General features: G+C 47.6%; 5 protein-coding genes and 1 pseudogene across 22 annotated transcripts; 4 read left to right on the top strand and 2 right to left on the bottom strand.

The window, feature by feature from the left end:
* The first annotated feature begins 13927 nt into the window (after nt 1-13927).
* Nucleotides 13928-112711, top strand: CUNH11orf80 (chromosome unknown C11orf80 homolog). Of its 8 annotated transcripts, none has more exons than XM_045065521.1 (16): nt 13928-14065; nt 16134-16275; nt 22359-22412; nt 61366-61475; nt 69622-69705; nt 71099-71154; nt 71811-71882; nt 73252-73447; nt 83518-83668; nt 85548-85694; nt 89906-90027; nt 91752-91862; nt 93662-93760; nt 107992-108064; nt 112252-112424; nt 112520-112711. In XM_045065521.1, exons 1-16 carry the CDS (start codon nt 14036-14038, stop codon nt 112583-112585), a joined length of 1686 nt encoding a protein of 561 aa, XP_044921456.1. In that variant the 5' UTR covers nt 13928-14035; the 3' UTR covers nt 112586-112711. The 8 variants fall into 8 exon arrangements, with proteins under 8 accessions (XP_044921456.1, XP_044921458.1, XP_044921481.1 ...); XM_045065523.1 differs by having other exon boundaries at nt 107995-108064; XM_045065546.1 differs by lacking the exon at nt 91752-91862.
* Nucleotides 112712-112829: 118 nt separating this feature from the next.
* Nucleotides 112830-115946, top strand: RCE1 (Ras converting CAAX endopeptidase 1). 6 transcript variants are annotated; one of them, XM_004759466.3, is made up of 8 exons: nt 112830-113014; nt 113152-113254; nt 113351-113434; nt 113691-113769; nt 114278-114445; nt 114574-114645; nt 114873-114978; nt 115276-115946. In XM_004759466.3, the coding sequence occupies exons 1-8, from the start codon at nt 112830-112832 to the stop codon at nt 115823-115825; spliced, it is 1347 nt and encodes a 448-aa protein (XP_004759523.1). In that variant the 3' UTR covers nt 115826-115946. The 6 variants fall into 6 exon arrangements, with proteins under 6 accessions (XP_004759523.1, XP_004759524.1, XP_004759526.1 ...); XM_004759467.3 differs by having other exon boundaries at nt 114862-114978; nt 115276-115652; XM_004759469.3 differs by having other exon boundaries at nt 114916-114978; nt 115276-115652.
* A 1559-nt stretch (nt 115947-117505) lies between these two features.
* PC (pyruvate carboxylase) lies at nt 117506-211196 on the bottom strand. Of its 5 annotated transcripts, none has more exons than XM_004759461.3 (22): nt 211071-211196; nt 206324-206361; nt 140422-140557; nt 140081-140265; nt 139703-139868; nt 139433-139578; nt 139205-139322; nt 138802-138953; nt 137217-137335; nt 134527-134689; nt 132071-132253; nt 122151-122295; nt 121729-121818; nt 121424-121645; nt 120792-120948; nt 120058-120298; nt 119695-119944; nt 119237-119481; nt 118973-119152; nt 118647-118895; nt 118218-118358; nt 117506-118134 (listed from the first exon to the last, which is right to left on the bottom strand). In XM_004759461.3, exons 3-22 carry the CDS (start codon nt 140555-140557, stop codon nt 117886-117888), a joined length of 3537 nt encoding a protein of 1178 aa, XP_004759518.1. In that variant the 5' UTR covers nt 206324-206361; nt 211071-211196; the 3' UTR covers nt 117506-117885. The 5 variants fall into 5 exon arrangements, with proteins under 5 accessions (XP_004759518.1, XP_012915371.1, XP_004759519.1 ...); XM_013059917.2 differs by having other exon boundaries at nt 206309-206361; XM_004759462.3 differs by lacking the exon at nt 211071-211196 and adding an exon at nt 210399-210535.
* On the top strand, nt 125781-129312 carry LRFN4 (leucine rich repeat and fibronectin type III domain containing 4). Its single transcript, XM_045065517.1, has 3 exons — nt 125781-126092; nt 126561-127919; nt 128476-129312. The coding sequence occupies exons 2-3, from the start codon at nt 126571-126573 to the stop codon at nt 129035-129037; spliced, it is 1911 nt and encodes a 636-aa protein (XP_044921452.1). The 5' UTR covers nt 125781-126092; nt 126561-126570; the 3' UTR covers nt 129038-129312.
* A 10853-nt stretch (nt 211197-222049) lies between the features above and the next one.
* On the bottom strand, nt 222050-225429 carry LOC123388303 (annotated as a pseudogene).
* On the top strand, nt 222521-224303 carry CUNH11orf86 (chromosome unknown C11orf86 homolog). 2 transcript variants are annotated; one of them, XM_004759486.2, is made up of 2 exons: nt 222521-222859; nt 223441-224303. In XM_004759486.2, exons 1-2 carry the CDS (start codon nt 222590-222592, stop codon nt 223537-223539), a joined length of 369 nt encoding a protein of 122 aa, XP_004759543.1. In that variant the 5' UTR covers nt 222521-222589; the 3' UTR covers nt 223540-224303. The 2 variants fall into 2 exon arrangements, with proteins under 2 accessions (XP_004759543.1, XP_004759544.1); XM_004759487.2 differs by having other exon boundaries at nt 223444-224303.
* Nucleotides 225430-245289: the final 19860 nt, after the last annotated feature.

Consider the following 245289-nt stretch of genomic DNA (forward strand, 5'->3'; position numbering starts at 1 on the left):
ACCATCTGGAGCCGGCGGCCCCGCGGGGCTCGGGGCGGGGCCCGAATCACCCCCTCCCCGCCCGGCGCCATGGTAACCGCGGCCCCTCTCGGTTCTCGGCACAGCTCCCCGGCCCCGGGGTCGCTGACCTTCCCCGGGGCGACCACGGCGGCCGCTCTGCGGCCGGCTCCCGACCGCGGGCACCTTCCGTGTGGGTGCTCCCCATAATGCCGCCTTCCGGTCAACCCTGGGCCATCTGGGTACCCCCCACAGCTGGCGGGGCTCGGGCTCCGCAGTTTGAGGACCCCCACCTTTGTCCCTACTCCTTCTTTCCTCCAAAACCTGTATCCCCGAGACACGCAATCCTTTCACGGCACTCACCGCCCGGAAGGTTTCCCCAAATTCAGCCTCCGTTTTCCTTTTCAAATTCTCTCTGGGCACCTCCAGTTCATCTCCCTTTAAGCAAGCCTCTCCTCCATCCCCTCTCCCGAGCATCCTCCTTCAGGCAGGTAGGGCGGCTCTCCTTCCCAAAGCGTCTCCATGGTCTCCGTGGTGGAGATTTCGCCTGCTTGCAGATCAGATTCTCGGAACAGTCATCCCCGCAGCTTCTCTCCGCTCCTTCTCAGCTCTTCTCATTTATCAACCGGGAGAATTCCGGCCTACTCACTGTCTTAAAAGGGAGTGGGGGTGGGGATGGACATTTCTAGGCCTGGCACAGCTGGGTTTCTCCTTGATTTAGTAGCATCTGAGTGGTCGAAGGTCTTAGGTCGTTAAGCAATGTAAACTGCTATCTATCTGCTTGAGAGAGAAAAGAATTATGCCCAAGTAATAATAAAGTTATAAAGTGCCAGTTGGGTATTAAAAGTGCATTATCCCATGTGACCCCCACCCCCACCCCCCACCAACTCCACACTCCAGCTCTAAGAGGTAGGTACTGTTCTCCCAGACTAGGAGACTAAACTTGGAGATGAACTAGTAATAATAGATAGGGTTTTGTACAGAGCAATCAGAATTTAACCATTAGATTATTCTGTCCCTGAGGATGTGGGCCTGTTTCCACAGGGGAAATGTCTGAAATGGCCAAGTAAGGGCAACGTGAAGAATGGGCTTGGCATGAATTATTGGGTTTAAGGATTTATTTATTTACGGGTAACAGAGTTGTAGGATTTTGCTCCTTTCTGAAAAGGTACACTTAGTGAAACAGACCTGTAAGTGACTGAAGTAGTTTACAGTTATGATTTTGGCAAGGTGAAATTATTTGTTTTAAACTTATTTGAAAACATTTTCAAGGAAAAAAAAAAAAGCCCTGCTACCAATCCTCTCTGGTTGTATCATCTCTCACCTACCTGGCCTTGGTTTTCCTAGACTATAAAATGGGTCAGGAGGCATATCAGGGAGTTTGTACTAAAAGATGACCCTGATAGTCTCGCTCTGATAGTCTGATTCCACCACTCAACTGGAACAGTGATTCCACCACCGAACTGAAACTGGGATGTTCCTCACCAGTAGCCACAACTGCTATTTATTACTTTTTTTATTTAAAGATTTCTATTTATTTATTTGACAGAGATTGCAAGTAGGCAGAGAGGCAGGCAGATGGGGGGGGCAAGATCCCCGCTGAGCAGAGAGCCTGACACGGGGGTTCGGGGTTTGATCCCAGGACTCTGAGATCATGACCTGAGCCAAAAGCAGAGGCTCAACCCACTGAGCTACCCAGACGCTCCTATTACTTGTTTTTTAACAGTCACGGAAATCAAAGAAGTGAGGGCATAAGCTGCAACCGTTCCCAAGGATACATGAGAGTTCAGGGGGCAAGGGGCCAATAAGGTGTTTTTGGTCATCAAGGAGACTTGGTCAGGGATATTAAAGCTGTTGGGATGAGAATCAGCTAATCTGCCAACGGAGCCAGGACACCTGCTATGCTGGTATGGGAACCAAGGGTCTGAAAAAAGCTATTGGATTGTGACCCAGTTAGAAGACAAGGATATTAGATCTTATGGGCAACATACTAATAAGATCTTTTCTATAGTATTTCCCATTTTTAGCATTTCATAGTCCTTTGAAAAGCCTTGTAGGGTAAACGTTATCATTCAGCAAACTGATGTTCAGATGCCTAAGTGAATGCCCAAGTTCAGAGTTAGTTCATGGTGGAGACGTCAGGTCTTCTGATCCCTAATACGTTCTTTCCCTTCTGCTAGAGAGAGTATAACAGAGTGGTTAAAGGCATCAATTTTGGAGTCAGACTCTTTGGGTTTAAAAGTGGTTTTGCCACCTACTTGCTATTGACCTCAAGCAAATTACTTAAACTCTCTGGGATTCAGTCTCCTTACCTGCAAAATGGTATCAAAAGGTGGGGATCAGATGAGTTATTGCAGATAAACAAGAACAGCTCCTGGCACACAGTAAGCCCTCAACCAGCGTCAGCCGTTACTATTTTACCATGTTATTCTTTTACCATACTATTTCCCAGTTTGGGGAGGAAGCAGGCTCAAAAAAAGGAACACTGAGATCGCTAGTTTCAGTTGCTTTGGAAACTTGTTATTTTGCTCTGTAGTGCATCAGCATAGTCAATGATGAAGGAAAAAAAGTCAGCTTCCTTTTTAGGTGAGTTGCAAAAGTGAATGGAATGAAATCAACCAACTGTGCTGAGCTTCTCTGAGAATCCAGATTTGCTACTTAAGTTACCAAGATTCATGGAAAGGTCTGGTAACACTTCCTGCCACCAGACAGACCTAGCCGAATGTTCATCTCTCATTCCTGTATCATGGAAAAGGTGTCTCTTCTGTCTGAGACTGATTCTTCTGGCTTCTGCACGAAGTGCCATTCCCTCCTGCAGTCTCATGGCATCTAGTCATTCTGGTGAGTTCCCTCTCTTTGGGCTTCATCCCATCAGCATGTGAACACGCTCAAGTTTTAACAAGTGAGAGATCCTGAGCCTCCTCCAAGTCTTTCCCTTACTCTTTATGACCACGATCTTCTTGGGTGATTTGAATGCATTGGCTCCACTACCTTGCCTCCCCTTTAACCGAACATTCATTTAAAAACAATTTGGCTTGGAGCACCTGGGTGTCTCAGTGGGTTAAAGCCTCTGCCTTCAGCTCAGGTCATGATCCTGGGATCCCGGAGCCTGTTTCCCCCTCCTCCCCTGCCTGCCTCTCTGCCTACTTGTGATCTCTGTCTGTCAAATAAATAAATAAAATTAAAAAAAAAAATTTGGCTTAGGGGCGCTTGGGTGGCATAGTCGGTTGAGGGTCCAACTCTTGGTTTCCACTCAGGTCATGATCTCCAGGTCCTGGGATCGAGCCCCGTTTCAGGCTCCACACTCCACAGAGTCTGCTTGAGATTTTCTCTCTCCCTCTGCCCTTCCCTCTCATGTGCTCTGTCTCAAATAAAGAAATAGATCTTAAACAGACAAACAAACAAAAAAACTGCCTAGCTTATGTGTCAGGCACTGAGCTGGGTTCTGGGGGATCTAATGATGAGTAACATGGACAGTCTCTATCTTCTTGGAGCTTATATTCTGGGAGGGTTGACAGACATTAATAAAATAACCCCTGAGATATATAATCACAAAGTATAATGAATGAAAGTTTCAGGATGCTAGGTGAGAGTCTAACAAAGAGTCATAATCTGGTTGGGGGTAGTGTGAAGGGAGACCTCCCCCAGATCATTTGAGCTGAGATTTGAAATAAGAGAAGTGTTAACTAGGCTGAGAATGGGGAAAATTGTAATGGTAACTAACTCTAATTGGGGACTGCATTTTTAACGCTTCACGCACGTAATTTCATTTCACTCTTATAAAAACCCTGACAGGTAAGTATTAACCTCATTTCACAGAAGAAAAAACAGAAGCATAGAGAGATGAAGTGTCTTGCCCAGGGTCAGTTAGCCAGGCTGGGGTAAAGCTAGGATTTTTAACCCAGACGTCTGACACCTGAACCATGTTCTTAGCTACAGAGACACAGAGCATGTGAATGCCAAACCCGAAGCAGCAAGATGCATGGTACGTGTAGTAAATGGAGAGAAGGACAGTGGAGGAAAAACAAGGGCAAGAGGAATGTGTTGTAAATCCGGGCTGGGAAAATCTGCAAGGACTACAACATGCAGGACTTTCCAGGTCATTTAAAGAATTTCGGTTTTCACCTTTGGAGCCTGCGGGAACTATTGGAGGATTTGAAGCAAAGAAGTGATCAACTATGTATTTTAAAAAGATGACTCCAGCTGCTGGGTGGGGAATGGAGGGGTGCGCCCGTTGACGTGAAAAACCAGTGAGGAGGCTACCACTGGGATTTAGATGGGAGAGAAGATGGTAGCTTGAATATGAATGCTGGCAGTGGAGATAGAGGAACACATAGGTAGGAAGAACTGACAAGAGGTGATGATGGCTTAGACACAGGGTCGGGAGAGAGTTGTCGTGGATAGATTGTGCAGCTGGAAGACTGGAGGTACCATTGACTGAGATGAAGCACACTGGGAGACGACCAGGTTTGGGTGGGGGGAGTGTCTTGGAACTTGCTGGGTTTGAGATATCTTTGAACTAATCAAGTGGACATTCTAAGTAGTCAGTGGTATCTGGGTGTGCAGCTCAAAGGGGGCCCTGGACTTATGATAAACATCTGGAAGACACCAGTGCAGGGCCAGATGGTGAGTGAAGGAGATGGATGGACACTGATGCAATTGGTTTAGTCCAACGCAGTATAACTTCTATTCCTCCGCAGCTGCTTTCAACAAAGTCATCATTAGTCCTCTTGCTAAATCCAGTGTTAATTTCCAGTTACTGTTCCTCTTGGCAGTGGTTGACTTCAATTATGTCTGCTTCTTGAAATTTTCTTCCTTTGGTTTACGGTTGCCACACTCCTGAATTTCCTTCAATTCCTGTGGTCCCTCCTTTGTTCCTTTTGTGAGTTCCTTTCCGCTTGTCACTTAATTGTGTTGTTGCCATTGGTGGTTGTGGTTCACTCTAGGCCCTTTCTTCATTCTGTGCATTCTTAGTGGGCCCCCCTATCTACCACTCTGCAGCCAGAGCATCTTTTTAATACAAAATTCTGACAGATTACTCCTCTGCTGAAACTCCTTCGGTGGCTTCGCAGTGCTTTGGGATAAAGTCCAGAGTTCTTTTTTTTTTTTTTTTGAGATTTTATTTATTTATTTGACAGACAGAGATCACAAGTAGGCAGAGAGACACGCAGAGAGAGAGGAGGAAGCAGACTCCCTGCTGATCAGAGAGCCCGATGTGGCTTGATCCCAGGACCCTGGGATCACGACCTGAGCCAAAGGCAGAGCCCTTAATCCACTGAGCCACCCAGGAGCCCCAAAGTCCAGAGCTCTTAACAGAGTTGACACACACTGCTTACTTCTCTAGCCTCATTGCTCACCACTCCTCACTTGATATCCTATGTCCTCTAGACATAAAGAATCTGTTTGGGTTTTTCCATTGTTTGTGGGATTTTGAACACAATATTCCCTTTGGAAACTCTTCCTTTTCGATTCACCTAGATTTTACTCATCTGTTACATCTAAATTTAGGTGTCACTTCTGGACTCTAAGTCTGGGACAGGGGCCTTCTGACAGCACTCCCTGTGATTGGCACATCCACTGTGCTCCCTCTTAGATGGTGAACTCTGGGAGAGAAGGGAGCACATCCATGTCTTGGTTGTGTCCCCAGTAGAGCAGACATGTAAATATCTGTGCAATATATTGACGAATGACATAAAAGACTTCGGGAGAGAAGGGGATTCCTTGTTGTAAAATGATAAAACTAGATGTTTTCATATCAAACAATGCATTTTCTGTTTCCTGTTTCTTTAACCTTGACTCTATCTCCATCATTAAGCTGGAGCAAGTGCTTTTTAGAAGCAGTATCTTCTACATAGGGATGATATAGAAAGATCAGGGTCAAAGGCTTGGGCTTTTGAATCCTTAACTAGACCTTTTAAAATTGATCATAGAGGGGATGTCCCTCAAGGGGGAGGGATAGAGAGAGAGGGTGAAGCAGGCCTCCCACCGAGCAGGAAGTCTGATGTGGGCCTCAGTCCCAGGACCCTGGGATCATGACCTGAGCCTAAAGCAGATGCTTAATTGAGTAAGCCACCTAGGTGCCCCTAGAGGGATTTTTTTTTTCCCTTCAGAAGTTTCTCTTTAAATATCAAGAGACAGAATGTGACAACCCTAAAGCTTAGAATTTATACCATTATCTGGTGAAATGAGAAGGACATGTGGGTTTCCCCTCTACACAGAAATACAATCCTTTTTAAGTCTAGAGCAGAATTGGAAAAGATTAGAAAAAGAGGGAAAGAGTTTAGATGCACCTTTGGGCTCTGTTTTCTGTGCTCATCACAAATAATAGTAGACAGAAGAGGCTTATGCTCCATTCCATTCCTAGAACTCTGAGAAGACAAAGCATTTCAAAGTACCCTGTGCTAACAAGGGACAGCTGCCACAGAGTAGAAGTGGCATTGTCACCTGCGTAGGTAAAGCAGGTCTCAGATAAACTGCATTTCCTTACTACTTACAGCCTAAACCTGAGTCTCCTTGGCTCCTCGACAGTTGGGGGAAATTTGAAAAGTTCCTTGGTGTCCAGCCCCTGAGAGGGGTGTGAGGGTGAGCTGAGAGCCAGATGTCCATTGAGGATTGCTTTGGAGTTGGGGCTGAGCTGAGGGCTGCAAAACTCAAGCCAGGGGCCAGATGGAGACTCAGTAGTACCAGGAAGGGCTGAGATGGGAGCCACTGAGCTCCTCAGGAAGCAGTCACTGTACCTTTCTAATCCACCCACCAGGGAACGCCGTAGTAGGTGCAGTGGCCATAGAGTCCAATGGCCAAGATCAAGTGAGGCAAGAGAAACAGAAGATGGCCCTTGACCTTGATGCCCCTCCCTGATGTCAGCATGATATGTGAACCACCAACTAGAACACTGTGGGGAGAAGGAAAGAGAATCCTAAGAGACGGAGTTTAAAACGGAAAGATGGAGTTGGCTGGAATTGGCAAAGTTCATTATTTTTCTGCCATTAGTAGAAATAGGGGGTTGAAGGGGTAGGTTAAGAAATACAGAGAATTGGGTGCCTGGGTGGTTTAGTCAGTTAAGTGTCTGCATTCAGCTGAGGTCAGGATCCCAGAGTCCCGGGTTCGAGTCCCGCATTGGGCTCTCCGCTCAGAGAGGAGTCCGCTTCCCCTCTACCCTTCCTCCTTGCTGTGATCTCTCCTTCTCTCACTCCTTCTTTCTCTCAAATAAACAAAATCTTAAAAAAAGAAAAAGAAATACGGAAAATTGCGTACGTCCTCACCTCCGTGGATGACTTGAGGTTATAAACAAGCCTGGGGTAGAAAGTAAAGGTCAGAAAGGCGGACTTGTAAAGGAGAGTTCTGGTGCCTTACAAGGACTGACCTGATTTCCTGCCGGGGACCAGGAAGCTTGTGTAACACAAGCTGGGGGCAAGATTTGCAAAGAACGATCATGTATTTGAAAGCAAAAGTCTGCGGATGAGTCAAGATAAAGTGTCAAGTCAAACCGGGTGTTCTGATGCTGGGGTGGGTGGAGGATGGGCACAGCAGACAGACTACTACCTGGAGCTCCCTTATATAGCGGAGAAAAGTCTGAGGTTCTAGGAGCCTTGAGGGGCACGTTCTGAGCTGCGCAACGTTGTGTGTGCCTGCTGTTGGGGACTAAACTGGAGACACCGGGACAGATTTGAGGACATGGAAGTATTACATCCATTTGTCTTCGTCCAGTTTGGATTCAAACCAGCATTTTATTTATGGATCTTCCCTCCCCAACTATTTTTAACTTGCAACCCTAAATACAATTAAAAACTGGACCAAAACCATGTTTGAATGATTTCAGCCCGTCTAGGAGCAGACTGGGATCAACCACGATGCCAGTATCTTTGACTTTACCTGTCAATAACGAACCACTTCTTTCTCCTAAGAAGCTTCTGCCACAAAGCCTTGAGAATACACAAATCCTTTGAAAAAGTGTCTGATCACACCCATCTGCCTGAAATAAATTTTGGCAGCATCTGCTTCATACTAACAGCTGAAGGGAAGTCTTTGGAGTTCTTTGATCAAATTGCACTGAGAAATGTGAGTTGTGTGGGAAACCTACAAAGAGTACATTTTTGGGTGCCAGAACCCAAAATGAGTAGACTTAGTGTACATCTTTGAAGCTGGAAACGTCTTAGGTCAGTTTTCCGTATTGTAGCCTAATTGTGCGGTAAACAGCTAGGTAGGTACACAGCTATGTAGCCAGTCATTTCGATTATTATTGGCATCTGAAACTTCCCGATGGTTAAGACTCTGGAGTTTTATGGCCTTGTTGGAACCTGGGTCCATCATTTTCTAATTCTATGATCTTGCATAAGTTATGTAACTTCGCTAAGCCTTGGTTTCCTCATCTGTAAATAGGGGATAAGTTTAAAGGAATTGTGGTGAGAAATTAGTGTATTTCAGGTGCAGATTAGGGCTCAATAAATGTTAGCTATTGTTATTATCATCATTATTTTACTTGTTTTGTATGCAGGCAAATCTTGCCTTAAGTAAAATGTCATGTATGGAAATCTAGATTTGCATAAACGTTTAATGGGAAAGAACTTTGCATTACAACAAAATTCTTCAGTCTATGAAAGAAGCAATAACAGGGTTTCTTTGAGATAGTCAACTTCTCAGTGTGTCTAAAACAATTTGATTCACACACAACTAGATTTACATAATGCATTAGGAACATAGCTAGTGTACAAAGCACAGGACATCTGTAATACAATCATTCAGGCCAGGTCTGAACCACTGTGACAAGTTAACAATAACAATCCTGGGTATTCCCCTCTGTCCTTTATTAAAAGGATTAGGTGACTGCTCTGTGATTTCAAAGAGCAGAGCTGGGACCAACGGGTGGAAAATAGAGTAGGGGAGTTTCAGTTCAATATAATGGAAAACTCCCTACCAAATCACTGCTGCCCAAAACTGGAATGGGTTGCTTCTGAGGTGGCAAATTTCCCAACATAAGGTATTCAAGTAAAAGCAAGATATCAACTTGTCAGGACTGTTGGAATGACTATTACATAAAACAGGGAGGTGAATTAGGGCAGTGTTTCACAACCCTAAGCACACAAAATATATTGTGCAAACTAGATCAGTTCTCTACCTTGGATACCGAGGAGGAAGGAGGCAGAGGGAGGCTATTCAGAGGAGGGTTGGGGATAAAGGAAATGAACTGGAAAAAAAAATATTGCTCCTCTGGTTGGGAAATACCAGATTAAATGACTACTAAGATTTTCTCTAATTTAAAGAGTATGGGGACTCCTGGCTGGCTCAGTTGGCAGAATGTTCAACTCTTTTGATTTTGGGTTATAAAAATCAGAGCCCCATGTTGGGTGGAGAGATTACTTCAGGATTAAAAAAAGAGTATCTTAAGGTGAGCCTGGGTGGCTCAGTGGGTTAAGTGTCTGCCTTCGGCTCAGGTCATGATCCCAGGGTTGAGTCCACATTGGGCTCCCCACTCAGTGGGAAGCCTGCTTCTCCCTCTCCTACTCCCCGTTTGTGTCCCCTCTTTCACTGTGTGTGTGTGTCTCTCTCAAATAAATGGAGAAAATCTTTTTAAAAACTCTTAAAAAAGTAAAGATTCCAAGACTCTCAAATTGTTTCACAGATGTTATTTTAACTATATTCCTGGGATAATTTTCCTATTTTAGTTGAGGAAAACTAGAACATAACACTGAAAATGAGTGGTAAAATAGGAAAAGAATTCAGACATCCTCGCCCTTTTAGTCTTTTGATCCCACAGCCTCTTTTCAGCTAGTGAGAAGGGAAGTTGAAGAAACAGAAGATGATAGTGGCCTTAAAGCTAGAACGGAGGAGATCAAGTCAGCTTCGGAGATGAAGGGAAAATCAGCTTCACCAAGGCTCTGTATTACTAGCTTTAAAGACTCCATATACTGGTATGCCTGGTAAAGTCCTTAGAGTACTGGAACCAGACAAAGATGGAACCAAGACTAAACTTGTGGAGCCAGTTCCTCTTGAATGTGGCTTCTAGAAGAAGAATCTTTTTTCCAGTTACCCCACTTGTCTTTTGAATAAACAGGATCATCTGGCCTTTGGACCAACAGACTTACTCAGCCATATGTGACCAGATCCCACTGCTGTTTCCATTCCTAAGGTTTCTATGCCACAAAGAATATCTGTCATCCAGTGGACATCAGCTAGTGGGACAAACCCAACCCTGCCTAGAGAGAAACTTAAAAGCCAATTAGAGAGCAGAATGAGCTGTGTGATATAGATTTTATTGGTTCTCTAGGAAGAGTAGAAATTAGACATTAACAGGGAAGGAATGAAATCTCCCGGGCTGGCCTGGGAGCCTATTACTGATGGGTGAGGGATCAGACTCTGTGTACACAGGGGGACTGTCACCAGGAAAACCAGGAAGCTATCTGGTATCACAGTCATTCTAAAAGTAGAGGAAGGAAACATCAGGAAAAGAGGTGAGGAAAATAACACTCTAGCTATACAAACTCTAGTACTGTCTTGGGACAGAGTCGTTCCTTTCCCCTTAAGTTTCAGAATAAGGAAGGACAAACGGTGTAGGAAAGAATTGGCACAAAAGTCAGCACCACTATGGCTACCAGTGCCCCCACAACCCAACATACCTCTGCGAGAACATCCCTGTCTGACCCCGGATAGCAGAGGGAGGTGAGTAGAGAAGCTGCCCCAGATTCTGTGCTCCAGGTGGAGAAGGCCTCAAGAAGGTGAAGGGATGAGCTAATCTGAGCTTCCTGGCCCCATTTCCAAGGATGTGATTAGTGGAGAGGCACCTGGGACCTGCTCCATTTCAGGAAACCCGGTTATGGGAACTGGTGGGGGACAGACTTGGCTCAGGACCCGAGAGAAGCAGTTAACCCTTTCCTATTGCATGTATGGGAAACAGCCTCTTTTAATAGTTTCCCAGGGGGAAATAAACTTCTCAAATGGATTTACTTTTGCATCCGACTCATAAGGGAGACCACGGGGATATTTTCCACTTAAGTTTCTATAGTCAATCTCTTCAGGGCCTCCTTAGAATGCTCTCAGGGAGCCTAAGCACAAGGTAGACCTAAGAGGTGTCTAGGAAAGATATCCACAAAGAGGGCACATTCGAAAGGGAAAGACAGCTTGGCAGTTCCTAAAATGTCACTGTTCATGGCAGCATTTCTTAGGATGTTCTTGGTTCCACTTAAATCCTTGGGCTTGGGTCAGAATCTTCAGATGGGGTCTCTTGTATCCAGACAGGGGATTTTTTCTCAGAATAAACAAGATGTTCAAAGCAGACATGCAACACTATTTCAAATACTGAGATGGGCAGAGGAATACAAGCAGAATTAATATGGCACTAAGTGTAAGGACTGGGGATAACTGGCCCCCTGAAGACACTGATAATAAGACCCTGAACACCAGGGCTGAAAATATCCAGAGTAGCTTCCAAAAGCCCTTGGCTGACCTGGTTGACTAAGGTGACCTTAACCTTGGGCAGGTCACTTAACGTCTTTGGACCTCAAATTTCTTTATCTATTTAAGATAATTGATAACCTCTACAGCCCCTTCTGACTCTGACATTCTATTGCTCTGAGGATAGGGTCTGAGTAAAAACAATTTTAACAATGTGGAGCGCAATAGTGTGTTAGTTACTAGACCCCAAGCAGGATGGAGGCACCCACTGATGGCTTAGGGAAGGTTTGGGAGCTGTGGCTCATTCAAACCTTAGTTTGTGGTAGAGGAGGGCATCTGAGTTCATTGGCTCCTTAGATTTTGAATGGAGGGGCTGGATTTTCTCAGTAATGTTAATGTTCTCATACTATAGAACTCTGAGACAAGCAATCATATTCAAGTGGAGATGTACTGGGTAGCTGTAGGAGAGTGGAAAGAGGTGTTAAGAGATCTTGTTTGTTTCAGATTCTGGCCCTGTCATTTACAACTCACTGTCATACAAGCTTTTCTTGGAACCTCATCTTCATGTTTTATAAAACAAGGACAACACCTTCCATACAATGTTGGGAGGATTACTTAAGAAAAAGTGAAGATCACGTAACACAGAGTAAATGCCCACCAAATGTTAAGACTGCATCAGATCTTGCCTAAAGGGGGCACCTGACTAGCCCCATCTGTTGAGTGTGGGGCTCTTGATCTCACGACATGAGTTCAAGCATGGAGACTATGTTTAAAAAAAAAAAAAAGGCTTGTCTAACTGCAAGAGTTTATACTATGGAAGTCCTGATGGCAGCCCTCATATCAAAGCTTCCCTTCCTCACTTCTGTCTACATCCTGTATGGAAGGTGACTGTGTGCTTGGTCTCTGTCAGGCCTCTTCTGATTCTAGGATAGTGCTGGGTGTTCCACTGCAGGTTCATCCCTGAGGCTCACTCCAAGGCCAACGGCTGGAAGCCAGGAAAACCAACTCATCTGAAGTACTTCTACATTGGAAACTGTTCTCCACCCTTCATTCCCAATGCCACTCTCAAGGTGGGGCAATTCCTGCTGAGCCAGACTCTTTATGGGAGATGCTTTGAAAAGTCATCCTCAGAGACTTGGTTCCTCACTGATCGATAGCGAATATAGTGAAGATAGTTAAGTATCTCACAAGCTACTTGTGAGAATGAAAAAACCGTGTGTAATGAGCCAGTGGTGTCAGACAACACGCAGTCATTCAGCAAACGTGAGCTCCCTTCTCCCTGGCAACTCCTTTGCCTAAAGGAACACTGGAGAGAGAAGAGAGTGAAAGGGAGAGGCAGGTTCCAACTCTCTTATCAAGTCTGAGATGGTTTTGTGATGAATTTTCCAGACATAAAAGCCACCTTTCTCCAGTAGGTCTACTGTGAGCCACTGAGATGGAGAGGGTGGTCAGTGGTGCTGAGCATGGACTGGCCAAGATTCAGGTCTCAGCAGACATGTTCTTTGGAGTGGAAGGAAGGCCCTATACTGGACGTGCATTCTGATAGCTTCCCCCATCTGTTCTGCCCAATCCTGGCTTCTTGGAGCTGGGGTGGAAGAATTTCCCCTGAAGGACAGCAGCCAACACCCTGTACCACCCTTCTTGGGCCACTCTTTGCCACACAGGAATCTCTCTCGCCTGTTTCTTTCAGCTGCCTGGGAACCAGCTGCCAGATTTTCAGTTTGGGCTCAAGCCCCGCTCACCTCGTCCCTCCCTGAACCTGCCCAGAGTCCAGCAGCTGGTCTGGAGTAATACCATCCTTCCAGCTGGGAACACTCTGAAAACCCCAGAGCTTGTCGTGTCAGCCGGAGCCCGAGAAAGCCAGCTCCTGCGGTTGGCATAGTTAGTGCAGAGCCAAACGTGGGGCAGGACCTATTCCCCCGCGGGGGCCCTTCCAGGTCCTGCCTGGGGCCAGCCAGGAAGCTCGGGATTAGGCTGGGGACATGCGTGGGGCAGGTTGCCAGATAAAATACAGGACGCCCAGTTTTGAATTTCAGATGAGCGAAATATTTATTAGCATACGTATGTCCCATATATTTCATGGGACAGACGTATACTTAAATTAAAAAAAAAATCTTAAATTCAATTTTAATTAGCCGTCCTGTATTTTTATTTGCTAAATCTGGGAACCAGAGGTTGGCCTAGGGCACTTGGGACAGCCCCCGCAGGAGGAGAGGCTGCTCAGGAGCCAAGAACCGGCTTGGGGATCCCGCACCGGGCCCCAGCAGCTTCTCCCGGCTGAGGGCTGCTGCTCCGCGGGACCGTGGGAAAGTCTCTTTCCGGAGGAAGGAGAGCCTTGGCCTGGCCCTATTCCCGCTCGCCTCGAGCTTCAGTCGGCGCCCGCGGGTTCTCCCCAGCTCGGCGGCCGACCCTCCCGCCCGCCCACGGGCCCTCGCGGCTCCCGGCACCTCCTCACCGCTCCTGGCAAGCCCCGGCGGTTCGCGGCCTGGGGGCGGCGCGGCGCGAAGTGCGCAAGCGCGGCGGGCCGGTGGGCGGGGCGCGCGCGCGCGGGCGGGAAGAACGCCGAGCGGCCGGGCGTGGGCGCCCGCGGAGGTCGACGTCCCGGCGGGCAGCCGGCGGTGGGCGTTGCTGCTGCTGCTGCCCCCGCGCCATGGAGGGCTCGGCCGTGGCAGTCTGCGAGGTGATGCCGGGGAGGGAGAGAAAACAGAAGACACTCTGGGAAGGGTTTTGTGAGGGGTCCGCGAAGTCTGGGCAGAGGGGTCTGGGAGTGCCTGAGGTGGGAATGAGGTGCTTCAGTGACAGCCCGCCGGCCCCACACGGGGCTGTGAGGAGCTAATGAGGGGGCCCCGGCGTAGAGAGGAACAGCCCCTCAGCTGGGGGGACGCCCCACCTGACAGCCCAGAAAACCGGGGCCCCGGAGGCTGAAGTGCTGGCCAGGCATTAGCGGACCGGGGGAGGGCGTGGAGAGCACCCGGGGAGCCCCCCCCCCCAACCCCGGGCCGAGGGGGCGCGCACGAAGGTCGCCTGGGCAGCCGCGGGCAGAAGGCGGGAGCAGTGCGGGCGCAGTGGCAGTGAGCGAGAGTCGCGTGCAGCCGGCCGGTGGGCCACGGCGTGGGGCGCCTTCCTGGGTGGGGCCCCGAGCCGTCGGAGGATGGATGGCCCCGGGCCAGAGGCCTCCCGGAGCTCCGACCACCCCGCGGGCCCGAGAACCTTCCCGCCCTGGGGGGTGGGGCGGAAGGCCCGGCGCCGCCACGCCACGTGGGCTCTCCCGGGGCGGCACCTTGCAGCCGCCGCCTGATGCGATTCTCAGGCACTGGTCTCGAAAGGGGAACGAGGCAGAACAGAACCACAGGCCAGACGGGGCTGACCTGAAGGCACGCGAGAGTTCGCCGGGTGCTCTTGCCTCCTCCGCTGTGCTCGAAGGAATTGGAGGATTCGATTTTACAGACGCTAGGCTAGAACCGAGGGCTTCTGACTCCCCGGCCGGTGTTCTTTTCCCAACCGCGCTCTCGCGGGTGAAGACCGTGCGGGAAAATCTTAACAGAGGGGAGCACGCTGCGTCCGACGGTGTGTGAAGGAAGGGGTTAGATTGCAGGAACGCCTGGAAACCATTTTTATAAACTCTGGTACACATTAGGATCTTCATTCCCAAGGTCTCTTACTGAGATCTGTTTGCCTTTAAGAAAAGGGGTACTTGGGGCGCCTAGAGGCTCAGTCGTTGAGCTTCCTTTGGCTCAGGTCTTGATCCCAGGGTCTTGGGATCAGCCCCGCCTCGGGCTCCCTGCTGGGCAGAGTGGGGTGGGGTGGGGGGGGGAGCTGGTTCTCCCTCTCCCACTTCTGCTTGTGTTCCCTCTCTTGCTGGGTCTCTCTGTCAAATAAATAAAATCTTTAAGAAAGAAAGAAAGAAAAGGGGTAATAATCTTCCCTATGGTACCTGAGTGTGGAAGTGAGAGTGTACTTTCATAAGTGATGGAGTTAAATACAGTATATTTTAAATTTGTCTCATCAAGATTGAATGTTTTGTCTAGACATCTTGGAAACCTTAAAACTTACATTGTGTGTAGTCTTCACTGCAGATGAACTTATTCGAAATAAAAGCTAATGGCTATTAACCACTTACTATTATATACGCAGAGCACCGCGTTAAGCACTTTGCTCTTATTTTGTTTACATTTCACAGAAGCCATACCTGGTAGTTTTGTCTTCATTTTGGTAAATGAGGAAGCTGAGGTAGAGAGGAGTTAAATAACTTGCCCAAGGTCACATGGCACATCAGGGATTTGGACCCAGGCATCTGCCTCCAAAGCCAGTGCTCTTAACTTGTATTCTGATCTTCAGAAATGATGATTTAATGAAAGGTAAAGATGATTCATAGCTGGATGCTAGTCTTATTCATAATCTTCATATTGGTTTTTACTTGGGGAGAAAAAAAAGAAACAGGAAAAACAAACTCCTACACAATTTTTCCAAATTATTATTTCCAGATGAACTTACCCTTTGAATAAAGCAATTTATTGTCTCCATTTCCTGTCTTGTTGGGCATTTTGTTAATTTCCTTTGTCTCCTTTCTTATGTCACTTTTCTAGTTGTTTCTTCTGTAGACACAATGCTTTGTTCTGAACAAAATCTAAATCTGACATTTTGCAAGCAAGAATATTTTTTGGAAATTAAGATTGTTAACTGTGTCATAAATTTGATATTACCTTGATTTCTAAAGATTTGTTTACTTTGAATTGTGCCCTTTTCAGATTTTGAAATATTTAATAATTCACTGGAAGTGTGAAACAGCAGGAACATCAAAGGGAGCATTGCTAGAAGGACAGCTAGTGATTTCCATGGAAGCATTAAATTCTAAGCACCAAGAAAATACTCTTCATTGTGTAACAACTAGTAAGTAGATGAAGAAATACTGATTTTTCTCTCTTTGTTTTGTTATGATTTGTTATATTTAACTTAAAATTTTAAGTTAGTCAAAATCTTTTATCAAGTTATCACTTCAGGGTTATTCCATAGTTAAAATAAATAATTATGTAACAAGTATCTGGTGATAGATTTACAAGTGTGTTATACAGGAAAGGTGAGTACAATGACTCAGAAGACCATTAATTTTACTGGCTTAAGAATTCTTAGAAACTTAAAAAAAAATTCTTAGAAACTGTCTCCTTGCTCTTGGTTTTAACCTCCTCTTTCATAGCAAAATTATATTACATTGAATTTTATCCTCTTTTACATGTCCAGCCTTTGGTAGTTGGAAGAGAGACTTCCAAAATAAAAAGGAGAAGAAATAATGATGAACAGTGCATACCTTAAAAATCCCAACTTGCAGTTAGTTTGAAAATAAACCTTTTCTATTTGGCTCTTTTTAAAAAAAATATTTTATTTATTTATTTGACAGACAGAGATCACAAGTAGGCAGAGAGGCAGGCAGAGAGAGATAGGGAAGCAGGCTCCCTGCTGAGCATAGAGCCTAATGTGGGGCTCAATGACAGGACCCTGAGAACATGACTGGAGCCGAAGGCAGAGGCTTAACCCACTGAGCCACCCTTCCATTTGGCTTTTATCCCCTCATTATTTCTGCATATACTCTTGAGGGAAGGGTGATGCATGCATTAATTGTCTCTGGAACAACTAATTTTCTTCAGCTTTTGAAGCAATAACTTGTTTGGGTGTGTGTGTGTGTGTGTGTTTTGAAGCAATAACTTGTTTGGGTGTGTGTGTGTGTGTGTATATCTAGGTTTACTGTAACTTGTTTGGGTGTGTGTGTGTGTGTGTGTGTGTGTGTGTGTTTTGAAGCAATAACTTGTTTGGGTGTGTGTGTGTGTGTGTGTGTGTATATATCTAGGTTTACTGTAACTTGTTTGGGGTGTGTGTGTGTGTGTGTATCTAGGTTTACTGAAGGATACTTGGGGATGAAATTATCCCATCAGCCTTAGGGGAGTCATCCTGAGTACCATCTAGGTTTACTGAAGGATACTTGGGGATGAAATTATCCCATCAGCCTTAGGGGAGTCATCCTGAGTACCAGCTGAGGCTGAATAGTGCTTTAGACTCTACAAGACATTGTGTCACTGAACTGGAATGCCCTGTCTTCTCTTTGGGTACTAGTAGTACACATCCTTGAGAGAAGTATGATAGGTTGGTTTGCTCTTACTGTGCATGAACTCCATTCTGACTGGACAGAGTTCCCACCATGCATAAGAGAGTTTTGGTTAGCTACATAGCTATGGTGATGCTGGTCTGTATATGGTTGTGTTAGTTTATGAATTGATTCTAATCCAATAAACTGGCCAAGGTAGCAGGGTTGAGGACTTGAGCCATAGTAGTAGCTTTTGGCAAAAAAACCAATTCCATAGGCATTTTGAGCTTAATGGACTTGTTCAGACCATGTGAAATATAGGGACCTTTTTATTGTCTTCATTGTCTCTCATCTTTATGTAATAATTTTCATAATTTTTTGGTAGAAGGAAGGGTGATACATGTTTATAAAGCATTCCAACATTACAGACACATATATTATGGAAAGGGAGACTTTCTAGTCTTTTCATCCCTTGAGATAATTACTAATTAACATTCAATATGCATTCTGCTAGATTTTTCTATGTGTAAATTCATAGCCTCTCACTATGAGAGAGAAAAGGCCAGATTGTGAATCTTCTGGGATGGAGGGGTAAGAGAGGTATCTCAGCATTTAGTCTTTATGTTCATTCAGGCCAGTTATTTTTAATACAACTTTGGTCCTCAACTCAAAAACCCATGCTTTGTCTTTATCAAAGGATAACCCTTTCTCCACTGCCTGCCAAGGTTAGGAAGGGTCAGTCCCTAGAATGCTAGTGGAGCAAAGCATCTAAAGACCTGACTACTTCTTAAATTCATTTTTTCAACCAACTCTCCTTATTTTAGCTCCCATGCCACCTCTAATTCTGAAGGTTCCCAATTCTACCATTCCTGAATCTTTGGGGGATTTTGTAGCGTCATTTGGGTTGTTTCTTGGCCGTTCTCTTTTTTGGATTATAATTCAATTTCTAAGGTCCCCTGAATCCTATCCCACTTGTCCTTCTGCTTTTCAGTTTCTAGAATTTAAATATCATCATCTTTGTTTCTTCTCTGTCCTAGTCGGTTTATTCCTCTTAAAAAATACCCCTTCTGTTGTTTTATTGCAGTTTCAGGAGGTGGTAGAAATAATGGGTATGTTCAATCTGTCATCTTTTAAAAGATTTATTTATTTATTTTAGAGACAGGAGTTAGAGAACTAGCTGGGGAAGGGCAGAGAGAGAGACTCGGAAGCAGGCTCCATTCCATGCCCAGCATGGAGCCCCAAAGAGGGCTCTATCTTGTGATCCTGATCAGAATCATGACCTGAGCTGAAACCAAGAGTCTGATGCCTGACCAACTGTGCTACTCAGGCGCCCCTTAGTCTGTCATCTTTGCTTGAAAGTATGAAGTGGTGTATTTGGTCTGAAATCTCTGATGATGAAAAACCATGTATTAGTTTTCTAGGGCTGCTATTAAAAAGTACCACAAACATAAAATAAGTTTATTCCCTCACAGGTATGGAGGCCAAAAGTCCAAAATCAAGGTCTAAGTAGGGTTGGTTCCTTCTGGACACTCTGAGCAAGGAATCTATTCCATGCCTCTCTCTTTTCCTTTGATGATTGCCAGCAAGATCTTGGTGTTGGCTTTTAGGCGTATCACTTCAGTCTCTGCCTCTGCCTTCATGGGATAGTCTCCGTCTGTGTCTCCATGTAGTCTTAAAAGGACACCAATTGGATTTAGGTCCACCATAACCAGTATGACCTCATCTTAATTTGATTACATTTGTGAAGACCCTGTTTCAAAGACATATTCACAAGTACTGGGGCTTAGTTCTTCAAAATCTCTTTCAGAAGCACAAAATTCAACTCACAACATGAGCAAATTTTATTGCTAGAATGACCCATCTATGAGAAACTGAAGAGATCACTACAGAGTTTTTCCATCAGTAATTGATGAAGTCTTTAACACATTATTTATTGCAGTGTTTTTCATAGTGTGCTACAGAATGTTTATATGAGTTATGAGGAAGGAGTTTGTATTCATATAAATTTGGGGAATGCTGATGAAAACCAAATGAGGGGTGCTGGGGTGTCTCAGTTGGTTGAGCAACCAACTCTTGATTTTGGCTCTGGTTGTGATCTCAGGGTTGTGAGAGTGAGCCCTACATTGGTCTCTGCACTGGGTGTGGAACCTGCTTAAGATTCTCTCTCTCCCTCTACTCCCCACCCTCCCCACCCTCCCCATTTGGTCTTGAAAAAAAAAAAAAAACCATTAAATGAGTTTCATTATATCTTCTCAAAACCTTTGATATGCTACTGTAGACCATGAATCTTCAAAAATGGGCAATAGTATACAATATTTCCCAAACATATTTGACCTCATAGCTCTTTTTTAAAAATAAAATCATTTGCTTTTCTTTAGAGGGAATTTTGGGGAATGCTGTTGTTTTATTTTATTTTATTATTTTTTATTTTTTAAAGATTTTATTTATTTGACAGAGAGAGAGATCACAAGCAGGCAGAGAGGCAGGCAGAGAGAGGAGGCAGCAGGCTCCCTGTTGAGCAGGAGCCCAATGTGGGGCTCGATCCCAGGACCCTGAGATCATGACCTGAGCTGAAGGCAGAGGATTAACCCACTGAACCACCCAAGTGCTCCATTGCTGTTGCTTTAAAAATGATGTTTTACATATAAGTCTGTGTTGTTATCTTTGCATTTGAAGGATATCTCTTCATTACTTTATTACAGAGACATTAGAAGGATAGCTGAAAATTGGGGGCTGGAAAGGGTGTGGAGCAGGCAGGATAATTGCTCTCTGAGTACATTCACTGAAAATGACCCATTTTCTTTTCTTTTCTTTCTTTCTTCTTCTTCTTCTTCTTCTTTTTTTTTTTAAAGATTTTTGTTTATTTATTTGACGGAAAAAGCACACACACAAGTAGGGGAGCAGCAGGGAGAGGGAGAAACAGGCCTCCCGCTGAGCAGGGAGCCCAATGCGGGACTCGATCCCAGGATCCTGGAATCGTGACCTGAACTGAAGGCAGCCGCTTAACTGACTGAGCCACCCAGGTGCCCTGAAAGTGACCTATTTCCAACAATAGTTGATATGGTACTTGTTAAAATTAAAAAGAATGTTTGAGGAGACAGTGTGACATATGCAATTGAGAATTATCATGGATGCACTGTGAGGTATATTGGTTCTATTTTTTTTCTTATTAATGTTCAGTTCCTCAGTAATCACTAGTGTAGGCCTGCCACCACCTGCCATCCCTGTCCCAGTGATCTGCTCTCAAGTTAGAACCAGTGTGTGCCTGTGAAGAATGTTAAGAAGAAAGATAATATTTTTTTTAAAAGATTTTACTTTTTTATTTGACAGAGAGAGCACAAACCGGGGGAGTGGCAGATGGAGAGGGAGAGGCAGGAAGCCTGATGTGGAGCTCCATCCCAGGACCTCACGATCATGACCTGAATTGAAGGCAGATGCTTAACTGATTGAGCCACCCAGGCACCCTGAGATGATTTTTTTTAAAGATTTTATTCATTTATTTGACAGAGAGAGAAATCACAAGTAGGCAGAGAGGCAGGCGAGAGAGGAGGGGGAAGCAGGCTCCCTCCTGAGCAGAGAGCCCGATGTGGGGCTTAAATCATTCAAAATCTGGAAATGTAAAGCCCTGTTCTTTTTTTTTTTTATTTTAAAGATTTTATTTATTTATTTATTTGACAGAGAGAGAGAGATCAGAAGTAGAGAGAGAGGAGGAAGCAGGCTCCCCACCAAGCAGAGTGCCTGACGCCGGACTCAATCAATCCCAGGACCCTGAGATCATGACCTGAGCTGAAGACAGAGGCTTAATGCACTGAGCCACCCCTGCACCCTAAATCCCCGTTCTAATAGAATTTCAGTAGAACTTATTGTGATGACAGAAATGTTCTCTATCTGTGCTGTTTAGCACAGTAGCCATTAGCCACCCTTGGCTAATGACCACTTGAAATATGGCTAGTGTGACAGAGGAATCTTACTTTATATTTGTTTTAATTTAGCTAAATTTAAATTTAAATAGCTACATGTATCTAGTGGCTACTGTATTTTGACTGCACACATTTAGAGAACGATTGCCTCTCACTGTTTAGTTCTACTCAGCCTCTTTCCCCTGCCTGAGGAATATACATTTCTAGAGAGAGAGACACACATTTTCATTGGTTCCTATAGCAGCGATTCTTAGATTCTTAACTGTGGGTTAACCCTCTGGGGGAGAGATGTTCAATTTAGAAAAAGTCTCTAGATGGTTCTGAGGGCTTAGATACCTGCTTCATTTTTCATCCTCTTCCCCTGAGGTATCATTGCTCTAGGGGCACCTGGCTGGATCAGGCAGTTGAGCATGTGACTCTTGATCTCAGGGCTGTGAGTTTGAGCCCCACATTGAGGGGTAAGAGTTTACTTAAAAATTTTTTTTTAAAAAGATTGTTGGTGTAAATGTTTTGATATTCAGAGTTAGAACTCTAGATATGAAGAATTCTTACCTGATAGTCTAATATTTTCTACTAGGGAATAAATTATTTAAAAGAAGGGCCAAATTTTTAAATTGAATCTTACACTGGAAGGTGGGTTATTGGCATGATATATTCTGATTACTAGCTATAGTTTGCACTCTTCCTATAATCATTTTCTCTCAGGAATAGTAATACCTAAAGAAGCGGTCTTGGTATTGGGAATAGGTGAAAAAGACTTGCCATTTAGTTCTCATCTCCAAAAAGTTATTCTGCTGCCGGAGAGTTGTTAAAGCCTCATAATGCTTCTTTGGTGTCTCCATTTTTAATAAACCCATTACAAAGTGGTCACCTTTTTTATGTTCTGTATCTATAAACTGTTTTTAGGCTCCCATTAGATTCTTTAGATAAATCTGTTTAATTGTTTGTGATATTTCTTTGTATTCTGTTTCTTACAGTTGCTTCTGCAGGAAGCATTTACGGTGGTTTGGTTCTCAAGAAGTTCCTAAAAGGTAAAGAAAGAATTACTCTACTTTTGTGAGATTAAGTCTCTTCCTGGCAGTGAATTTGGTATTTTCTAAAACAGACAAACTGAATGATAGTGTTGCCAGATTTAGCAAATAAAAATACAGGATTCCCACTTAAATTTTAATTTCAGAAAAACAATGAGTAATTTTGTAGTGTAAGTGTGTTCCATGCAATATTTTGTCCTGTATTTTATCTGGCAATCCTACAGAAAGATGATGTATAAAATTGTATAGATACAGGAATGAACAAGATAACTAGGTCTCTAGCTTCTCTGAATACTATCTATACAACTTCAGGCAAAATTATCACAGATACAAAATAAAATTTTGGGTAAAGTATTTGTTTCCATCTACCTCAAAGAAATAATGCGTGGAGAAGGCATTATAAATTGTTTTGGCCAGTTTTAATACTGTACTCCACATGCCAAAGTTGGTATGGTTTAGGAAGTTTTGGTGACCCTGGTTTTAGCTCTTCTTTCCTTTGACTTGAGAATAATCTAAACCAAAAGGATATACATTTATTTTAAGGAGATCAAAATGATCTGAGAATTGTTGTGCTTTCATGTTTATCTTCTATAGTTGTGTGGTTTGTAAATTATTTAATGGGCCTTTTCCTAATGTGTGGTTAATTTACAAATTTTACAAAAAATTTTTTTGCAAGCTTATACCTTTTATTTAAAAAAGAATTTTTTAAAAAATTAACATGTAATATAGGGGTGCCTGGGTGGCTCAGTCATTGGGCATCTGCCTTCGGCTTGGGTCATGGTCCCAGGGTCTTGGGATTGGGCCCCACATCGGGCTCCCTGCTCAGTAGGAAGCCTGCTTCTTCCTCTGTCTTCCTCTGCCTGCTTCTTCCCCTGCTTGTGTTCCCTCTCTCTGCCAAATAAATAAAATCTTAAAAACGTATATAATGTATTATTTGTTTCAGGATACAGGTCTGTGATTCATCAGTCTTACACAATTCACAGCACTCACCGTGGCACATACCCTCTGCTGTGTCCATCACCCAGCCGTCCCATCCCTCCAGCAACCCTTGGTTTGTTTTCTGAGATTAAGAGTCTCTTTTGGTTGTCTCCTTCTCTGGTTTTGTATTGTTTCATTTTCCCCTCCCTTCCCCTATGATCCTCTGTCTTGTTTGTCAAATTCCTCATATCAGTGAGATCATATGATACTTGTTTTTCTCTGTGAGGTGAGTTTTTCCACCTTGTCATTTTGTCCAGAGAAGAACAGATGAATGAGAGAACAAAATGCTAAAAGGGTAACAATGACCCCAGAAGAATATACACAAAACAAATCAGAAGAGACCTTCTAGAAGGTGGTCACTTTTCTGTTCATAGGATTGCTGCTCTTTTCTTTGATCTCCTGTTGAGTTTGTAGGCTGTTCAGAATGATTGGATAACTATCTAGCTATATTCCTGGGACCAGAAAAATTTAGGTCCCCTGCTCCTCCACCATCTTGCTCCTCCTTACAAAATAATTTTTTTAAAAATTATTTATTTTTTTATTTGACAGAGATCACAAGAGTCAGACACTTTTTACCAACTGAGCCACCTAGGTGCCTCTGTATCCTAGATTCTTAATGGACCTCAGCTTTTTGCTCTGTGAATCTTATTTCTTTCTTTTAAAAATTTTTTATTATTTATTTTTAAAAAAGATTTTATTTGAGAGAGAGAGCTTGTGTGTGAGTGAGGGAGCATGAGCTGCGGTTAGAGGAGGGCCAGAGGGAAAGGGCCAAGCAGACTCCATCAAGAAGGGAGCCTGATGCGGGGCTCAATCCCAGGACCTTGGACCACGACCTGAGCCAAAGGCAGACACTTAACTGACTGAGCCACCCAGGTGCTCCCCCATCTTAGGTTCTTCTTGGTGTGCACACATTTGAAGGCAGTAATTGTGGTGGACAATAGCTCCATAACAAAAATTCTGTGAAACCTTGAGTAGAATGTTGTCCTGTGGTAATCATCATAACAACGATTCATTGAGCATTAACTATACACTTAGCTTTGTGCTTGACATGGAGGGGTTATAGAGATGATCAAGACAGATTTGGTGTCTTCCTTATGCATATACCTAAGATCTTTTAATCAATTAATTCTACTGCCTCCCAAAGCCTATGTCTGGAAGAAAAGGAGAATCAGCTTATTATCCTGGAGAGATTGCTCTGATTCTCAGACTTTGAGAAGCCCAAGTCCAGCTTTAAGAATTATGAGTTAACTACCTCAAAACCATCTAGCCTATTTACCAATCTTTAGTCCTCTTCTTTTTTGAATTCTGCCATTTGGGTGATCAAGGAATGGAAAGATCATTCTTAAGGCAACTGCTTTAGTTAATATGTGTGAAAATGCTTTGAAAGAAGTGCAAATCCATGTAAATAACAGGGAATATGTTGTTATTAGCACTAAGGAAGTAATAGGAATATTTCCTGAAACATAAGCCTATACTTAACACACCTGTACAGTCAGCAATCAGATTGTATCTAATATAATTTCTTCAATTAATATTTGTGAAAGTGCTTTGAGAAAAGTGAAAAACCTATGTAGGTACAAGGGAATGGATTTATTATCACTGTTAATACCTGGAGAGAAGATTTTGAGTTGAATTAGGGTATGGAATAACCACCTGTTATTATGTTAACACAAAATTTAAACAGTTTGTGTCATAGTAACTTAGTTTTAATTCTTTTAAAAGCTCACAGCAATTTTATGCATATTTATTTATTTTAAAGATTTTATTTATTTATTTGACAGTAGATGGAGAGGCAGGCAGAGAGAGAGAGAGAGAGAAGCAGGCTCCCTGCTAAGCAGAGAGCCCGATGCGGGACTCGATCCCAAGACCCTGAGATCATGACCTGAGCTGAAGGCAGCGGCTTAACCCACTGAGCCACCCAGCCCCTATTTATTTATTTTTATATCCTTGGTGATAAGGTATAGGTGGCTAACTTTTTGTATTACATATCAATTAGACAATAAAAATTGAGTCATTTAATCATAGTTAATCACATTTAATAGCCAACTTCAGCCAATTTTCCAGGCTCATAATACTAACCTCCAGTCAATAATGCTATTTATTTTACTAATTAGTAATAAAAATGACTCAGTGAAACTCACAAAGGAAATTGTCCAAGTTTAAGATTTAAATCCCTTAGCTCCTTGGTTTATGCACCATGAACTATGGCTTTATTACTATGGTTATTTATTTAGGATTCCTATAACATTATTAATGAATTGCTTTATTTTTTTAAAAGATTTTATTTATTTATTTGACAGAGGGAGATCACAAGTAGGCAGACGGAGAGGGTGGCGGAGTTGGGAGGGGGGAAACAGGCTCCCTGCAGAGCAGAGAGCCCGATGTGGGGCTTGATCCCAGGATCCTGAGATCATGACCTGAGCCCAGGGCCCTGAGATCATTTCCTGAGCTAAAGGCAGAGGCTTAACCCACTGAGCCACCCAGGTGCCTCATAATGAACTGTTTTAAATTGGTCCATTCACAAGTCTTTACACTGTTTAATTAGCTTCATTAGAAAGTTTCTGATGGCTGATTCATTAACCATCAGATTTCCAGATGTTAAAAAAAAATTAATTATCTATATAAAATTAACAGTATGCCTCTGAATTCACCTTAACTGTTTTGTTCTCTTCATTGCTTGGTTGTTTCTCATTGCCTAAAATAAGGTCTGATCTCTCTTTGGGGAACTGTTGGCTGTTGTAGAGCCATCCACCTTTAATTTTCTTTCCTTCAGTCTGTTCTATCAGGATTGTATAGGTATTTTTCACTGGCTCTGGAATACCTCTATTTGTATACAAACAGGCTCTTATTTTGGGGTGTTTTATTTATGTTGGAATAAGAAGTAATCAAGATAATCTCTCCTTTTTACTTCCTCTGTATGGTTTATGTTCTCTTTCTTGCTCACTTTATTCTCTGCTTCCTAACTGTTCTTACTTTTATCCTGAAAACATTTAATTGAACATCCACCTTGCCACAGGAAGTCATAGGGAGAGGTAGATCTGAAAATAAAATGTAATGTGATTATCACATACTATACCAGAGTATAGTACTGTAATGGAGGTACGTAAATTCAAGGTGCTTCTTTGGTAACCTAGAGGATAATCCTTAAAGTTCAGTCACCCATATACCTTTCTTCCATTCATTATTCTGTATTATTATTCTGTATTTACTTCAGATAGCTTTTCTACTTTTAAAGTTTTAATATCAATTCTATGCTGATGAGATTTATTTTTTTTCTATCACTAATATGTTTTCAGCTTTGATTGTCAATTAAACTATTCCATTTGAAGGTTCCTTTGAAATATATGTGCAACATATCTGAAATGGGTTTCATTTTCTTGCTACTAACTTGCTCTGTAATGTCTCCATTTCTTTCAGTGATACTAACATTCATAATTTTCCAAGCTTATAAATTTTGAGGGTTTTTTGGCATCTTCTTTTTTCTTTTCTCCATTATCTAATCTTACTGAACTTTGGTTAGTTTTCCTTTTATTGTATAGGATTATTATTTATTCATTTATATATGAATTTAAATATTTCTTTAAGTTCCTACCTTGATGACTCCCAGTTGCTTATTAGGATAACACCTCAGACCAGATGCTAGGTCTCTGTCAATTAGAATAACTTTTGTACTTTGAAGGATGGTGTCCATTAGTATAGACAAATTCTTAAGTGTTTAAAAGCTCTCATTACTTCATATTGATATATGCACTATTATTTTGTGTGATATGCTTATCCATTTATATATAGAAATCCATTTTATATCCATTATATATCTGCTTACCCATTTATGTAGAATTACTTCTATCATAAAAATCTATTTAGCAAAATATAATGATTTTAGTTTATCCTTCTTGTCCAGATCTACTTCCTATCATGTCCTATGCAGGTACAATGTAAATCATGTCCTATGCAGGTACAAAGTAAAAAAAAGAAAGGGTAGAAGAGAGTGATAAGATGAAGGAATATGAAAAATCTTGTGTTTATAGGTCCCTGTTTTGCTGTTTTTTTATTCATATTATTTTGATTTATTTTTTATTTTTTAATTAGCTCCTCCTCATTCCCATGTTTATTGACATAATTTAACTCTTGTAAAATACAGCTTAACCAGTCGTGTTCAATTGTTTTTCCCAAGTCAGAAAATTTACGGCCTTTTTTTTTTCCTTCAGAAAGAAAACTAGATAAGAATACTAATCCTTGAAAGTAGGGAAGACAGCTGTGCTATTGATGTATAGTTATATGATTATGATAGTCTAGTTTTTACCTCTTTGTTGTGTTCCCTTTTGCTGTCAGGGAGATTTTATAAAAAAGTTTAGTTTAATTTTGTCCTCTTTGTTAATATGTTGTGAAAGGAAGTGGAAAGTCATCCTTTTTGTACATTAGAGAGATTGATGGGTCCAGGCTTGCTGATCACTGAGTGAGAAATTCATGATGGTGAACTCTTGGATGTCTGACCTAATACATATTTTTAAACCTGAAATTCTCATATTCAAAGATTGAATTCTATTTTAATTTTATGTCTTACAAGATCAGCAAGTCTAAGACTCAGTACTCATCTAACACTTTTTCCCCAGGAGCTCATTTTGTAGACATGATCTCATTCATTCTCCAGAGGTAGGTCAGACTTACGTGTTATCATTTCTTTTTCTGAGATGAGGAGACTGAGTTTTACCTCAGCCTCATATATTAAATTTAGAAGCAAGAGAAGAATTTGTGGGGTCATAGGACATTGGTTACCCTATGAGTCCACATTTAATCCTAAAACTTTTGGTACATCCAAAACAGTCTCTTGCTGCTAAATTTGCATAACATGTAGCAAGATTTTGTAAAGAGAAGATTGATTGGAGATCAAGAGAATTATTAAATTCTCTTTTATAAAATTATATAAATTCTCATATATTAAAATAAATGAATTTGTTAGGATGCCTGACTAACTCAGTCTGTGGAACATGCAACTCTTGATTTCAGGGTTGTGAGTTTGAGCCCCACGGTGGGTATAGAGATTACTTAAAAAATAAAATCTTTAAAAAAATGAATTTGTCGTCTTTTGCTTCCTTAATATTTCTTTTCTCTTTTCCCTGTTAAACGTATATAATCATACTTCACTATTGAGAATATATTCAAGATTTGATATGAAGGGAAAGGAGATGGAAAAAACATGAACATTGACATGTTTCTTTTCCTTTTGAGGTAGGGTAGGTAGAGGAAGAAGAAAAGGAGAGCTCTTAACATCAGAGATCCTGGGAGTTGGCTCATCCTGTAGGCAAGTGGCTTTTATTCAGTAGTTAGTGGGAGCTAGCCTACATTGTACCTGCTTTGGCTTAAAATCCTTGGACTGTTGTTACCCCTCATTGTGCAATCAAGTGGGCACTTATTGCTCCAACTCTGGCCTCTTGGGTTATCATATCGCTTTCATCTCCATAGCAGACCATGTTAGCAGCCTATGGCAGTGAATTTGGCTGGTATGGGAAGAAGGGACATTTTGAGTATTATTTCCGGAGTAGACTTTATGGTTACCCACTTAGCACATTTAAAAAAGTCATATGACACTATATATAACAGTTAACTCAAAATGGATCAAAGACCTAGATATAAGAGCTAAAACTATAAAACTCTTAAACAAGAAAATATAGGTGTAAATCTTCATAGGACATTTAAAGCACAAGCAACCAAAGAAAAAATAGATAAATAAATCAACAATATTAAAAACTTTTGTATTTCAAAGAGCACTATCAGGGGGCCTGGGTGACTCATCCATTGAGGGGCTGCCTTCAGCTCAGGTCATGATCCCAGGGTCCTGGGATTGAGCCCCACATCGGTCTCCCTGCTCTGTGGGAAGCCTTATTCTCTCTCTCCCACGCCCCCTGCTGTGTTCATTCTCTCCCTGTGTCTCTGTCAAATAAATAAAATCTTAAAAAAAAAAAAAAAAGAAAAAGCACCATCAGGAAAGTGAAGAGATAATAATCACATGATGTGATGGAAGTATTAGCTTAGGCTAGGGCAGTAATCATTTTGGAACATGTAAGTATCAGATTTACAGGTTGTACACCTTAACTTTACACACTGTTATATAGCAATTGTACCTCAATAAAACTGAGAAAAAAAATTTTTAAAAAGAGAGAAAAGACAACCTACAGAATGGGAGAAAATATTTTCAAGTCAAGTATCTGATAGGAGTCTAATATCCAGAGTGCAAAAACAACTTTTACAACTCAACAATAAAAAGACAACTAATTTTAAAATAGGGAAAAGATATGAATAGATGTTTGTTATGAATTGAATGTTTGTGTCCTCCCAAAATTCATATGTTGAAGCCCTAATCCCCAATGCAAGGGTATTTGGAGATGAGGCCTTTGGGAGGTAATTAGGGTTAGATTAGGTCATGAGGATGGGACCTTTATGATGGGATTAGTGCTTTTTTTTTTTTTTTAAATTTTCTTTATTTGGGAGAGAGAGAGAGCATGAGAGGGGAGAAGATCAGAGGGAGAAGCAGACTCCCCATGGAGCTGGGAGGCCAGCGTGGGACTCCATCCCAGGACTCCGGGATCATGACCTGAGCTGAAGGCAGTTGCCCAACCAACTGATCCACCCAGGTGCCCCTGGGATTAGTGCTTTTATAAGAAGAGGAAGAAAGAGTAATATCTCTCCCAAGTGCACCTACCCAGGAAAAGCTATGTGAGGACACAATGAGAAGGCAACTGTCTGCAAGTGCTCTCACTGGGAACTGAATTGTTGGCACCCTGACACTGGACTTCTCAGCCTTCAAATCCGTGTGAAGTAAATTTCCACTGGTTAAGCCTCCTAGTCTGTGATATTTTGTTATGGCAGCCTGAGCAGGTGAAGACAACATTTATCTATATAAATGGCCAATAAACCCATGAGAAAATGTTCAACATCTTTTTAGGGAAATGAAAACCAAAACCATAATGAGGGGTGCCGGAGTGGTTCAGTCAGTTGAGCATCTGCCTTTGGCTTGGGTCATCATCTAGGGATCCTGGGATTGAGCCCCGCATCGGGTTCCCTGCTCAAGCGCGGAGCCTGCTTCTCCCTCTCTCTCTGCCCTTCCTCCCCACTCGTGTGTCTCTCTCTCAAATAAATAAAATCTTAAAAAAAAACCATAATGAGATACTACTTAATACCCTACTAATATGACTAATTTAAAAAGTAACAGGTATTGATAAGCATATTAATAACAGGGACCCTCGTACTTTGTTGGTAGGAATGTAAAATGGTGCAGCCACTTTGATTTACCTGATTTTTTTTTTTTGAAGATTTTATTTTATTTTTTTGTCAGAGAGCGAGCACAGGCAGACAGAGTGGAAGGCAGAGTCAGAGGGAGAAGCAGGCTCCCTGCGGAGCAAGGAACCTGATGTGGGACTCGATCCCAGGACGCTGGGATCATGACCTGAGCCAAAGGCAGCTGCTTAACCAACTGAGCCACCCAGGCGTCCCGGTGCAGCCACTTTGAAAAAACAGTTTGGAGGTTCCTCGAAAAGAGTTAAACATAGAGTTATCTTTACTCAGCAGTGTCCACACAAAATCTCATGCACTAATATTTATGGCAGCATTATACATAATAGCCCAAAACTGAAAACAACACAAATGTCCGTTAATTAATGAGCGAGATGTGCTCTATTCACACAATGGAGTAGTATTCAGCCATTAAAAATAATGAAGTCTTGGTATATGTTACAACATGGATGAAAATTGGAAATACGCTAAGTGAAAGAAGCTGGATACAGAACGCCACACATTGTATGATTCTATTTATATGAAATGTACAAAGGAGAGTAGAGGGAGAAGGGAGGAATGGGGGGTTAGTATTAATGGGTATGAGTTTTTCTTCTTGGTGTAGTGAAAATGTTCTGGAGTTAGTGGTGATTGTTGTATAACCTTGTGAGTGTCCTAAAAGGCACTTAGAATAGTGAAATATATGGTGTGGATTATATACCAGGTTTAAAATAAATCCCCCCCCCAGTGTTTATAGCAGTACTATCCATGGTATCCAAAATATGGAAAGAGCTCAAATGTCCATTGGCTGATGGGTGGTTAAAGATATGATGTACACACACACACATGCACACGCAAGCACACAGGCTGGAATATTCCTGAGCCATCAGAAAGAATGTTGCTATTTGCAACATCATGGATGGAAATAGATTGTATTATGCCAAGTGAAATAAGTTCGAGGAAAACAAATACCATATGATTTCACTTGTGGAATTTAAGAAACAAAACAGGTGAACATAGGGGAAGGGAAGGAAAAATAAGATAAAAACAGAAATGGAGGCAAACCATAAACTTTTTTTTAATTTTTAATTTTTTATAACATTTAATGTATTATTTGCCCCAAGGGTACAGGTCTGTGAATCACCAGGTTTACACACTTCACAGCACTCACCATAGCACATACCCTCCCTAATGTCCATAACCCAACCACCCTCTCCCTGTCCTCCTTCCCCCAGCAACCCTCGGTTTGTTTTGTGAGATTAAGAGTCTCATGTTGTGTCTCCCTCCTGATCCCATCTTACTTCATTTTTTCCTTCCCTACCCCCTAAGCCCCCCCACGTTGCCTCTCAAATTCTTCATATCTGGGAGATCATATGATAATCGTCTTTCTCTGATTGATTTATTTCGCTCAGCATAATACCCTCTGGTTCCATCCACATCATTGCAAATGGCAAGATTTCGTTTCTTTCTTTTTTTTTTTTTAAGATTTTATTTATTTATTTGACAGAGAGAGTTCACAGTAGACAGATAGGCAGGCAGAGAGAGAGAGAAGGAAGCAGGCTCCCTGCTGAGCAGGGATCCCGATGCGGGACTCGATCCCAGGATCCTGAGATCATGACCTGAGCTGAAGGCAGTGGCTTAACCCACTGAGCCACCCAGGCGCCCAGATTTTGTTTCTTTTGATGGCTGCGTAGTATTCCATTGTGTGTATATATCACATCTTCATCCATTCATCTGTTGATGGACATCTAGGTTCTTTCCATAGTTTAGCTATTGTGGACATTGCAGCTATAAACATTCGGGTGCATGTGCCCCTTTGGATCACTACATTTGTATCTTTAGGGTAAATACCCAGTAGTGCAATTGCTGGATCATAGGGTAGCTCTATTTTCAACTTTTTGAGAAACCCCATGCTGTTTACCAGAGTGGTTGCACCAGCTTGCATTCCCACCAACAGTGTAGGAGGGTTCCCCTTTCTCTGCATTCTCGCCAGCATCTGTCATTTCCTGACTTGTTACTTTTAGCCATTCTGAATGGTGTGAGGTGGTATCTCATTGAACCATAAGAAACTCTTAACTATAGGGAACAAAGGGTTGCTGGAGGGGAGGTGGGTATGTGGATGGGGGGTAAACAGGTGTTGAGCATTAAAGAGGACACTTGTAATAAACACTGGGTGTTACATGTAAGTGATGAATCACTAAATTCTACCCCTGAAACTAAACTACACTATATGTTAACTAGCTTGAATGTAAATAAAATTTTAAAAGAAAGAAAAAAGAAGTAGTTATACGAAATTGACATTTTTTGAACTGTCATTTTCCCCTTTCCTTCTCTATATTGACACTGCTTCTGGCCTCCCTACCCATGGTTAATTAACCACTTGGGCCAGTATAATCCCCTGCTGCCTTGATTTTCTATCTTTCCTTACCGCCTTTAAGCTTGAATAAACCCCTTCTGTTTGTTTTTCCCATTCTTATTTCCAAGCTGCCAAATGTTGCTAGTATAAATCGTAACACTGGGCACACTACAAATATAAGTAGAATTTTTAACTTTATAAGGGTTTTCAATAATTATTCTTTTATTTATTGAAAACCCTTATAAAGTTAAAAATCGTTTAATTTTGATACTGTATGTTTCAACCTACTTGAACTCATCTAAACAAATTTACCTTCTGTTTTTACGGGGAAGATTGAGATTGTCCAAGTGGTATTTCTATAAATTCTCTTTGTAACTTAAATTTGAAATACTAAGTTGTAATGAGAAAATCTGTCTATTAGCTTCATAGGCTTAGACAAATCAGTCTTATGGCAACTACTTCATCTGCAATATTATTTTTTAGAAGTTTGACTGTATGTAGAACCTAATTTGTAATTGTTTTATTATAAAATGCTTTTATATTATAAGGAAGTGCTTTTGATAAAGTAGGTATAGGTATTTATTTAAAAAATTCATACAAAAAGTTCACAAACTTATCTAAATGTCTGTAGTTAGCATTAAGATGTAGAATAAATATTGGGGTACCTGGGTGGTGCAGTTGATTAAGCACCTGCCTTCGGCGAGAGGTCATGATCCCAGGGTCCTGGAATAGAGCCCAGTGTCACACTTCTTGCTCAGTGGGAGTCTCCTCCTCCCCTGCTCATGTTTTTCTCTTTCTCTCTCAAATAAATAAATAAAATCTTAAAAAAAATATGTCAAATACATTTTGAAGAATACTGGTTGTAGTCCTGACTCTGACATTAACTACTTGGTGTGAGTTTGGTTATCTTGATCTTTTTGTACTTGGGATTCTCAGAATATAAAAGGTAGGGTTTCACAGTGTAAACAAATTTCAAGATCCAGTTTTTAAATTCTGCTTTTCATCTCTGTACCTTAATTTTCTGATATATAAAGTGAAAAACATGGTCTCTTTCACAATTAGCTTTAATTTTGTAATGAGAAACCAATTTTTAAAAGCATAAAGCATCATGTAAATAAACATGAACATATTCTATATTTCCAGAAGTATTTCTCATCCTATAAAAAAGGATAAATGTGCTATTTCTCTGGGCTTTAGTCCCTTCATGTTGAACCTATGTCACATCATTTTTGCTCTTTAAATCTTTGCCAATGTTACACTGGCTTCTTTGCCCTATGTGCATATGTTACCAAGTCTTTTCCAGTCTTAGAAAAGAAGGAAAAAAGACAACCAGTCCTCAATCCTACTATCTATTTTTCTCCTTTCTTCCGTAAATTTAAGGGAGCAATCTCTATTCACTGCTCTTACTTATTCTTTTTCACTCAATTCCCTAGTCCCTTATAAATTAACTCTTCACTTTAACCAAATATATTTATTGTAGAACTGCAGGAGAATGTAGTAAAATATAAAGAAAAAAATAAAAATTGTAAGTCCACCATTCAAGGCTAATAATTTTTAACATTTTGATGGTTTTTCTTGCAATCCTTTTTTTTTTTTTTTAGATTTTTTTTTGTTTGTTTATTTGTTTGACAGAGAGAGATCACAAGTAGGCAGAGAAGCAGGCAGAGAGATACTGTATCTTTTGGAATTATGATATGGTGTTTAAAATCTGTTAATATGATGACTTGCAGTGGTAGACCTTCTTAGGAAAGAGGTCTGACCTTATGAAAGAAGGTAGACCTTCTTATGAAACAGCCTTGCAGTTCCATCACAGTTTTATCATGAAGTTTTATATATCCTGGACTTAGTTTTTACATCTGTATTCTCAGTGAGATTGGTTTCTGTTGTCTTTGTCCTGTTTTGGTAGCAAGATCATTATATTAGCTTTGTAAAATGAGTTGGATAGGTTTATCCATTTCTGTTATGGAACTTTTTATATCTGTTCTTTGGAGATTTGGTAAAACTAACCTGTTTAAAAAAAAAGTCATCTGAACCTGGTATTTTGGGTGGAGGAAGGGGAGTGGAAAATATTTTTTATAACAAACTTGTTTTCTTTGATGATGTTTGGTTTAAATTTTGTTTCTCCTAGGGTCAATTCCATATATATATATATATATATATATATTTTTTTTTTTTAAGGTAAGGGAGGGGTAGAGGGAGATGAGAGAAAATTTTATGTGTGGAGACCACTGTGGGGCTTGATATCACAACCCTGAAATCATGTCCTGAGCCAAAATCAAGAGTCAGGCACTTAACACCCTGAGCCAGCTAGGCTCAGTGTATTTAAAAAAAAATATACGAACACATACAAATTATTTCTTACTCCATTTCAGTCATTCATCCAGTACATATTTATTGAGCAAACTGCTATGTGTTAGGCATTTCATTTTATTTTTTAATTTCATTGATACATTTTTATGATTTAAAAATATTTGTATTCTTATCTCTTTGGGATCTATGTTATTTTTTTGTTTGTTTGTCTTTAATTTGACACAGAGAGAGAGATCACAAGTAGGCAGAGACAGGCAGAGAGAGGGAGGAGCAGGCTCCCTGCTGAGCAGAGACCCTGACACCGGGCTCGATCCCAGGACCCTGAGATCATGACCTGAGCTGAAAGCAGAGGTTTAACCCGCTGAGCTACTCAGGCACCTCCGGGATCTATGTTATTTTTGTGCCTTTTTCTTAGTGGTGGTGATCATTATACTAATAGCAAACATTTCATTTTATACATGAAAAGGTGAAGTAACTTGTTCAAAATCACAAAGCTAGTAAGTGGTTGAGTGGGATATATGAACCTAGACAGATTGGCTGCAGACACTCTTACCCACTATTCAATAGTAATATGGTTTACTCTATAGTATACTATTTTGCCCCAGGTTTGCCTATGATATTAGCTTTTTACATAACCAACTCTCGTTTATGCTCAATAAATGAACAGATACTAATTTCTCTCTTCCTTTGACAACTTTTTACTTTACTCTTATACCACAAGTTGAAGAAATCTATAGCCTGTATCACATTTGGTGGTTGAGTTGTTGAGGTTGTGTGAAGAAGCAGGTGTACGTTTGGAAAAATGATCAAGTTTTTTCTCCCTTCATTCTCAACTTACATCCTTTTGGTTTGGGAACCAGTAGTAGTATGGGGCTCAAATGTATATTCCCTTGTTGGAGACTTGAGTGATCATATCTTTCCTTCCTGGAGCCCACTGAATATGCAGCAGTGGCTACTAGTCTCTCTACCTTTTTTGAGGGAGTAAATGAGGATTTGACACAATATTTTTAAAAGGTTCTGATCCATTAAAATATTCTGCTTTCTATTTCTTTCTCTAAAGCATGTCTGGGGAACACCTGGGTGGCTCAGTTGGTTAAGCGTCTGCCTTCGGCTCCGGTCATGATCCCAGGGTCCTGGAATTGAGTCCCACACTGGGCTCGTTGCTCAGCAGGGAGCCTGCTACTCCCTCTGCCTGTCACTCTCCCTGCTTGTATTCTCTCTCTGACAAATAGATAAAATCTTAAAAAAAAAAAAAATAATGTCCAGGGTTGTTTTATAATGTGGAAATAATTAGCCAATTTAACTAATGACATCAAGCCACAGAGCCAACCAAAGAACTTTTCATCTTTTGGCTTAATTGGCTTCCTTCTTTAAAATGCTTGATATGGCTGCTTTATTTACTGGTACATTATTTGCAAGCATTATGATAAAGTTATGTTAAAGGACAGGAGTCAGACCAAGTGAGACCAAATAGTTACTGGTTTGTTGAGTCTCTTGAAAAAATAAAACAACATGTAGCCAGATTTTAACGTTTGCCCCCCACACATGAATTATTTTTAAAAGGAGCTTTCTGTTAATAGAAGCAATATTACCCATTTTAGAATATTAGAAAACAGAGAAAAAGAAAACACTTCTTGCATGATAAATCTTGGCATTTTATTATATTCTCTGCAAACTCCCCCCTGATGTATTTTTAATGTAGTTGTAATCACAATATATATAGTTTTGTCCTACTAGTTTTTTTAACTTAATATGTAAGTATTTTTTCATGTTATGACATAGTCTTCTAGTCCTTATTTTTAATGGGTAAATTGTCCATAAGATGTATCATTTTCATTTTGTATCATTAATCATTTTAATAGTAATCATTTTCATTATTTTAAATTTGATCATTTTAATCATTTCATTTAACCATAATCATTTTAATATTTTTAGGCATTTAAGTTTAGTTTTTCCTTCCATTATTATGAATAATGGTGAGTTGCAATGATTAGGAACTCATAGGTGTGTCTTTGAGCAAGTTTTTGATCTTTTGAAAGAAGCTAACTCATAAAGCTGTTTTGAGGATTAAATGAGGTAATACACATAATGCATGTAGCATAGTGGTTGTTCCGAGTACATAGTTCTCAATAAATGCTAATGTAAATGTCACTGGGATGAATAGCTTAATGTATATAGCTTTTTACTTAATTGAGAAATTTAGGCTAATTTCCCTAAAATAGAATTAACTTAGTCTGTGAACATTTTTTATGGTTCCTGAAATTGGTTTTAAAAACATTGTGTCATGTAATGTAGCATTTCTAAGTGAAGACACCAACTTCCTATACTTTGCTAGCCTTGGGAATTTTAATTACTTTAAATATTTTAGCCAATTTAATAGTTAATGAAATGGTATATAATTTCAATTTGTGTTTGTTTGAACCTTTTTATAAATGTTTCCTATCTGCACTTTCTTTTTTTCTGAACTTTTTCCATGTTTTTAGGGCTAAATTTCTAAGGTGAAATTTAGAATAAATTTGGCCATTAGCTGTATGCTGTGATGTCAATATTTATGTTTCCCCAGACATCCATATGTTGGAATCTTAATGCTCAGTGTGCTGGTATTAGGAGATGGGACCTTCGGGATGCTTAGGTCATGTGGATGGAACCTTCACAAATGGGATTAGTACCCTTTTAACAGAGACTTCACAGACCTTTCTAGGTCCTTATGCCATGTGAGAATGCAAGAAGTCTGGAACCTGAAAGAGGGCCCAGAACCTGACAAAGCTAGGACACTCATCATGGACTTAACAGTTTCCAGAACTATGAGAAATAAATAAGCCACCCAGTTCTGTGGTATTTTGTTAGAGCATCCCAAATGGACTAAGATAGTATGCAATTTATATTTTTAGGCTTGATACCATGATTTACACATCATTGACATTCATTTTACTATTGTAATGCCATTTTGTTTTGAGATGAATAGTTGGCTATGGAATGATAGGTCTAGTGTAATGATTTCCCAGATTGTATTTTCTTCTAATATTTACTGATATAAGGGTCTCATTGTGGAAGTACTTGAAGAGCTAGAATATTATTTTAAAATGTTCTTTAAACAAAAGCTATTTGTATGATGATGTTCTTTTCCAAACAGATTAAAATGATATTTATGCTGTGTTACTTATGTTATTAAAATCAATTTTACTCTAAATAGGTACATATAGTGATTGAAAACACAGACTTTAAAGTCAGGTCAATGCTAAACCCTAACTTTTACACAAGATGTAACATTTGAAAACCAGTTTTCTCAGTTTGAAAGTGGGGATAATAAGGGAATTCCTATCTCATAGAATTAAATTAATTTAGTTAGGTAATATTATAAAGTGTAAGTCCAGTCAGTTGCTTTTTGTTTTGCTCCAAACTTTCTGAAAGGATTTCCTGAATAAAATCACTTGTTTTGGGGAAGCTAAAAAACTAAATGGCATCAGTTGTCTTTATTAATTGGAAAAAAACCCCCACTTTGATTTCTCCATACCTTTTATTCCCACTCAAAAAGGAATAATTTCTTTGCATATTGATTACCAGATATAAAGAGCATAAGCTGTATAGCTTAATCATTGGCAGGAATTTTATTTTTTAAGGCATTCTAGACTTTTCTGTATTTATTTGATATATCAAATCTAAGTTCTTTAGTATTTAATTACTCTATGGGCATTTAAAATTAATTTTTTCTTATGAACTATTTTATATGTGTGATATAAAACAAAGAATAATGAAAGAAACATATATCACCCATACTTCTGGAGATAATTACTATTAACATTTAAATATTTTTCCTTAAGGTCTTTTTTTCTTTACCTATATATTTTCATAAATACCATTTTCCATAGTATGTCTTATATTTCTCACTTATAGTAAGCATTTTCTTATTTCATAAGAAGTCTTTGAAAATACCATTTATAAAATCACAGTGGGGGTCCTAGCCAATGTAATAAAGCAAGAAAAATGAAAGGCATAGAAGTTGGGAGGCATAAGTAAAAGACATAAGTAAAACTGTCTTTATTTACAGATGAAATGATTGTTTATATACAAAATTAGGGAATCTGCAAATAGTATTAGAAAAATATGTGTATGTAACAAGGTCACAGGATATAAAGTCTATAAACAAAAAAAATATTTTGATATACTAGTGGCAAACAACTGGAAAATAAAACTTAAAAAACAGTTCTAGGGTACCTGGATGGCTTAGTTGGTGGAACAAATGACTCCTGAACTTGGGGTTATGAATTTGAGTCCCACTTTGGGTGTAGAACTTACTTTAAAAAAAAAAATTGCATTTGGGATGCCTGGTTGGCTCAGTTGGTTAAGCATCGAGTCCATTTCAGCTCATGTCATGATCTCAGGTTCCTGAGACTGAGCTTTGCATTGGTCTCCTCACTCAGTGGGTAGTCTGCTTCTCTCCTTTGTGTCTCTGCCTCTGTTCTTATGCTTGCTTTCTCTCTCTCTCTCTAAAATAAAATAAGCAAATCTTTTTTTAAAAAATGCCTTTAAAATATTTCCATTTATAATAGCATCAAAACACATAAAACAGGGATAAATTTTATGTAAAAAGTTGTTCTCGAGGCAACTGGGTGGCTCAGTTGGCTAAGCATTTGGCTTTGACTCAGGTCGTGATCCCAGGGTCCTGGGATTGAGCCCCTCATTGGGCTCCCTGCTCAGTGGAGAATCTGTTTCTCCCTCTGCCTTTATTGCTCCCCCAGCTCGTGCTCTCACTCTGTCAAAATAAATAAATAGAATCTTTAAAAAATAGAGGTTCTCTATGCTGAAAACTACAAAACATTGTTGAGAGAAATTAATGGAGGTATGTACCATTGGAAGATTGGAAGATTCAGTATTTCTTTTTTTTTTTTTTTTAGATTTTATTTATTTATTTGACAGAGAGATCACAAGTAGGCAGAGAGACAGGCAGAGAGAGAGGGGGAAGCAGGCTCCCCTCTGAGCAGAGAGGCCAACGCGAGGCTCAATCCCAGGACCCTGAGACCATGACCTGAGCCAAAGGCAGAAGCTTTACCCATTGAGTCACCCAGGTGCCCCAGATTCAGTATTTCTAAGATGTCTATTCTTCCCAAATTGATCTATGAATTCAACACAATCATAATATCAGTAGACTTTTTGTAGAAATTGACAAACTGGTTAAAAATTTATGGGGACTATAGCAAGGCTGCAAGATAAAAGGTTAACGTACAAAAGTTAGTTGGGTTTTTATATGCTATCAATGAACAAGTAAAGTTTTAAGTTAAAAACAGATTAATATTTACATTAGCACCCCCTAAAATGAAATACTTAGGTATAACATAAAAAAATGTACAAGATCTATTGAGGAAATCTATAAAGCTTTGAAGAAAGATATCAAAGAAGAATAAGTGGAAGAGACGTTCCATGTCATGGTTAAGAAGATTCAATATTGACATGACATCTGTTCTTCCCAACTTGATGCAGAGATCCAATGCAGTCCCAGTCATAATCCCAGCAAGTTATTTTGTGAATATTGACAAACTGATTGTAAAGTTTATATGGAGAGGCAAAAGACCAGGAATAGCCAACTCAGTATTAGAGAAGAACAAAGTCATAGAACTGACACTACCTGACTTCAAGACTTACTATAAAGCTACAGTAATCAGAACACTCTGGTTTTTCTCCACATCCTCACCAACACTTGTTTCTTGTGTTTTTGATTTTAGCCATTCTGACACGTGTGAGGTGATGTCTCATACTTTAGATTTGCATTTTCCATGATGATGAGTGATATTGAACATCTTTTCATGTGTCTGTTGGCCATCTGAATGTCTTCTTTGGGGAAATATCTGTGCATGTTTTTGCCCATTATTTAATTAGATTGTTTAGGGGTTTTTTGGTGTTATATAGGTTTTTTATATATTTTGCATACTAACCCTTTATCGGTTGTGTTATTTGCAAATATCTTCTCCCATTCAGTAGTTGTCTTTTAGTTTTGTTGCCTGACTCCTTTGCTGTATAGAAACTTTTTATTTTGATGTAGTCCCAATAGTTTTATTTTTTGCTTTTGTTTCCCTTGCTTCAGGAGACATAAATCTAGAAAGATGTTGTTATGGCTGATGTCAGAGAAATTACTGCCTTTGTTCTTTTCTAGGATTTTTATGGTTTCAGGTTCTTAACCTATTCTGAGGTTACTTTTGCGTATGGTGTAAGAAAGTGGTCCAGTTTCACTTTTTGCATGTAGCTGTCCAGTTTTCCCAACACCATTTGTTGAAGAGACCTTTCCCCATTGCATATTCTTTCCTCCTTTGTTGAAGATTAATTGACTCCATTTAATCATGGGTTTATTTCTGGGCTCCCTATTCTGTTTAGTTGATCTGTGTGTCTCTTTTTGTGTCCATACCATACTGTTTTGATTGCTATAGCTTTGTAAGTTAGTTAAGTGTCTGCTTTTGGCTCAGGTTATGACCCCAGGGTCCTGGGATCAAGCCATGCATCAGCCTCCTTGTTCAGTGGGGATTCTGCTTCTCCGTTTCCCTCTGCCCCTTCCCCCTACTCATGCTCTGAATCTCAAATAAATAAATAAAATCTTCAAAAAAATAAATGTTTGGTAGAATTCACCTGTGAAGCCATCCGGTCCTGGACATTTGTTTGTTGGGAGTTTGTGGATTACTGATTCAATGTCATTGCTGGCAATCAGTCTGTTAAATTTTCTATTTCTTCCTAATTTGTTTTGGGGAGGTTGTGTTTCTAGGAATTTATCCATTTCTTCTAAGTTGTCCAATTTCATGGCATATAATTTTTTATCTTTTTTTCTTATCCTTTGTATTTCTGTGTGTTGGTTATTTCTCCTTTTTCATTTCTGATTTTGTTTGAGTCTTCTCTCTCCTTTTTTTGGGGGGAGGGTCTGGCTAAAGTCTTTTTTTAAAAGATTTATTTACTTATCTGACAGAGAGAGAGGAAGAGTGAACACAAGTAGGCGGAGTGGCAAGCAGAAGGAAAGGGAGAAGCAGGCTCCCTGCTGAGCAGAGACCCTGACTTGGGGTTCAATCCCAGGACCCTGGGATCATGATCCGAGCTGAAGGCAGACACTTAACTGACTGAGCTACACAGGCATGTCTTTTTTTTTTTTTTTTTTTTTTTTTTTTAAGATTTTACTTGTTTGAGAGAGAGGGAGAACACATACGAGCTGAGGGAGAGGGAGAAGCAAGGAGCCCAATGTGGGGCTTGATCCCAAGACTCTGGTATTATGACCTGAGCTGAAAGCAGTTGCTTAACGGACTGAGCCACCCAAGTCTGGCTAAAGTCTTAACAATTTTCTTGATCTTTTCAAAGAGCCAACTCCTGGTTTCATAGATCTTCTCTATTTTTTTTTTTTTTAGTTTCTCTTTCATTTATTTCTGCTCTAATCTTTATTATTTCCTTCCTTCTACTGGTTTTGGGTTTTGCTTGTGCTTTTTCTAGTTCCTTTAGGTATAAGGTTAGGTTGTTCATTTGAGATTTTTCTTGCTTCTTGAATTATCCCATGTTGCTATAAATGTCCCTCTTAAAACAGCTTTTGCTGGATTCTGAATACTTTGGATTGTTGTGTTTTCATTTTCATTTGTCTCCATGTATTTTTTAATTTGTTCTTTGATTTCTTGGTTGACTCATTGTTTAGTAGCATGTTATTCACCCTCCATGTATTTGTGTTCTTTCCAGATTTTCTCTTGTGGTTGACTTCTAGTTGTGTAGCATTGTGATCAGAGAAGGTGCATGGTATGACTTCAGTCTTCCTGAATTTGTTGTAATTCGTTTTGTGGCCTCACATGTGATCTATTCTGGAGAATGTTCCATGTGCATTTGAAAAGAATATGTATTCTATTCTTTTAGGGTAGAATGTTTTGAATATTTCTGTTAGATCCATCTAGTCCAATATGTCATTCAGAGCCACTATTGATTTTCTGTTTGGATGATCTGTGCATAGATATAAATATAAGCGGGGTGTTCAAGTCCCTTACTATTACTGTAATACTATAGATTACTTCTTTTATGTTTGTTATGAGCTGTTTTGTGTATTTGGGTTCCTCTCATGTTGGGTGCGTAAATATTGACAGTTCTTACATATTTTTGTCGGATTGTTCCCTTTATGATTATGTGGTGTCCTTCTTTGTCTCTTCTTGCAGTCTTTTGTTTAAAGTCTATTTTGTCTGATACAAGTAGTAGTACCCTGGCTTTGTTTTCACTTCCATTTGCATGATAACTATTTTTTCATCATTGCACTTTCAATCTGCCTATGTCTTTAGATCTGAAATGAGTCTCTTGTAGGCAGCATAGAATGGGTCTTGCTTTTTTATCCATTCTGTCACCCTATGTCTTTTTTTTTTTTTGTATTTTATTTATTTATTATTTGGGGGGTGGTAGGGAGAGAGAGAATCTCAAGCAGGCTCCATATTCAGCATAGAGCCCAACATGGGGCTTGATCCCAAGACCCCAGGGTTATGACCTGAGCCAAAAGCAAGGGCCAGACACTTAACTGACTGAGCCACCCAGACACACCACCCTATGTCTTTCTTTTGATTGGAGCATTTAGTCCATTTATATTCAAAATGGTTATTGATAGATATGTATTTATTGCCAATTCCTTCCTTCTTTTGTGGTTGTTTTTGTAGTTCTTCTCTGTTACCTTCTGCTCTTGCTTCCTTTCTCATAGTTTGCTCGTTTTCTTTAGTGATTTTCTTTGATTCCTTTCTCTTTTTTTGTATCTCTGTTACCAGTTTTTGATTTGTGGTTACCATTAGGTTTATATATAACATCTTACACTTATAGCAGTCTATATTAAGTTGGTGGTTACTTAAGTTTGAGCCCATTCTAAAAGCACTACATTTTTACTCCTTTCTTCCCCTGCTATGAATATGGTGTCACAACCTTATATTTTGTGAATCTCTTGACTGGTTCTTATATATTGTTCATTTTACTTTGGTGCTTCCTACTTTTCTTATTCCTGCTTATGATCTTTCCATTCAGAGTTGCCTTTAACATTTTTTGTAGGGCTGGTTTAATGGTGACAAATTCCTTTAACCTTTGTTTGTCTGGAAAACTCTATCTCTCCTTCTATTCTGAATGATAGTCTTGCTTGATAGAGTATTAGTTGCAGGGTTTTTTTTTTTTTCTTTTAGCACTTTGAATGTATCATGCCACTGTCTTCTGGTCTAAAAAGTTTTTGCTGAAAAATCCCAGGAGAGGGAGAGTGATAGCCTTATGGGATTTTCCCTTGTGTGTAATTGTTTTGTTGCTTTTAAAATTCTTAACCATTACTTTTTGCCATTTTATTTATTATATGTCTTAGTGTGGACTTCCTTGGGTTGATTTTGTTGGGGAGGGTCTCTATACCTTCTGGATCTGGACTTCTGTTTCCTTCCCCAGATTCAGGAAGTTTTCAGCCATCATTTCTTCAGACTAGTTTTCTGCCCCCTTTCTCTCGCTTCTTCTGGGACCCCTATAATGCAAATGTTATACTTGATGGTGTTGCAGAATTCTCTTAAGCCTATTCTTATTTTTTATTATTTTTCTCTCTCCTGTTCCATTTGATCACTTTCCATTACTCTTCCTCCAGGTCACTGATGCATTCTTCTACTTACAGTCTGCTATTCATTCCCTCTAGAATATTTTTGATCTCAGTTATTGAGTTCTTTGCCTCTGATTGGTTCTTTTTTTGCTTTCTTTCTCTTTGCTGAGGGTCACACTGATGTCCTCCACTCTTTTCTCAAATCCACTGATTATCTTTAAGACCATTATTGTAAATTATCTATAAGGTGTATTACTTACCTCCATTTTATTTAGCTCTTTTGCTGTGATTTTGTCCCGTTCTTTAATTTGGGACATATTCTTATGTCTCCTCATTTTGTCTAACTCTCTCTGTCGGTTTCTATGTGTTGGGAAGGTCACCTATGCCTCCTGCTCTTGAAATTAGTGGCCTTATGAAGAAGAGGTCCTGTAGTGTCCTGAAGTACAATGTCCCCTACTCACCAGAACCTCGCATTTCAGGGGTGTCTCCCATGTGTGTTGCATGTGCCCTGCTGAGCTGCACTTGCCTTCATTCCAGTCTTCAGTGGCTCTCTTTGCCAGTAGTGGGCAGTGTTTTGTCCCTGTGTTAGTGGGCCAGGGTGGGGCTACCTTGGGTTTGAGCTTAGTCTGACCAGTCATTTGTCAGAGCTGTGGTAGCCCCAAACTGTAAGGTGGTTTCCCTGTGTTGTCCTGAGAAGTTTTTGTTGGTGGGTGGGGCCTGCAGTCAGACTAGATGTCTACCCACTGCTAGGGCTGCAGTCAGACTGGTGTGTGTGGTTATCTTCCCCTCTCCTCAGGGGAGGAGTCACTTTGGAATTGTGCTAGCCCCTCCAGGGACTGCTTACACACTGCCAGGGTTGTGGCATCATTCTGAATGGGCTCCTGCCAAGGATGTGTTGTTGAAGGGAGTGTGTCCACAAGAGAATACAGGGGCAGGGCCCATGGTACCAGCAAAGTCTGCCAGTCTGCTGCAGGAGAAGACCTGCAGCCACTGTGGAAAACCCCTGCCCAGGCCAGGATGGAGGGGGACACTATAGCAGGAGAATCCTAACAGAGGCATGCTGTTAGCAAGCTAGGTGGAAAGTGTTTGTTCTGTACTGGTTCTTGCAGGAGTCTCTGTATTTAGGCTGGGAGCCAGGGGAGGGAAATGGTGACTGCCGGCTCTTTAATTCCTTTTTTTTTTTTTTTTTTTAAGATTTGCTTATTTTAGAGACAGTGAGAGTATGAGCAGAGGGAGGGACAGAGGGAGAGTGAGAGGAAGAAGCAGACTCCCCGCTGAGCAAGGAGCTTGATGGAGGGCTCAATCCCAGGATCCTGAGATTATGACCCAGCCAAAATCAGACATTTAACCTACTGAACCACTCAGGGCCCCACCTCTCCCCACCGCCTCTGCCACCCCAGCTCTTTTCTTCTTGGAGAAGTCTTAAGTGTTTTTCAAACTGTGGTTTCAATGCTGTATTGCAGCCGGGCTATTTGTTGTACTGTCTCTTTAAGGATGGGAACTCAGTTTCCTATCCCTTCCAGCTCTTCCAGAGTTTAGCTGCTGATTTTTAAAGTTTCAGGCATTAGGCGCTACAGATTGAAAGAACTTGTGAAGTTAGGCGCCTCTAGTTTTCAAAGCCAAATGTTATGGAGATTTGTTATCCTAGTGCAGGTCACCTGTGCCTGGGTTGCCTGGTGTAGGGTCTTTTCTCCCCTCTCTATGCCCTGGTGTCCCTCCCTCCCATGGACAGTCATTTTGGCTCTCGACCTTTTCTGCCCTTCTTAGGATCCTCCTACTCGTCCTCTTCCCCAGAAGTCTCCAAACGTTATTAATTTTTTAAAAAGGAAAATAAAAGGGCATCTGGGTGACTCAGTTGAGCACCTAACTCTTGATCTCACCTTAGGTCTTGATCTCAAGGTCATGAGTTTAAGCCCCACGTTGGGCTCCATGCTGGGTGTGGAGCCTACTTAAAAAACAAATAAGAGGCACCTGGATGGCTCATTCAATTAAGCATCAGACTCTTGATTTCTGTTCAGGTCATGATTAAGATTGAGCCCTGTGTCTGGCTCTGTACCCAGCAGGGTGTCTGCTTGAGATTTTCTCTCTCCCTCTGCCCATCCCCTCGCCCACACTCTCTCAAAAAATAAATAAGTAAAATCTTTAAAACAAACAAAACAACAACAAAAAAACAGGGAAAATATATGTAAATGGAAATGAGCTAAGATAATTAAAACAAACTTGAAAAAGAAGAACATTACTGGAGGGCTTAGCCTACCCTGCAAAGTACTTTCTATGAAGCTACAGTAATTAAGACAGTGTTGACTTGGCATAAAGACAACAGTGGGGAAGAATAGAATCCAGAAATAGGCCCATACTTCTACAGTTGCTTGATTTTTTTTTTAATAAAAGTAAAACAATCCAGTGAGAAAAATATTTAATTGAGGTATAATTGATGTATAACATTATTTAGTTTCAGGTATACAACATAATGAATTGACATTTGTATACATTGTGAAATGATCACTACATTAAGTCTAGTTAACATCTATCACCATAAATAGATGCAAACTTTTTTCTCATGATGGTAGCTTTTAAGATCTATTCTTTTAGCAACTTTCAAATGTGCAATACAGTATTATTAACTGTAGTCACCATGGTGAACATTACATTCTCTTGACTTCTTTATTTTATGACTGGAAGTTTGTATCTTTTGACTCCTGCAGCCCCATCCCTCTACCCAGGAACTACCAGTCTGTTCTCTGTATCTATAAGCTAATGTTTTTCTTTTTTTCTTTAAGATTTAATTTATTTGGTTGAGAGAGACAGCACAAGCAGGGGGGTGGGAGGGGCAGAGGGAGAGGGAGAAGCGGACTCCCCATTGAGCAGGGAGCCCAACATGATCCCTGAGATCATGTCCTGAGCCAAAGGCAGACGCTTAATCTACTGAGCCATGCAGGTGCCTCTCATTTTTTTCTTTAAGATTCCACGCATAAGTGAGATCACAAGATATTTGTCTTTCTTTATTTGACTTCACTTAGCATAATGCCCTTATTGTTCATCTGTGTTGTCACTAAGAGCAAGATTTCATTTTTCTAAAGGTTCAATAATATTCCTGTGTGTGTGTGTGTGTGTATGTGTGTGTGCTGTATTTTCTTTATCTATTTGTCTACTAGTGGAGACTTAGGTTGTTTCCATGTTGTGGCTATTGTAAATAATGCTGCAATAACATGTGTTGCATATATCTTTTCAAATTAGTGTTTTTGTTGTCTTTATGTAAATAGCCAGAAGTGGAGTTGCTGGATCATATGGTAGTTATAATGTTAATTTTCTGAAGAAGCTTCATACTGTTTTTCTTAGTGTTTGCACCAATTTACATTCTCACCAGTAGTGCACAAGGGTTCACTTTTCTCCACATCCTCGCCAACACTTTATTATTATCTTTTTGGTAATAGCCATTCTGACAGGTGTGAGGTGATACCTCATTGTGGTTTTGATTTGCATTTCCCTGATGACTAGTGATATTGAGCGTCTTTTCATGTATGTATTGGCCATCTGTATATCTTCTTTAGAAAAATGTCTATTCATATCCTTTGCCCATTTTTTAATCAGATTGTTTGGGTTTTTTGCTCATATATTTGTATGAGTGCTTTATATATTACAGATATCAACTCCTTATTTAGATATATAATTTGCAGGTTTTTTTCTCACTTTCAGTAAGTTGCCTTTTTTTTTGGTTTGTTTGTTTTGTTTTGTTTTCCTTAGCGCTGCAGAAGATTTTAGTTTGATGTAGTCACACTTGGTTATTTTAATTTTTGTTGCCTTTGTTTTTGGGTGTGAAATCCCAAAAACTAATTGGCAAGACCAGTATCAAAAAACTTCCTGTCCGTTTTCTTCTAGGAGTTTTATGATTTCAGGTCTTAACATTCAGGTCTTTTTTTTTTTAAAATATTTTATTTATTTGTTTGACAGACAGATCACAGGTAGGCAGAGAGGCAGGCAGAGAAAGAGGAGGGGAAGCAGGCTCCCTGCTGAGCAGAGAGCCCGATGCGGGGCTCGATCCCAGGACCCTAGGACCCTAGGACCATGACCTGGGCCGAAGGCAGAGGCTTTAACCCACTGAGCCACCCAGGCGCCCCTTGACAATCAGGTCTTTAATCCATTTGAGTTAATTTTCATGTATGGTGTAAAATAATGTTCCAGTTTCATTCTTTTGCAAAGCATTTACATTTTTAATTTGAAAATAATTTTAGATTTACAGAAGAGTTGTAAAAACAGTACAAAGAATTCTTATATACTCTTCATCCAGCTTCCCCTACAGTTGGTACTTTAAGTACCTATAGTGCAGTTATCAAAACTGAGAAATTAACATTGGTAAAATAATACTAACTAAACTACAAACTTCATTAGATTTTACCAGTTTTTCTACTAATGTTCTTTTTCGGTTCCTGGATCTATTACAGGATCTCACTTTTCATTTTATTGTTATGTTTTATTAATCTCTTTCAGTCTGTGACAGTTTCTCAGTGTTCCTATTTTTTCATGACCTTGATACTTTTGAAGAGTATTTGTCAGGTATTTTTTAGAATGTCTTGCAGTTAGAGATTGTGTGATATTTTCTTATATTAGATTGATGTTATGCATTATTGGGAACAATACCACAGAGATGATGTATTCATTTCATTGTATCATATGAAGGAACTAATGATATTGAGGTCTTTTTCTTAGTGAAATTTACCTTGGTCATTTAGTTAAAACCACATTGAGATACCGCCTTACACCAGTTAGGATGACTAAAATTAACGAGACAGTAAAAAACAAGTGTTGGAGAGGATGTGGAGAAAGGGGAACCCTCTTACACTGTTGATGGGTATGCAAGTTGGTGTAGCCACTTTGGAAAACAGTATGGGGATTCCTTAAAAAAATTAAAAATAGAGCTACCCTATGACCCTGCATTTGCACTACTGGGTATTTACCCCCAAGATGCAGATGTAGTGAACAGAAGGGCCATTTGTACCCCAATGTTCATAGCAGCAATGGCCACAGTTGCCAAACTGTGGAAAGAACCAAGATGCCCTTCAACAGACAAATGGGTAAAGAAGATATGGTCCATATATACAATGGAATATTATGCCTCCATCAGAAAGGATGAATACCCAACTTTTGTATCAACATGGACGGGACTGGAAGAGATTATGCTGAGTGAAGTAAGTCAAGCAGAGAGAGTTAATTATTATATGGTTTTACTTATCTGTGGATCATAAGGAATAACACAGAGGACATTGGGAGATGGAGAGAAGAAGTGAGTTGGGGAAAATTGGAGGGGGAGACAAACCATGAGAGACTGTGGCCTCTGAGAAACAATCTGAGGATTTTGGAGGGAAGAGGGGAGGGGGTTGAATGAGCCTGGTGGTGGGTATTATGGAGGGCACATATTGCATGGAGCACTGGGTGTGGTGCATAAACAACAAATTTTGGAACACTGAAAAAAATTAAATTAAAAAGAAGAAAGAGGGGCACCTGGGTGGCTCAGTTGGTTGAGTGCTGCCTTTGGCTCAGGTCATGGTCCCAGGTTCCTGGGATGTAGTCCTGCATCAGGCTCTCTGCTTATGAGGGAGCCTGCTTCCCCCCTCTTTCTCTGCCTGCCTCTCTGTCTACTTGTGATCTCTCTCTCTCTCTCTGTCAAATAAATAAATAAAATCTTTTATTAAAAAAAAGAAGAAAGAAAAATATCTTTTGTATTTGCTTATTTATTTATGGTGTTCTTCATTTCTTCCTTCCCATTGGGTTTTCTTCTAAAGAACATCCTTTAGCATTTCTTATAGTCAAGTCTTCTGCCAACAAGTTATTTAATCTTCTGTTTATCTTAAAATGTCTTTATCTTGGAGATGCCTGGGTGGTTCAGTCAGTTAAGCATCTGCCTTTGGCTGTTTATGACCTTAGGGTCCTGGGATCGAACCCTGCATCAGGCTCCCTGCTTAGTGGGGAGTCTGCTTCTCCATTTCCCTCTGCCTCTCTCTCAGCTCATTCTTTTTCCCTTTCAAAGAAATAAGTAAGGGACACCTTGGTGGCTCAGTCATTAAGCATCTGCCTGCAGCTCAAGTCATGATCCTGGGGTCCTGGGATCAAGCTCTACATCGGGTTCCCTGCTCGGCAGGAAGCCTGCTTCTCCCTCTGCCACTCCCCCTGCTTGTGTTCCTGCTCTCGCTATCTCTTTCTCTGTCAAATAAATAAAATCTTTAAAAATAAATAAATAAAATCTTTTAAAAAATACCCTAAAAATTAGAATGTCTTTATCTTACCATTATTTTAAAAGGATATTTCAGTGGATTTGAAATTCTAGTTTGACAGTATTTTAAAAGATGTTCCATTGGGGCGCCCAGGTGGCTCAGTGGGTTGGGCCCTCTGCCTTCGGCTCGGGTCATGATCCCAGGGTCCTGGGATTGAGCCCCGCATCAGGCTGGCTGCTTGGCGGGAAGCCTGCTTCCCCCTCTCTCTCTGCCTGCCTCTCTGCCTACTTGTGATCTCTGCCTGTGGGATGGATAAATAAAATCTTAAAAAAAAAAAAAGATGTTCCATTGTCTTAGGGATTCCATTGTTTCTCAGAAGAAGTTAGCTGTAATTCATATTATAGTTCCTCTGTATGTAATATGTGCTTTTTCCCCAGCTTGTTTCAAGATTCTCTACTTTTTTTTTTTATTAATCACTTTGTCCATTATGTACTTAGGTGTGATTTTATTTGCATTTATCCTACTTGGAGTTTGCTGAGCTTTTCACATCTTAATAGTTTTCATCAAATTAAAATAATTTATCCATGATTTTTTCCTATTTTTCCTGTCCCATTCCACTTTCTTTTCCTTCTAGAACTCACATTATACATGTTGTGACTGGTTGGTATTGTTCTATAGGTCTCTAGGATTCTATTCATTTTTCTTGAATCCCTTTTCCTCTACTGTTTAGATTGGGTAATTTTTGTTCTTTGTCTTCAATAATTTCACTGATTCTTCTTCCATATCTAATCTATTAAAACTGTCCAGAAAATTCTTCATTTCAGTTATTGAACTTTACAGTTGTAGAATTTCCATTTTGGTTCTTCTTTTACAGTGTACATTTTTCTGCTGATATTTCCTATCAGTTGACTAATTTAAACTACCTTTATGCCTTTGAACCTATTTATAATAGTTTGTGCTTTAAAGTCTCTCCCAAATGTAGTAATTATTATAGGCTTGGTTTTTTATGGCTTTTTTTCATATAAGTTACCTTTTTTTCTTTGCATGTCTCGTAAATCATTATTTTATATTGGATAATATGTTCATATTTTATATTCAGTTTTATGTCCAAGGAGTGTTGATTTTTGTTCTAGCAGGCTAATCACCTTAACCCTGTGTTGGCTTGTTTTTGTACATTTTATAGAGTTGGTATGTAGAAACCCAAGTCATTTTACAAACTCTTCTAACTTGATACCACACAACATCCAAATTATCTTTAATGTGGATCTTGTTGAGACTGTTTTGTTTTGTTTTGTTTTTTAGGGTAGATCAAGAACAGATTTCCTCTACAAAGTGTTTTTTTTTTTCCCCTACTAAAGCCTTACTTTTTTGGCCTGTTAGCTGGATACCATCAGTTTTATCAAGGTCTCTCCATTCTGGTTAGACCTGAAAGCCAACATTTTCTAGCACTGCTTGACCATTCTTGTTCCATTCTCAACACCATTGCAGCTGTTCTCTGGGAAATTTTATACAGTCTCACTGGTACATGAATAGCCCACCTTTTGGCCAAGGACTCATTGGGAGCTCCCACACAGACTTTGAATACCCACTTCTTCATAGGTTCCTCCCCTCCAGTGCCCTGCCTTATAGAATCCAGGTACTTTGGCAATTCTGAACTCTGTTCTGTGTCTCCTCATCTTACTGGAACCGCTGTATTCTGCTTGGGCTCTAGGTCCCTGCTCAGTGGACAAGAAAATTTCCATAGGCAGACATCCAGGGCAATCATAATTTTACCTCAGGAATTTCCCTTCTGTCAGGGATAACAGTCTTGTGCTCTCTCTTATCCAGACCCTGAAAACAACTGATTCATATATTTTATCTAGTTTTATAGTAGCTTTTGGTGGGAAGGCTGATTTGGTACCTGTTATTTCATCATTGTTGGATAGAGAAGTTCCAGTATATTGTTCTGATGTATACTCTCATTGCCACACTATTGAACTTTTGCTACTTCATCTTTAACAGTTGAAGAGTTATGTGAGGAGATAGTTTGGTATTGTTGATGATATAATTCTTTTGTTCTTATCCCCACAGTATCCTAGCAAAAAGGTGCAAACATTTTTAAATATTTTGTTTATTTGAGAGAAAGAGGAAACATGAGCAGGAGGGGGCGGGCTGAGGGAGAGGAAGAAGCAGACTCCCCACTGAGCAGGTAGCCCGATGTGGGGCTCCATTCCAGGACCCTGGGATCATGACCTTAGTCGAAGGCAGATGCTTAACAGCCTGAGCCACCCAGGTGCCCAAAAAAGTGCAAATTTAGAATCATTTTTGAGTGGCCATGCTGGTTTATTTAGTTTATTTTGTTATTTCACCAAGAGCTTGTAGAACATAATGTTTAAAGCTGCTCATTCTTTAATGATAGTTTGATTCTCTTAAAAGTCCAGATTCAAGTTAGTTTTTTTCTGGGCTTTGACAATAATACTTAATTATTTTCTGGCATGTAGTATTGCCGATAGGAAGTCTAACATGTATCTGGGTGATTTCCTTCTCTTTTGTAGTGTTTAGGGTTTTCTCTTTATCTTTGTTATTCTGGGTTTCAATGTGATATATTCAGTTGTGTGATTTTTTTGTGCCTTTTTTTTTAAAGAAATTTATCATGCTTGGCATTTGGTAAATTTATTCAAATAGGACTTACATCTGTCTTTGTTATAATTCTCAGTTATTTATTCTGGACCTATATTTTAAATGAAAATTTTTAGTATTTCTTTTTAAAATCTATCTTCAATGTCCTTAGGGATGTGCCTATTTTGGACATTTCATATAAATGATATAATACAATATGTAAACTTTTGTGTCTAGTTTCTCTCTCTCTTTTTCTTTCTTAAAATTTGTTTATTTATTTATTTGACAAAGAGATAGAGCCAGAGAGAACAAACTGGGCGGAACAAACTGAGCAGAGGGAGAAGGAGATGCAGGCATCTCCCTGAGCATGGAGCCCAATGTTGGGTTTGATCCCAGGACCCTGAGAGCAAGGTTTGACCCCAGGTTTGATCCCAGGACCCTAGGAGCAAGACCTAAGCCAAAGGCAGACACTTAACCAACACCACCCAGGTACCCTTTGTCTGGGTTCTTTCATTAAGCATAACATAATGTTTTCCAGATTTATCCATGTTATAGCATGTAATAGAACTTAATTTATTTTGTATGGTTGAAGATATTACATATTTTGTTAATCTGTTTATTTCTGATAGACACTCAGGTTGTTTTTACCTTTTCCTACTATGAATCATGCTGCTATGAAAGAGTCAAGTAGAATGGAACTGGAGGCTAGTATGCTAAGTTAAATAAGTCAATCAGAGAAAGATAATTATCATATGATCTCACTGATACAAAGAATTTGAGAAACGAGACAGGATCATAGGGGAAGGGAGGAAAAAAATGAAACAAGATGAAACCAGGGAGGGAGACAAACCAAGAGACTCTCAATCTCAGGAAACAAACTGAGGGTTGCTAGACGGAAGTGGGGTAGGAGGGATAGGATGGCTGAGTGATGGACACTGGGGAGGGTCTGTGCCATGGTGAGTGCTGTGAATTGTGTAAGACTGATAAATCACAGACCTGTACCCCTGAAACAAATAATACATTATATTTTAATTAAAAAAAAAAGAAAGATTCAAGTACTACCTTCTTTTAAATGTGTTCTTTTATAGTTACTAATCTGCTTTCCATAACATTTTCATTTTAAATACTGTATCTTTAATTTCCAAGATTTTTAACAGGGTTTTCCTCCCTTAAATTTTCTGTTTAATCAATGGCAGTATATTCTTTTTTGAAAAAAATTTTTATTTTAGTATAGTTGACACAGAATGATACATTAATTTCAGGTATACAGCATAGTGATTCAACATCTATATATGTTATGCTATGCTCAACACAAGTGTAGCTACCATCTGTCACCATACAACACTATTACAACATCATTGACTATATTCCCGCTATACTTCTTATCCCATAACCTATTCATTCCATAATGAGAAGCCTATAACTGTTATTCCCCATTCCCCATTTTACCCATCTCCTATCCCTCTCCCCTCTAACAACCATCAGTTGGTTCTCTGTTATTTATAGGTCTGATTCTTTTTGTTTGCTTGTTTTTTCATTTGTTTTGTTTTTTAGATTCCAGTTATGAGTGAAACTTATATGGTATTTGTCTTTCTCAACCTAACTTATTTCACTTAGAGTACCATCCATGTGGTCCCAAATGAACCCAATTTTTACAGCTGTGTAATATTCCTGTGTGTGTGTATGTATGTGTGTACACCACATCTTTATTCATTTGTCTTTCAGTGGACACTTGGTTTGCTTCCATATCTTGACCATTGTAAATAATGCTGCAGTCAGCACAGCGGTGCATATGTCTTTTTGAATTAGTTTTTTCCTTTTTGTTTGTGTAAATGCCCGGGAGTGGAATTATTGGATCATATGGTAGTTCTATTTTTAATTTTTTGAGGAAACTCCATACTGTTTTCAACAGTGGATATACCAATTTATTCTCCCACAAACAGTGCATGACAGTTCCTTTTTGTCCATATTCCTGCCACATGAATTCTTATTTTTCATTCGAACCATTCAAAAGTATAAGGTGATATCTTATTTTGGTTTTGATTTGCATTTCCATGATGATTAGTGATGCTGAACATCTTTTTATGTGTCTGTTGTTCATGTGTCTTTTCATGGCCATCTGTATGTCTTTTTTTAGAGAAATGTCTATTCAGATCATCTGCCCATTTTTAGTTGGATTATTTGTGAGGTTTTGGTGGTATTCTTTATTTTGGATATCAGCCCCTTATCAGGCATATCATTTGTACATATCTCCTTTCATTTGGTAGGTTGCCCATTTTATTTTTATTTTTTTTAATTTAAATTCTAGTTAAAATAGGTTGCCTTTTGGTTTGTTGATAGTTTCCTTTTCAGATTTTTTTTTTTAATTTTGTTTCCTCATGTATAAGTTTTACTAGTTGATATGTGTCACATTTTTCATGGTATTGATCTTTGTTCATTGGTAATTTTTAGTTAAGAGTTAATTGTCCATCATCTATTTGTTTTGAACATGTCCTGCATCGATAAGCTTCCAGTAGGAGGTTGTCTGTTGCTGAGCCCTAATCTTGCAGGAGTGTGTGTGTGTGTGTGTGTTTAAATTTTGCTTGAGTGGCAAGATAGAAAGCATCTTAATAGATTATAGAAAGCATCTTAATAGATTATATCATTCTGAGTCTTGTTTCCACTTCTATGACATAGCTGTTAAGGCCCTCAATCTGCATCATTGATGCTGCTGCTAGCATCACTTGACTTTAACCAACTCTCTAGTAGACAGGTGACAAATCTCTGGCTGTTGTTCATATTTTGGTTCTTTGTTTAGATCCCCTATGTGTGGCCTGTGCAGATCTTGGCCTGTGTGGATCTTGTTCTTAAACTTGTGGCTGTTGCAATATTAGCCCCATTTTTTCCCTCTAGTCCAAGCCCCACATATGGTGTGCATCTTTGGTCCTTTCCTACCGTTGTAGATTCTTTCTCTTTTTCCTTTCTGAAAATGAGGAAAATATACCTTTCCATTTCTGGTCTATAAAAATTTCTCTCTTTTTCTCACCACGACTATGTATTAAGTTGTAGACATACTTGTTTTAATAGGTGATGGGGATTTAGGAGTGCACTTGAGACAGGCACTGAGTGATGTATGGAAGTGTTGAATCACTATTATTGTACACCTGAGACTAATATTACACTGTATATTAATTAAATATGCTCTAAATTTAAAACTTTAAAATATTTGTTTTATCATTTTATGTGTTCGAATAGGAAGATGCAGTTTTAACTTATGCTCAACTTATCTTGAAATAGAAGTTTTATTTCAATATTAATATTAGTTTTACTTATAATAATAAATTTTATTTATAATAATAATTTATAATAGTATTAGTTTTATTGTTCTGGTTTTCACATTTAACTCTAGTCACTCCATCTGGATTTTGATTTATGTGTGGGTGTGAAGTGAGGCAATTGAAATTGATTTCCCTCAAATCAGTACATATTTTATTTGAATTGTTATGATTTCTTGAGTCCTTAGTTTGTTTTTTTAATTTTTTAAAAAAGATTTTATTTATTTATTTGACAGGTAGAGATCATAAGTAGGCAGAGAGGGGAAAGCAGGCTCCCTGCTGATACGGATACAGGGCTCATCCCAGGAACCTGAGATCATGACCTGAGCCAAAGGCAGAGGCACTTTTCCCTGTTCTTTACTGTATTGGTACTTCAAAGACAAGGTAGATTTCAGGAACAAATTTTTTCTTACTTTACAGAAAAGTAATTTAATTACAGTGAAAAAAGGGGGTCACCTAAGGTCAGAAAGTTGGTCAGTGTTAAAACTGAAGATTGATTCAAGTCATCTTGGGTCAGTGTCAAGTTCACTAAATTTCAGTGTAGCATAACCTTGCTACTTTAATATCCTATGCTTTATGACTGAATTATATTTGAAAAACAATGGCAAGAAAAATACTACCCATTAAGATTGATAGCCAGGTCCTGATAATGTTCATACTTTTTGAGATGGTTAAAGCTTTATTAGATGTGTAGTATGATGCTGTAGGAGAAAGTTGTACTATTAGGATGTATTTTGTTATCAGGTTTTTAAGGTTGAATTCTTGTATAATATCAGCATTGTCAACCTCATATACAAGGTAGAGCTTGTATAATTCTTTATTCATCTGTAGTTCTTTATTATAATAGTACTGTGGAAGGGCAATAAGGGGTGACATTTATAAAATGGGATATTTGGGGGTTTTTTCCTTTATAGTATGAGTGCCAGGGTACAGAAAAGAAGAACATTGATGCAAATTTTGATGATGCAGGACCTGCTGGTGCTTTGTGGAAAGATAGTTCTAAGTCTACATATGTAAATACACCAAGTGGTTAACTTATGAATTAAATTAGCAAGAATTTGCTTTACTTCGTTAGAGACTGCCTTTACTTTGTTAGAGACTGGCACAAACCCAGTATGTTGTTAACAAACATACTTTCAACCATTCTGAGTTTATCTTTATGTATGGTGTAAGAGAACGGTCGAGTTTCATTCTTTTCTACACAGCTGTCCAGTTTTCCCAGCACCATTTATTGAAGAGACTGTCTTTTTTTCCTGCTTTGTTGAAGATTATTTGACCAGAGTTGAGGGTCCATATCTGGTTTCTCTACTCTGTTCCATTGGTCTATGTGTCTGTTTTTGTGCCAGTACCATGCAGTCTTGGTGATCACAGCTTTGTAATATAACTTGAAATTAGGCAATGTGATGCCCCTAGTTTGTTTTTCTTTTTCAACATTTCCTTGGTGATTCGGGGTCTTTTCTGATCCCATACAAATTTTAGGATTGTTTGTTCCAGTGCTTTGAAAAATGCTGATGGTGTTTTGATCAGGATGGCATTGAAAGTATAGATTGCTCTGGGCAGCATAGACATTTTAACTATGTTTATTCTTCGATCCATGAACATGGAATGTTTTTCCATCTTTTTTTGTCTTCTTCAATTTCTTTCATGAGTGTTCTGTAGTTCCTCGAGTATGGATCCTTTATGTCTTTGGTTAGGTTTATTCCAAGGTATCTTATGATTTTTGATGCTATTGTAAATGGAACCATTCTCTAATTTCCCTTTCGACAGGTTCATTGTTAGTGTATAAGAAAGCAGCTGATTTCTGTGCACTGATTTTGTATCCTGCCACAATACGAATTGCTGTATGAGTTCTAGTAATTTCGGGGTGGAGTCTTTGGGTTTTCCACATAAAGTGTCATGTCATCTACGAAAAGAGAGAGTTTGACTTCTCCTTTGCCAATTTGAATACATTTTATTTCTTTTTGTTGTCTAATTGTTGTTGCTAGGACTTCTAGTACTATGTTGAACAATAGTGGTGAGAGTGGGCATCCTTGTTGTGTTCCTGATCTCAGTGGGAAGGCTCTCAACTTTTCCCCATTGAGCATGATATTCACTGTGGGTTTTTCACAGATGGATTTTATGAAGTTGAGAAATGTTCCTCTATCCCTATACTCCGAAGAGTTTTAATCAGGAAAGGATGCTGTAGTTTGTCAAATGCTTTTTCTGCATTAATTGAGAGGACCGTGTGGTTCTTCCCTCTTTTCTTATTAATTTGTTCTATCACATTGATTGATTTGTGAATGTTGGACCATCCTTGCATCCCAGGAATAAATCCCACCTGGTCATGGTGGATAATCTTTTTAATGTACTGTTGGATCCTATTACTAGGATCTTGTTGAGAATTTTGGCATCCATATTTATCAGGGATATTGGTCTGAAATTCTCCTTTATGAGGGGGTCTTTGCCTGGTTTGGGGATCAAGGTAATGCTGGCTTCGTAGAAAGAGGCTGGAAGTTTTTCTTCTGTTTCTGTTTTTTGAAAAAGCTTCAGGAGAATATGTATTATTTCTTCTTTGACTGTTTGGTAGAATTTCCCAGGGAATCTAGCAGATCCTTAACTCTTGTGTTTTGAGAGGTTTTTGATCACTGCTTCAATCTTGTTACTAGTTATTGGTCTATTCAGGTTGTCAATTTCTTCCTGTTTCAGTCTTAGAAACTTATAGGTTTCCAGGAATGCATCCATTTCTTCTAGATTGCTTAACTTATTGGCATATAGCTGTTGATAATAATTTCTGATGATCATTTCTATTTCCTTTGTGTTGGTTGTGGTCTCTCCCCTTTCATTCATAATTTTTGTTAATTTCGATCCTTTCTTTTTTCTTTTGGATTGGTCTGGCCAGTGGTTTATCAATCTTATTAATTCTTTCAAAGAACCAGCTTCTAGTTTCGTTGATGTGTTCTACTGTATCTCTAGTTTCTAACTCATTGATCTCTGCTTTAATCTTAATTATTTCTCTTCTTGTGCATGGAGTAGGCTTAAGAAGATATGGTTTATATATACAATGAAGTATTACTTAGCCATCAGAAGGGATGAATACCCAACTTTTGCATCAACATGGATGGGACTGGAGGAGATTATGCTGAGTGAAATAAGTCAAGCAGAGAAAGTCAATTGTCATATGGTTTTACTTACTTGTGAAACATAAGGAATAACATAGAAGGCATTAGGAGAAGGAAAGGAAAAGTGAAGGGAGGTGGATTGGAAGAGGAGATGAGCCTTGAGAGACTGTGGACTCTGAGAAACAAACTGAGGGTTTTAGAGAAGAGGGGGATGAGAGGATGGGTGAGCCTGGTGGTGGGTATTAAGGAGGGCACGGATTGCATGGAGCACTGGGTATTATACGTAAACAATAAATCTTGAAACACTTCATCAAAAACTAATGAAGTGTTGTATGGTGACTAACATAACACAATTTAAAAAATACTATATTAGATAAATGCTTGAGACGTCATTCTTGAATTTTTCTGCTTTCAGTTCTTAATTAGCTCACTAACTGGGTTTGAGTTTATTAAATAATGAGTTAATTGATGGGCCCAGCACACTTCCACTGCGCAACTCTGCTAATAATGAGTTGATTTATTAAAAAATACAAGAATATGGGGTGCCTGGGTGGCTCAGTGGGTTAAAGCCTCTGCCTTCAGCTCAGGTCATGATCCCGGGGTCCTGGGATCAAGCCCCTCATCGGGCTCTCTGCTCGGTGGACAGCCTGCTTCCTCCACTCTCTCTCTCTGCCTGCTTCTCTGCCTGCTTGTGATCTCTGTCTTTTAAATAAATAAATAAATAAATAAAATTTTAAAAAATTTAAAAAAATACAAGAATATAAGCTAGAGGGGTGCCTGGGTGATTCAGTTGTTAAGTGCCTGTCTTAGGCTCAGGTCATGATCCCAGGGCCCTGGGATCAAGCCCTGCATTGAGCTCCCTGCTCATTGGGAAGCCTGCTTCTCCTCTCACTCCCCCTGCTTGTGTTCCCTCTCTCACTGTCTCTCTGTCAAATAAATAAATAAAGTCTTAAAAAAAAAAGAATATAAGCTAGAGCTATCAGCTTTGAAGATTTCTGGCTTTGCACATGACCTTGTGGAAATTAACTGAAAATACAAATTGATTTAGCAAATGTGAAAAATTGAAAACATGAGATTAAATGTCTTAACCCCATAAAGTAATTCTAAATGTTCAAGCAATTTGCTGATGCATAGCCATTTCCAGTCATATTTTGAATTTTGCAGATAATCTTTTCATCAGGGAAATGCCTTCTTGGCTCATCAGTTTAATAAACAATTCCAGAAATTCTGGTGCTTTTCCAAACTGCTTTTTCTTTTTGTCACCATTTCTTCTCACACAGAAATACAATCTCTACTGCCTGGATTCTCTGCAAAACTGAATTGGACTTCAGAGGAAGCCAGTTATTCTCAGGACATATCAGGGGTAACACCCTTCCAGATGATTTTTGAGGCAAGTTTGTTGTGGTTCTATAAATTACTGATGTCTTAATTCTTATTTTTCTACAAATCCAGTAAAGCCTAGGTCCATCACAGTTCCAAGCTGAAATAAGGCGTTGGTTCCCAGACTTCTCTGTGCAGATGTTGAAACGCTTGGTAGCTTCCAAAATACTGGTATTTGTGTCCCACTCCAAGAGGCTGTGATTTAAGTGTTCTACGGTGCAGTGTTAGTTTGCTCATTTGGCCATTAAAAAAAAAATACTACGGATTGAGTGGTTAAAAAATAGACTTATTTCCTCATACTTTTGGAGGCTAGAAGTTTAAGATTAAAGTGGCTAGTCATTGTTTCCTCACATGGCCTTTCCTCTGTACGTGAAGAGAGAATACTCTTGTGTCTTTCTCCTCTGTAAGGACACCTGTCTTATCACATTAGGGCTCCATGTTTATGACCTCACTTAACCTTAATTATGTTTTTAAGGTTCTATCTCCAACTATAGTCACATGGGGGGCTGGGCTTCAATGTGTGAATTTTGGGAGATACAATTTAGTCCATACTGATGGAGCTTGGGCTTTGGAATATTTTTGAAATTCCAGATGGGAAAAAATCCCAGTTGATTCCTAATGTGCAGATAAATTTGAGAGCCACCGAAACAAGCCATTATTTGAATTTGGATCTCCTGAAAAAGAAAATAAAAATGGATTCTCAGTGCAGATGCTATTTGGATACATTTTTATTAAGTTGGCTTAAAGATCTTTATTGATTTATTTGAAGCTCAGATTTATGAGGGTGACTGTGGAGTTCTCCATTCTCTTTAACAAATCTCTGATCCCCTATCTTTCTTTCCTTTGAGTTTGTGGAGTCATAAAGAATTAGAATTTTTTTTTTTAAAGATTTTATTTATTTATTTGTCAGAGATAGAGCGCGAGCGAAAGCGAGCACAGGCAGACAGAGTGGAGGGCAGAGTCAGAGGGAGAAGCAGGCTCCCCGTGGAGCAAGGAGCCCGATGTGGGACTTGATCCCAGGACGCAGGGATCATGACCTGAGCCGAAGGCAGCTGCTTAACCAACTGAGCCACCCAGGCGTCCCTAGAATTTTTTTTTAAGACTTTATTTAGGGGCACCTGGGTGGCTCAGCCAGTTAAGCATCTGCCTTTAGCTCAGTAGAGAGCCTGCTTCTCCCTCTCCCTCTGCTGCTCCTCCTGCTTGTGCCCTCTCTCTGTCAAATAAATAAAATCTTTAAAAAAAGAGAGAGAGGTTTGACAAAGCACAAGCCAGGGTTGGGGGGATGCAGGATTGGGCGGAGGGAGAGGGAGAATGCTCCCCCCTGAACAGGGAGCCCAATGAAGGGCTTGATCCCACGGGTCTGAGATCAGGACCTGAGCCAAAGGCAGTTACTTAACTGACTGAGCCACTCAGGAGCCCCAGAACTAGAGTACTTTAAATATTCTCCCAAGAAACATTTGGGAAGCCTTTCTTTTTTTGGACAATTATATGCTCCTTCTCAAAGGAAATGGGTGCAGTATTGCGACAATAGATATCTCTGGCTGTGCTTTATCTTCTTTAGGGGAATGATGGGTAAACAATCTGGAGCAATTAATGGTTAGTCGACTCTGAAACTATTAATTTCAAGTAGCAATAAAAAAAGCTGATTTCAATGAACCAAGGAAAGCAGTTCTAGAAAAGGAGATCATGTGTTTTAACCAGTTTAAACAAACAAGTATTTTTATAACTAACATTTATATATTATTTAAGCCTCCTGACAGTTTTGTGAAGTGGGTAGAACAGGGATTATCCCCCCATTTTACAGATGCAAGAACCCTGAGATTCAGAGAGTTCAATTGATTTACCCAAGGTCATGCGAAAGTTAAGTGACAGAATTAGAATTTGAACCAAAGTCTTACTCATTTTATTCAGGTCTGTTTAAATATTTATTCACTCATTCAGGAGCCTGTGTTTGCTCAAGTTGGCCTCACTGTGCTAGATGTTGAAGGTACAGAGTCCCAAGACACATTACTTGATAAAGGAAAAGATAAACAAGCAAACAAATAATTACAAATACAGTGTAATATGTATCATATGTACGTTTCAAAAGATTTTCTTGGGGGGGGACACCTGGGTGGCTCAGTGGGTTAGAGCCTTTGCCTTCGGCTCAGGTCATGATCCCCGGGTGCTGGGATCAAGCCCTACATCGGGCTCTTTGCTTGGCTGGGAGCCTGCTTCCCTTCCTCTCTCTCCGTGCCTATCTCTCTGCCTACTTGTGATCTCTGTCAAATAAATAAATAAAATCTTAAAAAAAAAAAAAAAAGATTTTCTGGGTATAAGGGATTCAGAGACTTGAAAGAATAGGAAGTTGTCTTCAGACTTACGGAGTTTGTCTCATTTTTTTTTTCTTATTGCAAAAGCAGTGTTTCCCTCAGGAAAATCAAAGAGAGCATTTAAAACACAGATAATTTGACTTAATCGTGGTAGCCACTGTTAACATCTTGGTGTGCATCTTTTCACGCAAGGGTGAGGCATTTCAGTGTCAGGTTTTTAGAATAGTACAGTTCCAAACTAGGCCATGGAAATAGGTGGAAATGCGTGGATGTCAAGGTCACTGGAGTTGAAGAGGTCAGGAATTTGTGAGACTTAAGTTGTTCCTTAGGCCATCAACTTGGATGAGGAAGTCAGCCCAGTTGATGGCAGCTCTTTTTTTTTTTTTTTTAATATTCTTATTTATTTCTTTGACAGAGAAATCACAAGTAGGGAGAGAGAGGCTGGCAGAGAGAGAGGGGGAAACAGGCTCCCCACTGAGCAGAGAGCCTGATGCCGGGCTCGATCCCAGGACCCTGAGATCATGACCTGAGTGGAAGGCAGAAGCTCAACCCACTGAGCTACCCAGGCGCCCTTGATGGCAGGCTGAAAATGCTGAGGACACTGAGCTCAGTGCCTGCAGTCAGCTGGCAATGGATGAAAAGTGGCAAAAAGTAGTCTGACCTCAGAGGAGCAGGAACAAGAGTTCCCTGAAAGCTTTTGTTCCATTACATCTCATCGTCTCTGGTACTGTGCAGTTATTTAAAAGATATTTGAAGAGAGTGAGAAGAGAAGAAGGGGGAGAATATGAACAAATTGATCATATATACCTCAAACGGGGAGAAGAGTCAGGTAGCAAGGTTCACAGTGGACGCTAGTGAATGGAGACATCCATGAACCATAAGTGACTCTTAATCTCACAAAACAAACTGAGGGTTGCTGGGGGGAGGGGGTTTGGGAGAAGGGGGTGGGATTATGGACATTGGGGAGGGTATGTGCTTTGGTGAGTGCTGTGAAGTGTGTAAACCTGGTGATTCACAGACCTGTACCCCTGGGGATAAAAATATATGTTTATAAAAAATAAAAAATTATATTAAAAAAAAAGCAGTAATAAATGATCCACTGCTCTGGGCACGTGAGGAGAGCCAATCCCAGGGAATACTGAAGAGAATGTCATTTAGGAGAGATGCAAGGTCTTGTGTTTATGCTGAGTCAGTCCTGCATCTTGGGTTCCATTCGGCTGGTAACATGTCCCTCCAAAGACAGTTTGATTTTACAAGATCTTCTTGAAAGCTTTATCCATTTTTATATTATTTCTGCTATGGTACTAAGTGATAAAATTGGTAGAGGTACACGTGTATTTCAAACATATCTTCATGTTTATCTATCTCTATTTCTCTATATACATATTTAACTAGAGACAGGACGAGACAGAAGCACAGATTTATTTTCTTCTAGACAGTCATATAGGGCCTATGACAACCTGAGTTCAGTTTGAAACTATAAAATAGCTTTGATATTATCTGTGATATAATTAGATTTGTGTCTAAAGGTGAAGGCTGGAACATATGATTCAATAATCTTTGCTGCTGCCCAGGGCTGGCAGCATCTATGTTTTCCTAACAACACTTAAGTAAATTCACTGCTTCTATATGTATGTCAGGCTGGGGTACTGGGTTTCTGACACCCAATTCTAAAAGGCTTTAAAAGACTTTGTAGACATAGACACATATATTTTCTTTTTGAAAAGATTTTATTTATTTATTTGACAGAGAGAGAGAGATCACAAGTAGGCAGAGAGGCAGGCAGAGGGGGAAGCAGGCTCCCTGCTGAGCTGAGAGCCTGATGTGGGGCTCAATCCCAGGACCCTGAGACCATGACCTGAGCTGAAGGCAGAGGCCCAACCCTCTGAGCCACCCAGGCACCCCCAACACATACATTTTCAGTCCCTCTCAATAAATTATGAGTAGATTATAAAAGGAGCTATTTGCTTTATGTTAACTGTCCTCTGCTGATGTGATATTAGGTCACTTTATCCTCTCAGTCTAGATTAGATACCAGTTCTTCTTGTGTTTTTCTTTAGCATTTCTTAATATATGTAAATCATAGAACATTTCACATTGTCATATACATTATTTATTTGTCTTTCTCTTCTACTTAACTGTGAACTCTTCAAATTCATATTGTTTTATGTACCTCTGTAGGCCCAGGTTACATAAACTCCATTCAGTGTTTTGAGTGGGTAATTCAGTAGTTTGCATAAGCATTGCCTGTCAGACTCCATAAAAGTGATGATAGATTACATAATATCTGATTCTGAAAGCTATATGCATAGATAATGAACTGTCTTGGAGAGACAGTATTACATAATGGAATGTGGGCTTTGAAGTTAGATCTAGGTTTGAATCCCAGTTTTGACACTTAGCTAGCTACGTGTTACCTTGGAAAAAATTAAACAACTTATTTAGTCTCATTATTCTCGTAAATAAAATGGGGGATATTTCCTACTTGCATATAAACTGTTTGGCATGTAGCAGGTGTTCAGTAAGTGGTAGCTCTCATCATTATTAATTGTAGCCCCTCTCTGGTAGCCGCTCAAGGAATTTTCACTTTTTTGGTTGCCTTACTGCTAGATTTAATTAGCCCTTTCTGTGATATACCCTATAATAACCAAGGCTACAGAAGTTTGAAACTGTTCCAAGAAGTTGTTTTCTAAGTGCTAAGTACAGAAAATGCTTTGAAGAGCTCATTGCTTTTCTTCTATTTGAACATCTTATAATAAAGTTGTTTTTTTTTTTTTAAAGTAGGCTCCTCACCTAGTGTGGATCCCAACACTGGGCTTGAATTCACAACTCTGAGATCAAGACCTGACCTGAGATGAAGAGTCAGGCATTTAACCGACTGAGCCACCCAGGCACCTCTGTAGTAAAAAATTTTTTTGAAAGATTTTATCTATTTATTTGACAGACAGAGATCACAAGTAAGCAGAGAGGCAGGCAGAGAGAGAGGGAAGCAGGCTCCCTGCTGAGCAGAGAGACCGATGTGGGGCTCAATCCCAGGACCCTGAGATCATGACCCGAGCTGAAGGCAGAGGCTTTAACCCACTGAGCCACCCAGGTGCCCCTGTAGTAAAATTTTTTAAATGAAGGATGTGACTATGATGTGTATTCTGCAGTTACTCTTTAATCACTACTGTTTACATGCAGGAATAATCCTAGATCTGTTTTCAGAATTTTTTAATCATTCCCATCTACTTTTCTGATAATTTTTAGTAATGATTCTATAATAATCTTTCTAATTTTCCCCACTCACTGCATACTTCTCGTTCTCATTTTCAATGTATTTACAAAAAGTATTATAGAAATTTATTCTGTTTCTTCATCATTATGTTATATGTTGAGGTCTAGGACCATTTTTTTCTTTAATATGTACCTACTACATGGCTCTATATTCTCTGATCCACCAATAAGAACTTACTGATTTTTTACTCTATTTCTTCTCATTTTCCTAGACTCTCCATTTTCTAAAGACTCCTTCTAACTTTGGGTTTAGGGACATTGTATTAAATGGAGTGAATCATTACAGGAAAGTGGTTAATACTAAAGCTTTGGAGGCAGATTAGGTAACCTTGAGAAAATTATTTGACCTCTTTGAGACTCATTGTTTTCTCATCCATAAAATGTGGGTTATATGTAACTTTCAAGGCTTTGTGAGGGGTAAGTGAGGTAATAGAAGTAAGATACTTTAGCTCCATTCCTGGAATGGAGAAAGCTCTCATTAAATTGTAAATTTTATTATATTTATAGGGAGGTATCTGGGTATATTGAAAAGAGTATGGACAATTGGTAATAGACAGACTTAGGGTCAAATTCTGGCTCTATCACTGAAAAGCTGGGTAACCTTAGGCAAGTTGCTTAACTTCTCTAGGTCTCTCTCTTTTTTTTTTTTTAAGATTTTATTTATTTATTTGACAGACAGAGATCATAAGCAGGCAGAGAGACAGGCAGAGAGAGGAAGGGAAGCAAGCTCCATGCTGAGCAGAGAGCCCGATGCAGGGCTTGGTCCCAGGATGCTGGGATCATGACCTGAGCTGAAGGCAGAGGCTTTAACCCACTGAGCCACCCAGGTGCCTCTAGGTCTCATTTTAAAAAATATATATATCTAGGGGCACCTGGGTGGCTCAGTCATTAAGCATCTGCCTTTTGCTCAGGTCATGGTCTCAGGGTCCTAGGATCAAGTACCACATTGGGCTCCCTGCTCAGCAAGGAGCCTGCTTCTCCCTCTTACATTCCCCCTGCTTGTGTTCCCTCTCTCACTGTCTCTCTCTGTGTCAAATAAATAAATAAAATCTTTAAAAAAAAAAAAAGCCTACTGGGGTGCCTGGGTGGCTCAGTGGGTTAAGCCTCTGCCTTCAGCTCAGGTCATGGTCTCAGGGTCCTGGGATTGAGTCCTGATCGGGCTCCCTGCTCAGTGGGGAACCTGCTTCTCCCTCTCCCTCTGCCTGCCACTCTGCCTTCTTGTGCTCTCTCTCTGTCAAATAAATAAGTGAACTTTAAAAAAAAACTCTAAAGAAAAGATAGTAGTACCTGCCTTGAGGATTTTTGTGAGGTAATATAGGTAGAACACCTGCACAATGCTTGCTACATAGTAGGCATTCCACAAGTGATATCTACTGTTGTTGCCATGTATAATATATAACTTAAAGATTATTACTTGATCCTTACAACAGTTCTGTGAGGTGGAATTGGGTAATTTTTTTTTAAGATTATTTATTTTAGAGAGAGAAAGCACAAGCGATGGGCAGACACAGAGGGAAAGGGAGGAGCGGACTCCCTACTGATCAGGGAGCCCAAAGTGGGGCTCCATCCCAGGACCCTAAGATCATAACCTGAGCTAAAGGCAGATGCTTAACCAGCTACTTAACCAAGCCACCCAGATGCCCCTAGAATGGATGACTTTTATCCTTGTTTTACAGATTAGTAAATAAAATTCAGAGCAATTAAGAGCTAGTACTAGAACTCAAGTCTTCTGACTTGTGAACTTTTTGCTTTACAGCTTTTCCTTAAAAAAAAAAGAGTAGATAAATGAATTGATGCTGAAAAATAGTTCATTTTAGTGTCTGCTCCTTTCACTACATTCTTTTTGTTTTTTTAAGATAGAGATCACAAGTAGGCAGAGAGACAGGCAGACAGAGGTGGGGAGAAGCAGGCTGCCCGCTGAGAAGAGAGCCCAATGAGGGGCTTTATCCCAGGACCCTGAGATCATGACCTGAGCCGAAGGCAGAGGCTTTAACCCACTGAGCCACCCAGGCACCCCCTTTCACTACATTCTTAATACAAATCAATTCACATCAGGATGGTAGAGCTAAGGTAGTGTTACTTTTCTTAGTTCCAGCCTGAATTACTTTTAAATTTGTTCCAAAAGGTGGTTTTGAAATTGTGTCTCCAGAAGGTCCATGAAATAGTTTAGCTCAAGAAATGATAGCTATTAGATTGCCTTTTATGTCCAGTTCTTAGATCCAAAGGTGTTTCCCCTTGGATATCTGAAAAGCTTTCTGAGGAGTAAGTTACCTTTATAGGAAGAAATACCTCTATTCATTTATTTAAAGATTTATTAAAGCTTTATTTATTTATTTTAGAGAGGCAGGGAGGGGCAGAGGGAGAGGGAAGGAGAATCTTAAGTGGACTACACGCAGAGCCCAATGTGGGGCTCGACCTAACCACTCCCAGATCATGACCTGAGCTGAAACCAAAAGTCAAATGCTCAACTGACTACCACCCAGATGCCCCAAGAAATAACATAATTTAATTTATTTGTGCTCCTGGGTTTGTGTATGTGTGGTGGATGTTTTTGTTGTGTTGTTGCAGGTTGATGAAAAGCCCAGAACTCTGATGACAGATAGTCTGGTGATAAAGAATTTTTTACATAAAATTGTCATGGTACACCCTAAGGTAAGCTGTTCTTTGGCACAGTGATGCTTCTCTTGCCATTTTTAGGAGACCTCTACTCTGTAGGAGATGAAATTATATGGTTGGTCCACTTTCTTTCCATGATAATGATTACAACTTTTAATATTGAATTGATTTGATTTCCTTGTCCCTAACACAGTTTTGATGTTGGTCATGTGACATAGCTGAGAGCCCTTGGATATAGAGCTTTCCTTGTGTTCTTGTTTTTACTTCCTTACTGTTTTATTGTATCAGTTTAGATTCATTTCCACCCCCCCCACATGCTTCATTTTTCTATTAAATCTGGATAATGAACCTGGCTGACCATCTTCTTTTCCGAAGTGACCAGAAGAGCAAATCGGGAAATTCTGATAAAGTACTTCAAACTTTGGAGAGCTATAATTTTTTTTTAAAGATTTATTTATTTGACAGGCAGAGATGACAAGTAGGCAGAGAGAGAGGTGGAAGCAGGCTCCCCGCTGAGTAGAGAGCCCGATGTGGGGCTCGATCTTAGGACCCCGGGATCATGACCTGAGCCGAAAGCAGAGGCTTAACCCACTGAGCCAATCAGGTGCCCCAAGAGCTATAATTTTTTATAATTAGCTATAGTTAGGTATGTTTATAGGGATGTACACTATTAAGTATGCTTTTTAACTTCTCCTTTTCTTCTCTTGGTAGCTTTCTACTTTTTCTGTCTTCAGCAGGGCTCAGTGCTTATTATGCCAGTCACAATTTCTGAGTGCTTTCCACACACTCACTCACTCACCCCATGCAGCAGCCCTTGTGAAGTAGGTTTTATCAGCATCATTCTCATTTTATAGCTGAGGAAACTATGGTAGAGAGGTTAAGTAACTTGCAGAGCTGGGATTTGAATTCAGGCAGGCTGGCTCTAGAGTTCTTGATTACCCGTTACGTTACACAGAAAAGAAAAATGTATGTCAAAGGTAGGAAATAATTAGAACAGTGAAGTGAATTGCAGGGAGGACAAAAGTCAGAGACGGGCAGGGGAAGAAAAAGCAAAGGAAAAAGCATGGAATGTTCTATGTATAAAAACAGTGGAAAGAATAAAGAGAAAAATTGATAGTCCTTTAAAGGGGAGAAGAGATAACATTGGGAAAAGAAAAGAGAACAAAGGGTAGTTTTGACAGGTTCAAAGTGGGTTCATTGTTGTGATAATCTGTGGCCACTTGGAATTGAAGTCTAGGACTCAGTTTATTTAAGATGCAGAATTTGAGCACAGATAAATGGTAATTGTATTAATTATATTATGTTCAGGGAAAGGACAAGTTAAAAAAAAGTGGATATAAAGAATATCTTCCCCTTTGGGAATTAAGTATGGAAGTTTTTAATCTCTGTCCTGGTTTGTGTTAAATCTCATACTCCATTTACTTTGCAGATTAAATTTAATTTCAGTGTAAAGGTGAATGGAGTCCTTTCCGTGGAAGTCTTTGGGTAAGTCCTTAAATCCTGGCTTAAGCTTATCCTGTGGCTTTATAGTTTTTCTCCATCATTATTGTATTGTTTCTAGTAGCTTCACAATTTGACTTTTTTTTTTTTAGGATTTTTTTATTTTAGAGAGAAAGAGTGCGCCTATGCACCTGTGTGTGGGAGGGAGGGGCAGAGGGTAAGAGAAACCCAAGTAGACTCCATTTTGAGCGCAGAGCCTGATGCGGGGCTCCAGGAAAGCCTTGATCTCATGACCATGAGATCATGACGTTAGCCGGAATCAAGAGTTGGATGCTCAGCCAGCTATATCACCCACATAGGTGCCCCACAGTTTGACTTCTTGACCCAAACTCACCCTGAATCTAATTTTCTTAGAGCCCCACATTTTCTTATTCTATGTTAGCTTTTATTTTTTTTCAGATTGAATAAATTTCTTTTCTCATGTTAGCTTTTAATGAGCAGGTAGATTCATCTAAACATTTCATTTCTTTTCCTCTCCCTTGAGTGGGTGATCTTAAAAATTGCCATTTTCCCCTTAGTTAATCGGCTATTGAATTCTCGTAATCTTTGGGGGTGATGGTAGTCATGGGCCAGAATTTGTATCAGGTAAATATTGGTTTTAGAATCCCTGAAATATGGCTTAATTTTTCTTTGCTTTGCAGGACAAAGAATGAACCCACTTTGAACCTGTCGAATGGAATTGCTCTTGTTATAAGCTGTCGGCATTATGTGAGGTGAAGGGGAAAAGCACTGTGGTCCCTCTCCACATTTTAATCTCCTGTTATGAGTATGAATGTGGGTAGAAATTGAAAGTAGCCTCACTTGTCATTTCTTAGGGCCAGGTATCAGATTCTCTGTCAGAAAAGTGAAAGTAGAATTTTGAAGCTATTGGTATTGAAAACATTTATTATTTCTGGTTTCTTGAATATATTCTAATTGACCCAAGGACATGTCCCTTCTCTTTCCCATCTGTAAATGAAACAAAACAAACCCTGCTAATTTCATTCTTATTTACATATGAGAAGAGAGGAATGACTTTTTAGATAGTTACCTGAACTCTTGGATAGAAAGATACTATGAATAGAAAGGAATTTTTTGTATGTTATTATTTGTGCGTCAGCATTTTGCATATGTTTGGAAATCCTCTTTCTCTCTACCTTTACCTTCTTCAAATTACCAAAAAAAAAAAAAAAAAAGAAAGAAAGAAGGAAAGAAAGAAAGAAAGAAAGAAATAAAAACGAAAAAATCCATGGAGAAGATGGTAAATAAATGGAATAGAACCCTCTGCCTTGCCTTCCTGTGCTGTCCATTTACCACAGAATCCAAAGTGAACGTGCATTATAGCAAGAAAAAGACTAATTTTTAAAAAAGATTTTATTTATTTATTTGACAGCGATCACAAGTAGGCGCAGAGGCAGGCAGAGAGAGAGAGAGAAAGGGAAGCAGGCTCCCTGCCGAGCAGAGAGCCCGATGTGGGGCTCATCCCAGGACCCTGAGATCACAACCTGAGCTGAAGGCAGAGGCCGTAGTCCACTGAGCCACCCAGGCGCCCCAAGACTAATTTGTTACTAAGATCAACTCATTAATTCTTTATTCAGTAGTTTTCAACTCCATTTGTAATGCCCTGAATCATCACTGTTAGTCATAGGATCTTAAGGCTTGAAGAGACTCCTCGCGGCTTTTTAGTTTTACTCTTAATCAGAATTACAATTCAGAATTACAATTCTTTAATATGTGCAGGAAACAAAACCCCCAACCTTAACTTTCTTTTGTAGTCCTCTGCTATCATACAATCTTTACAGGTGACAGCTCATGAACACAGATTTTCTGAAAAAGTTTAAGCCTCTGAGCCAGTGTTTGTGGACATATCTTCCTGGATGACCTCATCAGTTTAAAGAGAGAGGAAAGTCTTTGTTGGGTGTGGAGCCTACTTTATTTATTTATGTTTAAAGATTTTATTTTAGGTAATCTCTACACCCGGCGTGGGGCTCAAACTCACAACCCCAAGATCAAGAGTTGCACACTCTACCAACTGAGCCAGCCAAAAAACCAAAAAACTTAAGAATCAAAAAAGCTAAATTTGTCTTACCTGTTTTTTCACAGTAAACCAAAATTTGCTACAGCTGAATTACTCTGCAGCAGAATCCATCCTGTCCTAGGACATCCAGTAATGCTTTTCATCCCTGATGACATGGTTGGCATGGGCTTGCTGGGAGAGCTGACACTGACTCCAGCTGCTGCTCTGTGTCCCTGCCCAGAGGTCTTTCCCAACCAGCTGAATAGGATTTCTTCAGTTTCCATATCCTTTTGATGACAGAGTCCATCAAAATCTTCAAATTCATTGTCTTGAAAAATGGATTTTTTAAGATTTTATTTATTTATTATAGAGAGCGAGAGAAACAGTGAGTGGGGGTAGGAGCAGAGCAAGAAGGACAAGTGGACTCTGAGTTGAGCATAGAACCCAATGCGGGACTCAGTGCCATGACCCTGAGCTCATGACCTGCACTGAAATCAGGAGTTGGGCACTTAATTGACTAGGCCACCCAAGCACCCTGAAAAAAATGAAAAATTTTAAAAAGATTTTATTTATTTATTTGACAGACAGAGATTACAAGTAGGCAGAGAGGCAGGCAGAGAGAGAGGAGGAAGCAGGCTCCCCGCTGAGCAGAGAGCCCGATGTGGGACTCGATCCTAGGATCCTGGGATCACGACCCGAGCCAAAGGCAGAGGCTTTAACCCACTGAGCCACCCAGGTGCCCCCCAAAAAATGAATTTTTATATCTCAATTCTAAAAAAAAAAAAATCCTTGGCATATAAACTCTGTGCCTAGAAGCCAGTATGATTTGTATAAAAATAAAAATCCAGTATGAAAGCCAAACTTGAGAATTTTTCCAAAAACTGGAAACTATAAAATGTGACACATGTGCCACATGCTTGTCATGTAATTTAGTATGATGAATCATGGAATGAATGGTGCAAGCAGGAGAGATGAGGCTGGGAAAGTAGTTGGAGTTGAACATGGCTCTTGTGAGTCACACTAAGGAGTGTAAACTTCATTGTCTTTATAGTGGGAAACCATTGGATGTTTTAGGAGTCTCAGGCAGCAATTATGCAGTGGGATAGGAGAGAGAAGTCAGTAAACACTACGTAAATTCATAAGTGACCTCAACAAGAGATAATGCTTGCCTCAGTTAAAAGTGTGAGGAGCGTAGAAAAGAGAAACATCATTGGAAGTAATCAACATAATGAGGCAACCAATTCATTGTTAGGGTAGGGAGAGATTAGGGGCAGGGAATGGCCAAAGTTGATGTCCAGATTTCTACATCCAAAAGAGGCAAATCTATAGAGACAGAAAGTGGATAGAGAGGGATTTTTTTAGGAGGTGATAAAAATGGTCTAAAATTGATGGTGGTGATGGTTGCACAATTTTTTAAATATACTACGACCTATTTAACTGTGCACTTTAAATGGGTAAATTGTATGTTATGTGTTATCTTTAAAACTCAGTAAGCTGTTTAAAAACATTTTCCATAGTGGGGGACCTGGGTGGCTCAGTGGGTTAAAAACATTTCCATAGATGGCTAATAGAATAATGATACTGTCAATTAGAAACAAATCATAAATGGCAGATTTGGAAGGTAAAGAAGATTAGCTGAGGTTTAAACACGTTTATGGTTCCTGCAGGATGTCCCTTGAAAATGGCAAGCAGCTACATAGAAATTTTGGTCTGGAAATTGGAAGTGGTCAGATTTAGAGATATATTTTTGAGCGTCAACATTTCCTTCATGGACTCAGTGTAGCATAGTGCTGTGGTTAGAGCATGGCACAAGAGTGTAAATGCTGGATTCACCACTAATTGGCTGTGACTTTATTCAGCTTACTTAACAACCTAAACTTTTATTTCATAGCTTTAAAACAGAGATAATACTACTTGGTAGATTTATTTATTTCCCCTTGCAAAGGTTTTGTTGTTGTTATAGTTACTCTTTTGTGATTTGTTTGTTTTTGGACTGATTATATAGTAATCTATGTGAGGCTCCTAGCATACTGCCTGACATTTAATAAGTGTTCAATAAATATTAGGTATTATTGTTATATGACTGAAGCTATATGAGTAAATGTAGTTATATATAGTAGAGTATAAAGAATAAGAACAGCAGAAGGCGAAGGTCATGGAATAAATGTTAGCTGGAAATATCATTAGGGAGGAGGAAGGAGCGGGATGGTGATAAAGATTATGCATGGACTTTTGGATTTTAAAAACCTTAATATCTAGGTCATATAGAAGAGGATAAAGTAAAATATAAATATTTCTCCTTCCTCCCCATGCCATTCCCCAGAGGGAATAAGGCACATTTTCTATCCTCTTGAACTTTACATTTAGTGGGACATTTTATTTTATTTTATTTTATTTTATTTTATTTATTTGAAAGAGAGAAAATGAGAGAGAGCACAAGAGCGGGGAGGGTCAGAGGGAGAAGCAGACTCCCCACTGAGCAGGGAGCCAGATGCGGGACTTGATCCTGAGGTCCAGGATCATTACCTGAGCCAAAGGCAGTTGCTTAACTGACTGACCCACCCAGGCGCCCCTTAGTGGGACATTTTAATAAATAGATGTCAGGTAGTGATAAGTACAGTAAAGATAAAGCAGGTAAAGAGATAATGATAGGCAAGTTATTTAAATATTATAGCCCAAGGAGACTCTAGAGAGGTGATGTTTTAGTGAAGAGAAAGAGAACTAACAGAAAACTCTGGTAGGATTACAGTTTCTGAAAATGGCCAAGTAGGTAATTTAGACTCACCCTCCCATTGAGGACAAATGCTGTATGAAATATTAAAACATCATAAAAGAATCTAAGAGCTAGTGAGTAGGGAGAAATTTCTGGGCCAACATAGGAGAAAACAGGAATCACAGAATGCTTGAGCCCAACATTGGGGGCTGCTTTTGCCCTAAGGTCATTTGCAAACTAGAGCAAACAGCCTAGAAGCTAAGATGCACTTCCAAATTGATGTAGGACAAAAAAGCCAAAGAGTTTAGGGCTTGCTGAGCTGGGGTGCTGTTAAAAGTTCCTCTTGTTTTGGGCAGGGATAACTAAAAGCTTACACTTTATGGAGTAGGTGAACCTGAAATAAACCATCCTTCACATGAGCTCATATATTTTTTGGGTCATCTGGGAAGTCTAGAAAATCTTAAGCTTTCAGAATGGATTAAGATGATTCTAGATTTCTAATTCTCCCAGATGCCCTGTAGAAGCAAACAAAAATTCTTTCTAGATAGATAGATGACCACATCTGTGCTTCAAATTATTTAACAGATGCTTTCTCAAAATGTCCAGCTCATGTGCACATTTCTTTCTCTCTGTCATACACACCCCCCACACACACCTAGGTACAAGAGTGCACAAGGTAACATGAACAAAAGCTAGCAAAAACAGAAGCAACAGAAGAACCCACTGGGACTCCAGATATGGGTAATATCAGACATTGACTTTAAAAATAAAAAATTATGTTTACTGTGCTTATGAAATTGAAAGCCAACCTTAAAAATCTTGCCAGGGAGCAGAGAAAGACAACTATCATATGATCTCCCTGATATGAGGAAGTGGTGATGCAACATGGGGGCTTAAGTGGGTAGGAGAAGAATAAATGAAACAAGATGGGATTGGGAGGGAGACAAACCATAAGTGACTCTTTTTTTTTTTTTAAGATTTTATTTATTTATTTGACAGAGAGAGATTACATGTAGGCAGAGAGGCAGGCAGAGAGAGAGAGGAGGAAGCAGGCTCCCTGCTGAGCAGAGAGCCCGATGTGGGACTTGATCCCAGAACTCTGGAATCATGACCTGAGCTGAAGGCAGCGGCTTAACCCACTGAGCCACCCAGGCACCCCCATAAGTGACTCTTAATCTCACAAAACAAACTGAGGGTTGCTGGGGAAGGGGGTGGGATTATGGACATTGGGGAGGGTATGTGCTTTGGTGAGTGCTGTGAAGTGTGTAAACCTGGTGATTCACAGACCTGTACCCCTGGGGATAAAAATATATGTTTATAAAAAATTAAAAATTAAAAAAAAATCTTGCCAGGGAACTGTAAACTATAAAATATGACAAAATTTTTAAAAGAACCAAACAGAAATTGTAGAATCAAAAAAGATAATGACCAATATTGAAATTAAATAGATTTAACAACAGATTAGATATAACACAAGTGAATTTGTAAAGTAGAAGATGAGGATAGCAAAAACTAGTAAAATAAAGTAAAGAGAGACAGAAGTATGGAAAATACAGAAGAGAAGTTAACAAGTGAGAGGAAACAGTGAGATCATTTAATGTACATTTAATTTCCATCCCAAAGGGGAAGAGAGAAAATGGGGCAGAAACAGTCTTTGAAGAACTAATGGCGGAAGCAACTAAAACAGATTTTAGAGCTCAATAATCAAGCAGGATAAATAAAAAGATATATATGCCTGTAGAAAATCAAAAATAAGAAGAAAAATCAGCTAAGAAAGATAGATTTTCTTCAAAAGAGAAACAAATTGCAGCTGACTTCCCCATTCCAACAGGATGTAGTAGTATAATAATGTTAATGTCCTGAAACTAAAAAATCAAGCTGGAATCCCAGAATTTACAGAAATCCCAGTATTTACAGAAATACTGTAAAAGTATTTCTCAAGATAAAAGATAATGAACTTACCCATATAGATTGTCATAATTCATACAGTAAAAAGATTAGTTCAGCTGACTTTAGAATATACTGTTTTGATGTACATTCATGGTGGGATATACTCTAAGAATGAAGTAAACTGTAAAGCACTCTTGAAATTCTTTTAGTGACCTTGATTCTTAGTAATAACATTGGTATTATACTGAAATTATTATATACTTATTATAAAGCAAGTAATTATATTAACATTGTTGGGAACCAAAATTTGTAGCATAAGATAACAGATACAGGAGTATAAATTCAAAAAAATTTTTATTTTGAAATAAAAAAATTTTTAAGTAACTTTTTAAAATGTTTTATTTATTTATTTGACCGACAGGGATCACAAGTAGGCAGAGAGGCAGACAGAGAGAGAGGAGGAAGCAGGCTCCCTGCTGAGCAGAGAGCCCGATGTAGGGCTTGATTCCAGGACCCTGGGATTGTGACCTGAGCCAAAGGCAGAGGCTTTAAGCCACTGAGCCACCCAGGCGTCCCCCCCCCTTTTTATTTTATTTGACAGATTTATTTGACAGACATCACAAGTAGGCAGAGAGGCAGGCAGAGAGAGAGAGGAGGAAGCAGGCTCCCTGCCGAGCAGAGAACCCAATGCGGGACTCGATCCCAGGACCCCGAGACCACGACCTGAGCCGAAGGCAGCGGCTCAACCCACTGAGCCACCCAGGCGCCCCTTTTTAAAGTAATTTTTAAAGTAGAATTAAAGATACCAGTGTGTACCCCCAAGTTTTCTGACCTTTGAAATTATATATTTCTTAGCTCTGTCTGCTAAATAAACAAAAAACAAACAAGTGTAGGAACAATGAGCACTCCCTAATACCTAAAATGTGTTCTCTAAATGTCATTGCTCACTAAAAAGGAGGAATGACTGATTCCAGGTCTAAAGTAGAAATGTACAAGATACGGGTCACCTGGGTGGCTCAATCAGTTAAGCATCTGCCTTCGGCTCAGGTCATGATCCTAGGGTCCTGGGATTGAGCTCCACATGGGGCTCTCTGGCCAGTGGGGAGTCTGCTTCTCCCTCCCCCTCTTCCCTTCTCATTCCACTGTCTCCCTCCTCCGCCACCCCTATGCATGCTTTCTCTCAAATAGATAAATCAAATCTTAAAAAAAAAAAAATCTACAAAATGAGCCTGGGTATCTTACGTTAATCTGGAAAGCAAAGAAGCTATCAAAGTCCATGAGATTATGTCAACTTCAGAAATTCTACTTCCAGCTAAGAGCAAATAACAGGGACTGGATCCAACTTCCTACCATGAACAAATAAAAAAATGGACAAGTTATATAAACAATAGATAGTATAGGACAGTGGGTCTATAGAGAGGAGATACGAACAAACCCTGTGTTGTACCACTGTACAATCTAGAGAGAACTTCATAGGGAGGTTATACCCAGATAGAGTCTAGTGATCTCTCTGAGTTGAGAAGACAAAGTTGAGAGTTTAGGGAGGTTCAGAGAGCTAGAACTTATAAGAGTACCAAAGAGGAGATGAATATAGAGATTTTTTTTTTTAGGATTTTATTTATTTACTTGACAGAGAAAGATCGCAAGTGGCAGAGAGCCAGGCAGAGAAAGAGAGGGGAAGCAGGCTCCCTGCTGAGCAGAGAGCCCGATGTGGGGCTCGATCCCAGACCCCGAGATCATGACCTGAGCTGAAGGCAGAGGCTTTAACCCACTGAGCCACGCAGGCACCCCGAGGAGATGAATATAGAGAGAAAGCTCCAGACAGAGGAGAATTCCTGGAGTACCCACAGACCTGGGAATGGTTTCTGTTCCTACAAGGCAGGATGGAAAACCTCATATTTCATAGAGTATCAGTTGGAGTCCTAAGAAGGTTTTGCCTGAATATAGTGGAGGAGTCAGCCCTAGCCCTAGCTTCCCTGGTCCCACCTAACAAAGCTTGAAAGTATGATCCAAAAAGCTCAAACTATTCCTAAGTAACTTTATAGTGTTTGAGAAAAAAAGTTCAAGAATATTTACAGGAATACAAAAAGGTCCTGCATTTGACCAGATAAATTTCATAATGCTGGGCATCCAATAAAAAATTACTTGGCATGCAAACAAACAGGAAAATAGGACCGATAATGAAAGAAAAAAGATTGGTCAACTGCCTAAAATGACATAGGTAATAGGATTGTAAACAAGGACATTAAGACAGGTATAACTGTACCCATATATTCAGGGTGTGAGAAGAAAATATTGAACATCTTAAATAAAGAGGCAAAAGCTATAAAAAGCACCCAAATTGAACAACTAGACATAGAAATTACAACTTTTAGGATGAAAATACACTGGATGAGATCAGTGACAGATGTACACATTGCAGAGGAAAATATTAGTGAGCTTGAAGACATGGCAATAGAAACTAAAATGAAACCCAAAAAAGACTAAAAAAGTGAACAAAGCTTCAGTGAACTGTGGGATAACTTCAAGTGGCCTAATTTAGAGACATGTAATTGGATTCCTGCAGGGAGGGAGGGCAGATAAAATATTTGAGGAAATAATGTTCCCCAAATTTCCAAATTTGATGAAAAGTATAAATCTACAAATGCAAGATCATCAAACTTTAAACATAAGAAACTTGAATAAAATTATATCAAGATACATCATTATCAAATTGGTTAAAGCCAATAATAAAGAAAAAAAAACTTTAAAAGAGACTAAGGTAAAAAGACATATATAATATACTGGGGAACCAAGATGAGAATTAAGATTTCTCATTGGAAACTGTAAGTTTGGAGAAAGTTAAACAATGTTTTTATTTGTTATTTTTATTCTTTTTAAGAGAGAGCACATGAGCGGGGGAGTGGAGGGACAGAGGAAGAGGGAGAATCTTTTTGCTTTTTTAAAGATTTTATTTATTTTTTTGAGAGAGAATGAGTTAGAGCATGAGAGGGGAGAGGGTCAGAGGGAGAAGCAGTGTCCCCCACTGAGCAGGCACGCCCCCCCCACTGATGCGGGACTCGATCCCAAGACTCAGACATGAGCTGAAAGTAGTTGCTTAACCAACTGAACCACCCAGGCACTGTCCCCCGCCTTTTAAAGATTTTATTTATTTTAGAGAATGTGGGAGGGGCAGGGAAAGAGAGAGACTCTCCAGCAGACTCTCCACTGAGTACAGAACCCAAAACAGGGCTCAGTCTCAGGGCCCTGAGATCATGACCCGAGCTGAAACCAAGAGTCAGATGCTCAACCCACTTCACCACCCAGCCTCCTAGAAAGGGAGAGAGAGAATCTTTTTTTTTTTTAATAACATTTTTTTTTAAGTATTTTTATTTATTTATTTATTTGACAGAGAGAGAGAGAGAGAGAGATCATAAGCAGGTGGAGAGGCAGACAGGGAGAGGAGGAAGCAGATACCCCACAGAGGAGAAAGCCTGATGCAGGGCTCGATTCCAGGCCCCCAGGATTGTGACCTGAGCTGAAAGCAGAGGCTTTAACCTACTGAGCCACCCAGGTGCCCTGGGAGAGAGAGATTCTTAAGCACGCTGAACACTTAGCATGGAGCCCAAGGTGGGGCTTGATCTCATGACCCTGAGAACATGACCTGACCCAAAATCAAGAGTCAGACACTTAACCAACTGAGCCACACAGGTGCCACTGAAGCAACATTTTTAAAATAGTAAAAACAAAAACAAAAACTTAACCTGGATTCTATACCAAAAGTAAATATTTTCAAAAACAAAGGCAAAATAAAGAATTTTTCAGATGTACAAAAGATTTCAATCACCAGCAGATCTATATTGTAAGAAATGTTAAAGGAAATGCTTCAGACAGAAGATGGAATTCTGGATCTACACAAATAAAGAGGAGCACTGGAGACCATAACTATGTGAATAGATATAAAAGATTTTTGCCGTATTTTTAAAAATAAGACAGTGACTTTAAAAATTTTTTTATTTTTATTTTTTAAATATTTTATTTGTTTGACAGAGAGATCACAATTAGGCAGAGAGGCAGGCAAGAGAGAGGGGGAGGCAGACTCCCCGGCCAGCAGAGAGTGTGATATGGGGCTCGATCCCAAGACCCTGAGATAGTGACCTGGGCCCAAGGCAGAGGCTTAACTCACTGAGCCACACAGGTACCCTGATAGTTGGCTTTTTAAAGCAAAAAAAAAAAAAAAAAAAGCCATTGGTATATAAGATTTATATGCTATGTCACATTAAAATGAGTGACAATAGTACGAAGACCAAGGGGGGGGAATGGAAGTATTTTTGCAGGATTCTTATACTTTATGTGTGTTAACTCTTATAATATCACTTAAAAGTAGGTAGTGATAAAGTTGTATACTATAAAGCCTAAAGCAATCCCTAAGTTATTACAGCAAAGAATTAAAACGAGTAAGTCAAAAAGGAGGTTAAAAATGGAATTACCAAAAAAACACCGAGTCCAAAATAGAATCCAAAAATAGAAAAGAGGGAAATACAAGAAACAAATGCAAAACACATAATAAGATGGTAGATTTAAACCCAACCATAACAGTACTTATATTAAAAGTAAATGGTTTCAACAACCCAATGAAAAGATAGTCACACATTTTGACTCTTCAGACACTCCACTCTTACTAAGTTCGCAGTACTTCAAAGCTCCCCTGGCTCTAAAAAGTGAATGTGTTGGCCTTAGCTCCTGTGTAAATATCTTGGATTTGTGACAGCGACTTCATTTAGGGATACTGTCTTGCCTTGTTCTGCTGGGACTTTTCATTGTGCCTACGGGAGAGGATTTTAATTTTCACACTTAATTCTTCATGTGTACCCTGTTAAAAAGAGGATGAAAACAAAAAAAGATAAGGGAAAATATATTTCTGGTTTATTTAGCTTTGGTTTAGGGGACAAAAAGGGTTAAGTATTAGTTCTTAACTGAAGAATTTTGCCCTCATGGGACATTTGGGAATGTCTGGGGAATTTTTGACTGTCATGACTCAGGAGCAGCTTGCTACTGGCATCTAGTAGGTAGAAGCCAGGGGTACTGCTAAACATCCTACAGTTCACAGGACAGCCCCTACAACAATTATCTGACTTGAAGTGCCAGTAGTGCTAAGGTGAAGAAACCCTGGGTAAAAGGGAGGGTGAGGGGAGGAGCAAAATCAAGAGAAGGAAACCATTTCAGAGGTCCTGGCCCCCTTGGTCTTGGTTAGAGAATAGGGTTAGAGAAGGTAAAGAATTTCCTTCTTAATCTGAATATACTCAGATACTTACTGAAAGATATTTCTTTGTATATACTTCTATTCTAGTATGTATAACACCATATTTTACTGATTTTTACCTGTATCTCCAGTACTATAAATATGATAACTCAAAGGTAGTTATTAAATCTGGATATTCATCTTTGTATCCTCTGAATTTAATATGTTGTTTAGCTTGTAGTACCACTCAAACCTACGATGGAATAAGTAGGATGAATATATAAACTAAATGTCCCAATACTATACCTGTAGCACACACTTATTAAACCCGGAATAAATTTCTAGGGATTCTAGTGGACCTTCTCTGGTGCCTCACACCTCTATTCAATGTGTAAAGGAATAGGTAATCATCTAGCACCCTAGTTTATTTCTGGGAGTGTGAACCAGGTCAGTGTTATGTTTGTTTTATGCAAATGAATACATAGTCATAAAAAACTAAAATCTAGTAGTTTTCTTTAGCAACTATACATATTTCTCTATGGACCATCAGGTCTGCCTCTGATATTGCCAGGTCAGGAGCAGCCAACTACTACTGTCTTCAAAGATACCTCTTATTTCATTGATTGGAAGAAATACCACTTGTGTATGGTGCCCAGTTTGGATCTCAATTTGGATAGAGGTACATCTCCCTCTCTTTGCACAGGAATAAAGAAACCTGGAGGATATTAGAAAAATGCAAGGAAATATAAATAGCAGATGTACATAAAAAGTAGGAGACAGTGATCTGATGGTTTATGTTGGGGGCTGCTGGTGAGGGTCTAAGTTTCGGAATCTACATGAAGTGCGGCAAAGAGGTCAATAGTCAAAGACGCGTTAGAGCCTAACTGTTTGGGTATTACCTGTTAATGCTGGTTTTCCTCGCATTTCTTCTACTGCCTTCTCTCTTCCTGGTCCTCTAGAGATAGTCAGTAGGCCTCCATCTTGTAATGACTTGTTCAGAGGGTTGCTGTCGTACCTTAATCTGTCAACTCTGGGGTTTTAGAAAGGTTAGTAACATCACTGAACTATTATGGAAGAGAAATATTTTCTAGTGAAATGAGAAAATTCACATAAAATTACTTATAAAAAATTACAACACCGTATAAATTCAAAGCAGGAGTATAAACCACACAGTAATCAGCTTAGGACGCTGGCTGTAGTATTCATATAGATCCTAACCACATTAACTTGGGGTGAATCACACCGAAATGTGGACACTTAATAACTGGACCAAAAAACAAAACTGGAAAGTAGGGATATGCAACCAGGAGGTGATATCTAGGAGGTTTACAGACTTGAGCTTGACTATTGTTTGCTACAATCCTCCAAAATTTAGGAGGTAGTCTGGTAAACTGGATGCTGAGGAAGGTGACCAGTGGGGAAGAGGCATTCTAGAACTGTGCCTGGAATGAGAAGACTGAAGCCTCCTAGGGTGAAGTATCTCAGGGGAAATGATAGAATCTTCTCTAGGTAGTAAGACTCAGAGTAAGGATTTTTTTCTTGAGTAGGTAGTTCCAGAGGGTGTAATGAAAGGAGGGTGTCTTTGAATAGGGCCTGTCTGTGGAGGTGAGTGCTTTTGTGAAGAAAGAATGCCTGGTCTTAACAGGTGGGATGTCATGCGATTAAAATTTTTGAGTCTCTAGGGCTCTCCATATCTCCTTTTCTCTTTCAATTTTTATTTTCATGCTTTGTTGGTTTCCTTCACTTTTTGCCAATTCACAGTGCCTGAACTTGCTCAGTTTACTTTGGAAATGAGTAATATGTCCCCTCATCTCCTTCCCTCACTCATTACTGTAAAGGACAGAACCAGAATCCACATGGAGGTACTTTTTCGTATGGACCTGGGTGAAACTTAGGACTATCATGATTGTATTCTAAAGGATCAAGGTGCTAGAAAGTGACTGTAGGGCATCAGATTACCTGGGGATACAAATACAATATAGTAATGTGGTTAAGAACACAGATTTTTGAGTCTGTCTAAAACAGTTCCACCACCTTACTGCCTCATGTTGGGCAATGTATTTAATCTATCGGTGCCTTTTTTTAATCTGTAAAATGATATAAGGATAGGTCTTATGCCATAGTGTTGTTGAGAAGACTAAGTATTTAGATAGTCCATGTGAAGAATTTAACATAATGAAGTAAGCATTTAATACAAATTAGCTGTTGTCATTATCGTTATTCAGCTTTGACTCTAACCTCTGCCCCTTACTAGTGATATCTATCTGGGAAAGTCATTTGGGGAATCAGCAACTGTATTATACTAATGTTTCCCAGTAAGTTCTAAGGAGTGCTATTTGGTTTGCATTTTGCACACCCAGTTGTTATTTTGATGTTCCTTCTGTGAGTCCCTATTCTTTGCTTCCATCAAGTGGATAGAAAAATAGGTTCAGGAGGAGAAGGGAGTATTTGAATTTAGATCTGTCTCAGATCCTTCTTTGAGGTATAGGTTCTTTATTTACTCAGCATTCTGAGGGCTTTACTTATGTTAGAATACCGTGTAATATCTTTTCCTCTAGATTTGCTGCTTCCAGATGTGAGTTATCAGGTGGAATCCAGTGTGGGAGATCAGTCTCAGAATATGGACTCCCAGGGACAAACGCTGCTGCTTTTTCTCTTTGTGGATTTTCACAGCAGATTTCCAGTCCAGCAAACAGAACTGTGGAGTAGGTATAGGGGCTGCCAGTTTGGGTGTGCTTAAATGATAAGAAAGTAAAGAAAGGGAGACTTTATATGATGCACATGTCTGAATTACATATATTTCTGTAGAAAAATGAATTTTAATGAAAAACCTTGCCTAAAAAAGTTAAACTATATGCTCTATGGAAAAGATAAGTATCTTGAAACACCCCTCAAATGATGACATTCCCAGATTTAGTTGGCCAGATATCCGTGGATACTTCTGTAATGATCTCTACAGAGTCTGTTACCTTAGATGAGTGGTTTTCAACCTTAGCTGCTTGATATATTACCTGGTGAGCTTCTAAAAAATGCCCAGACATCATCCCCAGGGATTATGATTTCCTTGGACTGAGACAGGATTCAGATAGCAGTATATTTTTAAAGCTCAGGCCTGAGAACTGCCCACCACATTACCACTTTTCTAGGTGGAATCCAGAAACATTACTCTCACTGCTTGGCCTTGAGGCAACATCTCTCTCAGCTACAACATAGGGAGGTATGGGCATGTAATGGTATGAATGACTTTTCTGTGACTGCCACATGGACCTCTGGAAAGGGAGAAATGGTCCTTGTTCAGGCATACAAAGGGGGACTTTAGAGTTTATGTAACAAATTGGTGATAACCTTTTACCAGAAAGGTTCTGGTTGGTGGTCTGTGAAATGCATGCATCAGAATCACCTACAGTATTTGAGAATATGCTGCTTCCTGAGCCAAGGATTAACTCACTGCTTTGTTATAATGTAAAAATATGGTATGGCTCAAGAGTCTGCATTTTTAACAAGATTCTCAGGTAATTTTTAAATATAGTGAAGTTTGAAAACCACTGAGTGTGAGTTGGCTTATGCATTTTAATCCAATAAATACTGAGATATAAATTTAAGTGTTTCCTTTTTCTTTAACATTTTATTTATTTGAGAGAGTGTGAGCAGGGGAAGGGGAGGGACAGAAGAAGAGGAAGGAGACACCCTGCTGAGCAGGGGGCTTGCTCCCAGGGCTCAATCAGGGATCATTATCTGGGCTGAAGGCAGACACTTAACCAACTGAGCACCCAGGGGCCCCAAAGAGAGTTTCCCAATGCCCTCCTAAACTTGGAAATAGCAAGACATGGAGCTTATAAATGTGCGAGGAGAGGTTCAGAAGCCTTCCTTTCAGTGTTCCCAATATGCTGCTGTGCGCTCTGTGAGCCACTGTTTTTTCTTGGGGTTCTGCTCAGCTATCGCCGTGCTCACTTGCTGTGGCCCTGCTCCCACGGAGTCACGAGAGAAAGACAGCTCCTGCTGACTGGTGCCAACTATTTATTGAACAAACTGCTGTCAGCTGTGGGATTTTTTTTGCTTCCCGATTTCTCTGCTTCTCTGGTCTTCCCCAGTATGTGTATATTGTTTAGGAGAGAAGCACACCGCTTTTGTGGGTTCTGGCTTGCCGCTCTTCATTTGAGGAGCTGTTGTCTGGTGCCCCACTCTTCCACTCATCAAGGCCCTGGAATGGGAGCCTAAAGGGACCCAGACTAATGAGGCTTCCAGCAGGGAGGGCAAAGTGAGGAGGCCTAGGGTTGTTACCAGCCTGCACTCTTAGGGACAGAGGCTGATAAGAAAAAAATCTCAGTATAGTGGAAAGGACTTCAGGGTAGAATCAAGAAAGCTGGCTATAATCTTAGTTCTGCTATCGAATTCCTTGGTGATTTTTGGGAAACAAGTCACATAAGTCATCTGATCTCTCCTTTTCATGTATTTAATGTGAGATTGTTAGACTAGGTACTATCAAAGCCCCTCCAAGTCTAAGACCCTCTTACGACTCAAGATCTCTGTCTTTTGGCAGGCTTTTTTTGTTGGTTGTTGTTTGGTTTCGATTTTGTTTGTTTTATTTTGTTTTGTTTTGAGGTCGGCTAGAAGCATTATCATATTCAGTCTTCCCTGGGATGACAGAGAGTCTCATACCATTTTCTGAATCCTATCAAACACACCTGAAGAACTCAGATTCCTCAAAAACCAGTGGTTCCTGTCATTCTTGCAGTAATTTGATCGTTCATACAGCTCTGCTTAGCTTGACTCTGAGGGCCTGTAGCATCTCAGGTAGTTGACACTTGATATTGGATTAAATAGAAATTCATCACTGCATTAGTAAACATACTAAGTATCTTTAAAAAAAAAAAAAGATTTATTTGAGAGAGTGGGGAGGGCAGAGAGAGAGAGAGAAAATCCTGAAACAGACTCCCTGCTGAGCATGGAGCCCAATGATGCTGTCACTGGGCTTGATCCCAAGGAGCCCGAGATGATGACCTGAGCCGAAATCAACAGCAAGCTGCTCAACTGACTGAACCACCCAGGAGCCCCCATACTATGTATCTTTATAAATTTCCTTACACATCTGGTAGTGTAGGACTAGCCTTTGAAAAAGGGTATATGGTAAAGGTAGGTAGATATAGGTATATGAATAGAGGCACAGTAAATTTTTTTAAAGATTATTTATTTATTTGACAGAGATCACAAGTAGGCAGAGAGGCAGGCAGAGAGAGAGGAGGAAGCGGACTCTCCACTGAGCAGAGAGCCCGAAGCAGGGCTCGATCCCAGGACCCTGGGATCATGACCTGAGCCAAAGGCAGAGGCTTTAAACCATTGAGCCACCGAGGCGCCTCAAGACACAGTAATTTTATCTTCTTTCTCCCATATTCTTTCTCATATCCTTGAAAGCTTTCTGTAGAGCTACTTTTAGGAAACAGATTGTACAGAACTACAGTCTGTTTCCATGTGTCTTAAAAAATCACTTAACTGGCCTCCTGCCCACCTTGTCATGGTAACTTTTCTATGATTAACTCATTATTTTGCTACAACGTTAAAGGCATCTGGTAGTATCATCAGTTTTAGGGGAACAAACTTGTAGCTTTTTAATTAAATGTCTGCTTTCAAAAAGGGCCTAACTGGTTTCTTGAGGCTATTTTTAGCACCAAACAATAGAAAACTGTAATCCATACGATATCATCATAGCAATGGCAATATTGTCCCGTTGCATATTGCAATGTACATTTAAAAACACTTCATACATATTATCCCAGTTTATCTGCGCAACATGCCTGAGAGCAGGTGGTATAAAGCCGGTTTTAGTTTTGAAGTGAGAAAAGCGAAGGGACTCGGTCACCACCAGCTAGTGGTTGAATTCACTCTGGAATCTATGTTCTCCAGACTCCAATTTTGGATTCCTTTTGAGCAGACCACATTTTGCATTCCTTTCTGGGATAGAATCATGGTGCCTTGTGGTAGAAAATGTACCTTCTGGTTTGCATTTTTAATGCAGCCCTGAGAAAAGCCAGCTGTGGGCTGCTTCACCATAGCCTTTGCACGGAGTATTCAGGGGAGAACAGAAAAATAGTGAAAAAGGAAAGGTTAATTACAAGGATTTTCTCAGGTATAAAGTGAATTTGTCTGCCCATGTCTGTTGTCTCTGGGTCATCAGGGTAGTCTGTTATTGTTTGACCTCTTTTACCTATTTCTCTTAACTGTTAGCTTTTCTTCTGAGCAGTGGTGCCTATGGTTAATTAGAAATAGCCCCATTTAAAAATACCTTGAAGAAAAAATTAAAATAAAATAAAATAAAAAATAAATAAAAATGCCTTGTACCAGCAGTCTCAGAGTCCTCTTTGTGAGTGTTAACTTTTTTTGTATCACAGGATAGGTGAAAGGATTGAGACCCTGACAGTAACAGTGGCTCACCCCAACAGTGAAGCTCACATAGGAAGGGAGTAGGGTAGACACACTGTCCAACAGGCCTTTCCTTTTTCTCTCCTCCTCCTCCTATCCTTTGGAAGTCACCAGTGTCATTGTTTATAGTATGTGGTATATAGTTCTGTTTCTGATATGAATTAAACAGGATCCCTCACTTGTCTCTTCAAAAATAATGTCAACCTTCACACTTAGTTTTTGAAGTCTTTTTCATTTGCAAGTGGAATTGGGTGGGTTTTAAGTTGCTGACCTTTTGTTGTTTGTTTTCGGGGGATTTTGTTTTGTTTTTTGGGTTTTTTGTGGGGGTGGTTTTGATTGTTTGGTCTAAAAAAGTAATTATTTGTGGATAGGCAAAAGTGTCCTCTTCTTCCAAGAGGCCTCTTTTTCATTCCACCCCTAACTCATAGCACCATAACAGCAGTCTTGAAGTCTTGGACATTCTCATTCAAAAAGTTACCAATATTTTCCCTCCCCTTAGGAGTCCACACTTTGCTCACCACTCATCTCAGTGCCATCCTCATGGAGAGCCACAGCGCAGTGCAAGATTCCATCCAGGTTGCCATGGACCAGGCCTTGGAGCAGCATCACCAGGCTACCAAGGTAATAAGAAATTCCTAAGAACTAGAGGATATGACCGAGCGTGAGAGCCCTTCCTCCCTTAATGCCTAGTCTTCTTTTGTCACCTTGGCTGATCCTTACATGGCCTCTAGCCTGGGAACTCAAGATTTAACTTAGCATATGTCACTGTACCAGCTTGCATAGTCTTACCTCCTAATGGGTGAATTTGAGTAAATAGGGACAAAATAATCGAGAAAAATGACTAATAATGAGCCTTTCCTTATCTTTCTTCCCTTTCACACATGCGTTTGGAGCTACTGCTTCTCTAAATCTTACATTTTTCCCTCATTTCCTAATGGTTTATAACATCACGTTCCCTCTTTTTTTTTTTTTTTTAAGATTTTGTTTATTTATTTATTTACTTATTTATTTTATTTCTTTTTAGCATAACAGAATTCATTGTTTATGCACTACACCCAGTGCTCCATGCAATCCGTGCCCTCCATAAATACCCACCACGTGGCTCCCCCAACCTCCCACACCCCCCCCCGCCCCTTCAAAACCCTCAGATTGTTTTTCAGAGTCCATAGTCTCTCATGGTTCATCTCCCCTTCCAATTTCCCTCAACTCCCTTCTCCTCTCCATCTCCCTATATCCTCCATGTTATTTGTTATGCTCCACAAATAAGTGAAACCGTATGATAATTGACTCTCTCTGCTTGACTTATTTCATTCAACATAATCTCTTCCAGTCCTGTCCATGTTGATACAAAAGTTGGGTATTCATTCTTTCTGATGGAGGCATAATACTACCTAGTGTATATGGTCCACATCTTCCTTATCCATTCGTCTGTTGAAGGGCATCTTGGTTCTTTCTACAGTTTGGTGACTGTGGCCATCGCTGCTATAGACATTGGGGTACAGATGGCCCTTCTTTTCACTACATCTGTATCTTTGGGGTAAATACCCAGTATTACAATGCAGGGTCATAGGGAAGCTCTATTTTTAATTTCTTAAGGAATCTCCACACTGTTCTCCAAAGTGGCTGCACCAACTTGCATTCCCACCAACAGTGTAAGAGGGTTCCCCTTTCTCCACATCCTCTCCAACACACGTTGTTTCCTGTCTTGCTAATTTTGGCCATTCTAACTGGTGTAAGGTGAGAGAGAGAGTGAACAAGAGAGAGCGAGTGAGCATAAGCTTGGGGTGTGGGGGAAGAGGGAGGAGCCCAGGGAGAGGGAGAAGCAGTCTCCTCGCTGAGCAGGGATCTTGATCCTGGGACTCCAGGATCATGACCTGAGCCCAAGGCAGAGGCTTAACCAACTGATCAACCCAGGTGCCCCAACACTTTCTCTTTTTATCTGACTTTCTGACTTCCTATATCCTATATACTTTTTGTAACATATTTCTTAAATTCATATGGCCCCCTTTGAGGGAAAAAACCACTACACTAAGAGGGCAAAGTTTAAAGCTTTTTTTTTTTTTTTTTAAATAGCAGGCACATCTGTTTTATTGCCTAGTGTCTTATGGCTTATCTTTTCTGAATATTTCTGTGTCAGTAAGTGATCTCTGCAAAAGGGGAGAGAACATTGTTTCAGTCCGTAAGTGTCCTTTCTATGGCATGATCTCAGTAAGTATTGTTGATGGGGGTGGGGGAAGAGTTGTTGAAATCCTGCTCTTACTGAAATCTTTTATTCCTTTGGGATTCTCTGAACCAGTAGCGTGGGATTATTATAAACTACCATCTCTTCTTAATATGTTCCTTAGGATCTTCAGAAATTTCAGGCCTCACTCTCAGTGGCTGTGAATTCCATCATGAGTATCGTGACTGGAAGCACCAGCAACAGCTTCAGAAAGATCTGTCTCCAGGCCCTTCAAGTTAGTGGGAGCTTGGGGCTGCTTAATAGTGCCAGGGTTCTAATGATATTCTACTGCCCAACACAGCATTATGTACAGAGCTTTTAGAAACATTATTTTATTTTTATCCTACTGTGATCAAAAATTCTGACTTTACATACATAGTGTCAGGCCTGTGGTGTTTTAAGAAATATTTACTGAATGGATAGTATGTATGTACTACTTTATAAATGAGAAAATAAGTTAGTTATCTAAAATTTCTACTTGCCTTAGGTCACATAGCTGGTTACAGTTAGAACCAAGATTAGACAGTGATTCCCAGTTCCTTATTGAAGAATGTTTTGGTACCTCATGGTGACAGAAAACACTGGAAATAACTGAGTAGCCTTAAGTATTACATATGATTGGCAGTATAGAATAGTATAACAATGAAGACTGAGGCCTGAGTTCAATTCTTGGCTCATTTACTTACTGGCTATGTGGACTTAGGCTGGTGCTTAATTAGTCTGAGTTTCATATATAAAGTGGAAAAAATAATAGTGCCTCAGAGGGTTATTGCGATGGCGAGGGTGAAGTTTGAACATGCATGTAGCACACAGTAGGTTCTGAATAAATGTTAGTTTCTTTCCTTCCTTTTAGGAATGTGTGCTGACCAGTTGGTATTAGCAGTGCGTGATCCACTCATTCGATGTCTGTTGCTTTATTTTTTTGTACCTTTTTTCTTGAAAAAAATAGTATAATACATTCAAAATTTAAAATAATAGCTAATAATATTTATCACTATAATTAAAATTTTTGGATATTATTTCGTACAAGTTATATTGTATAGTTGTAACTGAAGAATTCTACATTCATATATAACTTGACACTTCCCCGTTTCAACTGTTCTAAAATTTGTATCAGTTAGCCAATTTCACTACATTGGTTTAATCTAATTTAATAACCCATTCCCTTAATAATAGGCATTTACATTGCTTATATTCTTTCTGCCAGTATAAATAATATTTCAGTTAATACCTCTGTGTGATATCTTGCTTCTTCTGAATTATTTCCTAGAATAAAGTTCTATAAGTGGAGTTACTAGGTCTAAGAGCATAACACCTTTATAATCTAGTGCCTCCTACAGCTTCAGCTTTCTGGATCATGTGGATAGCACAGGGTAATGAGAAGAATGCCACGTTGGAAATCCTTAGGTCAGGCCTAACTTTTGTATAACAAGTCATGAAATCTTAGGTGGGTTACTTCACCTTTTTGGATTTTAGTTTTCTCATCTATAAAATTCGTTTGTTGTATTAGGGCATTACTCTTGTCCCCTTCAACTGAATATCCTGCAATTCTATACTAAAACTTAGAAGCTATTACCCATTCCTTATGGATGCTATTATCTTCTTTTATTTACTAAAAGACTTATTTGAGGAAAAGTTCTTGTATCAGTCTTAGTTGAATATGGTGAAGCCTCTGCTCTCCTGGCACTTGTTTTAGAAGAAAGCAGTTTATATAACCCCTTTATGAACAGAGAAATCTCTGGGATATGTATTTCCTATAGAGATAGGAGAGCAAAGGCCTTGTTTGAAAGATCTTGGTTAGGTAACAGACACTGGAAGCCATAGGAGCCACAACTACTTGTCTCGTGGCATGTATGCCAGGCCGCCTCTCTAATTCTATGTATCCATAGGAATTAAGGAAACTCCAAACATAACATGAGGGATATCAGTGGTTTGCCTTCCTATTTGTCTCATCCTCTTCCCATATCCTGTGGGTGCATTCCCTTTGGTTGCCAGTACTGGAATTCAGCACATTTCATCTCTGGCCCATTTTAGGCAGTTGACACTCAAGAATTTGGGACCAAACTGCACAAATCATTTCATGACATCACCCGGCACCGATCTCTTCCCTACTGCTCATGTGAGACAAAGCAGGTAAGTATAAAATACTAATTGTACTTGGTGGAGATCTTCCATACTGATGTGTGGGAACCCTGAATACGGGTGGTTAGGGGTAGGTATTTTAGATTGCACAATCTGAGGTTAGTCTTTCAGTAGGGAAGCCCTTGGTTTAGGAAAACTTTATAAAATACAGTATTACACAAAGGTCAAGAGCATAGCTAGATGTTGCTCAAATTCTATTTCAGCCACTAACTAGTTGTGTAGTATTGTGGAAGCTGTTTAACCTTTCTAAGCCTTAGTTTCTTTATCAATAAAATAGGAATGATGCATAACCTGAAATAACTGTTGTGAGGTTTGAATAAAATAATGTATGTAAAGTGCTGAGCACATAGCTACCATTACAGTGGTGATGACAGAGTGGAGTATTTTTGTTTAGTTTTGTCTAATCAAAGCCATACTTTATTTACCTTTCTGGGTGCTGGAGATAGAGAATTGCATTAGTTGGGGTCTCTGCCCTCAAGGAGCTCAAACAGCTTCATCTGGTTTTATGACAGACTCCTCTAATGAGTGAAAAGATTCATAGCTGGGAGATTCTGTATATCTCCAGATTGCAGGTATAACTGAAACAGTGTTCCATCTAAAGCCCACTCTTCTGGCTCTCTTGGTTCCAATCAGTAGGACTGGCCTTTGTGGAACTAAAGTATAATATGAGTAAATAAAAGAGAGTAAGGGTGATACTATTATACAGTGGCTTCTGGCCAAGACAGAGTGTCAGGAACTAGATTTACTCTCTTGACTGAAATTAAAAAAAAATCCAGACACAACATATAAAACAATGGTTCTCAAGACATTGAGCAGCAATGAATAGGATAGTCTTTCCTGAGATGTGGAAAACAAATGAAGTGAGCCCTATGATTACCCTAACATACTGCCTAGAGAAAGTACAGAAGCCATTGAACAGGGAGAAGATATCCAGGCAAAGCCTAGTGGTTTAGATGTTGTATAGATGAAGTTGAATAGATGAACCTAGGAATTCCCGTATGCCAAAACAGATAAAGTTTTCAGGGTGAACTATCAGAAAAGAAAGAACTCCTTACAGAGAGAATTCTGAGAATCTGCAGGGTTCCTTCTCTATTATTCAGATGAGTATGAATCAGCTCAGTCTTGTGAAGAAACTATTCAGGTAAAGAACCACCCAGAAGGATTAGAGGGAATAATATGCAGAGCTTAAAAGGGCCGGGAATAGTGCCTATTTCCATCAACCAGAGAGGAAAGCTTTATAATTTATGGAGCATGATATAGAATACTAAGAAGATACTTGCCTTTGGAATGGAGGAAAATTAAACCTCTGCCTAATAAACACTCCTCTGGTCCTGCCTAACAAAGCTTAAAAGCAGAAGCAAGACGAGGAATCAAGTTGTTTCCAAGTAATTCAACAGCATCACAGAACAAAGGTCAAGAATATTTATAGGATTATTAGAAATACCCAGCACCCACTATGGTAATAGTCACAGTGCCTTGCCTCTAATCAGAATTAATAGATATGGTGAGAAGCAGGAATATACAACCCATAATGAAGAGAAAACTCTTTTTTTTTTTTTAAGAATTTATTTATTTATTTGACAAAAAGAGACCACAAGTAGGCAGAGAGGCAGGCAGAGAGAGAGAGGAGGAAGCAGGCTCCCCGATGAGCAGAGAGCCCAACACGGGACTCGATCCCAGGACCCTGGGATCATGACCTGAGCCGAAGGCAGTGGCCCAACCCACTGAGCCACCCAGGCGCCCCTAAGAGAAAACTCTTAATTGGTCAATCAATCATTGAATCAAAACTGATCCAGAACTGACACAGAAGTTAGAATTAGTAGACAAAGACATTAAGAGAGTTATTATTATAACCGTATTCCGTATGTTCAGGAAGAAGCTAGAGGAAAGGCTGAACATATCAAGTAGAGACATGGAAAGTATAAAAAAGGCCCAAAATGAACTGTAAAGATGAAAACTATGATGTCTCCAAGGTAGAAATTATACTGAATAGTATGAATGGCACATTGGACACTTAAGGAGAAACACACAGCAATAGAAACTATCTGAAATGAAACACAGCGTTTTAAAATAATAATAATAATATCAAAGGGGCAGTTGGGTGGCTCAGTCAATTAAGCATCTGATTCTTGATCTTGACTCAGGTTGTGATGTCAAGATCATGAGATTGAGCCCTGCACTGGGGTCCATGCTCAGCCTGGAGTCTGGTTAAGGTTCTCTCCCTCTCCAACTAATGATGTACTCTCTGCTGGCTAATTGAACATAATATAAATAAATAAATAAATAAAATAACTTAATCTGTTAAAAAAAAAAGATTCCCTCTTCCCTCCCATTCTTTTCCACTCCACTAACGCCCCCTGCTCACACATGTGCGTGTTCTCCCTAAAAAAGATTAATTAATTAAAAGGGTAAGATTTCTTTACAAATAATAAAACATAGAATATCGTGAGTTATGGGACAGCTTCACGTAGCCTAAATATATGTGTAATTGGGGAATCTGAAGAAGAAATGGGGCAGAAAATGTATTTGAGGGAACAATGGCTGAAAACTTTCTAAATTGATAGAATCTATAAATCTAGTAGATCTAAGAATCTTAATTAACACCAAGCCCTTGAGGTGCCTGTGTGGCTCAGTGGGTTAAAGCCTCTGCCTTCGGCTCAGGTCATGATCCCAGGGTCCTGAGATTGAGCCCCACATGGGGCTCTCTGCTCAGCAGGGAGCCTGCTTCCTCCTCTCTCTCTGCCTGCTTCTCTGCTTACTTGTGATCTCTGTCTGTCAAATAAATAAAAGAAACACCAAGCCCACAAAACAAAACTACACAAACATAATTAAATAGGTTAAAACCAGTGGTGAAAAAAATCTTATAAACAAATGGGTGAGGAAAGCTTATTGACAAGGAAACAAAGATAAGGATTACAGAAAATTTCTCATCAGAAACAGTGTAAGCTAGAAGAAAATGGAGCAACATCTTTACAGTACTGGAAAAAAAAACCTTGAACCTAGGATTATTTACCTAATGAAAATTAAATATTTAAGAAAAAAAGAAGAAGAAGTAAGGACCTTTTCTGACATACAAGAGTTGAAAGAATTCATTATCAGCAGATGAGAAATGTAAAGGAAGTACTTCAAGTAGGAGAACGGTGATACCAGCTAGAAACCTGAATCTACACGAAGGAATGAAGAGTACAGAAAATGGTGACTACGAGGATAAATATAAAGACTTTTTTTTCTCATTACCTTAATCTCTTTAAAACATAATTAACTTTTTAAAGCAAAAATAACAATAATGGAAGCGCCTGGGTGGCTCAGTGAGTTAAGCCTCTGCCTATGGCTCAGATCATGATCCAAGGGTCCTGGGATCCAGCCCCACATTGGGCTCTCTGCTCAGCAGGGAGCCTGCTTCCCCCCTTCTCTCTGCCTGCCTCTCTGCCTACTTGTGATCTCTCTCTGTCAAATAAATTAAAAAGAAATCTTTTTAAAAAAATAGCAATAATGTATTGTAAGGTTTATAACCTATGGTGAAGTAAAGTGTATGATAACAGCACAAAAACCAAGAGGAGAAAAATGGAAATATACTGTTGCAAAGACTTATACTGTATGCAGAGTGGCTAATATTACTTGAAGGTAGACTGGTAAGTTAAGATGAAAGGAACCATCAGAATAATACAAGAAGGAGTTGCAGCTATTAAACCAAGAAAGGAGATAAAATGGAGTCATAAAACATATTCAGCCTTCCGGAGAATGAAAAGATAAGCCACAGACTGGGAGAAAATAATTGAAAGAGACACATATGATTAAGAGACTATTATCCAAAATATACAAATAACTTTTAAAACTCACAAAAAAATAAAAAAAAAAAAACAGGCCAAAGACCTTATCAGACACCTCACCAAAGAAGACTTGAGATGGCAAATAAGCACATGAAAAGATGCCCCACATCTTATGTCATCAGGGAAATGCAAATTAAAACAATGAGATACCCCTACATACCTATTATGGTAGCCAAAATCCAGAACACGACACCAAATGCCGGCAAGGATGTGGAACAGTAGGAACTCTCATTCATTGCTGGTGAGAATGCAAGATGATACAACTACTTTGGAAGGCAATTTGGTAATTTCTTAAAAAACTAAATACACTCTTGACCATGTGATCCAAAAATCATGCTTCTTGGTGTTTATCCAAATGAGTTAAAACTTAGGTTCACACAGAAACCTGCACACGGATGTTTACAGCAGCTTGGCGGCAATCAAGATGTCCTTCAGCAGGTGAATGGTTAAATAAACTGGCATATCCAGACAATGGAATATTATTTTACACTAAGAAGAAATGAGCCATAAAGCCATGAAAACACATCAAGGAAGCCTAAAGGTATATATATTTTTAAAAGATTTTATTCATTTATTTGAGAGAGAAGATGAGAAGGGGGAGGGTCAGAGGGAGAAGCAGACTCCTTACCGAGCAGGGAGCCTGATGCAGGACTCCCTTCCAGAACTCCAGGATCAGGACCTGAGCCGAAGGCAGTTGCTTAACCAACTGAGCCACCCAGGCACCCCCTAAAGGTATATTATTAAATAAGTCAGTATGAAAAAGCAGAACATTCTGGAAAAGGCAAAACTATGGAGACAGTAAAAAGATCAGTGATTTCCAAGGGTTAAAGGAAAAGGAGGAATTAATATACAAAACACAGAGGACTTTTAGGGCAGTGAAACTACTCTGTATGATTCTGTAATGGTGAGTACAAGTCATACATTAGTCCAGAGCCATGGAATATACAACACTAGGGGTAAACCCTCATGTAAACTATGGACTTTGAATGACAATGATGTGTCAATGTAGGTTTATCATTTGTAACAAATGTACCAGTCTGATGGGGGATGTTTATAATGGAAAAGGCTATACAGATATGGGGCAGAGGCATATGAGAAATCTCTGTACCTTTTCCTCAGTTTTGCTATAAACTTAAAACTGCTCTAAAAAGTAAAGTCCCTTTTTAAAAAATAATCAAAAAGAGGGCAGAGAAAGAGGAAGAAGAAGAAAAGAGAACAAAGTACAGATGAGACAAATAGAAAGCAGTTAGCAAGAAGATATATTTAAACTCAGCCATATCAATTATCATATTAAATGTGGTCTTTACAACTAATTACATTAAAAGATCGAGACTGTTAGATTAAATAAAGAGAACAATATGCTGCCTATAAGAATCCCACTTTAAAATACAGAAGTAGGGGCGCCTGGGTGGCTCAGTGGTTAAAGCCTCTGCCTTCAGCTCAGGTCATGATCCCAGGGTCCTGGGATTGAGCCCCGCATTGGGCTCTCTGCTCAGCAGGAAGCCTGCTTCCCTTCCTCTCTCTCTGCCTGCCTCTCAGCCTACTTGTGATCTCTGTCTGTCAAATGAATAAATAAAATGTAAAAAAAAAATCTGCAAAAAAAAAAAAGCATTGAGGGGCATCTGGGTGGCTCAGTGGGTTAAAGCCTCTGCCTTTAGCTCAGGTCATGATCTCAGGGTCCTGGGATGGAGCCCCGCTTCGGGCTCTGTGCTCAGTGGGGAGCCTGCTTCTTTTCTCTCTCTCTCTCTCTCTGCCTGCTTTTCTGCCGACTTGTGATCTCTGTCTGTCATATAAATATATAAAATCTTTAAAAAAAAAACATTGAAAAGGCTATAAAGCAGATTTCAGAGCAAACAAGATTACTAGGGATAAAAGGACCATTTCATAATGATGAATACAATACAGTGTGTACAGTGTAATGAAGATAATGGCCCCAAATGTTCATGAAACTCCTTTTTAAAGATACTTATTTGAGGGGCGCCTGGGTGGCTCAGTGGGTTAAGCTGCTGCCTTCGGCTCAGGTCATGATCTCAGGGTCCTGGGATCGAGTCCCACGTCGGGCTCTCTGCCCAGCAGGGAGCTTGCTTCCCTTCCTCTCTCTCTGCCTGCCTCTCTGTCTATTTGTGATCTCTCTCTATCAAATAAATAAATAAATAAATAAAAATCTTAAAAAAAAAAAAAGATACTTATTTGACAGAGAGAGAGATCACAAGTAGAGAGGCAGGTGGAGAAAGAGGGAGAAGCAGGCTCCCCGCTCAGCAGAGAGCCCGATGTGGGGCTTGATCCCAAGACCCTGAGGTCATGACCTGGGCCCAAGGCAGAGGCTTTAACCCACTGAGCCACCCAGGCACTCCTCATGAATCTTTTGAGAGAACTTTAAAATAAATGAAGAATAGAATTATTGTAAGAAGAAATAGACAAATTCACAATTTTTTAAAAAGATTTTATTTATTTATTTGACAGAGAGAGAGAGAGACCACAAGTAGGCTGAGAGGCAGGCAGAGAGAGGGGGAAGCAGACTCCCTGCAGAGCAGAGAGCCTGATGCGGGGCTCAATCCAGGACCCTGAGATCATGACCTGAGCTGAAGGCAGAGGCTTAAACCACTGAGCCACCCAGGTGCCCCACAAATTCACAATTATATTTGGAAATTTCAACATACTTCTATTAATAATTGATAAAGTAGACAGAAAATCAGTAAGTCTGTGGAAGTCCTAAGTAATACTATGAATTAACTTCACCTAACTTATATTCATAAAAAGTCCTGCCCAACCACAGCAGAATATTTTTCTCAAGTACAAAAGGGACATTTAACAAGGTAAACCATATTCTGAGCCATTAAATACATCTCAATAAACTTAAAAGAATTCAAGTCATATAAAGTGTGTTTTTGACCACAGTTGGATTTAAGTAAAATCAGTGACAGAATGATATCTAGAAAATTTCAAATATCTGGAAATTAAATGACACACTTATAAATAACCCATGCACCAAACACAAAAGCAAAAGAGAAAGTAAAAAATAATTTAAATGGAAATGCAAATTATCAAAATCTGTGAGCTCTCTCTAAAGCAATACTTAGAGAGAAAAATGCCTATGTTAGAAAAGGAAAAGTTCCCAAATCAATGGTCTTAGCTTCCAACTTAAACTAGAACAAGAAGAGCAAATTACACACAAACAGAAGAAATTAAATAATAAAGTCAGAGTGGAAGTCAGTAAAATAGAAAACAGAAAAACAGTAGGGAAAAATCAATGAGGATTTCAAGGAGGTTTATTGAGAATATTAATAAAATTGACAAACATTTAACCAGACTAATCAGGATAAAAGAAGATACAAATTTCTTTTTTTCGTATCTTTTAAAAAATTAACATATAACCTATTATTTGCCCCAGGGGTACAGGTCTGTGAATCATCAGGCTTATACATTTCACAGCACTCACCATAGCACATAACCTCCCCAATGTCCATAACCCAGCCACCCTATCCCTAACTCCCCACCCCCCAGCAACCTCCAGTTTATTTCGTAAGATTAAGAGTCTCTTATGGTTTGTCTCCTTCCCGATCCCATTTTGTTTCATCTTTTCCTTTCCTACGCACCACAACCCCCTGCCCTATCTCTCAAATTCCTCATATCAGAGAGATCATATGATAACTGTCTTTCTCTGATTGACTTATTTTGCTCAGCATAATACCATCTAGTTCCGGATGGAACTAGATTGTTGCAAATGGCAAGATTTCATTTCTTTTGATGGCTGCATAGTATTCCATTATATTTTTAGACCACAGAAGACACAAATTTCTACTATTAGAAATTAGAGAAGTGACATCTCAGATATTAAAAGGATTATCAAGGGTTATTATGAGCAGTGCTGAATGTCATCATGTTAAATTTTAAATATTGTATCAGTAAATTTGACAACTTAGATCAAATGGACAAGTTCCCTGAAGGACAGAAATTACTAAAGTTCACTCAAGAGGAAACAGCTCTAGGGGCAGCTAGGTGGCTCAGTCGGTTAGGCAAGTGCCTTCAGCTGAAGTCATGATCCCAGGATCCTGGAGTGAGCCCCTTATTAGGCTCCCTGCTCAGTAGAGTTTTGGCTTCTCCCTCTCCGTCTGCCCCTCCTCCTCCCCCTCCCACTCTGCCCTTCTCCCTGCTCATGCACGTGGTCTCTCTCTCAAATACATAAAATCTTGGAAAAAAAAAAAAAAGCAATAGCTCTATATACCTGGTCTGTTACACCTATGTCTATTAAAGAGATTGGATTTTTAGTTAAAAACCTTACCTTAATATTGAGAATATTTTAAAACTCTCAAAACTTAAGCATAAGAAGACAACCCAGTTTTTAAAATGGGCACAAGATTTGAACACACATTTCACAAAAGATACAAAAGAAGAAAGATGCTTAACATTAGTCAGGGAAAATGCAAGTCAGAAGCATAACTTCACACCTACTTGGTATAAAGAGACTGACCATACCAGGTATCGGCCAGGATATGGAGGAATTGGAACTCTTGCACCCTGTCTGTAGGAAGAAAAAGCTGTACAATCACTCTGGAGAAGTTTGGCAGCTTCTTAAAAAGTTAAGTATATACATATGATCCATCCATTCTACTCTTAAGTATTAACCCAAGAGAAATGAAAACCTATATGTCCACACAAAAATTTATATACTAATGTTCATGGCACCTCTGTCATATAACCCCAAACTGGAAGCAACCCAGTGTCAGTAGGTAAATGGAAGTAAATAGTTCATTCAATGGAATACTACTCCGCAATGAAAGGAATGAACTGTTGGTATACACAGTAGCATGAGTGAGTCTCTAAACAGCCATGCTAAATGAAAACCCTTGAAATACCCTAACTCCCCACCCCCCAGCAACCTCCAGTTTATTTCGTAAGATTAAGAGTCTCTTATGGTTTGTCTCCCTCCCAATCCCATTTTGTTTCATCTTTTCCTTTCCTACGCACCACAACCCCCTGCCCTATCTCTCAAATTCCTCATATCAGAGAGATCATATGATAACTGTCTTTCTCTGATTGACTTATTTTGCTCAGCAGAATACCATCTAGTTCCGGATTAGCTGTAATAGCAGCTGGGGTGGAGGGGCATCCCTGAAATACAAGAGTACATACTATTGGATTGCATTTATATAAAATTCTTCAGTGCGCCTGGGTGGCTCAGTCATTGTCTGGCTTTGGCTCAGGTCATGATCCCAGTGTCCTGGGATCGAGCCCCATATCAGGCTCTCTGCTCAGCGGGGAGACTGCTTCTCCCTCTCCGGCTCCCCTGTGTTTGTGTTCCCTCTCTTGCTATCCCTCTCTGTCATAAACAAATCTAAAAATAAAATTTTTTTTTTAGAATGCTAACTAATCTTTACCTACAGATTAGTGGTTGCTTAAAGATAGGAGATATAAGAGTTCAAGGGAATGATTATGAAGGTCAGAGGATACTTTTGAGGATAATGGATGTATTCATTACCTTGATTGGGATGATCAAAAAGTATGTATATATGCCCAAATATGTATGTATGCCCAAACTTACCTAATTGTACATTTAATATAAATGCAGCTTACCATAACTGTGTAAGTTATATTCCAATAAAGTTGCTATACAAAATTACAGATACTGTTTCTGACAAAAAATAGGCCCTTTTGCACTTCTACTACTTCTCTCTCTCTTCTACTTTAGTTTGCCTGATTTGGATGGGGGTGTTTAGGTGCCTAGGATCATACCCAAGGATCACAGCATCTCATCAACTGCTTTGTAGTTAGAAAGGCTAGAGGATGGGAGTGAAATCCCTATGAATGCTCCTTTTACCACAACTTTTCTGTACCTTCTAGGAAGCCTGTTCCTCGGAATGCATCTGCCATTCCCTTCAGCTAGTTCACTGCAAGTACTCTTGCTGATTTCACTCCAACTTAGAAAGTTGATGCCCACAAAGTTGAACAAACTAATTTCCACAAACTTAATGGTTTAAAAACACCAAAATTTATTATCTCACGGTTCTGGAGTCCAGAAGTCTGAAATAGGTGCACATGGGTGGCTAAGTTGGTTAGGCTTTGGAGTCTTTTGATTTCACCTCAGGTCTTGATCTCAAGTCCAGCATGGAGCCTATTTAAAAAAAAGAAGAAGATGAAGAAGAAGTCGTCTCAAATCAAGGTTTTAGGAAACCATGCTCCCTTGGAATCCTTCCATTCCCCTACCAGCTTCTGTTGGCTCTCAGTGCTCCTTGCCTTGTATCTACAATACTCCAGTCTCTGCCTCCATCTTCAACACAGGGCCTTTTTCCTGTGTCTCTCAAATTTCCCTCTGCCTCTTTTATAAGACCTGTCATTGGATTTTTGGCCTACTCTCATGATCTTGAGATTGTTAATTACTTTTAAAAAGACCTTTTTTCCAAATAAGGTCATATTTACAGGTTCTGGGGGTCAAGACTTGGACATACTTTTTTAGGAGCCACTGTTCCATTCACTACAGCCATCCACTCCTTCAGATTTCTAGGGATAAGCATGTGCCATTATCATAGGACCAAAGATATATGGGTAGGATCTAGAAGTGTTTCATCCTGTGAAGACCTTTTGCTTGGGCCTCTCTGATATCCCAGTGAGATCTCAAAAGGAAATTATCTGACCTCTTTTGCCCCCATTCTGTTACCATAGTGATGGTTCATAGCCTCAGGGCCATTCATAGCCCAATTAATTTGGCAGATGGCTAGTGAAGTCAAGATCTTACCCAGTACTAGGTCTTGGAAGGAAGTAATATTCATTGAATTCTTAATCTGTGTCAAGATTTCCACTTTAATATCAAAAAGATCCTACAAAATAGGTTGTAGTTTTCCCATTTTATAGATGAAGAAACTGGTTAGAGAACTTTCCTAATTTGCTTGGGATGACATAGCAAATGTCAAGGCTAGGCTTTGCACTGAGGTCTCCTAGTTTCAAAGCCTAGTAACGTTGTTACCGTATAGGACTGGTACTGGAATGTTCCACACCATATAGCCCAGGGAAGATGAGTGATCAGAGGCACTCGTGAGCAGATCCTCTGCTTCTGCACTCAAGATCATTACGGTTTTCCTTCTGGTGATGTCCTTTTAGTGATAAATAACTTGTTAGTGGCACAAGAGTGGCACCCAGTGGCTTTAGCTAAAAACTACAAGATCAATGATGATAGGTCAAATTCTTTTACCTCTGGACCAGTCCCTCAGTTTCCACTTTTAAACAGATAAAGTAGAAAAGCTGAACTCTTCAATAATATAGACTAAGACAATCTGACTATTACATAGTTTACAGAGAAGTAGAAGAAATGAGAGAATATGTGTTTAGAGTTTTATAGAATATATTTAAGAGAAGCCCATGCCAGAGGGGAGATTTATAAGCTGGGTGTTGGAACATACGACAGTGGGCCATGAAGGAACAAGGTAGTTCTCCAGGGCTAGTATCACAGATGTGTGTAGCATCTGAGAACATAAGTCCCTAATAAATAAGAACAGTAACAGGGAAGTAGTTGTTAGGATAGTTATTGTCTTCCAGGAGGGCGGTGGGGTAAGACCAGAATCAAATGTCTTGGTGTTAAATCCAAGGAGGTATATCCCAGAGATCCGGCTGTCTCATTTGGGGGAACTGACGATGAATGAAGAGTGTGCAAGATTCCTCTAAGGCTGAAGGCTATATATTGAGAGTGGGTATTTCCTTGGTGATACTTGTTTTAGGATAGGAGAAAGGTTTTGTCTATTACATGAGATTTTCCAGACAACAATGAAATAAAAGAATAAACTTTCTCTCAAAGAATTTCTTAAAAATGGAAATTGTTTTAGTGCTGTTTCTTTTTTCACACCATCGGAGCCATCTTTACCCTTCTGTGTTCCTTGGAAAGTACTTAGAAGTTTTAGTAAATAATACATGATGAGTATTTTTTTTATTGAGTTACAATTCACATACCATAAAATCTACCATTTTAAAAAATATATTCACTGTGTTGTGCAACAGTCACCACTAAATTCTACATTATCCCCATCATGCCAAAAAGAAACCCTGTACCTATTTGTAGTCAGTCCCAATTTCCCCTCCTCCCAACCTCTGGCAACCATTAGTCTACCGTCTGTCTCCATTGATGTGCCTACTCTGGATATTTCATGTAAATGGATCACATAATAAGCAGCCTTTTGTGTCTGGCTTCTTTCACTAAGCATAATGTTTTTAAGATTCATCCATGTTTTAACATGTGATAGTGTTTCCTTTTTATGGTTGAATAATATCCTTTTGTATGGATATACCACATTTTCTGTCCATTCATCAGTTGATGAGTATTTGTGTTATTTGCACTTTGGGTGATTATGTATAACCCTGGAACATTTACAGGTGGACATATGTTTGCAATACTCTTGGTTATATATCTCGTAGTAGAATTGCTGGGTTGTAGATAACCCTATGTTTAACTTTTTTTCTTTTTTAAAGATTTTACTTTTTTTTTTTTTTTTTTTTTAAGATTTTAAGTAATCTCTGCACCCAACGTGGGGCTCAAACTCACAACCCTGAGATTAAGAGTCACATGCTTTTCCGACTGAGCCAGCCAGGCGCCCCACTATGTTTAACTTTTTGATGAACTTTCATACTATTTTCCAAACTGGCCATTTTACTTTCCCACCAGCAGTGTGTAATGGGTCCAGCTTTTCCACATCCTCCTGGTGCTGCCTGTTACTACTGTTGTTATTACTACCATCCTGCTGGGTGTAAAGTATCTCATAGTGGTTTTGATTTGCATTTCTCTAATGAATAATGATGTTGAGGATCTTTTCATGGGTTTGTTGGCCATTTGTACCCCTTTTTTGAGAAGGGTCTCCAAATCTATCAAACTCATTTTTTAAAAAGATTTTATTTATTTATTTGTCAGGGAGATAGAGCACAGGCAGGCAGAGTGGCAGGCAAAGGGAGAAGCAAGCTCCCCACGGAGCAAGGAGCCTGATGTGGGACTCGATCCCAGGACTCTGGGATCATGACCTGAGCCGAAGGCAGCCACTCAACCGACTGAGCCACCCAGGCATCCCTATCAAACTCATTTTTAAAAAAAAATATTTACTTATTTGGGGCACCTGGGTGGCTCAGCGGGTTAAAGCCTCTGCCTTCGGTTCAGGTCATGATCCCAGGGTCCTGGGATTGAGCCCCGCATGGGGCTCTCTGCTCAGCGGGGAGCCTGCTTCCTCCTCTCTCTGACTCCCTCTCTGCCTACTTGTAATCTCTGTCTGTCAAATAAATAAAATTAAAAAAAAAATTTACTTATTTGACACCAGGAGAGAGAGAAAGCACACAAGTAGACAGAGTGGCAGGCAGAGGGAGAGGCTCTCCCTTGAGCACAGAGCCTCATGCAAGGTGGGGTTTGCTTCCAGGACCCTGGGACCATGAACTGAACCGAAGGCATATGCTTAACCAACTGAGCCACCCAAGTGCCCCAAACCCATTTTTAATTGGGCTGTTATTTTATTGTTGAATTATAAGAGTTCTTTATTCTGGATACAACACCCTTATCAGATGTGAATTGTGAATATTTTCTTCCATCTTGTGAGTTGAGTTTTCACTTCATAGCACCCTTTGAAGCCCAAAGTTTTTAATTTTTAAAGACAGGAAGTCTCTTTTTATGTACTTGTATTCTTGAAAGACAAGAAGCTAGGAGAGTTGGGCTGATCTTAGAACTTTTCTCTGTCCAAATCGAACCAAGTGTGGCAGGGCTCTGAAAGGCTACAGAGGACCACAGAATGTGCCCTGTGGCTTTCCAGGTTTGACCCCAGTCAGTTGCATGTTGAGCACTTACCTGTGCAAGGTACACTGTGCTGGCTGTAAAGGGACACAGGCACAATGAGCCTTACCGTTCAAGGAATTTAAAGTGTGGAAATGGGGCACCGGGTGGCTCAGTTAGTTAAGCGTTTGACTCTTGATTCTGGCTCAGGTCATGATCTCAGGGTCGTGAGACTGAACCCTGTTTCGGGCTCGCTCTCTCACTCTACACCTCCCCCACTTGTGTGCACTCTCTACATACCTAAATAAATAAACAAAATCTTAAAATAATGTGGAAAACACACACACAAAAATGATAAAACAAGGGCAGGCAGTGCATCTTCAGAGCCCAAGGAGTGGGACAGACGGTGAGTGCGTGTCTGGAATTCAGAGAAGGAAGGGAATGCCCAGGGTGCCTGGAATGAGCTGCAAAGGCTCAGACTCTAGAAGGAAGCCTTCATGGGAGCTGGGGAGAGGGACTCACAGGAGCCAGGCAGAAGGAAGAGGGAGTTCCAGGTGAGGGAAGACAGCCCTGGGAGGTGGTCAAAGCCACCAGGCCGACTCACCTCATTGGGGCTTTTTCAAGTTCCTGTAAAACTCACTTAGTACTTCTGATTTTTAAAGCAGCTGCTCCCAGAGGAAAATGCGGAGGAGAACACAGAGGATGTACAGGAGAACAGCCTGGAGCTCCTTGCAGGTACGGTCTCAGCTTTTCAGGTGAGCCCAGGACCAAAGCTCAGGAGTAAAAATGTTCACTTGAAGCTTTCAAACTGCATCTTCCACCACAGCAAAACCCTGGGATTTGGCTGACTCCCACCGGCCACGAGCGGGGTTCTGGGGCAGCGGGGGTGGGGGGGGGGATTCCCTCCCCGAAGCTGGAATGACAGAACTAGAAACTCCTCATGAAGTTTGTGCAGTTAAAGATAGTTGCACATGGAGGGCCGGGGCCCTGAATCCAGTTCATTCCTTGTGTCTTTTCTCTGTCATTAGTGCTGATAAGCTCTCCCTGGTTTGGTTACTTCTCTGTTTGGGGCTCTGGAGATCACTTGGGCGTGTGGAATACCACCTCAGCCCTGATGTATCCTATGGAGGTAGTTGTATGTGACATGATTGTACTGGTCTTCCCCCTCTCCCTCCAACACTCACACAGCCTTCAGATCCAGCAGTGACAGAGGGCTGTGTGTACGGCTGAAAATCACCACGGCCACTGGCATCTGATAGTGCAGGTGCCACACACTAGTCTGAGGTTTTAATTTTTTTTTAAGATTTTATTTATTTGACAGAGATCACAAGTAGGCAGAGAGGCAGGCAGAGAGAGGAGGAAACAGGCCCCCCACTGAGCAGAGAGCCCAATGCAGGCTTGATCCCACGACCCTGAGATCATGACCTGAGCCGAAGGCAGAGGCTTTAACCCACTGAGCCACCCAGGCACCCCCTGAGTTTTTAATTTTTTTTTTAAAGATTTATTTTGGGGGGGAGAAGGGGCAGCAGGCATGGGGACGGGGGGGGGAGAGGGACAGAGGAAGAGAATCTCAAGCAGACTCCATGCTGAGTGCAGAGCCCGATGCAGCTCGATCTCACAACCCTGAGATCATGACCTGAGCCCAGATCAAGAGTCAGATGCTCTATTGGCTGAGCCACCCAGGCACTGCGACTCTTAAAAGCTTTTAAAATGCATAAATGCTCTTCATTCTCAAAACAATCCTATGAGATAGTGTTACTATTCTCATTTTACAGATATGTCAGTAAGATGGTCACACAGGGTAGTAAATGGGAGAGCCAGAATTTAAACCCAGGTAGCCTGGGTCCAGTCTGTCTCTGAGAGCCAATCCCAGCAGGGATGCACTGTCATAACAGCACCTCGGCTTGAGGGAATTTGGGGACTGACTGTAGTACCTATACTTTGTTGGTAAAATTCCTCTTTCCAGGGTCACAACTACAACATGCTGCCTGTTGTCCAGACTTAGGCCTAAGAGGTGCGCCTGAGTCTGTCAGTTGAACCTTGTTTTAAATGCGGTGGGGGCTGTTGCTACTGAAAAGAACGCTGCAGTGAAGGCTTGTGTAAAGCAACTTATCTATTCATATAAATTCAGATTTGGAGACTTAAAAGAATGGATACAACTCAGTACATATGCAGTGAAGAGTAGTAAAAAAGGAACTCTTTTTTAGAAGGAAAAATTAACATTTTATCCAGCACTTTCTGTGGATCCAGGGGGATACCAGACTTTCCCACAGTGGCCACTGGGAGCCTGGTCTCCTCCAGCAGGGGCAGCGCCGGTCCCGTTTCCCAAGAGACAGTCCAGACTCAGAGGTTGCTCTGGGGGTGGATAATCTGAATGTCAGGCTATGCTTTCTCCACTGTGCAATATAAGCCTTAAAATCTAGGTATTTATAAATCTGGTGGAGCCTGGAAGACTGGGTGAGCTGCTCTGCTTTACACAGCTGCAGTCTAGTCACCATCAGTCCTGTGTCCCACACGGGCAGTTCTGCTAAAGAAGATCAGTGAAAGTTGGTTGACGCCACCATATATCCACGATCTATTCACTGGGTAGCCTTCAGCTAGCAGTCCTTTATGTTGTCTTCTGGCCTTCTCGTCGCTGGCTATTTGATTCTTTAAAATACCTACCCAGCCTCTGCCTCCTGACTTAGCCTCCTACTTCACACTTAGTGCCCAAACTAGATCAGAACGGGGACCCATCTCTGCCAGGCTCAGGGGTGGCCTCAGCCCTACTGCTCTCTCAGGACCTTCTTGCATCAGCTACCACTTCTGCACCTTTCGTCTTTCTACTGTTCTCTCCCCTCAGCAGGGCAATCTCTCACTACTTAAAAGGAAATTTCCCATGATCTTGAACTTCTTTCTCCCCATCACATCACAGCCAGGGTTCTCAAAAAAGCAAGCTGTACCCTCTCCCTTTTTTCCTCCCATTCGCTCATTCTAACCCAGGGCATTTGCTTTCTCTGTGGCCTCTGCACTGCAAGGTCTTGTTTGGGAAGACTTCATAAGTACCAAATCATACATTTATCTTTACCGTGCTTGAACTATTTACAGAATTCCGCGCTATTAGACGGTGACTCACTTCATTTTCCCCTCTGATCTTTCTCTTCAACCAGCCTCCTTTGGCCACTCCCTTAAAAGTGCTTGTATAGCACTCCTTCCCTAGCTGCTTTCTTCCATCTCAGGCATCGAACCTTGCTTCTGGGCTCAGGACTTACCAGTTGGCATGACAAGCCCAGGCCTTTCTTGAGTGCCAGATGGAAGATTTATCTGCTAACTAGACAGCTCCATGTGGCGGTCCCATGGTCCTACCTCTGTCAGGATCTTCTGTGTTTTTAAGATTTTATTTATTTATTTGAGAGACAGTAAGAGAGAGCTCAACCAGGGGGTAGGGGCAGAGGGAGAAGCAGACTCCCAACCAAGCAGAAGTCCGATGTGGGACTAGATCCCAGAACCCTGGGATCATGACGGGAGCCAAAGGCAGACACTCAACCCACTGAGCCACTAGGCGCCCCTCTCTGGGAAGATTAATAGCACCACAACCCATCCAGTTTTTCACATCTGAAATGAGATTCATTCACTAGCCGCTCATTCTCATGTATCACACCTAGTCTCACAACAAAGCCTGTTGATCTGATTTGGCCTCATAAATATACTTCTTAACCTGGTGGTGCCTCCATCCATTCCTACTCCCTTCACTCTCTGGGGCTCTTGAGGTTTTCATGTGGTTGGTTTTTTGTTGGTGGTGGGTTTTTTTTTGAGAGAGAAAGCGAGAGAGTGTGTGCCTGCAAGCACAGGGGTAGGGGAGAGGGAGAGTCTTAAGCAGACTCCATGCTGAGCACAGAACCCCACGTGAGGCTCGATCTCATAACCCTGAGATCACAACCTGAGCTGAAACCAAGAGTGGGATGCTTAACCTATTGCACTACCAAGGTGTCCCAAGGTCTTCCTATTTCTAATTTGATTTTAAGCCACCCTTTTGACAGGAAAATCTAAAATACAAAATTAACAATACATCTCCAGTGCTTATTTCAGTTCTTCACTGCCTACTTTCTACAGGTAAAAATCCATTTTTTAGTCTTCTCTGATTTCTACTAACCCTTTCAGATCCATCTCCTAGGGACCGCCCCCCCCCCGGCCGCCCACTTCGCATTTTATGTGGGATACTAATTAATGTTTTGGGTATTTGCATCTTTCCACCTGGAATTCCTTTCCTTTCCCTTGTTGGGGAAATACTGGTTCCCCATATTTCTCCCATCCAAGTACTAACCAGGCCCGACCCTGCTTAGCTTCCGAGATCAGACGAGATCGGGCGCGTTCAGGGTGGTATGGCCGTAGACGGTTCCCCATATTTCTATTCGTCCTTTAAAACCCAGCTCAGACAGCTCAGGGAAACCTTTCTTCACCTCTAGGGATGGTTAGCAACTTCTTTTTCTGTTCTATCCATGGGCTTTGGACACACTTCTGCATCCCTCCTAGCATTTGTGAGCGTCACGCAGCATCGGCTCATTGAGCTAGAAGGAACTATGGGTAAAAACTCACTGTGAATTTGCACAAGTCCGTCAGTTAATACAGGGAGAGTGCCAATGGGCACTGCTCAACGTACTGTGAGCTGTGAAGGGAGAGGTGAGGCTGGCTTTCAGGCAGGGGATCACAGCTCGGCAGGGAGGCAGGAGCTGGACAGTGCAAACTCCACCAGAAATCTGTGTGCAGTGGTGGAGCCCCAAGCGAGACTGAAACAATTCTGCTGCCTCAGCCCAAACCTGACTGAAAAGAATTTGAGGTGGGAGGGCTAAGAAAGATGGCACCAGTTCCTTCCTTTCTGCTGCCCCAAGGGTCTTTCTAGCACAGGGCCGTGGGCACAAGTAAGTGGACTTGTCTTCGCCTAGGGACCAGCGGGCAAGTGGAAAACAAGAGGCTCCAGCAGGGCCTGGAGGAGACACGGGCCTTCCTCTCTGCCAGGGGCCCGAGCCAGTCAGAGGCCGCCGCGTGCCGCACGAAGCCCACAGCGGCCTCCCTGACGCCTAGCGGGAGCAGGGCGAGCCCCGGGGGCGACCTGGAGGTAACCGGCGAGGGTCGCGCAGGGGACGGCTCAGCGGGAGGCGGAGACGGCCGCTGTCGGTGGGTCCTCACCCTGGGCTCCCTTTCCTCCCGCAGGACTCGCTCTGGCAGCGGGAAGTCTCCAATCTGTCTGAGTGGCTGAATCCCGGCCCTGAGCCCTAAGCTGGGTGCCTCCCCCCGCCCAACTCCCCTGCACTTCCACGCCTACCCGCCAGCTGTTAACCGCCGCGTGCTGTCTGTTGTTCAATAAACCTGCTCTGCGCGCGCCGCCTCTGCTTCCGTGTTGGGGGCGGGATCAGGGGCGGGGCATCTCCGCCGCCGGATGACGTAACCCCGCACTTCCGGCAGGCGCGGGTCGCGCGCCAGCGGGACCGCGTCACTGGTGCGCGCCGCGGGTCCGGGCGCGATGGCGGCGCTGGGCGGGGATGGGCTGCGCCTGCTGTCCGTGTCACGGCCGGAGCGGCAGCCCGAGTCGGCGGCTCTGGGTGGTCCGGGCCCTGGGCTTTGCTGCTGGGTGTCAGTGTTCTCCTGTCTCAGTCTTGCCTGCTCCTACGTGGGCAGCCTCTACGTCTGGAAGAGCGAGCTACCCAGGTGCGGGGGCTGCGCGCGCGGGCGGAACCCGCGCCTCCGCGAGGCGGGGCTGCGGGCGGAGCTTGGGAGAACCGGGGGCGGGGCCGCGCCGTCCAGAGGAGTCTGGGGGCCCCCAGAACTTACTGCTTCCTCCGTAGGGACCACCCTGCCGTCATCAAGCGGCGCTTCACTAGCGTCTTGGTGGTGTCCAGTCTCTCGCCCCTCTGCGTGCTACTCTGGAGAGAACTCACAGGCATCCAGGTGCGAAGGAGGTGGGGCAGAGGGCAAGAGGGGGTGGATCTTTGAGGTCTCTAGGGGAGGGCGAGCTAGACTGATGCCTCCTTTCCTGTGGCTCAGCCAGGCACATCCCTGCTCACCCTGATGGGCTTCAGGTTGGAGGGTATTTTCCCAGCAGCGCTGCTGCCCCTGCTGCTGACCATGGTGAGTGCTCTCGTTTTATTTTTCTCTTGGTATTAATGTGATTTTTCTTTCCATGCCCCCCCCCTTTTTTAATCTTCATTGTGTCCGTCTTTGGACTGAAGGGTAACAAATTGTGAGATGGCCCTTGGTCCTCGGGTATGGATGGGTGGGAAATCCTGAGACCAGGAGGCTTGAAGTTTCATGAGGCCTTTTCTGAGCAAGGGCAGTGGATTATGGCTTAAGCCTTTCCTTTGATCGCCCGTTTTTCTGTCTCCAGATCCTTTTCCTGGGCCCACTGATGCAGCTCTCTATGGATTGCCCATGTGATCTGACAGATGGGTTGAAGGTTGTCTTAGGTGAGTCCTTAGGGCTGAAGGAAAAAGTAGGCACAGGCAGCCCAGTTCAGTGGAAGAAGGGAGTAAGCGGGCTCCTGGTGGGACTTGGACAGGAGATGAAGATGTTCTCTCTATAGCCGTCTTAACACGTAGCAGACGGCCTGTTAAGAGTTGGTTTCTGCATTCATGGAGGTCCCTAGGAAGCTGTAGCGGTACTTTGTGTGGACTAAAGACCTTTCTTCATTAACATTTGATTACTTCAAATCAGAGCTGGTCTTGAGTTCTGATTTTGATGTTTCCAGAATTTACTACCAGGATATCCTGCCTCAGTTACTAATACCTTTCTTTTTGGTCCTCTTGAAACATTTGTTTTATACTTGGTGTGGTAACAAAACTTGACTCTTCTTTGTTCTCAGGAGTATTGATGCCTGAGTTTGACCTGGGAGAGGTTGTGGGAGAGGGAACCTGGGAGCCTCTAGGATCTCTGCTCAGTAGCTAATCACTAATTCGTCCTGGATCCCCTCCTTAGCCCCTCGCTCCTGGGCCCGCTGCCTCACAGACATGCGTTGGCTGCGGAACCAAGTGATTGCACCCCTGACAGAAGAACTGGTATTCCGGGCCTGTATGCTGCCCATGCTGGCGCCATGCACGGGCCTGGGCCCTGCTGTGTTCACCTGCCCACTCTTCTTTGGAGTTGGTGAGTTTGTCTAACCAAGTCCTGTTGAGATGCTCCCAGCACGAGCACCAGAAATGGGGTTTGGAGCAAGGGTGCGGCCTGTGAGGCAGTTGTCGAGGAATGAGACCTCGTTCTTGCCTTCCTCCCAGCCCATTTTCACCACATTTTTGAGCAGCTTCGTTTCCGACAGAGCAGCGTGGGGAGCATCTTTCTGTCTGCAGGTGAGTCGTAGAAACCTTGCCTGGGGCAATCCTGGTTTGGGTGTGTAAGGGTGTCCCTGAAGGCCGTTCTGGAGGAAGACGTGGGAACCAGAGGGATGTAGTGTGGGAAGGGCCCCTGGCCATGGGAGTTGGGGCGTAGAGGACAGCCATAGGTCCTGGGGGAGGCAGCCACTGCCCGCAGGGGGAAGGGGGTGTCTCTGGCTGATGGGTGTGCAGTGCTGGGGCAGAAGAGCGTGCAGCTGTGGTCACTCGAGGCCTCCCCGTCTCCAGCGTTCCAGTTCTCCTACACAGCTGTCTTCGGTGCCTACACTGCTTTCCTCTTCATCCGCACAGGTTGGTCCTCAGTCTCTGACAGGTCCCCCGCCCCGGGGGAGCTCGGGCCCACAGGAGTGGGTGGGAGAGTGGGAATGCTGTGTTTGTGGTAGGAGTGCCAAGTGTCTTCCACTGTCGTTGAGACAGGCAGAACCAGGGCTTTCAGTCTGCTGAGGTCGGAGAGGTGGAAGGGAGCAGAGGCCCTGTGGTGTGTGGGCGGCCATTCATCTCCTGTTTCAGGAATGTGGGTGATTAGCCCTGGAAGGGCCCTGAGAGGGGTGGGGATGTTCCAAGAGCTGCTCTGTCTCCCCTCCCTAGGACACCTGATTGGGCCGGTTCTGTGTCACTCCTTCTGCAATTACATGGGCTTTCCTGCCGTGTGCGCTGCCCTGGAGCATCCGCAGAGGCGGCCCCTGCTGGCAGGCTATGCTCTGGGTGTGGGACTCTTCCTACTTCTGCTCCAGCCCCTCACGGACCCCAAGCTGTACGGCAGCCTTCCCCTTTGTGTGCTTTTGGAGCGGGCAGGGGACTCAGAGGCTCCCCTGTGCTCCTGACCCCTGCTTCTGACCCGTGCTCCCATGAACTCTCACGGGCTCCCCAGCCCCTCCCCACCAAGGGGTACTGCAGGGGAGGAGCTGGCTGGGGTCCCCGAGATCTCAGGAATTTTTGTAGGGGATTGAAGCCAGAGCTAGTTGAATCCCAGGGACCAAGAGAAAGGAGCAGATATCCAAAGGGTGCAGCCCCTCCAAAGGAGGTTGAGGAGCAGCTGGGAGTGAGGGGACAAGGGGCAGGTCCCAGGAGCTGTGCACTCCCTTCCTCACTTTGGACTGCTGCTTTTCTGAGCTCCTCTGCCCCCCTCTGCCTCTGAAAAGCTGCTCGGGGGTGGAATTTACAAAATCCCTCCCCCCAACTTCCCAGGGTTTTCTCATTGTCTTTTTGCATCAGGACTTTGTATTGAGATATTAAAGAGATTTAACTTGGGTAACATGGCCTTGGATCTTTGGGAATCAATCTGTTTGGGTTCTTGTGTCCTCACCACCTTTCTTAGCTACTTTAAACCCTAATCTCTGGGCAGTTCAGCCGGACAGGCACAGTTCCTGAAGTAAAGGGCAGGATGGGGTCCTCTGGCTGCCTTGGGTCTGCAGGCTCAGATGGACCTGGGACTAGAGGTGCCAGGTGTGAATTCAGCTCAACCTAGGGCCTGATCCACGGTGGAAGCTCCAACCTGTGACCTGAGACGACAGAGGGCTGACTGGGCTCTCCACCGGGACCTCCCCGAAGTCTGCCAGCCTCACATTACAGAAGGAAGAACAAACACGTTCAGAATGGGAAAGGAACCAGCTCAGTGTCACCTGGGAGTAGAGGCTTTTCTGGCTTGGACCTCTGCCACTGTGCCGCTAGTCTGGTCCCTGGAGGAACTCACAGACTGCAGCCCTGAGAGCATCAAGGACCCCGCTGAACAACACTGGAACTCAAGGTTCATTCTTAGAGCTTTCTAGTGTTCTACCTGCCCTTCTTCTTCGGATAGTCTTCATTCCCTGCCTCTGGAACTTGAACTTTGAAGGAGTATTATACCTTGAGGTCTCACTCTAGACTGAAGATGGTTGCCCGTCCCGTCCCGAGCCTGGTGGTTGAAAGGAAATGGGTGTGCAGTCCCTCCCCAGGGTACTGTGGGTTTAGCTGTGGCTACGCGACATTCACCTGAATCTAAAAGGTCATCATGATGGTCACACCTACCTTGCTGTGGAGAGCTTTCCTGTCTTCTGGCCTGTGTAGCAGCTGTTGCGGAGGCAGAGGAGGTGAGCATGGCCCTACTTTAGAGGGTACCTTTGGAGTCTTAGGGTCCAAAAAGGAAACCCAAAACTGTCCCCAAAATTAAGTTGTGGTACCCCAAAAGTACAGGGCTGTGCTCTACCCCTTGCTCATGTTCCTGCTCAGGAACTGCCCAGTGCCCCCCATGTCACCTCTCCTGTGGGCGCTCAGGATGGGCAGCCATGCAGTCGGTCTGCTGTCCCCCTGCAGGTGAGGGGTTCTCCTGGAGGCTTGGTTAGGGAACGGGCAGAATGAGATCCTGAGACTCCTGACCGCCCACTAACACCCTCCTGCCCATCTCCAGAGTTTGGTGCCTGTTTACATCTCAGCCTCAGCTAATGGGGTGGGAGGTTGGCTCTGATTTGAGGAAGTAAAGCACTCTAGTGGGGAAGCAAGGCCCCTGACAGATTGGGTCTGAACCCTCAGCCTCTTACTAGCTCTGGGATCTTCGATGAGTTATTTAACCTTCGTAGGACTCCGTTTCTCTTTCCATGAAACAGGACTGACTCACTGTGTTCATGGGTGTTGAGTGCTTAGAGCAGCAACCCTTCCCACAACTTCTTAGCACAACTACTCCTGTTTGGGGTGTAAACTGCAGGCACTCCGTGGTGGCTGAAGCCAAGGCTGCTGTTCTCTACCCTCCAAGGAGGAAGACACAACTGACCTGCCCGTGCCATGGGGAGTCCCAGCAGGCAGCTCTGTCCCTCTGCTGAGTGGCGCTGCACAGGACCCGGTATGGAGGGCAGGGGAAGCCAGTTTTATTGAGCAAAGTTCTCGGGACCTGGAGCCTAGGTCTCCTCCCAGGAGACAGGACCCCTAAACCTGCTCCCCCAGGTCTTCGGCCCACCTACACCACCACCTGTAATCTCCAACGAGGACAGGACCCTTGTTTGGCAAGAGATGACCATGTGAGCAGCTGTCCAGCAGGGAAGAGACAAGGCTGGAGGAGGGGAATGCGCCACAGCAGTGTGTCTCCTGCCACAAGCAGCTGAGGACAGGCGCTCCAGGGCTAGGCCTTTCTGCCCCCGGGCACTGTCTGGCCTGGGCCTGCCCTGGCAGCACAGTGTCTATGGAAGGCTTGGGGTGGGGATGGCCAGGCTGCCGACCTGGGGCAGATCACTCAATCTCCAGGATGAGGTCATCGCCCTCCAGTGTCATATCTGTGGTTACGTGGACCTTGCGGACAGTGCCCTCCATGGGGGACGTCACCACAGTCTCCATCTTCATGGCACTGAGCACACAGAGGGGCTGGCCCTTGGCCACCTTGGCCCCAGCTGCCACCTTGACGTCTATCACCTTCCCGGGCATAGGCGCCCCGATCTGGCCCTTCACGTCCTTCAGGGCCTTGGGATGGAAGTGCATCTCCTGCAGACGGGGCGGAGTGGGGGAGGCATGAGGCGCAGGCCCTCCCCGTCCCCACGCCCTGCCTGGCCCCGGAGGGACTATACCTTCATGGCCTGAGTGTCCTTGACCAGAATGGACCGCAGCTGTCCGTTGAGCTCAAAGAAGACCTGCCTCTGGCCGGCCCGGTTCAGGTCACTCACGGCGAGGGCTTTGATGTGCAGTGTCTTGCCCCGCTCCAGCTCCACCTACAGGGAGGGCGAGGAGGCTCAGAGCTGGCGGTGGGGGCAGCAAAACACACAGGCCTGGGCAGAGCAGCCCCCGGAGCCGGTCCCAGGCCAGTCCCCCAACCCTGGGCCTCGGCTCCTCACTTGCAAAGGCCTAGCCTCCTGGTCTCAAGGGTGCTTTGGGGACCTACAGCTTGTGAGGCGGGGCGACGGCCAAGCCAAAGCCTGGAGCTCTAGCTGTGCTGGTGCCCTTAGGGATTCAGGGGCAGGGGTCCTGGGGGGCAGTGTAGACAGGTGCCAGAGCCTGACCTCAAACTCCTCTGCAATTCTGGGTCCCTGCAGGAAGAGGCGGGTATTGAGGCTGTCCACGGGGCCAAAAGTAGCCGTGAAGTCCTTGAAGTGGGCAAAGACATCTGGATATATGGCCGCTGAGAGCACATCCTCTGGCGTCACCTCCTCCCCATGCCGCTCTATCAGCTCCTTCTCCAGCATCTGCAGATCCAGGGGTGGGAGGGAGGCTCCAGGCCGCCCCTCCACCCTTGGCAGGTCCTTTAGCACCTGGGGAGCAAAGCAGGGGGTCAGGTCTGATGCTTACACCCAGCCTCCCCCTCCCAGACTGTGCTGGTCCTTCCTACCTTAGAGCGAAAGGGCTCAGGGAACCCCCCGTGGGGAATGCCAATGTAGCCCTGCAGGAACTCTACCACGGAGCGGGGGAAGGACAGTTCTTCTGCCTGGGCTTCAGCCTCCGCCCGGCTCAGCCCATTCTGCACCATGAACTGGGCCAGGTCCCCCACGATCTTGGAGGACGGTGTCACCTGAAAAGAAAATCCCCTGGGTTAGGACACCTGGTGCCTTATGGATGCCCAGAAGCAGGGATAAGAACACTGGGGAAGGCTCACCTTGATGAGGTCGCCCAGCATCTGGTTGGCCTCTACATAGGCTTTCTTGACCTCCTTGAACTTGGAGCCAAGCCCCATGCTGTGGGCCTGGAAGTGCAGGTTGGTGTACTGGCCCCCTGGGATCTCGTTCTCGTATACGTCCGAATTGCCAGACTTCATGGTGGCCGTGCAGTCAAAGGCCGCGTACAGTCCCCGGGCCCCCTCCCAGTACTCACTGTAGTCAAACACACGCTCCAGAGGCACCCCTGCAGGGAGGCCGGGGAAACAGCCTAAGCTCCCAGCTTCTCTTCCCAGCACCCCGGGGCCAGCTCAGGTCCCAGCTCAGGTCCCAGCTCAGGTGTGGGGCACGGAAGGCAAGGTCAGGAACTAACATCTGGATTCTAGCACAGGCCAGACGCCACCAGGACTCTGAGGGCCACAGCTGGGAGGGGAGGGTCATGCACCCTCGCTGTTCCTACCTGTGTCCAGGGGAGTCCCTCGGGTGCAGGCCACCAGGGCCCCCATGCTGGGCTGGGACGTCATCCCGGACATGGAGTCAGCTGCCACATCCACCACATCGGCCCCAGCCTGGGCACAGGCCAGCATCGCTGCCACACCTGCCCCGGATGTGTCGTGGGTGTGGATGTGCAGCGGGAGGTCGGGGAACCGGTCCCTGAGGGAGCTGACCAGCATGGTGCAGGCCGCCGGCTTCAGCAGCCCCGCCATGTCCTGGGGCAAGGAGGAAAGAAAAGGCGGTAAGGAGGGGGCGAGGTGGGGTTGGGGGGGGCGGGTAAGGGCCTGGGGGGGGGGCCTGGGGAGTCCTGGGGCGGGGATCCAGGCACCTTGATGCACAGGATGTGGGTGCCGGCTCGCACCAGCTCTTCGGCCAAGCCCATGTAGTACTGTAGCGAGTACTTGGTGCGGCTGGGGTCGGCCACGTCCCCGGTGTAGGAGATGGCGGCCTCCACCACGCCGCCGGCACTGCCCGCGGCCTCCATGCCCAGGAGCAGATTGGGCATGTAGTTGAGGGAGTCAAACACCCGGAAGACGTCCATGCCGTTCTCCTTGGCCACCTCACAGAACCTGAGTGGGCAGGAGAGCCCGAGGGTCAGCCCCACCTCATGGCCCGCCGCACCTCCCGCTCCGGCTCTGGCCTGGCAGGGGGAGGGGCACCCACCGAGCCAGTGTGGGGGGGGGTTGCCGCCCTGGGGTGGACAAGGCCTTTTCTGGGGTAGCCTGGGCTGGGCAGGGTCACCCCGGAGGCACGGGGCCCCCCAGAGCTGTCCTGCCCAGGTCAGAAGACAGCGGGCCAGCCCCCCGCGGGAGTGACGGTCTGAGCAAGAGAGCGGGCACCGAGCGAGCACTCGCTCCCGCGAGTTTTTAGTCCTTCCAGTTCTCCAAGCGTCAATTCTACACTCCACAAGATGCCAGATGGCAGCCCTCGCTGGCCCTCGCTGGGGACAGCTAGGAGGCTCAGCGCCAAGCCCCCTGCGGGGAGCACAGGCCATCGCAGTGTGGCGCGGCACCCGCAGGGTCACGCGCCAGTGTCTGCCCGCGCCCCTGACCCCAGGCTCACTTGAAGACCACGTTGTCGGGGTAGTTGGTGTAGCCCACGGCGTTGGCCCCCCGCAGCAGCATCTGGAACGGGATGTTGGGGATGAGCTCCCGGAGCTCCTGAAGCCGCCGCCAGGGACACTCGTACAGGAAGCGCATGGCAACATCAAACGTGGCTCCTGCGCGGGGACCGAGAGGCCCAGGTCAGCCGCTCACTCCCCTGGGACTCCACCACACCCTGCAGCTCCGCGGCCCGAGCCCCCGGCCCGCACAGCCATCCCGCACGCCTTCCGGACCCCCCCCCACCCCCGTTCCCGCCCCAGCCCCGGCCCCAGCCCTTGCAGACTTTTCCCTTTGCGGCTCCCAGGGTAGCTCAGATCAGTGTCCTCTGCGCCCCCTTTCACAGCCCTGCGGCCAGTTCTCTGTGCGGGGACGAGCAAGCTGGTGGCTCCTCCCTGTCTTTGAGCTACTGGGGTCTCAGCTCTGTGAGGCGTGTCCGGAGCGGGCACCAGTCGCTGCTGAACAAATGAACACACGCCTCGCGCACCCCCCACTGATTTCCTCGGTGTGAACGTCTCTAGCTTCCGGAGTGGCCACACTGATACCCGATTCCTTCCGGGGGCTGCCCCGGCCTCCAGCCCTCCCCCGGCCTACCTCCCCAGTTCTCTATGCTGAAGAGGTTGCTGAAGTTGTGGGCGACGTAGGGGGAAATCTTTTTGAGATCGTGGGTTCGCACGCGAGTGGCCAGCAGGGACTGGTGGGCATCCCGGAAGGTCGTGTCCATCAGCAGCAGCCCCTGGTGGTTCCGCACGGCCCGAGCAAAGCCCTCCGGCCCCTCCCGCAGCAGGATGTCTCGGAAACCGGCCGGGGGCGGGCCTAGGGCAGACCGGGGTGTCAGCAGCTGTCCCACAGGCAGCCACCTCCTGTCTCCCCGAGTTGGCACAATGAATCTCACCTACCTATGGGCACCGCGGGGACAAGAGGGTCCGTGGGGCTGGGGCTGGCCTTGACGGGGATTGGGGTGCTTGGGCCGTTCACCATGACATGACCTAGGGAGGGAGGAAGTGGTGGGATGAGGCCAGGCGGGGGAGAGTCCCACAGGAGGGCAGAAGTGACAGCGGACGGGCCTGGGGATGATGGCTCCTCCCGGACCCCCAGGCCTCTCCAAAGCCAGGGCCTCCTGGATCCACGCAGTGGGGACCTACTGACGGCCGCACGGACGGAAAACGGGGCATCTCCGAGATCCGGAGCAAGGAAGGAGGTGGGCAAGGTGGGAGGGTGAAGCCAAGGAGGGCGGGGCCGCGGGGGCTGGGACTCTTCTAGGCAGGGGGTCAGGAGCAAGGCCTCTGGGAGGGGAGAGCAGGGCAGTCCGGGGTCAGACCGAGGTAGTGCAGCAGCTTCTGAGCCCGGTTCTGCGCAGGCCGCAGCTGGAACAGGTCCGGGTTCTCGTCGATGAACTGGGTGTCCACGGTGCCCGCCAGGAACTGCTGGTTGTTGAGCACGTTCTGCAGGAAGGGGATGTTGGTCTGCAGGACAGAGGGGGGAGCGTCACCATGTAGCACCATTGGGGAAGAGGCGGCCGAAGGTGCCAGCCACCCTGGGCCAGCAGAGCCCCCCTGCCACCCTGTCCCCCAGGATACTAGGCTGAGGTCTGAGGCCTCCCTGTGGGATGACACTGTCCCATCTCACCAACCCCCTATCCTGGCAAAGTGCCCTGAGTGTCAGAGGGCTGAGCCTACCCCCCCCCGCCCGCCCAACCGTGCTCCCCCCAGAACAGGTGCTGAATCACTTCTTCCTTCCTCAGTGATCTGGAAGTTCGTTCCTCCCTTCCACACAGCCCAGGAAACGGGTCAGGCCTTTCCCACAACCCTGCGACACACGGCAGCCATGCTCCCCTTCCCAGCCATGCTTCTTGACAGATGTCCCTACGCCCCCCACCCCCAACAGCCGTACTCGGGCGGCCTCAGCTCCATCGCGGCGGCCAACTCCTACGGCCCTCTCCCACCTGGGCACTGTTGCCCTGGGCTTCCAAGACCTCCTGCTCTCCTCCTCCCCAGTCCCCACTGGGGGCTCCTCTCACCCCTGCAGGATGGAGTTCTCAGAGCTGTCACTGGGCCTCTTCTCCTCACACAGCACATTCTCCCCGGGTGCCTCATCCTGGACTTCCAGCTCCTGAGCCAAGACCCTAAAGTGGAAATGCCTCCTGGGCACCTCTCCTTGTGCGGCCCTCACACAAGCTCACCATGTCTGAAGTCCGCTTCCCTCGCCCGCCGTCCTCTGCCTTCTGCTGGGTGCTCACTGTCCACCCCGTCACCCCAACCTACGCTCCATCACGCCCAGCAGCCACTCGTGTGTCACTGGCCAGGCCAGATGGTTCTACCATGGTCACCTCTAGACTCTATGAGCCCTGGTCTCCAGACATGTCATCTGCCAGGCTTCAAAGTCACGGCCCCCTCCAGCCACACCGGAGTCGCCTCGTGAGCTCTCATGCCGCCACACCTCTGCACCTGCCTGGTAGGCTCTTCCAGGAAGTCTGAACTTGAAGGCCTCTGGCGGTACCTCCCCCTCTCTAGCCGGCTTCCGTGGGATCAGCTGTTGCAAAGTGCCTCCTGGGCGTCAGCTTTCGCTTGTCTGCGCTCTTCCTACACCTGCGAGCCCTGGGAGCGTTCTGGGGCAGGGCTGCTGCAGGACGTGCCTGTGTCCGCCTGCTTTGTGCCCAAGGGCCCTCTTTTTCTTCTTCTTTTTTTTTTTTTTTTTAATTTTATTTATTTGACTGAGAGAGAAGGAAAGGGAACACAAGCAGGGGAAGTGGGGAAGGGAGAAGCAGGCTCCCCACTGAGCGGGGAGCCTCAGGCGGGGCTTAATCCCAGGACCTTGAGATCATGACCTGAGCCAAAGGCAGACGCTTAACCCATGGAGCCACCCTCCCCCTGCCCCTCATTAAACTACTAGGTGGCAGCTTCAAGCTGAAGTCGGGCAAGTCCAACCCAGAGGCCCCATGGTGGCCTGGAAGCCAGCACGGAGACATGTCCCATGACTGCGCCACCTCCTGGGTGGAATTCGAGCATGCACTGCCTGTGACCACAGGCAGTCACTTCAGATAAGGTATCTCTCTGTGTCATCCACTCATCATCTCTGTCGGCAACTTCAACAGGGACTCATGCTTCTGGGCTCTGCTGCTACTCCGAGAAGTTTTACCTGTCACCCCCTCCACCCTGGGCTCCTAAAGCCTGAAAGTCCAGACGGAAAGGGTGCCTCCTCCAAAGTCACTGCGGAGTGGGACTCCGCCAACATTGCTTCATGCCTCTCTGGTGCGACAGATCGCTATCTGTCCCTGAGACTAGTCCCTGCCCCTCCTAAAGAGATGGAGCTTTTCATCCGGCCCAAGGCACAGCATGTGAGAAGATACAAGCAGCGAAGCCATCTAACGAACCTAGAACCACATGCGGGTAAGAGGGATTCTCAGAGGCCTCTCCTGGTCCACCCTCCGTTCCCCATGTGTAGACTCCTCCCCCTTGGAGATTTTGTGGGGGATCAGCCATCCCTCTGAACGGTGAGCTCAATGCGGGCACAGCCAGGACCATCCGTTCCTGATGTACCCCTACTCTCAGCACAGAGCGGCTTGTGGCGGATGCCAGCAGACTGTTCCACGGGAATGACAACTCTCCGGGAGGTGAAGGGAGGAGCTACCCCCACTGCTGGGCGCCAGAGTGGCCCCGGGCTAGACTCCAGTGCCTGCCTTCTGCAAACGCAACAGCTGAGGCCCTGGGAGCAGCAATGGTCAGGAAAAGCTTCCAGCTGCCAGGCAGCTGCGCCCCTCAAAGGCGACATCTCTCCTCTCGGCCCCACGACGCACGTGGGGACGTGTCATTCATACCCCTTGGCCAAAACCAGTGAAGTGTTTTCAGCGGTTCAATAACTTGCCTAAGGTTACCTGCTGCACGGGGCAGAATCGGAATTCCGTTTCCCAGGGGTCCTGGCCCCCCCAGTCCCTAGGAATCACGTCTGGAGGGAAGGGGCAGGGGCGCAGGTGGGGGTGTCCGGGGAGCCTGAGGACTAGGAGCTACCTGGAGAAGTGGCGACTCGCTTCCCGGAGGACCAGAGCGCGCTGGCTGGCTCCGAGCACTCGGCGCGCCCACGGGAGCCCCGGCCCTCGCAGGGAGGAAGCCGGGAACCCTCCTCCCACCGCACCCCCCGGCCGGGAGCCCCTTCTTAGCCCAGAGGAGCTCACCCCCGGGCGGCCTCCCAGCCGCACAGCCTGACCGGGGGAGGGGCCGCGGGCTCGGCGAGGACCAGCGACGCGCGGCTGCGAACGGCGTGCTGCCGCCGGCCTGCTGGGAAGCGGCGCCGCGCCGACCAATCGGGCCGGAGGCGGAGACCGGTTGGCTCCCGAGCGTGCCGGGCGGGGCGGCGAGGCCGGGCGGGGGAGCGAGGGGCGGGGCGCGGCACCAGCCGGGAGGCCGAGCCCTCTCCGCCCCACCCCGCAGCCGGCCTGCCGGGGGCGTCGCCCCAGCCCCTCACCGCCCCCCCCCCACCCCAGGCCCCGTGCCTGTTGGGGACCCTCCACGTGACTCGGTGATGCAGAACGGTTATGACCTTCAGCGTGTGTCTGTGAGGGTCCCAACAACAGTGCGGGTTTGCGCCCGGCCCTGCCTGTGGGTGCGGGGACGTGTGGGTGTGTGGGCATGTGTGGGTGTGTTGGGGAGGGTGCCCGGCGACATGTGACAAAGGCTCCCGTCTCTGGGAGATGGTGAAGGGGCCCGCGAGCCGGCGCTTTGTCTGGCTGTCTGCGGAGTGACGGCTGGCGCGGCGGCGGCGGGCGCCCGTGCGGTGCAGGATGCCGGGGCGCCAGGGTGGCCGGGGGCGCGCGCGCCTGTGCCAGGGTGAGTGCGCTGCGGCAGCGCCGGGGGACTGTGCGGCGGGCCCGCGCCAGCCCGGGCCTCGGGCGTGACCGGGAGCCACCCGTGGGCGCTGCAGTGGCCGCGTGTCCCCGTGACCTCAGGAGCCAGCCGGCCCGGGTGGATCCCCGTGCGCCCCTCCCTGTCCGCCCTCCACGTGCGTGTCCGCGGAGCGCGTGCTCGCCGGCGCGCACCCGCCTGCCTGTCGCTGCCGCCGCCGCCGCCGCCGCCGCGAGCCGCCGGGAAAAGGTGCCGGGAACCGAGAGAGCCGGGGCCGCGGGCCCGAGCGCCATGGGCAGGAGGGCGCGCGGCGGGCGGCCGGTCAGCCCCGGGCCTCGCCCCCGCGGGAGAGCCGCCTGGAGTCGGCGGGGGCTGGCCAGGCCCACGGGGAGGCCGGCCCGCGCCCCTTGAGCTACAGACACCAGGTGAGGGGGCCGCGGGGCACGGCAGCGGTAGCTGGCCAGGGAGGGGCGACGGGCCACGGGAGGGGCTGGGGGGGGGCGCCTTCTCTGGCGGGGGAGGGGATGGCGCGGAGGGAGGGGGCTGGCGGTTCCTGGAGACGCAGAGAAAGGAAGTTCCGGGACCCTCCCTGCTCTAGTGCCCACCTCCGCTTCCTGCCTCATGCTGCACCTTGTCCCCAGAGCCAGGACCCCCCTACCCGCTTGGGAAATGTGACCTTTATTCCGGGGGGGCCTGGCCCTGCAGGCCCCAGCCTTCTTTCTGCCCCTGGGGGAGGGGGAGAGTCCTGGGGCCTCTGGCCCTGACGCCACCCCCCCACACACACACACATACCCAGGCCAGGCTCTGGAAGCTGGCCCTTGAGACTGGGCGGTGGGCACAGGGGGCACCTGCACCTGCCCCACCTGTGCCTGGGCTCCGGCCCTTCCCTGCAGGGCGCTCACCATGGCCCCGCCACTCCTGCTGCTGCTGCTGGCCAGCGGAGCGGCCGCCTGCCCACTGCCCTGTGTCTGCCAGAACCTGTCTGAGTCGCTCAGCACCCTCTGTGCCCACCGAGGCCTGCTGTTTGTGCCACCCAACGTGGACCGGCGCACAGTGGAGTTGCGGCTGGCGGACAACTTCATCCAGGCCTTGGGGCCGCCAGACTTCCGAAACATGACGGGGCTGGTGGACCTGACACTGTCCCGGAACGCCATCACCCGCATCGGGGCCCGCGCTTTCGGGGACCTGGAGAGCCTGCGCTCCCTGCACCTGGATGGCAACAGGCTGGTGGAGCTGGGCTCCGGCAGCCTCCGCGGCCCCGTCAACCTGCAGCACCTCATCCTCAGCGGCAACCAGCTGGGCCGCATCTCTCCTGGGGCCTTCGACGACTTCCTGGACAGCCTAGAAGACCTGGACCTGTCCTACAACAACCTGCGGCAGGTGCCCTGGGCGGGCATCGGCGCCATGCCCGCGCTGCACACCCTCAACCTGGACCACAACCTCATCGACGCGCTGCCCCCGGGCGCCTTCGCCCAGCTCAGCCAGCTCTCCCGCCTCGACCTCACGTCCAACCGCCTGGCCACGCTGGCCCCCGACCCGCTCTTCTCCCGGGGCCGCGACGCCGAGGCCTCGCCCGCCCCCCTGGTGCTGAGCTTCAGTGGGAACCCCCTGCACTGCAACTGCGAGCTGCTGTGGCTGCGGCGGCTGGCGCGGCCCGACGACCTGGAGACGTGCGCCTCCCCGCCGGGCCTGGCCGGCCGCTACTTCTGGGCCGTGCCCGAGGGCGAGTTCTCCTGTGAGCCCCCGCTCATCGCGCGCCACACGCAGCGCCTCTGGGTGCTGGAGGGCCAGCGGGCCACGCTGCGGTGCCGGGCCCTCGGCGACCCCGCGCCCACTATGCACTGGGTCGGCCCTGACGACCGGCTGGTTGGCAACTCCTCCAGAGCCCGGGCTTTCCCCAATGGGACCCTGGAGATCGGAGTGACGGGCTCCGGGGATGCAGGGGGCTACACCTGCATTGCTACCAACCCTGCCGGAGAGGCCACAGCCCGGGTCGAGCTCCGCGTGCTGGCCCTGCCCCACGGCGGGAACGGCAGCGCGGAGGGGGGCCGACCGGGGCCCTCGGACATTGCTGCCTCGGCCCGCACCGCCGCTGAGGGCGAGGGGACACTAGAGTCTGAGCCAGCTGTGCAGGTGACGGAGGTGACTGCGACCTCAGGGCTGGTGAGCTGGGGGCCGGGGCGGCCTGCAGACCCCGTGTGGATGTTCCAGATCCAGTACAACAGCAGTGAGGACGAGACCCTCATCTACCGGTGAGGGTGCGGCCCGCAGCCCCCGCATGGCTCCCTACGGCCCTCAGAGCCCCCCTCTAGCCCTCCCAGACTTGGCCACTTCCACACACCCCTCCTCAGCTTCTGAGCTCCCTGCAGAGAGGGGGCGGCGGAGGGCAGGCACCAGGGAGAGGTGGGAAGTGCCCCATGGGGTCCTCAGTCCAGGCCTCTTGGCGTTTGGTCTCTGTGCAGAGGCGCACAACCCTGGGCCGCGCGCACCGCCTTCTTTCTGGCCCTGGCCACGTGCCACGTGCCTCCACACCGCCTCCCCCGCTTGCCCTGGGCTTGTGCATCCACACACTCGCCCGTCCAGCCCCGTGCTCTGTCCCCAGCTGCACACACTCATGCCTGTCTTGGCTTCTCGGCCTTCTGGAGTAAACCGAGGCCCAGGTGGTCCCAGGGGAAGGGAGTGTTCCCAGGTGGGAGCTGGGAGCCGGGGGTGAGGGTGGGGGCGGGTGCCGTGGGGGCGGGTGCCGAGGGGGCGGGGGCTGGGGTCAGAGCCCGGACCTAGGCTCTGACCACCCACCCCTGCCCACAGGATTGTCCCGGCCTCCAGCCACCACTTCCTGCTGAAGCACCTCGTCCCCGGTGCCGACTATGACCTCTGCCTGCTGGCCCTGTCACCTGCCGCTGGGCCTTCCGACCTCACAGCCACTAGGCTGCTGGGCTGTGCCCACTTCTCCACGCTGCCGGCTGCACCCCTGTGCCACGCCCTGCAGGCCCACGTGCTGGGCGGGACCCTGACCGTGGCCGTGGGGGGTGTGCTGGTGGCTGCCTTACTGGTCTTCACTGTGGCCTTGCTGGTTCGGGGCCGGGGGGCCGGGAACGGCCGCCTCCCCCTCAAGCTCAGCCACGTCCAATCCCAGACCAATGGAGGCCCCAGCCCCACGCCCAAGGCCCACCCACCGCGGAGCCCACCACCGAGGCCGCAACGCAGCTGCTCCCTGGACCTGGGAGACGCCGGCGGGTGCTACGGTTACGCCAGGCGCCTTGGAGGGGCCTGGGCCCGGAGGAGCCACTCTGTGCATGGGGGGCTGCTCGGGGCAGGGTGCCGGGGGGTGGGGGGCAGCACGGAGCAGCTGGAGGAGAGTGTGGTGTGAGGGGAAGGGAGTGAGCCCGGGGTGGGCCGGGGAAGGGGCACAGAGCCTGGGACCGGCAGCCGCTGGGCCCGGTGGGTCAGCACGGCCTGGGAGTCCCTCCTGATTTTACCCTTGGTACCTCAGGCCTCCTTTGTACTTGGCAGGACAAGGGGCCCTTGCCCCAGTTCTGGCCTCCAGGCCCGCATTCCTCTGACGGGTGCTCACAGCCGCCGAGGCAGGGCTGCAGCCACCAAGCAGGAGTCTTGTTTTTCTTTATAATAAAATTGTTGCGTACACCTCCGTGCTAGCCTTGTCTTGTCCTGCTAGGCTCCCTGACAGGGGAGGGGGACAGGTGGGCCAGTAGACACCCCCAAACAAGACAGGGTCAGGTTCAGGGCCACTAGCCCCATGGAGGTGACCCAAAGAGCTCAGGGTGCCCTTGGCCTTGCCCAACAGCAGGTGCTTGGGGCTGGCGCCTCCTGTCCCAGGTGAACCAGACCGGCCCCTCGAGAAGGGAAGGGGCTGTGCTGGAGCCCTCTGGGCCCGGTGCCTGCACCTCTAAGTGCAGAGAGCACCCCTTCCTGGCACGACATGGGCAAGATGGGACGGCCTCGTGGAAGCACGGACGCTGGGCAGCACAGAGGGCCACGGGCACGAGGGCCACGGCACCGCCCTTCAGTGCGAAGGGACCTTTGGCTGGCAACACTCCAACTCTGTATAAAGTTCCCATGGCTTCCACTGGAGACCGCCTCACCACTTCCCAGGGCAGCTTCTGGATTTGTACCCTGTTACCCCAGAAGGACTGGAAAGGCTTACAATTCCACTGCTTTGGTATCAGCCCAAGACCTGGAAGGTTCATCAGTCCTAGAGGTCCTGAGCACCAGCTGCTCCACTGGTTTCCCCCCCACCCTGCTTCTTCCCGAGGCTTCGCTCTAGGCTTGTCTGGAAAGCCTGAGTCAAATGGTTGCTGGACACTGGAGCGGCAGACGCTGGGATGAGGGGGCACTGCCCTGCTTTTGTTCCCCACCCCGACAAGCTGCAGTCCGGGGGGCGCGGCTGGGCCCTGCTCTAACTCCCCTTGACCAAGACCCCTGCCGGCCTCTGGCCGTGGGCACAATCCCGGCTCCCAAGTGTCAGCTGGGAGGATCCGATGCTCCAGACACGAAAGACAGTGGACATGGGGCTCTCCACGGCGCTTGGCCCCCCCAGACGCTTTAAGAACATGAGATGCCTGAGCGCCAGCGCAGATGGCAGACACCGGCACCCCACAGCCCGTGATGCGGCCCAGACCACAGTGGCCGCCACACCTGTGCCAAGGAGCACATAGTGCCCGTGTGTGAGGCCTGCCGGGTTCCAGCGGGCAGCCCGCGGAGAGCTGGACGACGGGCATGTGCGCGCACACGTGGGCCGCCAAGCCCCCACCCCGGCGTGTCTGCAGTTCACACACACGTGAGCCCGGACATGGCCCAGGGGAGATCCCGGTTTAAATAAATGAAAAGGTCCTCCGCGGAACAGCACGAGAACAGGAACCCTCCAAGGGGCCGTGGGGAGAAGGCGGAGGCGGCCCGGGACTGAGGGGAGGGGGGCCTGGGGTGTGCCGGGCAAGGAGCTGCCGGGCGTGGACGGCTCTCGATGTGGCAGGAGCCCATAGCCTCGCTGGGGTGCACATCTGGGGAGGACTCTGGTGCCCCAAGGAACCAGAAACATACGTCCCACAGCTGGCCTTCCCACCTTCCTCCTGGTGAGCCCCGGGACCCCTGCCTCCCTTCTCTGCCCTCAGCGCCCTCGGGCAGGAGGTCCTCGTGAGCCTGCCAGGCTGGGGGACGGGGAGGGTCCGATGACCTGGGCACACAAGCGTAGGGACCAGCGGTAAGGACAACAGGCCAACGAGGGCAGGCGGGTGAAGGGTGGGGTAGTCGGGCCCCATACAAGGGTCATGGCACATCCTGGCCCCCAGAGCTTCCCCAGGACACCATGCTGGCAACATCAAGGCCCCTAGGGAGGACGTCACAACACATCTCTGTGTGCGCAGGAACCCCCAGACCAGGAGCCCGGAGGCTTCCCACGGGAGAGCACCGAGACCCCAACACTTGGGGAACGGCCACCGCGTCTGAGGTGGGCCACCGGCCTGAGGGGAGACGGCTGACCCCCCACTGGCTCTGCAGGTCCCCTGCCTCCCTCCTCCCCTCTCAAGTGCTTTTTCAACAGGCTTCTGCAGCCACTGGAGCCCGTGCCAGGACACATGAGAGCCGCGCCGGTGCGTGCAAGGCCGGGCCCCGGGCACGGCGAGAGGACAGAGGGGCTGGGCGGCACAGTCCGCTGCGGCGGGACCCTGCTCCCGGCCCTCATGCCGCAGGGCCTCTGCAGACAGCCCCTGGCCCGGGGATGCCCACGGATACGCAGGCAGAGCCGGCCTCCGGGACAGGACAGCATGCGCCTGTGGTTTCATCTCCGGCTACAGACACAGGGAACCAAGAAGCCATCGAGGATGTCAGGTCCCTGCCTGGCAGCTGGGCCCCGTGCCTCCCCCCGGCCTCCCTCAGACCTCCGGCTGCAGCCTCCTCCCCTGGCTGTCCCAAAGGCACCCGACATGACACCCACGTGCCAGGCCAGGGGACAGGGCAAGGAGGGCCGGCGGGGGGCTCACTTTATGCCAAGGGACCTTTTCCGCACGGGCTGTGCTCTCTCACCCAGGGTCTTCCTGGGACTCAGAACTACCTGGCAAGCGTGTTCAGAATGCAGGCTCTGGGCCCCCCACCCCAACCGATGAGATCAGAATTTCCAGACGGGAGACCCGTGATCTGCTGACCGAAAAGCCTCCAGGTGATCTCCCCTAAGAAGGACAAGCAGGAGCATGGGGCTCCCCGGAGCAAGACTCCCGGCTCTGGCCGAGGGCCCCGAGCACCCGAGCACCCAAGGAGCCCAGGCCCACTCCCAGGGTGGCGGAGGGGCCCAGCCCCAACAGAGCAGCCAGGAGAGTCGCCGTGCGGCCAAGGGGCAGGCCTAGGGCGGGACTGAGCACTTGGAAGGCAGGCAGAGCCGACGGCCTCTCACCTTTACACCTCGGACCCGGAACTCGGCAAGGGCTCTGCTCATCTTGGTGGCAGCCGTAGGGTGATCTTTGCCGTGCGCGATGACTTTGACGAGCAGGGAGTCGTAGTGCGGGGAGATGACAGCCCCTTGGAAGGCCGACGCGTTATCCAGGCGGATGCCCATGCCCTCTCCGCTCCGGAACACCTGTGGACGGGGGCGGGCAGAGTCAGGAACCGGGTCGGGAGCGGGAGTCCGGATGCGGCCCCCAGTCCAGGCTGGACGTGTGCGGGTGGGGCCGGGCGCCAGGCCTAGCACAAGGGGCGCCAGCTCTGGCTGGGGCAGTTCTGCCTCATTCCCACCAGTGAAGCCCGGGGCATCCCACCTTCTCTGGCTGCCACATGGTCACCGCATCCTTCCCCTGAGAGAAGCTGGCAGGGGAGGAGGCGAGAAAAGGCGCAGGGGAGGACCCACCCGGCCAGCGCCAGGCCCGCGCGCCCCGAGCCCAGGGCGGATGCAGAGCTCCGCAGAGCACAGAGAGGGGCCCTGGGCAGGCCGCAGCCGGATGCCCTGACCTTCCTCCCGTCTGCATGACCAACCCTCCTGCCTCTTAGGCTCACTGATCCCATGGACATCTGTGCCCACCACGTGCCAGGCACCGAGGTGAGCAGTTAAAAGAGGACCCGTGATCCCAGGGGCTCCCAGGCTGCTGGGCACGGGCGGACGAACAAGGAACTCGGACTGGTGATGGGGACGTCGCCGGACACGAGCAGGACAGGGAGGGAAGGCAGGCCAAGGGGTTTGAACATACGCTGTGAAGCGACGGGGAAGCCCTCAGTGTCCCCCCACTTTCCCTTCCTTCCAAGAGGGGAGAATGGGAGGGGGAGGGCGCAGAGGCAGGGGAGATGCGGCGAGCGGGGAGCAGGGCCGGCCCCGGGGCTCTCAGGAGAGCAGGTCCGGCCCGCGCGCTCCGAGAGGGAAGCAGGGCAGAGCGGTGCGGGTCCTGCAGCCGACTCGCGGGGGCGGGCGGGGGTTCCAAGTCCACGGCTGGATGGGACAGGGCCCCGGGGGACAGAGGTTTAGCGTGTCTGGGGTAACAGGTACAGACACGAACACCCGTGACGGGGCCCGGGGTGAGTCCCGGCAGGGAGAGCCCACACCCGGGCCAGGGGACCCCCGTGAGGCACGGGGAGGGGGGACAGGGAGCGGGGGGGACGGCCCAGGGCATGGGACACCCACTGCACCAGGGTTCTGCTTCTAAGGGACACAGGCCTGTGTTCGATAAAAAGGAACTTAATAAAATATTTAAGGGCGAACACTCAGCTGTGAGCAGGAACTGTCAGCTAAAAATATTCTGTGGTAAACCAGGCTCCGAGGAGCCAGAACGTGGAAATGGAGGTGGAGGAAGGCCACGGGGCGTCGCAGGGCTGCCCCTTCCCCACTGAGGGCAGACAAGTCAGGGCCCCTGCTGGACAGCATTCCGGCCTTCAGGCGGGCCCCCACCTACAGGCTTCGACTGTTCCAGAAATGGAATTCCAGTGGCAGCTCTGCCTCAAGCCTCCCGGCTCCGCAACTGTCAGAATCCAGCTCTCCTGTTCCCTCCCCGCATCACTTGTTTCTCAGAAGCCTAGTATCCGCCTCCAAATCAGCCTGGCCCTCTCCCCGGGCCAGAACCTGAGCTCTCGCACAGTCCTGCTCCCTCAGAGGCTCCAAGCAGATGGGGAGGTGGTAAAGCAGCAGAGCTGGCAGCAGTGCTGCTGAAGGTTCCGGAACATTCTCAGCCAACGTGAGCGAGAGGACCAGGGACGTACACCCCGCAGCTCAGAGGGTGCCTGCCCCGGGCCGGCGCAGGGATGTGAGTGCGGGGGGGAGGGGGAGGGAGAGATGTCTGTGCTGAGGAGGGGGGAGCACAGCAGACACTCCCGGGGACAGAGGCACAGCAGGGCCCACCCCCACGTCTGCCCACTCAGCCCCTGGCGCCCCGAGGCAGCCTCCTCCCTGCCCTCCACCATCTCCCTGGCTCCCCCCTTGATCCCTACTAGGCCCCTTGTTCAGCCGGGCCCTTCCACTGGCACATCCGGGCCCCGGTCCTTTGCCCCAGCCCCCGGGGCCTGCCTGGCCGACCACACTCCCTCGGACCGAAGGCAGGAGGGAGGCCGCTGCTCTGTCCGTGGGATCTCGCAAGAAGCTGAAGTCAAGGGCCTGGGCTTCGTTTCTGGGGACCCTGCATTTGGCTCCACCCACTGGTCTGCTCCCCGGTCCACGGGACTCCCCCGGTGTCTTCGCCTGTGCTCCCGGCCGTCTCCCCCGGAACGCTCTCTCCCTGACCCTTGGACCAAGCCCGGCTCCGGTCTACCCTCGGCCGGCCCCGGCCAACCCTGGCCAACCCCGGCAAGGGTGCTCGTGCCCGGCCAGGCCCACAGGAGGGTCTCTCTGCCCCGACAGAGACCAGGGTGTGCGCCATGGGCAGGCGGGCGTACCTCGATGCGGCCAGTGTCCGGCTGGAAGCTGCGCGCGGGGTCCTCCGTGGTGACCCGGCACTGGATGGCGCAGCCATTGATCCGGATGTTCTCCTGCCGCAGGCCCAGGTCGGGCAGGCTCCGGCCCTCGGCCACGTGGATCTGGGCGTGGACCAGGTCCACACTGCAGGGAGGTGCAGAGCGTGAGGCAGGGGATGGACGGGGAGAAAGGTCCCCACCCGTCTGCGGACCCTTCACCGGCCTGGGTGGCAGGCTCCCTCCAGCCAGACCAGCATCCCCTGCCCCTGGCCCAGGGGACAGAAGTCCAGGCAGCTGGAACAAGGACCGGCGGCCGGGGAGGGCTCCGCTGAAGCGTCTGCGTCGGCCTGCCCGCGTCGGCCTGCCCCGGAGCTCGCCACCCAACGCCCCCTCGCCACGCCCCGCCCTACTGCCTGCCCAGGGCCCTTCTGTCCTCCGGCCTCCCCCAAGCCCTCCCTTGATCAAGCCGGACTTGAAGCCTCAGACACTCCACACGGAGAGCCGTGTGCACTACACCCTGAGAGAGGCGGGGGCTGTGAGTGCGGGGCTGGCTGACAGGGGAACGACGGGCTGTTGGGAGGGTCCGTGAGGGGCTGCGCAGCTGTGAGGATGCCGCCGTCCTCCTGCGATCCGGGCCTCGGCCGCACCTACACCCCAGACCGCACCCCATGGAAGACCTCAACCTCAGTGCACAGAACTCTCCTAATGTGTATGATTTATAAGCTTGGCCTCACGGACTGCAAGGTTCCTAGGGACAGTGACAGATCCAAGCATAACAGCTGTTTCAAAAACAAAACAGAACAAAATAACAAAAAACTCAAAGTTTAAAATGTGTTGTCACTGAGGCCTGTTGACAGGGGCAGCCTGTAACCAGCACCGGCAGCTCTCCCCTGGCGCCCTGTACTTCCTGCTGGAGCATGTCACAGCAGCACCGGCGACTGCGTGCAGCCTGGACTGAGGCTGGGCCTCCACTGTGATGCTCTGGGAGTCTGTCACTCCCAGCTGAGGAGCCCGAGGGTCAGAGAGGCTGCAGCTCACCCCAGCTCTGTGTGGGTAGTGGCCGGGGAGGAACCTGCACCTGGTCTGACACAAAACCCCCACTCCCAAGCTGGCACAGATGTCCGTCCTGAACAGAGCAGGCCGGCGGCTGGCCCGAGACACACAGCGTGTTCACCATGGGGCAATCAGGCCAAGTCTCGTGGAGCCAGAGTCAGATGCCTGAGCATCCACCTCAGCTCAGGCTTTAACCTCGAGAGGACAGAGTCTGAAGCCTCCGCGCATCTGCTGGGCACAGGCAGGCCCCCACAGCATCCTCAACCTCAGGAGAGGGTCGGGGGAGGAACAAACTGTCAGGAAAGTTCGGGTGAGAGGGACCGGCCCTGAGCCAGGGCTTCACACTTCAATGGCTCAAAATAGGATCTTGAAACTACTGGGTGGTTTACAAAAAGGGCAGATTTTTAAGTGTCTCTCCTCAGTGCTGTGGGAGCACAAACGGACACAATCTGAGGCTCAGGGAACCACACAGGAACCGTCTATCCCCAGGACTTTTCAGAGGGGAGGGAGAGATCTACACACCAAGACGGAAACGACCCCCCTTATGGGCCTCAGAAACCAGCAACGACCCGCCTGCCTAGCATGAGAGGGGGCTGGCTACCTCCCTAAGCTACGAGACACGCACGCCTGCAGTTCGGAGAACAGGGGCTTGGAGGACGCCTTCCACAAATACGGATTATAAAAGTACAACAGAAATTCTCCACATAACATCTCAGTTGTGGCCAGCTGTTTACAGAGTTAAGTAAGGAGATGAAACAAAACCAGGACAGTTAAAGCAGGAACAGGCGATGCTGGGCTGGCCGGACCTGGGCCTCCGGCTCACCCGGAACCCGGGAGACCACACCTTCCTCCAGCAGGCCTGCGCCGCCTCGGCATCCCGGGTCCGAGAGAGGGGGATCTCAGTCTTTTTTTTATTTGCTCCTTTACTCTTTTTTTTTTTAAGTGTTTCACTTTTTTTTTTTTTAAGATTTTACTTATTTATTTGACAGAGATCACAAGTAGGCAGAGGCAGGCAGAGAGAGAGGAGGAAGCAGGCTCCCTGCTGAGCAGAGAGCCCGATGCGGGGCTCCATCCCAGGACCCTGAGATCATGACCCGAGCCGAAGGCAGAGGCTTAACCCACTGAACCACCCAGGCGCCCCTGCTCCTTTATTCTTACAATAGGGCATATAATACTTTTCTTTTTTTCTCTCTCTCTTTTCTGAGAAAGAGAATCACCTTAAGCTGGCTCCATCCCAGAACCCCAAGACCATGACCTGTGCCGAAATCAGACGCTTGACCCACTGAACCACCAGGCAGGCACGCCCCATGTAATGCTCTTCTAATGTTAATTTTTGTAAAAAGCAAACACCTAGACCCCTGACTGCTCTCCAGTACAGGGGAGACAAGCTGAGCTCCCAGGAGCCTCTGGCGTGGATTTTACTGGTGACCCAGAAGCTGCCCCGCCCCAGCGGCTGCCACCCCCTCCCACAACCCCACCCCACCGACCCACCCACCACCACCACCACCACCCCCCCCACCCACCACCACCACCACCCCCCCCCCCCCCCCCCACCCACCCCCCACACCCCCCCACACCCCCCACACCCCCCCCCCCGCCGCCAAGCCCGCCCCACTCACTCGGTGATCTCCTCGGTGACAGTGTGCTCTACCTGCAGGCGGGAGTTGACCTCGATGAAGTAGTGTTTGCCGTGTTTGTCCACCAGGAACTCCACGGTGCCCGCGTTCTCGTAGCCCACCTGCGGGACGGCCGTGTCAGTGGGGCCGACCGCCACTTGGGCTCAGCCACAGCCATCGGGCCGCTTCCGTAAGGAACAGACCGCCACGCGCCCTGCCCCAACGGAGGGCGCAACCAGTCTCGCCCCCGGAGAGGGCGCTCACAGCCCCCACAGCCCACGGCCGGGCCCCTGCCTGGACGGCTTCCCGGGGCCCCGGCCCGGGGCCTCTGATGGCTGCACCTGGCTTGTCTGGGGCACGACGTCATGAGCTGCCACCGGCCCCGGCCTCGGTCCCCTCTCCCTGGAGGACAGGCCCCACCACGCCTACCCCAGCCTCTGCTGGACCTTCTCATTCTCGGAGGGTTCCTAGAAAGTTCCCCCTGCTCTACTTACCACCACCTCCGGCCAGGACCCACAGAGGTGTCCTCTGAGAGGAACCAACAGTGAGGAGTCTCAGGCAACATTCAACCCTCACTGCAGTCTCACTCTGGTCCTAGCAGGACCACAGAATAGACGACAGTCCGCTCCTCAAGTCGGTTACAGAGTGACACACGTGGCCTAAGCCAATAAATTAGACCCAACTCCAGGTAAGATTCCTCCTCCTACAAAATAACCCAAATGTCAACTCCAAATCAGATCCTGACCAAGCCTATTAACTGCGGCTGAGACCTCTGCCCGGCGCTGACCCTGCCTCTCAGCCGGGGAAGGTCCCGGAATCATCTGCTGCCCAGGAGGTCTGAGAGAGCACAGTTCTAGAAAGACAGCAGGACCCGGGCCCACCCTGTCCGCTAGGGAAGGCAGATCTGAGCAGAGGCTCTCCCTCAGAGCGCCGGGAAGGGGCGGTAAGGGTGCGGACTAGGTGCCTGAACCCGGAGAGGGGGTGGGCTCAGGAGGGCCCAGGCCTGGCCACGACCACGACAGGTGCTCTCTGGGCAGGCCGGCGACAGGTCACTGCTGGGGGAGCCAGCTGCCATCTCCTGTCTCCATGGCCAGCCGAGCAGAGACTGGCGCAGGAGGACCTGAGGACTCAGTGGGGGGCAATAAATGTGATGCGGGGAACAGTCGAGAACAAAGGAGAAGAAATGCCTTAGCAATGTTTCTTATCTGAACAGAATGCACTGGACCCCACTCCTTTCGTTCCGGGTGAGTCGGCGCCACGCAGAGGCTCCGTCTGTGCACAGGGAGCGGCCAGTGGCCTCTTTCCCTCCCTTTTCTCAGCCTTCCTGGATCCCAGGCTTGGTCTCTGGGCCTGGCACCTCTGCTCTCACACAGCGAGGGTCCCAAGGACCCCGAGTCAGCCCTTTCTCCTCCCAAACAGTCCCCACCCCGCCCTCCTGGAGCCAGTCACGCAGCCTCCCCGCTCCCTGGCAGGCTGTCCACCTCCAGACAGGGCCCCTGGCAAGAGGCCTAAGCTGGCGGAGCCAGAGGGAGCCACTAGAACGGTCTATCCACGTGACAGACCATCCCCGAAGGGCCCTGCCCTTCACCTGCTTAGCAAGTTTGACGGAGTCACTGGTGAGCCTCGTCCGAAGCTGGGGGTCCAGGTGGGCAGCGGGGGCTATCTCCACCACCTTCTGATGCCGCCGCTGGATGGAACAGTCTCGCTCGTACAGGTGCAGAATGTTTCCGTACTGGTCTCCTACAGTGAAAGGGAGACTCAGCTTCTCCAGGGATCTGAACACCCACCAACCGCCGTATGACTACGGGGCCAGTTGACGCCCACTCCCAGCAGTCCGGGCAGCCGGGACAGAAACCTCCACCGCCAAGGCCCGGGCCCTGACCGGTGCGGCCTCCACAGCCTGCCTTCCTGCGGGAGGGGCTTCCCGAGGGACGGCTCCTGGAGATCAGCCGCCCTGAGCCCGGAAAGCGCCCAGGGACGCCCCCACTCACCCAGGATCTGCACCTCGATGTGGCGTGGCTTCTCGATGAACTTCTCCACGAACAGCGCCCCGTTCCCAAAGGCGGCCAGAGCCTCTGAGTAGGCCCGGTTGTAGTTCTCCTCCAGCTCCTGAGAGGGCAAGCGGAGCTCGGTCTCTCCCTCTGCAGGACCCCCGCCCGCTCCTGAACCCCAGGTCTGCTCTGTGGGTGGTTTCACAGGCCAGCTGGGCTTCCGCTCACCTCATAGCTGTGCACGACCCTCATGCCGCGCCCCCCGCCCCCATAGGCGGCCTTGAAGATAATGGGGAAGCCGTAGGTGTTGGAGAACTCATGGGCCTCGTGCAGGGAGGTGATGGGGGCATCTGTGCCAGGGACCACGGGGACACCTGTTGGGAGACAGGCACGTGGGTCCTCTGTAACAGGCTGGAATCCTGCCCAAACCCGCCACCCACTCCTCGGACAGCCCCTCTCGAGCCATGCGGCCCCCAGAGGCCTGTCCGCCCCACGCACCTGCGGCAATGGCGATGGCCCGGGCCTCTACCTTGTCTCCCATCTTGCGGACCACCTCAGGGCTTGGCCCAATGAAGCGGACCCCGGCATCCTGGCAGGCTTGGGCAAAGTCTGCGCGCTCCGACAGGAACCCGTAGCCAGGGTGCACGGCATCGACATTGTTTTCCTAGGGGCACGAGCAGTCAGAGGAAGGCAGCAACTCTCCAATTCCTTCCCACAGGCCGAGAACCACAGCGTGGCTCGCACACCTCCCCCCCACCGCGCTTGGCCCATCCATCGATCCATCCACGCCTTCATTTAGCCATTCCCCTACACACAGACACTTACTGGGGGCCGGTCTGGGGGCCAGGCCCAGCACGCAGGCCCAGCCCTGCTCACCTTGGCCACTTTGATGATGTCTGGGATGTGGAGATAGGCCTGCACTGGGGCGAGGCCGCGGCCAATGAGGTAGGCTTCGTCTGCTTTCTGTCGGTGCATCTGGCCTGTATCCTGCTCCGAGTACACAGCCACAGTGCGGATACCCAGCTCCGTGCAGGCCCGGAACACACGGATGGCGATCTCGCCTTGGAGGGAAGGGGCAATAGACAAGCCACTAGATTCCTGGGTCCTTACAGAAGCAGAAGCAGGGCGGGGAGCTGGTGTGCAGGGCCGAGGCAGCACAGGAACACTAAGGCTGGGTTGGACACAGGGCTCCTCTTGCTGGCCCCAAGGGCACTCACCTCTGTTGGCCACCATAACTTTCTTGATGGGCTTGTACTCCAAGCGCCGGACATTTGGGGAGGCAGCAGGGGCGGTGGAGGTTCGGCGGATACCCAGGAGCCTCAGGCCCCCACGGATGGTTTGGAACTTCAGCATCTGGGAAGTCAGAGCAGGATTAGAACGGCTTTGGCAAGGAGGGTCCCCCAAGAAGAGTGAGGGTCCGGCTCTGGCCCTGCAGCGGCCCCACGCAAAATCCAGCAACCTCCCCTCTCCCCCTCCCTCAATTCCTGGCCAAACCCAATATTTCCTGGAGGGCTAACGGCGTGTAGGGAATCAAGCAGTCAAACCAGAACTCAAGCTCACCGGAGCATTCTGGTAACTTAGACAACTTCACACTCTTAAAGCAATCCTGTGTGTGCGCGGTGTGTGCTGGTCAGAGGGCCCAGCGGCCTGGGTTTTAGAACCTCCCCGTGCCACACTAGCTCATGTCCCTCCACTGGGGTTCTGCCTGGCCAGGTCACGAGGGTAACGACAGATTGACCTGCACGGATGCACCATCCCAGGAAGCAAAGCCTCCGCTCAAACTTCAGGAGGGCGACTTGGTCACACGGTGACAGAGCCTCCTTTTCTACGTGGCTCCTCGAAGAGCACTGAACCTCAGGTTTCCCCCCGCCCCACCATCTCCCATCGTGGACCCACTAGCAGCCTGACCCTCTGAGACCCATTTCACATAACTGGCCCTCTGGGAGGGGCACTCTTTCCGGGGGGGGGGGTGGCCCTGCCAGAGCCCACCACCCTGGCAGAGAGCACGGCCCTCACCTCGTCCTGGGCACCGAATGCCACTCCACTCGGGGCGGCCGGCAGATCTGGGTGGGGACAAGGGCCCCACAGAAAGAGTCCAAACCACCACACAGGTCAAAAAGTCAAAAGAGGCAAAAAAGCTCTTGCTTCTTTAGGACAAGCCCAGTGACAGAGTGAACAGGAACGGTCCAGAGACCAGGAGCAGTTTCACCACAGACAGAAGAGAACAGCGAGCGGCCACTTCACCTATTAAATCAGCGACAGTGCTAAAAACACTGGGACTCAGTGCTGGCAAGGCCTGTGGGAGACAGACCTGCGAGGTGAGGGCTGGGTGTGCAGCAGCTCCTGGAAAGCTCCCTGGAAATCCCATCACGAGCCTTTGAAATATTTATGCCCCTTGGGCCGGTGGTCACCATTCTAAGAATCCAACCCAAGGAAACGTTCTAAAATGGGAACCAAGGTGGATGCAGAAAGATGTTCAAAACAGTGTTATTTACAACAGCAAATAATCAGAGGCCACTCAGAGATCCAACACTACGGCACCTACACGGACCCTCTGTAACGATTAAAGATGACTGACTGTCCGCACCGCTCCGAGAACAAGGGGAATGCCTGTGACACAATGTGATGCTCTGGCAATTAGAAGGGTAAATAGTATGATTTCATGACGCTTTGTTTAGGCGAGGAAATAACCGGAAGGAGCGCTGTCAGAAGCACGTGAGTCACCCCCACGTTCTAGAACTGGTGCGGTGTTGTTCTCTTCCTTATGCTTCTCCAGACAGTCTGTGTCTTCTCCACTGGGGGGATGTCATTTCCAATGAGCACAACACAGACATATATGGAAGGGACTGGAAGATCTCTACGGAAAAAGGCTAAGTGCGCCGGCTCCGTCGTCCCCCGGGGGCTGGTGAAGACTCCGGTCTATCCTGCGGACGGCACGTGTGCGTGAGGCTGGGCGCCCTCCCCCCACAGTGGGGCCACCTCACCTGCCTCACCCCGTGTCCCAGGGGAGCCGCTGGGTCTTCCTCACCTGTCCACAGGTGTGCAGCCTCATAGCTGGTGCCAGGGCACCAGGATTCTCAAACTTCCAGAAGTTTCAGCTATTTCCGGGGAGGCCCATGTTTTTCTCCCACCTGGGTGGGTTTGTTCCTGCTGTCACTCAGGCACCTACCCCGTCTTGGCTATGAACAGCCCCTCATACTCCCACTCCCTTTCCCAGCTACAGAAAAGGATCCCGGAGGCTGTGCAGAGGGCGGGCACAAGCGCCTCCCAGTCCACAGCGAGGCAAAGAGGGAGCCTGAAACACCCATGCAGGCCTCAGAGCACCCCCGCCCCCCACGTCTGTCCTCACAGACACTGCTGCCCGGCTTCCCTGGCAATACGACCTTCCCTACCAAGAGCTGGGCTCGGGCCGGGGCGCGAGCCTCCAAATACCCCGAACCCGTGTCCAAGCAGATCAGGCCCTGGGGCGCAGGAGAGCGCCTAGAGGTTCACAGAGAGGACCGATCAGGGTCCTCTCCCCAAAGCCAGAGCGGTGGGGAAAGGGGCGGAGAGAGCGGGTGCCTCGAGTCACAGGCCCGGGTCTGCTCCCAGCCGGGCCTGCCTGAGCTGTGAGATCTGGGGACCCGAGGCCCCATTTCCTTGTCTGTGAGCTAGCACCAACCCCCCAACCTCGGCGGGTCATCCTGGGGACCCGGAGCATGGAGCAATTGCTGGGCCACTAGCACTTTCCTCCCAGAAGAGCAAAGGCGCACGGAGAAGCTCTGTCTCCAGGGGGCCCCCCTCAGCAGCGGGCACCGGGGGTCGGGGGTCGCGGAGAACCTCCCCGCAGCACTCACCCTGCACCAGCGAGGCACCCAAGCCACTTCTGCCCAGGGAGGCTGTGGGCGACTGGCTGCTCCGCTTGAGGCCACCGTACTGGGTTACAGTGTCCAGGCACGAGAGTTCTGAAAGCCCACATGGTAGCCAAGACTGAAATCAGGGGAAGAGGTGCCCACAGTGGCTCCGGGGCCTGGAGCCAGGAGAGGCAGGGAGGTTGGGTCATGAACACAGCAGGTGATTCACAGCCTGCAGCCCACTCCCTTGACCCCTGGGACCAGGGAAGACTCCAAGGGACGTGATGTGAGGCAGGACACCAGCCAGCAGAAGGACAGCAGAGAGCCTGGCCGGCCGGGACTGACTTGAAACCTGCTGCCACTTGAGGTTAAAGGCACAGAAACATCAGGGAGTGGGCCGAGCGGGGTCCGGGGAGGCTAGCAGGGAGCGGCTCATGTGCCTGACAGAGGACAGAGGTCACGCTGCTCCTGGAAGCCCAGACAGAGCCCAGAAGCTCCACGCATAGTGGAGTCACACACGACCCTGACCTGCTCCCCATCCCCTCCCGCCAGCGCCACTGCCGGGCTCCTAGGAGGACACAGGGACCAACGGAAATGTCCTCTCGTTCCCAGCACATGTGCACCCTTCTTAGAACAGGGCTCACCCAGCATCCTGCCTCGTCCCTTGTCAAATCCTCTGCTCCTCCTAGACCCGAAACCCAGAGGTTGGGGGGTCAGCTGCCCGGTGTCTCCTAAGGCCTTTCCAGAATCAACTACAGCTGGAGAAAACGGGCAGGACAGGAGCGGGCTGCCTCACAGAGCCCTCTCCTCCGGGAAGCAGGACATCCGTGAGTTGCGTGTGACGAGTCCGCTCGGGTGTGTTGAGCTTGTGGGTTCTGGAATGGGCCAAAGGGGGGCCCTGCGCGGGCGGACGCCGCTGCTGCCTGCATCGCGCCCCCTCTCCCTACCCGGGGTGGGGGGCGCCCCTGTGCAGTGCTTTTTTTTTGGCGGGGGCGGTGGGCGTGGAGGCAGGAAGCCACACTGTCGGGGAGGCACCTGGCCAGACACAGGGGTAGAAGCAGAGCCCCGAGGTGGGAGTGGAGGCAGCGGGAGGCCGCCGGGCACCACGCTGCCCTCCCACAGCCCTCCCAGAGGGGCTGCCTCTGGCATTCAGTGGGGCCCCGCACTCAGGGTGGAGTGGAGTGGCCTGAGCGCCAGCCTCTCCCCACAGGGGCGCTTTCCCAGAAACAGCGTCCGGAGCGCGGGCCTCCCCCAGACCCTGTTCCAGGCGACATCCTTCGCACCCTCACACCGGGGCGGAGAACAGCCCGACGTGCGGGTCGCAGGTGAGTGCTGCGGGGCCGGTCCCAGGCTCCCACCATGGGTTTTTGGTGGGTGGATGGCAACCAAGAAATCCTCAAACTCACTGGCAGTTTGGCTAAGAATCTCGCTTAAAGGCTCCAAGGGCTTCATTAACCAAACCTGGCATCTTGGAAAGCCCTGGAACCTTTGGGCCAGGGAGGCTGCTGTCCCGGGAGGACAGCCTCGCCAGCTGGATCTCCTCAGGAGAGGCAGCTCGATGCTGCCCGAGCGCAGCGGGCCTCTGATTACCCGCCCCAGGCACGCCACGTCACCCTGCTCCACGCTGGGGACACACATGCGCCACGGCTCCTTCCCTGACCTCGGCGACGGTCAGGGAAGAAACAGGTACAGAAAAGCAACCATGGTCACCCGCAGATCCCTTAGCCTGGTTTTCTCTCCAGAGAGCTGGCAGCCCCCGAGAGGCCCGTTTGCTATTTCCTACACATGCCAGCTGACAGGTCGCTTTCCTTGGCCTCGGGTTGCGCATTCGAGCCTGGGAATAAGACGGCTTTGACTCTCACTCGGGACGTGTAAACAACGGCCTGGCAGCGAGCGGGAGGCCCAGGCAAGCAGGGCGGGTCTCCGGCAGCTGCTCTCTCCCCACAGCCTCCCTGCACGACCCCACACTTCCTACCTCCGTGGGCAGGATTTCTCCGACAGGAGACCAAGCAGCTCAGCGTTCTCCTTGCAGAAGGCAGGGATAACAATCCAGTCAGGAAGGGACCTGTGGAAGGAGGAAGGGGACCGACCCCTTCTGCCCAGCCTCGATGATCTGCCCACTCGGCTTCGAGGACACGCGGCACTCCCCAGGCTCTGCCCGCACGCCAGGCCGGGGCTGGCCGGCGGGACCCGCGCTGACTGCACGCCAGCAGGGCCTGTCCTCTCTACCAGGTACCGCACGGGACGAGACCTGACTCCGGCAACTCTCTACGGTGCCCATCATGCCCTTGGACAGACAAGGAACCACATCCCAGGTGACCCAGCAGGGCTGGGTTTGAGCCCAGCGTGGCTGCTGCCTCCAGAGCGGGAGCTCTCCTCCACCAGGGCACACGGAGTCATCCCCAACTAAAGGAGTAAGCTGTGGCTTTCATTGAAAGCAGATCGCGATGGGCGCCTGGAAACCAAAGCTGCCCGAACCCCGGCCTGAACTTCCAGCAGGGCCGCTAGAGGCCTCTGCAGGCCCCACCTGAGAGCAGGCGGACAGTGCCAGAAACCCCGTGTCCCCTGTAAGCCAGGGCAGCTTCAGTTTCTCCAATAAGCCATCAAAATGTCACTGGAAGTGCCACCACTTCAGACCTCAACTACATCTCCCAGGCTGCCTCTTGCAAGCAGGAGCAGCACCAGATTCTGTCAGGCCATCGTCGTCCACGTTTTGGTCCACACGGTAGGCCACTGCACTCGGGGTGGGTGTGCCCTCAGCCAGAGGAGCCCTGCTGGGACCAGGGGAGGGCAGTCACCCTCGTGGTGTAGCCAGGCGTCAGGAACCAGAACGCCCCTTCAAGGATGTGTCCTGCTTCCATCCTCAACAGTCCTCCCGCAGCATCTCCGGCAGCCTCGGAGGGCAGCGGTGGGCAGGCGCACACTGGAAGGGGAAGCCACGGCCCTGTTTTGGGGCTGCCTGGCTGATGGTGGTTTCGGAGACCCCCAGGCTGGGCTCCCGTCGCCTGTTCCCAAGCCCCTCGGCACGTCCGTGTCGGAGGCGTGTAGGAGGGCAGCTGGAGGGGGTGAAACGGGCTCAGAAACCGGCCCCAGGAATCTCCAAATGAACAAACAAGACTCCCATACATCTACTGCTCCGACCCTCCCAGCGCTGGCAGCCCCACCAGGCTCCAGCCCTGGCCCCCAGCCGGCCTCGGCAGGGCCAGCAAAAGCAGGTCAAAAGCAGAGGAAAGGAGTTCTTGGCAGAGGACTGCGGCCGTGCCAAAAGCCAGCCTCTGATGCGTGGGGCTGCTCCCGGCGAGCTTTCTCTCCAGGCAGCTCTGTGCTGTCCTAAACGTGTCCATCGGGGGCCCCAGGGCTGGCGGCCAATGGGGACAGATGAAAGGAAAGGACTGAGCCAGTATCAAAGCACCCAAGAGAGGCTTGATTAAGGCTGAGATGTCTGGGTAGGGGGAGCCGAACGGAGGACACGAAACAATGAAGGTGACAGACGAAGAAGAAAGGGGAGCAAGACTACAAAGTCCGCGACGGGCGTGGAAACAGCACGTGGCCTGGAGCAGCGCAGCGGGCTCCTACCCTGAGCGGCGTGGTTCAGAGCCTCACCAGCATGGCTCCAGGGGCCCTTGATTGAAGGCGGCAGGGAGAGGGGAGGAGGGCGGGACAGCCACCCTGGGCCCAACCGTGCTGCGTGGGCTGCCGGGATACGGAGGCGGGGGATGGAGCAGGCTGGGAGAGAGGAGGCGAGCCCGGGGCCTGGGTGTGCAGGGCGGTGGCTGGGAAGGCCAGGGACCAGGACGGGGCAACTGGCACCGCAGTGGCCACCCTGAGCCAGCCTCTTTCAAGGACAGGGCGACCTGCAGGTCAAACACTGCCCCCTGGTGCAAAAGGAGAGCTACTGCCGACCAGCGCACACCTGCCAGGACAGTGTCACGAGGCCGGTCACCCCCAGGGCTCCACATCCTTCAGGACTCACTCAGAAGACCTTCCTGGACATCCCGCCTCGAGCTCTACACCCTCCCTGGAAAATCTCTGTCACTGCCCTTCCCACACCCCACTGACTTCCTGTCTATGGAGGATGTCCGTGAGGTCATGTCTGCCCTTGGAAAGGAGCACTTCATGTAACGATTCGTGGACCCATCTCAGGAGACACTGAGGAGCCTCCGTTTATTTTGTCCTTCACCATCTCCTAAGTGCTCTGTACCGTGCCTGACGCCGTGATTAAACGTCTGGGGAACGAATGGATGAATGAACAAAGGAATGAATGCTCCAGATCACACAAATTTCCAGAAATATACCCCACTGAGACCAAGAGTCATGGCCCTCCTCGGAGCAGCACACAGACGCTGCACACAGATGAGAGCCCAAAGTACTGACAAGGAAGTTAACTGAATGGGCAAAGTCAGCAAAAAGCACCGGCCCGAGTGAAAGCCAGGAGCCGGGAGAGCTGAGTAAGGCGACCAGCATTAAAGTCTTCGTTCTGGACAGTGGCTGGATGGTGGCTATGCAGGGGGACAGACCCCAGAGGGCAGCAGGCGTGTGAGTGGGCCAGGAAGAAGCTCCCCGACCCCTTCATAGCACACCACCCCGGCAGAAGGGTCATGGAAGATCGCCTCCCCAGTCGCTCACCCAGTTCACCCCAGTCCCAACATGTCAGGGAAGTGGATGCCAGTATATGGGCTGAACCGTGTTCCCCAAGGTCGTCTATGGAAGTTCCAACCCCAGGACCTCAGAACGTGAACTTAATTGAAACTGCAAGGTATTCAGTGAAAATGAGGCCCTTAGGGGTCCCTAATACAACATGCATGCTGTCCTTACAAAAAGGGGAAATTTGGAACCAGAGAAAGACAAACACAGAGAGCAGATCATGTGAAGACACACAGGAAGAAGAGGGTCACATGTCCAGAGAGATTCATCTAGAAGGATTGCTGGAAAGTACCAGAAGCCAGGAGAGAAGGAAGGATCCTCCCCTACAGCTTTTGGAGGAAACAAGGCCCTGCCAACACCTTGACTTTAGACTCGTGGCCTCTAGAAGTGATAATAAATCTCGGGGCGCCTGGGTGGCTCAGTGGGTTAAAGCCTCTGCCTTCGGCCCAGGTCATGATCCCACGGTCCTGGGATCGAGCCCCGCATCGGGCTCTCTGCTCAGCAGGGAGCCTGCTTCCCTTCCTCTCTCTGCCTGCCTCTCTGCCTACCTGTGATCTCTGTCTGTCAAATAAATAAATAAAATCTTTTAAAAATAAATCTCTGTTATGAGTTTCGGGGACTTCACTATGGCAGGCCTAGGAAATTAACAGACTAGGTTCCCCACTAATGACCATTACCTTCAGAGACCCTATAACCAAGGACCAGGACCAGGGGAGACACAGGCTGGGAAAATGTCCCTTTCTTTCACCTGCTCATGCTGGCACAGGCCACAGCAGGGCCTTCAGAGCACAGCTATTTAGGATTGTGATCAGTGTCCCCTCCCGGGAAGGCCGAGTGGGAGGCCGTGACCATGGGCAGCGCCAGCGCCAGCACCAGCACACAGCCGCACGGAGAGCGGGCAGCAGCAGGACAACCTCCTGAAGGACACCAGGGCCGTCTCTTCAAGGCCAAACCCTCAAGGCCGAGGAAGAGGTGCCCACGGTCTGGGATGGGGCAGCTGGAGCAAAGGCACAAGAGGAGCAGCCCGGGGTCGTGCACTGAGGCCAGAGGCAGGAGCAAACGTGCTGCGTAGGCCGGGGCCCCGCACCGGAACTCTGACACCCGGTCGCGAGCTCGCTGGCACAGCACGGGCTGGGGCCGCAGCTCCCAGGGCAGGAGGTCCCAGCCCAGAAACCAGGCAGGCGAGAAGAGACCGGCAGGACCCCCTGGCCATTCTGAGGAAGCTGGATTTGAGAAGGAAAGACCAGAAGGCGGAATGCATGTTCCAGTTTAGGGAAGAGACGAGAACCAGGAAACACGGCAGTTCTGCCAGCACCTCTCGGATGCGGGGCAGCGTGGCTTTTCGTGGCTCCTGCCCGAAAAGCAGGGACGAATGGCACGGTGACGTCCAGTTAAAGAACACAGAAGTGGCTGCAGGTATAGAGCAGCGAGGAAGAGCAACGTGTGCAGGCCCCCGTGAGGGCCACGTGGTCCTGAGTCCCCTGTGGTCATGCGCCAGGTCCTCCAAACCCTCCCCACAACAGTTCCCTGCACCCTGAGAGCTCAGGTCTAGAGCCGCAGGAGGTGAAACCCAGACAGACCAGATGGTGCTACCCCTGAACCCAGGCCCTAGAGAGGCTCCACCCGGGGGGACAAGTGACAGAGCCCAGTTCGAGCCCAGGAACCAGGGAAGGGTGGCCAGGCAGGACAGGGACGCCAAACACCCCTCAGCTTCCACCAGGCAGCCCCGGGCTGATGGGCAGGCAGCACGACAAGGACTCCTCTCTAGGAAGCCACCAGCCCAGGGAAGAGCCACAGTGACCAGTAGGTGCCGGGGGAAGTGGCTGCCTCAGTCTCCCCTCTGAGGCCAGAGATGAGCAGCCCTAAGGGTCCTGCCCCACCCAGGTTCCAACCCACGTCCCCGTCAGTCTTCAGTAGGAACAGACAGCCAAGATCACCAGCTACTTGAGGCAGTCACCCCAAATTCACCAAAACAAATGGGGAATAAAAAACGGAGAACTCTGAGGAGAAGAGTAACATGGAGAGCAGATAGTTAGGAAAAAAAAAAAAAACAACTGTAATTAATCTCAGAGAAGTAAGAGAAGCTATCGCATTGAAAGGCGGCAGCTATTTTAAAGGCAACGAGAAAGAGCTCTAGGAAATTAAAAATAGAGTTGCAGACACTTTTAACCATAATAAATAGAAGAATGAGAAGACAGTTGAGGACATCGCCCAGAGAGCAGAACAGGAAGACTGGCACACGGCAGTCCCGGGGCTGGGGACGGGCCCTCCGGCGGCGGTGGCGAGGGCGCTTGGAGATGCCAGCATGATGCCATGAGTCCCACCTGGCAAGGGAGCTGGGCGGGATCCACCAGCTTCCTGCGCGAGTTTTCTGGCACAACCATCACAAACCACCCCAGACGCGGCAGCCTGAAGCAACAAGGATCTGTGCCCTCCCCGTGGCGGAGGCCAGAAGTTCCAAATCAGCTGCATGAGCCCAAAGCGAGCCATGCTCCCCCCAGACTCCCCCCAGAGTCTCAGAAGGGGGTGTCCTACCCCACAGGCCCCTGCCTATGGCACCTATGACACCTCGGGTTGTGGCCACATCCCTCCGGTCCTGGCCTGTGTGGGCACTCAGCCTTCCCTGGCATGTATCATCTCCCGCCTCTCTCTTTCGAGGACACACGTGACAGCATTAATGGGTCCCTAGATAATCTGGGGCCATCGCCCCATGTCAAGGTCCTTCCCTTCATCACCTGCACAAAAACCCTTTTGCCACTGACAGGTTCCACGGATGCGAATCCAGAAACCTTCAGGGCCGTCATCCAGGCTGCTATGCTTCCAAAATGGAGAACGAGAAGGTGGTCACGTAACAGTTAACAGGGACACTGAGCCAGAAGCTACTTCCGAGGGAAGATGTCCTCCAACCTAGAACTCTCCACCCGGTTAGACTACCAATCACGTGCAGGGGCAAAACAGACATGGTGTCGGGTACACCCAGCCAAGGCAAGCTTACTGCCCAGGAGCTGGTTTGCCTGGGAAGCTCCCGGTGAAGGGGCATCAAGACCAGAGAGTAAATAACCCGAGATGAACACGGAGATGGCACCGGAGATGCGAGCGAGCGCTCAGAAAGATGGTGACCGGGAAACCCTGCCCGGACAACTGCGGAAACCAGAAGGGCCGGGGGGGGAGAGTCCAGGAGACAGAGGGGAAGGGGGCAGTAAGTCAACGACAGAAGAGGCTACAACGCCCGACGTCCCCGAAAAAAGGGAGAGGAGGGCAGCGTGCGACTGACGGATGAGGAACGGGGCCAACAGTAGCTCGAAGAAGCTGCCGTACAAGAGAAGCTTGTACGAGAAAACTGTACAAGAAGTTGTACAAGGAAATGTTGCCACATATGCACGAGGGGTTCTCAAGTGTGAGTATTTTCTTGATTTTAATATGTACAAACTGAAAATGTACTTAAACCAAAACGGTTTCCTAACCGGGGAAGTGCGTGCAGGAGGGGGGCTGGGGCAGAGGTAAAAGCGAATGAATTCTTGCACAGCAGAATGCACGGCCTGGGCAGCAGCTAGGAGTGAAGGGTTTGTCTCTGAGGAGACAATCAGGGAGGGCAGGCCGGACAGGGACGGAAGGAGTTTTGGAGCCTCATGACACAATTTGACCTCCCAAGTGTCCGCATGAATCACTTCGATAACATTACAGTTCAAGTTCACAAAATGAAAAGCGCATCCCACGAACAGCGCAGTTTCTCCTGCTTTTCTTCCAGTCCCATCCCCCAGCTCTCTCCTCCTCCCCTGATCCCCAGGGGCCAGCACAGGCCAGTCTCTGGGGGGTGCTGCTCCCCCTTTGTCGATTTTACACTGATCAGACAGATGTGTACCCAGGCCATATACCTGTGTTTTAATTTTTCCATAAATGATACACTATCATTGTTTAACTCACTCTTTTCACCCAATGTATTTGGAATCTATCCACATTGTTACAAGTCGATCTAGCTCATTAATTTTAATGAGCTGTATAATAGTATACAGACTACAGCTCAACCATGCTCAAATGAGAGACACAGACCAGAGGTGGCCTCCAATTTTAGCGATTAAAAACTGTGATGTGGGGCGCAGGGGGTGCTCAGTGGGTTAAGCCTCTGACTTCAGCTCAGGTCATGATCTCAGGGTCCTGAGTCCCACAACAAGCCCTCTGCTCGGTGGGGAGCCTGCTTCCCCCATCTCTCTCTGCCTGCCTCTCTGCCTGCTTGTGATCTCTCTGTCAGATAAATAAAATCTTTAAAAAATATATTAAAAAATAAATAACCTTGAACTCATATACAAAATGTGTCGGAATTTCTCCAGGGCCTACATGTAGAATTGGAACTTCTGTCTCAGACAGCAGGCACATTTTACCTTTTTTTTTTAAAGAGAGAGACAGAGAGACAGAGAGAGAGAGAGAGAACAGCAGGCACATTTTACCTTTTTTTTTTAAGAGAGAGACAGAGAGAGAGAGAGAACAGCAGGCACATTTTACCTTTTTTTTTTTTTAAAGAGAGAGAGAGAGAGAGAGAGAGAGAGTGTGTGTGTGTGTGCGCGCGTGCCTGTGTGTATACAAGTCGCGGTGGGAGGGATGGGGGGGGCAGGGGCAGAGGGAGAGAGAGACTCCCAGGCAGGCCCCATACTCAGTGCAGAGCCCGATACTGAGCCCGATCTCATGACCTGAGCCAAAATCAAGACTTAGAAACTCAACTGACTGAGCCACCCAGGTGCCCCCGGCAGGCACATTTTCAACATCAATACTGCCTAACAGCTCTCTAAGGCAGCTGTCCTGGTAACTCACGCAGCCACCAGAAGCACAACAGAATTTCTATTTCCCCACATCCCTGCTCACTCTTCTGTCAGACTTTGATTTTTGTCAGTCTCATGGGCAGAAAGTCATTTCTCTGATTATTGGTAAAATTGGATATTTTCTTAAGATTACTGAGATTGTTTTTAGGTTTTCTCTTTGATGAATTTGCCCCTTTTTCTACTAGATTGGTTGTCTTCTTTTTACTAAGTGTAATAAGTCCTTAAATATTCTAAATAGGAACCATTCTCCATTAGATACCTGGAAGGCATCTTCCTGCCTGACAAAGTAGGTTGTGAGTCCGAGGAAGAGCAGCGGGAGAGGAAGCGGGGAGGGCAGTAGGAGACCGAAGCAAGCCCAGGCGGGTCTCCCCGGTACAAGTGAAAAGACTGACCAGAAGTCCATAGAGAAGGCCTTCCTCCCCCGAGACAAAAGTACCGACATTCTCTGGGACAGTCCCAGCAGAAACATGCCAGCGCCTGGCCACAGGCAGCTACAATATGTAGCTGGTTGGGACCCAGTGTCAGCTAATGCACTGCCCGGGCCAAGGTGTGAAATGGCCGGTAGATCTTACGCTCTGGCTCTCCGGGCTGAGAAGCCCAGACATCACGTTCCAGGAGGCACAACCGGAAGACAGTGGCCCACAGAAGAAAAGTCTGCAGATGGCAGGGCACCCCGCGCACATGCAAACTCCTGGTTAGCAGCAGCTGTTGCGGTGAGCCCAGGCCGCATCACAGATGACTGATACTTGAGTTTAAGAATAACGTCTGGCCAGTCAGATCAGCAAAAGATACAGATGAGACAGAGCAGTGGCATCTCCCTCTGAGGGGGTCTTAAAAGAATTTAGACAGTTTTCCGAAAGAGTCGGTTTAGATCAAGTGACTCTTCTGGAATAGCAAAATAGGAAACTGATTGTATGAGACTTCTTGAGTTTCTGTTATGCTTATCCTTGGAGAATGGGGAAGCAAAAGCAGTTTTCTACCCGTGTTTTGGCATATTCCTACAAAACAGTATTTTAATATTCTTTCTTTAGAGGAACAAAAGCAAAATTTACACCTTAGGAGTTCCGGTGTTAAGAATGTTGTTCTCTACAGCGTACGGTGGATCAGAGACCTGCGGCCCTCAGCGCAGCCGGGCCAGAGAACCACCAACAGCAAGACCGGGCCCTTCGATCTCCTCCCGACTGTGTTCTCAACCACCATAAAACTAGCTGAGGGTGGCCATTTGGTTAAGATCTGATTTTTAGATAAATAAAAAAATTTATCTGAAATAAATATTTCAGGTAAATATTCAGATAAATTCAGATCTGATTTCAGATAAATTTTTCAAAGTGTGAGTATATCCCATGCACTATGTAGGGTACATTACAAAGTTATTTGCTGTTTATCCAAAGTTAAATTTAACTAGGCAGCCTATTTTGTCTGTATTTTACCCCAACAAGCCAGTGGTGCTGGGGGCCCGCTGAGTATGAGAGGAAAGAAACCTGTGAGGGAAATTCTCAGACGCGAGCGCAGCAGACAGGGAAGACCCTGCTTACAGTCCCGGGGTCCCACTGCCCGGGGTTCACATCAGGGCTCCACCGAGCCCACGGACTCTGGACAAGTTGCTTAACCTCTGTCATCTTCATCGTAGTGACAGCAACAGCACATAGGGTTGTTGCAAAGACAACCACGAGTTAGTTCATGCTTGTGAAGCCCTCGGCTCAGCGCCTGGCACGAAGCAGCTTTCGTTGTAACTGTCAGCTTCTCATGTTAGAAGCTGGACGGCGGGGCTGGCCCTGCTTCTGATGGAGAGAGGTGGCGGGGGAAGGCCTGGAAGGGAGGGCCAGAGGACAGCTGAGGTCCAGTCGAGGCTGGGCTGTGCCATGAAGCATTGCTTATTGTGAGGACACTCTGAAGCACGCCTCGACCCCAACAAGACAATCTAAGAAACAGGGTCCGCCTGCCCAGCCCATCACGTCATCGGGGACCCACCTGAGCCACACGCAGCGGATGCGGCTGCTCCCACCCGCTCCCACCGGCTCCCGGACTCTGCACCTGCCCCACTCCAGGCTCTGTGGCATCTCACTGGGAGCCGACGCTCGGCCACACCGGGCAGATGTAGACCGCAGAAACTGGCAAACTCGGCGATCAGGGCCCTTTCCCCACCTCTGGGACAGGCCCAGACGGAGCACCAGAGAGACTGGGGGCGGGGTGTGGGGGGTGAATGGCGCCCCTTCTCCATTTTCTCCTTTGGCTACAGAATCCAAATAAAGAGGCCTCTGTCTCCATTGTAAAAGCCTGACATACAAGTGCTTAATTCAGTTAAAACATGAGGGTGAGCCGAGGAAGAAATGAATCTGGCACGTTCTGAGTCTTCCCGCAGCTCAGAACCCATCCCGCGACACCAATTAACCTGTGAGAATATCAACCTAAAGATTCTTTTGATAATCTCATTTAACAACATGATAATTATTGTTTTGTTTTCTAAGGGATGGATTTCTTTGTTCATATCCTTGACACCATGTCCCTCCCATCCCCCCGCCCGCCACGCCCCGCCTTAAACAACATAGGCATTTGCAGATTGAAGTGCGAGGATTTAAAATAACAGCTGTTGGATGGACATGTCCAATGTCTGTTCTAAAACAGAACTTAGGGGGCGCCTGGGTGGCTCAGTGGTTAAGCCGCTGCCTTCGGCTCAGGTCATGATCTCAGGGTCCTGGGATCGAGTCCCGCATCGGGCTCTCTGCTCAGCAGGGAGCCTGCTTCCTCCTCTCTCTCTCTCTCTGCCTGCCTCTCTGCCTACTTGTGATTTCTCTCTGTCAAAAAAAAAACAAAAACAGAACTTAGCCCTCCCTCCTCACCCTCTTCCTGCTCCCCCAAATAACACCCCAAAACCCAAGCCCCACACTTCTTCCTGTCTTCCGTCTCCCCAGGAACTAGGGTTTAAACTGGTGTCCTCCTTCCTTTCGCTGCTTTGAACACATCCTAGACTATGGCCTTCGTGTTACTTCGACTAGTGCAAAACCCTCCTCACCATAACCAGCCATGACCCTCGGCTGGATTCAGCCACGGATCCGTGCTCCGTACGCCTGGTAGTTAGCGCCCCCGGCCGAGGCCTTATTTCACTCCCCTCTAACCCCCACGCCACTACCTGCAGGTCAGCTCTCCCCCCGCCCCCGCAGGCCGTCTCCTATCACCAGCACCACCTCCTTTCCATCCTCACTACCCATCGGTCCTCAGCCTCCCGAATCTTCTAACTCCAGCCAAACTGCCTCCTTCTTGTTCCCAAAGAACCCGAGCACTCCCCATCTCCCTGGGAGCACGTCTTCCCCGGAACTCCCCCACTGACCACCCTTCTCCTTGTGCTGATCCGTGCAAAGCCTGCTTGCGGCATCTCATTTTCCTTTCTCTTAAAATTCCACCAAAACCCGAGTGAAGAATTTTTTGTTTTTATAAAGCTCTATACCTCAGTGACAGGGAGACCAGGAGAGTAGACCACAGCCAAGCAACTGTGGAAGCCGGAAGACAGTTCTCAAAAACTGGCCTCGAGGCCTCTCTTGGGTGGCGGGGAAGGCTGCCCACATGCAGCCGTCTCTTCCACAGAATCCACGAAAGCCTAGGGAACCGTGGCCCCGGGGCCCCTGGGCCTGGGATGAACTGTTCCTCGTGTGGCTGTAGACCATCCCCCTCCTGGCCTCTCCCAAAGAACAGATGTTTACTCTCTGGAGATGGCAAAGCTCTGGGTCTATACTGGGGGACAGGAGGCCCAGCTGAAGGCCTGGTTACCTTGTCAAAAATGGTGGAGGAATGTTAAGTAAGCCTACTCATCCTGCCCCGTACCCCACTCGGCTCTCACAACACAGCAGCCTGCCCTTCCCCTCCTCGGAGACCTGACCCAACTCAAGAGGGAAGACCTCAGGATATGACACTGAGGTTCCCAACAAAGGACACGCACGTCACCTTCTGTGCAGCTCAGAAACCAGGCAGCTTGCAGCCCCTGATGAGGACAGATGCCCTCAAGGGTAGAGACCAAAAGAAAGCAGCAGAAAAAAGCAACTGGGAGAAAACAGCCTGGGCAAGGAAAAAAAGACAAACACACATTAGCATCCTCTGAGACGTATGGAAAGCCCACAATACCAGCGAATCAACAGGCTGTGCACATACTGTCCAAGGCCCATTCAGAGAGCAGACAGAGCCCTTGGAAATTAAAAATATGATGGGGGAAACGAATGAATCCACAGAAGGGCTGGAAGACAAGGTAGGGAGACCTCCTAGAAATGGAAGCAGAAAGACAAAAAACGAAAACGGGCCCGAGAGTGAAGAGAATCTGGGGGCTGTCCAAGGGCCCCGAGAGCTGAGTGACAGGAGTCTCAGATAGAGAGAGCACAGAAAAACAAAGGGGTTACAGTAAATTCTAGAAACTCCCTCAAGAGAAGCACATTTCCACACGGAAGGGCGCACCCAGAGCCAACAAGACGGACGAACCCACACCCACACCAGGCACGTTGTGAAATTTCAGGTCTTGTGAGTTTTCCGAAAAGGGGGGAAAGGACACAAAGAATCAGACATCGATGAGGTCCGCATTTCTCAACAGCAACTCGGGGGCCAAAGAGTACAAAGCAATCCTTTCAAAACTGCAAAGGAAAAAGTTCAAACCTGAAACCCCTCATCCAGTTAAACTACCAATGCCCTATACAGGTAAAATAGAAACAGGCCGCCGTGCCTGAGCTCCCCCGCACCTGGCACTCCTTCTCAGGAAGCTACCTGGACAAGCCCCACCAAAAGGAGACGGCGGACAGGCCAGAAAGGGGGCAGGAGCTGTAGAGAGAGGTGGCATGCCAGGTAAGGCAAGGACCAGGCAGGATCCTCTCCACGGGCACCCCTCTCTCCAGGGGACCTGAAGGAAAGCAGAGCCAGCGTTCCTACTGATGGGACCCACGGGGAGCCTGTCTGAACACAACTGGGAGGAAGGGCGGTAGCATAAATGACACCTTAGCCCGAGCCTTCTGTCCCCAGGCACCAGCAGGGGAAGAAGTCCAACCTGTGCCACCAGCAGGACTCCGCTACAGAGACATACGTTTGCTTCTATGCATGTAGAATATTCATAGAAGGACACTCGAGGGGCGGGTAACAGCAGGTGCCTTTGCAGAAGAGATGTGAGGAAAAAGTCTATCTTGAACCATTTACCCTTTTGACTTTACATCACAGGGCTGAATATTCAAAATATAAGTAAATACAGGGCACCTGGCTGGTTCAGTTGGTTAATTAAGCGTCTGCGCCTGCTTTCTGCACAGGTCATGATCCCAGGGGCCTGGGACTGGGACTGAGTCCCTCACGGGCTCCCCGCTCAGCAGGCATTTGCTTCTCCCTCTGCCCTCGACCACCCCGCTCCCGGCTCTCTCAATCCCCCGACCTCTCAGAAAAAAAAAAAAAGTAAATACAATATATGACAAGGGGATCTTCCCACTCTCGAGGCCCCTCCCACAGGGAGCCTCCCTTGGTTTCCCAACCATGGCCCAAAGCCTGTCAGGTGTCTGGTGTCCTCTTCCTGCCTGCCTCTCCCTGGGTGCTAGGTAGCTGGTGCTGGCTGAGGGCGGACCTCAAGCTCTCTGTGGTCACATCTCACTCATCTTTGAACCTGCCCCAGGAACTCTGCAGGGGAAGTTTAATTTTCTGCCTACTGGATGCCAGGTCCCTTCTAGTTTGCTTAATTCCTACCACAATCCCAGAAGTTCAACCCTGACTTTACTGATAAGAAAAAATCAGCCTCAGGAGGGCCCACAGAGAGAAGCCAACTCAAGAATCACCAAGCCCGTCCAAATCCAGACCCCCTGTTTTTCACGAGCCTACCTAGTTTGGTGCCTGGTTCACAGAAGAGTTCCAGAACCATTTCACCAAACCAAAATGCAAACTGGGTTGGAAATAAAATTTTCCATGGGGTCTTCCCATGCTCTGAGACCCAGAAAAGGAGGCGGAGGGTGCTCCGTGGCAGGCAGCACCTCTGCCCCGCCAGCAGCAGTTTCCTCATGAAGTCACAGACTTGGCCTATGGGATCACCGCCTGGGGCCAGGTCTGTGTGGGTTTTGTTAAACAGCATTATTGAGGTCAAATTCACAAACCAGACAGTTCGCACACTGAAGTACAATTCAGTGGTGTTTCGTCTATGGAGTCGTCTATCCGTCACCACAATCCGTTCCAGAGCACGTCCATACCGCTTAGCTGTCCTGTCCGCCAAGTCCCAGCTCACTAAGCTAAGGTTCTCTGTCTCTGTCTCTCTCTCTCTCTCTGTTTGCCCATTCGGGATGTTTCTTATAAAGGAATAAGAAGGTCCTTTGTGTCTGGCTTCTTTCATTCAGCAAAAGGTGCTCGAGGTTCCTCCACATCAAAGCAGGGGCCAGACAGTCAGTCCCTTTCACTGCCAAGTACTGCCCCCTGCAGAGACAGACCGCATCTTACCCGGTCTCAGGCAGGTGGACATCCGGTGGATGTTCCTACGCGCTGGCTGTTAGGAGCAGCGCTGCTGTGAGCACGTGTGTGCGGGATTCTGGGTGCACACGTGTTTCATCTCTCAGCTCGGGACAGGCAGCTGGAGTCTATGGGGACTCTATGTTGAACTGCTCGAGGGACTGCCGGACTGTTTCCCACAGCAGCGGCTCCATCTTAGAGCCCACCAGCTCCCCCACATCCTCGCCAACCCTTCTAACTGTCTTTGAGCAGCTGCCCTAGAAGGGACGAAGTGGCATCTCATCGTCATTTTGACTTACATTTCCCTGATGCTAATGATGTTGAGTGTACTTTCACATGCTTACTAGCCATCTGTCTATCTTCTTCGGAAAAAATGTCTATTCAGATCCCTTGTCCATTTTTATTTTTTTTTAAAGACTTTATTTGTGGGGCGCCTGGGTGGTTCAGTGGGTTAAGCCTCTACCTTCGGCTCAGGTCATGATCCCAGGGGCCTGGGATCGAGTCCCACATTGGGCTCTCTGCTCAGCAGGGAGCCTGCTTCTCCTCATCTCTCTCTCTGTCTGTCTCTCTGCTTATTTGTGATCTCTCTCTGTCAAATAAATAAATAAAATCTTTAAAAAAAAAAAAGACTTTATTTGTTTGAGAGAGAGAGAGTACACATGCATGAGCACAAGTGTGTGTCTGTGGGTGCGGGGGAGGCATAGGGGCAGACACGCAGAATTCCTGCTGAGCACAGGGCTGGATCCCAGGACCTGAGATCATGACCTGAGCCAAATTCAGGTGCTTAACCGCCTGAGCCACCCAGGCGTCCCTCCCTTGTCCATTTTTAAGCTGGATTATTTGTCTTTTTACTGCTGAGTTGTAAGAGTTCTTTATATATTCTAGATACAAGTTCTAGAAAGAAATTCCCTATAAGATTTGCAAAAATTTTCTCCCATTCTTTGCGTTGCCTTTTTGCTTTCTTGACAGTGTCCTTTGCTGCACAGTTTTCAATACTGATGAAGTCTGACTGATCTATTTTCTTTTACTGCTTGCGCTTTTGCTATTGTAGCTAAGAAACCGCTACCTACCCCAACCTCACGAAGATTTACGATTGTGTTTCCTTCTGAAAGTTTTATGGTTTTAGCTCTTGCATTCAGGTATTTGATCCATTTTGATCTCTGACTGTGGGAAAAGGCAGGTGTCCAATTTCATTCTTTGGCATGAGGACATCCAGCTGTTCCAGCGCCATTAAGCTGTCTTGGCACCCTTGTCACAAACCAATTGACCGTAAGTGTGAGGATTTATTTCTGTGCTCTCAATTCCATTCCGTTCATCTCTATGTCTGTCGTTATGCCAACACCATACTGTCTTGATTACTGTAGCTTTGTACAAAGTTCTGAGTCAGAAAGTGTGAGTCCTCCAACTGAGTACTTTCCCAAGATTCTTCTGGTTGTCTGCTTCCCTTGCACTCCCATGTGGAGTCTAGGATCATCTTGCCAGTTTTTGCAACTAAAGGCAGCGGACATTGTAAAAGACCCTGCACTGAATCTGTGGGTCACTGGAGGGGGAGGGTACTGTCCTTGTAACAGGATTAATTCTGATCCATGAAGATGGGGAGTCCATTTATTTATTTAATTAAGAATTAAATAAATTCTTAAAAAAGAAAAAATGAGAAAAAATTCTTAAATTTTTTTTCAGCAATGTTTTAAGCTGTTGTCAGTTTTACATTTCTCTCATTAAATTTTTTTCTTAAGAATTTTATTCTTATTCTTCTTGATGCTGTTCTACATGAATCTTTTCATTTTCTATTTGTTCACTGCTACTGTATAGAAATAGTTGATTTCTGTATATTGATTTTATGTCCTGCAACCCTGCTGAACGCTTTTATTCCTTCATTTTAATAAGTTTTTAGTGGATTCTTTAAGCTTTCCTATATAAGATCATGTCCGCTGCAAATATACATCCGCTTCTTTTTTTCCAATCTGTATGCCTTTCATTTCATTATCTCTCCTAATTGCCCTTGATAACCAAATTTGAAACTGGTGACTAATTTTGAATGGGAGATAGCCCGTCCCAGAAAGCAGCAGCTGCTCTGATGCACAGGAAGCCAGAGCCCTCATTCCTCTGCTTGTCACGCTTGTTAAGTGGATGTTTCCACAAAGATTTGGCCTTTAGGAGAAGCTTCCTGGTTGGTCACTCTCTGCTCTGCGCCCAGGGAATCTGAGACCTGTGAAAGGGCTCCCCCCCTTTTTCAGCCTGGTTTCCAGTACGTTCAGCCACCGGGAGGCACAAACAGGAGAGAGCATGGGTCTATCTTCCCCACTCTCTACAGGCTTAGGTGCGATAGGCCTGGCCGGGGGTGCTTCCTGCCACTATGACAGTCCCGGCTGGGCGTTCCCCCCTCCACGCTGCCAACCCTCCCTGGAGTCTAGAGAAAGCACTGTTTCCTCTCCCAATGGGAAGTAATGGCTTCCCACTGCTGCCCATTCTGGGTGCCTCAACGTCCCTGGTTTGGCGCCTGACTTGCTTGGCCTGATTAATTCAGTTTCTCAGAATCGGTGTGTGACATCAGCCATTCCTAGCAACCTTTACCACTACTATGCTAGACACCAACCCCCAGACATCCCCTTGGAAGGGACAGAACCTGGCTCACTAGAAAACCTGGTTCTCTGGGTAAACAGATCACTGAAGTGTCTAGTCTATAAGCCAAGGACAGGAAATTCAAAGGCAAAGTGCTTCAGTTCCTAGCAGGAAGAAAGTAAACCACCACCCTGACAGGGTAAGACCTTGACTGTGGCCACTGCTACTTGCTCCCTTCATTCTGGACTCCGGGAAAACACAGGTCAGCAGCCCCCTGATCTGACTTTCACCCTCTGCTTTGGAATCTGAGCACAAAACCTGCACGAGAGGCTTTTCCCAGATGGAGTTGTAGGCACCACTATTGCTGGTTTCATCCGCATGACCAAAGCCGCGTGGCAAAGTGTCAGAGCCACTGATGACATCTGCCTGGGCTGCTCCTGGGTGCCAGTCACCGCAGTAAGCACTGCACACCACCCCATTCAATCGTCCAAACCCTTGTCTGGCGGGCGTTACAGCCCCAGCTTTGTAAGTAAGGACACGGAGACTCGCGATAACTAGCTAGGCCCTGGCTTCAAAGCCGAAAGGCGCCGTACTCCGGTGTGCCCGTCACCCCACACCGTGCCTCACTCTGGGCGCTAAGTCCCAGGAGCCGCCCGCGGATCGCAGCCTTACCAGCCACCTTACCCGTTACCCCTCTCTCCCTTCCCTGCCTGTCAACCTCCAACTAGCCTCAACCACCACACCTGCCACCTGCCCAGGCCACAGCTGGGTACCACTCCATCGATGTGGAAGAGTGGGAGGAGCCCAGCTGAGCATCCTGCTGAGAGGAGCAGGACCTTCCCTGAGACTGTTCTGGAGCTCTGCAGAAGTAACCAGAGGCTCCCGCTGGCCTTTACCCTGGCGTCCCCAGCAAAGGGAGAGCAGGCGCCTGCCAGGAGCTCCGCAGCTCCAACCCTTCGCCTCCCCACAGGCTCTGACTTGTCAAGACTCACTTTCCCGCCCTTCGATAGCAGGGGGCGTGTTCTGATAGCAGGGGGCATGTTCTTTTGAACTGAAGAGCTTCTCCTCCACCTTGAGGAGTTCGATTGACAGTTCCCTGAGAACTTTGGGCTTCCTGGGAGACCCCCTAGAGACCTGAGTAGGAACTGAATTACGCAAGTCCCAGGCGACAGACTGCCCCCTCATCTTCTCAGTCCCAACTCCTCCAGGAGGTCTCCTCGGTGCATCCACCCTCCATCTGGGGAAGATGTCATGTGTTTTAATAGTTGAAAAAACCACAATAATGAATGACAGCTCTAAGTGTCTGTACGGTGCCAGACCGCTGGACAAGGTTCTTTCCCGACGCTCAGGAGGTGGGTAGAGCTCCCTGTGCCAGCTTTACGGAGCGGCACCCCGCCCGCTGGAATCACAGTCAACAGCAGCACACACACTCCCAGCTCTCCGCAGTCTGGAAGGTGCTCGGAGAGACACTCTCATTTGCTACCAACAGCAACTCTGCCTCCTAGGGAGGGCAAGCATTACCTCCATTTTACAGATAAGGAAAATGGGGCTTTCCAGGCCCATCGGCTGACCCGCATCACTTCCCGAACTCCCTGCTGCGGCCACATACCACACTGCTCTTTTCAAGCAACTCAGGGCGTCCACAGTCCCAGGAGCCGGGACTTTGGAAGGATAAAGGGAAAAGCAGCCAGGGTCCTGCCCCACCCCCCACCCTTGGGTGGGGCTGGAAGCTCCCTCCCCCGGAGGGTGGGACCGAAGTCTTGATAAAGTGGAGGTGGAGCCAGACGCTGCTGAGATTCCCTGGAAAGGGCAAAGTCTTTGGAGTCAGAAAACTCAGGTTCAAATTCCAGCTTTGTCACTGTCTGCTCGAATGACCTTGGGGATCACTCCGCTTCACTGCCCTTGAGTGACATAGCGATGTATAAAAACTATAGAATTTGGCTTTCCTCCCTGGTTCCTGGCAAAGAGCTCCTAAAACCCTTGAAGAGTTTCTTAAGTGCTAGGGAAGATGGGAGCAGCTTTTCTCATTCGCAGTAAGCGCCTTTTAATTGCACCTGACTTTATACTAACGAAGCGACCCCTATGGGCCCCTAGATAGCTTCAGGCAGGGGCTGCTCGCTGGACAAACCAACCCCAGAAGCAGAAGGTTGGAACTTCCATGGAGAGGAAGGGAGGGACCAGAGATTGAGTTCATCACCGATGGCCAATGACGTGATCAGCCTCCGAAACGATGCGGAGGAGAGCGCTCCCAGGAGGGTGAGTGCATCCACACACCACCGGGCTGGTGGACCCCAGTCATGAGGACAGAAGCCCCTACACTCAGGACTCTTCCAGATTCCACATATGTACCTCCTAATCTGGCGATCTATCTGTATCCTTTATGAGAAGCCAGTAACAGTAAGGAAGGCAGTATTCTGAGTTCTGTGAACAGTTCTAAAAATTACCAAACCAGAGGACAGGATCATGGTCATCTCTGATTTATAGTGGGCGGGTCAGAGCTCCAGAAGGCCAGGTCTTGTGATTGGTGTCTAACATGCCGGCCGTCTTGTGGGCCTGAGCCCTTTACCCAGGGGGTCTGCTGCAAGTAGGGGTACCTGGGTGGCTCAGTTGGTTGGGTGACTGCCTTTGGCTCAGGTCATGATCCTGGAGTCCTGGGATCGAGTCCCACATCGGGCTCCCTGCTCACCGGGGAGTCTGCTTCTCCCTCTGGCCCTTCCCCTTCTCATGTTCACTCTCTCTTTCTCGCTAATAAATATATAAATAAATAAATTTTTAAAAAAGAAGAAAAGAAGAAGCTGCAAGTTGCACTCCTGAGACTAGGATTAGTTTCACGCAACTGGAGCCTCCCCGCATGTTTCTGGAGCCCCTACTGCCCATAACACACTCTAGAGGGACAGAGGATAATGTAACCAACCTGGGCCTCTGCCCTCACGAAACTTGCTGCCTGGTGAGGAAAAGAGACCAGCCAACTTGCAGTAGCGGGGAGAGCAAGTAGCCAGCATCTTAAAGGATCCGCCCGGGGGAAAGGGAGATTAGAGAAGGGTGAAGGGTAAAGCGGTTGAGGCAAGTTAAGTAAGTGACGTGGAGGAGGGGCTCGGCCTGGGCTCCAGAGGCCCAGAGGCCCCAGGGCAGCGGCACCTGACCCACAGGGCATCAGTGTGGAGCAGCGGTGAGAGGGAATCCCGGGGCCTCTCCCAGTGTGCATGCTCTTGCCTGATTAGTTCAGAGTCATGGTCGGGTGACACCAAGTAGATGCCGATCAGGTGAGAAGTCTGGTACGGAACCAACAAAAGATGAAATTGGAGAGGTTTAGTGAAATGACAGGCAGAGAAAGTGTTCATTCATTCACTCAACAGTGACGGAGCCTTCGCAACAGGTACCATTAGGCACCGGAGGTAAGCCGAACAAGAGAGAAGAGGTCCTCGCCTTCATGAAACTGAGGGTTTCGTTCTAACCAGGAGCAAACCGAGGGCACAAGTGAGATCATTCCAGACCCAGACCTTCCGATTTGTAAGCACAGACTGTCATCTTGCCCTAGAATTTCTCCTGATGACAGGTCTCCCTCTGAGTAAGCCAAAAGGGAATGAGGTCCAGAAGCCACATTCGTCCCACCATCCCTGGTCCAGAACACTAGGAGAAAAGACACATTTCTCCCCAAATTCTGCTCTGGGAAGTTCGGGACAAAGTAAAGGGAAATATACGTCCTCCTTCTCACCTGTCCTCAACACGCAGGGGTACTCCCTTCCTAAATCCTCACCCCATGTCTCTCATGACCCGGAAAATCTGGCTGTCTGGCCTGGGGGCAGTGGGAGATAACCCGCGGTCATCTGGGGCCCTTAGCCTCTCTGTCACTAGAACTGAGGGAAAGGTTTGCTTTTACGCAAAAGTTGTTTCGCATTATACCAGAGTAGTGGGTCCTGCGGAAAGCCAGAAATCTGTTCTCCCAAAAATGTGGGTAGTTACATACTTTCCCTCCACGGCTCTCTATGACATCATCACAGAATCGCCTCTTGAAGAGAACTGATCTTGGCCCTTCTGTGTCCCAGATTCCTAAAGAGAGCCAGGCCTCCCCATTCCACAGCTCCAGAGCATTTGTCAAGCCCAAGCTGCCCAAGGAGCTGGAGCACAGCACGTGTGGGACCCCGAGCCCCTGGCAGACTTCTTACTGCTTCACCATTTCCACAAGGCACCCTAGTCAAGGGACCCACATGCCCTTTCCCCTAGCTGTCACCACCACACAAAGGCATCCTGGCCCAGAGCTCTGGGACCTACACCACATCTTCCTCTGTCCCCAAGGTCTCAGGAAGAACCCATGTTCATTCTCAAGTAGGGTTTGCCCCACCTTGGGCTCCTTGGTTTTGACCATCCCTCACCAGAACTGTCCCCACAGGCCTGTGTGCCATGATCCAGCCCACCCGTCCCCGGGTTTCCTGTCTCCAAGGACTATTCCCAGAACCCGTCTGCCCTCTTTCTTCTAGTAGCAATAGACTGCCAAGGTCCAGAGGGAAGAGAAACAATGACCACAGTGCATGGTCCCCCACCAGTGACCACCGGTGCACACACCCACCCGGACAGTGTGTCCAGGACTGCTGAGAGGTGGTCTTACCGTGGCAGCTGGTCTGCAGAGCCCCAGGGAGGCCAGAGCGTTCCTGGTACCGGAATACCCAAATCTAGGCCCTCTGCCCACAGCCTGTTTATAATTGACGTTCTAGGTTAAGCCTCTGTCAATGGCTTTCTAGAATTATCCCCTCCCTACAGCTCAGAGGAGAGAGCTGCTTATGAGCCAATCTCTGGCTCAGCAGTAGACCTTGAACAGCTTGTTTGAGAGAAGGAAAAAACAAAACCAGGCCAGGGGTGAGCCGGGAGAGGGCGGTCAAAAACACTGCCTATGGGTTCTCGGGAAGGATTAAAGGGCAGCAGTGTTTGGCCTTTACCAGGAAAAGAGGGCCAAGGACAGGAGAGCCAGCCAGGTGAGAGAGCTTCTGGCCTAAGGGCAGGAACAGAGAACCTGACAGATGAAGACAAAATGAGGACTCTGAGGTCTACCTCCTCCTGCTGAGATCTTACCAAGTCTCAGGTTGTCCCTGTGGGATCTGCAGACACCCTGGTCCTTTCTCCCCTGGGGCCAAGAGACAGGATTCCTCCCAAGGGCACATGTTACCAAGTGGCTCTTGTGAGCCCTTGGCCTGGTCTGACTTCATTAGCAAGGCTTTTAAATGCCTTAACATATCATTAAACCCACTCAGATCAGCCCATTTAACAGAGCGCCATCCCCGAGACTGCTCTAGTCCAGAACAGGGACAGAGTGCCTACGCCATGGATGCCGCCCCACTATCACCAAAATAAAAACCAGCCCAGGTGAGCTCAGACGAGAGTTCTTGGAGGAGGCGCAGTCAGTAAGTCACTGTTCAATCTCTGCTAAGCTTCTAGAACCCGAGGTTTACTGGTCAGAGGGGCCTTCCCCACTTCTGAGTGCTCACTCCCGGGCAAGGCAGGTGGCATCCAGGGAAGCAGGAAGGACACTGCTGCTGCTGATGAAATGCGGGCACGCCTGACCGGGGCAGGGGGTCTAAGTCAGGTGCGAGCCCAAACATCAGGAGTCCCTGGGAGGTTCAACGCAAACTCAGCCTGGGTGGGAACCTGCTTCCTCCTCTCAGATCCCAGACCTCACTGAGTAGGGGTACTCTGCTACCCCCTTGCCTCCAGCTTTCTCCAGAGCTTTCTCCAGGCAGCTTTCTGCCTCCCCTCCAGCCCACCAAGGAAGGGAGCTAAGCCCTCACGCGCCCTGACGAAGGCAAGCAGCTGCAGGTCTGGGAAGAGGCCAGCGACCCTGCAGGGGGCCTGCCCAGGAAGAGTGAGAGGAGAGGGTCGGCTGTGATGCCCGGTGGGAACCCAGTAGAGGCTCCCTGCATCCGGTGTCCCGGCTTCTCGCTGTGGCAGGCCTCGGCCTTCCACGCCATCGGGACGGGCACCCAGCGAGGCTTCCCCGGCTGAAGGCAGAGCAGCACTTTGAGACTGGCCAGTCTGGCTGGTGGAACACTGAGCGGGGATGCTGGAGGGAGCTGCTGGCATCAGGCTGGCACACAGGCCTCGGCCTCATCCAGGGGCAGGGAGGGGAGCAAGGATGCTCTGAGGGACGTTTCTGCAGCACGAGACCTTAGCCCAGCACTTGCACGCACCTTACCTCAATCTCCCTACACCATGGGGATGAAGACAGGACAGGGCCACGGATCCCCAGTGATGGAGGGGAACGGAGACCCTCCCGGCACCTGTGCAGAAACAGGTCCGAGAAGGCCTGGACATTCGGAGGCTACATGGGGAAAGGCATAAACTGTGGGTGAGGGCCCCTGGCTAGGAAGTGGCTGAAATCAGGGAAGACGGGACTCTCTTCACCAACGCTCTGGACATGCTGGCAACAAGGGGCACATTGGGGGGTGATGCTTGCTGCGCACAAGCATCTCATGAGCAGATATGAGAGAAGGATGGGGCGTCACAGTGAGACACACCTGGGCTTGGATCGTAGCTCCGCTCCATGTCAGCTCCGCTCCATGTCCTGACCCTGGGCAGGTCCCTTCACCTGCAAGCCTCGATTCAGTCATTTGTAAAATGGGAATCAGCAACACACAGCTTGTGGGGCCTCTGGTGAGGGCTCAATGGACCTGATTATCATGAATGGCCAGCTGCGAGGTCCAACTGTTCCCAATTTTTCTCATAAAAGTAGAATGAGAAGAAGGCAGTCCGGAAGGAGAAACATTCTACTGCTTCTCCAACTTCTGTTAATCTCCCAGCACTAAGGAACTCGGAGGAGGATGGGCTAAGGGGAAAGACTGGTGGTCTGGGTACACGGCGTCTTCCTCTGTAACCTCCTGGACACCCACAGGCATCGCAAAGATGCATGAAATCTGGTGCCTTTCTCCCCCTAGCACCCAGGTCACCCAGCTTTGAGCAGGGATGGTCCCAGGAGCAGAGCCCTGGGTTCTGAGAGCTGTGAGGACCTGGCCCTCTCTAGGGTCAGTCAGAGGGGGCTGGGGACAACTTCCAGTGGCACCGATGCCACTTCCCATGGGACGCTTCTCACGAGCCCCAGCTGGGTCCGAGCAGGCTTCATTTCTAACACTCGGAGATAAAGCAGAAGAAAAGGAACCTTCAGAACAGGTGTCTCTGCTCGTCCATATTCGAAGCTGCCCAGGACTTGGCCTGCGGCGGGCACTTCACAGGCGGTCACCGGACTGCGCCAAGAATACCACTGCCGGGGGCCACGGTGCTCTGTTTTCTGGTCAACACAGTGCAGCCTGCCCAGCTGTCTCTACCAGCTGTGACGACACAGAGCGATGCAGGAACAGGGGTGGGCCCTGCCCTCATGGCGCTGGCATCAGCGAAGACACTAGACATGGAAAGAAGTGAAATGAACTGCTCAGCACGGCGGCTCCAGTAAACACTGTACTGCGTATCTGAAAGTTGCTAAGAGGGATCTCAAAAGTTCATCACAAGAAAAACAAACGTGTAACTACGTGTGGTGAAGGATATTAACCAAACTTACTGGGACTACCTCACAATACATACTGTACATACATACATACTGAACCATTACCCCATACACTTGAAAGCAATACTGTCAATTACACCTCAATAAAAAAAAAGGAAAGGGCCGCCTGGGTGGCTCAGTCCATTAAGTGTCTACTTTCGGCTCAGGTCATGATCTCCAGGTCCTGAGATCGAGTCCTGGGTTGGGAGGGGTCCCTGCTCAGCAGAGAGTCTGTTTGTCCCTCTCCCTCCACCCCTCCCCCTGCTTGTGCTCGCTCTTTCCCTCACTCTCTCTCTCAAATAGATGAATAAAATCTTAAAAAAGAGAGAGAGAGAGAAAAAAGAAAAATAAACCAAGGGGGAGAAAGTCAAAGGAAGCGTGATGGGCACCATCGTACAGAAATCAGCAGCAGGTGTCAGCTCTCAGCTACTGGTAGGGGAAGGGGGACCGAGGATCCAGAAGGGCATCATAGGAGGGAGTCTGAAAGAGGAGGAGCGGGACAGGTGGACTGTAGGGAAGGAGGAAGGGCAAGCATCCAGGAAGAGGGAGCAGTGTGACAGGGACACCACCTGGCTTTGCATGCCCGCAGCCATGCATAGCTTGGCGTGGCTGGGGCAGCAGGTGCCAGAATGAGGCTGGGGAAGAAGGCGAGCTCACTGCATCGCAGAAACATAATCATCTGTGCCGCTGCTTTCCATCTAAGCAGAACATCCAGCATCAAAAATTGTGCCAGTTAGGAGCGCCTGGGTGGCCCAGTCAGTAAGCTCTACCTCTGGCTCAGATCATGGTCTCCGGGACCTAGGATCGAGCCCAGTACCAGGCTCCCTGCTCTGTGGGGAGTTTGCTTCCCCCTCTGCTCCTCCCCCTGCTCATGCTCACTTGCTCCCTCTTACTCTGTCTTTCTCTCTCTCTCAAATAAATATTTTTTTAAAAACCTGCACCGGTTAACTTTCTATATAGTTGTAAAATACTGTCAAGGCCACCAAGGTCTACTACTTCATAGGTGTTTTCCTACTTTAGAAAAACAGAAGTGGGAGTGGGGAGGAAGGGTCCGGCTCAGTGAAACCAATGGCAAAGATACTCAGCGCTGTTCTGGTTCACGGGTGACTCGGGTGTGGAAATAACACCACAGCCCGGGATGTGACAAACCAGATGTCAGTGACTCCAAGAAGGAAGCCGTCTGTCTGTGCTCTGCTCTGAGGGCGGCCGATGAGAGCAGGTCTTGAGTCATTCCCATGCCTGTCTCCCATCGGCCCAGCAGCGGGGACCCCTCTGTCCTCTGTCCCCTTGTCCCCCTTTCTTCTACATCACCCCAAATCTGGCCATAGAGGCTACGAGATTCCACTTCCATGGAGCAAGCAGGCAGGCAGAGTGTCTTTGATTTACTGAAAAAGCTTGTAAAGAATGTCCACTGGGTAATGAAAATGATGCCAGGTGCTCCAGAGAAACAGAGAGGGAGAGAGTCACCCCGGGAAGGGAGCAGCAAACCAATCATTCTGAGATCCCAGCTGCAGGCCAAGGACCAAACACTTCTGGACTGATCCAAATCAACCCGGTGCTGATGAGCGTCAGCTTCCGAGCAAGTCCCCATCCCCTCCCGCCTCCCCACGCCTCTCCCTCTTGCAGCACCGTAACTGCAGTTTTTGAACAGTGCTGAACACGTAACTCACTCTCTGACCTGGGAGTTTCCAAGGCCCTCTGAACTTTCACCTGCCTGTGTGTACCACGCTGTGATCTGAGTCATCTGGTGGAGTGGCTTTAAGAACTTAATTAGGTCGCCTATTTTGGAAATACCTCAGAGAGTCTGGCACGCTGGAAATGCCCAGAAAAGTGACCCCAGTGGTCAGCCCTTGTGGTATCAGCCTTAATCCTTCTCTTCCCTTCATGTCCTGGGGCTCTGTGTAGAGACAGACACAGAAATGGGGGCGGGGGGAAGGACAGAGTAGATGTCAGGGCACCTGGTGGCTCAGGAAAGAAGAACAGAGTGCCAGTCCCACTCAGGATGATGCCTGGAAAGAGGAGTGGGCTGTGATTCAGAAAAATCCTGGACCTACCTCTGCTACCACTAATGAGTGCTGTGCCAAGAAGCAAGTCACCCTGCTCTCTGGGCATCAGTGTCTTCAACTACTAGGCCAGGGACAGTAAGACCATGCCGCCTTCACGAGGGCAGTGTGAACAACAACAACAACAACAAAAACACAAGAAAATCTCTACGGCAGTGCACTGTGCTACCTAAGTACCAGGCCCTGTTGGGGACTCAGTCTAGTTGAGGAGACAGTTGGGGCCGAGGCAGGGGGCAGTGGAGTAAATCAATCCAGTTTATTATTATTTTTTAAAAGATTTTATTTATTTGACAGACAGAGATCACAAGTAGGCAGGGAGAGAGGAGGAAGCAGGCTCTCCGCTGAGCAGAGAGCCCAATGTGGGGCTCGATCCCAGGACCCTGGGATCATGACCTGAGCCGAAAGCAGAGGCTTTAACCTACTGAGCCACCCAGGCGCCCCGAACAGTTTAATCAATATAGAGTAAGATAAGAATCAAAAAGAAGGGGCATCTGGGGTCTCAGTCGTTAAGCATCTGCCTTCAGCTCAGGTCATGATCCCAGCAGCCTAGCACCCTGGGATCGAGCCCCGCACCAGGCTCCCCGCTCAGTGGGGAGCCTGCTTCTCCCTCTCCAGCTTGTGTTCCCTCTCTCCCTCTATCTCTGTCATAAATAAATAAAATCTTAAAAAAAAAAAAAAAAGAATAAAATACCAAAGAACAAATTTAACAAAAGAAGTGCAAGACTGGTACACTAAAAACTACAAAATACCACTGAAAACATCTGAAGACCTGAACAAAAAAGCAAAACACCTCAAGTTCATGGATCAGAGACTGAAACATTGTTAAGATGGCAATACTCCCCAAAATGATTCAAAACAAACCCTAACAAGAACTGCAGCTTCCGGGGCACCTGGGTGACTCAGTGGGTTAAAGCCTCTGCCTTTGGCTCAGGTCATGATCCCAGGGTCCAGGGATAGAGCCTTGCATCAGGCTCTCTGCTCAGCGGGGAGCCTGCTTCCTCCTCTCTCTGCCTGCCTCTCTGCTTACTTGTAATCTCTGTCAAGTAAATAAATAAAATCTTTAAAAAAAGAAAAGAAAAGAACTGCAGCTTCTTTTAGTTGCAGAAATTGGCAAGATGATCCTAAAATTCATAAGGGAATGCAACGGAACCAGAACCACCAAAAGAATCTTGAAAAAGAAGAACACCGTTGGAAGAGTCACATTTGCCAATTCCAAAACTCGCTAGAAAGCTACAGTAATCAAGACGGGGTGGGGCGGGGCCAGAGGGACAGAAGACAAATCCAGGGGACAGCCTTGAGAGCACGTAAGTTAGCCCTCATAGTTAGTCAATTATCTTCAGCAGGGTGTCAAAAACAATTCAACAAACGGTGCTATTATAATGACTGGAGAGCCACAACCAAAAGAATCAATTTGGACCTCTACCTCCCACCATTTATAGAAATTCACACAAAATGGATCAGACATAAATGCAAGGGCTAAAACTATAAAACTCTTAGGATAAAATATAAATCTCTGTGGCCTTGGCTTCTCAGCTCCGACAGAAGACTTGTGAGAAACCAAGGAAAACAGATAAATTGGCTTCATCAAAATGAAAAACCTTTTGTGCTCCCAAGGACACCAAGAAAGAGAAAAGACAACCGCACGGGATGGGAGAAAGTTTTTACAAATCATGTAACCTTCTAAGGGTCTAATATCCAGAATATATACTTCAAAACACACATATACACACACACAAAAACCCTCTTGTACCTCAACCGCAAAAATACTTCATTAAAAATGAGCAGGAGATCTGAACAGGTATTTCTGCAAAGGAAGACAAATGGCCAATAAGCACACGAAGAGATGCTCGAGGTCATTAGAGAAATGCCCATCAAAACCACAGTGAGACAGACTTTACACCCACCAGGGTGGCGGAAGTCCACAAGCCAGTCACAAGTACTGACGATGACACAGAGAAATCAGAGCCCTCATACACCGCCGGTGGGAATATAAAACAGAGCAGCCACTTCAGAAAACTCTCTGGAGTTCCTCAAATGATTAAATACTGAATTACCATACAACCCGGCTCCGAGACAGAAACACAAGAGAAACAGAAATATGTGTCTACACCAACTGTGTACACAAAGGGTCACAGCGGCACAGGCCAGAATAACCAAAAGTGGAAACAACCCAAAGGTCCAACTGGTGAATGGATAAACATGTGGTCTATCCGTACAATGGGATATTATTCAGCCAAGAAAAAGATGACTGAATTACTACTTGTGACAAAGTGGGTGAAGCTTAAAAACATCCTAACTGAAAAAAGCCAGACATAAAAGGCCACATACTGTCTGACTCCATTTATATGAAATGTCTGGAATAGGCAAAACCACAGAGACAGAAGCAAATGATTGGTTGCCAGGGGCTGGGGGGGCGGGATAACAGAGTGATTGCTGATGGGCACAGGGTTTCCTTGTGGGGTTAGGAGTATGTTCGGGAATAGCAGTGTTGGTTACACAACACTGAATACACTAAAGCCACTGAATTAAACCTTTAAAAGGGGTGTATTTTATAGTATATGAATTATCTCTCAAGTAAAGATATTATAAAAGTGAATTTTTTTTTAAGATTTTATTTATTTGACAGAGATCACAGATAGGCAGAGAGGCAGGCAGAGAGAGGGGGGTAAGCAGGCTCCCCGCAGAGCAGAGATCTGGATGTGAGGCTCGATCCCAGGACCCTGGGATCATGACCCAAGCCAAAGGCAGAGGCCCCAACCCACTGAGCCACCCAGGTGCCCCTAAAAATGAATTTTTAAAAGTAACGCATGTTAGGGGCACCTGAGTGGCACCTGAGTGGCTCAGTGGGGTTAAGCCATTGCCTTTGGCCTAGGTCATGATCTCAGGGTCCTGAGATGGAGCCCCCCATGGGGCTCTCTGCTCAGTAGGGAGCCTGCTTCCCTCTCTCTCTCTCTGCCTGCCTCTCTGCCTATTGTTATTTCTCTGTCAAATAAATAAATAAAATCTTTAAAAAAAAAAATAACGCATGTTAAAACTCCTTGAAAAGTTAAGATCCTTGCACGAATAAAAATTTTAACCACCCATCAGACGTCTATATGCTCGCTGACCTCAGACAATCTTGTAGGAAGGGGAACTGAGCTTTGTGTAGGCAAAGCAAACGCAGTGCAGGGTTATTCTGGGATGTGGTACCCTCATTTATGTTTCTTAATGTTTTAAAATAATAAATACATTACAGGTTAACATCCTTTTCATAAAACATAACTATTTTTAAAAATTTTTTTAAAAGATTTTATTTATTTTTGAGAGGTAGAGATCACAAGTAGGCAGATAGGCAGAGAGAAAGAGGAAGAAGCAGGCTCCCCACTGAGCAGAGAGCTGATGAGGCTCAACCCACTGAGCCACCCAGGCGCTCCCTACTTTTTATTTTTATTAACATATAATGTATTTTTAGCCCCAAGGGTACAGGTTTGTGAATTGCCAGGTTTACACACTTCACAGCACTCACCATAGCACATACCCTCCCCCAAAAACATAACTATACTTTCAAAAACACTTAGAAGAGTGGTATCACTTTACATGTTTTAAATCTACTTCATGTCCAGCTTAACAGAAGATACTAGATTCTCATATCTGTGCTTCTGCATTCAGTCTGTTGTGATAAGTGATGCTCACGAGGAAAATCTGGACAACTCACCCAGGCATGTATTAACAAAAGGGAGGAATATTTTAGTAGCCATTTCAGACAATGCTGGAGTCTCCTGTTTGATACTATACCAAAACCTGATCAACAGTAATTAATGATAATGTGAGATAGGAAACCCTATGAACCTTAATGTACTGTGTTATTTTAAAATCCACTGGGGGTGCCTGGGTGGCTCAGTGGGTTATAGCCTCTGCCTTTGGCTCAGGTTGTGATCCCAGGGTCCTGGGATCAAGCCCCACATCGGTCTCTGTTCAGCAGGGAGCATGCTTTCCCCTGTCTCTCTCTCTCTGCCTCTGCCTACTTGTGATCTCTGTCTGTCAAATAAATAAAATCTTAAAAAAAAAATCCACTGGCCTATCTTGAAATATAAATAGGCCCTTTACCCAACATGATTTTGTAACCTTACACACCACACTGGTCATTTGGAAAAATACTGGTTCACAGGCTTATGCTGATCTTCCAGATGGGGACACATTTTCTAATAAAACACCAAGATGTCACATGTCTAATATTACCACCAATAAAATCATCAGAAAGTCTAAGGGCTGAAAAGCAGCGGAGCTCATGATGGTGGGTAAAAGCTTTCCAAAACACTCACTGTGGCTTGACAGCTTGAATTTGGCCACCGGCAATAAATGTTATTAGCGATTTTCTTTGAAGCGATGGGTTTGCTACAACCATTTTTCAAGAAAAGTCAGTTGAGTAGCCAAGTCTGAATAACCACAACTGCCTGCTCTTTCGAGTACAAACAGCATTCCCTGCAAAAAGCGGCCAGTTCAGCTCGCAACCCACACAACCCCAGGAGTGCCCGTCCTCAGCCTGCAACACGGTTCAGCCCGGGCAGCGACAGCGCATCTCGCCACACAGGGGAGAAAGGACGTGCACACACCACACGGGTGGGGAGTCAATAAAATGGCCATCTTCCTGCTTCGTCAAGGCCACTGCTGTGCAAAGCCAGCTCCTGGCATGGCAAGCGTGTGGAGGCCGAGGGCTCCGTGCCCCCACCCCCACCCCGCAGCCCTGACTCCGTGGACTCCAGCAGCCTCGCCCAGCTGGCTTCTGCAACAGCCGTGCACTTGTGAGCGCATGGGGAGAGGCGAGTCATCTCTCGTTAGCATTACAACTACCATCTGGACTTAGGGACCCCCTTGAAATGGGCCTACTTGAAGAGACACTCCTCTATGAGGCCCCTCCCTGCAGACTGGGAGAAGGGCAAAGCACCTTTAAAAGAAAACAAACCGCCTCCTTCGCGCAGGAACATAAGCAGAGGCGCCAGAGGGAGGTGAGCCGGGGTTCCTGTTCTGAGTCAGGGCAGCGGGGCCTGACTTAATGCCCTGTAACTGACGCCCTGTAACTGACGCCTGAGAAGGCCCGGAGCCCGCGCCCCGCAAAGACCGCTCGCTGCGCTCTCCACCTTCGACGAACGAGCTCTCTACCCGCTCGCTCGCCCACCCCTGCTCCACTGTCTGGTGCCTTTGACCTCAGTATAAAAGAGGCACCTTCCGTTCTTGGGCTTGTACTCATTTCCACACCAGAGAGCAGGCCACGTGGTAAACGGGTGCCGCTGGAGGGCCGCAAGAAGGCACAGAGAAAGGAGGGCGGCAAACAGCATCCTCTGCCTCGGTCCAGCTGCCCCCACCCAGGCCCCAGCGTCGGCTCACCCTGCATTCACCACATTCCCTTCCTGCCCATCAGGGCGGGCCTACATTCCTGCCAGCTAGCTCCTCCGTTCAGTGTGAACAAAGGGGTCTCCCCACTTTTCCTTCGGCCACAGCTAAGCCCTCCTGGTAGGGGAGGGCCCTGCTCTCAGCACCTCGGTTCTTAGCTCTCACCCCACAGTGACTAACACAAGACCCCAAGTTGGCTCACAGCCCTGCCCTCCCAGGATATTCACTGGAACACCGTGAAGTCAGAGTGGGAACGGATTTCTCATCCGAGACGTGACTACGGCCAAGAGCAGCAGCAGAAAAGCCACAGCCTGGGAGTTCAAACGAAGAAAACAAAGTGCCATTCAGGCCCCGGGGAACAAACAATGGGCCCTTATCCTCCTCTCTGGGGCAGGCCAAGAGGAGCAATGCAGAGCTGGAGGGCCCAACCGGCAGCCCTCGGGCAGGTCTGCCCTAGGATATGCAGGGCCCCAGGCAAATATTTTGGGGGAGGAATGCCTCATCTATATAAAAACTTGAGTCACAGGGCAGCTGCATGGCTCAGTGGGCATCTGCCTCTGTCTTGGGCCTCACTCCAGCTCAGGTCATGATCCCAGGGTTGTGGGATTGAGCCCCGCATCCGCTCTCTGCTCAGTGGGGAGCCTGCTTCCCCCTCTCTCCATGCCTGCCTCTCTGCCTACTTGTGATCTCTCTCTCTCTCTGACAAATAAATAAATAAAATATTTTTTAAAAAATAAAAAATAAAAACTTGAGTCATGCACACTTCGCGTTATCAGCACCATCTTGGCTGTCCAATCTCACACAAGCCTACAAAAGAAATAATACTGCGGCCTCCAGTGGGAGCCATCCTGGAACTGGGCCCAGACATGAGACCCTGGGACAAGCTCTTAGGACATCTGGTTGTCCCTGAACAGGGCAGAGGGTTGAGAGCACCCCAAAGATACAATATGGGTCCCACTCAGGGCTGGGAACGCCCAGCCAGAACGACACTGGAGGGGGACTCAGAAGAGTCACGGGGGAGTACTCCCACACGTGGGGCTCTCTGAGATATGAGTTCCAGGCAGGGAGGACACATGCCTGCCCAAAGGTGGCACTGGCCCTGGGACACAGCCACAGTTGTAGGCCTTCAAAAAAAGAAATCTAGATGTGGCGCCTGGATGGCTCAGTGGGTTAAGCCTCTGCCTTTGGCTCAGGTCCTGATCTCAAGGTCCTGGGATCGAGACCCGCATTGGGCTCTCTGCTCAGCAGGGAGCCTGCTTCCCTCTCTCTCTTTCTCTCTCTCTCTGCCTGCCTCTCTGCCTACTTGTGATCTCTGTCTGTCAAATAAATAAATACAATCTTTAAAAAAAGAAAAGAAATCTTAGGTACTCATAGCCAGGGTGCTTCCTGTGTCCCGGGTCACCCAGCACGCGGGCAACCTGAAAACAACTCAGTCCCCTTCACCGGCACTCATCCCTCCCTTCCTGTCTCTCCCAGCGAGGGCCACAGCTAAGAGGCCAAAAGAAAACCCTGAGAAGACTTTGCTGGGAGCTCTTTGAGCCTGGCCCAAAGTAAATGCTCCGCAAGTGTGCAGAGAGAGTAAGCCCAGACAACCCACAACCTGACCATCTGCTGCCTGGCAAGAAAGCATGTAATTAACTAGAAACAGACCCCATCCCCTGGGGGCATTTCTGCCATCACCTCAGTGATACCACAGGGGCTGGTTAAGAGCAATGGCACCAGAGGTCCCAGGGTGTGCCACTGGAAAGGGGCTCACCAGGTCTGCAAACAGCTCCGGGAACCCCAATCCAGCCAGGGACTTGGGGAAGGGGAAGAAGGGGTAGGGAGCGGTGGAAGACAGTGGTGCCTGCCGTAGCTCCTCCCGTCCTCTGTTCCAGTTCCGGGAGTGCTGAGTTGGAGTCGCTAAACCCTGCCTAAGGTTCCCTGTGTTCTGCCAAGATCCACACCCAGCCGCTGCCCGCTGTGGAGGCAGATAACTGGCCGGCCGGCCCTCCCAGTTAAGGTGCTCTCCCTCCCACGTCGCTTTTCTTCCCAGCACTTATCACAGCCATAACTGAACAGTAACTGGCCTTCTACCTGTCTGCTCTGATGCCAAGCGACCAGGGCTCCATCTTTCCGGCTCCCTGTTGTGTCTCCAACAGGTAACATGGGGTCTGGAACACATGAGTACTCAATAATTAGTTGGGGGACACATGCAAGTGTCTGTCAACTACACAGTGGCCCCTGAAGGCGAGGGCCAGCTGCGGAGCACTCCATGCCGAGTGATCATGGAGACCAAGGACCCCAGGGGTGATTCACCATTCAGCCCAGCCCACTATCTTCTCTTAGCAATGGGAAGCCAGGTTCATGGTTATGGACAGAAGGCCTGTTCTGCTTGCTGCCAAGCAGTATTACAGGTATGACCTGCGCTCCTCACAAAGTAAAACAGAGCTTTACTTCCCAAGCAACATGGCTGGCTGGACGCAGCAAGGAGCTCACCCCACTGCCAGGCTGGAGAACACAACTTACTCATCTCTGCATCCCAAACCCTGCAGAACAAAAAATCGAACAGGCACGAGGTATATGTCTGGGGACCTAAGAAGCCCTTAAGGGAGAGATAAAGTGCGGCAGACTGTCCAGGGGACTTGGTGGCAGATTTCTCAGGCCCAGTTCTCTGCGACCATCTACCAGAATGACAGCCCTAATTCTTCTCGGGAACAGAGGTGAGAGCGCTGTGTTTGCTGGAAGAGTCCACGCAAACTGGGATCAGTTTCCAGACCGGCCCTCACCTGCCTCTGATCTGGATAAGAGGGGGATGGAGAAGTGGTAAGCTAAGAAGAGAGGTCAAGCCTGAAATTCCAGAACTGCGCTCCAGGGAAAACCGGAGCCAGGCCTGGAAGGCTGGCTGTATGTTTCAGCAGCTGTGGACGTCGCTCTTGGGCTGTGTCTGGTGTGTGGACTTCGCCTTAGCTGGGCCTCAGCTTCAGTGTAATCAAACACCTGAACACAGGCATGTCAGCTGCTTACGTGGATGTAAGTCACCAAAAAGGGGAAAGGGTCTGGAAAACTGTTGTCATTCTTGTGTAACAAGGCAGAGATGATTTTTTGGCCTGGACTTGGGTGACCTGGGGCAACAGGTGCCCCAGCCGTCTGGAACAGCTGCACCAAGAGCCAACGGCCGGCTGCAGGGAAGGTCTATGGAAGGTCCAGGAGGACCTCCAGCTACAAGCAGGGGAGAAGATGGAATCTTGTCCCCTAAGTTACACGTTTTTATCTCTGTGGAACACCCACCATCCACTGCAAAATCTTGACTCAAAATGCCCAAGTCCCTTTCCTGGCAGAAGGCTGAGAGCTCTCTAGGTGGTGAGGAAAACAAAATGAAATCCTCTTTCCTCCTCCTAAATCATTTTGCATTAAAGGAAACAGTCACAGGAAGCCAATGAGAATTTGTCTCACTGGCAACTCCTGCAAAGGGCAGCAAACAAACCAGCAAGCCTCACTACTTCCATCGGTCTCGTTTTGGGGGTGTGGGTGGGAAGATGAGACGCAACGGAATAAGTAAACAGAATGACTAAAAGTTTTCTCCACCCCCTAAGCCTCCAAGTGTTCTGTTTTTCACCCTGGCCTCGAAGCAGAGTCCCGGACGCGTTGAGGCCCACAAAACACTTCCGTCTTGTCCCTGAAGACTCCTCTATCCAAAAGCACCTCCAACACAGCAGCTCAGAGAGGAGACAGACCGAGCCCCGCAGGCCTGCAGGCCCACGGGAGCCTTCAGCACTCACAGAAGCCAGAGGGTTTCAGGAGACCCTGGGAAGCTCAGATAATCCCGGCACCTTGGGCCCAAGTGGACTGTCTCAAGCCATCAGGTTGGTCTCAAAAGGTAAAACAAATGAAGAAAAACTTTCTAGTTTCAAGGTCCCCCTTCCCTGGTACCCTTAAAGAGCATCTTTTTGGAAGTTGGGGAAGGGGTTTCCCAGGTGCCATGAGAGGCTCCCCTGAGACCTTCTGGAGCTGGTAAGAGCAAAGGAACATAAGCCACCGCTTAGGGGAAGGGGTCACTGCTTCGGGGAAGGGGTGGGAGGGACAGGGTAGTGACAACAGTGGAACAGGCTCTAGGCCAGAGGCAGTGAATGGGCCGATGCAAGGATCTGTGCTAGGAATAGCAAACAAATAGCAAGGAGCGGGGGAGGGGGGAGCCTCTACCTCCCAATGCTGAGAAAAACATGAGGCCTGGCAGTGAGGGGCCTGGCCCAGGCTCCCCCTCTGAATGAGGTCAGAATCAAAATCTAGGCCTCAACTCCTTGGGAAGAGACACCAGATTACTCAGGAGGAGCGTAACTTTATTAAACAGGCATCAGGTCAAAGGCACATTCATCAGTGACCCACACTTCTACAAGCGATCCTGGTTTGATGAGGTCGGATGCGGCCTTGAGAATGCAGGTTACCACAATGCCTGGCACAAAATGTTCGTGGAATAAACACAGATGAATGGATTCAGAATGAGGCTGGTCTGATCTGGAGTCATCAGAGTAGCAGAGACAGCTGGCGCGTATGTAATTTGGAATAAGGCGGCTCACTTCACCAGGGACCCAGAAGAGACCACGCCTCCGGCTGGGGTACAAAGGGGGTGGCAGGGGGAGCAAGGAGATGTGTTCTCAGACCCCCCTTGCCAACAAGACGAACCTCAGCTGGCACAGTAGACAGCCTGGAGAACGGTGCCTGGCTACTCATCAACAGGGCCGTCAGCCCCAGATCTCGGCATGTGGCGCTGGGAGAAATGGGGGGGGGGTAGGAGAAATGGCACGGACCTAAGACCAGGTGTGGTGTGCGGCCTGTCTTCTAGAAACCTGTTAACAGCTTCAGAAAGAGCAAGGGGCCAACTCTCGGCAATGGTTTCCTGTCAAGTCCAGGCTCTCAAGGGCACCCTCTGTCTTCACCATACCCTCCTCCAAGCAGCTTCACCCAGGGCTCTCTTCCCTCTGTGGGGGGGTATCTCCCACCTCTTTAGGAAACAGCACTGCTCCTGGACTCACGATGGTTCAGTGCAGACCAGTGTGATGCAATGTGGCCAAGGACAAGACGGCTTCCCAGGCCAGCGGCCTCACTGCCCCCGACCACATCCGCTCGCACCCGTGCCCCACCGCGTCGCGAGGAAGAGCACCCGCTCTCACCAGGACCTAAAGCAGCGGGGCAACAAGCTTCCCAAACACCCAACTGTTTGCTACAAAAGACTCCTCCTTGACGTTTCTTCAGACCCTCGGGCAGGCGCATCTTTCTCCTCACGACGGCCTGAAGCACTGTCCAGGGGAAATGAAAGCGAAAATGAAAGAGGCCGAGGAAAATTTTGGGATTTAGACCCAAGAACCAAGACGTTCTGAGCCAAGAATCCTGCTTCTACACCGCGAGCATCATGTCCGGGGCCAGCAGGAAGGAAAAAGAAAAGGAAGGAAAGGCTTCGCGAGAGACACCGGCATAGAGACCGACAAAGCGAAGCCGGGCCAGTCAGAGAAAGCAGCAGAGGGCGGCCGCGGCTTCAGTCGGCAGCGGCGCCGGACCGGGGCCCGGGCTCTGGACAGAGAGCCGAGTCTGCCCCCGGTCTCTGCCACTCTATCCCTAGACAACTTGGGGCAAGGAGATCACCCCCAGGAGCCTCAGTTTCCTCAGGGCAACACCTTCGGCCCCCAGAAGAGACCTCAGCAGAGCAGAACAAATGTAGCTGCCGTTACACTCTACGACTGATTTCTATGACACACATTTAGTTTTAAATGGGCGGGAAGAAAAAACAACCAGCAGATACAAACCCACCCAAGAATTCTGCTCTCATTTTCCTCCCACTTTGGAGCGCTCCCTGAGAATTTTGGACTGACAAGGCGAGAAAGCTGCCTCCCCCGACATCATTCATAAAGGGGTTCCTTCCCTAACCCCCGCCTCGGTTAAACAGAAAAAAGGAGAGCCCGCATCCTCCTCATCACAATCCCCCCGTGCTTGTGAATGAGGCCGTGGACCCCTTTGTCTGCACAGAGCCCACCGGGCCTCTACAATCCCAGAACAGACATTCTGAAAGTAAGCAGCTTTCCGACAGCCTCAACTGAAATCTGCGTGATAAGGCGCTTCAAACCGAAATAAACAGTGTAATGGCAGGAAGGACAGAGGCAGCTACAGACGGACGCACTTTCATTCAACAAGCACCGGCCTCAACCGAAGATTAAAACTTCCTTTCAGGGGCGCCTGAATGGCTCAGTAGGTTAAGCCTCTGTCTTGGGCTCCGGTGATGATGTCAGGGTCCTAGGATCGAGCTCTCTGCTCGGTGGGGAGCCTGCTTCCCCCCCCCCCCCCGCCCCGCAACACCTGCCTCTCTGCCTACTTGTGATCTCTGTCTGTCAAATAAATAAAGTCTTAAAAAAATAATAAAAAATAAAACATTTTTCAGTCTTCCCACCGTCAACTAGGAAAACCAGCTCTGCCGGGTGTGCACCCGAAACTCCATGGAGAAGTTCTGCTTATCCCGTGCTCTACCCTTTCTTTCCCATCTCGGGTCCGCATCCCCTCACGGCTGCAGGTGACATGGGCACGAGTCGTCCTCCAGCCACAGGAAGTCGAGGGCCACTGGCCTCGCCAGCACTGAGTGGGCCTGTCAGTTCCCACCTGGGCGCCAAGCTCGTCCTGCCCGTGTGCTGTTAGCTAAGAAGGCGGTTCTGGAGAAGGACACAAGGAGTACGGGAGCATCCTCGCTGCTGAAAACGAACTTCAAGAGAAAAGCCAGGTCAGTGGCATCAGCCTCCTAAGTAGAAAATGGCCCGTCCCAGCTGCCAGGTCTCACCTGGCCTGAGGCTGCTGAGCTGTGAGTGCAGCGGAGAAAGGGGACCAGATGCCACGGGGCGGCAAGAAGGCAGCCTAGTGACGTCTCAGCCACACACAAAGGGGAGGGAAGAGGTTTTCGAAGTCTACCGCTTCCTTTCCACAAAAGACCCACGACATAGATGAAGATTTTCAATGGGTCACAGAAAAGCACACAGCTCTGGGATTCAGAAAAATCATGAAGCAAAAAAAAAAAAAAAAAGAAGAGAGAAAGAGAAAAGTTGGGAATTAAGGGGGCGTTGATGTGGCAGAACAAAAGAACAAACAGCAAACACTATGCATTCTTTCTTCTTATTTGCAAACAAGATAGACATGATCTTTGGACAATAGGAAAATGGCATCCTAGGGTCCTGTCTCACAGAAGGTATCTAATAAACTATTTGGAAAGAAGTGATGAAGGCCAAACTAATTCAAGATGCAGAGAAGATAATAAAAAGAATGATAGAACAGAAAGAGAGGGGAGGGGGGGAAAAAAAAAAAGAAGCTCCTTTGCTGACTTGGCATTGTCTGGAGGCTTCTAAAAGTAAAGGTCACAGTCCAAGCAAGACCATTATCTAAATCTTGCTTAAAATTAGCAAATATCATCTTTGTGATCAGAAAAGCCAAGCTCTACATTTTACAAATGTAAAATGTAGAGCTCTTACTGAAAGACACATAATTTAAGAGGTATTACCTCTTTCTGAAACAATCCTGAACAACGTAATTCCAGCTAACCTGCAAGTGTCCACATTAATGAAACGCAAAGAGCAAGCGGCAGTAATTCAGTAAATGTTTACAAAGAATCTCTTAAGTGCCTGGCATCATGTAGGATGTAGGAAGTAGAATTTTTTTAAATTATCCATCGTGGTAAATTGACAGGACCAGTGACAGGTACATGAACAGTTAGAACTGTTTGGCACAAGGGCCTAAACACACACACACAGTGGTCACAAGTGCATACAAAGCGCACAAGCCTGCTGACAAAGAGGAGAACGAAGTTTCACATGGCATGAGGAAGCTTTCACTTTGCAACTCTAATTTTTTTAAGTGTGTTTCCCACCATTTTAAAGTGTGCAAGTTAGAACTTCACACTGCTGTGCGGCCATCACCACTATCTAATTCCAGAACATTTGTATCACCCCAAAAAGAAACCCAGTACTTTTTTAAAAAAGATTTATTTGTTTACTTAGAGAGATAGAGAGAAAAAGAGAGAGGGAAGGAGGCATAGAGGAAGAGGGAAGAGAGCAGGAAGGGGCAGAGGGAGAGACTCTGAAGCAAGCTCTGCACCCAGCACAGAGCCTCATGCGTGGGGCTTGATCCCATGACCCATGAGATCATGACCTGAGCCAAAACCAAGAGTCGGGCGCTCAACTGAGTGGGCCACCCAGGCGTCCCAGAAACTCAGTACTATTAACCATCACCCCCCACTCCCTGGCCCCTAGCAACTACCAGTCTACCTTCTGTCTCTATGAATTTGCCTACTATGGCCATTTCATATAAAGTCCATATACTATATGGCCTTTTGCACTAGCTTCTTTCACACAGCATAATGATTTCAAGGTTCACCCGTGCTGTGGCATGTGTGTCATTTCTTTTTATGGTTGAATAACATGCCATTTTGTGGATATACCAAATTTTGTTTATCCACTCATCAGCGGATAAACATCTGGGTTGTTTCTACTCTTGGGCTATTATGAATCATGCTGCTGTGAACATTCATGCCTACATAACATTTGAAATACATAATTTTTAACCATCCAGGCTGGCCTCCCTAGTTATGCTTTAATTAGTCAAGGACTTGAACCCAGTAGTCTGACTCCAGAGCTCAACTCCTAGGCACACCGCTGGACTCGTCTTAATTCCTAGCTGGGAAGATGGCAAAGTAAGTAGTTCCAGGAATCTGACTTCCCTCCTACACAACTACCGGCAGAATTTTCTGATATAACTATTTTGGAACTCAGGAGTCTGTTGGAATCTGTTGAAGTCTACAGTCTGCAATTTCCATGGGAATTCTTGGGGGGTAAGTTGCAGTTAATTTCTGTCAATTTCAGCTCTTAGCATAGTAGACTATGCATCCCCAATCCCAAGCCACAAGGCAGGAAGAGGTGTGTATGTTCCTGGAGCAGGGGGCACGCAACATGTGGGAGCCAGAGGGAGCCAGAGAGGACCCTGATCTTCAAATATTGAAGATCTGTGCTCTGATCATTGACTGCTGCTCCTGATCACAGAGGAACAGAAAAAGAGGTGGGTGGCCATCGTTACTGCACTTTCCTCCACTGTTGCAAGACCCCCACCCCTCCAGTTAAAGGGACTGCCTCTTTCCTTCCCTTCATTTTTTGCTTTTTCCCCTTTGGGGAGCTAGACAGTAAAGACGAGAACATCCATAACAACTGCACATGCAAAACTGGAAAGTGACCATGTGCATGTTGGGAAGATGCACGGAAAACACCTATAAAGATCTTACATACACACCCCAGGCTGATCCTCAGCAAAGAGTCAGCCTACAACAATAATTAAAAAACAAAAAACAAAAAACAAAAAAACAATAAGCAAAGACAAAAAGCCCTGGGAAACAGGAAGTCTGACTTCCAGATACCACACTATTGGAATCAAATGCCCAGTGCTCAACAACAAAAATCACAAGGCATACAAAAAAACCAGAAAAGTATGGCCCATTCAAAGGAGAAAACAGATATTGTCTCTGAGAAAGACCTAATAGCAAATTTACTAGACAAAGACTTTTAAATAACTGTCTTAAAGATTCTCAAAGAACTGAAGAAAGATGTGGAGAAAGTCAAGGAAATTATGTGGAAATTATCAATAAAGATATTTTAAAAAACCAAAACCAAAATGAAATTCTAAAGCTAGAAACTACAATATCTGAAATGAAAAATATACTACAGCAATTCAAAGGCAGAGTTGAGCAGGCAGAAGAAAGAATCCATGAACCTGAAGACAGGACAATGGAAATTATCAAATGTGCAGAACAGAAAGAAAACACTGAAGAAAATTGAACAGAGCATAAGGCATCTGCGGGACACCATCAAGCATACCAATATATGCACTGTAGGAGCCCAGAAGGAAGAGAGAAGAGAGACTATCTGAAGAAATAATGGCTGAAAACATCCCAATTTGATGAAAAACATGAGTATGAACATCCAAGAAGCTCAATGAACCCAATTAATATGAGAATATGAGAATATGAGACCCAAAAAGAGACCCACACCCAGGGCGCCTGGGTGGCTCAGTGGGTTAAGCCTCTGCCTTCGGCTCAGATCATAAGCTCAGGGTCCTGGGATGGAGCCCTGCATCGGGAGGGCTCTCTGCTCAGCAGGGAGCCTGCTTCCCCTCTCTCTCTGCTTGCCTGCCTATCTGCCTACTTGTGATCTCTCTCTGTCAAATAAACAAATAAAATCTTTTAAAAAGAGAGGGAGAGAGACCCATACCCAGACACATTATAATCAAATTTTCAAAGGACAAAAACAAAGAGAATCATGACAACAGCAGAGAGAAGCAGAGAAGCAAACTGTCACATAGAGGGATATTTAGCACTCTGTAATCAGAAATGCTCGAGGCCAAAATGCAGTGGAGCAATGTATTTGTAAGTGTTAAAAGGAAAAAACCCTATCAACCATAAATCCTGTATCTGGCAAAGATGTCCTTCAAAAGTGAGGGAGAAATTAAGACAGTCCCAGGTAAACAAAAACGGAAGGGGAGTCTGACCGCTAGACCTGCCCTGCAAGACTCGCTCAGAGGAATCGTGCAAGATGATATGAACAGATACTAGATAGTAATTCAAAGCCATCAGCAGAAATAAAGATCTCAATAAAGGTAATTACATGGGCAATTATAAAAGCTAGTATTATCGCAACAAACTACTTTTCTACATCATTTAAGAGACTTAAACATTTGAAGAAAAGAAAACAATTACTTGTGTAAACACTAGTATTATTGCAACTTTAGTTTGTAACTTTAAATCTTTTCTATACAATTTAGGAGACTAATGCCTCTATAAGAATTATCAGTTTATGGGGCGCCTGGGTGGCTCAGTGGGTTAAGGCCTCTGCCTTCGGCTTGGGTCATAATCCCAGAGTCCTGGGATAGAGCCCTGCATCAGGCTCCCTGCTCGCCTGGAAGCCTGCTTCTCCCTCTCCCACTGCTTGTGTTCCTTCTCTTGCTGTCTCTCTCTCTGACAAATAAATAAAATCTTTAAAAATAAATAAATACTAAATAATTAAAATAAAAAAGTTATAAAAGAAGAGGAGCCATTCGGCGTAGGTCATGATCCCAAGGTTCTGGGACTGAGCCCCAGGTTGGGCTCCCTGGCTCAGTGGGGAGCCTGCTTCTCCTTCTCCATTTGCTGCTATGCCTGCTTGTGCTCTCTCTCGCTCTGTCAAATAAATAAATAAAATCTTTTAAAAATAAAAATAAAAAATAAAAAAGTTATGAGACAAAGATATTATATATTAATAAAGGAGTCAGCAGAGCAAGAAAATATAACAGTCATAAACATTTACACACCTAATGACTGATCATCAACTGACAAAGTTGAAGGGAGAAAGAAACAGTTCTACAGTAATAGTTGGAGACTTCAATATCCCACTCACAATAATGGATAGAACAACGAGACAGAGGAGGACTTCTATAACACAATAAACCAAGTAGATCTAACAGATTTATACAGAACATTCTACCCAACAACAGAATACACATTCTTCTCAGTGCACGTGGGACATTTTCCAGGACAGATCATACATTAGCCCACAAATCAAATCTCGATTAAAAAGAGAGCAGCTAGCCATGCAAGTATCTTTTCTGACCATGATGGGATGAAGTCAGAAATCAGTAACAAAAGGAAAACTGAAAAATTCACAGATACATGGAAATTAAACAACACATTTTTAAATAACCAGTGGCTCAAAGAAGAAATCATAAGGGAAATAATACTTAGACAAATGAAAATGAAAACACAACATACCAAAACTCATGAAATGCAGCGAAGGGAGTGCTAAGGGTAAAATTTACAGCCATAAATGCTCACATTAAAAAACAAGAGGGGCACCTGGCTGGCTCAGCTGGAGGAGCATGGAGCTCTTGATCTCAGGGCTGAGTGTTGGAGCTCCCCCATGCTGAGTGTAGAGATTACTTCAATAAACTTTAAAAAAAAAAAAAAAAAAAAAAAAAACCAGGCGCCTGGGTGGCTCAGTGGGTTAAGCCGCTGCCTTCAGCTTGGGTCATGATCTCAGAGTCCTGGGATCGAGTCCCGCATCGGGCTCTCTGCTCAGCGGAGAGCCTGCTTCCCTCTCTCTCTCTCTGCCTGCCTCTCCATCTACTTGTGATTTCTCTCTGTCAAATAAATAAATAAAATCTTTAAAAAAAAAAAAAAACAACAACCAAGATCTCAAATCAACAACCTAATTTTACAACTTAAGGAATCAGAAAAAGAACTAACTCAAATCAGTAAATCCAAAAGTTAATTCTTACAAAGATCCACAAAACTAACAAAAAAGTGGCCAGACAGACTAAAACAGAAAGAGAAAAGACTCAAATTACTAAAATGAGAAATAAAAGTAGGGATATTATAACCGATTCTACAGAAATTAAAAGGACTACAAGAAAACTCTAAACAATTACACATGACAAATTGGATAACCTAAATAAAATGGACAAGTTTGGGACGCCTGGGTGGCTCAGTTGGTTGAGCAGCTGCCTTCGGCTCAGGTCATGATCCCAACGTCCTGGGATCGAGTCCCACATCCGGCTCCTTGCTTGGCAGGGAGCCTGCTTCTCCCTCTGCCTCTGCCTTTGCCTGCCATTCTGACTGCCTGTGCTCACTCTCTCCCTCTCTCTCTCTGATAAATAAAATAAAATCTTAAAAATAATAATAATAAATAAAAAATAAAAATAAAATGGACAAGTTCCTAGAAATACAAAACCTACCAAGACTAAATCATGAAGAAATAGAAAATCTGAATATAAGTAAAGAAACTGAATCATTAATAAAAATTTCCCAACAAAGGAAAGCCCTGGACCTGATGACTTCACTGGTAAATTCTATCCAACATTTAAAGATGAACTAATACCAATCCTTCTCAAACTTTTGCGAAAAACAAGAGGAGGGAGTACTTCCTAATTCATTTTATGAGGCCAGCAGAACCTTGATACTAAAGCCAAGGACACTGTAAAGAAAACTACGTATCAGAATCCCTTATGAACACTGCAAAAATCCTCAAAAAAAAAAAAAAAAAAAACCCTAACAAACAGAATTTAGCCGCATATGATAAGGATTATACACCCTGGCCTAGTGAAATTTATTCCTGGAATGCACAGGTTCAATATATGAAAACAGATCAATGTAACAGACCACATCAACAAACGATGGAGGGGAAAAAAACATGTGATCATCTCAACTGATGCAGAAAAAGCATTTAACAAAATTCAACATCCTTTCAGGATAAAAACACTCAATGAAACAGGAATAGAAAGAAACAACCTCCACATAATAAAAGCTAGATATGAAAAACCCACAGCAAACATAATACTCAATGGTGAAAGGCCGAAAGTTTTCCCTCTAAGATCAGCAACATTGCAAGGATGCTCACTTTCACTGCCACTGTTCAACACAGTACTGGAAGTTCTAACCACAGCAATTATGCAATAAAAAGAAATCAAAAGGCATCCAATTTGGAAAGAAGGAAGTAAAATTATCTCTGTTGGGATATGATCTTATAAGTAGAAAACAAAAGATACCACAAAAAAAAGCTATTAGAATAAATAAATTCAGCTAGGTAGCAGGATATAAAACAAACACAAAAGTCAGCTGCATTTCTATAAGAAAATTACAAAAACAATTCCACTTACAATGGCCTCAAAAAGAACCAAATACTTAGGAATTAACTTAATCAAGGAGGTAAAAAGCTTGTATAATAAAAACTATAAAACACTGCTGAAAGAAATTAAAGAAAACATAAATAAATGGAAACATGCCAGGTTCATGGTTTGGAAGACTTAATATTATTAAAATGTCAATATTACCCTAAGCGTTCTACAGATTCAATGCAATCCCTAACAAAATCCTAATGATTTTTTTTTTTTTGGCAGAAACAGAAAACACCATCCTAAAATTCATATGGAATCTCAATGGACCCCAATTAGCCGAAATAACCTTAGGAAAAAAAAAAAGAACAGAACTGGAGGAAGTTCAGGAAGTGTGAACTTCCTGATCTCAAAACCTACTATGAAGCTACAGTAATCAAAATAGCGTGGTACTGGGATAAAGAGTGACATACAGACCAATGGAACAGAAATAAGAGCCCAGAATTAAACTCACATACATGATCAAAGTATTTTCAACAAAGATGCCAATGGCGAAAGGATACTCTTTTCAACAAATGTTGCCAGGAAAACTGGGAATCCTCATGCACATGAATGAAGCTGGATCTTTATCCAAGACCATATGCAAAAATTAACTCAAAATGGATCAGGAACTTAAATGTGAGTCCTAAAATAATAAAACGCAAAAGGGGGGACGCCTGGGTGGCTCAGTGGGTTAAGCCGCTGCCTTCGGCTCAGGTCATGATCTCAGGGTCCTGGGATCGAGTCCCACAGGACTTCCCTTCCTTTCTCTCTGCCTGCCTCTCTGCCTAACTTGTGATCTCTCTCTGTCAAATAAATAAATAAAAATCTTAAAAAAAAAAAAAACGCAGAAGGAAACATAGGACAAAAACTTCATGATTGGTCTTGGCAGTGATTTCTTGGATATAACACCAAAAGCACAGGTAACTAAAGAAAAAATAAACAAAGCATACTTAATGAAAATTTTTTAATTTTGTGCATCAAAACATTATTCCCAGAGTAAAAAGGCAACCCACAGGATGGAAGAAACACTGACAAGTAATATATCCAATAAAGGACTGATATCCAGAATATACAGAACTCCTAAAACTCAACAACAAAACAAACCACCCAATTCAAAAATGGGCAAAGGACCTGAACAGACATTTCTCCAAAGAAGATATATGAATGGCCACTAAGCATATGAAAAGACAAAGTATAATAGTGGTTTCCAGAGCACAGATGGGAGGGAAGAATGGAAGTTATTGGTTAACGGAATCATGGAAAGAGTTTCACTTTTACAGGATAAAAAAAGTTACAGGGTTGGATGGTTGTGACAGTCACAAGCAACGTGAATACACTTTTAATGCCAGTGAACTTTACATTTAAAAATGTTTAAGACAGCAAATTTTATGTCATGTGTATTTTACCACAATTAAAAAAAAGGGGGGGGGGGAATAAGCAGCTTCTTCAGCATCCAGACAGCAGAAGGACATTATAAAAAGGTTATAAAAAAGGTTTTGTTGAGAGAGAGAGAGCATGAGCCAGAGCCAGAGCCAGGGCCAGGGCAGTTGGCAGAGCCCAGCATAGAGCCTGATGCAGGACTCAGTTTCACGACACTGAGATCATGACCTGAGCTAAAATCAACAGTCAGATGCTTAACTGACTGAGCCACCCAAGCACCACAAAAAAAGTGGGGGGGGCATTTATTTTTCTTTTTTAAATTATTTATTTGACAGAGAGACAACAGCAAGAGAGGGAACACAAGCAGGGGGAGCGGGAGAGGGAGATGCAGGCCTCTTGCTAAGCAGGGAGCCTGATGTGGGGCTCGATCCCAGAATCCTGGGATTATGACCTTAGCTGAAGATAGACGCTTAATGACTAAGCCACCCAGGTGCCCCCAAAAAAAGGTTTTTAAAAAAATAAAAAGAATCAGGCCACCCTGAAATTAACACCTACCAAGATCAACTGGCAGTAGCAGAATGACAATGGGATGTGGGATATTCAGAATGACAATGGGATATTTACACAGTCTCCCCAGGAATGCAAAAAATGTGAAAACTATGGAGAATTTCAGAAATCAAAACAACAAAGTATCTGGAAAAGCAACTATGCTCAAGCAGGAATCTGCAACCAGAGACAAGGAGTTCCGGGATCTAAAATAGGATCGTTTTAAAACTCTGTTGACAGGTATGGAAAACTACCTCTGTCATTCCTGCTCTCTAAGCTACCCCGTCTATGGAGTGAATGCTAGTGTGGACCTAGCCCCCAGCATACCTACTTGGTACAGATGCGCCAACCACAGGGCTTTACAAGGAGAAGGGTAGACCTCAGGGATTCTATCCTCCATTACAAATTCAAAGTGGCCTCCCAGGACAAATCAATGGCACATGAATTTAAGATGCGTGAGAGATTTCCAGGCCCAACCCAAGCATCCAAGTACTACAGTTCCAAGGAAATGGCCCAAACCACGTCCATAAGATCACTATGACGGTAGCAGTTTTATACTCAAGGGATAAAGCTGAAGACCCATGACCATGGGAGCCACATCCTAGGGATGAAAGGGTCCTGCCTCAAAAGCACTACTTCAAAATTAAACAAGAATTTTCCTAGCAGGGTTAGATAAACATTGATGAACCCCCCCCCCACAAAAGAAAAGAAAGAAACAACAGACCCCAAATAGAGTCACTTGTGTCAAGCCCTACAACAGCAAGCCAATATTTAATACCTAATTGCATGTTCAATCTCTCCCTGGAATGTAATCTTAAACCAGTCAATCTAGACTCTTCTCTGTCAGCAGTAGTGAAGCATCTGCCTGATAGACCCCTTCGGTCCGCCAAAGAAGGTTATAGATTACTCCTTCCTTGTTCCTGTACCTTCTGCCTACAAAAGTCTCCCGTTACATAGAGCTCTTCAGAGCTCCTTTCTATTTGCTACATGAGATGCTGCCTCACTCATGCATCACTGAATAAAGACAAATCCTCAGATTTACCCAGCTGAATTTTTTAGGTTTGTTTTTTAACACCATCCATGCCTCCTGCAGATAACTAAAAATGCTGAATAAAATACCTGCATATATATGTATATGTTTCTTTCTTTTAAGATTTTTATTTCTTTAACAGTGAGACAGAGAAAGAGCACAAGGAGGCAGAAAGACAGGTAGAGGGAGAGAAGCAGGCGCTCCGCGGAGCAGGGAGCCTGATGTTGGGGCTCAACCCCAGGACCTTGGAATCACAACCAGAGCCAAAGGCAGACACTTAACCTACTGAGCCATGCAGGTGACCCGTATGTATTTATTTCTTAGAAGTTTTTTAATCAAATTAGCCTTCAGCTCATCCATACCGTAGAAAGCTACGGAACAGGGAAAATGAAGGGAGTTCAGTACATCCACATGGACACAACCCAACCGTGCTGAGTGAGTCAGAGGTCTACAGCAGGACTCCGTGTCTGCGATGTTCAAACACAGGCAAACACTAAACAGTAAGTTACTCAGAGATTGGTCACAGGCGGTAAAACTACTGAGAAAAATCAAGAGGCCACTGGGATGGCTCAACCTGTTAAGAGGCTGACTCCTGATCTGGGCGCAGGCCATGATTTCAGTGTCAGAGATCCGTTGCTGAGTAGGGAGTCTGCTTGGGATTCTCTCTAAGTCCATGAATCTGGAAGCAAGGACGGAAGGAAGGAAAAGCAGCAAGGGAGGGAGAGAGGAAGGAAGGGAAGGAAGAGAAATTCAAGAGAATGGTTATTCCAAGGGACAGCTGTGGGGTAAGGCCCTTCAGCAGATGCGGGGGTGCTTATAAGATCGAGTCTTTTTTATTCCTTAACTTGGGGGATAGAAACATAAACATCTATTATTTTGTTTTAATGGATCCTTATGTTTAATGTATGCATATGTTTTAAATACCTCTTCTGTGCAATACATTTTGTAGTAAACATATGGCCAAAAAAAAAAAAGAAAGAAAGAAAAGCTATGGAATGTTACACGGCTTTTAAAGAGCTAAGCCCATGTCTGTACTGATACGGGAAGATCTCTAACACACTGGTAAGTGAAAATGGCATGGAGCAGAGAGAAAGGATAGGAGGAAAAAGGAATAGAAATAGATTTGTATTTTAAATGGACCCATCATCTCTAAAAGGACAGACCAGACACTTGAACCAGAGGGGGCCTCTTGGGAGCGGAACTAGGTTTCAAGAGATCACAAAACAAAGCTTATGTATACCTCTATTGTGTCAGATGCAAACATTACTTAGCTAAAACACATGCTTTTTTTTCTTTTTCTTTTCTTTTTTTTAAGTTAAACCCTAACCCCTGCTTTACCAAGTGGTAAACTTGTTGTAAGAAGACTAGGCCCACGTGTGGTGCCTCTAGGGATGAGGGAGCAGAAAGCTGGCTGAAGACAGCAGAAGCTGACCCCCTGCACACACACACCCCCACTCCGGGGTGGGACAGGTTGACATTCTTCCAGAAATCTCCCAACTGTCTTCATGTTAACACCCTGCTAAAGGGGAAAAACAGTATTAACTTGACAATGGCAAGGCCTCCAATATCTTCTTTAGCATATGAAAGTTCTTTTGAAACCCTTTTCCTTACTCCCCCCATGCGCCCCACCTACCCACCCCCACACCCAGCCAAGTGTACAACCAGCCACCCCTCACAATGCCAGCGCAGCAGCTCTCTCTGCCCGCGGGTCCTGTCCTCGAGCTTTAACAGACCACCATTTTGCACCAAAGACGTCTCAAGAATCCTTTATCAGTCGGCTCTGGACCTCACCTCACTGAACTTCACCTATATTCCAAAACCACGCCCCGAGGGCCATTGCCTGGGTCACACCTGGGCATCCTGACTCCTCTGTAGGTTTTCCAGCAGACCTCAGTTCTCAGGGCTGAAGGCACTCCACCATCCCAAAGATTTCACCGCAAGGGTACCGCAGCCCATCCAAGTCCAGAATCCTACAGGGACCCTGTGATACTCTAATAATAAATAGGAATTTGGTCTTTATTCCCGGTTTCCCTGGCATAAGAGATCCTAAAACCCCTGCAATTTCCAGAGACCGAGGGGGGGGGGGGGGGGGGTCTTTTACTATTCACAACAAGCCCTTTTCAACCACACCAGAGTCTATGTTAATGAGATCACTCTTGGTGTGCCCCTAGATAGAGTTCGGGAGGGGGCTGGTTGCCAGAGGAACCAAAGGTGAGATTAGAGGGTTGGATGGCTCAGCCCCATCCCTGGGCCTCAGGAAGGGAGACTAAAGATGGAGTTAATCACGAATAGCCAATCATGCCTGCGTAATGAACCCTCCATAAATACCCTCAACAACAGAGTTCAGAAAGCTGCTTGCTGGCGAATGCCTCCGCGTGCTGGAAGGGAGGCGTCCCCCCAACTCCACTGGAACAGAAGTTCCTGTGCTCAGGATCCTTCTGGACTTTACCCAAAGCACCCCTTCATCTGGCTGTTCATTTGCATTCTTTATAATAATCAGTAAACCTAAGTAAAGTAAAGTCTCTCCCTGAGTTCTGTGAGCCGTCAGAGCAAATGATCAGACCCAGGGAGGTGCTCCTGGGAACGCCATCTTACAGCCTGTCGGTCAGAAGTAAGGCAACGCAGCATTTGTGACCAGCCTGTGAACTGGAGGCCATCTATTGTGAATGAGCCCTTAACCCAAGGGGTCTGCATGAACTCCAGGTGGTTAGTGTCAGAACTGAATTAAACTTAGGACACCCAGTTGGTATCAGTCAGAACATTGGTTGTGTTAGGAAAAATACCACGCATTTAGTGTCTGAAGTGTTGTGGGTGAAAACCCACCATGAGAGATCTTCCGACGGGAACCCAACACTGACTGGACCCTTGGGCTTACTCTGCTTGGCTTACTGATCTGGGACAAAAACCTCAGAGAGACGGTGGCTGAAATGTCCTCCTGGGACCATGAATCTGCTAGAAACGGCGGTATTTGGCCTCTGCCCTGCACATGCCCTTCATCTGCCTCCTGGGGAAGAAACCCCGTTTCAAGCGGAGTTCTCTCCAGCTGGGGAAGTGAGCTAGGAGGAGGAGGAAAACAGACTGAGAGCTGCAAAAACAACCAAGAGTGAGGCCAGCTACAGGACTGGATGCAGACCTGTGTGTGGAAGGGAAAGCCGCCATCCCCTCACTCAGGACAGGTCTCAACGGCCCTCAGCAGGAGCCCCACCCGCCTGTCCCGCTCACCAAACGCCACTGCAAAGCCCCAGCACGGGAAACACAGAACAAAGCAGGTGGAGGAAGAACAGAGGCAGAGTCATAAGTGCGCGTGCGGAGTGCGCAGGGAGGACCCCCCCAGCATGCCTCCCTCCCCTTGCTCCGAAAACACGTGAAGAATAAAACCTCTCAAATTTAACCTCCACAAATACACCGTTTTGCCTAGAGTAAATGCCAGGCAGTTCCAGCTTCCACCTCCCCAGCCTTGGAAGGAAAGGGAAAGTTGCAATTACTGGAAGCCCTTTCTCTCCTGAAGAGCCCGGCCAGCCAACCAAGGGGCCGGGGGCTCCGACAGGCCACCGTGCAGACGACACGCCGGGCTCTCACCTGGGCCCTGTCAGCAGCTCCTGCCCTAAAATCGGCAGGAAAGGGCAGGCCCTAGGAGGCAACAGCTGGGGAGGTTCAGGAACTTTGCTTTCTCTCTCTCCGCATGTTTTCTCCAAGTGCGTTTTCAGGACTAGCTGCTCTGGTCTCCAGCAAACTCGATTTCTCAGGAAACGGAGCGTGGGGCCTAACAGCCCAGCCCAACCGCGCCATTCCACGCCAACTCCCTGTGTCAGGCCTGTCGGGTCTGTCTCTTCGGCTCGACGAATGCGGCTGTTTTTCCAGCTCTGCATCTCTGCATCTCTGCATCTCTAGACGGAGGCAGAGTTGAAAACTCGAGCGGACCTTCCCGCACTGCACCCAAGGCGACCTTCCTTCCGGAGCGCACCCGCTCCTTCGGGCCCACGGCCGCCCGGTCCCGGTCGGGGTCCCTACAACAGCCGCTTCTCAGAGCTGCTCTCCCGCCCTGAACACCCGCCTCTCCCCGTTCCAGGCGCGAACACAGTCCCCAGGAGTTTCTCAAAACCCCATTTGCCCGTGGGAGGTCGCGCGCTCAAGCCTCTCGGGCTGCTTCTCGCCGTCTCAGACCCCAGCAGGCAGCTGGCCGTTCAGGGAATAAAGCCCCCAACAGCAGCCATTCTTCCAATGGGGTTTCCTAAGTGCAGGGCCGGTGGGTCTAGCAGCGGACACAGCAGGTGCGAACCTCCACCCTCCAGGGGCTTCCCCCGTCTTCCGCCCCCCAGCGAGGCTGGGGCATCGCCCTTCCCGATGGGCAGCTTTTCCCAGCACCGTGACTTGTCTCCATGCGCCGCCACTCGAATGCTGTCCTCTCCTCTCTGTAGAGGCGGCTTTCAGGCCAACAGGCTTAAGCGATGACATGGAGAAAGTGTCCCCAGCGCGCCCCTGGGCTGAATGCCGACAGGACCATTGGGCGACTCACCTCAAAGTACTCACAGGCCCTAACTAACCAATGGGCTACTTACAGCCACAGTCTGGCAGTTACCCAAATAGGGAGAATTCTGCCCCGGCACCTCCTCACCCCCACCACTGCCTCGGGCAGTCTCTGCTTTGCCGTCCTGTCCTGTCCTCTGCTCCCTCGCTGTAGTCAATACACCTCCACTTCCTTTGTTCTGCCTCAGCTGAATGCCGTCACTGCCCGTGCCCAGGCGTCCACCCCACATCTGGGGGCCCTCATCTAGACACCACACTCTCTGCCAGCCCAAATAGGACCCCCTGTCTCAGAGCCAGCTCTCCCAAGAAGTCCATCCTGAGTAGCCACGCACCCGACCCCGTGCCCGCAACCTGCAGGCCCTCGGGCTCCTGCGCTCTGCCCCACACGGCTCCCCTGCGGCCGTCCTCCCCCAGTACGACCAACACAGCCACCGCGATGACGGGTCTGCCGGGGCCGCTTCATCGAAGTGATCTCGTTTAATTCCCCATTGGGAATTAAATTTCCCCACGGGCAAATGGGGTTTTGAGAAACTCCTGGGGACTGCGTTCGCGCCTGGAACGGGGAGAATGGCCCTGCGAGGCAGGTTTTATTGTCTGTATTTTAAAGAGGAGGAAACCAAGGCTCAAAGGGACTCAGGAACTTGCCAGAAGTGACAGGGCTGGGAAAGGGCCAAACTCCACTCCTGACCACCTGACTCCAGAGCCCTGCACTTAGCCACGTCTCTGGGAAGCGCTGGCCTCCAGCCTGGCACTGAGCATCTCCCGGGCACAGACACAGCCCATGGTGAGGGCCAGTTGCGGCGGCCCCTCGTTCCCAAGCGAGCACATCCCGTGCCCCGGCACATGCCTGCCTCCTCCCCCCAGCCGTGGGATACGTGACCAAGGGCAAGGGCCATGTCGGATCCCCACTCTGGTGACCCCACCGCATCTAGCAAAGGGCAATGCCTGCCACAGGGTCACAGCAATTGCCTGAAGAGAAGTTTCTTGGAATCCGCACAGCAGTTACCTCTGCCCTTCTTAAAGCGTTCAGCTGTGACCCGCAGGATTAGGTCAGGGGGAATTTATCCTGCCAGATACTCGAACTGCCATTTAAGACCATCGGAGGGAAAAAGGAGGGAAAGATGGCTCGGGTTGATGAAAACACCAACTGTGGCCTTGCAACCGGCTGGAACCAAACCGGCAAAAGCCCGGAAGACGGAGCCAAACTTCAGGTCTCACGGAAGTGGCCCAGGCTTCAGCCCTGGCAGGGAGGCTCCCAAATGGCCCGAAGTCCAAGTGACCACAAACAGTTCTAACGGAGGAAGGTACAAACCGCTGTCAGGAGAGGAACTATGAAGCCGGAAGACTGAGTTTCAGGGTGATCGCTTCAGCCCCGCGCACACGTCCCCGCGCCACAGCCACGTCACTTCTGATCCCCCGTGGGGACAGCAGGGAGGACCCCAGGCCAGGCATCAAGGTGCTGCTTTCAAAGCTTCCTGGCGGAGCCGGTTGCCTCACTGAAGCCCTCTAGCCTCTGCTGTCATCCACAAACAGCAAATCCCTGACCTTGACCAGTGCCAGTAAGAACTGTCTGACGACATGATGACTCTGGAAAGGACTCTACACCTACGAGGAGCGTTTCCAACGACAGAAGCAGCAGAACACAGGCAGGCGGCGCAGCGGTGTCCTGGAAGTGCTGCCTGGGATTAAAACTCCAGTATCTGCTGAAACCTTGACTGCGCATCATGGGCAGGGGAGAAGCTGCCTCTATTAGATTATGGCAGCTGTTCTATTTTTCTTGAGGCAAAACTTTCTTTTTTCTGTCTCGTAATTCCATTCTGCTATTCCCTAAACAGTCAATAAAATTTTGTGAAATGTCCAGTAATATTTTTTTCTAAAGATTTTATTTATTTATTTGACAGAGAGAGCTCACAAGTAGACAGGGAGGCAGAGAGAAAGGGGGAAAGCAAGCTCCCCACTGAGCAGAGAGCCCGATGTGGGGCTCCATCCCAGGACTCTGGGATCATGACCTGAGCCGAAGGCAGAGGCTTAACCTGAGCCACCCAGGTGCCCCTCCAGTAATATTTTTAAAAGCTGTACTTCGAGAAGCTATTAAACTGGTTGGTCTGCATCTTTTTTTCTTTAAAGATTTTGGTTTTTTTTGACAGAGAGATCACAAGTAGGCAGAGCAGCAGGCAAGCAGAGAGAAAGGGGAAAAGCAGACTCCCCACTGAGCAGAGGGCCTGATGCAGGGCTCAATCCCAGGAACCTGAGATCATGACCTGAGCTGAAGGCAGAGGCTTAACTCACTGAGCCACCCAGGCACCCCATGGTCTGCATCTTTCAGGCAAAATGAGGAGGTATGAGGAGAGAGGCAGTAACTCTGAGACAGGGAGAATGAGGTCCCATGCACAAGAGTAGACAGACAGCTAGCCAAAGAAGGAAGCAACCCAGGCAGATTTCATTCATTGAACAAATATTCTGGGGGGCCTATTATGTTCTTGGCTTGCTAGAACACAGAATAAGCATCTCCTAGGCATTTCTAGAAATACTTGGGGAGGGAAATTTGGTAAAAGACTTCATGCAGATCAAGTGTGAAAGGACCTCAATTGTTAGTTAGGGACTAAACTGACATGTCATCCCTGAGGATAGAAGAGAACCAAGCTGTCTCAGACTCAAAGGTCAAATACATTGAAAGTTTGCCTCATTAGACATCAGTGTTCATCCTACTGCCTCCGGCCTCTGTGGTTTGCAGGGAGAAATCAGCTCTTAACCTTACCAAAGATCCCTTGTTGGGGCGCCTGGGTGGCTCAGTGGGTTAAAGCCTCTGCCTTCAGCTCAGGTCGCCCTGCATCGGGCTCTCTGCTCTGCGGGGAGCCTGCTTCCTCCTCTTTCTGCCTGCTTCTCTGCCTACTTGTGATCTCTGTCAAATAAATAAATAAAATCTTTAAAAAAAAAAATCTTACGGAGCCCAGTGACCCAGGGATCATTATGGATCCCAGGACCCTGTGATCATGACCTGAGCTGAAGGAAGATGCTTTAAGTGACTAAGCCACCCAGGCGTCCAAAAGAGAGGAATTCTGATAGTTGAAACCCAGTCCCTGCTCTTAAGTGCCACACAGTATTGTGAGTTGCACCCTTCTCTGCATTTTTTTTTAAAGCTGGTTATTCAAAATCAAAAGACACAGCAAAACAAAACAAAACAAAACAAAACAAAAATTTAAACACGTAATTTTGTAATTCCAGCATCCAGGGAAAAAATTTTGGTATAACATTCCAAAATAACCAAAAAGGAGATGCTACACATTCTGTTTCATAATATACCTTTCTCCAATAAAAGCACCTTGTTCTAAGGTAACAAATTAGAAAGCAAGTTTGATTGGGGTAACATGGGCTATTTTCAAAGCTGTGCTGTATGACACTGAACAGACTACACATGCGGCGACACTTTTTTGATGTGTGTGTTGGTGGTTTCCCATTTTCTTTCATTTTTTCCATTTTTAAGATTTATTTTTAAGTCATCTCTACACCCAGTGTGGGGCTGGAACTTATAACCCAGAGATCAAGAGTCACCTGCTCCATTAACTGGGCCAGCCAGGTGCCCCGGTTTCCCATTTTCTGCTATGAACATGTGGATCTGAACAGCCCAGTTTGTCATGTCTAGAACTGGCATTGCTGTGCTGAATGCTCTATTTATTTATTTACTCTAAGTTTTACGTGTGATCTCTCTGTCCCCCGTCATTTAATGCCCTGCCTGTGGTGGAGGAGAGCCCCTTCCTCTCTCTCTGAACAGAGATTCTGTTAGCGCAGGGAGGTCACCGCCATCAATAAACTCCAATACGCTCTACATTGTCACACACTACCGCTTCACCACCTGAAGGGGAAACTCAGAGCCAAAGCTGAACACAGACTGTATTTCAAACAGCAAAGCATTTTCAACCAGGTCCCACTAACTACCCACAAAGTTTCCTGAGGCCACACTCAGTGACGAGGATGGGAATGCAAGTCCACATTCATCATCTAACAACAAATCCATAAAAAGAATCTGATAGTAATGGCCCCTCCAAAGAGATCAGTAGCCCTGTACTGCAAGGTCAGGGTGAAGTCAGGGTTCTCACCATTTCTAGGAAGGTAAACCTGAAGAAAGGGAAAAGGCAGGCGTGGGTTGCTGGCGCCAGGATTTCTTGGTAACCAAGACTGACCGGAAACCACCAGTCCTCCGAAGTCCCAGCCTCCCTTTCTCTTCATTTGAGAAGATGTAAGCAACTGATGGGTGGGGGTTGGAATGCCAGATCTAGACCCAGAAGACTGGGACTCGAAATTCTAGAACTGCTGGGTCACTGGCCTGATTTTACAGATAGTCCCTGGTCAGAGCAAGTTCTGGAAGATACACAGAACCTCAATTCCACCTAATTTGTACTTTTAATTCCACCTATTTTGCAGCCATAGTGCATGAGAAATGAAGCCTTAAATAGGTTAATTGAATCCAGTGATCCAGTCACACGGTATGGCAGCCTGGGTGGGAAAGTGTAGAGTTCTGTGGCAAGAAGATCAGGCGATGTGATGCTTTGATCTGGGGCATATGGGCTGTGAGGCTCTCCCCATTTGGGAGCAAAACGGCAATGAATCAGGACTCTGCTTAGCAGGTGTCCTCAAAGGAAAAGACCTAGTTTCATCCTGGCCAGCAATCTCTTGAATTACAAAGAAATGTCATCTAGTCCAGAAAGAAACTCCTGAAGTTGCTTAGGAAAATAACTTACTATAGTTTGAAATCTAAGCAATTAAAGATTCTATAATTCCATGAAGTTAAAGCATTAAGAATAAATATGCCCAGGGCACCTGGGTGGCTCAGTGGGTTAAGCCTCTGCCTTCGGCTCGGGTCATGATCTCAGGGGTCCTGGGATGGAGCCCTGCGTCAGGCTCTCTGCTTGGTGGGGAGCCTGCTTCCTCCTCTTTCTCTGCCTGCCTCTCTGCCTACTTGTGACCTCTCTCTCTGTCAAATAAATAAATAAAATCTTAAAAAAAAAAAAAAAAAGAATAAACATGCCCAAGAAAATAGAAACTATAGTATTTATAATTTTGAGTAAAGAAATCTGCACGTATCTGTTATTTTATGCACTTCAATTCAAGGGAATTCAGTCTGTTCAGAATTAACAAGTCAGTCTCAAGATTCCGATTAAAATCAGACATGATTTTAAGGATTTTATTAAGTTTAAAACCAGTGTGGCAGATGACGAACGAGTACACACACTCAAAGATGCTCACTATCATCAGCCACCAAGGAAATTCACACTGAAACCACAAGACACCAACACATGTCTTTTAGAATGGCTAAAATTTAGAGGACTGACCATAACCAGGGCCAGCGAGATGTGGAGAGACTGGAGCTCGTACACCACGGGTGGGCGTGTAAGATGGCACAGACACTCTGGAAGAAGACGGGGCAAGTTCTGTTACATATACACATACCATATGCTCTGGCCACTCCACCGCCACATGACTGCTCAAGAGAAAGGAACTAACTATGTGCCCGATAAAGACTTGGACACAAACATGCAGAGCAGCTTTATTTGGCACCACCCAAAACTGGAAACAACTGAAATGACCAACGGCAGGTGAATTAGCAAACAGACTGTGGGGCACCCACATACTGGACTGCTACCCAGAAGCCAACGGGGAAGGACTACTGATGGGTGCGGCAACACGGACAAATCTCAAAATAAGTGTGCTGAGCGAGAGAAGCCAAACAAAAACAGGATACACACTCTACGATTCCACTTATGTAAAATTCCCCGAAATGCAAACTGTTATCTACAGTAACAGAAAGCAGCTCAGTGGGTACTCGGGAAAGGAGAAGCGGAGAGCAGTGGGGGGGGGGGCCCACCGAGGGGCACGAGGACACTTTCAGAGGTGATGGATGTGTTCACTGTCTTAACTGTGGTTAAGGTCTCCCAAGAGGAAACATACGGGGAAACATACAGTGTATGTTTCCCCATATGTACATACAGTGTACACGGAAGATGAGCGATTTATTATGTTAACGATACCTCAATGAAGTGAGCAGAATAACTTCAAAATGTTAAAACATAAAACAATACTAAGAATGTTTAAGAGAATTTGTCAGGTTAATTTATTAGACTTACAGGGATTATTTAAGCATTAGGGATGTTTGTTAAGCAGACAACTGGAAGTATTAAAACAAAGAAAGTTGAATGCAATTTACAAATTCAATTTAAAATTTTCAAATGAATTAAGTTCACAAAGGAATCAAGTCCTCATCAAAAGGTCCCTTCAAACTGGTTAGAATTTTCTAGAATCATAAACAGAACAGAAAAATATATAGGCTTTACTTAAAAGCAAAATTTAAAAGAGTAGAGGCACCGGCTGGCTGGCTCAGTTGGTTAAGCATCTGACTATTCATTTCTGCTCAGGTCATGATCTCAGGGTTGTGAGACTGAGCCCCATGTCAGCTCATGCTGGGCATGGAGCCTGTTTAAAATTGTCTCTGCCTCCCCTCTGCCCCTCTCCACCCTCTCCAGAATAAACAATACATTTATTATTAACGATTTCATATTAATAAATTTCACACTGATGAACAACACAGCAGTAAAAGCACTCGAAGCAGACACTGATGTGCAAATACAACAGATCAGAGCACGCGCGCTCCGGAGTAACCACAGTCCCTCCCAGACCCTGGGCTGGCCAGTGACAGACATGCAAAAGGTGCCACACAGATCCTAGAGACTAAGCATGACTCAGCACAGAGCAAGCACGGAATTTTCCCTAAGGCCCCGGCCAGGGATGGATGTCTGTGGGGAGGGAGGGGAGCTGCCACATGTGGAGTCTGGCCCCACTCCACACACAGCTGGTGGAAACGCACTCAGAGCAGCCCTGGCCATCCGCCCACCCGCCCGCCTTCTCCGGCTTCCAGGCCAATCAGGGTAAGGAGCTATGGGACAGTGGTGGCGATGAGGGGGTGCTGGGATGACCTCCGCCCCACCTTCTGGCATGCTACCTAAGACAACAACAACACACTCCCATCCCCCTCCCTCTAGGATCACCAAGGAGACAGCAGAGGAGGACAGGGCAGCCACCTTCTGTGGCAGTCTTAGTTCAGTAACCAAGGAAAACTCCAAGGACTCGGCGGGGACTTGGGGATGAAGCACCAGACAAGCCTTAACAGATCAGAAGACATGGTCAAAGGCAGCCCTTCCTGGCAACTAATGTTCCCTTGCTGATGGATCTGGGGGAAGACAGATAAGAAAAGAGGGCACTCTTTAAGAAGCGGGGGGAAGGCCAGAATCTTGGATTCTGCTAATCAGCCTTCTGCGGGCCCCCATTTCTCAGCTGCGTGAGACAGGTGGTTAGGGCTCTCACCCAACTCACCCCGCTCTCCTCGAAGGGACGCAAGTATGGGCAGTAACGTTCCACTCCACCAACCAAGAACAGAAGGCGAGAGCAAGCAGAGAGAACAGGGCAGTGGAACCTTTGTGGAGAGTACAGTCCATCAAAAATCCGTATCCATGGCCATAAAGCAGGCCTTTACTCTACCTGCTTTTCATGTGATGAGAATTTTTTTTTCTTTTAAGGTAGGCTCCACACCCAATGTGGGGCTTGAACTCACAACCCTGAGATCAAGGGTCGCATGTCCTACCCACTAAGCCAGCCAGGCACCCCACTCTACCCGCTTTTCAAAGCAAACACAAACGTAGAGTGGAAACCGGCCACGGCTGGTCCAAGACCTAGAACTAGAGAGGGCTGTGGGAACATCTCAGAACATGTCAGAACAACGCCTGGGTCATGACCGGTCACCTGAGAAAAATCCCCACACAATGGGCGGAAACTCAAGAATCCCAACGCCAAGGAAGCTTCGCCCTGAGCACAGAGTCTGAGCTCTGGGGAAAGTTGGGAACCACGAAGCCGCCAGAGCACCTGGCTATGAAGCGACCTGCCTCCGGGTGTGGGCAAGAGCCATGATCAGTGCCTGAAACACAGGTGGGCGCGCCAGAGAGCGAGGCTCGGGCCAGGCCAGGATGTTCGTGCTGGACGAGCAGTGGGAGACAGGAGTGGGTCACTAGGTAGATTCCTGCCCAAGGGGATGCACTCAGACCGGGCATTGGGGAAACCCTGTGCAAGAGCAGCAGCTGGTTTCACGGGACAGGGCTGCCGGAGCACTATGTGGGCAAAGAAGGTCCAACTTCACCCCTTCACCCCCTTATCGCTGGGCCTCCCGAAGGCTGGGTGTCCTTGTCTGGAAACAGGTCAAGTGTTTTTACAGCCAGCCGACAGAGCCCCTCCCATGTCCAGCTTCACACCTCCCCGAGTCCCCCACTGCCTGGCTGCCTGCTCTACCCACTGACTCAAGGGGTCTTCCCTGAGACTGCCCAGCCCTAGACCTGCTTCTTGGGGTCCTGAGAAGCTCTGCTGCGCCCCCTTAACTAGCTTCCCCAGCCGCACCCTTCCAGACATCAGGCCTCCTGCACAGGCTGCCGGCTACCAACTGAGGCCAGCGGAGAACCAGATGTCACTTTCCCGGGTAAACCACGAGAGATCAGGAACAGACAAGGACTGCTTCTATTTTCCAAAACTCAGAGCTCGGCCTCTTTTATTTATTGAACTTGATGACTGACATGCCAGGACTGCGAACCTCTACACCTGCTCCTGGAGAAGACCCACGTGCATCCCAGGGGCCTGGAATGAGGCATGGACTTACCAGGCACGGACTTACCCTCAGTTTTCTGTCGGCTCTCAGAAGGCAGCTGCTATCTAAAGTAAAAGAAAAAAAGAAGTGTTATCTTCATTTCTTCAGGCATTCCCCCAGAGAACCCAGGAGTGGCAAGAACACAGCTCTAGAATCCAGCGACCTGTTCCTTTGCTTCCATCTTAGGGACCTGGGGCGGGGGTGGGAGGCCAGGACAGCACAGGGCTGAGAGCATCCTGGCCCTTGTCCAACAGTGTGGGTGGCCAACAGTGTGGGCCCCACCCATGCCTCTCGGTCACCCATTCCCATAACCAGTCAAAGCCGCTTTTCTCATCTGTGAAATGGGGGTAACCGCAGCACCCAGCCTGCCCGGTTCGCAGTGACGCAACACACACAAGCCACTGGCACGAAGCCTGGTACAAAGGACGCTCGCAGACATTAGCCAACGTGCTTAGTAAGGAGCGTTAGAGTAAAACCCTTTGCTGGCACCCACCACACAAGAACGAGAAGTTCTAAAAACCTTTTTTTTTTTTTAATTTTATTTATTCACCTGACGGAGATCACAAGCTGGCAGAGGGAGGGGAAAGCAGGCTCCCCGCTGAGCAGAGAGCCCGAGGCGATGCTCGACCCCAGGACCCTGAGATGGAGGTCAACAACTGAGCCGAAGGCAGAGGCCCAACCCACTGAGCCACCCAGGCGTCCCGATTGTTTTCTGTGAAGTGTTTTCTCTTCCTGCCCACCTCCATTCAGCCCATGCCCACTTTCTCAGCAGAGCTGTCTCCAAGCCTCAGGAGCTACCTACCCCTTGGATTCCCTGAGCCTGGTTCCTGTCTCACCAAGCAACTTGACACTAATTAAGAACTGTCTTACGTGACCTGAGAGCTGATATGTCTGTCTCCTACTTCCCTATTTCCTCAGATCTTTTCCTTTAGTGCTAACATACACACAAGAGAGCACATCCCTTGTTTCAGACCCAAAGAAGCCCATCATTTTTTGGAGTTTTACAGACCACTTGGGGTTTTTTTTTGTTTTTAACATTTTACTTATTTGAGAGCAAGTGACCATGGGGTGGCAGGGGGTATAGAAGCAGACCCGCTGAGCATGGTGCCCGACAGGGGGCCAATCCCATGACCCCAGGACCCCAAGCTCGTGACTAAGAGCAGAAGCCAAGATGCTTAATGGGCTGATCCACCCCAGCACCCCTGGACCACTTGTTTCTGAGAAGCCACACCTGTCAGCTCTAGCCATTGGTCAGTAAAGAGCAAAATGGAGACACAAGCCAGCAAGCTGCTGAATGGATTGAATCCATGTTTAAGAAGATCAGCTGCCTTAAGAAATTATGTCAAGGCTCGAAATCTTTGGGGCATTCAAGTCAATAAAATATTTATCAAGCACATACCTTGCATGAGGCAGCCATGCCAGAAGGTACAGGCTCTGTTTCCAAAAAGCCCAAGAGCAAGTTGTTGAGGGCAAGCTAACAGAGGATGAAAACAGGTAATACAGGAGAGGGAACCAGGCACGGACCCCCGAGCCTGGCTGCCTGGGGCGGACGTGTACATGAGGGCCTAACAGCCCCTTGGTTGTAGGACTGTTGTCATCACCAAGTAATACATGCGGTGGGATTAGCAAAAGCCCACATCCAACTGAACAGACTTGTAAAGACTTAATAATGCAGGAAAGCCTGAGTCCGGAGGAGTCAGAGAAAACAAGGTTGCCAAGGAACAAGACGGGGGGGGGGGCGGGGGGGGCACTAAAAGGCAAGTCTGGGATGATGGCAAGCAGTCTCAGATGAGGCAGAGGCAGAAGAAGGTACCTGTGGAGAGAAATGGAAGAAAAAACCCAAGAGATGGCCTCACATCTTTTCGTTCAGGGGGTGAGAGGAATGTTCTTCCTTCCATCATTTCCCACGTCTACTATGGCGCCCTACTTTGGCAGCTCAAGAACAGGTCTACAACTGAGACTAGAAGCAACTAGGACAGAGACCAAGGGAGAGTGAGTCAGGCCCAGATGAGGTTTCAGAGTAACAGGCAAAATGGCCCACTTCTGCAAAGGAGGCCTCCGGTGAGAAAGTAGCCCGCACACAGGCACTCTCTCTCTGGATGGGAGGAGTCAGGACCCAATCAGAAGAGGGTCAGATGCTGTTGGGAGACAGCCAACAAGAAGGCCCACCCTAATCCTCAAGGAAAATTCTACTCAAGGGAGGTGTCCAGCTCATACAGCAGCGTGCCAGTGACAGATCTGCATGGTCTGGGGCCTGGCCAGGCCTTCCTCCCAGATTCGCTGCCCTAGAACAGTCATCAGTGCAGTTCCTAAATGGGACCCTTTCCTGGTTCCCCAACTTCCTCACTGGTTTCCAATTTGAGCCATTTCCAGTAATTGACCTGAAACATTTGTCCACGGCACTGACAAGTCACAGGGCAGAGGGACACAGAGAACTGCAAGTTGGAATGTCCTGGGTCTGAAGTCTACCCTGCCATGGTCCCAGGGCCTCTGTGAGCACTGTTGGGAGGACTGGCACCTGGCACAGCACCTGGGGTACTGGGTGCCAGAAGGGAAACAAGGAGAAAGCGAAGAAGAGGGCAAAAAAGAAGAAAAGGGGGGGGGGGAAGGCAGGTGGCCTGTATTGGTACGTCAGAGGAAGCAAGGGTCCAGGAGGCTACCCAGCAAGGCGAACTTCCCAGAAGGATGATCCTGGAAGTAAGAACTGGCACAGGCTTTGGGAGAGAGAATAGAGAATAAGGCACAGAGGGGACTTTGGGACAAATTGTGGAAACTTTGGCTGGCAACCGAATTCAATTCAACAAACAGATATTGAGCAACTATGGTGAACAAAGCCCATTCCAGCAGGGCAGGGCAGGGGAGCCACTAAGAACCAGAGGCCGCTTGCTCACACAGAACACAGACACACACAACCTGTATCTGCTGGGCCCTCGGAGCCCAACCAAACCCCATTCTGCACTTGCAGACCCAATCTCACTTCTGCCTTTTTCTGCACCATAGCAAGCGCCCTCACCTTGTTACATCTCCTGGAGAGGCCTCTTCAAAGTGCCCGGCCAAACTTCTACTCAAGTGGGAAGTGCGACTCCTCCCATCTTCTCCCCCACACCTTCCTCAGCCTTCATCTTACAGGTTTTAGTTGCTTAAACTCAACTCTCCTCCATAATAAAACCTGGACTGCTCAAATCCAATCACTGCTTCTTCACTGAAGGATCCAGTGGAACTGAAGAAGACTCATGACTCACCTCCTCCAAGAAGCCTGCCCCAGTCTCGCCTATTTCTCCTCTCCCTGGCCTTGGTGTGTGGTCTGATTTGTGGGCCTTTACTGAATTTCCTAGGGGCCTCCTAGAGACCATGCTGCATCCACGCTGGGCTCTCTACAAACATCTGTGGCACGCTGACTCACTGGTTAGGTTCTTTCTTTTTCTCTCCCCGGTTTGCCAGCAGTCCTAGGGCAAGGATTAACCTCACCTCCGAAGTCTTCTTCCAATGCCCAGTTTAGGACTCCCAACATGGTAGGGGTGCAAAAGAATGCCATGGAGAGTTCCAGACTTAGGATGAGCACTGGGCAAACAGAAAAGCTGTCACTGACAGTAACCACAAACGCCAAGCACATCCAACCCCACCACAAGTGTCTGCATCGCAGGCAGGGAAAGGGTGGCAAGGGAAACCAGGGCTCCTGGCCCCAAGGAAAGCAAAGCCAATGGAGGTTAACACTGGGATCTGGCAAACACCCGCACTTCCTGGAGCCTCAACTTTCTCAGCTGCAGAATGGGGACAATAGCCCTGGCCGCCTCTCGCTCACAAAAGGAGTGTTAAGATTTTTAAGACTCATTTCAAAGCTGCCAGGAGCCTAGGGACTTGGCCTCACCCCAGCATGTGTTTGATGAGGAAAGAGCTCGAGAGAGGTGAAACAACTCACTCAAAAGTACACAAAACAAGTCCCGCTGGAAAGAACCTGCCAGGGCAGGTCCTCAAAGCCAGGGCTCCGATTCCGTGCCCAGGAGGGAACTTCCAGGACCGCCCGCTGCTCCTCACCGCCCCCGGCCAGTGCACTTTGTAAACTGCTACAAGCCCGAGAATAACGGGCTGAGTCCATCCCCACCTCCTCCTCCTCACGGAGCAGCCTAGGACGAATCGCTGCTTCCCCCTCCGAAATCCATGGAACCGAGGATCCCGACAGGGTTACTACGAGAATCCCTACGGCAGTCGGAGTGCAGGCGCCTGGAACACAGAAAACCCTCGCCTTGCACCCCACGGCTTTCTGCAGGGCTAAGCAACTTCTAGTACGTTGAGGAACGCTTGGGCTCCCGATTCTGACAGACTTGGGTTCCAACGCTCAGGGACCTCGCCCTTGGCATTTGAGGGTTCCGCGCGTCAGTTTCTCCATCTGCAAAATGGGCCCGAGGGCCGCCGGCCGCCGACGGGGACGCGGGGCAGACGGAGCCAGGCGAGGAGGCGGGCCGGGGTCCGGGCGACAGGACCCCAGAGCAGGGTCTCTGGAGCGCGTGCGCGCGCAGGGAGGAGGGCGGGGGTGGACCCGCGCCGGTCGGCCATCCCCGTGGGAGGGGGAGGGGGAGGGAAGAGGAGGGAGGGGCGGCGCACGTCGCGTCTCGCACCGCCCGCCGCCGTCTCCTCCAGCCGTCACTCGTGGAGCCCGCACCGCCTTGGCGCGCACGACCCTTACATAAGCGTCCCCCGCGGCGGTGCTGGCGCACGCCCACCCGCTCCGACCCGCCTCGAGTACAGGAAGGTGCGCAGCGCCGCCGGCACTCACCTCCGCGCCTCCGCCGCAAGTCGTCGCCACCGTCTCTACCGCCGCTACCTCCACTGACAGGGAACAGCTGCGGTTTCCGCGCAACCGAACTTGCTGCAGTCCTGGCCCCGCCTTACAGACTTCTTATTGGCTCAGGCAGCCCATCCCCTCCTGTTATTGGACAGTGACTCCCGTCACTCACCGCTCCCGGCTCAGGACTCCTCCCTACCCCCCGCCTACCCGTCACGTTTAAGCCTTGGCGCCCCACGTCAGCCCCGCCCCTCGCGTCGCCGGCGGGTCCCGGGATTGGTGAGGAGGCTGGGAGAGCCCGCCCCTGCCGCACCACCGCCTACTCCCTTGTCCATAGAGCCCCACGTGGGCCGCACCGCCGGGGCCTCCGCCCGCAATAGGCGGAAGTAACTAGGCTCCGGCGCGCTGTGATTGGCTGTCGGCGGGGGTGGGGAGGTGCGATTCATTCACCCGAGTAGCACGTGTCTCCGAAAGCCGCAAGCATAACAGATCGCACGGGGACTCAAGATATCTGGCCTGGACTTAAATGCACTGAGCTGACGGGGAAAAGGGGAGAGGAAAAGGGTTTGCGAAGGGCAGGGCGAAGGAGATGGCAGTCGTACCACACGGGTGTGCGTGATTTTGTCCCTTAGCTGTGGGAGTGGTGGTGATGGGCAAGAGTCCGTCTCTGTTTGACCTTGGACAAGCAAACTCATCACTCTGAGCCTCAGTTTCTTAATCTGCAAATCGAGACCCCTGGGGACCTAGAAGGTTTAGAAGGCTTGATTAAACAGAAAGCTTCATAAGCTGGGCTCTCTGCCAATTAGGAGATATGAGAGTGACCAAAACCAAACAAAATCTCTGCTTTACATTGAGAGAAAAGACATAATAAAATATAGGGTACACCAGATGGTAATCAGGGCATGGAGGAAAAATAACCCGCTTCCAGACCGTGGTAAGGATCAAGGACTATGAGAACATCTTGTTAACCAGAAATTGTTGATTGAGTATGGAGAAATATTACAACTCCATTCCGTGTCATGTCTGTCACATTCTCTGTCTGTTTTGTCTCTCCAACTTTCTTGTCCTTCCTTCCACCTATCTGGCTGAACTTCAACGTAGGTCAGTCCAACACAGTTATTTTAGTAGCAGAGCAAGAATTAGAATCCCAGTTCTCCAGATCCACGTAGTGATTCGATTAACAATTCATTTGATTGTGCACCTATGATGAGCCTAGTGCTATGCCAGTGCACAGTGGTGAAAAGACAGGCCCTGTGGCATCACATCGTATTGCTTACATTCTATTAGATGCCCGTCCTAGGACACTTCCCTGCATCAGAACTTCATTAATGCTGGAAAGAATTAAAGCACTGTGACCTTGGCCAGGGCCCCTCCCTCTCTGGATTGAATTTCCTCTTAGAAGCCATTGGACTCTGGGTGCCTGGGTGGCTGGGTGGCTGGGTGCCTGGGTGCCTGGGTGGCTCAGTTGGTTAAGTGTCTGCCCTTGGCTCAGGTCATGATCTCACAGTCCTGGGATCTAGTTCCTGCTGGGAGCCTGTTTCTCCCTTTCCCTTTGCCTGGAGCTTCCCCAGCTTGTGCGTTCTCTCTCTCTCTCAAATAAAGAAATAAATAAGCAGATGAACTTGATAGACACTGAGTCCCATATTATTCATCTAGCATGCCTACCTCGTGATTTCAACATTTTCTGCCTGTATCTTATATCCCTCATTGTGCACATGTAAAATGTGGACCCTCGTGTCCCTCAGGAAAGGCAAAGCCCAGCTCTAGGGCTGGTCATGCTGTAGGCGCTATGAAGGTCAGGTCAGCCCTGGCTGGTCCCTGTGAACCTGTGGGTCTGGAGCAAAGAATGGGTGGCTCCAGCCCGGCTCAGGTGATTCCCATGTCAACAACCACCGGGCAGAGGTCTGAACAAAGAAAGTAATTGAGAACTAAAAAATGGACTGCTATGAACAGAAAAAGTATGAACAGTTAACGCAGACATGTAAATTATCTAGTTCAAGTTAGATTAGGAAACAAGAAACTTTTCCATTGGGGCTTTTTCCTACCCCCAGGCTGAGCTCCCTGAGAGGACAGTTAGAAGGAATAGTCCATCCCAGATGGAGAAAACTGCCCAGACAAAAACCTGAGTGGAGAGCCTAACATGACTTCGAGCATCCCTCTGTATGGGCGTCTGTACCACGAGTGATGGAATCTCTTTGGGACAAGGTGCCTGCTAGTGGGAAACACAGATTCTTGAGTGTGACTCCATCATTCTCACCAACTCAGAGGTCTCCAAATGACCAGCAGAATACTACTTGTATCCCTTTCTGGGGAATGAGATCCCTGCATTGCGTTGCTAGTTTAAGAAGCTCTCCAAATGGGGGGTGCCTGGGTGGCTCAGTGGATTAAGCCTCTGCCTTCGGCTCAGGTCATGGTCTCAGGGTCCTGGGATCGAGTCCCGCATTGGGCTCTCTGCTTGGCGAGGAGCCTGCTTCCTCCTCTCTCTCTCCCTGCCTGCCTTTCTGCCTACTTGTGATCTCTGTCTGTCAAATAAATAAATAAAGTCTTTAAAAAAATAATAAAATAAAATAAGTTCTCCAAATGGTTCTAATGTGGGTCAGTGTTGAGACCCACTAAGAGACCAAGAGAAGTTACTCTCTTGGCTTTCTGATAATAATACTCCCCCTGGGGCTCCTTAAAAACAAAACAGGGGATGCCTAGGTGGCTCAGTTGGTTAAGCATCTGATTCTCGATTTGGGTCAGGTCATCATCTCAGGGTGGTGCTAGACCCTCTCCCTCTGCACCCCCCACCCTGCACATGCACACTCTCATAAATAAATAAATAAATATTGTTTAAAAACAAATAAAAATAAAACAGATCCTGCCTCCCCCCATCCCTAATTCAGTAAGGATTCAGTAAATCTGGTGGTTGGGCCCAAGAATCTTTTTATCTTCTATTTATGTATCAAAAGCCCCAACTAATTCTTTTTTTTTTTTAAGATTTTATTTCTTTATTTGACAGACAGAGATCACAGGAGGCAGAGAGGCAGAGAGAGAGGAAGGAAGCAGGCTCCCTGCTGAGCAGAGAGCTCGATGTGGGGCTTGATCCAGGACCCTGGAATCATGACCTGAGCTGAAGGCAGAGGCTTTAACCCACTGAGCCACCCAGGTGCCCCTCTTTTTATTGTTTTTTCAAGATTTTATTTATCCATTTGAGAGAGAGAGCACAAGTGGGGAAGGGCAGAGGGAGTGGGACACACACCCAGCTGAGTGTGGAGCTCAACGTGGGGCTTGATCCCAGTTCCCTGAGATCAGGACCTGAGCCAAAGTCAGATGCTTAACCTACTGAGCCACCTGGGTGCCTCTCAACCCCCAACTGATTTTAAGGCCACCAAAACCTTGGGAAACTTCGCTGAGTTCCTAAGAGGCTACAGGGGAAGATGAGGCAGGAAAGACAGCTCAGAGCAATGTGGAGGAGCTAGTGAGGAGTCTCTCTCTGGTGTATAGAGCCCAGGCAGCACAGCTCAGTTGGAAGAGAGGGGTCCAGGGGTGGCCGCAGAGCAGCTCATGGGCTCCTGTTAAGCTAGGATTATGTCTGCCTTACTGCTTCTTAGTATCAGTCACTTTCTGGAAAGTTCTTGGTTTGTGTTTGTCTTCTGTATTCCCATTCCCTTCTCACATTTGAACGTTACCACTACAAGAGTTGAATGTGGTATACAGCAGATGCCTAATAAATAGTCAGCAAATGAAGGAATGGGAGTCCTCAGCCAACCCCTGAGGCTGAGTGGAATCCACCAATAGAGCGGCGAGTTCAGAGGGCACCACATCTAAGCAGAAGGGGAGAGTTGAAGAGGGGGAGGGCACGGGCTGGCGGGAGGAGCAGAGCCTGAGGAGGGAGGGTCTACAGTGCCCCAGACCAGGAAGGAGGAAGCGGGAGACAGGAGACAACAAGATACAGTCACTCCACCGCCATTTTGGCAACACCCAATGGAAAAAGGAGCTACTTGTCCCCCACCAAGCTGCTCTGAGACTAGAGTGGGGAGACACATCTCAAAGCGTAGGATTCCAAAACAGTGCAGTGCTGTGCTAGAGAGATAATGGCCAGAGTGCAATCCTAAAGAGGGATTCCTTACTCCATGAGGGGTGTAGAGGGCTTCCTGGAGGAGGCGGTGCCTATGCTAAGTCGATAGACGATAGATAGATAGACAGGCAGAGATAAGTTGAGAGCTTATCAGATAAATTTATTGGTAAAAGGAATCCCATTCAGAGCCTAAACAAAGGCAGGGAGGCACGATAGGATGAAGGCGTGGAGCGAGTTCAGGAATTACCGCCTGAGGTGAGAGCTGTGCGGAAGGCCCAGAGCAGTTAAGATAAGCAGAAGCACCCAGGTAGGTCCCTCAAACTGTAACAGCCACCATGAAGCCATCTCTCGCTGGTGACAGTCCAGAAGGCTTCCCTGAGGACCTCGCAAGCACAACCTAGATGTCCCAGATCCCCTGTCCTGGGAGACAAAAGAAAGTCACTTTTTAAAAAAAAAATCTTTAATTTTTTTTTTAAATTTTATTTATTTGACAGACAGAGATCACAAGTAGGCGGACAGTCAAGCAGAGAGAGAGAGGAAGCAGGCTCCCCGCCGAGCAGAGAGCCCGGTGCGGGGCTCGATCCCAGAATCCTGGGATCACGACCCAACCCAGCCTAAAAACAAAATACTTAATGACTGAGCCACCCAGGTGCCTCAGAAAGTTACTTTTTTTTTTTTTAAGATTTTATTTATTTATTTGACAGAGATCACAAGTAGGCAGAGAGGCAGGCAGAGAGAGAGGGAAGCAGGCTCCCTGCAGAGCAGAGAGCCCAATGGGGGGCTCCCTCCCAGAACCCTGGGATCCTGACCTGAGCCAAAGGCAGAGGCTTTAACCCACTGAGCCACCCAGGCACCCAGAAAGTTACTTTTTAAAAAGATTAACCAAATACTAGCAGCTGGAACCTCAGATAGTTTGACTGCTGGAGAGACCTCAGGGTTAAATACTTCACGATGGAAAGAGGAGGTGAGAAGAATGGAGAAAGCCTGTCCTTTTTCGCAGGCTGGAGTTGTGGCTTCTATTCTTCGAAGCAGCCCAGAACCCCTGAGGTGTGTGATGGGGGATGGAGGTGGTTCAAGATCTGTTTCTTCTCCGGGCAGGTCCTCAAGTGTCCAGGCTGCCCCACCTACCCACCAACACCGTTGACCCATGCTGTACCTTGTGACAATGAAGAAAAAAGGCTCCTCTGGCGGCATCCTGGGGATGAGGCCCTTCTTAGGACAGCAGCAGAGTCATGCCAGCACATGACTGAGCTGGCAAAGCATGGGCAGGATTGCCATCCAAGCTTGCCAAGAGTATTTGTGCAGTGTGGAAACTGAACAACTGTAAGAGGCTGCCCTGGACCCTTGCCGTGGCCACCCAAATATGGTTTTGGGGTTGGAGGAAACTAAATCCCAATGCCTCCCCACTGCGGTCTCCAGGCTTAGTTAAGCCCACAGACCACCTACTCCTAGGGACCTGGGATTCCTACACAGGGACCTGGACCAGACTCCTACACCCTGTCTTTTTGGCCTCCTCCTACTCTGGTTATTTGGCCCACTGGGCCTGTAGAGCCCATGCCGTCATGGGATCTCTACAAGAAGGTCAGACCTTCTACCTATGAAGGTGGGCCTTGGTCTAGTAAATCCCAGCCCCACAGCACTACAGGCCCAGACCAAGGCTGCTGCTCTTAGGCTAAGGCAGAGGAGGGTAAGATCCTCCCCTTGCCCCCACTCCAAGCCCCAGCTCCTCTGGTTCTCCCCCTGAGGCTCAGAGAAAGGAAAGACTTACCTCTGGATCACAGAGCTAGTCAGGGGCAGAGCCAGGTCCCTGCTTCCCAGGCTGTGGTCTTTTGGCTCCACTGGATTGCCTTGGGGGAAAAGAGAAGGCAAGAATGTGCAGAATTCAGAATTTCAAAGGGAGGGCTTTGATTTGAAATCTGAGTCCTAAAATCACAGTCCTCAGAGGCAGAAGGGCCTTGAGCAATTATGTTTCCAAGATTTCCCACAAGATACAGATCACGTAGTAGTCGTGGTTGTGTAGACAGCTTCTCGGGCCCTGTCCATGCAGGGGGCTTGTGATGGACCAGCAACTGGTGTTTTTTAACAAGGGGCGTTTGGGACACTCCAGCGGGACCCACCCATTTCACAGATGAGGAAGGAGGCTCACACAGGAGAAGGGACAGGCTCACCATCAACAGCCATCAGGTCCCACATATTAGAAAAACTACAAAAGCGCCTATACTGTGAGCTCCGGGACCCTACACCAATTGATCCTGATTGTTTTGTATGTAACGTAAAAATAATCTTCCCCTGATTCTTTGGGACTATATGTAGGAAGCCCTACAACACCTGGCAGAGAATGAGGGCTCAGAACATGGGAGCTTTTATAATCAATAGCATTATTATAATTTATCATTCCCTTTGCTTGATTTCTCCAAGTGCAAATGACGCCAAAGTCTGACATTGAACCTGATAGCCTGACATTCTAGCCTCCTGTGGGGCAAAGGAAACCACAACCATGAACACATCTGGTGCCATTATTCTGAAGCAGAAGAACTAACTAGTTCCCCCAACACAGACTGTACTATAAGAGTTGTTCAGGTAAAGAGATGAATTATCAGTTGAAACATACACAATTTTAATTTAAATATGTGTATCTGGACAGTGTCTCGCCACCCTTCTGGCAGGCATCATATTTTTAAGGAAGATTCTAGAGGCATTACCCATTTGGGTCATAGTTCTTTCTGATCATCCTGTAGGGTGTGTGAAGACGATCCACAAAGGGTGGTCACACATTTGCTAAGGCCTCCGTTTGTTGGTCTGACACCACGAGGAAGAATGTAAGATCCACTACTGACTGTGTGTCTTTGGGCAAGTTGCTTCACCTCTCTGGGCTTCCGTTATTTCATCTGAAAAATGGGGCTAAGCTCCAGAGTAGTATGAAGATGAAATGTAAGCACAGACGTAAGGCTCCTGCAACAGAAGACACACTCCATCTCCATCTCCAGGCTTCCCTAGAGACTGGGCTCCATCAGCTTTTCCAGATTCTTCTCCCACCCTGGGGATAACCCTGTGTGTTCCCAGGCTCTGGTCGCCCATAGGATCTCAGCCCCCATCTCTACTGCACCAATCCATCTTGCTCTCAAGGCTAAGCTCCAACACCACCTCCTGCAGGCTGCCTGCCCAGATTCTCCCTACCCCCAAACCAAATGTGATCTCCATCCTTTCCTGCACTATCAGCGCTCGGTGTCTGTTTTTATATGTATGAGAATCCCTTGTCTTTTGGGCCTTACTCCTAGGTATCATCAAAAATTATTTATTTATTTTTTTTAAAAGACTTTATTTATTTATTTGATAGGCAGAGATCACAAGTAGGCAGAGAGGCAGGCAGAGAGAGAGGAGGAAGCAGGCTCCCTGCTGAGCAGAGAGCCCAATGTGGGGCTCAATCCCAGGACCCTGAGATCATGACCCCAGCCGAAGGCAGAGGATTTAACCACTGAGCCACCCAGGCGCCCCTCATCAAAAATTTTTTTAAAAGTCTCACTTGAAGTGTGTAGATCCGGATTAATTTCATTGGCTCACTAATAAGAAAGAATAGCTGGTGGGTGGCCCCCATCTGTAGCTTTCCTGTGTATCAAGTCCCAGAACCCACTTTAGGAAAGAGATACAATGTGTTTCATTAATTTCACAGCACACCACTTCCCCCGCCCCCCATTTAACCTCTCTGAAATGAACTGCATCTTCCAATGAATGGGCAATGAGTACTCTTTTTTTTTTTTTTAAGATTTTATTTATTTATTTGTGAGAGAGAGAGAGAGCACAAGCCGGAGAGTGAGGGGGTCAGGACCTGAGCCTAAGGCAGATACTTAACCTACTGAGCCACCCAGGCGCCCTGAGTATTCTTTCTTAATGATATATGAATTAATGCTACCTTTCATACCACCTTAGGTTGGGTGAAATAAGGTATTTTCCCCACTTTGTAGCTGATCAATTGCAGGCACATGAGGTTAAGCCACTCATTCAAACACAGAGCTATCACACAGAAGTGCCAGGCTCTAAACTCGGGCAGCGTGATGGTTTAAAATACAGACCTGGGGCACCTGGGTGGCTTGGTTAAGCATCTGACTCTTGATTTCGGCTTGGATCACCATCTCATGGTCTTGGGATGGAGTCCCTTCTGGCTCCGTGCTCAGCGGGGAGTCGGCTTGGGGCTTTCTCTCCCTCTGCCCTTCCCTCCTGCTTGTGCTTGCGTGGGTGTGCACGTGCAAACACACACACACACACTCCCTCTCAAGTAAATAAATAAATCTTTTTTAAAATAATAAATAATACATTTTTAAAAAATAATAAAATCCCGGTCTGTGGGTAAGCAGCTCCATGATGTCCCCCAGCGATCCCGCCTCCTGGTGTCCAAGCTCTGTGGGGATCCCTCCCTGGAGTGGGGACGGAACCAGGTGACTCTCCCCCAGGAAGGAACAGAACAGGGCAGAAACGACGGGAGGTCACTTCTGAGACAGAGTTCCCCAAAGACTCTAGCTTTGGCCTGCCCCCATCTCTTGCCCTCCCATGGGCTGGTTCCAGCTCAAGTCAGCAGCCACGACGCCGTAAGCTGCCCTTGGGAGAGGCCCACGTGGCAACAGCCAGCAACCAGAGAGGAACTCAGGCCCTCGGGCCCTCAGGCCCTCCACCTGCAAAGAGCAGAGTCATGCCAACAGCCATCCGAGTGACCGGGGAGGCTGATTCCCCGCAGCTGAAGCTGGACATGGCAGCAGGCCCCTGACTGGAGCCTGTGAAGGACCTTGAGCCAGAGGCGCCCCCACTCTCGGCCAGGCCTGGACTCCTGTCCCACAGGAGGTGCTACATGAATGTTGCCTTAAGCCACTAGGTTTGGGGGTAATTTTTTTAGGCAGCAACAATGAAAAGTCTCCAATATTTAAGACAAAATATGTACTGCATCAGGTCCTGGGAACACAGAGATGGAAAGTCTTCAAGGGACACCCAGTGGAGGGAGGGAAGGCCTATGTGTGTGACTGTGACGGAGGGTGACTGGGAGGGCGCCCTGGAAGGAGCCCTCCATCCTCTCCGTAGGATAGATAAGTGATAAAAATCTGATTGGCTGACCGGCCCAGAGGCTTAATCAGATTAAGCCAGTAAAAAGCCCTAGACTCAGAAGTCCCGTGGCAACCCCTCCGGGTCTCCTTCCTCCTTGAAGTTTGTGCTATCACTTTTGCGATCGCTCAGTAAATGCCTCCGGTAACCTCGCATCCTGTCCGCCCCTCTGTCCCGTCTATGGCTTCGTTCTTCCCAGTGGCATGGCCAAGAACCGTGGGCAACAGCGGAGAAAGAAAAATCCTGCAACAATCTCTGTGTTTAAACTGTGTTGGGGGGTGGGGGTTGGGGAGCAGGAGGGGGGCTGCCTCCCTCAGCCATGCAGAGGGGACAGTGGGCTCCCAGGCTGGTTATCCCCGAGCACAGCAGCGTCTGGAAAAGGCAAGTGCTTCCCAGCTGACATGAAGGCAGGGAGGCATCAGGGAAGGAAGGGAGCACACATTTTGTCCATGGGCTGGGGAAGTTGTAAGATGACACACTTGGCAGGAGGATATCGAGCAGCTGCCTGCTTGACACAAGAGTGAGTATGATTCACCCCAGCGAGTCCCAGAAGTCTGAGTCAGCGAACTCTTCCTGGACCAGGCTTCAGTGAGAGTGGGGGTTTGGGGGGAAGGGTTTTCTGAGTCCATTGCATGGGGGTGAGGGTCCTGATCGATAAACAATGGCTTTGCTGCCTTTCATCCAGCACCAGGGCTGGCCTCTGGGTTGGACATTAGAGGGTTGGTCAGGGTTGGAGTAAAGAGGGCCCTTCTTGGGGCACCTGGGTGGCTCAGTGGGTTAAAGCCTCTGCCTTCAGCTCAGGTCATGATCCCAGGGTCCTGGGATCGAGCCCCACATCGGGCTCTCTGCTCAGCAGGGAGCCTGCTTCCCCCTTCTCTCTGCCTGCCTCTCTGCCTATTTGTGATCTCTGTCTGTCAAATAAATAAAATCTTAAAAAAAAATTAAAAACATAAAAAAGAGGGCCCTTCTTCTCCATGCTCCTCTTCACCGTGGCCCTGCCTGAGCTCCTCTGGCTGAGAGACGAGCCCGGAGGACATGACAAGACCCTTCCCCCCGAGAAGGCCTAGCAACCCCGAGAGACAGAGGAAAGAGAGCCAGGCCAGCCCTCGGGAGAGGTCAAGGATGAGCCCAGAGCTGCAGCCAGCGCTTCCCTGACCCCAGACAGGGGGCCCTGGGCAGCAGCCCAAACACAGAGGAGGACCCCCGGCTCTGGGTCCCACCTCGGCCACCAACACCAGAGCAGGGGGACCAGAATGGGCGCAGCATGGGTTCTGACCAAGGAGCGAGTCCCAGCTCAGCCTCTTACTGGGCGTGCTTCCCGCAGGTGGGTCCCCTCCGAGCCTCTGTTTCCCCGATCTACAAAATGGGGATGACAGTGCCCACCTCACAGGGCTATCATGAGGCTGAAAGAGTCGCTGCTGGTGGTCTAGCTCTTCCACATCCACGATTTCATCGGATTTTCACAGCGACCCATTTTGCAGCTGATAAGACCAAGTGAGAAGGGTTAGGGATTCGTCTGGGCTAATGAGTCATGTCCAGCCGCAGTAAAATATCCAGAAACGTACATTTTACCGTGTAGCCGTTTTTCTGTACAATTCAGTAGCACTACCTGTGTTCACGGTGCCATTCCCCCAATCTCTGGAACGTTTCTTCTGGGGGTCTGAAGCCCTACAACCGGGAAACAACCAGTCCCTGGCAGGCCCCGCGCCACCTTCTGTCTCTATGAGTTTGACTCTTCTAGACCAGAACTGTCCCGTTTCCTACTTCCTTCTTAAATTTAATAATGTTTTCTTTTTCAGGGTGCCCCCTTGGTGGGATCTGTTCACGTGTCCCCACCGGCAGGAGGGGCATCTCTGCCCTCAGTGTTACCAGCATTGATGACTCGAGCTCTGTGCTTTGAAACTAGGTTAGTAAGTCCTTTTACTGAGGAGATCCTGAAGGGCTGACCCAGGCCAGGGGACCTCGAATCTTCTCTCAGACACAACAGCTGGGGCTCTAAGCTTAGAGTTGAGAACTTAGAGAATTTGTCCTATGTTCCTTTGTCGCACAAGACCAGGTCATTGAGCATGCCTAGAACCATACTTTTGGAAGATTTCTTTTTGGCCTTGGCCCCAGGTCTGCTCACCAGGTCTTTGTCTTTCTTGGACGACTTTCCTGCGGGTAGAGAGAGGCAGTGGGGGTGCTGACTCAGGGATGCTTGTACCCTGTGGCCTGCCCTTTGGTTTATGATGGCCACCTCAGCAGTACCAACCTTTGCCCCCAAATAAGTTCCCATCACAAGGGTAGAGACTCCAGGCCATCTCAGAAGCCACTGGCTAGCCAAGGGGCCTGCAGCCGTCCAGTGCTCTCGGCCTCCAGAACCATGGGGTCGGGCCCACGCAGCCAGTCCTTGCGAGGACCACGGCCCACCTATGGCAAACTCCAGGAGCCCTGGGGGAAGCCTCGAGAGAGCAGACTGCGCAGGGCACTGAGCCTCACGCAGGGGCATGAGAAGTCCAGGCCCTCCATCGAAGGCTCAGAAAGGCTGGACATGCCCGGTCAGGAGTGGCTGCCAGGGGGCCCGGAGGACACGGAGCGGCTCATCCAGGCCCAGCAAGGAAAAAGGCAGCAGTGGCGGAAGCAGTATCAGCAGGTTTGGCTGAGGGTTGATGGACGGAGGAGCACTGCAGGGGAATGGTGGGGACTCCACAGAGAGGGACCCAGGGCAGCAAAGGCTCAGAAGTAGAAACATGGGGGACCAAGGACCAAGAAGACAGCAGAACTGTCTGGCGATGAGGCTGGAAGAGAGGTATCCAGTCACCACGTTTCAGAGGGCCCTAAAGGCATTTGGGATTTATGCCCTAGGCACTGGGGAGTTACGGAAGGTTTTAGAGCCGGCTGGTGATAGGGTCAGAGCTGTCCTAAAATGATCGATCTGGCAGTGGTTACATGGGTGGATTTCGCTGGAGGCAAGGAGATCAGCCAATACAACTTCCCCAGGGTTACATCTTGTGTTCCTCTGCCCCAGGAAAGGGGGAATCCTGACCTCGTTGGTGGGAGCTGCGGGATCCTGGCCCTCCCTCCTTATTCTGGACGAGGTGCCCCCTCCTCCCCCCCGCAGTGCCCTGGTCTCTGCGGTCTACCACCACCTCGTGGCAGTAGGTGGAACAACACTGAAGCCCACCGCAAAGCCCTGAGACCGAGCCCTGATCTCCCCGCTCCTCTGTCTTCCAGCAGGTGAGGAGAAGATGGAAGAGCTTTGTCTCCAGCTTCCCAGGTGTGACCCTGAGCCGGCAAGCCTCCCCACAGCCCCCTCAGGGCACCACCAGCTAAGGGGGTCGGAAGCAGTGCAGGCCCCTGGGGCACCCAGACGGCATGGCTATGTCTGTTGACCCACCACTTCTGGGCCTTCTGGACCCCTCTGCGTGGACCACTCGTGCCTCCCTTCCACGGTGCACCAAGGCCTCTGCCATCAGCTCACCCGAGGGTCCTGTGATTGCCCCTCGGCCCTGGCCCTCCACTCCAAGGCCAGCCTGCAAGAAAGACCCCAAAAGGGCTGCGAAGAAGGGGGCTCATCTCTGTTTCCTGGTGGACTCTGCCCTCTGGGCAAGGGGGCATCCCTGGGCAGGGACAGGTATGAGGGCCTTACCTGCCTAGAAGTAGGGGTGTTGACACCCTTCGCCCCACACAAGCCCAGTCATGAACTTCCAGGACAGAGCTCAGTGAAGCCAGACCCATGGCTGAGAGGCTCTTGTCCCCCCCACGCTCCCCACGCCCCTCCTGCCAGCAGCTAGTGGTGGGCGAGACGGGTCTCCCTCCCTGACAGCGAGCCCTCCAGGGGCAAGGACTGAGTCAGGGCACTTGTCAGTACCGGAGCTGTGTGGCTGAAAGGCCCAGGCCTGTATGTGGTCACTTGAACCCTCACAGTGTCCCAGTGAAGGAAGCAGGGGATGCCTTCCCTCCTTGTGTGACCGAAATGGAAACTGAGGCCCAGAGTGAGGAAGGAATTATTGTTTTTGGCATCTCTGGCCCCACCCACACCCAGTTCCCACCCTTGGGGCTGAACCTAGGAATAAAGATTGCCAAGCTGAAGTAAACTACGTGCCTAGTGATTAATTTGCCTGATGAGGGAAAGGCTTGGCTCAGAATTTGCCAAAATGGTGGACCGGGGGCACCAGGGATGGGTTCCCCATGGGTCCCCAGGAGGCTGGGTCTTTCCTGCCACTTCTCTTGACCTCACTCCCCAGAGGACTTGCCACCCCTCCCACCAGCTTCGGGGAGAGTGCTTTGCCTTGTGCACCGTCATGAGGCTGGGCTCCCTCCGAGGCCCAGAAAGAGCGAGAGGCTCAAGGCTACACCGAAGGGACGGTCTTACCCCAAAGGGTCTGAGCTCTTTGAGAGACACTGGCACTTCTTGTGGGGTCCCTTGGCTGAAACAGACTCAAGGTCAAAGGTGAGGGGTGTCCCAGAGCGAGGTCTGTCCTGGGATGGTGGGAAGAGGGTCCAACCAGACAGAAAGGAAGGTTCCCGGTTCCCACAGAGTCCAGAACCCCGGCAGGGCCACTGAGGAACAAGAGGGCTCCTGGGGAAATCTTGTTCTAGACAGCCACTGGGATCAGAGACTGGGGTGCCCGGCTTGGAAGCTGGAATCTGGAAGCTGATCAGAAGCTTCCAGACCAACAAGTCACAAACTTTAGAAGCCCGCTGCTCTGCCACCCTCTGCAGTAGCCTCTTGGGCGCCTCTGGGCAGCCCCAGGACTCCAGGAAGAATAGTTTGAGTCCATGGCTGTGGCAAACCCTCATCCAGAGGAGGAAACTGAGGCCCAGAAATGGGGAGGTGTCTTTGTCACCCTCCAGGTATCTGCCCTCTAGGCTCATCCTGGCCTCTGTGTCCCCAGGGATTTTCTAGCCCGAATCCTTGCTGCTCTATTCGTCATGCTCTGTGACCGGTTTGTCCAGTTATGAACTTCCATCATCCACAAAACAGAAGGTTCTGTGGGGGCCTGGCCTGCTCATCACTAGGACCCCAGTGCCCGGCTCAGAGCCCGGCCCATACTATTTTCTATTTTCCCTCCCCTTGAATCTGGTGGGCCCTGCCCTGCTCAGACTAACTGAATGCGGTAGAAATCACAATGTGGGACTTCTGAGCTGGGGCCTTAAGAGGCCTTGCTGCTTCTGTTTCTGGTCTCTTGGAGGCCAGTGGCCACGGGAAGGGGTCCACATGATCCGGCCCCATAAGTGGCCCCGAAATAGATCCGTCCATATTCTAATCCCCAGAACCTGTAACTTTTGCTTGCTATGGAAAAAAAGACCTTTACAGATACAATTCAGTGGAGGAGTGGGGCACCTGGGTGGTTCAGTTGGTTAAGCGTCTGCCTTGGGTTCAGGTCATGATCCTGGGATCCTGGGAGCGAGTCCCACATGAGGCTCCCTGCTCAGCGAGAAGCCTGCTTCTCCCTCTCCCCCTCCCTCTCATGACCCCTGCTCATGCTCTCTCTGTCCCAAATAAATAAAATCTTTAAAAAAGATTTTATTTATTTGGGACAGAGAGAGCTTGGGATGAGGAGGTCCTCTTGGATTCTTGGGGTGGGAGGCACCCAACTCCAACAAGAAGCTTCCTTAGAGAGACGCACAAAGGAAAAGACACAGAGGGCGAGGCCATGTGAAGGCGGGGGCGGCGTGGAGTGCAGTGAAGTGACCACAAGCCCAGGAAGGCTAGGGTTGCCCGCAGCGACCAGTGGCCGCCAGCAGAGTCAGGAAATATCGTCCCCTGGAGCCTCCAGCCCCACGAGATAATACATTCTTATTGCTTAAGCCGCAGAATTTGGGGCATAGTTACAGGAGCCCCAAGAAACTAAGACAGTGTTTGTGTGATTCTGCCTGGCAGAGACTGGCCGGGTGTTGAAACCCGACGTGCCGGCTAGGTGACAGCTCCCAGACTTGCTTGCACTCTGGTGTGGCTTTGTGGCCAAGCTCTGGCCAGTGGAGCATGAGTACCCGTGGCACACATGCCCCTCCAGAACCAGTAGCCAAGCCTCCCCGCCCAGCCCTCAATGCTTCCCTCTTCACTCACAGGCCTGCCCAGTGCAGAGGACCCAAGGGTGCTCTGAAGTTAGGGGATGACAGTGGCACAGAAGCAGAGCCCCCGTCACCCATCTCAACCATGCTAGGACCTCAACATAGGCCATAGGCTTCGTGTGAAGCCTCTGATTTGGGGGCTGCTCGTGACAGCCGCGAGTCTATCCCTGCTCTTTCCTGTCAGCTCTGTGTGGTTCCTTGGGGACGGAAACTTCCAGAAGGAGGGACAATTCTCTTTGCTTACCGCAAACCGCTCACCTTGGACGGTGTCTGTCTCCTTGAAGGTGCTCGGCAAACAGTTGTTGAAGTCCTGAGTCCTCTGCCACTAAGGGGTAGAGTTAGCCAGGCCGAGGGAGGGAGGGAGGGAGTGAGTGTTCCAGGTGGAGGGAGTTGCTTGGGAGGCCCAGAGAGAGCATCTGGGAGGTGCAAACCATGTGAATGGTCTATGGCAGGACAGATGTCCCTGGCTCAGGCTCTGGACATACATGTGGCTGACGGTCCCCTTCCCCACCTCCCTGTCTCCCCAGCTGTGCCCTCCTTGGGTCTTGCCCGTCTTGGTTTTGTCTGCACGTGAAGACTTCACTCCCCTGGGGTGGGCAGGCCACTGGGCTCAGGCCCGGCTCTGTGACTGTCCCTCACACACTCATGCCCCTGGGGGCCTCAGCTTCTGTCAAGAAGAGAGGATACCCTTGCCTTGTCAGCTTTTGGGGTGGGGTGAGTTGACAGGAGGGGGCACGGGCACCACACCAAGCTGGGCCACACCGAATAGGGGCTTGGGTTCAATCAAGGTGAGAGGGAGGGGGTCTAAGGCTGCTTCCGGGCCGGCCAGCTCCTGAGCCCACCAGCTAGCCGACCTCAGCGGACTTTGTCTATATCACAGGTCTGAGGTGGAGGAGGTGACACCGTTGGAGGCCTCCCCGATGTGCGTGGAAGGGGTGACCTGTGTGGAGAGATGACGCAGCCAGCACCCGGCTTTCGAAGGGCTCCACCCTCGGCCCGCCTGTGCCCGAAGGTCACACAGAGCAGAGCAGGCTTTGTGCCCCCGGGTTCCGGTCCTGCTGCCCGCAGGGGAGAGCCTCCCCGGCCTCTCCCATGTTGTGGGGGCTCAGATCCAAGAGCTGGAGGGACCTGGGACCCTTCAACCCACCCCCTGCCCCTCTGTGCGTTTCCAGAACCAGAGACACTGTTTCTCAAGGTCCTTCCACAGGACCTTGGTGCTCAGGCTCACAGTTCTGCTTGAGAGGGAGACAGACAGGCAGACAGACTGATGACCAGCGGCTCTGTTTCGAAGCAGAATGGGGTAGGAGCTCACAAGGCAGATCAAGCAGGAGGCCCCATTCCTGAGCCAGCGGGACACTCTGGGCGTGGTTGGACCTCTTCCCCCAGCTTCCTGCGGCTTCCAGCGGCTTCCAGCCCGATGCTAGGAGGCCAGCAGGTGGGGGGAAATATCCTGCAGGGGAAATGGGGCCACTTGGCTGCCATCACGGGGAAGGCAACAAGGCAAGCGGGGAACACCGTGTCCCCAAGCACCTCTCAGAGCAAGGACAGCGAATTCAGCTGGAAGGACACACAGAGACCAACGGATCCAGGCCGTTCGTTTTACAGACAAGGACACACAGGTCCCAGCAGGCCAGAGCTCTCTGCCCACCCTGTGCACACAAAGCCCCTTCCCTCCGGGATGGGGGTGGGGACCGCAAACTCAGAGTGCCCAGATAGTCAGAAGGGCTGGAGGCCGAGCCTGAGTACCAAGCCTGGGGCCCCCAGCCGCTACCCTGCAACTAACTTGGGGAGTGATTTTGAGCCAGTGATTACCCTCCTCTGTAAAATGGAAATCTTGATCTCTGCGTCTTCCTGAGCCAAAGGGCACACCAAGCACCAAGTGCACAAAAGCTTTGCAAATCAGGGCATGCTGTGTTCTGAAAAGGAACAGCATCGCCGCCCCCTCCTCCCCACCTGCGTCATGAGGCAGGAGAGCAAAGTCTATAAAAGCTCTGTAGCCAAATGCCTGAGTTAAAGCCCTGACTCTGCCACTTACTAGCTCCGTGAACTTGGGCAAGACGCTAACCCCTCTTTCTGCCTCGGTCTCCTCATCTGTTCAATAAATGCAAAACCGACCCCTCCTCACTGGTTGCTGTATTCCCCAAGTGAACGCATGCAAAGCATTAAGAGCATTTGGTCCTCAGTTCCTAGCAGTTCCAGAAGGTTCACCTGATGTGACCCGGGGTGGGTCCCTTCTCTGAGCCTCAGCGGCCACCTCTGGCAAATGGGGGCGCTAATAATAGCATCAGACTAAAGGCATCCTGGGGATGAGATAGGCCAAGGTGCACATGCACTGAGCACGGGGCCAGCACACAGAAGTGCCTGTTCAATGAGAACCTGGCGCTCAGAGCACCGTGTGTCCTCACCTCACCTTGGCCTGGCTGGGCCTTGGCAGGGCTATGGGCATTAGGATCCAGGAAAGTGGGCCCAGCCACAGACCAGACAGCTGCCCCAGGGCCTCCCCAGGACGCAGTCTCTCCTCTAGTGCCAAGGCAGGAACGGGTGTGGGAGGAAGGTCTTTCATCACCCTGCACTGTGGTTGTCACCGAACCTTCCTGCCCCACCCCCACGAGGCCCTGTCTCCCTTCTCAGAGCTCCAGACACAAGCTGTCAGCTCAGCCGATACTTAGCCCTCTGTAAAATGGAAATCTTGGAAAATGGAAATCAGAGCCCTGCTCTGGGGAAGACTTCAGGCGGGATGACGGGCACAGCCCCTGGAATCCACCACGGCCACAGCCACGGAAGTGAACCCATATTCCAGGAGCTGGCTGGGGGAGCAGGTGTGCCCAGAGACGGGCTCTTGGAGAGTGGGCAGCAGAGAAGGCTTCTTGAACAGCGGAGAACAGGGCAAGGGTGACTCCCCACCCTCCCAGAGGGAAGGGCACGGGGATATGGCTCAGCTGGAGTGTTGGGGGAGATCCAGGCACATCTGCGTCTTCCTGGGGGACAGGTGAGAGTGGGGGAGGTGAGGACAGGTCCACGAGGGACAAGGCGCAAAGGACCAGGACACCACTTTGCCTGGGGAGCCGTCACAGGGTTTTCAGTAGCTGGGGAAAAGGGATAGCTTAAAGATTCCCTGTGACCCTCCAGCCCAGAGGATGGTGGAGACTCCCTGGGCGGAGGGCAGGCGGACTGTTCCCATTTTACAAATGAGAGTTCTCGGGCAGGTGGGGAGGCGGGCTTGGATGGGTCACACCCAGCGAGATGACGAGGCCGGGCGCTCCGTACTCCACACCCGGGCCCCCATCACATGCCTTGGCACAGATCCACCTTCTGTCTTCTTTCCTCTGCTGGGTCGCACCACCCCAGCTAGGAGCTCCCGGAGGGCGGGGTGCTTGGCCCCCACTTCCCAGGGCTGGCTGCGATCCTGACAGCTGGGGTTGGATTGGTTGGTGAGGACGGGCGCCAGGGAGGCTGACCACAGGTCTGGGCCCCTGCTTCTGCCCTTGGCGCTGGACACCCTCTCGATCTTTCCACATCCTCCTCCTACTTCTGTCTTCAGCTCCACCCTAGAAATGAGCAACCCACCTCTCCATCTCTGCTCGCACAGTTGCTGCCTCCTGGACCGCACGGACACCAGATGCCGTGACTGGTCAGTGTGCTTAGATCAATGTCATAGACCAGGATGTTTGGAGGGCTAGCATCCAAAGCTGTTCCAATGTCTGCCACTTCACCTTCCCACAGCAGAAGGGCCCTGGGGACTGGTGTAAATGTTCCATGGGGAGGTAAAGTGAGCTGGATCCTGCCTAAGTGGGCTCCCTGCAGCCAGCGGGTCCCTGAGAGAGGACGGTCTTCCTGGTCCGACTTCCGAGTCACTCCACAATGGAGACTCCATTCCTGGGATGGGGGCTACGCAAGCCTGTTCCCAACCAAGAATCCTGGATCTTCAGAGACGTGGAGTAGGGGGTTTGGTTGGCTGGCTCAGGGGGCTCAGTTACCCATTTGCTCACTAGTTGTGTGACCTCTGGAAAGTCCTTCATCTTTTCTGGGCTGTGCCTTTTTTTACCTGGAAAATGAAAGGATTGAATAGTTTTCCAGGTACCCCTCTTTCTGTTTCAATCAACAGGAAACTCAACCTAAACCAGCTTGAGGAAGAAAAGAATATATTGGTACATATAACGAAAAAGTTTAAACACAGACTAGCTTCAGGTACAGCTTGCTCAGGGGCTCAAAGCCATGCCTAGGACCTGTGTTATCACCCTCTCCCTCTCTCCATCTCTCTCTCAGATTCATTCTTTCTTCATGGTCTCCTCATGGATCTGCGGATCTCTCAGTCCCTATACCCAGGAGCACGCAGGGAAGGAATGCTTATCTCTGTCCATAGGCTCATCTCGGAACCAGTCAGTGCTGACAGGTAATGCAAAGCTCTGACTGGTCAGGTCTGAGTTGTCTTCCCTGGAATCACATGGGACAAGATGGATTCTCCAACTAAAATATAAAGCTCTTATAGGAAATAGTCAATTGCCCAAGGTGACACAGCCCCCTTTAACATGTCACACAGCCTCCCTTTTACACGTCCCAAACCGTCTTCCCAGTCAGGACCAGAAAACTCAATGGTCAGTACATCAGTTAGGGTCCTCCAGAGAAACAGAACCAGTGTGAGACATATAGGCATACAGATTTATTATAAAAATAGGTTCAGTGTAGGGGCAGGGCTAACAGTGTAAGTCCAAATCCAAGTCTGGATCTAAGTGCCAAGGCTGGAGGAAACTGATGTTCCAGCTCAAAGACAGCTGGACAGAGAGAGAATTCGGCCTCACTCTGCGTTTTGTTCTTTTCATGCCTCCAGCAGATTGGAAGAAGCCAGGCCACATTGGGGAGAGCTATCTGCTTTACTCAGTGGACCAGTTCAAATGTTAATCTCATCCAGAAATGTCCTCACAGGCACAGGCTGAATAATGTTTAATCAAGTATCTGGGCCTCCCATGGACCCAATTACACATGAAATTAACCATTATAGGGAATATTAACCGTTATAGCGAATTCCCCACTCTCTGTATGCCACTTCTCCCAGCTAATCTTGTTGGCCTCATCTTCCAAATTCATCCAAACTCAGAGAACTTGGCCTCCCTTTTAAGTACCACAGCCCTGGCCTGACCACTATCTCCCCTCATTAGGACCATGTTCATGGTTTCCTATTTGGTGGTCCCATTCCGACTTGGCCCCCTGCCATCTACTTTCCACATGTGTAAAGGGTTAAGCCTCTACAGCTAAAGTCAGATCTGGGCACTCTTCTCAAGACTTGGAAATGGCTTCCTGTTCCTGCACACCAAATCCCATGGCATACACCACTCGACACCATCTGGCTACCTTTCCAACCTCATCAGGAGCACCCCCCTCCACAGCCTTGGGCCTCAGCTCAATCACAATGACTTCCTGGACGTTCCTTAAGCATATTGACACACTCTCCCACCTCAGGGCCTTTGCACTTCCTATTGACTCCATGCAATGTTTTCCTGTAAAACCTGCCTCACTTCTCTTCAATCTCTGTTCATTCATTGCCTCATCACAGAGGAATTCCCTGACTTTTCTACCTAAAATAGCTCTCCCATCCTTCCTTTCTCTACCTTACCCGCTTATTCTGGCCAACATATGTTCTTACTCTTATTCTCTTTGCGACCAGAACATCAACTTCATGAGTCAAGAACTTGATATGCTTTGGGACCTGCTATATCCCCAATAACTGGTGCATAGTAGCTGTTCCATGGATTTGACACCAAAAGCAAAAATAAACAAGTGGGACTATGTCAACTAAAAAGCTTCTGCTTAGAAAGGAAACCATCAATAAAATGAAAATGGAATGGGAGAAAATATACATAACCCCTTATCAGAGATTAATATCCCAAATGCATACAGAACTCACACGGCTCAATAGCAAAAATGCAATCTGATTAAAAAATGGGCAAAGAATCGGAATCAGCATTTTCCCCAAGAAGACACACAGATGGCCTACAGGTACAAGGAGAGAAGAGGACGTCACCTGTCTTCAGGGAAATGCAAGTCAAAACCACAATGAGATGTCACCTCATACCCTTTAGAATGGCCATTAGCAAAAAGACAAGAAATAACAAGTGTTGGCAAGGATGGGAGAAAAGGGAGCCCGCCACTCTACCCAGCCTCAGAGTTGTCCGAGGGGGTCTTCTCTGGATCCCCCTTCTCTGGGTGGGTGGGTAGATCATCTTTTGCTACTCCTAATAAGCCCCCTTTTAACCACACCCAAGCTTGTGCTAATGAGGAGACATCTGGAAGTTGGAAGCAGCCCTGGGACTGGAAGGGTTGGAATTTTCAGTCCCACCTCTGGACCCCTGCGAGAGGAGAGGGACTGGAGACTGAGTTCTATCACCAATGGCCCATGATTTAATCAATCGTCCTATGAATGGAACCTCCACAAACATTCTAAACAACGGGATTCAGGAACTTCGTGGTTGGTGAACAGATCAAGGCAGTGGGAGGGGTGGTTCTCTTGGAGAGAGCCTGGAAGCCCCGCATCCTTCCCATATCCTTGGCTCCATGCTTCTCTTCCATTTGGCTGTTCATCTGTATCCTTTATCATATCTTCTATAATAAACCGGCAAACAGGGATTCCCTGAGTTCTATGAGCCTTTCTAGCGAACTGTTGAACTTGAACCCTCGATGTGTAGCCAGTTGGTCAGAAGCAGAGGTAACTTAGCCTTATACCTGTGACCTATCACTGGCTTCTAAACAATCTTGTTTAGATTGTGGGGACAATCTTGTGGGACTGAGCCCTTCACCTGTAGGATCCGTGCTAAATCCAAGTGGCTAGTGTGAGAATTGAATTGAAGGACACCTAGTTGGTATCTAAAGAGTTGGAGAATTGTTTGGGGTTTTTTTTTTTAAAGACATATATTTGAGAGAGAGAGAGAGAGAGCATGAAGCGGGAGACAGAGGGAGAGGCAGACTCCTCACTGAGCAGGGAGCCCGACGTAGGGCTCCCAGGACCCTGGAACCATGACCTGAGCTGAAGGCAGATGTTTAACCAACTGAGCTACCCAGATGCCCCAAATTGTTTAATGTGAGGGAAAACCACACGTTTGGTGTCAAAAGTATTGTGAATATAGAGAGAAACGGTTTTTCTCTTAGATGGTTATGAAAGAGAGCTCTCGGGAGACACAGCAAAAGCATTTAGGAGTGAAGGGGCATAACACTTACAGCCCGTTCTCAAATAATGTATATATGGGAATATACACGTGTGAATGACAAAATCAGTGTGACAAAAATTGATGAATCAAGGTGGAGGTATACCAACCATCCTTGCAATTTCCCACAACTTTGAAATTTTCCCAAAATAAAAATTTTTACAAATAAAGCAATATGACACCATTGCAAAAGGAGAGGCAATTGGACAGCTTACATCTCCTGATTTAAAAAACAGTACCACCAGGGTGCCTGGGTGGCTCAGTGGGTTAAAGCCTCTGCCTTCGGCTCAGGTCATGATCCCAGGGTCCTGGGATGGAGCCCAGCTTCAGGCTCTCTGCTCAGCGGGGAGCCTGCTTCCTCCTCTCTCTCTCTGCCTGCTTCTTTGCCTACTTGTGATCTCTGTCTGTCAAATAAATACATAAAATCTTAAAAAAAAAAAGTACCACCTATGAAACAATCTTGCCCCCCCCCCAAAAAAAATCGAGTCTGCGTCTTCTGAAACTTCTAGATCCAACTCCCAATCTATAAGATCCCACAGGGACAGAGAAACATGTTACATTACACCACAGGGCTGCAATCATCGAAATCCAGGCATGGGTGATCCCTACAGGATAGACCGCCAAGCTGTTTCTCAACAAATAAGTTACAAAGAAAATAAGAGAGATGGAGGGACACTCTAGAGTAAAAGAAACCTAACACATGAACCAATCACAGTGTATTAACCTTATTTGGGTACTAACTCAGACTTTTTTTTTAAAGAAATTCTTTTTTTTTTTAATTTTATTTATTTATTTGACAGAGAGAGCACAAGCAGAGGGAGTGGCAGGCGGAGGGAGAGGGAGAAGCAGGCTCCGCACTGAGCAGGGAGTCCAATGCTGGGCTCAATTTCAGGACCTTGGGATCATGACCTGAGCAGAAGGCTGACGCCTAACTGACTGAGCCACCCAGGTGCCCTGTTGAAGGAAATTCTTTAGGAAGTAACTCACACTTTGAGTGCTGACCAAACATTTGATGGTACTATAGAACTATTCCTCTTGGGTGGGGGAGGGGAGGGGAAATTATACTATTATATTAATGAGAAACTCCTCATCCTTGAGATGATTCTTGCCTTCTGTGGGTGAACTAATGCACCCTCTGGGATTTGCTTTAAAGGAGAGGGGTGTGGATGGGAATGCAGACCAAGCTAGATCAGCCTAGAACTGAGGCAACAGGGTGGAGACTGCCTGGTTTTATGTTCAAAAGTCTCCACAATCAAGAGCTTTGGCAAAGCAGCCCTCTCTGGTAGTGGCGGCGAGAGCCGCTAACACACCCGCCCAGCCCTGCAGCCCAACTCCCTCCCCTAGGGGTGCGGGGTGCCCGAGACAGCCCTGGAAGGGGACCCCCAAGTGCTCTGATAACAAAGACACCTGTGTCCAGGAGGACTGGGAAGACTTTGTTCCCGATCATTCTGTGAAACGTGAAGCGTGAATGAGGCACGCGAGCCAGAAGTGGCTGCGAACTAAGCCCACTGATGATGGTGGCCAAGACGCCCCAGCAGAGGGCACGTGCTGTTCTGAGCAGGGCTCAAGACTCAGAACCTGACCCGGGGGAGTGGCGGAAGCCAGGCGGGATGTTTGGAGTTGGGGCACCAGGCCCAGCTGAGTGGGGAAGGAACACTTAGCTCCGTATATTTGGAGATCTGTGGGCAGTGTTTATTTGCTGGGAAGTCTGAGTCCCTTCCCCTGGGGGTGCTTGAAGCCACAGTGGCCAAAGGATATGTCCTGGAGGTGGCTGGGGAGTGGGCGGCTGGGCTAGGACTGAGGACAGGGCAGGCTCCTGGCTGCAATTTAGCTGCCGACTCAAGGGGCTCAGAGGTGGCCCGGCCATGGGGAGGGCCTGGGAGAAGCCACCAACTTGCTGGGTGGACACAGATAAGCGTCCTCTCTCTAGAACTTGGTTTCTACATTTAAGCAGTTCTGTCCAGGGGCACCTGTCTCGCTTAGTGGAAGAGCGTGCAACTCTTCATCTCAGGTTCCTGAGTTCGAGCCCCAGGTTGGCTGCAGAGATTACAAAAAATAAATAAACTTAAAAAATAATAAAAGAGTATGTCCATTGTCAGGCAGACCCAGGGAGGAATCCTGATTTTGCCACTTGCTGGCTCTGGTGTGGCTAATGGAGGGTGGGCTCCACTTTCTCGCTACAAAATGGAGACAATAAAGTGACCAACATTACAGGTTGTCCTCAGGGGTCCATGAGACAAGTGAGGAAGTTCTTAGCGTGGGGCTGGATGCTCCAGAGGCACTCACTACATCAGCCCTGCTGGCGTCACTCATGCTATGCCTTGGTGAAGGTCCCTCCAGCTCTGAAGAGACCAAACAGATAAATCTTCCATATGAAAAGACACCATTAAAAAAAAAAAAAGAAGAGAGGACACTATAGACACAGTTAACACACAGGAAACAGGAATAAAGGAGTAACTTGACAGTGAAAAACTTGTCAAATACTACCTCGGTGAGGTCAACATCAGTGATGATAAGCAGTATGACAAACATGGCACTTTATCTCTGTGGTCTTCCCCACAAAGCGCCCAGATGCTACCCAAACAGGAGGAAACGAACAGGTCCTAACTGAGAGACAGTCTACAAAACGCTAACCATTTGCCCTTAAAACTGCCAAGGTCATTAAACACACACACGGGAGGAGCAGAGGGAGAGGAAGAGAGAGAAACTCAAGCAGACTCCACACTGAGCGCAGAGCCTGATGTGAGGGTCAATCCCTCAACCCTGAGTTCAGGACCTGAGCCGAAATCAGGAGTCAGACCCTTAACTGATGGAGCCACCCAGGGATCGTGCTTGAGGTTCTCTCTCTCCCTCTGCTCCTCCCCCAGCTCTCTCTCCCACTCTATTTCTCTCTCTCTAAAATAAATAACTAAATCTTTTAAAACGAAAAAAAGAGGAGCATAAGAAGGCAAGGGGACTAAAGGTAATGTGGCATCCTGGATGGATTCTGGGACAAAAGGACATGGCTTAGAAAGGAAGGAAATCTGAAAAAGGTTAAACTCTAGTTAATAATAAAGTGTAAATGTTGGCTAATTAATTGTGACAGTTGTACCATACTAATTCACACTAAGGTGTTAATAGAGAATCGGGTGTGGCGTACTTGGGAATTCCTGTTGGACCTTTGCAAATTCTCTGTAAGCCTGAATGATTGTGCATTAAAGAGTATCAAAAGAGGTGTACCTGGGTGGCTCAGTCATTGACCGTCTGCCTTTTGCTTGGGTCATGATCCTGGGGTCCTAGGATCGAGCCCCACATCTGGCTCCATGCTCAGCAGGAAGCCTGCTTCTCCCTTTCCCACTCCCCCTGCTTTTGTTCCCTCTCTCGCTGTGTCTCTTTCTGTCAAATAAATGGAATCTTAAAAAAAAAAAAAAAGTAGGGGCACCTGGGTGACTCAGTGGGTTAAGCCGCTGCCTTCGGCTCAGGTCATGATCTCGGGATCCTGGGATCGAGTCCCGCATCGCAATCTCTGCTCAGCAGGGAGCCTGCTTCCCTCTCTCTCTGCCTGCCTATCTGTCTACTGTGAACTCTCTCTGTCAAATAAATAAATAAAATCTTTAAAAAAAAAAAAAAGCATCAAAAGAGAGAGACACTTGGGTGGCTCAGTCGGTTAACCGTCTGTCTTCAGCCCAGGTCATGATCCCACAGTCCTGGAATCAAGCCCTGCATTGGGCTCTCTGCTCAGCAGGAAGCCTGATTGTCCCGCTCCCTCTGCCCCTCCCCCTGCCTGTACCTTCACACTTTCTCTCTCTCTGTCAAATAAATAAATAAAATCTTAAAAAAAAAAAAAAGAGTATCAAAAGAGAAAAAAGACAAGAGACAGTGGGGGGAAAATACATAAACCTCTAAAGCAAGGGGAAGATCTGTGGCCAAAATACACAGGAGCCTCTATACACAGTAACCAGAAGGAATCCGACTAAAACAACAATGAATCACCATCTTCTCACCTGAAGGGAAACCGGTGGTGATGAGGGCACAAGGCTAGAATCAGTGTTCGCAGGTGTGCAATCCCTGGTGCAACCTCTGGAGGAGGCAATTGGGCTGTAAATTTTAAAAATAAACGTGTTTGGGGGGCACCTGGGTGGCTCAGTGGGTTAAAGCCTCTGCCTTTGGCTCGGGTCATGATCCTAGGGTCCTGGGATGGAGCCCCATGTCGGGCTCTCTGCTCAGCGGGGAGCCTGCTTCCCTTCCTCTCTCTCTGCCTGCCTCTCTGCCTACTTGTGACCTCCGTCAAATAAATAAATAAAATCTTTTTAAAAAAAATAAATAAAAATAAATGTGTTTGTTGCAGCATTATTAGTAATAACCAAAACTAGAAACAGCCTTAGCCCATCGACAAGAGACTACAATGCTCCCAGAAAATAAACTAGACTGCAAGAAAGTGAACAGATGAGGTCAGCTTTTGGCACAAACAGTGCCACGGTCACGACTGACCCCGTACCATGCATCAGGGGCCAGCCTCTCCCTTAGTGTAAATTTCACAACTCTGTGACTTCATCGCTATTGTTATTCCCATTCTGCAGATGAGAACACTGAGTCACAGAGCCTGAGTAACTTTCCCAAGGTTGCACATGTAGTAAATAGCAAAGTGGGGATCTGAACCCAGGCAAGCTGGCTCGAAACGGAAAAAAAAAAAAAAAAAGTGTATACACGGATCTGTGTGTTTATGCAAATGCGTAAATAAACAGCTGATTAATGTGCTCTCCTTTAGCGGGTGTCCCACAGGATGAGCCAAGAAGGTCCTTGGCTTCACACAGGATAGAAATCAAATGTGAGCTGAGAGGAAGTGAGAGCAGAGTTTTTTGAAGACATGAAGAGCTTTTTTTGAAGACATGAAGAGCTGCAGACAGAGACAGAGCATCTGGGAGGCTCGGAAAGGAAGTAAGCGTGACTCTCCGCTTGGCTTGGGGCCTGGGCTCTCTACCAAGGATTGTGGCCTGGGCCTGGTGCACGCGTTCCCTGTAAGCCACTTAGATCCTGGAGCTAGGGTTCTTAACGAGTCAGTAGTCTTGGAATACGCCCAGTCACTCCTTGTATGTTATCTGTTGTGCGAAAAGACTCTAAAGAGATCATTAAATCCTTGACCTCTACGAGGAGGACACACATGATCTGTTCTCCTGCATGCAGGAGGCGGGAGGCGGGAAGGTAGGGCGAGCTAGAACAGAAGCAGGAAAAGGAGCCAAAAAAGCAATTTTTCATGGGGTCCGTTTCGTTTCCTTGTCTCAACTGCACTAGGTTTCAAAGTGACGTGAATTTTCTGCCTTGAGCTAAGGTCAAAAATAGAAGCCAAACTTTCTCCAAGACTATGAGATTTAAGTGTAAATGGAAAGTGCCCAATGCTAAATTGGCAGTATTAGGATTTTGCTGCCACTGAGCAGAACTGTGGGCAAAGGGAGCTGAGCTTGACAGAGTTATAGATTCTGGTTTTTCGTACCAAATTTCGTGTTTCAGATCTTAAATGGCAGCCATTTGTTTGATGTTTGGTACATTGATAGAGCTTCTGCAATTTAAGAAAAAGTTTAATGAGTGTATTTCTTAAACACGTGCATGAGTGAAAAGCAAAAAGGACCAAGGGCCATGAGGTTATCTGGGGTCTCTGGCACTCTAGTTTTGCTGTTGTTGCCATTTTAAAATTTATTGAAAGAGAGAGCGAGATAGAGAGAGAGCGAGAGCGAGCGCGCGCCAGAGCCGGTGTGGGAGGAGATCAGGCAGGGCAGAGGGACAGAAGGAGAGAGAATCTCAAGCAGACTCCCCACTAAACTTGGAGCCTGATGTGGCTGGTGTTCCCTCCCATGACCCTGAGATCATGACCTGAGCCAAAATCATGAGTCAGACACTTAACCAACTGAGCCACCCAGGCACCCCAAGGGAGCTCTAATTTTTTAAAGCCAAAGAATTAAGAACCTCATAGATTCTTCTCCCATTTGGCCTAGAAGTGGCCGGTTCCCTTTCTGTCCCTGTGGGTGGTCCTCACGGCACAACTGGATACGACCAGAAGGGGATCAAAGGTGACAGGACCAAGCCCCACCTTCAAAGAGCACCTTATCATTTCTTGTGCCCACTCGGCGCCAACCCTGTGCATCAGGGTGAAGATGGTGGTAAGAGTTGCTATCATGGTGAAGAGACCAGTGGCCTAACAGGCACAAAACTGTCCATGTGTGGGATGTCCTGACTGTGTGGGGAGCAGTCTAGCAGGTGAGGGAAGAAGTCACCCAAGGCAGAACTAAAGAGATAGAAGTTTACTGAATTCGTTGCAAGGGAACAGGAGGCAGGACAGCAGAGGGGAGATGGCCACGGGTAGTGGGGACCGGCCACCGTTACAGGGTGGAGGGAAGCAGTAGGGGGATGTGTGGCATTTTCCCTTTTTTGGTAACTGTGCCTGATCATCCATAGCATTGACCGGTTAGGGCCTATGGCTTAATGTACCTGTTTGCATTCATCTCTGTGGTCACTGTGGTCCTTAGCCTTGTTCAAGTTTCCACTGCACAAGCCTGTTGCCCAAAAGCGACCTCTACAACAGGGTTTGGGGGGAGCTCTAATGGGGTGAGGTAAGACACACAGGAGGGAACTCGGAGGCCAGTCATGGGGGCAGTGAGCGGTGGGCAGAAACAGTGTGCAGGGCGAGCGTGGGTCCTAACAAGCTTGAAGATTACAAGTTTGGCAGGTGGGAAAACACCAGTCAGACAACCCCAACGTCCCTGAAGGGCATGAGTGCTCTTTGCCCTGGAGGGCTGGGTCACACAAAAGGGTAGACTGGGTTGAACAGGGCGTTGCCCAGGCTGAAGCAGCCAAGGCCAGATGAACCATGACCGAGAGCGAAAACTGGAGGTCAACTCCAAGGGACAGTGCCACCTGGTCGATCTAAAGGGGCAGGCGTGAGTCTGTGCAGGACATACAAGCCCACTAGAAGGCTGGTGTTATGGACTGGAGTGGATCGCGTCCTCTCCAAATTCCTATGTTGAAGCCTTAACTCCCAGGGTGACTGTATTTCGAGATCCGGCCTTTGGGGAAGTAATTAAGGTTAAATAAGGTTGTAAGGGTGGGGCCCTAATCAGTTAGGGCTGGTTTCTTTATAAGAGGAAAAGACCGCAGAGAGCATTTTCTTTGTCCACAGGACACTTGAAAGTGAGAGGCCTTGTGAGGACAAAGTGGAAAGTGGCCCTCTACAAGCCAGGAAGAGAGGGCTCCCCAGAAAGGGACTTTGCCAGCACCTTGATCTTGGACTTCCGACCTCGGTAACTATGAGAAACTCAATTACTGTTGTGTGAGCCGCCCAGCCTATATAGTATTTGGTTATGGCTGCCCAAGCAGACTAGGATGGTCCGGGTGGAAAGATGATCTCATGGGGAGGCAAGGAGAGGAGGAGAATCCGTTAATAATGTGCAGGGCTTGATGCAAAATGTTAATGCGGACTTTTTTTGAAAAATTACTGTGAATTGCAAGCCGGCAACAGCAGAGCATCAAACCTTGCACAGGCTGTACACCCAGCAAGACAGGCGAGAAGACGGGTTAGGGTGGAGGCCTGGAACCAACACACGCACGGGTGAGGAGGTCCGTCCCAACCCCATGCTGGGGTCCTCGCGTGGGTTTGTGCGCAAAGACCCGTACACACGGCCGACTCAGAAGGCAAGTCAAGGCGGCGGTCGGACTTAAACTGCACTGCCCAGGAAGGGCAGTCAACACACACAGACAGAGATCAATTCTGCAGGAGGCGTAAAGCTGAGAAAGGAGCACGCAGGCGGCCCGGACCCCCTTTGCGGTGGCGTCAACATCCCCCCCCCCCAAGAGCAGGCCTGCGCAGCCCTGTCTGGATCACGTGACAGCACACCTGGCCACACTGGATTGGAGCAGGGCCGATCACCTGACCCATGCCAGCCAATCAGAGCTCTCCCAAGGAAGGTGGCCCAGGTTGGGATTCTAGACGCTGTTACCCTGGGAGTTGGGGTGGCCTTTCTCCCTGGTGAGGGGCCTGCAGAGTGGGAAGAAGGGGGCCACAGAGAGAAGCCATTAGGGTTCATGGCGGTTCCACGTCCCTGATCCTTGTCCTTGGTGGACATCTGGCTGCCTTGGCGGGGCGCCTCGAGATGCAGACATGTCTGAGTCGTCCCCCTCTTCGGCTTCAGCGAGCTTGAGTGGGATTCTGTTCCTTGCGGGGGTGGGGCAAGGCTTCCCAGAGGAGGGGGAGGAAGCCGGGCTTCCAGGGGTGAGCAGGACATAGGAAGCGGATGACACGGTGTGAGAGTGGGGGTTCCTGGTGGGTGCTCTGCCGAGAGCTTCCTTCACACTCCCTCAGGTTTGCTATTTTTACCCAGCGCGCTCCCAGTTCCCAAGTGAGAGGCGATGATAAGAGGGAGTGGGAGAAGGCAGGATAGATTTATTAAAAGACTGGGTATGAATCAAAGGGTTTCTCTTCATTTCTGAGGGGGAACGTTTCCTTTCTGATCCTGAAGAAGTCCCTCTTCATTGGATTTTCTCCTGTGGGTCCTTTTAGTCATCTGTTCATTCATCAACTCATTCCTCCTCCTCCTCCTGCTTTTCCTCCTCCTCCTCACTGCTATTACTACTGCTACTACTCCGTAGTCACTTGTTCGAATCCCACCTCAGCTACCTGCTAGTGGGTTTGCCCTTGGCCACATTTCTTTCTTCCCCAACAAGCACCAAGTCGTCTGATATGGGAACTTTCATGGTAGGAGTGTTGGGAGTTAGGGTGAGGAATGTTGGGAGGCTTAAATGAGTCAAACTATATAAAACACTAAGAACAGGGGTACCTGGGTGGCTCCCTCGTTAAGCATCTGCCTTCAGCTTGGGTGATGAAGCAGGCTTCCCAATGAGCAGGGAGCCGCATGCAGGACTCTATCCCAGGACCCTGGGATCATGACCCGATCCAAAGGCAGACACTTAACCTACTGAGCCACCCAGGCATCCCATTGATTTTTTTTTTTTAAGATTATTTATTTATTTATTTGACAGAGAGAGATCACAAGTAGGCAGAGAGGCAGGCAGAGAGAGGAGGAAGCAGGCTCCCCGCTGAGCAGAGAGCCCGATGCAGGACTCGATCCCAGGACCCTGGGATCATGACCTGAGCCGAAGGCAGCAGCCCAACCCACTGAGCCACTGACAAAGCGCTAAAGGACTGAGAGATGTCAGAGAAATGGAACCTGGTCCTCGGCCGACCAGCATCCCGTAGAAACAGACACAGAAAGAAATACTTCCGGGGCACTTGCTTGGCTCAGACAGTTAAGCCTTGGACTCTTGATTTCAGCTCAGATCATGATCTCAGGGTCATGACATTGGGCTCCATGCTGGACATGGAGACTGCTTAAGATTCTCTCTCTCCCTCTGCTCCCCCCTCCCCCCCCAAAAAAGGGAAGCAAGAAATACTTTCATGACAGACTTTATATGTTGTTACACTAAAAGGAAGGCCAAGTTTCTGTGGGAAAGGAGAATGACTGACCTGTTGGAACAGTTCTGGAACGCATTGCAGGAGAGGGTTTTGAAGAATGAGGAGGGGTTTTATACAGAGGGAAGCAGATAAAAAACATTCCAGGCCAAAGGAATTGCACTGAGCAAAAGCCTGGAGACTAGAAAGGCTTGGTGTGTTTGGGGAATAATTAGTAAGGTATCTTGCTGAAGCTTAAAATGTATGGATGGCCCTAAGGGACAGGAAGGGCTAGATAAGAAGCTGAAGATACAGGTGAGAAAATACCACAAAAATATCTTCCCTGGTTTCTGGCTTCCCAAGACTTTAAGAGAAAATATTTTGCCACCTCCCAGGCTAGAAAAAGAAGCAGAGTCTTGAGAATTACCTGGACGAAGAATCTTCAGTCATTCATTTCTCCCCTGTGGGAGTGTCCAGGCCAACTATATCCCAGGGACCCTTGAGGGGGAGGGTGTGGCATGATTTCTGGAGCTAGCAGCCTTGCCCAGGTCCAGGTTCCATCCACCTCTGTTGTGCTGGGTCCCCAGGGGTGGGTAGGACAGATGAGAGCCAAGATGGGCGTCAGAGTCTAGACTGTAGGCATCATGCTTTAGCTGGACTTGGTGCAGTGCTAACCCCCCTTCCAACCTGAGTTCCCCTAGATCCCTTCCTGGGTTCATGCCCTTCATCCTGCCAGGACTGTTCTGGCTCTGTGTTAGCTGCTTGCCTAGCACCGTGCCGCTGACACCACCTCCAAATGCTCTTCGTGGCTGCCCTGCCTCCTGCTGGTGCCTGTGAGGCCCTGACAGCTGTCCCTGGGCATTCTGGGGGAGGGCGGCCTCAGCTGTGACTCAGGCTCTGGGGAGATATCAGGAGGTGTTTTCCTGTGGTTCTTTTGCTTTATTTTAACAGGGGCTGTTGGCAGTGTTGCCACTTTTTTGGTCTTATCCCCGAATGTGCTGAGCCAAGGGAATTTCGGGTCTGGGGAAGTAGGGAAAGGGTTTGGGCCCCAGGTTCATTCAAGACTTTCCTAAGGCCCCAGGTTCTTCTTCTCCTGAAGGCCTCATCCCATAACACATCACACAAAATGTGTCCACATGTCACGATGAAGAGGACTGATTCTTAATCACACCATATTGAAGTGCAGTTTACTAGTTGGCAGAATATTCCTGCATGATCAAATATTAACTTTGATTTTCTTATCTTAGTTTGAAGGCAATAATTTCCCCAGTTTTTCGTGTTGTAGGCCCTTGCAAACTGGGTTGGAAGCACTGGGCTGTCTTTGAAGAGCCTCCCACAGAAGTCCCCCAACCCCTTGGCCCTCTGGTGGCCTCCCGCTCTAAACCCCACAGTGTCCCCTATCACAATTCCACCCTTTGTGACGAACCTCCCACAAAATCAACATTCTCGATGGGTATGCGGGACTTGTCTCCCAGTCCAGCCCAGGCACACAGCGGGTGCTTAATAAATGGGCCTTGACTCTCTTCCCAGGGCCTGGAGATGGAGAGAGCCTGCACCTGCAGGACAGACCTGACCTCATGTCCTACCTTTCCCAGTGGCTAACCCCCATCTCACTGCTCTTCACAGCAAGACTGTGAGATAGAAAGGATGAAGAGTGCCCACTGTACAGATGGGAAAACTGAGCTGCTTAGATGGGGTCCGTAGTGGTAAAAAAACCAGCTGCAAAAGGCAGAGGGAGCCCCAGTGGCTGGTTGCGTTGGCAGCCAGACTAAGACTCAGTGTCGGACTGTGGTCAGGACAAGGGTGCGGTGCCTGGGAGAGAGCACAGGCAGGGGTCAAGGGCAGGAGAAGTCAGGGGAAGGCCCAGGCCCAGGGAAGGAGGCCCCAGGGCTGGGTGGGTCAGGAGGCTGGAGCTTTGGAACTAAAGCCCAGGTAAGGGTGCTGGGTGGCAGAAACTCCAGATCTGCCCCTCCCCCATATACCCCTCTCATCCCAGCAGAAAATACTGCCCTGGATGTGCATTTAAGGCCTGGAGATAAAGCCCAGATCACCGGGACCCACAAGGCCCTGCATGGCCCCTCTCCACCTGCACAGCCCCATCTTGCTCCATTCCCCTCTGCAAGTAAATTTCGTTCCCTCGGCAAATACTTCCTGGGCACCTCCTAGTAAATATGGTACTGGACATGCAGGGTTGATCAGGTCAGCCTGCCTCCCTGCTTTCATGGAGCTTATGGCCAGTTTCCTCTGCTTGGAATGCCTTCTCCCACCACTTTTGTCTAGCCCAATGCCTGGTCATCTTTCAGGTCTAAGCTTAAAGGTCATCCTTTCCAGGAAGCCTTCTGGGAAACCCTTCCTGCTCAGATTGGGCTAGTCATACTCCTTTGTGCTCCCTGC

Source organism: Mustela putorius, unplaced genomic scaffold (genome assembly GCF_011764305.1).
Source record: "Mustela putorius furo isolate JIRA1106 unplaced genomic scaffold, ASM1176430v1.1 tig00000127_pilon_pilon_pilon, whole genome shotgun sequence".
Taxonomy (NCBI): Eukaryota; Metazoa; Chordata; class Mammalia; order Carnivora; family Mustelidae; genus Mustela; species Mustela putorius.

Coding starts and splice junctions, on each gene's coding strand:
- RCE1 (XM_004759466.3), top strand. CDS start 112,830: ATGGCGGCGCTGGGCGGGGATGGGCTGCGCCTGCTGTCCGTGTCACGG. Junction 113,435..113,690: donor TGCCCCTGCTGCTGACCATG/GTGAGTGCTCTC, acceptor TTCTGTCTCCAG/ATCCTTTTCCTGGGCCCACT. Junction 113,770..114,277: donor TGGGTTGAAGGTTGTCTTAG/GTGAGTCCTTAG, acceptor TCCCCTCCTTAG/CCCCTCGCTCCTGGGCCCGC.
- PC (XM_004759461.3), bottom strand. CDS start 140,557: ATGCTGAAGTTCCAAACCATCCGTGGGGGCCTGAGGCTCCTGGGTATC. Junction 121,646..121,728: donor TGTCCCCGCGGTGCCCATAG/GTAGGTGAGATT, acceptor GGTCTGCCCTAG/GCCCGCCCCCGGCCGGTTTC. Junction 119,482..119,694: donor AGGGACTCCCCTGGACACAG/GTAGGAACAGCG, acceptor GCCTCCCTGCAG/GGGTGCCTCTGGAGCGTGTG.
- CUNH11orf80 (XM_045065521.1), top strand. CDS start 14,036: ATGGAGGGCTCGGCCGTGGCAGTCTGCGAG. Junction 14,066..16,133: donor CGGCCGTGGCAGTCTGCGAG/GTGATGCCGGGG, acceptor TGCCCTTTTCAG/ATTTTGAAATATTTAATAAT. Junction 69,706..71,098: donor TTGTCATGGTACACCCTAAG/GTAAGCTGTTCT, acceptor TTTACTTTGCAG/ATTAAATTTAATTTCAGTGT.
- LRFN4 (XM_045065517.1), top strand. CDS start 126,571: ATGGCCCCGCCACTCCTGCTGCTGCTGCTGGCCAGCGGAGCGGCCGCC. Junction 127,920..128,475: donor GACGAGACCCTCATCTACCG/GTGAGGGTGCGG, acceptor CCCTGCCCACAG/GATTGTCCCGGCCTCCAGCC.
- CUNH11orf86 (XM_004759486.2), top strand. CDS start 222,590: ATGGGGTCGGGCCCACGCAGCCAGTCCTTGCGAGGACCACGGCCCACC. Junction 222,860..223,440: donor GGCGGAAGCAGTATCAGCAG/GTTTGGCTGAGG, acceptor TCTGTCTTCCAG/CAGGTGAGGAGAAGATGGAA.